The sequence below is a fragment of the Cydia fagiglandana genome, chromosome Z (assembly GCF_963556715.1).
Source record: "Cydia fagiglandana chromosome Z, ilCydFagi1.1, whole genome shotgun sequence".
In the NCBI taxonomy this organism is placed as follows: Eukaryota; Metazoa; Arthropoda; class Insecta; order Lepidoptera; family Tortricidae; genus Cydia; species Cydia fagiglandana.
Window position 1 is genome coordinate 22,812,675 of NC_085959.1, and position 288,358 is coordinate 23,101,032.

At 37.6% G+C, this 288,358-nt stretch overlaps 6 protein-coding genes and 1 long non-coding RNA gene across 23 annotated transcripts; 4 read left to right on the forward strand and 3 right to left on the reverse strand.

The window, feature by feature from the left end:
• The first annotated feature begins 4,643 nt into the window (after positions 1 to 4,643).
• LOC134679012 (hepatic leukemia factor) lies at positions 4,644 to 136,689 on the forward strand. Of its 10 annotated transcripts, none has more exons than XM_063537807.1 (8): positions 4,646 to 4,882; positions 83,257 to 83,295; positions 125,683 to 125,819; positions 126,195 to 126,402; positions 126,719 to 126,831; positions 133,277 to 133,414; positions 134,194 to 134,334; positions 134,812 to 136,689. In XM_063537807.1, the coding sequence occupies exons 1-7, from the start codon at positions 4,783 to 4,785 to the stop codon at positions 134,278 to 134,280; spliced, it is 822 nt and encodes a 273-aa protein (XP_063393877.1). In that variant the 5' UTR covers positions 4,646 to 4,782; the 3' UTR covers positions 134,281 to 134,334; positions 134,812 to 136,689. The 10 variants fall into 10 exon arrangements, with proteins under 10 accessions (XP_063393880.1, XP_063393877.1, XP_063393881.1 ...); XM_063537808.1 differs by having other exon boundaries at positions 4,651 to 4,882; positions 125,683 to 125,810; XM_063537809.1 differs by having other exon boundaries at positions 4,653 to 4,882; positions 125,683 to 125,810; positions 126,719 to 126,822.
• A 2,283-nt stretch (positions 136,690 to 138,972) lies between these two features.
• LOC134679006 (proton-coupled amino acid transporter-like protein CG1139) lies at positions 138,973 to 161,449 on the reverse strand. Of its 4 annotated transcripts, none has more exons than XM_063537793.1 (9): positions 161,365 to 161,449; positions 155,142 to 155,208; positions 151,761 to 151,838; positions 151,064 to 151,214; positions 150,329 to 150,535; positions 149,383 to 149,655; positions 148,069 to 148,247; positions 143,809 to 143,996; positions 138,973 to 143,403 (listed from the first exon to the last, which is right to left on the reverse strand). In XM_063537793.1, exons 2-9 carry the CDS (start codon positions 155,192 to 155,194, stop codon positions 143,159 to 143,161), a joined length of 1,374 nt encoding a protein of 457 aa, XP_063393863.1. In that variant the 5' UTR covers positions 155,195 to 155,208; positions 161,365 to 161,449; the 3' UTR covers positions 138,973 to 143,158. The 4 variants fall into 4 exon arrangements, with proteins under 4 accessions (XP_063393863.1, XP_063393862.1, XP_063393861.1 ...); XM_063537792.1 differs by having other exon boundaries at positions 161,254 to 161,374; XM_063537791.1 differs by lacking the exon at positions 161,365 to 161,449 and adding an exon at positions 158,745 to 158,899.
• Positions 161,450 to 161,719: 270 nt separating this feature from the next.
• On the forward strand, positions 161,720 to 170,285 carry LOC134678380 (proton-coupled amino acid transporter-like protein CG1139). The gene is made up of 8 exons (XM_063536933.1): positions 161,720 to 161,981; positions 162,062 to 162,116; positions 162,490 to 162,640; positions 163,163 to 163,369; positions 163,447 to 163,722; positions 164,042 to 164,220; positions 164,302 to 164,471; positions 170,050 to 170,285. The coding sequence occupies exons 1-8, from the start codon at positions 161,915 to 161,917 to the stop codon at positions 170,283 to 170,285; spliced, it is 1,341 nt and encodes a 446-aa protein (XP_063393003.1). The 5' UTR covers positions 161,720 to 161,914.
• A 2,392-nt stretch (positions 170,286 to 172,677) lies between these two features.
• On the reverse strand, positions 172,678 to 172,995 carry LOC134678910 (uncharacterized). The gene is made up of 2 exons (XR_010100264.1): positions 172,960 to 172,995; positions 172,678 to 172,796 (listed from the first exon to the last, which is right to left on the reverse strand). It is a non-coding gene; the product is annotated as an uncharacterized LOC134678910 (long non-coding RNA).
• Positions 172,996 to 197,231: 24,236 nt separating this feature from the next.
• LOC134679391 (uncharacterized) lies at positions 197,232 to 209,686 on the forward strand (the record flags this gene model as incomplete). Its single annotated transcript, XM_063538287.1, has 13 exons — positions 197,232 to 197,457; positions 200,802 to 201,155; positions 202,419 to 203,836; positions 204,093 to 204,213; positions 204,318 to 204,611; positions 204,935 to 205,084; positions 205,639 to 205,810; positions 206,381 to 206,521; positions 206,658 to 207,115; positions 207,373 to 207,550; positions 208,067 to 208,218; positions 208,810 to 208,927; positions 209,291 to 209,686. Coding segments are annotated over 13 exons (4,074 nt in total), but the record flags the coding sequence as incomplete, so codon positions are not given.
• A 6,828-nt stretch (positions 209,687 to 216,514) lies between these two features.
• Positions 216,515 to 220,569, reverse strand: LOC134679502 (thialysine N-epsilon-acetyltransferase-like). Its single transcript, XM_063538431.1, has 4 exons — positions 220,390 to 220,569; positions 219,153 to 219,204; positions 218,335 to 218,540; positions 216,515 to 217,839 (listed from the first exon to the last, which is right to left on the reverse strand). The coding sequence occupies exons 1-4, from the start codon at positions 220,486 to 220,488 to the stop codon at positions 217,669 to 217,671; spliced, it is 528 nt and encodes a 175-aa protein (XP_063394501.1). The 5' UTR covers positions 220,489 to 220,569; the 3' UTR covers positions 216,515 to 217,668.
• A 17,512-nt stretch (positions 220,570 to 238,081) lies between these two features.
• LOC134679004 (transcription factor BCFI-like) lies at positions 238,082 to 286,115 on the forward strand. Of its 5 annotated transcripts, none has more exons than XM_063537788.1 (9): positions 238,082 to 238,301; positions 258,865 to 259,234; positions 271,057 to 271,169; positions 271,433 to 271,665; positions 271,894 to 271,951; positions 280,602 to 280,816; positions 281,696 to 281,860; positions 282,301 to 282,400; positions 283,321 to 286,115. In XM_063537788.1, exons 1-9 carry the CDS (start codon positions 238,259 to 238,261, stop codon positions 283,572 to 283,574), a joined length of 1,551 nt encoding a protein of 516 aa, XP_063393858.1. In that variant the 5' UTR covers positions 238,082 to 238,258; the 3' UTR covers positions 283,575 to 286,115. The 5 variants fall into 5 exon arrangements, with proteins under 5 accessions (XP_063393858.1, XP_063393854.1, XP_063393855.1 ...); XM_063537784.1 differs by lacking the exon at positions 238,082 to 238,301 and adding an exon at positions 257,431 to 257,640; XM_063537785.1 differs by lacking the exon at positions 238,082 to 238,301 and adding an exon at positions 257,431 to 257,640 and having other exon boundaries at positions 280,602 to 280,768.
• The last annotated feature ends 2,243 nt before the right edge of the window (positions 286,116 to 288,358 follow it).

Here is a 288,358-nt window from a genome sequence, read left to right on the forward strand (position 1 = left end):
AACTTAGTAAATACTTTCAAGGAAAAATATAGCGAACCTAATCGGTACAGCTGTTTTTGAGTTATGGCAAATAGTCTATTTTGACAGACGGGTAACTACGGAACCCTACACTGAGCATGGCCCGACATGCATATGGCCAATTTTTTTACATTTTATCAGCAGGTTGCTTAGCTTGCTTACTCTAAGCTAATTTTTTTATTTGTGATGAACAATTACAAAAAACGACGTTTTCTTAAACCGTCTATTTTTTATTACTTATTTAACTTTAACAGCCTGTAGCCCCTAAAGTATTGATCGCAGAGTAAAAATAAACGTAACCAAATTTGTAGTAAATTTTATGTTAAAACTTTTGTCTTAAGTAATTATAATGCTATTCGTACAGATATTCGAGATATGAGCAAAAATATGAAAAAAAGTACCTTCAACCCCCCTCTACACCCCCAGCACACCCCCTACCCTCGAGGACTTTTAGTATGTTTATCTGGACACCACAAGGTATACCTGTACCAATTTTCAAAACTACACGAATTATTTCCGCAGATTTTTCTAATTTGCTTAGGCTATTAGTAGATCATAAAATATAACATCTAAATCCCACCTATTAGGCCCACTTGCACCATCTCACTAACCCGGGGTTAAGCGGTTAAACCGTTAACCTAGTGTCAAATTGTACTGGTAACCATGGTAACTCTAGGTTTAACCGGTTAACCTCGGGTTAGTAGAATGGTGCAAGTGGGCCTTAGTAATTTTATTCAGTTTTCGAATTTGTTGTTTAACTTAAATATATGGCGGGATCCCTGCTAGTGATATCCTGTACGATAGTTGAATTATACGGTTTTTGAATACCTAAATAAGCCCATTTTATTTTAAAATGACTAAAAGTTGTGGCCTTCAGTTATTTTTAGTATTTTTTTTCTAAACATGTTAGAATGATATCTTAGAGGTTTCGAATTTATTCTATGGGGTGTGGACGACGGTATATAATTTCGATTAAATATGGTTGGAAAAGGATATTATATTGTTTTGGTCGGTACTATATGTGTACCACAAATCTAGGGGATTAAAACGCCATCCTCAGGTGTATCACTGAATTAACAGTTTCTTTTCAGCATGGAATATATCGTATAAGTCTAAACATGGACTGTTGTTGATAAGCCCACATGGCCTGTGTAGATGCGGTGTCGAGCCAGACCACGAAGGGCAGCGCGGCGGAGCGCGAGCTGCAGGCCCTGCTGAGCCGCAAGGAGGCGGCCGCGGTGCCCGCGCCCACCGTCGACGTGCCCACGATGCGCCCCGATTCCGTCGACCCCTACCATGAAGCACAGTGGACCGAATTCATACTCACCAACCGCTCCCTGCGACCTCAGCTCTCGAAGTACGTTTATCTGTTAACTTTAATACACTATTTACAAACATATAAAGAGACCAATCTTATCATGTATTTAGCCCTATTATTTGCTGACTGTAACAGTGGGATTTCAAAACACTAATCCTTTATTACCATACACACGTAACAAATTTGTACTATTTGCAGTCAGGAAAAGGAAGTTTTGAACACTTTGCAAAGGAGGCAAAGTGTTCAAAATTAGGTAGGTATCTTTACACAACTTTATTGTTGGGAGCCAGAACGCGTGCAGATTATTTTGAACACTTCGTTTGCAAGGTGTTGCATGCTGAGTGATATTAATTGTCTAACAATTCAGTAGAGAAAACAAGTGATTGTAATTTTTTACCAAGAAAGGAGGGGTTTGAGGTTCTCAATTCGATTGAATTTTTTTAGGGTTCCGTACCTCAAAAGGAAAAAAACGGAACCCTTATAGGATCACTCGTGTTTCTGTCTGTCTGTCTGTCCGTCTGTCACAGCCTATTTTCTCGGAATCTACTGAACCAATAGGGGATATTACGCAAAGCTCTGCGTAGGTGGCACCTTTGTGGCACATACAGTAAACAAACCACATTGACACATCACACGTCACGTCAATCACATGGCCTACCGCGAAACAAGTAAATATTCGGACTATGCGTCAAAATTGCCCCAAAACCAACAGAGTTGAGAATTAGGTCATTAGATAGGTATTTCTGTGTACTTCATTTTGTTCTACGGGCACCAAGCGGAATTCCATTGCAGAACTGAGAAATTGGTATTTTAGTCAAAATGTCGTCACCCTTATTACCTAGGCAATAGAGTCCACCGCCGGGCGAGCGCGGTAAATCATTCGGCGCGCTCGCCCGGCGGTGCGCGAACATCTACCCTGCAGCAATTAATTTACTTACTTGGACTCTATTGCCTAGGTAATAAGGGTGACACATTTTGGCTAAAATACCAATTTCTCAGTTCTGCAATGGAATTCCGCTTGGTGCCCATAGAATAAAATGAAGTACATATAAATACCTATCTAATTACCTTACTCTCATTTCTGTTGGCGTTGGGTCCAGGCTCCATACAAAGTTGCCCATGGTCCTTTCGTTATCTAATCTCTCTATCACTCTTGCATATTCGAGCGATAAAGAGACAGGCGGCGTAGCCAAGATGCCGATCGCTTACGCTCCGTAGCGATCGAAACGCAACTGTCACTGTCGCGCTAATATGGAAGAGTGATAGAGAGACATAATGCTTTTCGTTGTCGAAGCGATAGCGATTGTAACCTTGGCTAGGCCGGCTGATAACTAAATTTCGATTTTCGCGTTTACCGGTAGGCCCTTGTTAACAAACCGCCTTGATGCATCATCAATATCATATTTTACTGTCTGTGAAAACTTGTCAAAAAACAGTTTAAGGCACAGTATGTATAAGTTAGTCTATGAATTTGCTGAGTCGGTAGTGCTGCACTCTGGCGGCAGAAAATTGCAGTAATATCTCCTATTAAGTTGAAATTTGGTACACATATGTAAATTAGTGACCCAAAGACGGACATGTAACGTTAATATTATAATAAATGAATTTTAAACATGAACCACTTTTAATTTGGGGGATAAATAAGGAAATATAGTTTCTAAACTATATCTCTTTCATTTGTTATATGTCAAATGAAAGAGCTAATTTTGAGAATTTCAAATAATATTTTTTTGTTGTTTTTAAATAAATAGGTTAGTATTACCATTCACCCCCTTTATCTCCAAAACTACTGGGTAATTTTTTTTAATTCACAAAATAGTTCTTTAGTTCTAGATGTCAGGAAAACTGTTAAAAAATGTGCAGTCAAGCGTGAGTCGGACTTAATGTACGGAACCCTTGGACCGCGAGTCCGACTCGCACTTGGCCGGTTTAATAATGTTTCTTCACCGATGACTCAGAGACTTTAAGGCCAATTTCGATTTTTTTTGTTATAATATGATAGGTATACTTTCTAATCTTCGAGCAACACGGAAGGGAGGCGGCATTCGCACTATTTCCCCTCTGCCGAGGTACAAGATTAGCGCGTCAATTTAATCTAGCGCGGGTAATAAAACTAGTTGCACTTGGATTTTTCACTAGACCGAGTCTAGACGCGCGCGTGAACACTGCTGCACAAAAATGCCTGTTTGCTCAGTTTTTTGTTATAAAAAGAGGTCGGGGACATCAAATTTACAAAAAGAAAGCGTTACATTTCACATGTAATATTTTTTTTTACATATCATACGTTAAATTACATTTAAATCGAATTATTATATTTTAGTCTCAAGTAATTGTTGGATTTATCGATTTTGCTTGCTCAGTACAAATTGCGGATCGGTCGAGCGACAAATCCGACTTCTCATCTCCCAGAATACAATGACATACTTCAACGAAAATGTGTTAGTGTGCGTGTTGTGACACTAGTCACTCGTCCGTACACAAAAAGAGATCGAGGTTTGCAAGATTTGTCTTTGACGTGTGTCATTTTCTATGTATTTGTGTCGTCATTACAGATTGGATTTTGTATGTAAGTGTGTGAGAAATGCGACTGTGTGCACCTTTCCCCCCCGCGAAAAATGGCAGACAGATTTGTACGGCGAGATATCGCTTGGGCCCCTCCCTTCCGACGTGTCGGAAGCCGGTGTTGCTCGAAGTTTCTAATAAAACAATTTTTAATTTCAATTTTTTTTTTCTTTTTTCAATTTTTTCTGTTACTTTCTTTTCATTGTTCTCAAGTCAACATATCATGATGGTTTTGATCATGGATCAACCGAGGAAACTCTTCAAGTGATTATAGGCCCGATGTAGTGCTTAAGGTAACTTGTGCATTTGTTCTTAGAAAGCATCATTTTGTACAGTACCTATAAAATAAAATAATGGCAATTCAATTTATTTTTCGTTCAAATTTTTTAAGTTTTTATTTTGCATAATGTGCTTTCGGCGGTTATTGTATTTAGACGGGATTCGCACGTCGCTCCGATGTTAGAGCGAGACAATACGCGTATTATAGCGACATCCTGCTCGCAAATCGGATCGACGTGATCCGATCGCATCCAGGGTGAATGATAAGTTGATAACCCCGCCTTCCGTGTGACTATTTATATAAAATAAGTATAGATATACCGGTTGATTTTGAATGCCATCTAGCGACGTGTAAGTGTACTAGGAGCGCCTGAAAAGAGGGCGCTACTTCGAGATTAATAGCGCGCTTCGCCGCCGGGTGCCGATAGTGGCGACGGCGGCAACGGCGCGAGACTCGAGGGCCGCCGAGTCTAGCGCGAGTGTATTTATTCGCCGCGCGAGCCGCGGGCCGGAGGTCGGTCGTGGTCGACAGTAGCGCGGGACCGGCGCGTCTCCCCGTCCAGTGTTGTTGTATCAAGTCTCGAGTCGGTGTTCAAGTGACTATTATGAGCGACAGGGACAGGTCATCACCCTCCCTCACGGACACTCCGCTGAAGACTTACATCGGCCGACACGACGACGACTACCCCCTCATAAACGGAAACGGTGAGTGAATATGATAGTTTCGACCCTCGAGCTTGAGCGCGAGAATGACGGATATAGTAGAGCGCGTGGTATGGGCGCGCATCACGCGCTCGCACGCGCTCCCCACTTCGGCGGGCGCGTGCGGCCGGCGCGCATCGTGCCCGCTGCAGCTTCAGGGCACTGGGTCACTGGGCCCCGATTACGTCCCGTCAAGGTCGGCAACTTATCCCAACGAATCCCCACAAGACGATACACTTTGCCGCATTGAAGCTGCCGCAGGTTCGATCGACCCGCGACCAGCCCCTTTCGAAACCTATCTAGATATAAATGATGTCTATAGGTATTTAGCAGATGTATATATACACCACCGCTCGTCCTGCGGATGAATGGAAGTGTTACGGTCGTAGAGTTTTAAGAAATTAGTTTACCTTTTGATGGTTTCGTGTGACGTTTTGATGAATTAGGGACTCGATCTTTTGTTTTGGGTAGAGCAGGGAAGGGTAGGTATGTGCGTGCAATAATATGTGGTGTTGTACTGCGGAGACGGAGAGGAAGCGAGAGGGGTGCCGTGGTGCGGTCTCCAGCTGCCGCGGGTTGGTGCCGGATCGATACAGGGTGACCTTAGGTCTTAAAGTCGATCACTTTCAGACTCGCGACTTTTTGCAGTGATAACATGACAATACATCGCGCCGCTTCCGTAACTTGACGCTATCTCTATCTCTTTGGTAAACATGATAGTATTTAGTTTCATGAGTTGTGGTATATACTTAGATTGTATACTATAATATACTAAAAGATTGTATACTATAAGTGTTTTAAAAATAGACTGTTATTTACGCGCATCGTGCGCCGTGAGTGTTTTCTGTATTTATGCGTTTAATGGATTTCGAGCTCGCTTTGCTCTACCAATACGTAAAAATGTCCTCGATTGTTTGTTTTTGCATTATTGTGACTTAAAATTATTGGTATAATAATTATATATATATTAGAATTCCGGTTAGTTTAGTGGTGTATACGAAAAACATTTGACGCATTATGTACCTAAACAATTCGGTTTACCCAGGTAAGGTAGATGGTTATGCTGGGTCACCTAGGTAACGTATCCTACATTCTAAGAATTGTAGGCAGCGATTATGCACACTCTGTATTTCTGCCGTTGTAATATAAATAAATAGCGACTCGAGTATTACTACCGTAACAAACTAGTTGGAGTATTTTGTAGCGCTATTATGCCCGTACGTCGTCGGCAACCTTGTAATAAATGGATGCAGCCGCTTGAATGGCGGGCCACTTGTGTCCGCGCGGGCGCAGCCACCAGCCACTGCTCCTCTGTGCTACTTTTCTTGTTTTCCTGAAAGTACCTAGCTGCTTTTTATATGCAAATTTAACAAAGTTAAAAACGATAAATAGGTTAAAATTCAAACGTCATTCATGCCATTTCTAAGAATAAAGCCATAAATTATGCGAATAGTTTTGAAATTCAGCTCGAACACTGCCGATGATAACTGGCTGCCTATATTTAACTCGCCGTTGCGGCTAGGAATGTTCCGATGTGTTTTACTTTCTGACCGGACGGACAGTCCAAGGAAAGCGCCGCTCTGACGCATTGCGTATCACTGTTCGGACAAGCCAGATAAAGGGCCTACTGAACGCACATTTACCAAACTAGTAAGTCCTTGGCAATAATCTAGACTTCTAGAGCTTAAAACTTTATCACATTTAGGCAGCTATACGCTAGGCGGGTTCTCTGTTCGTAGGCGTTTTTCGCTAAATATCGGTAAATTAATTATGTTATCGGCCACACTACACGAGTAGCGCGTAGCTTAAGTGTACGCTGGCAGTAAATGCGTTGTAACAAATTCCACAAATTGTCATTTTACATAAATATCACACTGGGTATTATTTTTGACTGACTAAATATCAATCAATTTGGCGTGATTGTTCCATGCAACTTGTGAATTTTAAAGCCTTACTCCCTTATTCATGAACGTGTCTACTAAAGTTGACAAGCCAATAATAATTGTTTGTGCCTTTCCGACGTATTGGTATGATGGTAAGGGACAAACGATTGCCGGCTTGTCAACTTTAGTAGACATTTATGAATAGGGGGGTTACCTTTAATTCAAGTGGGTAGACATTAAAGAACGTAAGCTATTTATGTCCGCTTCTAAAGTCCGGTGTAAGCGCATAAGCTCGGCTCTCGTAGGTCTACGTGCAATGAACAACAATTCATTCAGCGTGCAATTAATCACGTTCAGCCGTCGCGGTACTCACACGCCTCGAGCTCAAATCGTCGGGGAGGGAATAGCTTAGTTTGTTTACCGATTGCAAGGTTCATTCTTTACCCAATTACCTATGCATTTTGTAAAAAAGTCATACTAACTACCAAACTACTGAGTATGGTGGGGACAAAATGCTTCTGTAATTGGCAGTCTGACATCATTTAGGGCGATTCTCAGAGATGAACTTACCCTTAATATAAAAAATATTGGTAGTGGAGGCCTCCATTAGAACCTTTTAGTCTTCAAGATATTTGAGATTAAAAAAACACCGAAATCATGTGCAGGCACTGAAATCAATTTGCGTCACCGAATTCAATAATGCTTACACAAAAAACACATTTCAGTTTTATATCTCAATTATATCATATTTTAACCATATTTTTCATTCCTATTTGATGATAAGCGATGTAACAAGGCTAATGATCTCAAAAGCTTACATAAATTTTATAAATACACACTCAAGATTTTAAAATAACAAATTACGGCTTGTAAATCAACATCTCTAGAAGATATCCCACACTATATGACTGTCCTCATATAATAGGGTGATGTATGGTCCTGGAACGAGTTTTAGACATGTCGACCACAAATTACACATTTACACACATTACACATTTAATTATTATAAGTAGCCATGAAAGAGAAGATGTTTGTTTCACGCAATCCGACCGCACACGCATCAAAAAGAAATTTATGTTACCTGCCCCCGATAAACAATACACTCTTGAGTGGTGTTCAATGCTCAAAAAATATTTATTGTACTTATATGATGCAATACGGAAAACAAGTATTTTTGAATAACAGAGTTTTAAAACGTGAGCTCCATGAATCAATTTAAAACTATAATATTTGAAGTGGTCGAGTAATGTTTGAAGATCTAATTATCAATTAATTATGATCTCCAGCATCCTCAAACACTTCAGCTAAATTGTAACTCCTATATTTAGACATAAAGACATAAGACATTGAGGATTGTTGAAACATTTGCTATATTCAATTTGTGTCTATGGCTATCCTTTAAAAATATCGATCAGTAGGTACGCTCAGTGCCTTTGACGCGATCACGACATTAGAAGGCCACTTTATTTTTAATCCCATGTTCTGAACATCCTGTCCCTTGGGTGCACCTTGCATAGTACTTACATACACAAGTTATTTTAAAAGAAGTGGGATCTATTTGACTACATTTATTTAACATGGCTGACATGTTTAAAGGTATCGAAGTGTAGGGCCTCAGGTGATACGGATGACAATTAACATAATTTACTTAATTGGTTTGAAAAGAATATCAAAACAGAGAAAGAAACATTGAGTCTACACGTCTGGTTTAAAAAAACTTCTCATAGTGAACTAGTGATTTTGTGTACCTACTATGACTTAATTTACTTACAAACATAATTTTACGTTTATACAACGTATCTTTCACTTTTTAGATATGTTAAATGAGTACAATAAACTAGTTTACAAAGCAGGATTTGAATTCAGTGACCACATTTTTGATATCGGTGGTCAAAAAATCCACCGAAACCAAGGAAATCAACACCAGCGATATCAAAATTAATCGCTTTTTAGCAATTACAGAAATAGCATGAATGATACAGAGGAGATGTAATAATGGTGGATTAACGTACTTTCGAGGATTTCTTAATCACTTGCATAACGATAATTGCACTAAAACTTTCGGTGTAAATTGCACCACCGATCTCAAAAAAACATAGGACCAAACCCACCGACGGACGGGGAAACGTTTAAAAAATCACTTTATTATACTATGACTGTACCTCTATTCAACGGTTAAGGCACAACTAAAGCATAGTATGTTTGAGACACTGAGTTCCTGGTCTACAACTTTGAAGGAGTACCGACATGTTTTTCAAATTACACCGATATCAGTCACTAGCCCGGGACACATAGTAAATTTGGTTTTATTCAATGTGTTGAGCAAACACATTATTGTGATATAAAGAATATGATAAGCTAACTAATACCTTATGCGTGAATACCCATAATAACTCCGATCTAATGCCCCATCTTGAGTAATAATTTTTTGTTTCATAAAATCTGGGTGCGGGACACGCCCACCGAACATCATTTTTGGCACTTGAAGTTATTTTTCTTGTATTATATAAATAATAAATAAATAATTTGATAGTGTCCCAGACAGAATATAAGCTGAAGATCATGCCGAAATTAATTCAGATTTATTGAACAGTAAATTCAATCAATTACTGCCCCGGACACGTAAAAATGGCCCTCCTGAGAAATGCCCTTTAAAACCCCCCTCGCAAAAAGAGGGGTGTTATACGTTTGACGCCAATGTCTGCCTGTCTGTGGCATTGTAGCTCTCAAACGGATGAACTGATTTCAATGCGATTTATCTTGCGTGAAAGCGTGATTCCTTGCGGTGATTTTATTAAGCTATGTTTGTTAAAAATTTATCCATGAGTTTGAAGAGTATCAGCTTTTTTCCGCATTTTTCGCGTTCACATAACATAGTTCTTATTACGATTATCTAACTATTAAAAATAATATTTTATTTTCCATAAAAATATTGACGGAAAAATACATCATCTGTGTAAATTTCAACTAGCTATCACGGTTCATGAGTTACAGCCTGGTGACAGACAAACGGACGGACAGTGGAGTCATTGTAATAGGGTCCCGTTTTACCCTTTGGGTAAATGGGTACGGTAAAGATGACGACCTCCGGTAAATCCGGCACTTCTTAAATAGTTGTGTTTGAAAATAAAATTAGCCTATTTGGTCAATGCCAAAATAATAATGGTGTTTGCACTCTTGTTACTCGATGCCTAAAAACATCACGTTATACGAGCTCAGGAAAAAAGTCACACACGGAGTCCTCGAGTCACATAAGTATCAGATTTATTAGTTTTTAAAGAGTTACTAATTGTATGTAACAATTTTTTTTTGCATTTGCAAATAAATGGTCTCGAATATAAGCAGGCGGAGAGCCAGTCAGACAACTGTATATTTTATTGATATTTTCTCATACAATATTTCTAATGGAACACTTAATGAATGCGCTAAATTCAATATTAATAACGAGTATAGTGAGATGTTAATCGTTGTATTATTTTGATATCGCTATCGTAACTTACTTATCTGTTGCGCCTTATTGATAGCCGCAAACGGCGGTTAGCCGCGGGTCCGATATGATGATTATAGTAATCTCCGCGTGACAGTCGTGACACTATTACCAACAGATTTAGCATGACTAAAATTCTGATAAAGCTTAGGAGATTTTGTTATGTAATACATATTCATTATTGTAATCCAGTGGTGGCGTAGAGGAGGGAGGGGGGAGGCAAGGGTGGTCCGCTCCGCGTCCCGGGTGCAAGGCACCAGGGGGATGAAAACGGCAACTGGCAACTGATTCACACTTTCAGATTGGTTAACCAGAATCACAATACTAAATAGGCAGGTGAAGCCTAACGTACGTCCAGAACCGGGCGCCTTCGACGCTGCCCTCATAATATAAAATCATGTGGTTAAGGAGCGCGCTGGACATGATCCGAGGCCGGGCACGTTCGCTTTTTAGGGTTCCGTAGCCAAATGGCAAAAAAACGGAACCCTTATAGATTCGTCATGTCTGTCTGTCTGTCTGTCTGTCCGTCCGTATGTCACAGCCACTTTTTTCCGAAAGTATAAGCACTATACTGTTGAAACTTGGTGAGTAGATGTATTCTGTGAACCGCATTAAGATTTTCATACCAAAATAGAATAAAAACAATAATTTTTTAGGGTTCCCCATACATAGAACTGAAACCCAAAAATTTTTTTTTCATTAAACCCATACGTGTGGGATATCTATGGATAGGTCTTCAAAAATGATATTGAGGTTTCTAATATCATTTTCTTCTAAACTGAATAGTTTGCGCGAGAGACACTTCCAAAGTGGTAAAATGTGTGTCCCCCCCCCCTGTAACTTCTAAAATAATAGAATGATAAACCTAAAAAAAATATGTGATGTACATTACCATGCAAACTTCCACCGAAAATTGATTTGAACAAGATTTGGTAAGTAGTTTTTTTTTAATACGTCATAAACCGTAAACCCCAATTTTATTATGTTACTTGCTGTTACGGAACCCTTCATGGGCGAGTCCGACTCGCACTTGGCCGCTTTTTTAAGACACTTCATCCTACAAAGCAGAGCTCGGCCATCAGACTTGGCAAAACTTAACGCTTAAGGTCTCTGCCCACTACACCGAATCATAAAGAGACCTTTACTGTTTGTGTCTACGATCCTCTAAGTTTAAGTACCTCAAGAAATAATATAGATAGATAAGTTACAGGTGTCAGGTGGCATATTTCCGATTTCAAATCCAAATAAGGATATTCGCAACGAGTGGCGATTAATTAAAATTTAAAACACGACAGAAGGGATTGAGTGTTTCAAATCGACTCGAGTTGCGAATTACCTTTTTACATGTGTATTGTACAACGTTTTACAGTACATATGGGCCATTAAATTTTCCACGTACGCACGCATAGTGCTAGTTACCGCACTAGGACGGTAAAGTAGCACCATGCACCATATGTAGTTACTGTAAAGCATTTTCAGTTGAGACCGGCTGGCTGGCACTGGCCCGGCTCTCCCGCCGTCGAGTTGAGCTGTTGGCAATACGCTGCTTGGCATACAGTGGCCTGCAATGCTCAATTTAACATCAAACGGCAGTGTCTCACAGAATGGGCCATTCAATAACTGCGCGCTGCCCCGTTCAAAGCTTAAGCTATTCAATGGTGACACAAGCGTTCTCTTTGTTTGCAGGTGTTCAATATTATGTACGCCTTCCGTCAAAGTTATTTATACAGGGTGTCTCGCTACCGATTCGACCCTCGTGTATGTTTAGTGAAAATTTAAAATTTCAGTGCCATGCGCCCCATTTCCGATACAAAATGAACGTTTAGCGTGTTCTTGGCAGTGAATGGGTTAATGGTTTTGAAGAAATCGTCCAAGCCTTTTGAGTCGAATCGGGTTAATACATGTGTAGTAGATTATGGTCTCCTGATCAGTTTCGAAGGGTATATATATTCGACTTACCTTCTCTCTTTCGTTTTGAACATTAAAGAATCGATTATATCTCTGGAAACATTAATTATCATTGAACTAATACTGGAGTCAGTTATGTAACGCTGCCATACATGACCCAAAAATTTTTTATTAAGCTATGAGCTTCATCACATCTGATATTTGAGTAATTTCTAGCCTGAAGTTGTACAAAGACGGCCGCCATCCGTCATCTTTAAAAAAAATCTACTCTGATCCTGGTGGGTACTAGGGCAAGTTTGGTATCATTTTCGTATAAACCAAAGACGTAGAATTCATTGCTGATATTTGTTTTTTCAATTTCATAGTAATTTTACAAGAAAAACGTAAAAAGGTGAAAAATTTGGTTGGAGATTTTTGCTACGCGGAGCCGAAACTACAAAAGATAGAAAGTTGAAATTTGCACACTAGATTACATTTATAAAGTGTACAAGAGATAAGAAGCGATTTTGAGAAACTCAACCCCTAAGGGGGTTAAAAAGGGGATGAAAGTTTGTAAGGGGTTCAAGTTTTATTTTAAGCTAGGAATTTGAAACTTCGTAAAACGATATATTATTAAAATACAAGAAAACTAATTTCAGCGTTTTTGAAAATTCATCCCCTAAGGTGGTGAAAAAGGAGTTGTAAGTTTGTATGGATATCAAAAAAATTTTCGAACGCGGGACTTGAATCTTTGTATTTGGGGATATTATTAAAAGACAGGAAAAGTAATTTCAGCGTTTTGTAAAATTCATCCCCTAACAGGGTTAAAAAGGGGTTGAAAGTTTGAATCCATTACAAATCCGAGTAGACACACATTTCTTATTGGCTCCCAGGCTTGAAATGCTTAGAATTACTCAAGGAACATATGTGATGAAGCTCATAGCTTAATAAAAATTTTTTGGGTCAACTTTATAACTGACTCCGCTATAACAAAATATTTAGTACGTAAATAGTAACTGAACGTGATTGACCCGTTAAACCCATGTTAAACCCAATGGTGTGTCCTGGAGCTGGAGTCTGGTCTGGTCAAAGGCCGGATCAGTTAAATTTGTATGTCCGTGTATGAACCGGCCTTTGCCGGTTCTAAGCGCCTGCTCGCTCCCCCAACCAGATTACAGATTACCTTTCGGTTTAAGTCGGATAACTTCTCCATAGACGTAGATCAAGTAGCTAGCCAGCATGTTCCTAACATGTATAAATTAATGTTATTGGTACACCACGCAATACATATAAATTATATATGGCAAGTTTTCCTGATATCTGTGAAAGATATTGTAATGTAATAAAATTTAATGCACAGTTTAAGGCCAAATAATATTGATGTATGTACCTGGGGATTTTAAAAAATACCGTAAGTGCAGTTTTCCATGCTTCTAGAAGCTTTAATATATGTATTTGTAATACAATAACCTTCATATACTTAATATTTATAAATTAGCGGCTTTAGTACTCACGAATCTGCATTTCCAGAAATTCCATTAACTGAATCGATTAAAAAAAATAGTCTACTACAAACAAATTTAGAGGAATACAAAAAAAGGTTTAATTAATTACCTACCTACAGTACATAATTTCTAAATTAATAATTTATCTTTTTTTGCATTCCTCTAAATTTGTCCATGAGTGAACAATAATCATTCATCATCAGAGAACATACGATAGCGTTTTTACCCAACCTGAAACAGAGTTTAAAATGTTTCAGTCAGTAGCTACCTCTCATGGATATTATTAATGTGAACGGAGTTTCAAAAACACCGGTGAGATGAGAGATGAGGCAGGGCCGTCGCGTCAAATGCGATTGTAATTGAAAAAGTTTTTTTTAAGGATTGATTGCTTCTTTATTCTATTTTTAAGAAAGAAAGAAAGAAAATAAATTTATAATTTTATATATTTATTCGCTTATGGAAAGTTTAATATTGTTTAATACATTTAATTGAAACATAATATTTTATTATATCGGATTAGGTAGCAAATATTTTAAAACTTTTGTACCTAGGGGCCGATTTTTGAAATTCGACCACTCGATTTCGTGTATTTCATTAAATGATATCTCCACTACTAGGCGTTTAAATTCTACTAATAGAATTGAAATCGAGTGGTCAATACCACTAGATTCCAAATTTCGATCGCTTGTATTTCAAAAATTAGCATTTCGCCGTTTTCCACCAATTTTCGAGCGACGAAATCGAGCGATAGAAATTCAAAAATCGGCCCCCTGTTCGTATTCATGATCCAGTTCATCACCATGGGTGGGACTATTTTCTCCCAATTGTTCTGACGGGGGAGTACCGGGTTGAGGCACTACTTCAGAAGCTCAATATATTTGAATGGAAAAATATATTAAATACCTACTCTAAATAGGTATAATACCATAAACCATAACTAATAAATTTTTAACACATCTACCTAACTAAAAGCCTCACGTGCTTGCGATGCTGCCTCTGCGAGAATCCCATGTAGGTGTATCTTAAGCATAAATATTAGATTCAAAAGAGCCTCTACATGTTGTCTCTATCTCCTTGTAAATCTTCCAATTGTCCAGAACATCATACAGATTAATTAGACAAGGCAATTATTGATACATTTTTAGTTTAAATAATTACGTCTACTACGAGTATCTATGTAAATCTATCTACAAACATTCGGCATATGTTTGTTAACATAAATCCAGAGTTTTATTTTGCTGTATTTGAACATGAATAAGTTAAGCCAGTGCATTCCACCATGCTTTATTTTATTGCCCATCGTACTCGCACTTTACAGCATGTGATTTGGCGCCCGTCCATCCAGTGGCCACCCCTGTCACATCTGATGTATTGACCTCATGCATACACACACACACACACACACACACACACACACACACACACACACACACACACACACACACACACACACACACACACATACACACACACACACACACACACATACACACACGCATGCACGCACGCATGCACACACACAAACACACATAGTGTTAAACCCATCCTGATCGTAAAACAGTGAAAAGCAATAAACAAGTGAATTCAGTTCTTTGGGATTGAGAATAAAAACATAATTATAGTTACATTAAATATTATTTTATTATAAAATTAAGATTCTATCGATAATTGCTACTATTTCTTAGCGCGATATACCTACCCGCGATTGGCGTTTCTATGAACATAGTGTGACGGAGCCGGTAGCTTCAGTCGGCATCGACTAGGTACTGGTGTGGTGGTAGGCAGTCAGGATTAACCTGTCACACAAAATTCTCAAGGATCTCTTACCACGAGTTTACCGCTGCTGTAGTAGCTAATAGCGACTGCGTACACTCGCTCCCAATGTAAGTAGTAGCCTAATAAGTATCTCACGTTTCACTCGGAGTGAAACGTGATATTAGTGCGAGCCACATGCACTGAAATGGATTGCATGAAAATTGGAAAAGTTATTGAGCGTAGAAGCCAAACATGTGCAATGATTCCGTTACTTTGCTCGCCAGTGCATACGTACCTCTTTAAGTTTTGCCTGTTGCCGAAATCAATATCCCTAGAATATCTGAGATAGGCCATTATGAATTTTTAAATGGTTTTGTCAGCTATTTAGGAAAATTCATTTGCCCTTTGTACTTCATTGACGTGGCGGCGAAAAGGTTACAGATGCAGATGTAGTGCATAATTACTTTTCATCGTATTTTCGCGGAAATGTTCGTATTTGTCATGCTACTTCTATCAACCTCATTACTTTTTGTATCGAGACGCAAGACTGATTGAAATAGCAAAACACGTTCGAGTACCTAATGTTTTCGTGAAAATACGAAGGAAAATAATTATGCACTACTTACACCCGTAAACTGGTCGAGCAGGGGAAATGCGGTGGTAATAGGATATAGGCGTTGTTAATAACTTCCCAAAGGTGTTATTTTGTTAGTGCGGCGGATCGATGTCCCGCGCGCTCCCGCGCGTCGGCAGCGCCTCGCCGGCGGCGGCCTGTCTGCTTCGCCGATGTTACGGCTTGCTAATCAGACTACTTGATACAACCATAAGTAGTATTCTTAAAGATATCCTTAATTCAGTTCTACATTTTATCATTTTTTCCAATTAAACTTTACGTTTTAATTAGGTTTTTGACTATGTTCTAGGAGTATTAGAGTTTCGCCACTCCCTAACTTGTGAATACTTACTGTGCGCCAACTTTTCTAATATGTATTAGTTTATTATGAGTGTATCCTTCTTTGGCTAGAAAGTGGTGCAAATTCTTGGCGTAATGAATATTAGGAGCTATGCATGTTTTGGATCAGTAGTCAGCAATACAATCGGAAGCATTAAACACATGCTACTTTCCTTTTACCTTTTATAATATATATATCCTTTTATATTTTTTTCATTTCCTTGTTTCTTGCACCATCTTACACTACAACAGTCCACGTTCACCTCTAAAACTCAAACGTTTATTGAAAATTTAAGTGGGCAGGTTCATATATTTCTAAAAGTCGTAATCGTAAACGTATACACATTAATAAAAGTCATCCATGTCCATCGCTTAATTTTGGAATGGCTCCCCCGTTATCTGGCCAGAATGATCGTTTCATTCGCGAAGTGCTTCATTGGCAATCAACTTGTAATATAATCCTTTTCTTTGAGCTAACCATCGCACTCACACGTGGCCTGTCGACAGTTGCCCACTAATTACTTTAAACGACACTAATCACTTAACAGGAATAGGTTTTTCTTTATACAGTACCACTGCGCATACGTGGTTAGGCATTACTTTTTTTAAACATTATTACATTTATTACTTGTGTAAACCATAGAGCATGTTACTCTTTATTTTATAATTACTTACTAAAAATAATAAGTCTGTGTTTATGTTCTTTATTTTCCGAGTGTGGGTACTTTTCTTTTTAACCGACTTCCAAATCCCAAAGGAGGAGGTTATCAATTCGGTTGTATGTTTTTTATTTTTTTTATTTTTTATTTTATTTTTTATGTTTGTTACTCCATATCTCCGTCATTACTGGACCGATTTTGAAAAAAATTTTTTTTATTGTATGTATATGCATACAGATTGGTCCCGTTTTTGTCAAAATCCAGTTCTGATGATGGGATCCATGAGGAATCGACGGAACTCCTCAAATCTTAAAGGCATACATATGGTGATTTTTGTGTTTTTATCAACAAATCAAGCATATACATTCAAAAACGTGACATTTGATGAAGTGGAACTGCTGATGATGATCAGAACGGAACTCTTCAACGACGCATAGTTCACCTTTGGCGATTTGTCCTCTTCGTTATGTTTGTTAAGCAAGTTAAGTTTTTAAGCCACAATTTTATCAAGCTTGAGTTCTGATGATGGTATCCATGAGAAATCGAGGGAACTCCTCAAATTTTAAAGGCATGCGTATAGAGATTTTTGTATTTTCATCAGAAAATCAAGCATTTTCATTAAAAACTGTCGCATTTGATAAAGTGGAACTGCTGATGATGATCAGAACGGAACTCTTCAACGACGCATAGTTCACGTTTGGCGATTTGTCCTCTTCGTTATGTTTGTTAAGCAAGTTTAGTTTTTAAGCCACATTTCTGTCAAGCTCGAGTTCTGATGATGGGATCCATAAGGAATCGAGGGAACTCCTCAAATCTTAAAGGCATACGTATAAAATTTTTTGTATTTTCATCATAAAATCAAGCAATTACATTAAAAACTGTCGCATTTGATGAAGTGGAACTGCTGATGATGATCAGAACAGAACTCTTCAACGACGCATAGTACATGTTTGGTGATTTCGAATTTCGATTTTGACTTGGACTGGGACCCGGACTCATACCCGGATCCGGTTCGGACCCGGACTCGGACTCGGACCCGGACTCGGACCCGGACTCGGACCCGGACTCGGACCCGGACCTGGACTTGGACCGGGACTCGGACCCGGACTCTGACTCAGAGACCCGGACCTTGACTCGGAAAACCACTATGATACCTAAACTAAATAAACCACTATGATTACCTACCATAAAATGTGGGTATGATGATGCCAAACCCCTCCCGCTCAAACTCCCGTACACCGCACCGCATGCGCCGTTAAGTGGGTTAGGTTAGGTTTGAACTGCGATCCTCACAGAACCGAACAAAAGTGGGTTAGGTTTGGTTAGAACTGCGAGTCTTACAGAAACGAAATGCTACTAGAAAAGTGGGTTTGATTAGGTTCGAACTGCGATCCTCACAGAACCGAACTGCTATCAGAGAAGTGGGTTAGGTTAGGCTAGATAACTACGACCCTTACGGAAACGAAATGCTACTAGAAAGTAGGTACTGGTTTTACCTCCTTTTCTACATAGTGCACCATCTACCATAATCTTTCACCGGGCCCCATAGAAGTCGGTTTTTTTTTCTTAAAAATTATAATAATCATCAAATACATACTTATGAAGACACCTACAGAGTGCGTATACTGCCCTCCTAAGCCGAATAGCGCTATCTCAAAAACAAATGATTTTGAAAATGGAATTCTCAGTAGTAGAAAGTAAAGTATAAGTTTAGCAATGAATTTTCTTATGAGATAGCGCTCTTTGGCTTAGCATGGCAGCATCATATTTGGTCTCCATTAGCAGATTAGCATAACATTGCATGTTACGTTTAATACATCTTTAGGCAATCAAAACTAACTGGCTTTAAAATTTTTATTAACGGATGATCACACGCAATAAAATCACATAATTACATACACTTCACAAATAAGCCTAATTTAAGTTTGCTGTGGTCGGATAATAAATATAAAGTGTGCCATCTATCTGTTAAGAGTATTAGAAGGAGTAGAGTAAGCGAGAGTAGCAATAAAATCAGGTTGCCGGCCCATCGTGGGAGCAGCCGGATGCGCCTGCATTATGCATGAGCCCCTCGGGACTCCTTAGGATCTGTCGCCGGCGGGTAAACGGTTAATCTACAATAGGTACTGCCATACCCGAGATTACTAATTATTATTTTATTTGAACATAACAAAGACTAATCTGCGCCCGATTAGGTATGTGTTTATAAAATACCAGAAATATTTTCGGAGCGACCTGACAATAACTCATATTGTACGGCAACATTGCTAACGACATTATACACGATCCTTTAACACCATGTGGATATCAACAAGTACAGAGTAGGTACATACAGGCCGAAACTAATTAAGAAACAACTTGGGAGAAATCAGACGTAAATAAACATAATATAGCACTCCCATCGTTATCCCTCGACGACACAAGTTCGAGTTCAGATATAAATATCGAATATAGAAATTATACATGCTGTCTTTCAGTGCCTTTGAATAACTACTTCCTCTAAATTTACGCGATAATAACATCAGCTTTGCAAATGTTTTACATGTCTATTTAATAAGTTTGGTAATAATAATTATGTACAAGTTATAGTGTGACATAAAATAGTTGAAATATTAATCAAAATGGAACTAAAAATTTCCGTACTTAAATTGTTGCCATTTTTAAGAATTTTACGTCAAAAATGTGACAGCTACGTAGAAAGTGGCACCCTCATTTAATTTTTACTGTAAGTACCTTTGTACCTTACACTTGTTTATTTATGATAAAAGCCCTGAAAAAAATCCCAAAAAAACAGCTAAATCGGTCGTTCTTGATCCGCTGCAGAAGATAATTGTGAACATGCAATCGTTTGCACTAATATTTGACGTTATCTATGAAAAGGGACTTTATTGTCGATGGCGCTAACGCCATTATTAACGATGCTCCGATATAAATACAATGCCGCGCGACGCTGTGCGGCGTAAGCGCCATCGACAATAAGGTCCCTTTTCATAGATAATGCCACATATAGTGATTCTTGCGGAAAGTTTAGGTGTTTAATTTGTTAAGGTTTTGTGTAACTCGTGCAAAGCCGGGGTGGATCGTTAGTTATCTCTAAAACAAGACTGGTTTCAGAAAACTGTGTATGTTATCTTAGTCTCTAGTGCGGTCAAGTATACACCTTTGAAATTGAATTGAATTGTTAATTCCTTCTACCCGGTCGTGTCAGGTCACAGATACAACAATGTAGTGACAACTGCGCCGCGTTGCTCAAGCTCGTGGTGTCCGGTGGCCGACTATGGAATCGTTTAAAGATCACTAAACACCCTTTGACCAAGTGTGGAAGCTGAATGCTTTGTTAGAACAATTGGAACATGACAAAGGAATAAAATGTCACGTCCTTGTGTATAGATCTACTTAGATCCGATCTTAACTCGTAAACCATATTCTACGATCTCGGAGAGTCTCAAAGTGTCGTCCAATCCAGCTCGGAGCAGCGCGTGCCGCGTAGCGCCGCGCCGGCGACCGACGCTAATGACCGTGTCCTGAAGGACTTCCGCTAGGTAATCACATCGTACACAATTGAAACGAATTTGTACCATTATTTAACATTGTCATATTTCTCGTATCTACCTAATTCGAATATCCTTTAGTATCATTCAAATATGTAATAAGTATTATCTTACATGTCTTATCACTATCAGTTTTGACGCATTTAGGGTTATTTACGTGTAAATACTCGTAGTACGAGTAGTAGCCGCGATTGTAGTAGATACAAATTGATAAATAATATTTTACACAAATTCTTGTTAAACTCACTTCTTAGTTGTACTTGAAGATCGTCTTGCTGCATAGTGCCGAGTGCGTAGGTATTTTAAGCAGTTTATTAATTTAGTTTAAAATTAATTAGTTTAAAATTAATTTAAACTCGAGACTCCAACAGTACTCAACATTGATTATTATCACCATTTACAGTGCTTTTCTGTGTTTGTGAAGCAGTCAAATATTTTGATCATATAAATTAGTAGAAGATAAATTAAAAAGAAAAATCTTTAGTCATTTATTGCCCTAATCTTGCCAGCTAGTTGACTCCACGCTAACCAAAAGCCAATCTAGTAATTGAATGTGTAATGGCTGTGATGCAATGAATTGCCATCTCGTGTTCTATAGATTCCTCTGTTTCCGCGCAGGGTCGTTACGCAGCCTACGCTGTCTATGAATGCCTTTTGAGTTTCCCTGGACATTTTGACACTGAGTCGGCAACCGGCAACTCACCGTTCATGTGTGTTGCCAGCGCTCAAATCGTTAAATCTTCGAAGCAAGTTAATAATAAAACTAACTATGATCTAACTTTTGTGTCAGGCGCCAAAACGTTATTTATCTAATATTGTAATTAATCGAATAGCGTTAATCTGGTAATTATACAGACGAATGATCATGAAATTACAACAAGGTCGTGGTGACGCTGTCAGCTCAAATGACCTAGTGGTCCCCATTCAGATGATTGCCGCACCGGGAATGTAGGTTCCCACAATGACCCTCCATCAAACGCCTGCGATGACTGGCCTTGAGTTGAGAACTCATTTTACGGTGAATTCCTTTCATGATTTGTAGACCTATAAATGAGATATTTTTGTAATATTTGAACTATCGACGAATGTAGAACACACGTTAGTCGAACATTAAGTATAAATATTTACCTATATTTTATAGATACAACATATACAGGGTGATTCAGGATACGTGAGCAGGACTAACACTGCGCATTTCGTAAATTATAAGCAACTGTTTCGTATCAGTATTAGTGAGATTAACGTTAATTTTCTAGTCATGTTGAAAAAAAAAAGTTTTTGATTTATTTACGATATGCATGGTCACCCTAAAATTACAATACTAAACTACCGATACTCTGTGTCAAATTTAATGTCATCACTGTCATCACAGGTCTGGTTACTTTTGAAAACTCAAGTTTGACAGTTATTTTCTTCGTAATCATAACGCTGTCATTACGGTTAAAGAGTTTTTATGTTCAGTGATTAGGTCTTGTAGGGTGACCATGATTGTAGAGAGTTAAACTAGCCCTCACTAAAAAGTTAAAAAATAGGAAAAACTGTGGTTGTTTCGCCTAAATACGACGGTGATCGATCAATTATCAGTTACTGAGTCTGCAGGATTAGTGCTGCTCACGTCTCATGAATCACCCTGTATATTGTGTAAATCTAATACGGGCGAACATTTAAACGGTGATTAGCATAGGACCTAAGAAATATATTGAGATAAATTTTCGCTAGATATAATGAAAAAAAAAATCCATACAAAAGTATTCGGCCCGCAATGTAAAGCAACACACAAGTTACGAGATGCAAGCTTTTCATAGTAACTGTCAACGCTTGTTGGCAGTTAGGTACTACTATTTAAAAAAAAGCTCTTATCTCGTAATGTCATGTGTCAGGTTATAATACATATAACCATGTTATATAATTCGTAATTTTTGCATTAGTGCTTAGTAAATATTCAGAAATTAACGGGATCATAATTAAGTAACTTAATAAAAACTTCTTATTTAATGATTACGCGTATAAATTCCTATTTGGTTTACTTATTGCCCGTAGTGAATTTACACACTGTATATTAAATGAGTAGGCACATGAAATAAACCTCGTCATGCACCTAAGGGGAGCTTTTCCATTCTGGCTTAGGAATTACGCGTCCATCTTTACAACGTTAGCCATCTTATTTATCCACCACCTTAATTCCCCCGTGGGTGTTCTAGCTACTACCAAACGGGGGTTATTGTTAAAGAATTAATCCATATTATACTATAAGTTATCTATAAGTATTTGTAGAAAAATACAACCAAACTTAATTAATGTTGCAATTAAACTTAATGAATATGTGAAGTTGTTAAATGATCATTCATTGATGTTAGTGGGCCGGTAGGGTAGAACGATCGGTGGTCGCTATGCGCCTTCTGCTGCATACGAGGAGCGCGACAATATCGACACAGGGAGGGGCCGCCCTGGCACCGGTTCAACGCTAGTTAGCTCCACGATAAATCTCTCATGCGACTAACTCGCCGGGATGAATGTACAATGCACTGCCACCTGTCAATATTTTATTCAACTGCACTATTGACATTTCACGCCTCGGTGCTTCTGTAGGCTACTACCGTATAATTGAGAAATAAAGTATAATTACTTCTGTACTCAGTTGTTTTTAAGCACCGAGTCCTATTTGGTGTAGATAATTTATAATATTTTTGCGGATTTCTGAAATGTACCTACCGTGACGTTTATCTGGTCAAGGAAATTGCGAGTTAGCAGATAAGTATTTGTACAAGTATTAGGTTGTGTACGTGTTCTGGTTATTAGAATACATCACGACTACTTGTTGACTTGTTAGGTCAAAAAATATTTGGATCTTTGGTCTCATTTTAGTGTGTGTGTTATTAAGATTAGTGCAACCAGAGCTAATAGTATTATTACAGTGAAAAGTGGCAAAAGTTGTACCCAACTGCCACTTAAGTTAAGCTTTACGGACTTTTTTACAAACCAATATTCAAGCTGTGAAACTTTCAAACTTATGTGTATGGCTTGAATGTTTGCGTTTATTAAAATCTTATAAATCTTATACATTACCATCGTCAGCATTTCACAGTAACGAGGACGTGAAGGTACTCTGAGTGATAATGTTTGCTTTGACAGCGGGGAAGCAGATAAGTTCAAGACGTGTCGTGATTTCGTAAGATAGCGCCTCGATAGCGCCATGGCAATGCAAACGCAATTGTTATTTTACTCACTCACACGCATGGAATTTTTTGGGTATAAAGAATGTTTGTGCGCCTCGCGGCTGGTCTTAAAATAACCAATTGCAGGTGTAACACAATACATCGTGTGGCGTATGGTTTAATCCAATTTCGTAGTAGTTTCGTAGTAGGTAGTAGGTAGCAAAATATAAGAACGGAGACTAACTATATAATCCAGTAACTTTGTCGAATTTTGTAACCTGGCTCTTTTGCGTCAAATCCGGTAGTTCTGATTTTTTGCAGACTTGTTTATGATGATGGCCCAATAAATAATCCAAGTTTGTAACCTCGAGCGCCGAACGCAACTTTGTCAAAAATCGAATAAAAAGCAATTTTTTTAGATTTGGGCGATTATAACCCTAAAGTACTAGTTTTTGATAGTAACTTCCTAGGGCGTTTTAAAGTAGACTAAATTTGCTACAATAAGATACTAGAATTGTCTCTGTACATCTAATATTTTCCGAGATAACGCCTTTCAAAATTTTATAAATTTACATCATTCTTAGCTATAATATAAGGGTTAGGTAGGTAATTTATATGGGATTCATCACCGCCACGTTCTACAAAATATTTATTTTCTATAAAAGAATGTATGAGTGCCTGCTTTTATGAAAAATAAATATTTTGTAGAACGTGACGGTGATGAATCCCATATAAATTACCTACCTAACCCTTATATTATAGCTAAGAACTGATGTAAAATTATAAAATTTTGAAAGGCTTTATCTCGGAAAATATTAGATGTACAGAGACAATTCTAGTGTCTTATTGTAGCAAATTTAGTCTACTTTGAAAACGCCCTAGGAAGTTACTAACAAAAACTAGTACTTTAGGGTTATAATCGCCCAAATCTAAAAAAAATTGCGGTTTATTCGATTTTTGGCAAAGTTGCGTTCGGCGCTCGAGGTCACAAACTTGGATTATTTATTGGGCCAACATCATAAACAAGCCTGCAAAAAATCAGAACTACCGGATTTGACGCAAACGCAAAATGTATAATTTTACTGTTGTATTAATATACGGTATGAAAAAGCATTGTTGTCTTGTCATTAGATGACTTAACCTTAACCCATTGATTAGGAAATTTGAAAACAACCGTTCTAATGGGGAGTATTACTGCAATGCTCTGCCGCCAGAGAGCAGCACTAGCACATATTGTAAACGATAGATTAACTTATACATACTATAACTTCAACAGTTTTCTGGGAAAATTTCACTATGTCATTGATCAACGCGGTTTGTTTACAGATGTCTACAGCGAAAATCTAAATTTTAAGTTTCGTTATCTCTTTATAGATCCAATATGCAAGAGTAATAGAGATACAGCAATACATACTTTTGACGCGTAGGTAGTCTGATCCGCTACTTTAAATGCGGACTGTACTCACTTAATTATTGGTCGCTGACCTGTGTACACCGACGGCGAGACTTTCTTCGAAGAAAAGACACTCGCTAGTGAAGAAATACCTAGCTCATCGCTCCTCGTTACTGCTGATGGCTGATTCGCCGTCGTTGAACAAAACAGGAATATGTAGGTAACAGCTGAAATACATTAGAAAATACAAAGAAGACGTACCTATCAGTATCTCTACCAGTTATTCTAAAAAAATATCAGAATGTGTACCTAAAGTAATCTTACATCATTAGATTACAACCTTTTAAAGGTGATTTCCCTCTAAGGAGATTTACCTCTTTCATTACAGCCATTACTACCGAATAACTACATGTCTTATACATAATGGATCATATCAGTGTGTGCCAACTGTTTAAATAATTTATTTTACTTAATAACAGTGTTGTGGGTGGAAGAACACTTGTCTATGGTTTGACCAACGGTGAATTTAGTGTTTTTAAATATTTAGTGTGCCTATCATAAATGGAAATTGATAATTTTGTAAAAGTACAATTTAAAACAACTACTAATGTATGCACCAACGTGAAAGTTGCAGTTGCAAAATACTTAATCATTTCCTAAAACATACATGTTATGTTATGTAATGTTGCCTACACCTACCTAGTTACCTACTCAGTCAACATCGGATGTTATCCCTATATGTAACTTAGTGTTACCCCCTTATTCAAGTAGATTAGCCGATGTTATCTAAATTTTGTCTCTTTCTGACTAACAGAAATGTCAAAATCACAGAAAAGGGACAAATGATTATCAACGTATAAAAAAAGGAACCTCGTCACGAAAAGAAGAAGAAGAACGGTTTATTAGATTTGACAGACGAGACGTTTAGGATTTATGAATTTCTGTATAGAAAAAAACGGCAACAAATTCTTTTTGTTCTAAACTCATTGCAACGTTAATTCGGTTCGAAAGTTAGCACCCGTACTTTTATTCAGTGGGTGGTAATAAATCTCTACTCTGAAATGAAAAACGCTTAAGCGGAGTTTCCCATCGGTGGGGCAATCCAAACACGCATGGGTGATGGATAGACAAGCATCGCGACAGCGACCGCGCACGCCGACGGTCGTGAGTCGTGACCTACATGCGAGCGAGCGGGCCGCTAGCGCGCGGCGGCGGGCGGCGCTCTGCGCCCGGCTCCGCGGTCGCGGTGGCTGCCAAGTAACGCCGCGCGACGCTAACTCAATTAGCGACCGTCAATGGTGATCTTAACACGTTGAAGGCACGAACGCTGACGTCGAATTTGGTTCACTTGGTATGGGTTTCACCGGATTTATTTGCAAGAATGTGATATTGAGTTACCTACATACCGGGTGTGGCCTGTAATACGAACAAAAAATTTAACTGTAGGCTGTACTCCTCATACTGACCAACATTTGATCAGCAACTTTTAAAAATAACTTGTGGTTTGATTTTTAATACACTTTAAAGTTTATTTGAAGACGCAATGTATTGCGAATTTTGTTATGTTTAAGGCATGACAAGCAACGTCAATCACAAGTGATATGGCATGGCGATGGCGTCAATTGACGATAATATTTATTTTGTATGAAAAATAGGAAGTCTAAATACTTCATAATTTTTAAAAGTTGTTGAACAAAAGTGTCACCATTTGAGGAGTACAATCCATGTTTTAATTATTTGCTCGTGTTACAGGCCACACCCGGTATAAATTGCATAATATTGATTTATTGCATGAATGAAAACATGCCAAAATGAGCAAAACCTGTTTTTTAGATTACTTAAACTCAACTGAGATACTTGTAAGACGTCTGGAAAGCCAAAAGGGCGGAAGGGATTAAGATATGAGCTCTCTCTTATACGTAATTACGTAGGAGGGTAGTTGGTGGCTATAATATACATATTTTATCGTGTGTACTCCTTCAGCACGAACAAAATAAATACTTAATAATTTCCTAAAACATTAATTAAAAAGAAATCGGAATGGAAGATTGATAGTCGTTGCCTTACAGAAGCTGAACCATGTAAAATAAACTCTACATGAGTTAAAATTTTACCCACTTATAATTTAAATGTTCAATGTATGACATATATGTACGAGTACCTATTTCAAAATAGGTACCTATATTTGCAACTATGTTAACTGTTACTATACTAGAGTCAGTCGTTTTACCTGTGTAGTGAAAAGTAGCTTGCACGGAAATACTTATCTTGAGAGGGTCTCCAAACCTTATAAGGGAGACGTTCTTGTTTTGTAAATATTAATGATATCAAATATCTTCAGTAAAATCTACACAGCTAACACTAAAAACAAAAAAACAAAGTGGCGCAATAAACTACTTTTTTTACAAATTTGATCTTTGTGCAGGTGAGTTTCCATATTTTGTTACTGCAAATTCTGTGCAGAGTTAGCTTGGTCTGACGATAGACGAGAAGTGCAATGATAGCGTTGACTAGCGAGTCGTGTCACAGGCTATTTTTCGATTCTTTATACTTTTGCAAGATCTTTACAATTGAACAGAGTGTAACCAGGTAACTGACAATTTTATTGCCAGGTAATTCTTGTGACTTGTCTCGTACACTAAATAAATTTCATTCTACGTGCGTGAGTGAGTTTTTGTGTAAGTCTCACCTTCCTCGAACGGATGCTAGGATCATAGATAATATATACCTAATACAAAAATTGAAAAAATTTAGAATCGAATACCACGGTGAGATATAGGATGTGTGGTGAATCTTCGGTAAGTAGCTCAACTAAATTCAGTTCACGTGCGGGTTGGAAGCGCGGAGTGAGTGCGACACGAGGCGATCGATGCTGCCGCGCTGGCCGGCGGGCTGCGGGCTCGGGCTCGGCATGCAGTGCCACACCACACGCTCGCCACACTGAGCCTATCCTCGAGACGATATGAAATATGTCTGTACAAGTTTGTTACTGTCTAGATGTCGTTATACATACTTACTAACAACTAGTTATGAGTGTCTACCGTATTATAAAATATTGGTAACGTAGAAAAGTCTAAATAAAATGCTTATCACTTATAATAGCGCAAGCCTGTTTGTTGTTTATTATTTATGTTACAAGAATTCGTGAATCTATGCCATATAAAACAAGCTTAGAACGACGTTATACAATTACACGCTTTCGAACGAGGTTTAATAATAAATACTTATTAAAGTAGGTACAGTGACACCTCTCTACCTCAGCTTTCACACCGGTGTTGCCCTTGACCTTGAACCATCTTAACTAGATGTCGCTTTTTGTTGTGGCGTGACCCATATTATGGGGGCGAGTCACCGTCTGCCGGAAATAAAATTACGTATTTATTATTTACCATTTTATTAGATATTAGGCGGCCGGTTTTATAAATATCACATATGTAGTGCATTGCTTTCACCTAATGTTCATTTTAGATTCCACCAACTATCAATACTCGTAGTCCTTATATTCTGGCTGTTGCTGTCTCTGGGTGCCTTCGTTGACAGAGGTAAGGGCAGTACAGGATCCGCCTGATTAAATAATACGAGAGATTTAAAATGCTTCATATATTTTGACAATGTGACAATAGAAATTAGGTGGCTGTTATGATAATATAATTTGATATGATAATAATTGATATGATAATGATATGATATGATAATTATGATTGAGTCTGGTTTAATAATCTTGTTTATCAGACAAGCAGCTGCTCTTCACTTTACGGCTTGAGTTTTATACACCTATCCTATTATTAGTGATTTGATGATCTCCCTTGTAGGACCATAGTTAAAAGCCGGTAATCGCTACTGACTTTTAATATCTTGTTGGGCATGGTATTGGGACCCCTAAACTGCCGATTGTATCTGATCTACAGGGTGTCCCAGAAGTACCACGCCACACTGAAACCGGAGGTAGGTCAACTCCATAGGAACACAACCAGCCTAACATGACCTCAGTAAAAGTTGCACGGTTTTCGAGTTATTAGCAAAATTAAGAATTTTGATAATTTTCCCGTATTTTTACATTTTTAGTACCAGCATTGACTTAAAACGCTATTAAAAACAGTTTTTTTTATTTCTTTTAATAGCTGTTTAGTTAATTCAGAAGTGCAAAGTGCTATTTCGTCTGTCACTAATAAAAATGCTGAAAAAAATCGATTAATCTTGATTTAAATTATCAAATAAACATGAATTTCATCTTTGACCGCCTACCATGGAAAAAAATATTAGAATCGAAACAAACAACTAAAAATACTAAATTAGGCATGTTATGCAGATTTAGAAATGGTATGACACTTGTAACTTCTACGATAACATGAGGCATTCTTATCACATTAGCGATAACCCATCCAACGAACTTAAAACTGAAATTCCGAAAGTAGTCACTGTGTGGTACAAATAATGCGAAGTACATCTGTTATTTGATCGAATTATTGTGCCTGGCTAAAATACCAAGTGTTCACTTCTCATTTGGAGGCTAAGGAGTAATAAATTGTGGATAAAACATCGATGATAATGATGATAATAAGAGAAGGCTTGAGAAATTAACATGTGCGTCAGAGGGAGAGCTATTGTTGGTCAATCTCAAAAGGGAGATAAAGATTAAAAAGACCACGTTGCACAATACGATAGCAGTAGCAATAATGATGTTTTTACTTAACAATGATGGCTTGCGGCATCTCTGAAGTGATAAGAATGATTACGCATTTTGCAAAATCATTTGATCAGATAACAAATGGGTCATTGTTGCGACCGCTTTCGGAATTCCAGTTTTAAGTTCGTTGGACGGGTTATCGCTAATGTGATAAGAATGCCTCATGTTATCGTAGAAGATACAAGTATCATACCATTTCTAAATCTGCATAGCATGCCTAATTTAGTTTTTTTATTTGTTTGTTTCCTTTCTAATCTTTTTTTCCCATGGTAGGCGGTCAAAGATGATCTTCATGTTTATTTGATAATTTAAATCAAGATTAATCGATTTTTTTTCAGCATTTTACATTAGTGACAGACGAAATAGCACTTTGCACTTCTGAATTAACTCAACAGCTATTAATAGAAATAAAAAAACTGTTTTTAATAGCGTTTTAAGTCGATGCTGGTACTAAAAATGTAAAAATACGGGAAAATTATCAAAATTCTTAATTTTGCTAATAACTCGAAAACCGTGCAACTTTTACTGAGGTCATGTTAGGCTGGTTGTGTTCCTATGGAGTTGACCTACCTCCGGTTTCAGTGTGGCGTGGTACTTCTGGGACACCCTGTATATCATTGTAGTATCATGTAGATTTGCAAGACATCAAACACAGACTGCGACGATGACAATGCCGTAGGCAGTATAGATACTGCCAGATGTAGTCACATGATTCATTGTTTTAATTATCAATTACCCTGTGCGGCCGTCAATGCGGCGCCATGCGGCCGCTGCCGCAAGAATATTTAAAATGTCCCTCAATAACGTGTGAACTAATCGGCTAATTCATAACATAATAGAGAAAAATTACTGTCTTTGTTGAGGCAATTTACGCCATCTTCTGACAAATAAGAGGTCTTTGTTGGAAACTTACGTAGCGTGCTTGAATTGACTATTCTCGATACAATAATAATACCGAACTTTATATCAGTTACGGCAGCGAAGTTGTGTGTGCGTAGAGTATTCTGCCAATCTTAAGAGTACCTACTCTACCTAGCTAGTTAAAGCCATTTTTAGAGCGGCATTAACATATTTAAAATCTGTTACTGATTTGATATCAGTGCATCTCACTTGTGCTTATTCATTGGGGCGAGTGCAATGCATAGTAGAGTTAGCGGTAAACCCCGAAATTCAGTCAAATGCTGCAAATGGTGTTAAAGGTATGAAAATCGGTACAATTGATTTTTAAACCATTTTAATCAATTTGACCCATAGCACCAAACAAAGGAGAGGAATTATAACGTTTTCTTATTTTGTATGGATAAAAAATAAAGGACAATTATGAGCCGGTTGTAAAAAAATGTTGTGTTGATAAGGTTACTTTTTTAAAATTTTATAAAAATAATTTCCAAAATATACCAAGTTTGACTTCTCCAGATACCGTTCAAAATGTAGTACATAGAAAATACCCAAGACTCAGGAACAAATATCTGTTCTAATCACACAAATAAATGCCATTACTGGGATTCGAACCCAGGACCATCGGCTTCACAGGCAGCGTCACTCACTAGGCCAGACCAGTCGTAAATACGACTCTACGATTTCTAGTCACAACGTATTTGTAGATATATGTAATGAGATATATCGATTAGAAATAAAATCATTGACTTTTTTATTTATTTTAATAAATGTATCTGTTTCTCCATACATATCTGCAATTAATTATTTATGAACAGAGAAGCATATCTGCAAATGTAGAAACCAAAGGTTCATCGACAGAACTTCTAAGTACTTTATTAGGTAGGTATCAGTCTTTTTTTTTTGCATGCGGATCACTTTGTATTGTATTGCAAATTATATGGAATACCTAGACGCACATTACTACCACATTACTCTTGCAGTCATGCAAGAGGGCTTTACTGAAAATTTTTATCTTTCCATATCAAATCTGTATATTTTTAAATTTAAGGGCCACTTCTAGATCCTTCTGAAAAAGTACCTAATCCCAAAATGTTTAACAAATGAAAATTGCAAGTAATGTACTTTATTTTATTGCATACTAGCGATTCGCCCCGGCTTTGTGCGGTTTAAGAAATTATACACCTAAACCTTCCTCAAGAATCACTCTATTGAGAAGTGAAAACCGCATGAAAATCCATCCAGTTTAGACTCACTTGTTTTTAGTCACTCGCGCGACAGACCTTGGCTCTCCGAAACATGTCGCACGAGTGACTAAAAACAAGTGTGTCCTTCCAATAGTTTTTGAGATTATCGCGAACATAAAAACAAACACACAATTAACAATAGACCAATAATAACTGTCACTATCATTGCAAAACTAAATCTAGCCGGCGAATGATATCTGAATAGAAATTTGTTTATAATCCCTGACCTCGTTTCAGGACGTAAAGAGTTTTCGGCGGCGAGTCTCCGGGAAATATCGACGCGGCGGGGTCGACGAACTGGTTGCCGTAGGCCGTTGCGTTATGTTACGTACTGTGCGGGAGTCTTCGAGACGATCGTAAAGTGGGGGCGGTGGGTTAAGGGGGAGCTCCCGGTGGATGTTACAGCACCCGACTTAAGATTGCTTAACGAAATCTCCTACAACCTTACAATACTTAGATCAGAAGCATCACTCTTGACTTGAAAGTTCAACTTCAATTCACAAAGTTGACTTCTTTTTTGTTAAGGGTTAATACAAAAATATTGCAAGCACATAAGAAGTAACTAAATTCATCGCCTGAGAATATCAATAAAATTCATTTTGTTTAAGTTACCATGGCCAGAGTAATAATAATATACCTATATGTATATTTAAAAGAAACTTAAATCAAAATACATACAAAATTTATAGGACAAACATATATTGCAAAAAAATTAAGTAAATACGCTAAAAATAGGAAAGAAGTAGAAAGATATAAAGATACAATAGAAATACAGTATGTAAACTTACTAAAACCATTTACTCAAGCCCGTTAATGAATTGGTCACACTGAGCAACTTTTAATATGGCACCAACCTCGAAATCGCGAAAAAAAAATTTACTCTCCCATAGAAAATAATCAGCATAAGTAATGTATGAAACAACCAAATTTTTTTCGCGATTTCGGGGTCGGTGCCATAGTAAAAGTTGCTCAGTATGACCCATTCATTAACGGGCTTGAGTAAATGGTTTTAGTAAGTTTACATACCTTATAGACAATTTACCTAATAAAAAGATAGTTTTGCAGAGCCTCTGTCCAAAATGTAAATTATTTCTAATAATTATTCAAGATAGTTCAAGGCTTGAAGTCCTAAGTAGGCAACTCTTGCTAACCATTTTGTAACCTAAATGTTATTTACTGCCAAATGTTTTATAGCCCAATTAAAAGTTATTTTGCAAAGCGTGAGAATAGCTGCTTTTTTGGTAGGTACATTATTTCGACTTAGTGGAGGAGTGGAAAATTATGTTTTGCAAGCCAAAAATTGTTGTGTCCCCTGCGTAGTTTTGTAAAAAATGTATTTTAATTAAAATAAACTTTTTGCCTTTACCTGCTATCTACCGATGAACGTTCATTAAATTTGGAATAGTTAGAGCCCACCCACAGCGCAGTCCGTCAAATATTTCGTGCTTGGGATATGTGGCTTTAAAAAATATTTTTTTCTATACGTTTAGAAATGTCGAGTTTCGCTTGTTTTCAGCCATATAGGTTTAGCTGCTCATGCCTAGAGATAAATTGTGAGAATCTAAGTTTAATTCTGACATAAAATTAGAATTGGTAAAAAAAATCTGACAAGATAAATTATTAACTTACATTTAAGTGTAAAATGGGGTAGCTGATCACCATTGTTCTCATGTATATATCGTTCCATTCACGAAGACGCGTGCTTTGACTCTTATTATCATGCTATTAAAGGTTAGATTTGACAAATTTGCGCGTCATCGTGAATGAAACGATCTATACTCAATTAATAACGCGCATTTTTGAGTTTTTATATGTTTTCCGAGCAAGCTCTGTCTCCCAGATATTGTATCGTAATGTTTGCAGTACATTACTGCTCGGTAAATTTACCAAAAATAATTACGGGGTCATTATTAAGTGTAACTTAAAAAAACTTCTTAATTAATGATGATTGATGACACGGAATAATTCTATATCTAGTTAAATTTATCACTCATAGGTATTTGATTTACCCACTAGGTATTATAATAGTAGAAGTTATAAAATAAAGGCTTACCACAGGGGTCATCAATTAGCTTCTTCGACGATCCGGTTTTTAAAATAAACTGACCATCGCGGTTCGTTCCTCCTAGAGTTCATTATAAATAAGCAAAAAAAAATAGGTCGGCGGTCCGGATATGCGGATCGCGTTCCACCATTTGGTGGTCACCGGGCCTAGCATCAGAATGCGAGAATTGGGTGAATGTAAAATAATAAAAACAATGGACTTTTACTGACTTACCATAACCATATCTATTGGATTCATCATAGCTACCGTATAGTCACACTATCCGTCTCCTAGCTCTATCATTATGGCTCCTCTACACTACACGATGGGCCAACGTCGGCCTCTCCAAAGGACGCAGCCATGCGGTAGAATGAGATAGCAATATCACTTGCTCCCTCTAACGCATAAATGCGTCCCTTGGAGTGGCCGGCGTTGGCCCATCGTGTAGAGGAGCCATTAGATCAGCACGATGGTAGAGCAAATTAGTGTACCTACACCTACAGTTCACCTGCAATACTATCTTACAACGCGTACAAAAATATCTGACAAAATCTTTGTTGTGTAGGATATTATTACTGGTAACTGTACCAGGACCAAGAACCAAGAACTATACCTACATATAATATTTGAATTTTTATGAAATCGGTTTTCTTTTTTTATTTCTATTTTTAGTTTGTACTAAAATATTTCCAACCAAAATTCTAATGATGTTAGTAGGTACCTATGTTATAAATTTATGCATCAACGACTTATTCTACACTAGCTGTTGCCCGCGACTTCGTCCGCGTGGAATCTTATCTTCAACATTTTACATCTTTAGTACCTATAATTTTCATACCCAAGCAATGTTGAAATTAAGTACTTTTCTTTTTTAGCAAGTTGTATGAAGTTTTAAGTCAAGTGGATTTTGATGTTGGTTGCTGAAATTACTTTTTTTGTATTCTCATAATAGGTACCTATGCCCTTATACAAAGATTCAAATTCGGCACTCACAAAATATCTGATCTCCATACAAACTTTCAACCCCTTTCTCACCACCTTGGAGGATGATTTTCAAAAATGCTTGAATTAGTTTTCATGTTTTTTATTTTTATACTTTTTTTTTTGCAAAAGTTCAAGCTTAAAATTAAATTTACACCCCAAGACGAACTTTCATCCACTTTTTAACCCCCTTAGGGCTTGAATTTCTAAAAACGTTGCAATTACTTTTTTTGTAATCGGCTAATATGTCTTTCTAAGAAGTTTCAAAGCATTTGTAATGGATTCAAACTTTGAACCCCATTTTAACCCTGCTAGGGGATGAATTTTACAAATCGCTGAAATCACTTTTATTGTAATCTAATAATATCCCCAAATACAAAGATTCAAATCCCGCGCTCGAAAAAATGTATGATATCCATACAAACTTTTAATCCCGTTTTCACCACCATAGGGGATGAATTTTCAAAAACGCTGATATTAGTTTTCTTGCATTTTAATTTAACGTTTTTACAAAGTTTCAAGTTCCTTGCTTAAAATAAAATTTGCACCCGCAGACGAACTTCCATCCCCTTTTAACCCCCCTTAGGGGTTGAAATTCCAAAAACGTTGCAATCACTTTTTTTTGTAATCGGCTATTATGCCTTTCTAAGAAGTTTCAAAACCATTTGTAATGGATTCAAACTTTCAACCCCTTTTTAACCCTGTTAGGGGATGAATTTTACAAAACGCTGAAATTACTTTTCCTGTCTTCTAATAATATCCCTAAATACAAAGATTTAAGTCCCACACTCGAAAAAATGTTTGATATCCATACAAACTTTCAACCCCATTTTTCACCACCTTAGGGGTTGAATTTTCAAAAACGCTGAAATTAGTTTTCTTGTATTTTAATAATATATCTTTTAAGGAAGTTTCAAATTCGTAGCTCAAAAGAAAACTTTAACCCCATACAAACTTTCATCCCCTTTTTAACTCTGTTAGGGGATGAATTTTACAAAACGCTGAAATTACTTTTATTGTCTTCTAATAATATCCCCAAATACAAAGATTCAAGTCCAGCGCTCGAAAATTTTTTTGATATCCATACAAACTTTCAACCCGTTTTTCACCACCTTGGGGGATGAATTTTCTAAAATGCTGAAATTAGTTTTCTTGTCTTTGAATTTGATACTCTTTTACAAAGTTTCAACTTCCTAACTTAAAATTAAATTTGCACCCGAAGACGAACATTCATCCCCTTTTTAGCCCCCTTAGGGGTTGAATTTCCAAAAACGTTGCAATCACTTTTTTTGTAATCGGCTATTATGCCTTTCTACGAAGTTTCAAAGCATTTGTAATGGATTAAAATTTTCAACCCCTTTTTAACCTTGTTAGGGGATGAATTTTACAAAACGCTGAAATTACTTTTTATGTCTTCTAATAATATCCCTAAATACAAAGATTCAAGTCCACCACTTGAAAATTTTTTTGATATCCACACAAACTTTCAACCCCTTTTTCACCACCTTAGGGGATGAATTATCAAAAACGCTGAAATTACTTTTCTTGTATTTTATTAATATATCTTTTTACGAAGTTTCAAATTCCTAGCTTAAAAGAAAACTTTAACCCCATACAAACTTTCATCCCCTTTTTAACCCCCTTAGGGGTTGAATTTCTCAAAATCGCTTCTTATCTCTTGTACACTTAATAAATGCAATCTGGTGTGCAAATTTTAACTTTCTGGCTTTTGTAGTTTCGGCTCTGCGTTGATGAATCAGTCAGTCAGTCAGTCAGTCAGTTAGGACACTTGCATTTATATATATAGATAGATGGATTACTAATATGTTGCATAAAATTTATTGTCATATTTTACTTTCGCATAGCAACCCTTGGCAGAATCATCATTTCGCAGAATTACTTTTTGCATAAGTTTCATGGCATATTGTTGTTTCGCACAATTTTGTAAAGCAGAATAATGCAATGGCATAATCTCAATTTGAAGAATAATACTATAATCGAATAATTGTTTTGCCGAAAATTGCGTCGCATAATATGTACTTGGCATACTGTCTTTTCGCACAATTTCCTTAGGCAGAATAATTCATTGGCATACTGTTGATGAGAATAATATTTTGATGGATAGTTAGTTTCTCGCCGAAATAGGTATCGCATACAGATATACCTACAGTTCTGGAAGCAGTTTCTTTTGAGGGTTGTGTAATGATCCGTATAACAATTTTTGATATATTTTCAAAATATATAACAACTTTTGATATAATTTCATGGTGTATAATCACTTAAGCGGTATAATGAACTTTTGATATAACAACAAAATAACTATTTTCATGGGATAAAATGTTTAATCGATATAAAAGCTATTCGATATAACGTTTACTGGATATAATGAATATTTGTTATAAGTATTTATGGTATAATGTATTCAAATGTATAATAATGTTAGCTATGTGGGATGTTGATTCGAAGATCATTGTCCCGATAGTCGTTTCAGTGAACGGTCTAATAGCGAAGAGTCTCGACCGACATCTTGAGAGACTCTCGCTAGGTGGTTGGATCAAGGGTCAGATGCAGAAGGCGGTGATCTTGGACACGGCGCGGATAGTCCGCCGGTTCCTCTCTCTGCGGCCCTGACCACCGGCAGCTTGGGCCCTGCCCCGCTGCTGGCGGCACCCTAGGTTAGGTTTTTTATAATGTGTTTATACTTATTTTTTGTTGTTTTTTTATGTGTTTTTGTATTTTACTTTTATATTCATGTTATAAATGACCTAGCCTAAGAAGAAAAATAAATAAATGAGAGTTGAGGTTATAATAAAAAAAGTCGGTTCTGGCGCTTCGCCGGCCGCTGCCGCGGCACGCTCGCTTCGCTCGCTCGGCTCGCGCGCTGTAGGGTCGCAGTTCTACCTAACACTCCTCCTCGCTTCGCTCGTCGTCGTACCTAACTGAGACCTGCCTTAAGTTCGAATACGTAGGTTGTTATAATAGTAGTAAATATTACAAATTATACCAGTACTACATTATGCCAACTGAGCGTTATATCGAACTTAATTATATACGCTGTTAATGTTAGATTAGAAGTTGTTATATTACAAGTTCATTATACTTGACGATAGTTAGACTCTTTAAGAATATACCATGTATTGTTATAGCAAAAGTGCATTATGTCCCTCAATCGTTATATCGACTAAAAATATATCAAAAGTTGTTATATGGACCGTTACGCACCCTCTTTTGAGTAGGGGTCGCAGTTCTAACCTAACCTAACCTACAGTTCTGGCAACAATTTCTTTTGTGTAGGGGTCGCAATTATAACCTAACCTAACCTATAGTTCTGGCAGCAATTCCTTTTATGTAGGGGTCGCAGTTCTAACCTAACTTAACCTGTAGTTCTGGCAGCAATTCCTTTTGTGTAGGTTCAGTCAGCGACATGAGTATTATGCGGTAACAATTTCGGCAGAACTTTTATTCTGCTGCATAACATTCTGCGAAATTCAAATCTACAATATGAGCAATATGCCATAAGAAATTCGGTGGAATGTAATTTATGCTACATACAATTCTGCGTATGTAAAATCGACGATAGTAGTATTCTGCTATTCAAAATTCTGCCAAATGAATGTTATGCGACATGACAGTTATGCTAATTAACGGGTTGGCTTAAAGTAATGAGAATTTTTGTTTTCGGACATAAAGACAAAAAGACAATGGCCATGGATTTCTGGATGTTATATTGAAGAACTATGCAATATCCAACATTAGAACCAAATTCAAGAATGAAGTAATTGGCCTCCCTTATGTTAGTTTACGTAACATGCCTCTGACCGTTTGCTTTTCACTTTGGACAAACTACCAAGTACTCTCTGACTGATCGTTTTGTAATTACACGGTAAAATTTATTTTATTCTATAATATTTTTGCCTACTATCGCAATATACATATCAGAGTATATAATATTTGCCAAAATTCTTCGATTGATTTAAGTCTTGGGGATATTCTAGGGTTGGAAACGTTTAGTCGTTTTTCCGCGAGAGCCTAAAACCAGTTAAAAACGTCATTGCATACATTTTACCAAAATATGATACATAAACAATTTTCTCTAAATATCAATCAGTTGCAGATTTCATGAAAATGTTAATCAGTTAGCAATTGTGAATGATGGCATGATATAGATAACAAGCTAATATGCCGAAATAATTAAAATTAACGGCAATAAAACAGTTATGGAATGTAAATAAAACGTTGTCCAAAGCATGACGCAGAGGGTTTGAACACAGTTATGAGAAATCGGATGTGGGAGATGTTATAGTATATATAATGTTTTCTTGTAATTTAAAATATGCTCTTGTTTGTCACTGTAAAATTTCGAAAACCCACAGCTATTGTCTTTTTTTTTATATTTCCGAAAACGAAAATTCTCATTACTTTAAGCCAACCCGTTATACAATTATGCAAAAGTATCATTCGGTTAAAAATGTTTCTGCGAAACCTGCTATGCGAACTGTATTTCGGACAATCGATATTATGCAAGATAAAGGGAAGCCAGATAGATAGATTACGATTTGAATTTCCTTAATAGCGTAGTCGCCCTTTGCGTGAGATTTTGTCCCAGATGCTAAAGACACTTAAGGAAAATGAGGTAATGTGCTGGAGAAACATGTTTTCATGATTATCGACTTCTTAAAGAATTAACCTTTAGTGTTTGCATTTGTTTGCTAAAAAGCTTCTGTATTGATTCATTTAAAATTTTGATGACAATATTATTAAATGCCAACAATTGGACAACTTTTACTTTCTATGTATTCGTTGTCATTCTTGATTGTATTATCGTGTTAGTGAGTGCATCGTAATATCAAATGGTAACATATGCACTTCGTATTTAGATCTAGGAATGTATTTTATAGATATTACATTTTTGATTTACCTATTACACACATAGTTTAATTTAGTCATTAATTCTACCCTTCTTGCCAGCTTTGGTAAACTGTTGCCTTGTCGTACATACCTTTTGTATCTCAAAAAATGTAACGTAGTTAACTGGATATTCTTTCTTTTCAGGTGAGCGTCATGCCATGAATGATATCATACCTTACTGATTTCCAAGGGCAGAGGTAAGTATTATTGGTACTGCACTTTAAGATAATTATTTATTTCAAGATACGAGTATGATTTGGGGGAAAGCCAACCTAGAGTATTAGGAGATTGTTTGTTGTCCATAAAAGTTGGCTTTCTCGCGTTAAGCGTGCCTATTTACGGCCCGGTTATTCCATTAAAAATAAAATTCAATTTCACCGTAAATTATTTGTATTCACAATATTCATTGGTTCGCAACATATTTAGGTACCTAGGTACCTATAAAAATGTTCCAACGGTTTCAATTTACTGTTGATTAATATTTGATGGGCTAGCTTACCAAATGGAAAATAGAGCTGTACCTAGTACCTAGGTAAAGGACTGCTTTGATTTAAATTCACTTACATAGTCAACAGCAACAACACTAGTTCTTAATTGTATACCTGGTTTACAAATATGTAGTTTTTAAATTGCCATGATAAGGAATCTCATTTATTATATTTCTTGCAGCGCAATCCGGGACTATATAATTAAAATATAGAAAATATCTAAGATTATGTATTTTCAGTAGATCAAAAAGAATAAATTTGTTGAGGCATTGCATCAAATATTACGTATACCTTTTACTCACCAGAAATGAGCGAGTTAGCAGAGCGGGGCGATATTGCTTTCCCATTGGTACGCGGAAATTGTAATCATGCCTCGCTCATCTCTGGTGGATGCTCACCTTACTACAGATAATAGCGCGTCATATCTTAAAATATTCCACAACGTTCAAATATTTAGGTAGGTAGGTACTTTAACACGATCTGTTGCATTTGTTTTATTTTTTTTTTGTAAATTAATGCTTCCACTTGCAGAGAAAAAACTTGAAACATTTTTTTGGTTTAGATAAAAATAAGTTCATTTTTGGCTAATTGGTGTTTAAAGTGTACCAGATAAAATATAAACTTTTTTTTTAAATATAAACTATAAAATAAATTCACATTACGTAGATAATTATTAAATATTGCCATGCGCGAATGTCGAGTACCTAAACGCGATGGGATCGCTTGCGTCAGCAACGACCGCGACCTCCGACACTAGCCTTCTCTTTATATTTGTATTATTTTATTTGTATTGCTTTATGTGTTCGTTTTTCCATATAACTGTCTGCTAACTGATAATGACTGTAAGTGCGTTATACAATTCACCATGCAACAATTAATTCAGCAATTCTTTTATTTTTATGCCTAATCGGCAATGATTCATCATGCGAGAAACAGAGGGCCTACCGCAAACCACGTTCAAAGTGTTCCCTCTCTGTCGCATTTGTAAATTCGTACGTAAGTGTGACAGGGAGGTAACACGTCGAAACTGTCGAAAGTGGTTCGCGGTAGGACGCCACGATAGGGAGGGAGTCTTGTGAGTTGGTGCGAGCGACTTTTTTAAACAGTTACAAATATTTTAATTTTTTGATAGATGGTATTTCTGAATCTAAATAAAAATGTATTAGTACGAGTATGTCAATTGTTTAGAGACGGAGAAAGTATACATATAAATAAATAACCTTTGGTAATGCAAGGGGCCGTAGATCTATTGGTACTTACCGGATGTGCTATAATATTTAACTCTAAATAACTTTTGTTTTATCTTTAATATATAGGGTCATATTTTTCCTAACTTTCCTGATTTGTGCTAGTTAAGCTCTGTTTCATACAATACCTGGCTGTTACTGTTACCTATGCGTCTAAAAACTAGTTAGGTATCACTGATATTAATTATTGAAAAATTGTCAAAACTTCAATCAAAGCTTTTTGTAAAAAATTCTCTTTGTGGATGAAATTCCCATTTCATTCCGTTTCGGTCATTCAATTCAATGAATTAATCGATGAAAAACCAATAAATAACTGTAAAACGCTCTGAGGGCGGCTACGCGCCATTACTGATTTTTCAAATTATGTGTTTATGAAAATGAATTTCAGAAATAAAATATTCTGTAATTTTTCCAAGCGTCTTCTTGTCGATTGTAAAAAACAGGAACATGTGAAGGGTTTCCGTTTCTTTGCTCGCGATTGTATTTGTAAACACTTTATTGTAAACAATGCAATAAGTACATTGAGAAGAGTATTTGCTGGGGAAACGCGTTTTCACTTAATACGGCTTTACTTACATGGTGATGATGATGATGATGAACAATTACAAACGAGTGGGATACCCACAGACTAAAATCAAATATATAAAACGGCGTACGGAATGCTCGGTGAGCGAGTCCACCTCGCACTTTTCCACTAAGGAATCGTTGGCTTTCTGTTTGTCCTGACTGCAAAACAAATTGTCAATATATCGTCACTTGTAAGTAAATTAAATTGCAATTGAATTAGTCATGAATTACCTAGTACGCATAACCAGCCCCATTGCTGAGTGTCTAATTTACGCAAAATGATTTTTACAAATTCATAGTAGTTACAGTCATCAGCAATAGTATCTTACACAACTAGGGCCGCAAAAATATGTGACACGTTCTTATTTGGAGCGCAATAAGAGCGCGTCATATATTTTTGCGGCCCTAGTTGTGTAAGATACTATTGCTGATGACTATACCTATTCGTAATAAACTCTCACTGCTAAAATATTCAAATACAATTAGTCACTCAATTAAGTACATAAATATTATAAATAGCGAAACTAAAGCTCTCGGTAATTTTACAAAATTATCTACGGTAGGTACACAATTACACAATTTCATAACTGTAAGTATTATGTCATTCGTGAGTGTCAAAGTACTGTGGAGTAGTGTTATATCGGTTTATTTATTTTATCATGTTACATAAACCGTTGCGTAGATATTGAAGCTGTATCAAGTTCGTTGTCACCCTCTATAATCTTGTTGAACTACTTATCGGGTCAATTCGACTTTTAGTTACCTATCCGATCTACTTCCCATATGATACTGAACTCTCAATGTCAAAAGTGACGTTTTTGGTTAAAGACACTTTTGACACTCAGTATGATATCGGAAACAGATCAAATAACTAAAACTCGAATTGGCCTGTTAGTGACATAACCGCTGCATGTTAATGGCATTACTGAATTATAGACTACTACAAGACGTTACTTGAATATGCGCTACTAGTCCACTTATTGCACTTCAATGCGTCATCCATTGCGTCTAATATGTCCTTGTAAGAATTAACTATCATTTAAATTTTAAAGGATCGATATGCAATTTACCTATACAGGTCGTTTATTTCGACATTATTTGTTTGACGGAAGTGGAGGCATACACAACATGCTGAACTGAATAATATCGAACATGGCAAACCCTAAAAGTAAAAGGTTAAGTGCGTAAGGGCTGCGTTTGAAAGGGTCAAAGATGAGAATTTACAACGACCGCGGAAGTTCCGCAGAATTTTATCGAAAAACTCATAAAACCATTGTTTTACATGACACAGCTAGTTTGCTGCTGGTATTTTTTGTATGGAAACGTTGCAGTTTGTGACTATGCGCTGACACTTGGCACAGTTTGCCTGTAGGAGGTCTGGAGTGGAAGCCATTGAGAGCCAAATCGTATTTAGTCGTACCAGCCTAACAAACAGGCCAATTCGAACTTACGCTAAACATCAAAATGATATCTTAGTTCAATTTAGTTATTGTGCGTCTCACTCGCGTCAAAACATTTTATTTTATTATTTATTTAAACATGTAAATCAGGCAACAAGGCCCATATTACAATTACCTACCAGACTAACATATTATTTAGGTATTTTTTAAAAATAAAAGTATTTTAGTAAATTCAATTACTTTGCAATACAAATACTCTTTATTGTTCACCTCATTACAGAAAACAATACAAAGGTTACACAAAAGTAGAGGTTAAGCATCAGGCGATCTTATCGCTAAAAAGCGATCTCTTTCAGATCTACTTACTTACCAAGTAATATTAAGCAAACAGTTAGTAAGTTTAGTAGTAGAAAATTAGATTATTTTTACAACAAGTACTCGTAGATACCTTGTTTTTATTTGTTAGGTACTTATAGTAACAGCACCAGTCATGGGACATTTAAGAGGAAATTTGGAGTATTTATGATATTTCCCTTATACATGTAAATGGTCTAGCGCTTAGCGTGTTAAAAGATGAAAGTCCTGTCCGTCTTTCATGTTTTAGGCGTGTTGTATCAAAGATACTGCAATTAGTTTCCACATATTTAACAAATTAAAACTATGCTTTTTTTCTCCAGTCATGGACGCCAAAGTTCCAGTAATGGGCCCCCAGTAATGGACGTGGATCCAATAATGGGCCCCCTATAATGGACATTGCTCTATCAGTATAAAATATTGAAATGGGGAATAAGTTACGGCAAAAAAATCTATTTTTGGTATAAGCTTTTATCGCTGAATGTATTTTTCTTTCCAGAGCCAATTATTATTGTATTAGATCCATCAAGACAATTCTAATATACCCAAACACAATTAGTTAGGGTTTATTGCGATAAAGTTCCTATGGCCACCTCCTGTCTCCATAATCAGATCAGGTCCATGTTATCATAATATTGCATTATCATCCGATTTGCATACTTAATTACGTACTTACACAAAATTTCAACTGAATCGGAAATCGAAAAGTGGCTCAAATTCAGCTACCAAGATTGGACCCACACTAACTAACAGGGCAAGTTAAATAAAAGTTTGGAAAAACGATATTAATTTATCCGAAGTCCGAGAATACTTCCGATTGACATATTTCGTAACTACATTTTACTTCTGTACTTATTGTTTAAACATGAAATTATGGCGTGGCAAGCATCATTCTGTCAATTGTCCCATCATAGGAGGTACGCAGTTTTACAGCTCCTATAATGGGATTGGGCCAAATACCACTATTTTTTTACATCTGTGGAGTCACAACATAGGTGTGTTGTATACCTTATCTCATGGTAAATGCAATTAACAAAACACATTCTAGTTTTCATCAAGTATTAATTTATTAAAATTTAATAAATTAACTCGCCTCTCTTAGCGAAGTTGTTAAGAATTCGTAGTGGTATTTTTTTTCAGTGACACGACAACTTTTGGGTTGACGCCAATTTCTTAAAAAACAACCAAATTTAATGAAACTTCAAACTCAAACAGCTCTAGGACTCTTATTTATGATAATATACAGCCAGTGTTTATAAACTACTTTTAGATAGTTATTTTAGAGGAATTATGTTTTTTTGTCCCATTACTGGTTCCACGTCCATTATAGGGTATACTACTATATAGGTACAGTCACCTGTAATATTATGTTACTCTTCGAATGCGCAAAAATATGTGACAAGCTCTTATAGCTCTACAAATAACTAAGATCGTGTCAGATATTTTTGCGGTCTTCGAAGAGTAACATAATATTGCAGGTGACGTGCACAGGGTTATGGGATGACCTCCTAAATGGTTTGATGGCCCATAATTGGCAACCCTGTCTTTGTATAGGTATACGTTTATTTGTGTGTGTGTAGTTTGAAAATAAATCAAAGGAGAGAACGAAAGCGAGGTGCGGGCGGCGCGGCGACGGCTACACGGAAGCGATCGCTCTATTATTACCCGGGAATGAGCAACTTTAGAAGACGAGCTTACGGCTACATACCTATAGGCTCGCCTCGACGAGTCTTGTGGCCACCGGCATACCGAACCGATACCGCTCAACTCATTTATTCGCTTATTCGTTGGATTAAATAGGTAGGTAACATCTAAAACAAGTGCTTAATTATCAATAATTGATAAGTCATTAGGTAAATTTATTTGTATACCAATAAATTATATTATGGAGTGCTTGTTTGATTGTACAAATTGTAGGTGCTTACACTTGTTCCATGGCTGTAAATAAGCGGGCGGAATAATTGTGTTGGTGATGCGTCTTCGTAAAATCAATCAGTTAAGACACAATTTGGACGGTGTCCAAAACGGAGCATGAACAAAAAATAATGTGCAGGTTGGGAGTGTGCCGGCAGCCGTGGTTGCCGTTGGGATTCCACTCGGTTTCTAGGGCGGCTCAGCGTCGTCAGGGCAACAATTTACAATAAAATAATTATACTAACTGTTTAAGGGCACGCGATTCATTATAACGTGTAATATTGTGAGCAGAAAATTTTTAGAAATAATAGCCTTTTCATCATTCTCAACATTTTCTTTTTACTGTTTATATTTAGACACAAGAAAATGGTAGGTATAGTTAATATGTGTATTTTTGCTTGCTTTAGAGATTATATTATTGAAATAAAATAATTTTACTTCCTATTTATTTAGCAAGTTTTTAACACTATTTTTTCTTATTTGAGTCCAGAAACAACTCACAAAGACATTTTACCAGCCATACCCATATAGGTACATTACACATGCAGTTATGAAATGGGATGCATCCAAACATCGTATGTCCATGTCTCACATGCACATACTCATCTGCAGCCTCAAATTAAGATAAACATTTTTTAAGCAGCTTAGAGGATAATCAAAATCAAGTCTAAGATAACATTTTATCAAACTACTCGTACGGTTCCAAAACAGCTTAGTGATTATCTCTCGCAATTTTGTATATTTCGGTCAAAGAGATATGACGCGTAGGTACCTACATATGTTCTAATTTCACGTACAAATGCACCGTCACGTATCATTGTTTTTCCAAATGTTATTAGTAGTGTTCGCACGCATCAGCGACGCTGAGCAGCCACGGCCAGCGACGACGGGTTTATAAATACGATACGACAGGAGCGAGCCGCGAGGGCTGCGCTAGCCGGCACCGCTGTGCCCGACGGCCCGTGTGCCGCTGCCGCACCCACAGAGGTCGCTTCCACGATGCGTCCTCAAATTACTTAATGGATTTTGTGATTACTTACAGCGATTAACGCTTAAAGGATGACTCACGCTAGACCGGGCCGGGGCAGGGAGCTTCCGGCGCTTCGTTTTCTATGGAAAGCAGCAGGTGATAACCGATCAGCCGTCATGACACGTCGGACGCCTCGGCTCCGGCCCGGCCCGGTTTAGCGCGAGTCAACCGTCAGGGTTAGTGGGATGGCGGAAGTGGCATAGAGGATTATACTCGTATTTACAAATAGGTACACTGGAATTACTTTTCTTGTTTTCTAACTCAGTAGGTATGTGACTATCTCCGAAGTTTCAAGTTCAAGTCCGTCATTTTTATTGTTTCCGATACAAACTTTATGGATCAAATTTCAAAAACGTAGAAATTACTTTTCTTGTGTGTATACTTATTATTAAAATGTCCTTAACGAAGTTTTAACTTCCTAGCTTAACCCTTAAATGCATAGTGTTGCCAAATGTCTACAAAGCATTAGACATCTCACAGTTTTAAAATAGAAAGGCTTACGTTCTTGAACGCACCTTTATACCAAACGTCAATTAATAGGGTGATGATTTAACGGTTACATTTACGCTATATTTCTAAAAAAAAAAATACATTCGTTTTAAGACGAAAAGTCGGCAAGCTTGGAAAAATCCACAAGTTGATAATTTTTAGTATGTGATTTTGAACGGTTTTTTCGGGGTATGTAATTATTTTATTTTTAAAAACTTTATCATAGGTATATCACAAATAGTGTACATTTCTAATGGTAGTTCAAAATTTCATATATCTATTACTGAAAATTACATATTTACATAAATATGATTTAGCCAATTCAACTTCTAACATTGATTTCGCAGTGAAAATCGAAGTTATTTTTTTTACTATTTTTCCTAGAATCGGCAAACAATTATTTGATACATAAGTATATTAATTTCGGGCAAAAACAAAACATCATGCATTTAAGGGTTAAAAAAAACCTGAACCCCATATAACATTTCATCCCCTTTTAACCACTGTAGGGGTTGAATTTCTCAAAATCGCTTCTTTTTACTCGTACACAATATAGACTAAACCTGATGTGAAGGTACAATTCAATTTCTAGCTTATGTAGTTTCGGCTCTACGTGGATGGATCAGCTTAGTCAGAGATTAATCAATAGGTATTTATGTAAATGTAGTATGTATTTAGGTGTTGTGTGATATATGTAGGCATGTGTTATACATTACATATATATGATGTTCGTATAAAGTTTTCTTCTGGTTTTCAACAATTTTAAATGCCATAACATTAGGTATGTTATGGCATTTAAAATTGTTGAAAACCTTAACATTATACAAATTGTCTTATACATTAATACAAATATGTACAATCTCCTCGGGGATAAAATTGGTGCTTCTATCTATTTCGTTTCCGTCGCAGCCAGCGATCGAGATGAAAGCACGTCCCGATCTCATTTTGTTTAGAAGATTCCTCTTCTTTCTAGCACAAGAGGCCAGTTCAAACTTATATTTAAACATCAAAATGTTATCTAAATTATGTAATTTCGTTAAAATTCGTCCGACTTTAGCAATATCCACAAAAAACAGTTAAGTAGGTATCTACATGTCAGGGTACGCACAATGAATATTTTCCTACCTTCGTACAGATAGGGACAAAAAGACGTCGGCTAAGAATCCTGTAGGTACGCGGGGAATTATTCTACTCGTATGTTATGTAATATAATAAAAGGCTTTTATGGTTCACGGGCATTCCTTGACACAGAAGGAAATCAACTAGATATGAAACTTTTTTGGCCTTGAATTTGTTAATTCATGATCCATTTTTTATGCTTTTCGAGCTTTGAGTATGTAAATTATTGTCTTAATATAATAGTCATATGCCTTATGGGAATATAGTTCAGAGCCGGAAACTGCTACCAACTTTTAGTATGTTGTTGGGCATGGCATTGGGTCTCCAAAACTGCCGGGAGACGGCGGTGCCGGCCATCTACTTCAGCGGAATGACGTCATCAAAATGACTCCCGCTTCGTTGCGAATATTGCATACTGCACCCAAATTATGCATAGCACATACACGTGTGGGGTATTAAATGAAAGCCAATTAAATAAACTATATTTTATTCATACAAAGTGTATCAAAAAATGCAACAGTTTAAGAGAAATTTACAAAATAATAAAAATCACGTAAAAAAATATTCGATTATTTGGGTTTTACAACCAAACCAAAAGTCGGACGATAAAGCAATGTACTACAACATTAAAGATGACGTCTCAAGCCATACACTGATATCAATAAAATCAAAATTGGACCAAATATGTGGAAATTATGCATTAAAATGTAGATATTCGCCCATACAAAGGCATAAAAGTTAACAAAATCAAAATTGGTCATTTTCAGGATAATCCGCATAAGCTTCTAGTATGTTATTAGCAATATGACCTGGAGTCTAAAACTGCCGGGAGACCATCTCTGTTGTTCCTCAGTTACAAATAATGACGTCATATAAATAATCACTGCCGAATTTCGTAAAATGTAAATTATAGCTATACCACGAGTCTCACATACACGTGAGTTACATGTAACGAAAAGTTATTAAATGTATTATGATTCACCTAAACATTGTTTGTAAAAAAATGTACGGTTTCAGAGCTAGAAACAACGAAATACCACTTTTTATGGAAAAAGTAGATATGTATTAATTTTATAGCTAAACTAAAACCGTCAAAAAAATTTTGCGTATAACATTTGAAAAACTTGTTATTCAACTATATATCACAATTTAAATTTTACATTTCCGACAAAAACTGTGGAAGTTGTGGAAAAAAAACTAAAGCGCCCCAACAATTCTACCTTAATGCGCTCATATTATGCAAAGAATAGTTCTATTTATCGAGTATTAAATGAATGAACATTACATAAAATACATGAAAACGACATTTTAAAATGGAACCTTAATTAAAAAAATAATAATTTAGTTGATAAGTAAGCAAAATACTGTTTCTTTAAGTACCTAATCTCCTCCTTTCAAAGTCGGTTAAAATGTGGCTTTTGTGACCTGGGCTACAAAGACAAATAAATTGACACCTCATTTATCAAAATCAGTTCAGTTGTTTCATGTAAAAAATACATAATTACATACGTAGATAGCAGTTCCTGCTGTAGTTGCGGTAAATATTAATATGAAATCATGGACATATATATTACTTCGTAAGGACGCGGCTAACGAGCACTAAAAAGGGGGCCGCTACATGGGTGTGATATTTGCATTTATCACACCCCGGCGCTCAGTCGTGTGGCGAATTGCGCAGTAGAAAGTTGTCACGCAGCATAACACAAAAATGCCTTATTGCGTTGTAAAAGGGTGCAAAAACCATTATAGGAAGTATAAGAAAAAAAATGGGACCTCATATCATCGGTAAGTAATTTCCAATTAGGTTTATTTATTGCTTAAAACCAATTTTAAACGATAATTTTATTTCATTCTCACGCGCAACTGATGTTCGCTCGTACGTCATAGCGCTAATGCATTAACCTTGTAAGGACGTCATTTCTCTTTGGAAGTTATTATGAAGTAGAAATGCATAATGCGTGATTTGTATAGGTAAATTTACTTAAATATGATTAGTTGATTACCTACCGGATATAATTACCGAAATTAAAGTACCTATTGTCTGACTTACAGAGTTTGTTCCCGTTTCTTTTACATAATTATTAAAAACATTCAAAATAACAAGATCAAGTATTTGTTATTGTTTTATTCGTTGACTTAGGTACCTAGTATATTAATTCTTGTCAGGTATAAGTTTTTAATTAACTGTAGGTAAAACTCAAAAAAATTTAACAGGTGAGCGCTAGGAACAAAGCGCGCATTTTCAAACACCGATTAATTCACATCGCTGTATTTATTACTTTCCATTACCTACTTATATTTTTGCATCATGTTTGTGGACAGGTGGCACGCTCTCGTTTCGGAGGCCAAGATTCTCTTTGGATCACTGAGCCAAAATAGTTAGTTAGTTTGTATTGCTGTATAGATTCCTTCTTTTTTACTCTACCTGTTTTGCAAACAAGAAACTGACAGAAATAGTTGTTCGCCGCATTTTACCCGCGAAAGCTCGGGAGGTACTTATCGAACTGTACTGCTGTAGCTAGTAGCTCGGCCAACTTGTCGACCTTGACAGAGCCGGCTTAAGGCTCCTCTTCACGTTGGGCCAACGCCAACGCCAACGAGGGACGCAGCCATGCGGTAGAATGAGATAGCAATATCACTTGCTCCTTCTAACGCATAAATGCGTCTCTCGTTGGCGTTGGCGTTGGCCCAACGTGAAGAGGAGCCTTTACACAGGGCGGCACACCGCACGGCGTGAATGTTTAAAATATTGCATTGCCGCCTGAGACGATAATGACATCACGAAATAACGTAGAAGAACGGAAACTTAGAAGGATAAGTTCGCCCATTTTAATACAATAAATATCGTTTTGATTAACCATAAACTTATTCGACGCTCCTCTGATATAAACCGCGAATAAACTTAACAAGCCTTGTACGCCCGTACAAAGTTATCGCGAGAGTCGAGCTCACGTAGTTGTACGCAGTGTGTAACAGATGGCGCTTTTTTGCTGACATGAAGCTCGCAACAGGCAATTCGTATGCATGCGCTCATCCATAGTTTATATCTATGTATGAAATAGACTCTTATTGTCATGGCCTAACGCTACATTATTAGAGAAATGTAAAGTTACATGCCAGTAAGTAGGTACATGCCTAATACAAAATGCCTTATCGAGGTAAATGCCCTATCAGTTCACTTATACATAATTATATATTTAAGCCTCGATTAGCCTTGTACATACATACATCACTGGCTCAGTGACCCAAAGCAAAGAGGATCTTCTTATAAAAGTGGAATCTTGAGTGGTGCAAGGGTTTCAAGGCTGAGCTGAGAAGGCTGGCAGAATTTTCCCTCTGATCCTCCCTCTGATAATTCGAAGCCTCCATAAGGCATCTTGCTAACTCATCGAGGCGACGCCCGCTAGGCCTGCTAACATCTACGGCCTGAGAGTTTCAACGTTACATGCCAAGCCACGCCAGGCCATAATAGTAAAGGTCTAATTATTGAATTTTTATTTTTTGTCCGACTACGGCAGAATTTGCTATCTATGCGTGCATGTGTAGGTACCGTTTGCATGAAACTACTGAACTGATTTTGATAAATGAGGTGTCAATTTATTTGTCTTTGTAGCCCAGGTCACAAAAGCTACATTTTAACCGACTTTGAAAGGAGGAGATTAGGTACTTAAAGAAACAATATTTTGCTTACTTATCAAGTAAATTATTATTTTTTTAATTATGGTTCCATTCGAAAATGTCGTTTTCATGTATTTTATGTAATGTTCATTCATTTAATACTCGATAAATAGAACTATTCTTTGCATAATATGAGCGTATTAAGGTAGAATTGTTGGGGCGCTTTAGTTTTTTTTCCACAACTTCCACAGTTTTTGTCGGAAATGTAAAATTTAAATTGTGATATATAGTTGAATAACAAGTTTTTTAAATGTTATACGCAAAATTTTTTTGACGGTTTTAGTTTAGCTATAAAATTGATACATATCTACTTTTTCCATAAAAAGTGGTATTTCGTTGTTTCTAGCTCTGAAACCGTACATTTTATTTACAAACAATGTTTAGGTGAATCATAATACATTTAATAACCTTTCGTTACATGTAACTCACGTGTATGTGAGACTCGTGGTATAGCTATAATTTACATTTTACGAAATTCGGCAGTGATTATTTATATGACGTCATTATTTGTAACTGAGGAACAACAGCGATGGTCTCCCGGCAGTTTTAGAATCCAGGTCATATTGCTAATAACATACTAGAAGCTTATGCGGATTATCCTGAAAATGACCAATTTGGATTTTTTTAACTTTTATGCATTTGTATGGGCAAATATCTACATTTTGATGCATAATTTCCACATATTTGGTCCAATTTTGATTTTATTGATATCAGTGTATGGCTTGAGACGTCATCTTTAATGTTGTAGTACATTGCTTTATCGTCCGACTTTTGGTTTGGTTGTAAAACCCAAATAATCGAATATTTTTTTACGTAATTTTTATTATTTTGTAAATTTCTCTTAAACTGTTGCATATTTTGATACACTTTGTATGAATAAAATATAGTTTATTTAATTGGCTTTCATTTAATACCCCACACGTGTATGTGCTATGCATAATTTGGGTGCAGTATGCAATATTCGCAACGAAGCGGGAGTCATTTTGATGACGTCATTCCGCTGAAGTAGGTGGCCGGCGCCGCCGTCTCTCGGCAGTTTTGGAGACCCAATGCCATGCCTAACAACATACTAAAAGTTGGTAGCGGTTTCCGGCTCTGAACTATCTCTGCGACCGTTTCCCATAAGGCATGGCACTATAATTGACGCGAAGGTCGAAGGTCAAAAGCCGTTGCTATTTTAGTGCTTTGACTAACAATAAGATCACTTGACTGAGTGCAGCTATCACTGCAGATGCGTCACGCGTTAACTTGGCGTGCCTAGATGAGTGGTAGACTTGCTTTTACCAAATCCTTCACCAATTTATAGAGAGGAAACCATTATTGACGACCGGTCTGGCGTAGTCGGTAGTGACCCTGCTTACGAAGTTGATGGTCCTGTGGGTTCGAATCCCGGTAAGGAAATTTCATTTGTGTGTTCTTTACAAATGCAATTTGTTTCTGAGTCACGGGTGATTCCTATGTATATAATGTAAGAGTAAAAACACCAGACACCACTTTATAACAACATTTATTAGGGAATCACAAATATTAGAATATAGTTCTGAAAATAATATGCAAGGACGCTCTCGCGTAAAACCAATCTAAGATGGACGACCACCTCTAGTGATGTGACCTTGCCGGTTACCGTAGTGATGTCAAACACCGATGAAATGACGACCCCACCGTTTAGCTCGGCCATCTTCTGACCCGACCTACGTCCCGTCAGGTCACCGTTATCAAGGCCGCCACTGAAGACTGCCGCAGCCAACGCAGTCGCAGCAAGCTGGGCCTTCACCAGGTGGCGGTAGCCTCCACCAGTTCATTACTGGTTGGCTCCTCCGTTGAGTTGGCTCCTCAACTGGTGGGAGGCTAATGTGGGACACGTCTCATGCATGTGCATAGGTGCCCTCCGATACAGCACATGTAAACAGTACAAACTCTTATTCACGAAACTCTATAACATACATGTGAAAAGCCTCAGTTCCTTAATATAACTAAGGCGTTATAATTCACCCTAGCGCCATCGATAGGCTTTGCATTAGCATACCACAATGTTGTTCAAAATAATCATGATAAGGTTTCGACGATATATTAATGCGCAAATGGCACAGTTAGACCCTTTGATCACAGGTCCGGCTTGATAGCCATAAAATTATACCGTAATAACCATCACAGTCAAAAGGTCTACTTCTGTAAATACATGAGAAAGATGCAGTTATGATTGGACAGAACTCATGAGCACTCTTTAGCAACATTGTTAATAAATTACATAATCACCCTTAATGGCGACGTAATCAAGTAGGTACTTCATGTCACCGCTTTCTAGCATCGTGACTAATGGCATATAACCACAGATTTGATTATTGGACAAAAAGAAAACATTACCGTGTTAAAATACCACATGCAGGCTAGAATATCACTGCCCTTGTAGGGGCAACGACCGTAGAAGTCAGCCCTTCACGATAAGGCTGTCACGGAGCCCATTGCACGCACTCGTTCTACTGGGCATCTTGAACAGGCACTACCTCAACGTCTACTGGATCCGGAACTGCGCCAGCGATCTCTAGAAGGTATTAGTGCAAGCAACCCTTTCAAGGTAACCTTGAGATCATCAGTCTTAAGGTCATTTAAATAGCCTTTTGTAAACAGTCTCAAGCCAACCTCTCAAGGTCAACAACAAATAGTACGATATAGATAAAACAGTTATCGGTAGTAGAAATAATGGTCCTCTTAAGGATAATCTCATATCACATACAATGGACCGCCTCTTAAGGCCTACACTGCAGATACCAGGAACAAACTAGCCTCTTAAGGATAGTACTATGTTATAAGCAATGGACCGCCTCTTAAGGCCTACACTGCAGAAACCAGAAACAACTAGCCTCTTAAGGTTAGTATTATGTCATCAGCAATGGACCGCCTCTTAAGGCCTACACTGCAGAAACCAAAAACAACTAGCCTCTTAAGGTTAGTATTATGTCATCAGCAATGGACCGCCTCTTAAGGCCTACACTGCAGAAACCAAAAACAACTAGCCTCTTAAGGATAGTTAATACTATGACATAATTGTCATCAGCAATGGACCGCCTCTTAAGGCCTACACTGCAGAAACCAAAAACAACTAGCCTCTTAAGGTTAGTATTATGTCATCAGCAATGGACCGCCTCTTAAGGCCTACACTGCAGAAACCAAAAACAACTAGCCTCTTAAGGTTAGTATTATGTCATCAGCAATGGACCGCCTCTTAAGGCCTACACTGCAGAAACCAAAAACAACTAGCCTCTTAAGGTTAGTATTATTTCATCAGCAATGGACCGCCTCTTAAGGCCTACACTGCAGAAACCAAAAACAACTAGCCTCTTAAGGATAGTTAATACTATGACATAAATGTCATCAGCAATGGACCGCCTCTTAAGGCCTACACTGCAGAAACCAAAAACAATTAGCCTCTTAAGGATAGTGACAAGCAACAGACCGCTCCTTAAAGCCTTTGTTGCTATTACCGGCGCCAGGAACTAGCCTCTTAAGGATAGTATCCCTTGCCATGACGAAGTAACAGCCCTTCTTAAAGAGCACACAATAATTTAAGCTCTATAGCAGACATTGAAGCAACCGGTAGAATTATGAACCAGCCTTTCGATTAAAATGGCTAACAGTGAGGTGGCATAAAATAACATATCGCAAGCATTACCACGGTTACTACAATATTTAATCAAGCGCAAATGTGTTTATTTTCTAGGTTTAGCCGGCAACCTGTTAACAAAACACATTAGTATGACAACAGTAACCCAGATCTAAATCTGGAATAAAACAAAATCACAACTCGGTTCCTAATCCGAGAGTAAGTAATATAAATAATAACTCAGTTCTCCGAGTATTCAATAAAAGTATAACTCAGTCTTAGTCTGAAAATATAGTCAGTTTTTTATCTGAAAACGGTACCTGAAATAACAGCACTTGCCTTCATTAGTCGGCAAACCCGTTAACAAAACACATTAGTATGACAACAGTAACCCAGTTCTAAATCTGGAATAAAACAAAATCACAACTCGGTTCCTAATCCGAGAGTAAGTAATATAAATAATATAATAACTCAGTTCTCAATCCGAGTGTCTAATAAAATTATATCTCAGTTCTTAATCTGAGAATATACTCGTCGTCAGTTCTTAATCTGAAAACGGTACCTGAAATAACAGCATTTGGCGTGAACATGGAAAATATAAAATAATAAGCAGTTGCTACTATGCAACCAATGTAAATGATCATGTGCAACTTGGCGTGCCTCTTCCGTGCCCCTAAATAAAGGCAACACTCTTACTATACCACGGTTGAACTACAGTAGAGCCTGAACAGAAGTTCACGTTATCGAGGTTCCTCTGTTACCCAGGTTCGTCTTACCGAGGTTTCACAAATTTGTATTTTCAACCATCATGAAAGTGTATATTGATAATGATCAATCAGCCGAATCAATGGCACATATGCTTAAACCATAAAGCTTTCAATCCCAAGACACAAGGTTGATTTTCTTCAGCTGTATATGTGCATTTTATGTGTAGGTAACTCATCACATCATCTTATACCTGCACAAAACTAAATAATTTTGTTAAATGCCATGCAAGCACACATTTAAAAGTAAATGAGTTCATAACATAATAAACCACAATTTATGCAGTTTGCAAAACAATGAAATAGATACTTAGTGAACCCACAAAATTTGTGAAACATTATTATTATTATTATTTTCAACTTCTGATTTATGAAACCCAGAAGCAATAAAAGTGTACTGTTTTATAATGCAAACAGTACCATAACACACTACAAGTTCAGACGAAAACCGTTAATAACTTCAAACAGTAGCTCATGAAATGATATCCTTCGGTCAATGTTCATTAGTAGTGAATGGGTTAAAATAGTTACTTAGAAAGCTTTAACCTTTAACCAAACTATTTACCTTCGTTTAATATTCATCCATTTAACACTCAACTGACGGGTACGTTTAGAGTCCAGTAACACTTGCATGTAAAAGACAAGTATATTATGTAGACCGTCAAAGTCCATATTGACTCCTGGAAGTATTTACCTCGCTTACCATTAGCAACAACCTGCTTTATCAGTGTCATATTCAGCTCAGTAAATAAATATTTAGTTCAATATGTCCATCTCTTTCATAAGATTTAAACCTTGAAAACTCCTGTAATCATACTTCACCGGTGCAAATATTATAAAGTTATGATCAAAACTTCACCAGCAATCAAGTTTTGTTATAAGGAAATGCATCTGAAAAATACTGCTAGAACACAAATGATTATCTTTGTCAATAACTCAAACGCTTGACAATGTAATGCCAATAAAATTTTCATTAGTTTGGTAAGTCTGTTTAAATATATGTCTTTGGTACATTTTATAACATGACATTTTGTGAAAAATATTTGCAATGCAAACATAAACCAACATCCCTATGAACAAAACAATCACAACACAACATACTATAAGTTGTATGGAATGGTTGGATAAACATTTTATTCATAATTAATAAAATAATATGTACAGACAGACAGAAATTATCCTTGTTACTTTCCTTGCCATTTTTACTGAGATACTGCCTTTTACTATAGCAGTATGTCTCCAACTTAATATGAATTGCAAGGATGTATGAGGTTATATGAGATATGGAACATCTTTTTTAAAATATTCAGCCCGAGGAGGCTCCGGAAACATGGAGTGACTAAACCTGTCACAGACAATACTAACCAGCTACAAATAGATGCCAATAATTCCTTTTGCTTATTCACAAAGCGCATTTTACCAACCCTGTCCATGTAACACATACTAACCATTAGTATCCATGTAAAACATGAACAATCATTTTATTTCTAAATAAATACCTCATTTTCCATGACATCAGAGATTAGTCACTTATCAACATTTTCTGCATATAATGAATTACTTGAACATAATATAACTGGCATCCATAACCAACTAACTTTGAAATATTATCCATGTCGATTTGGGTTCATTATAGAGATCTGAGCTGATAGGCGCTCTAATGCCTTCAACGGTATGGTAATTCACTTCAAGAATCATTGCTGTCAAATTTCTGGAAATTACACAACTCAAAAACATACTAACAAAGCATTATTTCAGTTGCAATAAGCATGTTTTACACACACACATATATGAAACAACAATTCACTTTCCTTACCGGTTTGTGTCTTTGAAAACTTGGAATCTATTTTAATTTGACTGTAAAGGGAAAGTATTAAGTAGCACTCATTGTTAACTGTGAAAGCATAATATCACCATACACATAGTATCAATCAAGGCTAAATTTATATTACCAAACTAGTTTTGTATGACTTTTACTTGAATGGGTTTCTCACCGCACACAACCATTAGAAAATGATCATAGCATTGTGTTAATATGTCATGTGTATATAATCACATTATGTTATGTATCTGAAAGCACATGAATCACAAAAATAACACAACATATAAGAGAAGCAGTGAATATTTACCACTATGGCCGGGGCCATTCCGGGGAACGTTCCAGGGAACATTCTTATCTGTTGGATCAACGACTTCTTACCTGAGTTAACTTTAATTCTTACTTTGTAATCCCAAGGATTTCTTTTATTCATACCATACTGTCAGCCTATGTCTTGTAATCTTCTGCTGTGAATATTGTAATACATATTCATCATCATCATGGAATTAGCTTTATTACACTGTCCATATGTATTTTTTTTTTTAGCCAGACATGTTCATTTATGATGGACAGTAAACTGAAATAGATATCTGAAAGTAAACACAACAAAAGGCAAAGGTACAGTACGTCGGTAGCCGACAGCCGCTTAGTAGGTTAGTCACAGGCTTGTAATTGTCGGATGAGGTTAGTTTGTAAGTTATCCTTGTAAGTATAAATTTGACTTTGTAGTCCCTAACTGATGAGTGGTGTTGATGCGTTTACTCATTACAATCAGAGTAATTATTTTATATAACGATAACGTTCACAACAATGAAACAAGGAATGATTACGCGAGGTTAATTTTGTATTGCCAATTTCCGACAAATTATATCGCAGTAGGCGAAAAGTTCACATCGCACTTCTGAAGCTGTAAGAGTAAAAACACCAGACACCACTTTATAACAACATTTATTAGGGAATCACAAATATTAGAATATAGTTCTGAAAATAATATGCAAGGACGCTCTCGCGTAAAACCAATCTAAGATGGACGACCACCTCTAGTGATGTGACCTTGCCGGTTACCGTAGTGATGTCAAACACCGATGAAATGACGACCCCACCGTTTAATAAGTATGTAATGTATTTATCTATATAAGTATGTATATCATCGCCTAGCACTCATAGTACAAGCTTTGCTTAGTTTGGGACTTGATTGATCTGGTTAAGATGTCCTAATATTTATTTTATATTTTATATAAAAAAAAATACAAATGTAACTAGCATTGGGTTAAGTTACAATGCCTGATTTGAATACACATTTTCTCTGACTTTTTCTCGATTAAGACCTTGGAATTGTGTTTTTTAATAAACCAATTAATTTCCGCATATAAAATCAGTATATTAATAGTTGACTTTGTTTTGTTATTTGTTATCATAACAAAAACAATTATATTGTTCAACGAGTCGAGCTTAACCTGTACGAAATTAGTATTCTAAGCGTCTACGATCATCGTACTAATCGAAAATACGAGTAGGTACTATACAATGGAACTATATTGTCTATATTTACAAACTTAGGTAAATATAGTTTTATTTCGCGTAAAAAGCCATCAGCATTGATTGCTATCTGTCAGAAAGCCGTCAATAAATAGTTCACGGTGCTTCCCCGCCCCTTCCGTGGCCCTTGCACCGCGCTCGTGACCTTGGCCCAAACCAACAATTGGTAGGAGTAGGAAGGTACCTATCTATTTTAAGAACAATCACCGTTACGCTAAGCTTTCTGATACTCGTGATTTTTATAAAGGGAATTTCTGTATTATACGAGTACGTAGGAATCTAGGTAGGTATGTAATTGATATTCTATTTCAAAAGACCAATGTTCGAATCTAACTGTGATTTTTATTCATGAGTCAAAACTGCGTCGCTATAGCAAATCAGTGGCGATAAAGTTTACGTTTCAATATATTACTGAATCGCAATTAAAAAGGGATTGAGATAGCTGTCAATCCATATTGATTTAGACGTAAGTGTATAGAAATCTGTCATTTCTAATCCCTTTCTGATCGCGGCATGATAATACATATAAGTATCACTAAATGTGAAAAATGTGTTATTGTGCTTTACATTTGGGAATATAGTGACCATTTTAATCGGATGGCCATATTATAATCAGCAGTGGCGGATTTGTAGTCTTTGCCTCCCTAGGCCCCAAGCCCTGTAGCCGCCCCTTTATCAGCCAGCACCCATCATATTGACTAAATTTTGAGTTATTTCTTGTAACAAGAATCAGCGGATTTTTTGCCACAATTTTCTGGGGGTCCCTTTGTTTCCCATAAAGTTTTAAGTCATAATGTATTGTTTGTCATATTATCGTTAGTCATAAAACTGAAACCTTTAACTTTTCAGGATTTTCGTAAGGTTATTCTATAGATAGGTTAGGTTAGGTTAGGTTTATTTTATGGCAATCCTGAAAAGTTACGCGTTTCTGAGAAAAACCAATTATGACTAACGAAAATTCGGACAAACAATACACTATGACTTAAAACTATTTGGGAAACAATAGAGACCCAATTTTCTGACTCTGAATATCTTGCCGCCCTAGGCCCGGGCCTTAGGGCAAATCCGCCACTGATAATCAGGTATTTACGCTACGAGTAGTAGCCACGTCAAATTAAGCCGAATTTGGGCAAGCTGCGGAAATAATTCGTGTAGTTTTGAAAATTGGTACAGGCATACCTTGTGGTGTCTAGATAAACATACTAAAAGTCCTCGAGGGTAGGGGGTGTGCTGGGGGTGTAGAGGGGGGTTGAAGGTACCTTTTTTCATATTTTTGCTCATATCTCGAAAATGTGTACGAATTACATTATAATTACTTCGGACAAAAGTTTTAACATAAAATTTACTATAAATTTGGTTATGTTTATTTTTACTCTGCGATCAATATTTTAGGAGCTACGGGCTGTTAAAGTTAAATAAGAGATAAAAAATAGACGGTTTAAAAAAACGTCGTATTTTCATAATTGTTCATCATAAATAAAAATTTTAATTGAGAATAAGCAAGCTAAATGACCTGCTGATAAAATATAAAAAAACCGGCCAAGAGCATGTTGGGTCATGCTCAGTGTAGGGTTCCGTAGTTACCCGTCCGTCAAAATAGACTATTTGCAAAAACTCAAAAACTGCCTAATCGATTAGGTTCGCTATATTTTTCTCTGAAAGTCTTTACTAAGCTTTACTTTCACGATTTTTTTCATATTTTTTGGACCCATGGTTCAAATGTTAGGGGAACTAAAGTGGAAAACACAACTTTTTTTCTTTCAGATCGATTATTTCCGAAAATATTAAGCAGATCAAAAAATGGTTCTCGAAGACCCGTATTCGTTTTAAAAGACCTATCCAACGACACCCCACACTATAGGGTGGAAGCGAAACCCTAAAAAAAATTTTTTTCTAATTTATATTTTACAACTTTGTCAGCGTAACTGATTTATATATTCGTGTCAAATTTAAACATAAAAACTAGAAAAAATTTTTTTTATTGTGGTTGCCCTACATTAAAGTGGGGATGAAATTTTTTTTCGCTTCCACCCTATAGTGTGGGGTGTCGTTGGATAGGTCTTTTAAAACGAATAAGGGTCTTCAAGAACCATTTTTTGATCAACTTAATATTTTCGGAAATAATCGATCTGAAAGAAAAAAAGTTGTGATTTACCCCTTAGTTCCCCTAACTTTTGAACCATGGGTCCAAAAAATATAAAAAAAATCGTGAAAACATAACTTAGTAAATACTTTCAAGGAAAAATATAGCGAACCTAATCGGTACAGCTGTTTTTGAGTTATGGCAAATAGTCTATTTTGACAGACGGGTAACTACGGAACCCTACACTGAGCATGGCCCGACATGCATATGGCCAATTTTTTTACATTTTATCAGCAGGTTGCTTAGCTTGCTTACTCTAAGCTAATTTTTTTATTTGTGATGAACAATTACAAAAAACGACGTTTTCTTAAACCGTCTATTTTTTATTACTTATTTAACTTTAACAGCCTGTAGCCCCTAAAGTATTGATCGCAGAGTAAAAATAAACGTAACCAAATTTGTAGTAAATTTTATGTTAAAACTTTTGTCTTAAGTAATTATAATGCTATTCGTACAGATATTCGAGATATGAGCAAAAATATGAAAAAAAGTACCTTCAACCCCCCTCTACACCCCCAGCACACCCCCTACCCTCGAGGACTTTTAGTATGTTTATCTGGACACCACAAGGTATACCTGTACCAATTTTCAAAACTACACGAATTATTTCCGCAGATTTTTCTAATTTGCTTAGGCTATAGGTACCTACCATACATACCTACATGCTAAATGTAATCTACATACAGGAGCTTGTAAAAATATTTAGGTACCTAACCAATTGGTTCGTTGCTTCTAATTTCGGAATCTAACGTTGAAAATAAATGAGTGTAGGTATTGATAATTAATAGGACACATTATTATTACAACTTCAATGTGTAAGTAATGGTTTTATATATTCGATGCCAACTATTACGAGTATTAGGCCGCGATCATGCAGGAACGAATAGCATCGATTTGACAGGTGAATTGTGCTAAAATAAATTCATTGATCAACACATTCAGTCTTCTAATTCAGTAATAAATAAGCTGATATTATTTAATGTTCTGTTGTGGCACTTGTGGCCTAGGAATCACATTGGTTGACTGTACCTAAGTACAGTTGAGATCGATTTTATGTTTAGGTACTTTGTAATTTGTAAACATGTATATTTACGTCGACAGTACTTACATTCCCTAGAGACAGTTACCTACCAACGTGTTGTAATTATGTAGTGTTGTGTCACTTGTGTCGCTTGTCTATGCCGATTAGCCATTAGCCGGAGCGAGTACCGAACGCATATGAATGGATAAGCCGCCGCTCTGCGTCATCAGGTAATCAGAATCACCATTGCAAATCTTATGGCTCCTCTACACGATGAGCCAACGCCGGCCATTCCAAGGGACGCATTTATGCGTTAGAGGGAGTAAGTGATATTGCTATCTCATTCATTGCTGGCCCATCGTGTAGAGGAGCCATTATGCGAAAAAAAAAACTTTTTTTTAAATTCCTCTTCACGCTTAAACTGCTGAACCAATTTAGTTAAAATTTGGTTCAGAGATAGTTTGAGTCCCAGGGAATAAAATAGCATACTTTTAATCTGAATAATCATCCCTTAAGGGTGTGAAAAGGGAGGAGGAAATTTGTATGGGGATTCAATAACCGCTGAACCGATTTAGATAAAATTTGGTATAGAGATAGTTTGAATGCCGGGGAAGAACATAGGATAGTTTTTATTCAAAAAAAAACCTTAAAAATGAAAGGTATGGTGTAGGATTGTATGGGAAATCAATAAACGCTGAACCGATTTCGATGAAATCTATGTCTACATCTTTGATTTCGTTGAAAATGATACTAAACTTGACTTAGAACCTAAACTTAAAAAATTATTAACCTCAAACGTCGCAGACGATTAACCCCCCCCCCCCCCCACCTGTATCAAAAATCTGGGTGGCTCCACTTAAATCCATCCTTGCAAGGAAATATCTTGTTCATGCAACGCCGTGGTTGACCTTTTTTTTCTCTGAGCAAACACAACTATACGTCATAATTTCCTAGAAGTTTGACGTTTAAAATAACACTTGCACTGCGTGTGCTTTCAAAATCGTTGCAGGCTTGGTCGGACTCTATTAATTTAGGTATTAAAATTAATTTCTCTCTGGAAAAGACGTTTCGAGAATAGGTATTGTTCTTTGTTTTTAGGGTTCCGTACCTCAAAAGGAAAAACGGAACCTTTATAGGTACCTACCTTATTTATATTTAGGATCACATTGTTGTCCGTCTGTCAAGTCCCTATATATCGGGACCGCGTAGAGGTATCGAGTTGAAATTAAAACCATATACTCAGGTCTACGTCCCTTGATACTGTGAAAAAATTAAAACTTGTAAGTTAACGTAAAAATAGCTACAGCCGTTTGCGCTGCAAATAACTTTTCAACACTCTTAAGGGTATCAAAATTTATTGGGTATTACTTACCGTTGACCTAGAATTATAAAATTTGGCAAGTAATATCGTATTATACTACAAGTACCTACAGGGAAAAACCTGAAACCTATACCTATATATATTTGCAAAAAAAAGTTAAATATGTACGGAACTCTCGACGGGCCAAAATTTTGAACCTTAAAATCACCACATACAGCCGCTTTTTAAACGACATTGTTGCTTTGCCACGCGCTCAAAACGAGAGCCCACCGCTGACACAAAAGAAACAATAGCTTTTGTTTTACGGATTAGGGCCTTAGGTGTAAAAATCATTTGAGAAAATTCATACTATAATCTCAAGCTAGAGACTTCTTTAATTGTACGGAGTCTTTGAAGCACGATGCATCTTAGGTATGAATCCTAATCAAAGAAAATGATAAGTAATAATCTATTTAAATAAGCGTTTATGTGGTAGGGGTCATTTAGTTATCACTCGCGGAAGATCAGTCTCCTCCGAGTGACTTTAGCAATAATTGTGTGACATTGAGTGTGCACTCGCGCTGCGAACAGCGCGCAACGGGAGATCCACTAGCGCGCCTGAGGGCCTACCGCAAAGCACGATCGAAGTGTTGCCTCTCTGTTCCACTTGTAAATTCGTACGTAAGTGTGACAGAGAGGCAACACGTCGAACGTGGTTCGCGGTAGGCCCATTGCGCCTGCGCAAACCTCGCCGATCGCCGCACAAACACTCAAACTGAAACAAAAGTGCCGCGAACACAAATAAATAACTATAAAACACAAATAGCCCTCATAAATGTATAACTGACACACTTTGTTCTAGTGTGAGTTTTGTTTTGGATTAAGAGGAAAGGGGACTCCATACAAACGTAGTTCTTATTTTCCTCTCTGGATATTGACATTATGGAAAATATTATTAGATAATTTGATGTACTATGTGCTATGCGATGTATGTAACTATCCATAGCTAGTTTTTGGATTATTGTAAAAACTAGGAGCGAAAAATAGATCTCATACAAATTTTAAAATGCTTCATAGACATTATTTTGACCCCCCCTCCCCCTTGGTGATATTTGGTGAGGTTTTTGGCTACCCCCCACCCCCTACACAACCTCACGTGTATTTTTTGAATATTTTTCATTCGACTTAATTTTAAGATAAAATATAGTATTATATATAGAAAATCTTGTTTATTTTTCTATTTTCGTTAAATAGACTGACTATTTTGAAGTGCAGAGTGAAGATTTATGTTTAAAGAAACCGAGAAAAAGTATCTACTCATGTAGGTTTTTTTAACCCCCCCCCCTCCTCCCCCAACGTGATCTATCGTGATTTTTCGTGACCCCCCCTCCCACTATCGAACCTCGCGTCATTTGTGCACAAGCCCTTACTGTTATAACAATAAAAAAATCGTAAAAATCAAACGGGCATAGCTGTGGTTGATATACAACTATTTGTATAAAAATATTTTCAATAATGTTAATATCCAGAGAGAAGAATGAGGACTACGTTTGTATGAAAAGGCGATTTCCCGCGGGTCCTCCACTTTCGCCTTATATTTATTGTGGCTCACGCGAACGCACCGTCCGCGCCCTCGTCAACAGTTTGACGGAGCGAGCGAGCTGTTTGCTTTCCCGCTTTACTATCGTTTACAACGCAAACGTACGACTGTGAAATACGACATATCTGTGAGATTTTATTCAGTTTATCAGTTGACCGTGACTTAATGTTATCAGCTCTAAGACCTAATGTATTATTTTACATTATTAGCTAGTTTTTTGTTCCGTAAACAAGGAGTTGGAAGGCCGAGAACATTTTCCCTTCTTTTTATTTTCCGTCACCATGTCAAATTTGATCGTTTTACAATGTGTTTACAACTTTTAATTTAGACGGTAATACCTATTTTAATAAAGACGTAGCTTAACTATTTTAACTTATACGTAATATAGGTATTAGGTAGGTATGCAAACAATAATACACATAATTTAACATTTGTAGTTTGAAGGGTATAATAAATATCTTTCATTCCTTAATTTCCCACAACAGCTTATCTTGGTTCTGTGATTACCTACCTGTTTGGTGGGACCCAGCATATTATGCACAAGGATAAGTTTCCCGATTGGTGCGAACTCTCCGCTGCCGTTCCACAGGGAGGAGTGCTTTCTCCTGTACTCTTTTCTATCTTTATTAATGGTATCACAGACTGAGTCCCTTAAATTGCATTGGCGGCAGTTGGCATAAAACATAGATCATATCCCTTCCCTAGTCAATCAAATAAATGAATTATGCATAGATCACGTGGCCCTATATTTGTTGAGTACCTGCTTATACTAAGTTTATTATTTTTTATTCAGCTGAGCTTAATTTATAGTAGGGGAAGTCCGGGTATAGTGAACACCTTAAGCTTTGACTTGACATAACAGAAAAATTTAACAAGGAATCAATGAAAGAAGTGTCAATAATAAGTCTTTATTTAATAAACTTTTAATTTAAAACAACACTAGCCTCCAATGTGTAGTCATTGCTGCAATTTTGAACAAAACGTAAAAGAAGATATTTTATTCGCTTTGCCCAGGGTGCCGGGCAAAGTGAAACAGGCCTCCGGGCAAAGTGAAACAGGCCTCCGGGCAAAGCAAATATCACTCATAAAATCTTAGTGAACTTAATAACTAAGTGAAAATTAATCAACATAAGATCATTTCAATAATATTAATTAGAAAAAGCTGTCACCGCTAACTTTTGAAATATTTTCACTAATTTCATAAGCATAAATCTTCACGGCATCTCTGAAGACATTTTAACACAGCTAATCCACGTTTTGATAGCCATTTCCATGACGTATGTTAGCCAGGAGCCATGATCGATCTTTTTTTGATATTTATATATCATCTGTAACAATATTATCATATAAAAATTTTACCTTAGTAATTTCAAAGTGAACACGCTATCCGCTTTGCCCGATCCACTTTGCCCATTCAGTCAGTTAAAGAATTTAAGGATTTTAAAATAATAACCATGGGGTTGTTTTAAAAGAAATGCGTTGTAAAAGGAAGATACTTTAATAAGCAATAGAAGCATCTTGAATTAAAATTCGAGATAATTACTATGACAAAATAACATACAATATACTTACCTTTCAAAATCGAATATTTTGTACTAAAAACACATTTTGACTCGTCACCGACGACGCTCGCAGCGACCGCTCCCTGTGACGCTTGCCGCTCATAGAGCGAAGGATCCTGCCGGCCTAGCCAAGGTTGCAATCGCTATCGCTTCGAAAGCGAAAAACTTTATGTCTCTCTATCTCTCTTCCATATTAGTGCGACAGTGACAGTTGCGTATCGATCGCTACGGAGCGTTAGCGATTGGCGTCTTGGCTACGCGGCCTAACATCATATAGGCGCGTGGTCCGACAAAGTCGAATAGTTTAGGATTGGGAGCCCGAATTCGCTTTGCCTGGGGTGTTCGCTTTACCCGACATTGCCCTATATATCTATGGTATATATTTATTTACAGGTATGTAAATTTATGTATTTATATGAATATGTATTATATGCACATATTTTGTTTTCATTGTATTTATAATCTGTCTTATGTACAATAAAGGTACCTGGTAGGTACTTGCCTATGTTAAGCGCCTCTCCCGATGTTAGGAAGGTTATTCTAGACCTATGTAGGATGATAAACATTTTCAAGCATGCATAAATAATACTGGGTCAGTGACCAAGCACTCTGACGTGTACCATAGTACAGTACACTACAGATGTACCTAGAGCATAATTGTTTTCCTTCGTATTTTCTCGGAGTCGTTCGTACGTATTTGTCATGCTACTTCAGTCAACCTCAGTACTTTATGTACCCGAGACCGACTGAAATAGCAAGACACGTTCGTATGTTTCCGTGAAAATACGAAAGAAAATAATTATGCGCTACATCTGTATAGGTACTTATTCATTTAGTATTTTGCCGTTTATCGAGGTATTGTTTTGTATCTCATATGAATATAGTTTTGCCAATTCTTGTAATGAATATAGATGAAACATTATGGGAACGGAGTGGCTGCGCAGGCGCGGCGCGGCGCGCGCGGTCCTCGTGCGGCGGCCCTCGCGGCTCGCGCCTCGCACGCGCTGCCAGCTGCCACTGATAACTATTTTTACGACCACCACTACAATTATTCACAGATCCGCTACAAACACATGTTTTCGTCACAGCTGAACGTTCATTGATCATTTCGTCATTTAGGCGTTACGGTGATGAAACATTATATGTATACTTTATTTTTTGAAACATTGTGTTAAATCAGCGATTAAATAATAGGTGCAAAATATTAGATACCGTCATTAGATAAAGATAACAAACAATCCTTGAAAATACATGAATATTAATAAGTACCTACCTATTGATTTCTTATTCTATTTCCTATCCTACTAATCACGATCTTAGCATTGCTTACTTAGTTAAAAGCGGACTTAATCTAAACTTTGTCAAAGCTTATGTTACAAGTAATTATATTACATTTTATATTAGCCAGGACTTAGAGCCGCCATACACGGACTGCTCGACCAGTAACCCAGTGATTAACATACACGGACTGCTTTTGCAGCTTGACCGCATGATGAAATTTCACCGCGCAGCCAACCGCCTGAAGCAGTTGCAACTGCTTGAGTGGTTCGTGTATTGAATTCGAATGACGATTTTGTATTGAAACTGCAGATCACCCAACGGCGACCGCTTGAAGCTGTTGGCACTGACTGCTCAAAGCAGTCCGTGTATGGCGGCCCTACATAGGTACCTAGTCATTTACTGCACTCGTACTCTTCTTTTAGACGTATGCATATGTAGGTAGGTACAGATACCTACATACTTACGATTGATAAGTGTTCAGGAAACCTGCCGGCGTGCCGGCGATAGGCAGCGGACAAGTAAAACCTAGATAAACTGCTAAAATCTTATGATTTAATTTACCGGAGGGGTTATCCGGTAGTCTAACAAAAATAAACCATTTTCTATTTTGATTATACCTTATTTACGTTCTGACTTGTTACTTTCTCGAATCAAGATTAGGTATGTACTAATAGTCAACCCGAATATTCTGAAATAATCTTGATTATCCCGGATTCCGCTAGCCTTCCGGACGGGAATGCTCGTCAACAAACTAAAAGTACAAGTGGGTGTCGCTCGTGACCTGCCTAAAATGTGAATCATGTGATTTGGCACCAATGTTGGCTCCAATAGTAACGTCAACATTACCAGTTATTTCTGACTCGCATTGTACGCTTGGCAACAAACGCACCGGTTTGTTTTTCTCCTGTTAGGTACTTGAACGTTGACTACTGTGAGCTGACGTAGGTAGGGCCTTCGAGTACCTACGATCAACCCGTGCCGGATGCAACCCGAAGTCTCGCCGGCCGGACGCCGGAAAGTATACATTTGTAAAAAATAAATATGTAGTTAAAATACGGAACACTTGTCCGGTTTTTTACTTAGGGGCACTGGCACTTCGTATATTTATTTATTTCACACTACGTACCTACCTATTTTGTTTAGATCTCTTACCCAAACTAAATAGTTATGTATTACTTTCCGGTGTCTTATTGAGTTAGTTAACATTTGAAGCTTTCACAAATAAGAATTTATTACGCGCATTCACGGAATTATTTTTTTAAACTTGGAATGATCGAAATCTTGTGTTGATTTTTTTGGTTTGTCAGTATAGTATAGATAGATAAGTATATAGGTAGGCTACATTCAGTGATGTGCCTCGTGCCGCGTCGGATCGCGCCCGAGGGCTCTCCACCAGACGTCCACTCGGGCACTCCCCGCCTTAGATTGCTAATTTTTACACATTCTTCTTCTCCGACAAATGTATCTCGCTTGAATTTTGGAATCAACAAAAAAAGACTTGTCGAGCGGAACCTATTTAAGTGTAGCACTTAAATAGGTTCCGCTCGACAAGTCTTTTTTTGTTGCAGCAATATTACTCGGCTGTGATTCACAGTCACTCGGCCGAGCATTCGGTTCAGAAAGATAATAGTTATTTGTTTTACAAGGGGACAAAGTTGTTGTTTAACTGCTCGTGCTAATATTGATACACGAGCAAGCGAAAGATTCCAAAATTGAATCACGAGCGTAGCGAGTGGTTCGAAAATGGAATCATGAGCGTTGCGAGGTTTTCAAAGCACGAGGGTTAAACAAAATTTGCCCCCGAGTGAAACACAAAATATTTCACCACACCAACCCAAAGAAAATATTACCTAAATGTAAAATATCAAACAAAATCAAACCAAATCAAATCCAAATGAATGTTATTAAATATTTATTATCCAAAGTCATCATTTAAAAGTCAATTCTACCTGCAAACATAAGAAAACAACTCAAAATTTGCATTTGTTTACTTTGCCTCACATGTGGATAAAATGCAACTTTGCTATCAGTTTTTGAAGTGCAAAGTCTTTTCGAGCTGGTGTGGTGAAAATGAATATTCGTATTTGGAAAACTTCATATTCGGCCCTTGTCTATATTGTACCTTAACTGGGTCAACAATAGATAGACATTAACATCTTAGCTCTTATAAATATATTTGGTAAGAAAAAGTTGATATTTAATGTTAACTTTACCTCCTTTGAGAGTAGGAATAGAACTCCCTGTCATGGGTCGAAAGTTCACCGCGATCGATAGCTCCTTCCGCTTACTTAGCGACACGACCCTGTTTTGGAACTCGACTATGCCAAATATGAAACTGAAATGGTGGGTTTTTTCAGTAGTATTCAGTAGTCTATTCGGAAAGAGAAGAGTCGTGGAGTGTATTGGGCCCCATACCACGACACTTCTCTTTCCGCACAGACCTATTTGAAAATGCAGATGATTTTTATTGAAGAGGTTAATATTAAATATTGTAAATATACCAACTGACTTATGTTATCTTTCAGAATGATTTTATGAGCACAACTGTCGTGTCACGCCGGGATGGCAATCAATCCCTACTAATATTATAAATGCGAAAGTAACTCTGTCTGTTTGTTACTAGATTATTTCTCCAAACCCAAACAGATTACTGTAATTATACTCAAAGGACCGAGGACCAATTGAGCTTCTGCCCGCAACTTCGTCTGCGTGGAATGATATGATGATGATGATTTATAAAAAAACTACCCTACGTCCTTCGTGCCTCAAGCTTCAGTTGCTATAGCGGAATAATATTTTATTTTATCCTTCTTGAAGTAAATAAACACAAAATTTAAAAAAGATCTTCGTAAGCTGTACCGGGTGCAAAGGTGCCCATCACTTGCCGCGTTACCACGTTGGATAGCGATGGCGCGATGGCCAACCTTTTCACTAAGTGCAAACCCGCGCGAGCATCAGAGGCCCTAATCTTATGTTCCACCTCCCTAATAAACGCAATGGAATCAGAGTCAGACCCCCACCCCGTTGTCTTGAAGGCGAGGGGTACTAAACTATAATTTGCCTCACGGAAAGGATATTTTGCCCTCTCCCTACGCTGCCGCCTTTGCCACAGCGCAGGGTGTCTGCACCGTCCGGCTGAGGTGTGAGGCGACGAAAGTGCTTACGCACCTGGCGTCCCTAAATAGGCACTTCCCCTTCTGCCATGGCACCAAGGTTAACCCTTCCGGCCTTTTGCCATCGGTGCGACAGAGGTCCGGTGGTTCGAGAACGATATATAGTTTCCATTTATTTAAAGTCAGTTTTTCTTTTTTTTATTTATAGTTTAATTTTGTTTAGTGAGATCGTGTTCAGGTAATTACTAGCCTGCTGTGAGTTCGGCAGTGCGGCGTCGAAGCGTCTCGCGCGGCCGCCGCGCCGGCGTCGCTCAGGCTGCGGCATCATCCCCTGCACCCCATCGCGCCCAGATTGGCCCCTCCCCATCCAACAGAGACGCAAACACTTGCTACCGTTTAATTTTCTAAGTAAGGAATAAGTAAGATAATGTACCATCATCCACACGTAAACCTTAATTTGTAATGTATAGTCATGAGGTCTACCGGTCGCCATCGTTAGTTCTTTAGAACGGCAATCTGAAGAACGGGTATCCTCTCCTTAGATAGTCGATTCACGAAACGATTTATATGAAAATTTTAACACTCTGTATAAATCTCGCACCTGCGTATGTAGGCTGAACTAGCTCTATAATAAACTTAGGTACCTAGTTAGTTTAGGCCCCAATGACCTCATAGGTTTTATAGTACAGTACGACTAAATAATGTTAAATGTATCATTACGTACACATCGGTAACTCGTGGCATTTAGGTAGCACTTAAAATATTAGTTTAATTAATTCCTTTTGTTTGTGGTTACTTTTTCTCGTCTCGTATAGGAATTAGTGTTGTTTATTAATTTTTAACTTTGTTTAATATTATTAACTAATTAACCCAAAAAATAATTAAGAATACAACTTTTATGTACATCATTATGATGTAGACAGTTCGGAAAGAGAAGAGTCGTGGAATGAATGAGGCCGAATACTTAATACATTCCATGACTCTTCTCTTTCCGTACAGACTCTAATTTGTTTTAACTCACGTCGCAATTACTGACGCAACATCGCAACTCTGCTATATATCACAAGTGATCGTGAACACGATGTACGAATACATTGCCACTCAAATATACCAATTGCAAGGATTAATTATGCACCGGTGGTAAAGAGTAATTTATTTTCATAATAGATTCAAAGCACTATCTACGCCTCGTATAAGTTTGCTGTTATATTACAAACACACGCAGTATATACGAGGAGATGATAGTAAGTTAATAATCGTTTCCATTCGGTACAGTATAGAGGAAGAAGAAATCGCAAGATAAGACGATTTAATGTAGGTCATGATACTCATGATCTTTACTGAAACGCAATGGATAGATTCAGTGGGTCAAATAAGTTACAATAATATACCTAAATAAGATAACTCTGCGATTGCCACCACTTCAAAACCGACCTTCTTGTCATATTTTCAGAGTATATTATAGCTTGTAGATAATAGTTGTTGAGACCAGAATATTTATGGGACAATTTATTCTACAGCCATTTGAATATTTAATTATTTGACATACTCGTACGTACGGGAGCATGCACAAAGCCGTGATGAGTGGCGAAAGACAGAGGAGGACTTTGCCCAGCAGTGGGACACAATATAGGCTATATAAAAAAAAATTGTGCTTATTAAACCTTAAGGGAAAATTTGGTATGCGAACTCCAACGCGGAAAATAATCGTTATTTTAAAGGGTTAACTGTATAATATTTATAGGTCGAGTTATAAGTAGATGTAGGTGTGAAGCCCGCCTATCAGGGTTGAGTGTAGGTTTCACAGTAATTAGATAGGTAACGAATGTACCTACCTAAATGCCCAATTAATTGGGGAATATGTAAGTTTTATCACATGTATAAACACTACGATATAAGTGCGTAGGTATAGTAGGAAATTTACAACGAATGGCGATTAATTGGAACGCGATCGAAGGGAGTGTTTTAAATCGACACGAGTTGCAAATTACCTTTTCGCACGTGTATTTACACTACAGTCCATATGACCCTTTAAATTTTTGACATCTAGGCACGTAATTTGTAACGTGTCCTTAATCCTGCCCTAGGACGGTAAAGTAGCACCATATGTACTGTAAAATGATTCAATTTATCGCCACTCGTTGCGGATTTCCTACTTTTCGCACTTGTATCGTAAATAACTATTATAATTTACTTTTGTACTAAATATACCGTAAACTTAATGGACGTGATTTATTGTCGGCGCCACGCCAAGGTTTGAGTATTGGATAGATAACAATCCAAACGATTCTCAAGTGACAACATGCAGAATGTTCATCGATAACGCTAGGCATCATTTTGGCGTGTAAGTATGTGGGCATATACGATACAAATCGGTAACTTTATCTGATTAGAACGAACTGATTTTACAAATTTCCTGCTCGTGTGTGAAATTTTCTAAGTTCACTTGCGAATCCTTATCAATAATAAGGTGTCTACATGCCAACTTTAGCTAGGGACGATACCTAGCTACGTATTTATATTGTATTGATTGCTGCGTTATTGAGGTACTTTTTAACGCATACTTACACATACCGTTTTCTCTAAATACATATTCGGTTAATAATATATTCTCGAGATATCTTCGTATTCAATGCAGTAGTGGCTAGTTAGTTGATTCGAGATTGTATTAAAAAAAAATTTTTTTTGGGAAATATTACAAATCGAAAAATAAAAAACACTGTTTCTTTATCTTAGGTTCGTAAACACATACCTAATTACCCTGCTAGATGACAAATTCCAACTTGCTAGGCCATCTGGAAGTGGGTTAGGTTTTAGATGTTAGGTTAGTAGTCAGTCAGTGAGAAAAATACCGATTTTAAGATGTTTGTCATGTTTGTATCTTAATAACCGGTTGAGCTATATTCATGAAATTTTGGGTTCTAGTTAACCTTAAGGTCTTAACAAATGAACCAAATTTCATATGTTTTGATAATTGATAATTTACAAAATGATGATGTCTTGATAATTTATAAGTTAAATTATTTATTAAATGCTCAGGCATACCAAATACGGTTCTTGATTTTGACCTGGTTAGGTGCGACTGAAAAAGTAATATTTATGTTAGGCGCGCCTGAGCCTCGGGGCCGGGAAGGGCGCCGATACGAAATATGCGCGATGAGACGCTGACAGAAGAATAAAAGGGAAATGAAAAACCATAGGTACCTGAGCAATATCTAGGTCGCCTCAAGGAGGGAAGATATTTTCACGTTGACAGCGCAAAAACTGTCACATATACCAGATCCAATCGCAGATCTTATTTTTTTACTATACAGACTTTTCATGATAGATCAAATAATCAATTTAATTCGAATCGAATTCAAGTTCAATTTGAATAATCTGTTCAATGCGTCGAGTTCTTAGCTATAGGGTTCAGTTGCATAGAAAATAATGCACATTTTACAATATTCCTGGAAAATACTTAAAACGGTAGCATGATGTATTCAACTATTTCAACCATTTACAAAAAAGTAAAATATCACAAAAAATTGTTTCTTTATTTTACATTACCTACACGACGTGAAGTACGGCCACGCCCTGTACCTATAGGTACAAAGCATATCACTTGACATGACGGGGACTGGGTGCTGGGTGTCAGTGTCGCATACCTAACAGAGCCTTTATCGTTGACTCGGGTGCACTATTGTTCGCAACAAATACATAACATATTGCTCATCAGCTGGCACATGCCTTCACAGTGTGCGGTCTTATGGTAATTGCACTATGTGGCCAGTAGTTTACCATTTTGCATTGAGAATTTAACCAAATCTTACTGGGAAGTACTATACCTACATGAACATTATTTATAAGGCAGTCTAGTTTACCTAATATATTTAATTATAATTATCAATAAAAAGGCAAGTGCTTCAGGAACAAGTTCGCCTAAAATAAAGAATACCTATAAGCAATCTCCTACTACACTTGGACCTCAGGAGAGTCGGAAGTCATTACCATGCACGTTGCATAAACGTATGTCATTTAAGAGAAAAAACATCGGCCATAAAGCCGGCTGACAGTATTTCTACATATACTCGCACATATTATGAACTAACGGAATGCGTATCACGGAGGTGAGAGTGCACTGCACTACGGATTGATACCCTGAATGGAAGCTTTAAAAGCACAATGAGATGTGATGTAGCTATGTAACGTATACTCCCGCTCGCTCGGTACACATACATCATAGCGGTTTTGGCGCCACGATATCGGAGGTCGGTAAATTATGGGCCACCAGGCACCACTCTGACTGTAATGCGATCTTTGTATAGGTACTCGCTTTCCCATGCCAGATAAATTATTATAATAACTAGGTGTACGTACCTCCCTGTAGCTGCAGTTATTAATGACATTCCCTCTTTAGCGCAGCGCACAGTGGTGCGTAGAACTTTAGATCCGAAACATGGTAGTGCGGCGCTGGATCATTGTATCGACGGTATTAGGATAAATCCATCGATATTTTATTATAATTGATATCTAACAAACTATCGATATTGTACTGATAATGATTACGTTAGTTAGTCGATTACCACTAAATTAGTACATTACTACAGAGGCCGGGGCAAAAGGGGTTGCCGGCCGAAGACATATAGACGGCCGAGCGAAGCGAGGCCGGATAGGTCTGAGCGCGGGCAACCCCATTTCCCGCCGAGGTATGTATAGTGCTTTTCTCAAACATGCAATGAAATAAATAAAATAAAAAATCCACGAAACCCAAGTTTTATTTATAGAAAAAACTAAAAGTAAACTACACCCAAAATATAACTAACACGTACCTATATCTTTATCACGCGTATGTTTTACACGAGTCGTGTATTTTTACTACCCGTATATTTTCATATCTTTGATTTTTTCGCCTTGTATCCGTCTGACTGTCGTTTTCGTCACATAAGTTTTCGTAGTCTTTCATGTTGATATCATGTTTCACATACATCGTTGCTTTATGCATGGAGAAAATAAGTATAATTTCCACAGTGTTCACGATTTTGTAGTTACTTTCATTTCTTTAAAATATGCCACAAAACTGTTTCTAATAAACTGTAAGCCATTTTTCTTAGATTCTAAAATAATAAAATTGCCATAAGCAACCATATAGATACTTCGTCTTTGACTTGGCGGCAGAGGCAGCAAGTTATTTAAAATCAAATCTGGTTACGCTGCCAATTCCAACTCCTACGATTACAATTAAAATTAATTTCATTATTTTGTCGGGACTCATATTAAAGTAAAAACAATCAACAACGCACCACAAATCCAATAAAACAGAAATACAGAATGAAAATTTTTCAACTTTGCCTCCATAACAATTTAAAAAAATAACTACACGTGTTTGAGTAGACCTTTTTACCGCTAACGTTTAGATGAAATATTTTAAATGTATTTATTTGTGTAGTTAAATTTATAATTTAAAATGACAGAATTTGGTTAATAATGTATTATTTATTAAGTTCATGTTGATTTTATACAAATAAAACTGCAAATTGTAGCAAACATTGTTTTTGTTTTTTTTTTTATAGGCGAAGGCGAAAAATATAGCGAATATTTTATAGCATTACGAACCATAAAGCAAATACTGCCTCTAGTTTTTTTTAATGGCTGAATGCCACGATGCTGTGTCACAAATATCTGTGAAATGGAAATTAAAAAAGAGGACTTTGCCGGCCTAGGCCTGCAAGATTTGTATGAAATTCCATTAAATACCTCTTGTCCTAGCCGAACCTGAAACGTCATACTTCGCAGCCTATTATAAGGAACATAACATCAATATTTCATTGCATGTTTGAGAAAAATATTTTACTGACTAGCGATGAAAAAGTGACAGTCCATTTCTTACTGCTCATTTTACTATGGAAATTGACAATAACTGCGACGCGTTCAGTACCGGTAGTGCAGCTGCGGTTTGAAATGGAATGTTACCATAAGCCTCTACCGACGGCACCATGATCAATCACGATGCCTCGATTCAGTCACTACTTTCCGATGTAGGTACTTGTAGGTGCGCATCGTGTCGGTACCTACCTAAGTACCTACCTACGCATTACACGCGTAATGCTTTTTTTAGAAACCTGCGGCCGAATAGATCACAAAAAATATCTAAAACCAAACTAGTTTTTAACCAGAAAAAAAACGCGGTATAAGGGGACTTATTGGGTACATACTTAATTATAAGAGGTTTCTTATCAGCTTTTTACTCCTTACCTACATTTTGTATCTCGATTAATGTATTTTTAGATAATGTCGGTGGTATATCTTTTTAAAGTGATTGGTTTAGATTAGATAAAATAACTTTGGTCGATGATAATGCATCGTCATGGTATTTGGTAACTAACATAATTTATTAATTAGGTACCTACTCAATAAATACATTTTTCCAAAACGCTGCCAACGTTGTGTAAAGTATCTCTCTTTTTTCCCTAAAACCTGCTTATGCATTTTTTCTACATTGATCTATCTCAGTAACTTCTCACGAGTTCAAATTTCATCTCCAAAAATTCTTTTCTCTTATATAGTTTAGTTATAATTCTTCCAGAAATGATCGAAAACTTTCGAGCTGAAGAGGCTGAACAGTTCTTACTAATGGCAAATTGTTGGTGAATATGAAAAATATTCATAGACACCGGACAGCATTCCGGCACGTCTGCGTCCTTCTATTCGCCCGATGTGCTTTTATCGCAGTCTCTACTTTTGTGGGCCAATCGCCCCCTGTGCCCCCACACCATTCCTTGCCCGCTTCCGAATTGCGGCCCCAACCCTAAATCCATTTGTAAGTCAGTAGAGTAAAATCGGACGGCAATAATACATGGTCCCTGAAATTTAATTACCTACCTTTATGTGCGATATCTTAGGCCTGGCTCTAACCATGCAGAAACATCAAAACAACCCATTTAATAAACATTTTACCTACTTCACTTTTTTTCCTGTAGGTAGGTCTGTACCTATTCATAACATCTTATACTTACCTAAGCATGATGTAAAGTAGATACCTACTATCCTCCCCATAACAGCACTTTAGGCATTAAAACTGTCAAAAATATGTCGCTTGGTAAACACAAGTTCACATTTCCCGCTGGTTCATTTTTCTTTTAGAGTACCTACCTACGTAAGTACCTATAGCATGTAATTAAGATTTTTCTTATAAAAAAAGTCTGACAAGTCTAATATAAAAATATACTTACCTACTTACGCTGGTGGCCTAATATTTTTTTTGGCTTGACGGAGTTGTCCACCATCGTGACTTAGTAATGTTTAGAGTACACTAACGGTAGGCATATTGTAGCTTCGTTACTTCGTTATTCTATCGAGTGGCATTGGTCCCTTTTTCAGCATTTTTCACCTAAGTCACTTTTAGCTCACCTTTCAATGCGAAAGCTTTATATTATTATACGTTATCGATTGAATATATTATGAAATAAATAAAAACAATAATACCTACCTAACAAAAATAATAAATGCCTCAAATCGTAGTTACACGACTGAATAGTGTGCTGTACCAGTTGTTACTGCCTGACTTATCCACTATTATCATAATTATGTCACTCACATGTAATATCATGTCAGACTTGTAGTAAACAGCCTACAGAGCCATCTATGTGTAGTCTCGCAATATTCTGCGTCTATCTAGCTTATCACGTGCTCCCGCTGGCTCTGTTTTGCTGCATCGAAATGCTTGCCCAATGGAATACCGTTCTGCTTTACCGACCGGACATCATTCATCCAATAGCAGGAAACTACACTGTGATCACAGTGAGCACATGTGACCGGCCCTCAGTTTATTATTATTAAAGTTTTAGTTTCTAAACTTAGCTTAACTAAATGTTTTCATGTTTTTCTCATAGTTGGTGTTTTGTTTTGTTTTAAATTTATATCTGATAATTCAATTTGAGTTGCCATGAGTCGGAATGGTAAGTCAATAAGGAGCAATATAGTTTTTACTTTTTCAGTCATCTCGCTAATAACGCCATCTAGCGGTAAGTCGTTATGTACAGCTACGACGTCCATGAACGTAATTTGCGCTTTGCATTGACGTAGCGTTTTTACGAATAACTTATAGATGGCGCTATAGGCACAAGCAAAGCTTTAATCAAAATTTAAAAATATGATGTGCAGAAGAAACCTGTCATGAATAAACCCAATAAGCTAAAAAATATTTTTTTTTTGTGTTTTTATTAAATTCCGTTAACTTAAGAACACTAAATAGCATAGTTAATAAAAATTACGCAAAAGAAAGCAAAAAAATCACGTTTGTTCAATTAAATATGTATTAGGTATATAATGTTTTTGTAAGTTTTTGTTTTTATAGGAGCAATCGAAATTCATCATCTGTGAAAATTTCACCTGCCTAGCAATCACGGTTCATGAGATACAGCCTGGTCACAGACAGACAGACGGACGGACGGACAGACGGTAAGCGGAGTCTTAGTAATAGGGTCCCGTTTTTACCTTTTGGGTACAAAACCCTTAAAAAATTAAAGAGTAATTAAATGTTGCATAGGTATCTACTTATATCCTGTCGTTGTTGTAACACGGGCGTTAAAGTGTCATTCTATGGCACTTGCTAACTATGTAAACAAAAGTCCCTAGTAAATTCATCATTTTTGACACTTTTAATACATGGCGGTTTGTTTACATAGTTAGCAAATAGCAAGTTCCAAGGAATGAGACTTTACACTTAACTCAACAAAACAATTGAAAACTGTGACATACGAGTATCCGTGTCATTTCGAACATCGATCGTCCGAGACAGTAAATATATATACATTATATATTGAAATAAATATGTATAATTTACCTATTAATATAATTAAATAAAATACATATATGCAGTGACAGCCAATAGACGATGCAGATGCAGATGATGATGATGATGATTACTAAACAAATTTTCTTGGGGCTATCTTGTTGTACAGGGGAGGGGGGCCAAAATTTTTTACACTTTTAAACATTGGTAAGGTATTCGTAATTTCATTTTATTCTTTCTACAAGAATGTGATGCGATTTTGGATGATGCAGATGGATCGAATGCAGCAAGATGGGACATTTTACGTACAGGATACATTTGGACGTAGGACATTTTGCAATAGGAACAGAACTGATAGAAGGAAATTTAGCCATTGGCCCATGTGCCATAAAATATCAAATAAGGACAAATTAAAATCGAATTCTGTAACCGCACAATCAACATTGTTGAAGATGAAATGTTGCGATGACTTAGAAATGAAAGCGAAATGTATAACCTAGTTAGCTCTCTAGAGATTTATAAATTATGCATACCTAATATTATAATTGGCTAAATAAAACAATAGTATATCAATATTAAGATAATAGTTTTTCGAAAAAAAAGTAGGTAAATCTTAAAAAATGTAAATGATTTTCTGTCATACTCGTACTAACGAGTATGATAGTTGAAATCCTTAGTTCTTATTTCTTAGGTCAATTGGGCTCTTGATCAGTTTCCAAATAAACTTGGTTTATTTTCGCACAAAAGAACACCAAGAAACAATTATTTTTCAAAAACGGCATAAGTGAAGGAAATACTTTACGGAGAATTACAGAAAAAGTATACCTACCATTTACTTTTTTTCGATAATCTAACGTAATATTTATAAACATACTATTGTTTTATTTTGCCAATAACCTACCTAATGATACCTACTACTCGTAGGTATATTGTTTATTTGATAACTTCTCTTGTCGTTGACACTATTGAAATTGACTATACATATAAACTTCACTTGCTAACACACGCTGCGGGGGATCGTGACTATCTGATCGTCAATGTTCTTTTAATTAGGGTATTGTCATTAGTAGTTTACTAAGGTACACTCGACTATTCTCCATACCACGTTGAAAACACCGGTTCTCGTCCGATCACCGAAGTTAAGCAACATCGGGCGTAGTCAGTACTTGGATGGGTGACATCCCCATTGAAAAAAATCACGAGGTGTGGGGTGTGGGATAGTTGAAAATAATGAAGGAAATAACGTAAGGTACAGCAAATTGAAATATTATACGTAAAGATGATGTGAGGGTTTTGGATCCACAGTTGCATATTTCCTTCACTTATGCCGTTTTTGAAAAATAACTGTTTCGTGGTTTTCTTTTATGCGAAAATATATATTGACCTAAGAAATAAGAACTAAGGATTTCGCTTGATACTTGTACAGTCAACAACAGAGCTATGAATACAGGCAAAGTGACAAAAATATGTATACACGACCTTAACGTACAGGCTATAAAGTACTGTATACCTATTTTTTACACTTTGCCTGTATTCATAGCTCTGTTGTTGACTGTACTAGGGAATCAACTTAGGTACCCAGGTTATTTTTTTCCTTACAGAAGATGATTTACTTTTTTTAAGATTTAAGTACCTACTTTTTTTCGAAAAACTATCAACTTAATATTGATATACTATTGTTTTATTTAGTCAATTATAATATTAGGTATGCATAATTTATAAATCTCTAGAGAGCTAACTAGTTTATACTTTATACATTTCGCTTTCATTTCTATGTCATCGCAACATCTCATCTTCAACAATGTCGATTGTGCGGTTACAGAATTCAATTTTAATTTGTCCTTATTTGATATTTTATGGCACATGGGACAATGGCAAAATTTTCTTCTGTCAGTTCTGTTCCTTTTGCAAAATGTCCTACCTCCAAATGTATCCCGTACACAAAATGTCCCATCTTGCTAAATGTCTTGTCTCTAAAATAAGCTTTGTAGTTCCCAAGAGCAAATCTATTAGTTGTATACCTACCTACAGCCAATTTTATAGTAAATCCAAATCCAACCCGGAGTCTTCAAGGTTAACCACACCCTGATATTAATACTTACTCGTAGTATGAAAATACTGTAGCGATTCTGCTAACACCGGTACTACGTACTAATCTATCCCCGTGTCTTTATGATTTAATAGTCAGCCAAGTTAGTGTTAGAAATTTTTTTTTTTTATATATACCTAAGTGGCCTATTTTATTTAAAGTTGTACCCTACACTACCTACGTATATATAACTTTTTCGATCCTAATAGGAGAAAAAAGTGACCCATAATATCCATACTTTTTCGTTCCTGTCGATTCGTTACTGTCTTACAGTCTATGAAAAATGGTAACGGAATGGAAATAAAAATCTTGGGACACTTTTTTCTCCTGTTAGTATCGAAAGAGTTCCGCTCGTGATCGTGAGTAAAAAAAGCATGAACTTTTTATAATAAATAAAAATAATCTGTAGTGTACAACTTAAAACAAAAAGGCATACCGACAGTATGTTTATTTTATTTTATTTTTTATTTATTCAGGAATTATTATTCTTTACAGATTTTCTGAGTCACGGAGCGAGTTTCAACAAAAAATACGGTCAGTGATTGTTTTACACCAAGAATTTAATTAATTATAGCTAATTTTAATATGAGATGCTAACTAATAAGAAGCTATTTTCATGCAATGCCAATGAAAGTACTATATACATAATTATATCACAGGCTAAGATTCTTTTATGGTTATGATTGTAACTTAGTACATAAACCGTTTAAAAACATCATTCCTAACGGCTAACCGAAACCGTCCTTATTTATACGCATGCTAGTACAGCTTTATATATCTTGTAAACATCCTTGTAAGCGTAATAGTTCCGCCGGTAAAAAGCCAGTTTGAACATATGTTGACAATGGCTTAATTAGACCTTTTTACACTCTTATAGCCCTCACCGTCATTATATTTATTAATAATGAAGAGTAGAATTCCATTTGCCCTATTCTGTACGTACAGTCGCCATCAGATATATCGGAGCGGCCGGGGTATTCACAATATCTGAACACGCACTCTAACACCCTGACAATAGAGGCGTGTACAGATATTTGTGAGCATCTTAGCTGCTCCGATGTATCTGATGGCGACTGTACGAAGAAATTTAAACGTTACCTGAAAAATGTTTCGCAAATGTTTTTCAATGGGGAATATTTTTCCTTCTTCCCCCTTCTTCCTGCCCTTTTTTATTTCTGTTCTTTCTTGAAGAAGAAGAATTCTTAACATAATAATTTTATTTGTTTCAATTTACCTACCGAGTTTACGGCTGATCTCATGACAAATAGGTACAAGGTCACTCCCAGGAATCAAAAAACAGACATACGCTATTTTATTTCTTAGTTAGTGTTAATGATAAAATTTCCCCAAGAAACGTTAGGTCTTACACTCACCTATCGGGCAAAGTAACCATAAAATCGAATAATATTTATTATTATTTTTAGACAAGCGAAATTGAAGAAAGAGAGAAAAATTCTTTGAATAGTTAGGTTTTTTTATAAAAATAAAATAATGTTTCCTTTACGTAACATGAGCTAACTTAAGGTTTTAAGGCACTTTCCGTCCAGGGTCCATATTTTTTTTCCACCCTGTACATATACACGATATGTGACGACATATCGTCACAATGTATATCTCAATGTGTGAGTGGTCCTGAAACGGAATTCCTCATGACAGTCATGACTGACCACAAGACTCATGACGGCAAATTTTTGTCAAGTCCAGTCATGAGGTGTCAGGTTTTGTTGATCATATTTACAGAACTTGACAGTTTGGCACTCATTGGGTACGATTTCAACCGTCGTTGATAGTAATGGAGAACTTGTTTCCCATTATCACACTAATCTATTTATTGGGACGAATGGATAAAATAAGAGGCTCTGTCCAAAAGTTGTTGGCTGTTCCGGTTCTACTCATGCTATTTGAATATTATTTAAGCCACTGTGTTGTATATTGTTTATGTTTCGTATACTTTTTTGTTAGGTAGGTACAGTGAAACCTGGTTAATTGGCACCTGGATAAATGGAAAACCTCAATAATTGCAACCAAAAGTCCGGTCCCGGTCCCTTGAGACCGAAAGGCCTCTATAATTGAAATTTTGGAACCTCTATAATTGCAATTTAGATTTTAGTGCTTTTCGTAATTTTGCCTCTGTAATTGACCACATCGCAACGTAAGACCTCTATAATTGACACTGTGCTAAAAAATCCGTTATTTATGCTCTTGTTTTTACCTCTATTATTGAAACGAATCTTTCTTATTACCTCTGTAATTGAAATAATGTAGGTGTAGACAGCAGAAAAAATATTTTACTAGCAATGATCATTTTATTTATTGTATCTCCATCCAGAATTTAATTTATTTATTGGGTATCTATCACAGCCTGTAGTAGGTGAAACAGTTTTGATCAATAAAAAACAAAGTATGCTTTTTACATTCTAATAAAACTCTCTTAAGGGTTTTTTTAAACCCAAATGATAAGAAAATAAAGTGGTAATTAATGTAGTGTGAAAGTGCAAGTATAGACAGAAGCAATATATAGACCAGAAACCCAGAACGTAAGCGTGTAAATCTACTTTAAATGGTTATTTGCACCTCCATAAAAGAAATTTGTCAGAACGCAACCTCTATTAATGAAAACCTCTATAATTGACTCAACGATTTTTTGAACCTCGTTAATTGACACGATCTGCTTAAATGAAAAACCTGGTTAATTGACAAAAACTGGCCGGTCCCTTGAGATTGCAATTATCCAGGTTCCACTGTACTTATATATTTTTTTTACTGGAAGTTGTTTTGTTTTGTACTGCAATTCTTGTCACAATTAACTGAATTAAAAACATAAAAAAATAACCTTAGAAAAGTACTGAAAGCTCCTTAAAAGTATTATTTAGACATTCAATTCGCAAGAGCAGAGTAGCTAACAAATTTCGAACCAACCCTCGCATTACGTGATTCATGCAATTTAATATCATTGTTTATCGTGAAAAATAAAGTTGAATAATATAAATGTTTATATAAAAAGTTTATCCTTTCAAGATAATCTTGTTATTAGGAATGTAATATTTTGAGAAACAAAATGCTTATATAAGTAATATCTAGATTGAACCTATTTATCTACTAGTTAAGGTCCACTTGCACCATTCTACTAACTCGGGATTAACCGGTTAAATCTGGAGTTACCATGTTTACCAGTACAATTTGACACTGAGTTAACGGTTTAACTTCTTAACCCCGGGTTAGTGGGATGGTGCAAGTGGGCCTAAGTGGTTATGTGAGCTGTACCTTTGTAGGCCTCGCGAACCCCCATGACTCTGCAATTAAGATGACGCATTGTACATTTTGGCGGCATACCTTAATTTATCTCGGCGATCACAAAACTCATGAAAATGTTGTTTGGTAAACTGGTTATTTATTCATGGCACCGAATTCATTTCTATGCGTTATACGACAGGTTAAGTTTTTATAGCCGAGAAAATTGTATCAAAGACGCCTCTTTCAAACAAACATTTTCATTGTATTCAAGCCTCTAAAGTTAAATCGGTTGCGAAACGCGACCTCTCTTGGCTCTTTCAGTGTTTATTTTTAAAATTGTTCATTGCTTATTCAATTAAGTACGTAGGTATAAATTTTCCGCTAGAACCTAAATAGCAAACTTTTTTGATTTAGGTACTTTAATTCTTTATAAATAATTCTAATAAGCGAGCTAAGACGTGTGGGTGGGGGTGCGGAAAGTTTCATGAAACGCGCGAAGCAACGTGCGCTACGAGGCTGTGCGGCGGCGGCGCGAGCAGAGTAGGCTTTCCCGGTTTATGCTTTATGTATTTTAATCAATATAAATCAAGAAATTGGAAAGGAATATAAAATATGGTGCGCCACGCGAAACTTGCGATGGAAGATTTGACAATCGCGTGGGTTTTAACTTTTTACCTCAATAACTCTGAAAGTATACTTCTGATTAAAATTTTGTTGGTCATATCCCTCGGCTATATAACTAGCAATTTTATATTATATAAAAAAAAATCTAGGAGACCGAGCTTTGCTCGGAAAACATATAAAAACTCAAAAATGCGCGTTTTCCCAGAGATAAGTACTAGTTAGATCGATTTTTCGCCCCCGTAAACCTCCATATAGCAAATTTCATCAAAACCATTAAAGCCGTTTCCGAGCTCCCGAAATATTATACATGTTATTAATAGCTCGGCAGGGGTGAGCCATTTTAACGTCACTTATGTCAAGTGTAGATATTATAATAATATAGATACACATTAGAAAGAAATATTAAAATAAAACTTTATTAATTATAATTAAACTAAAATGACAATGCCTTATGTACAAATAAACTTTAATACTCGTAGAAGCATGTGGATGGATATACATATTATTTGAAGAGGTTTACTAAAAAAGATTGCTATAAAATTCATTTGTTTTAATGGCGAGGTAAAGATCGTAGTTACTTGACTCAGTGACCATCAATATACTTACCGTTGAATGTCGTTTTAACTTTTTTGTCTGTTTCTTATTGCTAACTGTGTGAAAGGGACAGAGATAATAGAACCCAAGTATTTCGAACTTGTATTAGACCCCGCATGTTGAAATGACATTTGACTATAAAGGTTTGAATGTCATTTTGTCTCACTCAGAGAGCAGAATCGCATTTTGCTCACTGTTTTCAAGAAGCAAAGTACCCTTGTTCGAGCTGCTGAGGTGAAAATTAGATATGTTTTGTGATTTTTTCTACCGAGCCAACTTTAACCTTTTAAGGTTTTTTTGGAGTTTAAGTACCCTCTGAAATATAGCCTGGTTTCTGTATGAATTTTTTCATTAAAACGTAATATTAAAACGTGTTAAACATGGAGTTACCGTAAGGCGCGAGTAGGGCCAAACCTGAAATAAGCGGCAGCCTTATGAAATGATGAAGTATAAAATAACACTTGCACTGCGTGTGCTATCAAAATCGTTGCAGACTTGTCTTGGTCTCACTCTAAGTAGTTTTTGAAGTGAAAACTTCTTTAGCGGCGCTGGGCACTTTTTGAGGTGGGGAAAAAATGATAAACTCGAGACAGCGTAAGGCGATCACGTGACCGTAAGGTTTAGATGGCCACTCATTTAGATGGCATTTAAATCAATAAAGAAAAACTCAATGACATTACATAAAAAAGGTTCTAATCTTGTACGGGTTGAAATACGAGGATCTCACAGTTACATTCTAACTTTATATCACTTAAATATAAATATCTGGGAGACCGAGCCTTGCTCGGAAAACATATAAAAACTCAAAAATGCGCGTTTTCCCAGAGAAAAGACCTAGCTAGATCGATTTATCACCCCCGAAAACCCCCATATAGCAAATTCTATCAAATTCGTTACAGCAGTTTCCGAGATCTCCAATATATAATTATATACATAGTTATAATAGTAGTTTATGTGACTGCTACATAATGAAAGGCATTAAAATACGAGTGTGGGTTTATGAAACGAATGAAATGAGTTTCATAATAGTATCACACGAGTGTTTTAATGCCTAATTATGTACAGTTACATACACTGCTTTATCTACACACATATTATAAACTTTCTATGATATATTCACTAACTTCATACTACAGCCGACTTTGCTCTCTGGCGGAACTCGCGGATATGCGATGGCGTCTCCCAAATATCTTTATCGCACATTTTACACGAAACATTTGTTATAGTTTCTTTAAAAACAACAAAACAAATTATTTTTTACTTATTAACTAATTAAAAGATAAACTGTACGTCAAATGGCGGCAAATGAAAACTTTTTTCACGCAGGTCACGCATCCGTAGTTTTTTTTAATTCAAAGACAAACTAGAGTCTGGGTCGATTACCATATCGTCCGATACCAACTTACATGCGAGATTTGTCAATATTGTATGCAATTGTCATTTGATTTCGAATAAAACGTCATCTCAACTGATATGAAAATAGGGGTCCAATCAAATTGCTTTTTTTTCAGAGATGTTCGAAATTTGAAATGCATTACCAAATCGATTTTGATATAGTAATGAAGCTATTACCACATTTTCACAGATAAGAAATTTGCTGTAACAAAATAGTTTATCGTAATGTGGGCCATTATTTACGAATTTTGAAGGCATCATAGACAGTTTATGATATGTGTGTAGATAAATAAATAAACAAGATTTGCTCGTAGATTCAAAAAGCTAAAGTCCATTCCAATAGAACTTGCAAACTTTGTCAACAAAGCACGTAACTTTGTTTTGTCACTGTTTCTCCTTGAATTTTCACATAATCTCATCAAACACCATTGAAACACATACACTATACACTATTAAAGCGGTCGTTACCGTAAAATACAACAATATATAACTGTATCTTGGATATTTCATTAAAAGTTTAAAATGGTTTCATAAGTTAGGTTAGTAGGCCCTGATGTAATGACGTTTTTGTTTCTTTTACATTCTACAATTGTCTATGATGGGTAGTGTTGTGACTAAAGTTGGTGATATACTCGTAAAGCCGCTACACACTACGCGACTCACGGTCTGTACCTGCCAACGCGGTTATATACACTACGCGGTAGTTTGACAATTTTAAATTTCAATAAATATGTAAACTCAGATTAATCGTTTTAATTCCTTTTTTTTAAATAACCTTTTCCATTCTTTCGCACCATTTTTAAACATTATTATTAAACTACGGAAAATTATAACTGGTAGTTTTGGACTGTTCATAAATAAAAATCTACCCTACATTTGACAAAATAATGACTGTTGAATGATTGACGGTTTCAATATTATTTTACTCGTTCACTGTTTTTCTTGGCATGTACGCGTATCTTACTTCTTTGTTATTGAATTTAAGAGATATCTGTTTCTCGCTCTCACTTATGGATGCGACGCACCAAGTTCGTGATGCAGTGCGATAGTGTGTTACGACCTTAAGTAAAGGATTAAGTAAGACTCTTGCCCATCACTAGCAAATTCATCATTCAGAGACAATTTCAATATGGCGGTTTGTTTACATACATTGCAAGTTCTATTGGAATGGACTTTACTTCTTGATGAAATCGCTAATAAAAGTGAACTCTAGTACTGGTGAATAAAACTCAAAATATCATGACCAAATATATTTAGATGCGAGGTCTGCAAGGCAACTATTCGAATATTAAACAATTAACGCTACAAATTTGAATTTCGAATTATAAACAAGCTCACTGACCAGCAATTTCGGAACTAAAGTTTGTCAATAGAAAGGAGTATGGGTCAATTATACATAGTGCTGCAGACATTTTGGACTAGTCATTGAGTTTTCACTTCTGTCGGCACTCCCGGAGTGCAACCCGTTGTTTTTTATTAGCAGTGAGGTTTAGGATATTTATTGGGTACTTTATGCGATATAATAATGAAACTAACAGAATATTTTACCGCAAAAGGTGTCTGATTGAGAACCTCAGGCTTATTCTGCGGAGTTATTTCTAATCCTATAAAAACACAATGTAGCTATACAATACATACTAATAATTATAACTGAAAGAATTCTGGAATCCAGTTTCTTTATGACTGATGCTGGTTTTGGAAAAAAAAAGTTGCAGAAGAGTGTGTTATTATATTACGTTAACTAAAGGTTAAAAAACAGTAAGAAAATGCATAGTTGCTGTTCAAGACTTAGTTAACTTCACAGCCCACGGTCTGCAATTAGCAAAGGCCGTGGTGTACTGTGTTTACGGCCAAACATGCATGACATTCAGTTAGTCTCGGGAGTCCGTAATACCTACATAGGTACATGCGTTTCATTTATCTTAAAACATATCCACAGAATAACTAATAGTACTAACGTAACATATCTCATGTTCAGTCAGAGTAGGTAGGTAGGTCATTATATTTAATGAGAAATCGCAGTGCGTCTATATAACTAGATTCCCATCGGCTTGCCTATTTTGATACAATGGAGACCAAGCAGCTTAAACAAATTAGCTTAAGGATGGTCCAAATTTATGCTCGGCCTGGAAGGTATGAGTATGTAGAAAACGAACTTGATGTTTTGGTGGCGAGATAAGAAAGTGGTGGCCAAGAAGTCCGGGCCGGGTGGTTACTGGTTAGGTCTCGGGGTGCCGGGGTGCCGGGAGCCGGGTGGTGGCCTAGTGGAGGTGCGCGGGGCGCGGCACGTGGCGGCCGGGCGGCGCACGTTGCGGCCGAGCGTGCCGCGGCGCACGTGGCTGCAAGCGTGCCCGGCGCTCGGCCACCGGTTCCTTCAATCCTGCCGTGCGCTTCTTCGGGAACGGACGCGTTGCATCGCGTATTTACCGGGACGTCGCGAGGATTGAGTGCGTCAGAGGAGACAGGGCCGGCGCGTGCTCACGATGCTGGCCCGCACGTCGGCCGCTAGACCGCCACGGGTACATCGACATGGGCACCGAAACGACGGGGTTAGGCTGGTGCGCGCACTCGCTGCCACACCTGGACCGCTGTTTCTTGTCTCCGCCGCCGCCGTCACCGATGGACCCGCCGGCGCCAGCCGCGGCCCCGCTCACGCTGCCGCACCATGTTCACCGTCGCATGCCCATCATTCAACCGTCGCAAGGTACGCACCTTCGGCGTTCGTTTTGTTTTCTTTCATATTTGAGCGGCTCTGATACGATATTAATATCATAGAATAAATACTATATCTATCAACAGAATAAAAGTTGTGATTATATGATTTTTTAACTGATAATTTATTGTGGGTAGGTTTTCAACTGTAAGTATATAAAGAAGTAGTTTAATTTGGTAGGCAGTTTAATATAACTATGTGGAACGATTAAGTAGTTTATTTATAATTTCACAACTAGAGTTTACTTACCGATTCACATTAAGTGCTTTTAAATACCTGTCACGTATTTACAAAAATTTTTGCAAATGTTATTCTACATTTGATTAGGTGGGCTTTAGGAAAACCCGATAATTGTTTGTATAGTACCTACGTTCAAAATGCCAGTCCTTCAGAATTCATAAATCACTATACCTACACCTTATAAAACAAGGTCCCCCTGGGCGTCTGTCTATTTGTTTGATTGTATGTTTGTTCGCGATTAACTTTAAAACTACTGAACGGATTTTCAAACGGTTTTCTCCTATCGATAGAGTGGTTCTTGTTGAGGTATATAATTTGTTAACCCCTGCGAGACGGCGCGGGTCGGTAGTTAAATATAAACAGAATTAAATGGTGGCCAAAGTGTCCAGTGCCCAGGACAGGGATTGAACCAGCATCTTCTGCATTCACGGCAGAAGCCAAGATGAGATGAGAGAACACTTTATTGCTTTATCTAACGACTTTTATCGGATAGTAGACGATTTTAGGTACCTATTCAAATAATACGTAGATATTTACCTATACTAAAAGACACACCAATTCATCAATAAAAGAATACCTTCGACACTTAATTAAAAACACCAAAATAAAACTTTGGGTACCTAATATTATGATTCAGTAACTTTTATTCTTTAATTATTCAATGCTTAAGAAATTAGCATTAGAACATTTAAAACCCTCCAGTGCAATAATTAATCATTTAAATGAAAAGTACCTAATATTAACTGTTACTCGGTAAATAAAAGTAAATTACACCAGTTATATTTCGCGTTATTGTGTACTACTGAGAGAAAATTGTCAGAACATACTACTTACATATAAGGGATATATTGGGAGGTTAGTGGGCCCACGGTTGCAGATTTAACAAATGATGCTACAGCTAAGCAATTTACGGCGCTTGATGATGATGAGATCCCTTTTTATTATACATAGTGAGTCCTTAGAACCCTTAGATCATTTTAGGAAGGAGATCCACCTTGATTTTTGATACGGTCGGGATGAAAGGTGAGGTGGTTTGTCCCATACAATCATAAATTAATGCAAGCACCTGTTTAGGCTCCTACAATAAGTTTGGTGACATTTTCGAGTAAATAAATCAAAAGACAGAAATCATTTAGGTAATTAAATATTTAGAATACAAATTATTAATGTAAATATTGACTAATATTTAAATTATTTTCCTCCGTATAGCCACAGAATAAATAATAGTACTAAGTACAGAAGACTCACTCTCTAACAAAACGCGTCTGTTACGGTCAGCACAGATATGGCCGCCAGGTGGCGACAGCGCCACGCGCGGCTTATGGCAAACCCCAAAATTGGGGCCGAACGGATGTACTTTTAGCTACCTGTAGCAAAGCGACGAAATCGCGGAGTGAGACACGCCTGGTATAGCTACGTCCCTTAAATCGGATTATGTTGTGCGCTGAGCATAAGCATGTTAAAGAGTGTTTACAAATATGTAGGTAGTCAAATCTTTAAAGTGCGAAATAATTTACTCGATAATGACACCAAACTTAATGCAGAAACCTAAACAGATGCTTTCATAAATTTATGATTGCATGGGACAAATCATCCCCACCCTTTCAACCACACCGCACCAAAAATCAAGATGGCTCCCGTTCCCAAAATGATCTAAGAGTTCTAAGGACTCACTATGCTAAAGGGTATCTCATCATCATCAAACGCCGTAATTCTTATAGCTGTAACTCATATCTTTGTATACTATTCAGTGAGGTGGTGGTCGAAAGTAGGTCTACATTTAATTTTTTTCTCTCTCTTAATTTTTAAACATAAATATGCAATGTGCATACTTTTTATAACGACGAATAGTAGGGCTTTTCCATGAAATTTTTATTTTTTGTGTATATAAAAAATTAGAAAAATTTTGGCATTTATTCCGATAAAAATGAAATAGAAATTTTTTATTTTTTATTTTTTTTTCAAATAATTTATATGAAACCGTGTAAATTAAATATCAGAAATGAATTTAGCATCCTTGATTTACCTGAAAATGATACTGAACTTGCGCACTTAAATTAAAATTAAAAGAATTATTTTTAATTTTAATTTTAAATCAATAGCACAGATTATATAATAGTTCTTACGAACAGATACTTATCTCTCAAACAAAACGCAAATACCTACCGTTTTGATACCTACACAAAAATACAATGGAGTGACCTTCAACGCGCCGCTCCCCGCACCGCGCGCACCGGCACAACGCTAGGGTTGCTGACGCTTAGAAATGATAAATAAATAATTAAATACCTACTTAAACAGCGGAGTGAAATAAAAGGAAAGCTAAATCTTAAATTATACCTAATATTCCGATTATGCGTTAGTGTTTGCGAAATAGTCATTTTAAAAGGTCATATGTCCCTGCAGTAACCGCAGTGTTTACGCCGTTTTATAAACCGCGCAATAATCCCTGCAAGAATTTGTATTAAAATTTCGTGTAATTTAAAACCAGATAGAGATTAATGTTACACAATAAAGAAAAATAATAGAAACCCCATGAATACAGGTAATTAATTATAAGTTAACCAGAGTAAAAATAAGTTGGCACTTTCCGGTGTAAAGTTAACTTACTGTCGTTACAATAAACATTTGCCAAAATAAATTAAATATTTGCTACCTATTTCAAATATGTAAATAGATATCTAAAACTATACATTTGTCATACATAATAAACATTACATGTTTAATTAAAGAAATTCAATAGTAGGCAGGTACCTACTACGTAGCTTGTAACTATCGTAAAAATCGACAGTGCGGCGCGCGGTGACGTGCGTACGTGAGCGCGTGTGGCAACCAACTGGCTTGCTTTTCTACCGTGAACGGGAGCAGATTCATAGGTATAAATCCGAGCTCGCGCGGAGAGTTCCATAGGCCTGTCAATAGCTAAACAATGTTTTTTACAAATTTCGGGGGGCAGCCCCCCTTAATTGACTTAATTAATTTTACATCAAAAATCCGGTTGGCTCCCCTTCCTAAATCAATCTGTGAGTCAAAACGAGCAACTCTGCAAAAGGAAATTCCATCATCATCATTTGCCGTATATCACACTTTTTTATCGTGAGCGCCACGGACTATCAGTTTTCCCTCAAGCATAATATTGCAAATTTTTGGGAAATAATTTACACATTTTTAGTTATTTTACATAATTTATTCTTATTTTTAATGCTTTTTATAACTAGGTATTGTCGAGATTTTTTCGATCGAGCGAAATTCAAAATCTCAGGATTTAAATCGCTGAAGTCCCCAGAGTAACCTCAAGATTGCTAATTGAATATTGGCAACCGTATTGTGATCTCAAAAAAACATAGTTCTCTGAGCCTACTGCACCTTAAGACTGTTAGAAAGGAATTTCTGCTTCGTAACTAAACACCATGGTGACATCTGTTAGACATCGATGACTCTAACGAATGTATGTATGTGCGTTAGTTTCACTCCCAGCATCGCAGGGATGCTAGATTGTATCAATTAGAGGAAGGTGATAAAGAATGACACTGCTGGATGCTTATTTAACAGAAATATTTGCACGTGTCATAAGTTTTTTTTTAAATAATTAAATGGCTTTAGTGCAGTGTAACTATTTAGCGTAACAGAATATTATACGGTATGTAAATTAAGACGGTTGAATATTTAAGCGCCGTTAGCATAGGACGTAGTAAGTAGGTTAAGATAAATTTTTACCATACAAAATAATCAAATCACAATATTAACCATGCAAAATAATACAATCACAATATTAACCATACAAAATAATTCGGCCCGCAATGTTAGTAACACACAAATAACTGTCAACGCAAGTTTATATAAAAAGCTCATGCCATGTTCAAGTAACTGCAAACGTAAATGGAACGGAAATGTAACACAAAGCTGTTCGGTAAATTGTCATTAATTAATTACGGAGTCATAATTAAGTGTAACTTTAAAAAAATCTTAAGTAACGGTTACATGGAAAATACCGTGAAAAATCTGTATTTTATCCAAATGCGGTTATCTCTCGTTAAGTCTCGAAATTTCGGGAAATTAATTCAACAAGTGCGTGTCAACATGATCTTGAAGTGCAAAGCTCGATAGCTTTGCGCTTCTTACGGAATGGCGGCATACTGTGGACCCTGTCTGTCTCATAATTCTTTATAATTATAATGAAGGCGTAAAGTCAATCGACAACCTAAAAATACGTTATGCTTTTTTTTTCTATGTTTTGCTACCCGCCTACAGGATTGTTCGGTAACATTTCAATCAAAAATTTACCTTTTAAGTCTCGAAAGTTCCCGAGAATTCTCGGGACTAAAAGACGGGGTCCATATTGGGTCGCATAATAATTGATTGTCCTAATGTAATGTGACGCATAAAACTCATTTCAAATAATTGTTACTGTGCTGGAAATATTAACATTTCTGAGAAATTATAACACAAACCTAACCTAACCTACGCTATTCTACACAATCTATGTAAAATATTTTCGAAAATACTTTCTGTTTCAGCTGGAGAAAAAATATGCGAAAAGAGTTTTATACGTAACATTACATTATGACAATCAATTATTATGCGTCGAGATAGGATCCCTAAAAGACGAGTCACGCTACAGGCCGTTTTTTTTAGCATTAGAAAGAACTTCGCAGAAGTAAGCTTGTGGTTCCAAATCCGGCACTTTTAGCGGTAATCATTTGAAGTAAATTATATGTAGTAGTAGTAGTAGTAGTAGTAGTAATCACTTTATTGTACACAACACAGGTTTACAAAAATAAATTACAGTAATGGAAGTACAAAGGCGAACTTATCCCTATAAGGGATCTCTTCCAGCTAACCTTCGATTAGATGAGAGGAAAACTCCAGTCAGGTCAGATATGTGTTGACCATGCTACATTAGATAATTCAATAATTATTAACAATTAAAGAGTCTGATAAAAACTGCACGCTTCCTTCTGTGGAGTTCTTTCTAATGCTAAAAAAAACGAACTATAGAACGGTCCTGGTCCGGACTGGTGCGTCGACACTTCATTTTCTAAAGAAAGCATCACCGGGGGCTGTCTATATAAAACGAAGTGTCGAATGACTCGCGTCTCGCGTGGATCATTTTTGATCCTGACGCAGTAAATTACCTTTACAGATATCGATTTTGCATGCCCTAATAATTACTCCACCCACCAAACATCTATCTTTAATACGAGTACGTAGATATGAAAGAACGCAACCTAATTGTGTGTGGGGTTTTTAGAATTGTTTTGATGAGTATTAGTGGCCTGCTGCGGTAAGAAAAGTACAGTCATTTATAAAAGCTTGTAAGTACCAAAACTTAAATTCTTGCCAAAAACTTAAACTAAGGTTATACATTGTATGAATATACCAACAACGATTACAATTACTATGGCGATAAAAATATTTTTGTACTTCAAATAAGTTCTTATTAGACAAATATTTCTGACCAAATAAGAAATTATTGAAGTGAAAACTTCTTTAGCGGGGCTGAGCGCTTATTGAGGTGGGGGAAAAATGATAAACTCGATTCAGCGTAACGCGTAACATAACGCTGACGTCATGTGTCACGGACAATGTTATTCACCAAAGAACTTTAGTCATAACGTATGATAATCAAATCAATTATTTAAAACTGGACTTTTATATTAAGCAATAAAGCTCAATGTTCTAATCTTGTACGGGCTGAAATACGAGGATCTCACAGTTACATTCCAACTTTATATCGCTCAAATATAATTCAATATAAGCTACGTCTTGATGACATCGCTAATAAAAGTGAACTCTAGTACTGGTGAATAAAACTCAAAATATCATGACCATTATATTTAGATGCGGGGTCTGCAAGGTAACTTTACAATTTCTATTCGAATTTTAAACAATTAACGCTACAAATTTAAGCTCACTGGCCAGCAATTTCGGAACTAAAGTTTTTCAATAGAAAGGAGGATGGATCAATTATACATAGTGCTGCAGACATTTTGGACTAGTCATTGAGTTTTCACTTCTGTCGGCACTCCCGGAGTGCAACTCGTTGTTTTTTTCCCAATAGGAAGGTTATTAGGTTACCCATCCTTCTAAAACATACAAGGTAAAATGTGAGTCAGTCAATTTCCTTCCAGGTTACCTCGTGTGCGAGCCAGTTGTCACTCACTGTTGATATTGATGGGAAAATAGCCCCAAGCGTATGTAGGGGCCGATGTAATTGTGTTCGTTGCGATTTATTACTACTTACAGCATTCTTAACCTTGAAAATTGACGACGCCTTGTTACTATCGGCGCGAGTGTATAAATCTCGTGCCTACGTAATTTTAAATATACTTAATCTTAGATGCGGCCATTTACAAAATATGCCGTTCTTGGACGACTGCTTGCTATTCTGTGTTTGTTTTGTTTGTGACTTGTGTCTGTGTGTTCTGTATAGTCTGTTAACGAACTTTTTACGTTCGACAATTATCGATTAAAATAATCACTGAATGTGTGAATCGGTTTTTTTCGTCTTCAATATTCAAATTTAATTACTCATTTAGTATCTTATTATCATTGTTATGTGTTGCAAGTGCCACGTACTTGACTGTGCACGTACGTGTCTAACTTAACCAGTGGAATTATAACCCCATTATTCGTTACACGCAACGACAAAACAAAATTCAATTACTCTTAAAATTCTTAGTATCAATGAGTTGGCTATATTTCGCGTATGCCTATGTCGTCAAATGGTTGTATATGCCAGGTGTGTAGGCCTCGGCAGTGTAAACACGGGTGTTATTTTAACTCGCACCACAATGGGCCGATAACGCGTCCGATAACAATCCGCCGCCAACCCTGACATTGGCACTGCCGCGTCACGACGGCTCTCCTCTCCGCAATAACTCCTACTACGTACTGCACAATATGTAGGCCGTAGGTGTTACTGGTGTGAACTACCACATTATTTTTATGCAGTTCTATCTAGACCGCTTTATATCGAAGTTTGCCGTACGTACGACCACTTCTACTTTCTACTACTGAATACGCATTCAGTAAGTAGTATTACATAAGTTTTCACCGTAGTCCTGGGTTTACTTTATAATCTCCAAGTCTCGTCTAATTTATGATCTAAAAATGTAAGCATGTTCAGGGATGGCAACTGATTTAGTTACTAAGCCACAACGAGGTTTGATTTTGTTCATAGCCTGTGTTATTATTCAAACAAGTTCATTTGTTGCTGTATGACACGAGAAGTGCATTGATATGGAAAACATTTTTTAACACGTTAAACGCCATGGTGGGCACCATGAGTCCGGCATTACTTCCACCATTACGTCCATCTTTTCACATGTTTTTTTTTGCTAAATTCTTAAAATACACTTCATATTATTAACGAAATATTCATACCTATTTAAATATTTACTAATAGCTTAAGCTGGAAATAAGAACTTATTACGTACCTACCTAATGATGCAGACTTAAAACTTTGTTATTCTTACAAAAATATAATAATTGCAAACCCGCACACGGGTTGCCCACGACTTTCTCTGCCGTATAAGTCTCCCTCTTTTTATTAATTAATACAAGTACGCAATATTAAATATAGGTATAGGTATTTATAACCATCTTTAGAACGAGTCGTAATGAGTAACTAATAGGGCATATTTTTATTCAATTGTAAAAATAGATTTGTGTATACAAATCTGTAGATAAAGAGGGTATTGTACTTTCTGTAATAATTATGTCACCCTCGGAGTAAGTAGTAAGGTCATGTTTTGCTTGAATGTAAACATTAGTTACATAAACGACGCTCGGCGGTCGATAGTGAAAACTGCGGACTGCACAAGGTTAATTCTCTCTCCGCGTAGGATCGGCTTAGTTGGCTATCTCACAAGTTTCGGGGCAGGTGAAAGTGTTGGTGTTTTTGAGAAAGGAAAAGTAGCTTATTTTTTGTGGCCTTGTGAGCTGCGCGGGCGCCGTTCCCCTCCCCGCCCTCCTCGGCGCTGCTCATGAAAGTGAAACTTAAGCCCGCAGTTTTGGACTGCAACGCCTCTGCTCGCATTCCAATGTCACACCAATGTTAAGCTTGTAGTAAGTAATGACGGTTTAAATAAAACTTGGCCATTAATGCAGTACATTCTAAGTTGCATATATGTAGCTCTAAAAGGAATAGGCGTCTCATGACGGTTGCGTATAGCTCTTATTTTTTGTAGTCCATAAAATGAAATTGTAGTTGTCTTGCGGCGAAAGTATCATAATATGATCACATTGCAAAATATCGGTTATAGATATAATGATTAATATAGGTACATTATGTTTTTTTTTCTTTTCATTTTTATTTATTACTTAATCTAATTAAGTTTATTAAGGTTTCTACTTTAAATGTAGGTGTATATATTATATTATGCAGCTGTCGGTCATTTAATTAATTTTTGATCCATTATCGGCCGGGGATCCGGCGTTAAACGTAGAAAGATTTACGTGTTAATTACTGAATTATATATTAATATTTTTATGTACATAATGACATGCATGACATACCGTTGAAATTGGAATAGAGCGAGGCGTGACGTCTTGTGAGAAGTTGGTCTCCTGCAAGTGGTGCCAAAGGTCAGCACGAGACAATGGCCGCAGCAATCAGCGCTTCACGGTCCGCTGGCCGCGTCTGCCTAGTGCGCTGACAGCGCCTGCCGGTGTACCGCCGCGCTGCACATTCCCCTATCTCATCAACCATTATAATCCAACATAACCAAACAACACAAACTGGATATAACTACATAGATTTCATCTTCAGGACAAAAATTCAGTCGCTCAGTCAGGCCGCGTAGTCGCTTTAAGGATTAGACGTTATGGATTGAATATCCGACACGTCACGCGTCGAGCGAACCAACTTTACACCGTGAATAATTGTTTCACATAATAAACGGAACGTAATTGTTAGGTATTTTAAATAGCGCATGTAGTGAACGGGTTAGCACCGATTGACTAGCACGTTACCTTTTCGCGGATTAGCAAAGTAATATTTTGGTTTTTTTAATATCGCATGTATCTAATGCCAATTAGCACTTAAGTAACTGTCTTAAAAAGAAGTACCTACAAATTCTGCTGTATTTAAAATAACTTCAACATGCGATTGAGGCATTCAGTTGTGTTCCCATAACATAAGTTACACAATAAACCAAGTAGTTACATGCAAATAGGCTACATACAGCGGGCAGTAGTGTAGAGTTCAAGTTCGAGTTCCATTTTAGAGCGGTGATAGCCTGCCGGGTTATCGGGCCGGGGCGGGCGCGGTGCGCCAAACTATCATTTATTATTAACTGAAACATCATTTAGCGATTACATACCATTATCCAGTGCCGGATTTAGACATTTGCCGCCCGTAGGCTAAGCCGATTTTGCCGCCCCTATCCACCTCGCTTATAGCTTTTTAAAGTACTTTCCAATCAGAGGCGTTTATTTTAATAGTACAACGCACCATAGTCATATTAAATGCATATAAGGTGATGTCACTATTCTAGATACAGATTTATATGAGCCGTTTTTGTCAGCCAATGACGATGCGACCTAGTTATATTTGCCTGATCTGATCGGCGACCGGTGGGTACCGCTGGGTTTTGGCCATTGAGAATCAAGGTGAGGCATTGGCAGTCAGGCTGGATAATAGCTAAGGAGTTTGGTCGGGTCTGGCATTGAGTGCTCGAGGGACTATGCTATACAAATGGTTTATATTGATGGGCCACAAATAATGTTCCTAAATAGAAACGCGAGCGTAGCGAGCGCGAAATTTTTTCTGTAGAAATAGCGCAATTTGATAGAAAGTGGTACATATTTAAGTGTTACTGTCAGTCCTCACTTATGGTGCTCAGACTTGGTCTTTGACGGAAGCTCAGAAGTCCAAACTCGGGGTTTGACAGAGAGCTATAGAGCGCAGCATATTAATTGTGAAACTAAGGGATCGCATCCGCAACACCACGCTGCGCTCTAAAACTCAGATAATAGATGTAGCTCGAAAAGCGGCCAAGCTAAAGTGGGACTGGGCTGGTTATGTCTGCCACATGACGAACAACTTGTGGGCCAAGTTAACCACAAAGTGGGTGCCCCACTAGTCAAACCGGGGAACCGGTAGACCTCGTCGGCGATGGCGGGATAACTTGGACTCCTTTTTGAGAGACTGGCCAGATGTAGCTCAAAACCGAAACGAGTGGAAGAAGAGGGGGAGACCTTTGCGTAGCTTCATTTGTTCATCAATAATGTTCCTAAATAAAATCGCGAGCGTAGCGAGCGCGAAATGTTTTTCGGTAGAAATAGCGAAATTTGATAGAACATGGTATATTTTTAGGATTCCAAGCTTCAAAACGGAATAGGATCACTTTGTTGTCCGTCCGGCCGTTCATCTGTTTCAATATAAAGGGTCTTGATATGACAGAGGGCGGCAAAATCGACAAATAAAGCCTGTTATTTAAATTTTACAAATAAATAGGGGAGCGACAACATTTAACAGCAAATATAATATTTTTTGACCCAAATTTGCCGCCCCCTAAAATCTGCCGCCCTAGGCTTCAGCCTACTCAGCCTAGTGGTAAATCCGGCACTGCCATTATCCATGTGTAATTCCTTATATACTGAATGATGAATCGTATGATTCGTATGATGGGTCTATGACAGATCCTAAAAGTATCTTTAAGTTGGGCTTAACTGATTAAAACAATATATTAACAAAGTATATTTTTATTGTATTTTTATTAAGTACATGATGCATTTCTATTGTCATAGGGACCATCATTGAACGCAAGAGGATACCTAATTAGTGCACCATATAATATTTAGTGATAACTTCTTAAATAATTTTCAGCGGGGCTTCAGCGTCGGCGATGTCTGAGATGATACCTTTGATATAATTTTGAACTAAATCAAAGAATCGTCTAAATCGGTTCAGCGGTTATTGATTCGCCGTATAAACTTACACCTCCCTTTTCACTGTTAAGGGAATTTTTGTTTAGTAATTCTGTAATTTATACATTAAAAAGATTACAATTACAAATATGGATTTAAAGCGTCAATGAGGTGTAGGTATTAGTGCAAGCTATTGTGAAATTCCTGAAAAGCTTGTGAGTCAGTGACGGCGGCGCACATCTGGCCGAAGGAAAACACCATTGTCCCCGCTATCAGCGCTCGCGCCGCACATACAGGCCTCGCAGCTGCCTGGGTAGCTGCTAGCCTCGCTGACTTCTCAATATTTACATATAGGTATACTGATATACCTACGCCTAATAATTGTGGTCACAAGATGTAACTAGGTTTTTTTGTTATACATACAAACGATACAAAACTATAAAGCTACTTTCAAATGTCATTAATGTTTCATGGTTTTTAAATGTTTTAATTCTTAAAAATTGATAGTATCAGTCATTTTTGAGTAAATCCAAACAAATTCTACGACAAATAAACGTTTGAGGAACGTAAAATAACAAAGTTATATTTACAGGTATATTTACAGGTAAATAACTGTAAATAAATAAGATACAATAATACCTAACCTAACTAAATACTAACTAAATACTCATTTTAACATGATTGTATGTAATAACTAATGAAGTCCTTACATTTTAATCTGCATTTAAATTTTAATCCGCAATGTATAACCGTAGTATTTATTTATATTTATCGAGTTACTTTTCTAGGTAAGTAGATGATATTAATAGCACCTAGTACCTGCACCAAAGAAGGCCCATCGTAATTTTTTTATTTTTTACTATTCCTGTATGGCGCAGATTTCTAAGTTACATACGAAAGACATGAACGCGCGCGGGTCGATCCTGATTTTATTTCAATTAGAATCAAATACAAACTAATGAACATTTAAAGATATTAATTATAGCGATTAAATTGTCACACCAAACAGTGCTAGATGGAAAGAGTCGGAGGAGCAGTTCGCTTTGTTTACAAGCGACGTACGACACGTGCACTCGTGTGTACACATAACATGCGCGCGACCAGTAATCAGTTATCGCGTGGAGAGTGATCGCGCATCGTATTATGTCACTGTAATTAAAAACTATGCCGCATGCAGAGGAAGTGGAGGAAGCGGGTGGAGGTCTGACAAGTGAGAGGCAAGAGTGGCCAGGGGGGAGGGTTAGAGGTGGGAGTAAGAGGGCGCGGGAGGGAGGCAGCACGCGTGCGAACGCGCGTCGGCCTGTCGCGCGCCGCACACCGCCGCGATCGCACGCCCCGCGCGTCCCCGCAGCGTCCGCGTCGCGATGAGTGAACACTGAGCGAGTGCGTCGCGGAGCGCCTCGACTCGTTCTCATGGAGTACCAGCACCCGCAAGCCCTTCAGCCGCTCGGGCCACCGGCGCCGCCGCCGCAGCTGCTGCCGCCCGCGCCCCACCCGCCGTTGCCCACGCTGCCCCAGCTGCAGCACGGCCACGCGCACGCCCAGGACGACGACCGTTGGAGCCAGTATCACATCTGGAGACAGCACGTTTTCGTCAACGGTCAGTGACTCGCACCTTCGTCGCTTATGTCCCGCGCTTCTCGCGACCAGGAAGCTCGCAGCACTTTCTCCGCCCGCTCCTGGCCCGCGGCCGTGGACGCGGATGCGAGAGAGCCGCGAAAAAAGAGAAAGTGCCCGAGCGCAACCCGCTGTCGGATGGAACTTTTCGGTTCATCGAGAGTTCTTTGTTTCGGCGATTGGTGCCTTTCACTCGTTACAATACATCCTCGATCCGTTCGAACTTAGCTCGTCAAACCGAAATGTAAAGTTCAGACATGACAGTGACATTGTGTGTTGGCTCGTGATGAAACCAGGTCATTTCTATTAGCTGGAAAACTTGTATCAGAAACTCATTGCTTTATATACATCCTTACATCGTAATCACTCATATCAATGATTATTTAATATTTCTTTCTGTTTTGTTCCTCAAGACAATCATCTTTTTATTTAAAAACGAACGAGTCTTGGCCTTGGTGTATATTATCTAAATTAATCTCGTTTGTTCAGTCGTTGCACTATATACATTATATGTACCTATCTACAGATATCGTGTTTATATGATAGGCCTCGTTTCTGGCGAGTGAAGACGGCTACAACAAACCCGATTAGCGCGGAAGCGGCGGGAAGCCGTAGCGGAAGCGAAGAGTACGCTACCTTGCTCGCCACCGCGGCTCTAGCCAGGCTTCTTTTCAACATAGGTACATCTTAAAAGCTTGAGTTTTCATATCACACGCGGAAAAGATTGTGGCTAGAGGCATAATTACGAACTTGCGAGGATCGTTTTCTCCTAACTTACACCGTTTTTTTTATTATTATTATTCATTCACAGTTAATCTTAACTTGCCTTGCCTGATGCCAAACGTGCCAAAAAATCTGATAATAAGGTACTAAGTAACTGACTGCATTCTCTCACAAAGTGAAAAAAAATATGTTGATATGACTTTAGTGTAACTGATAAAATTAAAAATATTATTAATAATTATTAAGTAGGTAATTGGATCCCTGGAATAAGACCTAATTACCAGATATTAAGTTTATAAGTTTACATTTCCTTTAGTACCTAACTATCTACACTATGTGGCAAATTATTTTGACCTTGGCCTAGTAATTATCTCAATGCAATGATTATTTTTCCAAAGTTTTACTCTATTTCTTATACACACATGTGTAGCTTTTAAGCCACTAAATGATTTTTACGGTACATATAGTGCTACTTTACCGCCCTAGTGCGGTAATTGGCACAAATTATGACGAAAAAATTGGCACAAATTATGTATGTCCAAAATTAAAAGGGCAATATGTACCTACTGTAAAACGTACAGCACACGTGCGTAAGTATGTACCACCAAATTCCTAAAGACAGAATATCGAAAATCTAAATGTCTAATGTACGAAATTCCTAAAGATGCATGTCCTATGGTTAATCAACCTATTTTTAAATGTCTTAAGTTCAATACTGTTAGTGCACGAAAATTTAGTATTTTAGGTCGGAGTCCTTTTTTCCTACATCCAGTTGTTCAAAGTTTAAAATGTATATATTGCGAAATTCCTAACATTTGCCCTTCGTTTACATGACCTTAGTTTAAAGACGAACAAAACCATGATGATCCCATCGCACTGTTTCTTTTCAAAAAACATTTCCTCCACAAATTAACTAGATGAAGCCAGAAGCTTCGCGGGGCTCCGATTTCTGGGCGGTTTGCCCTTCGAGCATCTGAAGCTACCTAACGAGCCTAACTAGGTACGCTACCTACGCTTTTATCCCCAAAGTGTAATGTTTTCACGGACGTCACACTAAATCAATAGGACCTAATCACTACCAACCTAACCTACCTAAGGTTAGGTTCGTTAGATGCCCGAAGGGCAAACCGCCCAGAAATAGGATGCCCCAATGCGGGGCTCCATCAACCTAGGGTAAGAAGAAAATGTTCTCGGAAATATTGAGTTTCAAAATACTGCCACTAGGCTTTTTATACATAGCTATTTTAAGCACTAGAAATATCGTCGGGTGACAAGCAAAAGTCACTAACTAACATCATTGAAATTATTGGACAATAAACCGTGTTACAAGTGTAATAAAGTGCATTGTTACTTTAATTTTCTGATAATACTTAGTGACTTTTGCTTGTCACCAGACGATATTGACTTTCAAAGTATTGTCATTAGGGATTTTGTACAAAGGAATATTGATTTTCGAAAATGAGATCGTTCGATTAAAAGTGTATTACTAGTAGGACGCATTTTTTGAAATATCGTACATTAGATATTTATGATTCTCGATGTTCTGTCTTTAGGAATTTCGTATTTATGATATTTGATTCTAGACATTTTACACCTACCCTTAATAATTGTAAATTACAGAGTTAACTGTCGTTATATCGGCCATCTACGTACCTATCGAGCAGTTAACCTTATTTATAGATAATATAAAAACTGCTGAAATCTATCCATAACAAAATGTTGTCGCTAATAGAACTCGGAAAATATTATATTGGCAAGAAAAAAAAAATCTGTCGAATTTAGGGGTTGCCGTGTAAACTGTAAACAGTCTTAAACGGCCATGATTCAAGAGAAAATCTTAAGAATATTACCGTATCACAAAAAACGCGCTAAAATGTGGAAAAAATACGGGATATACGGCAATGGAAACTGCTGCTTTAAGCCGTGTTTTTGATAAGAATGCACGTGAATTGCCGTATTTGCGACAATTATTGTTTTTTTATAAGTTGAAAATAAATAGTTTTGAAGTAGGTATTATGTATTAAAAAAAAAATTAAAAATTGACTGATTCCGAAAATACTAAACATACAATTTTGAAATAAATACATAAAAATGTTCCTTACTTATCTTATACTTATATAAGTTATATATCACAGAAAAACTTTTGAAAAAGGCGGTAAGGCGTTGAATATTAATAAAAAAATTGTCATATACGGAATCCTTCAGGCGCCATGCAGTCGAACTCGCACTTGGCCGATTTTTTTATCTCTCTTCTCTGGTTTTCACGGGCCTATAAATCCCGGTCTTTTGATAGGCTTGCGTGGGGATACAGATCCAACACGTAGAGGCCCTTTGAAGAGCTTTAATGTCATGTAGAATTATTTTTTATTATTATTATTTTAGCAGACCAATAAATGTTGAAGACTGTTAAATGCTAGTGACTTGTTCCCTGTGAACGGCGCGCGGCGTGACGTGCGAACGTGTCATTAGACTCATTAGTCCGTTAATGCACGTCCATTCAGGACGCGGCCGTATTCTAGCGCATTTTACTTAACTTATTTTATTTAACAACAAGGCTTAACGTGTGACCGCGAGTAATGTCTTAAAAATATAATTTAGCCTAAAAAACCGGGCAAGTGCGAGTCGGACTCGCGCACGAAGGGTTCCGTACCATAATGCAAAAAAAAAACAAAAAAAAAAAACGGTCACCCATCCAAGTACTGACCACTCCCGACGTTTCTTAACTTTGGTCAAAAATCACGTTTGTTGTATGGGAGCCCCATTTAAATATTTATTTTATTCTGTTTTTAGTATTTGTTGTTATAGCGGCAACAGAAATACATCATCTGTGAAAATTTCAACTGTCTAGCTATCACGGTTCGTGAGATACAGCCTGGTGACAGACGGACGGACGGACGGACGGACGGACAGCGAAGTCTTAGTAATAGGGTCCCGTTTTACCCTTTGGGTACGGAACCCTAAAAATGAGTTCTTCTAAGAGTCTATACAGTAAGTGTCTGTACAGTCGCCGTCAGATATCGTAGCGGCCAAGCTAGATGCTCAAAATATTTATGTAAACGTAGCCCTTTATGGCTTGATAAGATACTTTGATCTGATATTTGTGAACATCTTGGCGGCCCCGATATATCTGGTGGCATTTGGTTGTACTTAGTTTCTTTTTATTCTTTTCGGTCATTAGATATCGATCATCGTGTGGTAATTATTGTCATTCGCTTAGATTTTCTAATAGATACCTAAATATGTATTTGGTTAACTTTAACAGTTCGTTTTATAGCCAATTTATTATTAGATCTAACTGTACCTATGTATTTTGCTTACTTGGAATCAGTTAAGAGCCAACAGGAGTGGTCATTACTCCATACAAACGTACTTGACTGTTTCCTCCGTAGGTTTTGATGCTAGAGCAATGATTTTTTCAACACAGATTAATATTGTCAATATCTGTGTCGGACCGTTTTGCTTTTTTTGATATTTTTGTTTTATAAGGCGCTAGAGCCCTTCAAAAATGGTCAAAATGGCCTCATTGACTATGCCACAACGAGAGGCGTAGTATTCAAAACTGATATCCATCAGCCAAAAAAGCAAAACGTTGCGACAGAGATAATTTCATAATCATTTAGATTTCCAAATTTGGTTACGATTGGTAAAATTTTGGAGGAGGAAACAGTCGAGTACGAAACCTCGATTTTTGAGATTTTTACGCAGGATTTTTCGCCTTGTTCTTATCGCACTAGTTTTAGGAGCCGCTTCCGTTAGCGAGACGGGTATATGTATTTACCTAAAATATTTAAAACTCAGCTCCTGTTTCGTCTTAAAGAGGGAAAACCGTAATTCTTCCTTCCGGATGTGGACCATGTTTTAATAGGGCTGGACTTTATCTATTTTCTTTACCTCTACACTACAGGGGATTAGACAAAGAAAATATTCCACAATTATATGAAACTGGCGGACAGCAGTGTGGTTTATACAATATTTGAATCACGATATCGAATGTATACGATGTATATAAGATAATTAAAAAAAAAACCGGTCAAATGCGAGTCGGAGTCGCATTCCAAGGGTTCCGTACATTACTAAATTTTTAACAATGTATTTTTTATTTGTGAAACGCGAGTGAATTGCCTTTAAAACCCGTAGGGGTCGGATCAAAAACTAAGTAATTAGTCCGACTTGCGCTTGACTGCATATTTCTTATAGATTTTCCTGTCATCTTTAGGTAAAAATCTTTCTTATGTGTATTTTTCAAAATTTTAGATCCCGTAGTTTCGGAGATAAAGGGGAGTCATTTTTTGCATATTTTCTTAAATTACTTCTAAACTGTTTATTCTAACATTATAAAAAATATATATTTAGATATTTAAAGTTATTTTTGTATGATTATTTATATACCATTAATCTTTTGTACAATAAATCAATAATTAGTAAAAAAATATATTTGAGATCCTCAGAATGAGTTCTTTCATTTGATATGTAACACGACATAGTCTGAAAAACTTTATTTTTTAAATGTCTCATTTATCCCCCAAAAGTGCCCCCCTTGTTTAAAATTCGTTTGTTTACTTTACATGTCCGTCTTTGGGTCACAAACTTACATATGTGTAATTGTGTACCAAATTTCAACTTTATTGGTCCAGTATTTTCGGAGAAAATAGGCTGTGACAGACGGACAGACAGACGCACGAGTCATGCTATAAGGGCTCCGTTTTTTTATTTTTGAGGTACGGAACCCTAAAACGAGGTTTTGCAAACTATATTGTGTTTTATATTAAATGAAAGAGCTCATTGTGAGAATCTCAATTTTTTTTTTTGTATTTTTAAAGTAAGTAGTATGGAAGTAATTTAAGAAAATAGCCAAAAGATGACCCCCCCCCCTCTTTACCTCCGAAACTACTGTGTCGAAAATGGTGAAAAAAATACACGAGATAGATGACAGAACAACCTATTAGAAATTTGTAGTCAAGCGTGAGTCGGACTTAATTGCTTAGTTTTTGAACCGACCCCTAAGGATGTTTTAAAGGCATTTCACTCGCATTTCGCATAGAAAAATACATAATAAATTCGTAATTATTCGAGTCTCAACCTATTGAAAAAATGTTAATCCCGCCTGCAAGGGTGCAACGTAAAAAATAGCTTTATTTTGTGATGTCAACATGAAAGGCGCGAACGAGTTAACCATACAATAAAAAGTGTGTGACTTAAAATAATAAAAAATATGTACTGGGTAAAAAAAGCTATAAATAGTACTTTGGTCATAAGTTGTGTCACAAACATTGTAGTGATAAAATGTTACATGTACAGATCCCTTATTATTCATATATAACAATGAGCTTATTTAATGCTGAATTACTTACAATATACCTAATTTATCGTAATTTGCTGTTTCAGTTTCACATAATTCTATGTAATATTCAGAAACCAAGGTGTAAATAAACATGCAAAAAATATCGCTACCTGTTAAAGGTATTTTTTTGATCCCTATTTATTTATTTTTCGTTTTTACATTACTTAAAACAAAAATCGGGTATTTTATCTTTCTTTAGATGATACTTAATTCATGGGTAGGTACGATTAGAAGGTGAAAATTGCAACTGTTCGTGTTTTACCAAACCTACTCGTTGGATATCAGTGAAAAATAAGCGTGTGGCTGAAAAATACCCTAAGTGTGAAGGGTATTAGCTGAAGTACAGACTTGTTGGAGAACTAAATGCTGGTGATAAAATAACGCTCTAATTCAAAAATTTTACCTATTTATGTGACACTGATTTTTACTCCTTTTTGTGAATTATAATTTTCACAATCCAGTCGAGTATTTTCATCTAGATTCTAGTAAACAGTAGCAAGGAAACACGCGATGTAAATTTTAAACTAATTATATTACGTTCTCATCAAACTTGCTCGAAAAATACCTTATTTCATGCAGGTGTACTGAATGATAAAGGTCTATATTCTTCCATTGGAAGTTCCTATCTTCCTAGGGAGTTATGCCTTATTTTAATTAAGTCACTAATTCATACGAGCCTTGGAGGTTATAAGTAAAATAATTTGTTTAAAGTCAAGACATAAGAGATTTTTTTTAATACCGACGTTTATTAATTGCTTAATATTCTTCTTTTTGCTTGAAAACCATTTCACAGAAAAACTCGCGGGCAATTTGTACCGAGGCAGATTTTTTTAATTTAGCTATTGTTACACTAAATAATGTATGCATCCAAAAGATGTTTGTTGCGTCAATTTTCAAGTTACTGTTTCACTTTTTTTTAAACTTCACACTAATTAGAACTTGACCATTTTTGAAACAAAATAACTCCGTAAGTATTAGGTACCTATATTAAATTCTCCGAGAATAAATAAATAAAATCCTTTAAAAAACCGGCCAAGTACGAATCGGACTCGCATTTCAAGGGTTCCGTACATTACACAATTTTTAACAATGTCTTTTTTATGTGAAACGAGTGATATCTCTTTAAGAAATCCGTAGGGTTTGGAGCAAAAACTAAGTAATTAAGTCCGACTCACGCTTGACTGTACATTTCTAATAGGTTTTCCTGTCATCTATAGGTATTAGACCTATTTGATGTATTATTTTTTTGCCTATTCTCTTGAATTACTTCTAAACTGTTTATTCGAAAATTATAAATATAATATATTTGAGATCCTTACAATAAGCTCTTTTATTTGATATGTATCTAACATGATATAGTTTGATAAACTTTATTTTTTAATTTTCTCATTTACCCCCCAAAAGTGGCAACCCTTATTTAAGATTCATTTGTTTACGTTACATGTCCGTATTGGGGTCAAAAACTTACATATGTGTACCAAATTTCAACTTAATTGGTCCAGTAGTTCCGGAGAAAATCGGCTGTGACAGACGGACAGACAGACAGACGCACGAGTCATCCTATAAGGGTTCTGTTTTTCCTTTTGAGGTACGGAACCCTAAAAAGTGACAGATATTTATAATAATTTGAATAATTGGCATGGTAAAAAAGCTGAGATCAGAATATTTCATCTAGGTATACTCGTATACGTATATTAAACATCATTTTTAGGGTTCCGTGGTCAACTAAGTCTTTTTTGTCTGTCCGAGGCTTTGCTCCGTATGATTGTTTGTGTTAGAAAGCTGATTTTTGATTTGGCGTGGATACTTAAATCAACGAATCTAAAAAGGTAAAATAAAATACAAAATAATTATTTTTGTTCTTTTTTTTCGCTTTAAACTCAACAGTGTCGGTTAACGTTCAAAAGGTCTTTCAAAATGAATAATTAAGGGTCACCAATAACCATTTTTTGATACAGTGATTATTTTAGAAAATAATCACTACGAAGGAAAAAAAATATTTGACCTCCACCCCTCAAATAATATGAAAAAATTGAATGACAAAAGCTTAGTAATTAGCGAATATAATCGGTCGAGCTGTTTTTAAGTTATCGTATAAAGTCTTCTTATTAAAAATACGTATGAAGCCGCGTTGCGAAAAAATACTCCCTTTTGCTTGTAATGTACATGATGATACTGTATAACAATAATAGTCCCCTTGTAGTCTATTCTGACAGAATGGTAACTACGGAACCCTACACTGAGCATGATCCGACATGCTCTTGGCCAATATCGATTGAGCTGAAATTTTGCATACATATGTAAATTAGATGACAATGCAATATTATGATGACTTGTGGGGCTAAGGTTGCCAGATCGAAAGGCGCTATTATCGGGAAAAACTACAAAGTTTTCGGGATTTTGGGACTTAAGTCGGAAAAAAAACATTCATTGTATTAAAAACAACGATACTTTACATTATTGGCACTACGCTCGACACGGGTCGCTCGCTCGCTCGACGACAGTTCAGAACTTGAAATTATTGTTTTATAACGTGAAGCTGTTTTTCGGGACAGTTTACAGTTTGTTGGGAATCGGGAACACATGCTAAAAATCGGAGAATCCCGCCAAATCCCGATCATCTGGCAACCCTACTTGGGGCTGATCTGATGATGGAATCAGGAGGAGGCCATGGGAACTCTGTGATAAAACAACGCAAAGTATTTTTGTTTGGGGTTGTTCAAATTTCCTTGATGAGTACCTATTAGTTGCCTGTGAAAAGAAAAGTACAGTCAGCGATAAAAACTTGTCAATTGTTTCCAAAACCTATTTGCATTCAGTAACTGGCAATATAGCACTCAAAGTTTTAATGTACAAGGTTAAAAATGGTCTCCATATTAAACCAAAAAACACCAGGCATACTATACATTTGTATTTATAATTATTTTATTATCTTTAGGTACTTGAGCATCATATCCGCTAACCGATAGTTTCTGGACAATGATCGGGACTCATTCATAACTTAACAACCACAACGAGAGCGATAAACATAAAGGACACAGGCCAATGTTTCTTAGGTGATGGGATACGAGTATGCAAATGAGAATTAAATGGGATACGAAGATGAGCAAGGCTAATGTAAAATAAGTTTTTGGCAAAAAAATCATTTTTGGTACAAGCTTTTATCGCCGACTGTACTTTTCTTACGACAGACAACTAATACTCGTCGAGACAATTCTAAAAACCCCTAACACAATTAGGTTGCCTTGTTTTATCACAGAGTTCCTATGGCCACCTCCTGTCTCCATCATGAGATCAGATCGATGGTACCATAATATTGCATTGTCATCCGATACACATGCCGATACCGATACCGATTTATACATGCATGCAAAATTTCTGAAAAACTGGGAAGTGGATCAAATTTAACTTGCAAGATTTGATTACACACAGACAAACAGACAACGGTCAGGTGAAACTAAATAAAAGCTTGTAATAAGATTGCGTTGTTTTATTCTACTCAATATATATATGCACGTTGTTTTTATGTAAATATATTTGTACGATATCAATACAAATCTCAAAACTAAACTACTTTTTTATATCCACGGGTTAGAGGTTATCGTGAACAAGTTTTCGCAACTCGACCAGTTCTGCGATGTTTTTGGTCAATGCGTCGTAGGTTTGGTACACATGTGCATTTTTATTCTATTAACGAATTCGCCTTTATTCTTTGTGTCGCACAGTCTCATTTGTACTCTTCATATAAGTATCTCTGAGAGAAGTCGGAACGTATTATTTTGCAAATTGAATTGTATCCAAGATCTTCTCTTTCTCTCCTTTGTGGCCGACAATCATTGTTGATCTTTCATTACAATATTAAATTACGAGATATAGAAAATAATTATGATCGTAAGAGCCAAGTTGCTGAAAAATTACAAGTCATAAGTTTATAACTCCATTTTGGCACATTGCTATTCCCAAACCAAATGCCAGCTAGATGTCGCGGTGTGGCAGCTTCGATATAGCCAGATAACACAATACAAATGTAGTGAACTCCTTTGCCATTGTATTTATCATGCTATTTCAGTCAACTTCAGTACTTTTCGTACTAAAACTGACTGAAATAGTATGGTTTTGCGTTTCCGTGAATATACGATGATAAAGGGTTAAGAAATGAAATTTTACACTAAATTACATACACTTAAACATTTTTTTGTTTACTACATTCAAGTTAGCCTTGAACACAAACTGCTTGATTTGCAAATGCGTTGAAAAAATAAATAGCGGTGTGCACTGAACTTGACATTGATAGTATATTGACATTATTACATACATATGTGACACATGACTGTGTGGGGCGTTATGTCACAGCAGTGAGAAGCGTCCGCGACCGTTTGTCAGAGCACCTCGCGCGGCTCGGCTATCTACTTGGGCTTCCAATATCGGACGGTTCACAATACCGGTATACAATTTGACCACCGAATATCTTTTTTTTTGTAAAATCAGTTAAAAGGCAATTAAAATAGTCTGATTTCAATGTTTTCTTAAACAAATTTACAATTATACAATTTATTAAGGACCATTTTATTTTAGGTATTATAAAAGTAAATAACCGCATAAAATGTTAATAAAACGAAACTAAAACATTTCAGATAGGTACTTAATTTAATTTCGATTATCGATATTGGTCTTCTTTAATTCGGGTATTATAGTATATTATAATATTATATATAAATATCAATCCGATTTAAGGATTCTAGAATATCGGCCTATTCATGCCCTACTATCACCGAAAAAATATTATTTTAACTGCGATCTAAATTTTGCCTGAAAATTAACGTAAGGAACTTGAATGAATCGTTAATTATAGTTTAGGTTAAAGAACAATTTACATTCTTAAAAAAAAATAGATTTCATGGATGAGAATATGTTTCTGTATTTAATATATTTTTATTAAAAAGTAGAAGTGTAAATATTTACAATATTTGCCTCTATTACCATAATAATATTTAGAGGTTTTTAGGAAGTCAATGCGGGCTAAAGTAATATTTTTATAAATTAAAACAAAACAATAAATACCAATATCCGTAATATGTAGACAAATAATCACCCTAATAGGTCAAAACAAGATTTTTTTATATACTCGTAGTGATTGCAATTCCTACCTCAAAGCTAATCGGTGATATTTTACCCTAGGAGATTTATTCAGGATTTCTGGTCTTTAGGTGTGAAGTAAATAATATTGAAGGAGTTTTTAATATTCTAATATTCTTGCTGTCAATCAATGCTCCAAAATTTGTTCAAGATCGTACTGAGCCGAAACGTTTGTTAAGTGCATAATATAATACTTAGGTTGCTAAGTATGCACATGACAGTGGCTGCTAGCTACATAGCTGCTACGTACATGGTTTCAAAAGTTTCGCCTTATGGCGTCTACATCAGCTGCACACCTTAACCTTAATCTGAAAATTGTTGTTTTGTTCGGAAGACATTTAAGTTTTTTTATATCAGGATTACATAAGTTTTCTTTAAATTCTTCTAAATAAGGCAATCAAGATGCATCATAATAATTTCAGATTGGCTAACTTGCTTTCAGAATAGTTCATATTCAAGCAGGGGATTTGGACCTTTCACTGCTTAGTAAAGGTAGTGTTCTCGCGAAAGGCTCTGCTCTCTTCGCAAACTTTTTTTCTTATCAAATCGAGCATACCCGTACGCACTTTCACTCGGAATATTTGGGCAAAAGTGGCGACCTTTTCGCAACTTTCTCCTCGTCCCTCCCGCGCACCTCTGGGCTTCCCCCGCTGCGTGCTTTCTTCCGTGTACGGTGCGCGTGGGCACAGCGCGACCACTTTTACTTTTTGACCCAACAATGAAATCTTGAGACGAGAAACACTCTTGCAAGGCTGCCCCTTAGTCGCTCATTATCATTAAATCCCATTCGTTTTAAATTATCTATAACGAGCTTTTCTGTTCGTCATTGTCAAAATATTCATAATTAAATGTTACAAATAGTTAAATAGACAATAAAGTACAAGTAAAGTTAAATAGACAACACTGGAAATAACTAGGTCTACATAATTTAATACAGGTGTAGCTTTGTATTAAGGAGACAACTGAGGGTCATGTAACAGCTATGTACCTACATACTGTAAAACTTATAAGTAACTAACCAAGACGATTCACACGAGCCCAAAATCGTTAATTTCGAGCTTAAATAATAATAATTGGTCAAATTTTCGCGTCCTACTTCAGACCAGCTCTATAATACTCTTACATTGCCTTGTTAGTGAAGTTACTTAGGTTACGTTAGGTTTTTAGGTTAGCGATGTCAAATATAAGGTCAGTCAGACAACGCTTACTGGTTCAATACTTTCTTCTAGGAATTAGAATTGAAAAAAAATGAATATCGTTTTTTTTAATTCTTAAATTGACTTGTCGAATAAATAAATGCTTTTGTATTAGGGTATTTAGTTAACGACTATCGAATTTACTTAGTTTATAATTTAGGATGTTCCACCTTTGTACTTAGGTGTTAAAGTACTTGCGAATAAGTTGTAGATAATTTTTCTAGGTTGCTATTTAGTTCTAGTCATAGTAAGTACTTGTACTGTTTAAGTTTCAAGCTTCACTGAATTGAGACCTGGGTCATGGACTCATATATTATTCGACATTTTTATAACGGGGCCACCTATTTTAAGGGTTAGTTTCTAAACTAATTCGTTTTGATACCACTTTAAGATTCGAACCTCTTACTCGAGATCCGCAGACCGCTTTCGTCCATGTATCCTTTGATATCGCTTTGCTCGCGGAATCCTTGAACGGGCCACAGCTTGGGAAAGAGTGTAGGTATACTAGGTGTCGTATTTTGACCGTAAAATAGTTTTTGGCCTTATAACATAGCTAATGCTATGCTATAAGGCCAAACAGGCTATGCAGTGGCCTGGACGGGGCGGGGGCTCTCAGTCGCTGGCTGTGAACGAGAGTAAAAGCGATCTTCCGGCAAGCTTCCGCGTTGCCCCCCCCCCCCCCCACCGCCCGCTGCTCAAGCCGCGCATAGCACCTTCCGACTTTTACTTTCCACCGACGTAGTGCACATTATTCCGATAGCGACACCACTTTCAATCTTTACGGCATAAATAAATATTCAACGCCACGTTTTGTTACCGCTTATGAACTGGGATGTTGGTTTAGTTTTACACTTTGTACGAAAATTGATTCACCCTTAAAATGTAAAGGACCGGGCAACTTTGTATGAAGCCTTGCCCTAAAACCAACAGAGTTGAGAGTTAGGTCATTAGATAGGTATTTCTCTGTACTTCATTTCGTTCTATGGAATTTTATTGCAGAACTGAGATATTGGTATTTTAGCCAAAATGTCGTCACCCTTATTACCTAGGCAATAGAGTCCAATTAAGTAAATTAATTGCTGCAGGGTAGATGTTGGCGCACCGCCGGGCGTATTTGCCGCGCTCGCCCGGCGGTGGACTCTATTGCCTAGGTAATAAGGGTGACGACATTTTGACTAAAATACCAGTATCTCAGTTCTGCAATGGAATTCCGCTTGGTGCCCATAGAACGAAATGAAGTACACAGAAATACCTATCTAATGACCTAACTCTCAAATCTGTTGGTTTTGGGGCAATTTTGACGCATAGTCCTTTATTTAATATAAAGGTATTAGATCTCCCATAAGCCTCCTATATAATATAGAAAAACTACCTTTGTCACTTAATTTCTGAGGAAATGTACCTTGTTGGTTCTAAACATAAACTTGATTATGTCTTTTATAAATTATTACACAGCGTTATTTATGTTGGTAGTGTTTGTTACAGTTTACTTTTAAACGTGATGTAAAAATATAACTAAGTTTGATATTTATTGATAAAAACAAAGAAAGGAATAAACAAACATAATAAAACTTACAAAACTATAGATATAACTATATAACTAAGTTAATTAGTGTCTAGCAATGAAAAGGATTTCTATTAGGGTGATGATTTTAGCAACACAGTTATTCTGATGTAATTTTGCACACTTATTAGGTATTTCTTATTCAAATACATCGACAACAAGTCAAACGCTTTTTGGAGTCCGCGATGCCTCGACCGGCGGAGCTGAACAAATATGCAAGCCCAACAAAATACTGGTTTACTGTGTGCGGAACTCAACAGGAGGACGTTTGTCCGATTGCGAATAGAAATTATAATTGGCCGATATATTATAAACTACAAATTTGTTCCTTTCGGTGTCGAGACCCTCGGTCCGTGGGGCCCGTGAGCTCAGTCTGTTCATAGATTTGTCCAAACGGCTGGTCGACTGGGGACAAAAGAGCTGGCAGCTTCCTCGCTCAACGAATAAGCATTGCGATTCAGCGAGGAAATGCTGCCAACATCCTTGGCACTATGCCCCAGGGGGCGCTCAGGGGGTTTTTTGTTAGGTTTAGTTTTAGTATTGTAGGCAGTTTTAATTTTAGGTTACTTTTTATTGTACGTTTGGTGTTGTGTAACTTTTGAGTTCTATCGAAAATAAATCTACAGATATACTAAATACGGTAATTCCCGTGTCGGTGTTCTACACTAGCTAGAGATCATTAGCACGGCAGTAATTTATTGTTAAAAACTACATCTAACTATTTAAATCAAATACTTTATGAAATTAAAGTGTTTGTAGAGACAGATAAATATCCGGCTTTATCCGGTGATATTGTTGTCACTTTTGTGGCTTCCATGAACATAGCTGAGGACGGCTTAACTCGTAAAATATTCACCTACTTCGATATTGAATGTCCGCCTCTGTTTGTACCTAAAGACCATCAGCAATGCACTGTTTATTCTCCGTTACCCTAAACGGCCTAAATTGTCCTAGGATTTGAAAGTATTTTCTGAAATTCATAGGTCCGTCATGCTTCGATAAATTTGATCATTGTTCTTTAATAAATAATCTACGTTAATAAAGGCACCGCGCCAGTTATTCAAGCTGATTATTTTTTTGATACGGTCAAACCCGTAACGTAGGTAATATATCGCCAGCCCACTAACGGCTGAGCCGCGACGCGCGCGGAGGCTTCTACTTTCTCGTTCACTTTCGCTCAATTCACACGTTTACGAAAATGATCGCGCGCCGCCGGAAAACGCTTGCTTTCTCCGTTGCGCAAGAGCAACGGCTACTTCCCGCTCCCCCCAACGCGCACCCCGCTTCCCTCGCACTCCTCACCTATATTTCCCGAGTAGGAAGTGAGACGGTTACGCAACAGCTTTCCACCTGCGCGGTGCAGCATTCCGATCGCGATACATAGGTACCGCAGCCACCGACGCGTCGCCGTCGCATCATCGCCCCCTCGCGGATAAATACTCAACAGTACAAAGTTTAAGTCTTAATTCTGTATGTGAAACTGTACTGTATATGTATCTGTAGCTAAAATGGCAAATACGAAATCACTATGACGGTCCCATCATCCGTTTGTGTTCTTGTCAAATGCATTTTACTCGTAGGTACAAATGAAATATAAGAATTATATCAATGTGTATATAGGTACATATATATGTACATAAATATTTACGCTCGTTACCTACTTATTTTGCAATTGAACTTCTGGAGAGCTACATGCCATGTATCAGAAGGCAATTTTTTATTATTTTCGAACTGTGTGTAAAAATGTAATACTTATAGACAGAAAGTTGCGCTTAATAAATATTTTGAGGAAAAGTATTTTGATTAAATTGTAATGATTATCTAGCACGAAGATTAATGCGCAACGTAGATATTAGGGAGGTCGCCACGTCACTTTCTACCGCTGCGTCTGAGGAAAGTGAGAGTGCTGACGTCACGGTCGTCATCAGCCGGGGGCCCGTGGAGCGCGGTGCATGCTTGTTAACTGTTCTAGCAACACTTTCTCTGCCACTCAAATTTCAAACCGGAAGGTCGTGCAATATTTAGATATAACAAATTATATGCCAAATACATTGGTACAGATGTAGTACGTAATTGTTTTCCATCATGACAGAAATAGCGAGACACGTTCGTACGTTTCCGTGAAAATACGAAGGAAAACAATTATGCACTATGTACATCTGTGCTACCTGTTTCATTACAAATTATACTCCATACATAGGGACAGGTTAGTTCAGGAATATCGATAAAAACATTCGTATAACTACTTTAAAGTTTTGGGTAGGTACTTAGTGATGTCAGCATTTTCAAATGGACGCCTTGAGACTTTCACCAAACTGGCGACAAAAGTGAGAGTTTTGACTGACGAAAGCAAATAGCCGCGAAATCGTTACTGTCAACTAGATTTATTTTGTAGAGATTTCGCAGTGTAGAATGTTTTTGTATGAGCTTTGCTATATGAAAACTAAAAAATGCGCGTTTTCCCAGCGATACGACCTAGGTAGATCTGGTAGATCGCTCGTTCGCCCCTGAAAACCCTTATATACCTAGCAAGTTTAATCGAAATCGTAAGAGCCGTTTCCGAGATCCCCGAAATACTTATATACCTAATACAAGAATAGCACATTTAAAGACATAAGATTAAGTATAACGGACTCTTCATAGATTGTTGAAACCATTATGGCTCGCATGGTTTTTTCATGATGAGCTAATATTGTTATTAAGCGCAGCAGAGGTCTATTATTGTCAAAGGCAGTGAAGCGAGTGCAGCGTTAGAGTCGTATTGTGCAACAAGAGAGAGGGGTGTGTGGCGCATTGTGCGCACGAGTGGAGCGTGCCGGGCCGGGCGCGGGCGCACGTAACTCCGACAAGTGGGTTAGCTTACACTTCCCGTTTCCGCGCTCCCCTCCGCCGGTCCGCTCAGCCGGCGCGGTTTTTCTCGAGGAAACTCGCGCGCACGCCGCGCGATCGCATGTCTAGCGACTCCCACGATCGTTATTGTGTCACTAGTTTCTGTTGACATATCAATACAAACTTCATTGTTTATGTTAGTAGCGACAGATGGATATGATATTCGACGCAAAACGAAATCTGCCGCAGTTAATGGTTCCCAACAGGGAAATTTTGATGAAATTTAACAGGTTCTCATTATTAAACAAGCCTCAATTAAATAGGTTTTTATTGGTAACTATGTAAAAGTATATACTACTAGGATACGACTAGGATACGACAATGGTTGCAGAGGAATAAATATCAATATGTAGTTTAATTAGTTGTCTACACTTAGATACTTAGTTTACTGTAAGATCAGGTTCTGAACAATTTTGACAATTAAATGTTATACTCATTCAATAATAAATCCTGAAAAATTATAATTACATGGTAACGAGAGCAACAAACTGCTTAGTTAGTTTGTTAGGTATCTTTATTGCTAGATCCGGGCATCTGGCAGCTGTTCATCGGTGGAGATTACAGTGACAGCCAGCATAACTTTCCAAAAAGAAATGACAATGTACACCCAGCTGTAAAAAACATGGCCACTTTCCGAATTAAAAGCTTGATGTACGTGAAAAGTATAGAATACGTCTCATTTATGATTTATGAAGAGCAGGTCTTAATTTTATAATTACCTACTTACCTAGAAAAAGCGACACATGCAATTTTGGTGGGCAGCTAGCCCGCTTGATTTTTTTTTTATCATGATAACTCCTAAGATATTCATTTATATATTGTATGATGTACTTAAAAGGCCATTATGATCTGTATGAAATTGTCAATGTAACTAAAGTATTTAATTTGTTAATGATTAATACTGTACCTATACCTACGTGTAAAAGCTTTGCAATTACCACATTACAGTGATATTTTTTAGAACTTACGAATGGGTTTAGTATAGTAAGTTATCCTTAAAAGGTTTTTTTAATGCACAAACAACTGCAGGTGAAGAACATGAATAACGTTATAATTTTTCATATTTGCCTTTGCCTTGCCTTGCCCTTGTTTTCCCGAACGGAAAAGCCTGGCAATGTTACAAATAGGTACATCCCATGAAAAACTCTTTGACCTCTATATAAATAAATACTCTATATAAATAGGTACATACAAAAAATAAATAACAAATACTGTAGGTATACTAGTATAGGGAAACTTATAATTTATAATATAGGTACATCCACAAAAATCTTGACTACCTACATACTTGATATCTTTCAATTCTTACCTGAGTTATCAGTAGGTAATAATGATGTTTACGGTATGGGTATTTTGGGCTTAGTAACGTTAGCCACTATAATGATTGTAATAGTACGTAAATTACTTTTCTCAAACATGCAATGAAATATTGATGTTATGTTCCTTATAATAGGCTGCGAAGTATGATGTTTCAAGTGCGGCTAGGACAAGAGGTCGTTAATGGAATTTCATACAAATCTTGCAGGCCTAGGCCGGCAAAGTCCTCTTTTTTAATTTTCATTTCACAGATATTTGTGACACAGCATCGTGGCATTCATCCATTAAAAAAAACTAGAGGCAGTATTTGCTTTATGGTTCGTAATGACCCTCCGCCACTACGCTTATTCAAAAAAAAAAAACAACGTTTGCTATAATTTGCAGTTTTATTTGTAGAAAAAACCAAAAGTAAACTACACGCAAAATATAACTAACACGTACCCATATCTTTATCACGCGTATGTTTTACACGAGTCGTGTATTTTTACTACCCGTATATTTTCATGTATCTTTGATTTTTTCGCCTTGTATCCGTCTGACTGTCGTTTTCGTCACATAAGTTTATATAGTCTTTCATGTTGATATCATGTTTCACATACATCGTTGCTTTATGCATGGAGAAAATAAGTATACCTAATTTCCACAGTGTTCACGATTTTGTAGTTACTTTCATTTCTTTAAGATATGCCACAAAACTGTTTCTAATAAACTGCAAGCCATTTTTCTTAGTTTCTCAAATAATAAAATTGCCATAAGCAACCATATACATACTTCGTCTTTGACTTGGCGGCATAGGCAGCAAGTTATTTAAAAAAAAAATTCTGCTTACGCTGCCAATTCCAACTCCTACGATTACAATTAATATTAATTTCATTATTTTGTCGGAACTCATATTAAAGTAAAAAATTAACAACGCACCATAAATCCAATAAAACAGAAATACAGAATGAAAATTTTTCAACTTTGGCACCATAACAATATAAAAAAAATAACTACGCGTGTTTGAGTAGACCTTTTTACCGCTAACGTTTGAATGAAATATTTTAATTTTTTTATTTGTGTAGTTAAATTTATAGTTTAAAATTATAGAATTTGGTTAATAATGTATTATTTATTAAGTTCATGTTGATTTTATACAAATAATTCTGCAAATTGTAGCAAACATTGTTTTCTGTTGTTTTTTTAAGCGTAGTAGCAGTGCCATTACGAACCATAAAGCAAATACTGCCTCTAGTTTTTTTTAATGGCCGAATGCCACGATGCTGTGTCACGAATATCTGTGAAATGGAAATTAAAAAAGAGGACTTTGCCGGCCTAGCCCTGCAAGATTTGTATGAAATTCCATTAACGATCTCTTGTCCTAGCCGCACCTGAAACGTTATACTTCGCAGCCTGTTATAAGGAACATAACATCAATATTTCATTGCATGTTTGAGAAAAGGTACTTTATTTTTGCAATGTTGACGCGTGCCGGCAAAAAAAAAGTTGTGTGATTACTGATTAGTAGGCAGAGACGACACGCTATGTTAATGCGGCGGCTCGCCTTGGGCCGCTACGCGCCCGCGGCCAGCGCACACGCCGCCCGAGTCACCTTTGCATCCGTCTCGTATGTTGCGGCACACTACTATTGACCCTATCATTTTCTGACGTGTTCTTAACACTATCATTTTATGACGGCAGCTATTTAGCATTTATACGCCGAGAGAAAGATAATATTCCTAAAATACCCTTTCAAACTAAAAATTATACTCAAAATGTATCTGATAGTAAATGTTCTGTATTTTCTAGTAAATGGACAAACAATGTATAACCGTTTGCTGCGCTCACGGTACCAAAAGTTATTATCCCGATTTTCTTTGATGAAGTTGAAGTTCGTTTCTGGGTGTTTTGTTTCCGTGCATAAGCACACGACCTATGGCACACGTGAAGGTACAGACGTTTGCAATTAGTGTATTTTAGGTAGGATAGGATCGAATGAAGTACAGGCGAGGTGCTAGGTGTTCGCCGCGCGTGAGTCGTCACGTGTCGCAGCCGCCCGCGCCCCGCGCCGCGCCCGTCACAGCCGCGCTCCGCAGCCTGCCCAGCACGTGCCCCGCCATGTGACCACCACCCTCAACAGCCCTCTCCGTTACATTCCCGTACACGTGTTACTGTTTGATTCTTCCTCTTCGATCTATTGTTCCAACTTGAACGAAATCCAATCAGCCTTTCGCGTGATCCATATCTGGCAAACTTAATTGGTTACATATTATAGGTATCTATGCGCTTGGTTTAGCTCGAATTGCGAATAGTCTAATAAAGCTATGATTGGCGTTCCGACACGATGTTATTAATACATTTTGAAGAACAATCGTATCCACAGAAGTAATGATGTCATTACATTTGCATTTTATTTCTACAAGTATTGACGATGTAGAGAGTAGCTACTAAAGTGTATATATTTCATTGTAATCTTTTTACGGAAGCCAACTGGATGTAGTGTGCTGTCATGTGTAGTGTGATACGAGGCGGCGACGCGATGCCGTCTCGACCGCGTCGTAAAGCCAATCGAGCTATTTTTTGTGAAGATCAGCGTAGTACGGGAGATCAAGATTTACGTATCTACTTTTTGTTCTTTATTCGAAAAACCTAAAATATCATAGAAAATTATACGCGTTCATATTTGCTTATTCTACACTTAAAACTAGTACATACCTGTTGGTTTATTTACTAACAAAATGCACATTGGACGATGTTTAGATTTACTAGCATTTTTAGAATAAGTAGTCTTCTATGTTTTATATGTTGAAATATAAAATGTGCTTTACAAAATTTTGGCTGGTGCGATTATTGTTTAAATATTTTTGCTCGCATTTGGTGCACTGCGATTATTATTTCCATTGTTAATAAGATCCAATGTCCTATTGTTAAATATCATATGTTTTGTCTGTAACGTTTGTATTTTTTTTACCTTGACTCTAAATTCGTCCAGGGGGCCGATTTTTTAAATTCCGATCGCTCGATTTCGGCACTCGTAAATCGGTTGAAAACGGAGAAATGCTAATTTTGTAAAGAACTTCGGAATGTAGTGGTATTGACCACTCGTTTTCAATTCTATTAGTAGAATTTAAATGCCTAGTAGTGGAGACATTATTGCACGAAATACACGAAATCGAGCGGTCGAAATTCTAAAATCGGCCTCCAGTAGTTAAAAATGCTAGTTAACAACCTATACCGGCGTCGATCGCTCAATCTTTACCGCCACATTAGAGTATGTTCTCGTAGTTAGTAAACGAATTTAAGACTATTGTAAAACTACCGTGAATGAAATAGTCGATTATGGTAATTTGGGCCATGATAACGGCGCAGTCGGGTCGTATTGGAGCCGGCCAGGTCGTTGCCTAGCTTCGGTTGCGAGGGCGGTACGGACGGAGGGATGCGACGCGGGCTCATCAGTGACCGGCCTACGTCTTGTTTGTTACAGGCAAGTCGGTGAACAATAAAGACACGCTTGAAGACAAGAAAGATGACAACGAATTATGGGAGGCGCAGGCCGCCTTCCTGGGGCCGAACTTATGGGACAAGACGCTGCCCTATGATCCCGATCTCAAGGTACAGGAAGTCAGTAATCGCAACTTTATTACCTATTGCGTGTTGCGTGTTGTGTGCGTCTCTCACCAGCTTCCTGGTCGCTACCGCTCGCACTAGGTAATAGAGAAGCTTCCCGCTCTGACCCTCCCCGCCTTTCCGCCTCACGCTTCACCTTTTGCAACCATCCCTGTGTTTACCTTTATAATTTTAAGTAATGTAGCCTAAGTTTTTAAGGTTAAATACTGCTAGCGAATTGCGTTCAGCGACTGTACTTGTATAATTATAATTTCGTTATTGTAAAATATAAATAGGTAAATCATTGCGAGTGTTATGCTGTGCGTCAATACGTGCGCGCCGCGCCACTCGTGGCACGTTGCGTGACGTGTCCGCTCTGTGGTTTTCCAGTACGTGGACCTAGACGAGTTCCTGTCGGAGAATGGCATGCAAGGAGAGGCGCTGGGTGGCGCGCACCTGGGCGGCTCGGCGTTCGGCGCGGGCGCGGGGCTGGCGCTGGGTTTGCAGGCGCCCGTCACCAAGCGCGAGCGCTCGCCCTCACCCTCCGACTGCATGAGTCCGGACACCATCAACCCGCCGCTCTCACCCGCCGATTCCAGTAAGTTTCAACTTATCTCCATTTCTTTTGTAGTTTTTTAATTCATGTTATCATTTACCTGTTGTAGTCCGTTGTTTTTAGATGAGATTTTTTATAAACTCAAAAGTAAACTTTTTTCTCCAATATTAAATCTGAGTAACTAGATATATGCACTAAATTATAGTGTCGATAGTTATCGTAGCGCAATATTAGATATCGTAGGATCCCTAGCATTTCGGAAGAAAAAGTTAATTACCAATAGGTACTTACCCGAACGATAACAAAAACCTTGTAGCAGTTGTAGCGTTAAACTTGATATGCGTAATTAATGTTCCAGCATTTTCAATGGCGTCGTCGGGTCGTGATTTCGACCCCCGGACGCGCGCCTTCTCCGACGAAGAATTGAAGCCGCAGCCCATGATCAAGAAGTCCCGGAAACAGGTAAATGAAGTTAGTGCGCTGATCATTCCTAGCCGCATGCTGCCTGAGGGGAGCGGCGTACACACACTAACACGCACACTCCACAGAGACACTCGTGTACCAACTCACGATCATAAACATGCTTCCTTTTTAGAGTTTTAAAGGCCTATTGGGATTTCGAGATAATCACAAGATATAGAGACGATATAGAGATCAACTACGAGATCTACATTAGATATCGACTAGATGTGACTTGGATATGTAAGTAGAATCGCGGAAACGTCAAATCTGACATATCTATCTTACAAATATCTTTAAATTATGCATATCGTAACTTGTTGAGGTCTAGTAGAGATCTAATTCATTTTCCGAATCGAGCCGTTAGTCAACTAGGAACCGTCCGCGACTTTGCTCTGTGATCTTTAGTGCTAGAAAGCTGCAATTTGGCACGGATACATTAGTCATGCATGGTAACAGAACGGTAGAATAAAATGTAAAACAAAAAAAAATTAGGGTACCTTCCATACAAAACGTCTGTTTTTCAAAAATATTTTCCACTTCAACACAATGGTGTGGGGTATCATTGGATAGGTCAATCAAAACGAATACGGGTCTCCAACAACGATTTTTGATAACGTGAAAATTTGAAGAAAATATTCGCTCCGAAAGAATAAAACTAACTTTTATAAGCCCTCTAACTTTTGAACCATAAGTCCAAAAAATTTTTAAATAAATCGTGAGAATAGCTTAATAAATATTTTCTAATAAAACTATGGCGAACATAAAGGTACCAACTCCCTTAAGTATGTACTCGTAATGTACATGAATACTTACTAATAGCCCGTAGAATATCGGGCCATGCTCAGATTGCTCAGTGAAAGGTCCCGTAGTTACCATTCTGCCAGAATAGGCTCATTCTGGCAGAATGGTAACTACGGGACCTTTCACTGAGCAATCTGAGCATGGCCCGATATTCTATTGGCCGATTTGAATCATTGAATTGTGATCATAATGCGAAACGACCAGTAAATTACTAATTATTAAAAGTTACTACTTTTAGTAGTAGTAGTAGTAGCAGTTACTACTCGTAGTAGTAAAACACTTTATTGTACAAAAATAAAAACAAAACAGGAAAAATAACATTCGTCATTAGTACAAAGGCGAACTTATCCCTTTAAGGGATCTCTTCCAGTTAACATTTGAGCAATTGAGGGAGAATCGGAGACGGTAGACATCCGTACTGTACCAACAGCAAATGAAAGAAAAAGAATAATAATAAATACGAAAAGTTATACTGAAGTATAATACATCTCCGTACATCGACCCGTTTGAACTCTACAATGAATTCCTTTCTCTTTAAATATTATCATAAGTTCTTTGATGTATTTGTCTACGCGATACTTAAGTAGTTACCAGTAAATTGAAGTTTAAATAATAAATAGAATATTCATTAAATAAAAATATTAAACATCGATGTTCCATGTACATATTAAAATAATATCACGTATGGAAAATATTGTAAACTGTCGGGCCAGAGTGCCGAATTGAATGTATTAACGCGATGAGCCACAAATTTAAACATATTATTATACTCTCTGTTGTAAAACATATACAGGGTGACTTCAAATTGGTAATTTAAATCAATGTTTTACATGTCTCAATTAATTGAACAAAGTTATTTTGTAGTATTAATGTATGATTTTTTTAGGCTTCAAATGGTTAATCCTAACATAATAATTTGACAAAGAGGTTTAAGAATTACAAATTAACACTTTCCTCTTTGGTTATCAATCACCTGCCACAGTATTTATGAAGTAAACTTGTTTTGATTAGTTATTGTTACTACTTACCTACTTGTCAAAGAAAATAAGAGTGACATGTATGATAGGTACCTATTTCATGTTGGGTAACCACACTTCGGGACTTTAATTATTTGTTTTTAAATTAGTAAATTTGCGATAATTAAATAGAGGTAATTTTAACAACGGGATTAACGTAATTTGGCATTAACCCAGCCACAATCGAGTTTTTTATATTACCAATTTTAAGTTACCCTGTATAGGTAGTACCTAGATAGTAACTAATAGGTACTGAAAGTTCTTCGAATACGGTTATACAATAAAAAGAAGTATTATTTTATAATAGTCCATAAAACTTTATCATTTTTTCAAGGGTCAATCTATTCGGTTTTTTATATTACCTACTTATTAGATTGCGGGAAATGTAAAAATACTCCGTTTGCGTCCGTGTTAATCAGGACCCTCAGCAATGAGGATACGACAGGAAAGAAGAAGAATTTGAAAATTGTATCCGAAGCCAACATTAAAGTTACAATAAGCTTCATCAAAATTTCATCCTTTTATAATAAATGCTACCCCTCGTGCTACTGTATATGGCTGGTATTATTGGTTTTGTATGTCTTCTTCGGTTACTCATGCCATTCATAATAAAATTTCATAACTATTTACGCGTAATGCAACCTTATCGCTCTCTGAAATTAAATACCTACTACATAATTAATTTGAAGAAATACTGGTTGCCTAATTACTGCAATATTGTAAGTACGGTCAGCCAAGAAAGTGGTAGACCACTTTCTGGGCTGACTGTACCTACAGTAACTTATATCTTATATTCTAAAAACTTTCAGTGTTGACGTAGTTTTAAATAGGTTAGCTAAGAAATCAAGTAACCAATACATTAGGAATAAGTATTAGTAATCATCGTAATAAATATGAACGCCGCGTATCAGTTCATTGTATTATGTATTTGGATTTTCAAAAGTTACAGATGGAACTTGATTTACTCAGCTTATTCTAACATGGAAATAAGGACCTCTATAACATTACACACTTGATTCAGGAAGGAGAGGCATAGTGTAGGGAACTCTTGTGATTCCAATACAGCATGCTCATCCATCAAATGCACTAACGCTTTACCGAGCAGTATTTAGACTAATAATAAAATTATGCATGCTATTGTAGTGTTGGTATGAACTAAGCTGGATTAATACATGACCTATATATGGTCACATTTTGTTACAAATAACTTTTTAAGAACCACAACGATTACAAAATAACTACTATCCATTTCCGGAACTAGCACTGCTGAACAAAATCGCTTACTCTCATTTGACTACTGTTGGTTGGGACCTGATACACTTATGGTATTATACAATCTGTCTGCTGTGAATATATATGATTATGAAGAAAGATACTCCTTTTTCTAATCCAAAGTGTAAATTTTACAGGACCACTTACGTGAGCCTATGTTACCGTGTTCGGGAGAGGTAACGGTAGACTTACGATCTATGATATTGTGATTTACTTAGTCTAAAATAAACTAAAGGACGTTTTATATTTAACTTGAAGTACCTAACTAATAGTGGCGGGGATAACAAGTACCTAGAGAGTTGTGGACCTGGTGGGTTTATAATATGCCTAAGTATAGCAAATTGAAAATGGGTAGTCCAACTGTTTTATTAATTACTAGAAGATATTTTTTTTATTTTTTATTGTTCTAGTAATCCAAACAAGTTTATCATTAAAATATAAACTGAAATATACATCGTACAAGGTTTCTGTTTTCAGTTTTTCAAATGGGAGTAAACTATTTCCACCCGCAGCCGGCGCGGCGTATACTCGCGTTCACCACAGAGTTAAACCGCGCTAGTTTATATAGCTGGTCAAGCAAATCTTGTCAGTAAAAAAAGGCGAGAAATCCAAATTTTCTATAAGACGATATCCCTTCGCGCCTACATTTTTCAAATTTGGCGCCTTTTTCTACTGACAAGATCTGCTTGACCAAGTGTAGTTCGTTTTTTTAGTATTAGAAAAAAAAAACAATCTTGACGTGTCTTTTTATTGAAAGCAACTTATGAAAAATAAGTCACGGCAAATATGTAACAATTAAGAATCATATACGATTATTTCAATTATTTTGCTTTCATAAGTAATAGTTACTGAGTTTTAAAAAGCATTTTTCAATTAATAAAAGACACGTCAAGATCGCGTAGTGTTTTTCTAATGCTAAAAAACGAACTATAGTGTCGACGACGGCTTTGTACTGTAGCCAGGGGGGTTTCAATTAGTCTACTTTGTTACAATTTTATACTGTTTACTATTTGTTATATTACCTAAGTATATACATATTTAATTTATTTCAATATAAACTTAATAATACTTAATATGGTTTATATACGTTTCGAAGTACACAAAATCGTACCTAATTACATATGTATGTAAATAGCTAATGATATACTTACAGGAAAACAAGAAAAAAATATTAGTAGGTATACCTACCTAATAGTTCTACGGATATAACCACAATGTAGATTCAAAATACGTTGTTTTTGAAGTAGGTACTCGTGTACTCTACAAGACTATATTCAAGACAAACGGTGCCTACGCCATTTGCTAATTGAAAACCTCATGGCAATAGTACTAACTGGCTTTACCGAGTGTTTGAGTGTGTCCACTCGGGCGAGGGGCGAGGAAGTTACTATTGTGGCGTTAACGAAGGTGGTTTGTTTGGGGGTCATCCATTAATTAAGTACGTCACACGTTTAGGGGAGGGAGGGGGTCAAGAAAATGTGACATGGGGGAGGGGGGAGTCACAAACATTGTGACGTCAATTTAATTTCATCACTATTCATCAATAACGGAAAATTAAATTATATTTTAATTTTCCGTTATTGATGAATAGTGATGAAATTAAATTGACGTCACAATGTACATTTAAATAATGAGGTTTTGGAAGTAGGCAATTTTCGTTCCTTATTGGTTTTGTGTTATAAAATTACTAATATTTCTTTTACCAAATATTTGTTTCGATTTCGTTGAAAACGAAATTGCCTAAAATGTGACGTCACACCAGGTGGGGAGGGGTTTGCAAAATGTGACCAAGTGTGACAAGGAGGGGGGGAGGGATCAACAAACCTAGAAATTCGTGTGACGTAATTAATGGATGATCCCCTTATGCATTCCCGAATTTAACAGTTATAAATAGAAGTGCCAACAATTATGATTCGTCTCTCGCCCATATATTTATACAATAATATGTTTTATAACGTTTGTTTGTGGGACATTACAGGACAATATGCTGGATAATAAAGCCAAAACTTTACAAAAATGCAATATATTTGTACTTATTCGTAATATACCTATAGTCCAAGGATAAGGAATTCCCGTCAAGTCACGAAAAGGGCGGCATTCCATTTTTCGTACAAATTGCTTAGTTACTTATGTGGTTAGCTAATAATTAATTAACTGTTATTAAATAATACTGTGAGAGAAATTAAAAAAAAACTTTAAATACTTTTCTACACTATACCGGGTGTGGCCTGTAACACGAGCAAATCATTAAAACATAGATTGTACTCCTCAAACGGTGACACTTTTGTTCAACAACTTTTAAAAATTATGAAGTATTTAGATTCCCTATTTTTCATACAAAATAAATATTATCTTCAATGGACGCCATCGCCACGCCATTATCTTGACGTTGCTTGTCACGCCTTAAACATAACAAAATTCGCAATACATTGCGTCTTAGAAATAATTTTAAAGTGTATTAAAAATCAAACCACAAGTTATTTTTAAAAGTCGCTGTACAAATGTTGGTCAGTATGAGGAGTAGAGCCTACGGTTTAATTTTTTGCTCATATTACAGGCCACACCCGGTATATTATTTTTTGCAGGATCTGATATAACGTAGAGTAGAATCTTATTGAGTAATCGTATTGAGAACGAAATTGAAACATATCGTCCAGTCAACTCCACAGGATTAGCCTTTCAAAGACTACTCTCATTAATCTTATTATAATCTGTTTTTGCCCTGGTAAAATGTGTATTGGTTTTACTACCCAATAGTGCTTATTTATTTAGTGCGTTCCTACTTACAATTCTATATAAAACATATTATATGTACATATTTTTATTTATTGTTTTCCTTAATGCATCAAGGGTCTGTTGCACCTAACCATGTTATAGCGTTTACGAAAGCTATTATATGGGAAGTTTCATAGTTCACCGCTGAGTGACTTTTATAAGTCCGCTAAACGTGGTCGGTGCAACTGGCACATAGTATAGAACTAATCGACATTACAAAAAAGTCAGTGCCGAATGGCACGTTTGCAGTGTCCGTTAGTTGTCAGGGTAGACACAGAAGACGCGCGATTCTGCACGAAGCCACGGCGAGCTGGGTGGATCTGTCGGTCGGTTCTGGGGGTGACTTTTGAATTTCGATCGCTCGATTTCGTCACGTGCGATAGAAATTGGAAATCGAGATTGACCACTCGTTTTTAATCCTATTATAATAATTTGAAAGCCTATTAGTGGAGATATTATTACGCGAAATGCCCGAAATCAAGCGGTAGATATTCAAAGATCGGCCTCCTGTGTAGTTGTATTACGGGAGGGTGAAGGGTCGTGTGAGTTTGTGGCGCGGCGTGCTAACCCTATATCGACGTGGTCGGCAGTTCGTGCCCGATGACCTGAAGGACGACAAGTACTGGGCGCGCCGGCGGAAGAACAACATGGCCGCGAAGCGTTCCCGCGACGCGCGCCGCATGAAGGAGAACCAAATCGCACTAAGGGCAGGATACCTTGAAAAAGAGGTGAGTGATTTGTCTTAAGGTGACAGTCCATTTCCAACGGCAGCTGCACTACTGTTCATTTTACTACGGAAATTGACAATGACAGCGACGCGTTCAGTACCGGTAGTGCAGCTGCGGTTACAAATGGAATGTTACCATTAAGGTGACAGTCCATTTCCAACGGCAGCTGCACTACTGTTCATTTTACTACGGAAATTGACAATGACAGCGACGCGTTCAGTACCGGTAGTGCAGCTGCGGTTAGAAATGGAATGTTACCATTACTCGAACTACTGCTCTTGTTTTTAGTGTGTAAAGACTGCATAGTCAACGTCTGCGAGACGATCAGGGCATCGATATGCCGTTGGAATTTTATTATAGTGCTTACAGTCGGTCGGCTAACGAAAGCGTTAAGGACGAACAGGGTCACCTAATTTTAACATAATTATTTAATTAAAAGGACAATGTTCTTAATTTATCTTGTAAACATAGACGGCAGGACGCATCTTTGCCACATGTGACAAATAAAAAGTAGTTGTTAACACCACCCACGGTAGGGTAACTTCCACAGTTATTGGCCGGTTGTATATTAATTGGCCACTCTTAACAGTAAGGTTTGTAATATGTTAGGAAAGGCCAATTACTATGTAGTGGCTAATAACTATAGCAGTCACCCTATTTATATGTAGGTATAGTCAATAGCATCATTTATAATATCAAAACCACATTTCCGTCCTTTTGTTTGTTTAATGCGAGTGAAATATTTCAAATAACTTAAACAATGTGGTCCGATCTTTCAGAACATGGGGTTGCGACAAGAAGTAGAGCTGTTGAAGAAAGAGAACCACATCCTGCGCGAGAAGTTATCCAAGTACGCGGACGTATAGGCGGACGCTCCCTCTCCGCACCTTCCCGCATAGCACAAACACGCCACTCGACATGTATGTAACTTTTAGGGGGTGTCCATTTTACGGACCACTACCCTAGGTCACAAGATGGTTATAGTCGCACCAATAAAAGTCTACAGCGGATTTGATAGCCTACGCAGTGTGAGTGTTATGTATACGTCATAATTTCATAGGAGTTTGACGTTTGAAATGGCACTTGCACTGCGTGGGCTATCAAAATCGCTGCAGACTATTTACAGTCTGACTCTAATAAAAAATACTCCAGGTATTTATTGTAAATAAGTGTCTGTCAGATAAACTGTGTACTGTCAGATGAAAGACGAATTAGTTAAGGCCCCGTAGTTACTTCGTGATTTTTTTTCCTATCGAGCGAAGTAAAAAAAAAACAGATTCGAATCTCTGAGGTTGCTATAAAAAATCCTCAAGATTGCTAATAAAATTTTAGGCAACCTATTGTTGTTACAAAAGGCTGTATGATATTTCAAAAACTCACTAAAGAATTGTTTGCAGGTCGCAGGCGCACTCTCGGCGCGCGCGCCGCCGCCGCCGCCGCCAGCCGCGGACACTCTTCCTGCTTCACGCGACGCCTCTTCTTCAGTTCCCGCCTCCGCCCTGCTGACTGCCACATCTCACTTCAACTTCTGATCATCCTCTCTCTGACAAGGCTGTCCTGTCGTTATGTTACCCAGATAGCTATCTGGTTTCGCCAGTTCGATTGTTATTCTTTAGTTTTTTATTCTACACAAATATTCCCACCAAACTGCTGATTTGGTACTCAGTGATCGTGATACATTTGTTTTGCCAGAATTTTAGACCATTCATGTATAAAATATTACAATGAATTTTACACCTGTATTTTAAAAAGTATTTAAGTGTCCGTGGAATCAATGACATAGCGAATCGGCTGTCCACCTTAAGTTCTGTAACAGGTTCTAATGGACTATCTTACAAAATGTTGAAGTTACGTAGGATTAATCATATTGCAGTTACCGTAAGTTTACCTAGTTAGTTTAATAGATAAAATGTTAACCAAAGTCCCATTCGAGCTCCGCTCCGATCTATCGTCGTCTCTAATTCCTTCAATTCGGACTGTGTCCGTCACTCAACAGGGTTAGCCAACGACGTACGGACCAAAATTTTATGGCAAATTGTTATTTTTGAAGGGTGTTTGTTGTAAGTGTGGTGCCGAGTGTGCACCGCGTCATGTTTTCCGACCCGAATGTGGATTATTGTAATAAGTTAATGTTGTTGAATATTTATATTGCGCCGGCAGGGACCGCGCGGCGCCCGCGCCGGGCCGCTCGCGCACCGCTGCGGGCCGCCGCGCGCTAGATTGCTCAAGTGGCTCGCGTACGCATGCGCAAATTAGAGGCTGCGTCTGTATATAGGTAGTTTTAATGGGGCCCAGAGACGGCCCCGGGCCGCGTCCCGGACCTCGGATCCTCTCCGAATCTGTATTATAAATGTTACCGAAAGCTCCCCGTCCGTCCCTCGGTTCCGGCACGAAGGCAGCCTGTCCGCGCCGCGTCCGGGGCCGCCACCCGCGTCCTTGCGCCGCCGGCTCGCTTCGTAGGCCCGCTCCCAGAGATTAACTCCCACGGTGGCGCTCTGGCGCCCATCGCCTCTTCTAGCGCATCACATGCGTACCCTTTGTCGTTTACGTAGTGAGCGAATACTATAGTTTCGTTTCAAATTTACTTAGTGATAGTTTTAAGTAGTTGGTAGATTCCGTAGCGTAGTTGTTATTAGTCTATTTTTGTTATGGCTGTAGTTGTTAACGTTTTTGAAAGTTTATATTTTTTTAGTTGTAAACGGACTTGCGTTATGGTGTATGGATAGGACCCGTGAGTAGAGTCGGCGCGGGCGGGCGCGGCGAGGGTGGCGCCCCGGCGCCGGCCCGTGCCGGGTCCGGCGCGCCGCCCGCGTCGCGCGCCGGCCTCCGCGGCCCAGCTGCGCCTCCCAATGCACTGAAAGCGTCCTTTGATGCTCCCCCGCACTCTATTTGACTCGTGCTAATGTTAATATATATTTTTGTAGGTTTTTGTCGTTGATAAATGAGTCAATTGAATGTTTATTGAATTGAAGAAAATAATGTTTATAAACTAAGACTAAGAAGTTGTTGCATTTGAAAGTATTTTATGGATACAAAGCGAGAACAATAAAATGTTTTTTCTATAAAAGTTTACAAGTGAGGGATTCTATAAAGGTGTGACGATTGAACTTTTGAAATGCACTGTTTCATATCAAATGATAATTATTATAATATGTAACGAACCTAATGTTAATTGGCCGCCCAGTGCGGCATTTGATACTCCATCTTGTTTGTTATAATATACATTAACATACGCAATATATGTAATGGTTTTGTAAATCCATACATAATAATATTATTAAATACGTTTCTTCGAAAATTGTAACATGGGTATAGTTGATATGATAGTTTTAAGTCTGGTTCACTCGACAGCGCCTCACGCCGGTAGCATCGCTTATGCAGCTATAGGCCGCAGCGGGTGGCGGCTGTCGTGTGGAGCGGCCGCGAGGCGTCGTGATAACAAGGAGTTGTATGTACGAACATTACAGTTATTAGCTATACTTAAACCTAAGCTAAGAGAAGTGTAGTGTACGTAAAGTGAATCGGGCGGGGCAGCCGCGCGCTGCTCCGGCGCCGCTTTCCTCGCCTCTCCCCCGCCCTCGCCCCACCCCCGCCTACCACGTACATCCTCCACCGCCACCCCCAACAGGTCCGCTCGCTGCACTGTATCCGGCCCTACTCGCACCTCTTCCCGTTTACTCTATTTATTTGATAAACCTGCTGTAAAACTTCCTCGATTGAGGCTACTTTATTTTTAAAAGTAGATGTCTGTTACCTTTGCAACAACATAAAACCATATCGATTTACTTGTACGAGTAGTATTTTGTTTGACCGTAATTTATATGGTTCTATGGATTGAAATAAACGTTAATTGTTGTATTTATGTTCGTTTTTATTTAAATCGGCGTCCGCATGTGCTCGCCTGCGCGGCGCCCCGGCCGCGGGCGAAGAGCGCGCGTTTCGCCCGCTACGTTAATTTATTGATTATGTTAATCGTTGATCATACGAGTAATGTACCGAGCTCAAAGCCTCGAATCTAATGATTTGATCTGCTGTCGGTATATTTCTTAAATCGGTGTTTTATGTAATAAATCGTGATATAAGTACCTTGCACAAACCGTGAGTTTTCATTATCCTTATTTAACCGCACTTCTGCCTGTTTTCAGTCTGAGTTTGGGTCATACACAGATTTGAAAACCGAAGTTGACACTCCTGTGGACAAAAGTGTTCTACCCCTTTATGCGGATAAGCGTTCAATCAAAAAAATAGGCTTTAAAGTTCTTAAGTTGGTACCTACCTACGTCGACAACCGTGAACATAATTGTTGTATGACCCTGTTAAGAGCTTGATAGTCGCGTGCACATCGTCTATCGTGGTTACATCGACGTTGTATCGTTGTTACAGCAATAAACAACATAGGCAACGCAATTCCTTCACGTAGTTGCGATGTATAATCTTACTTAAAATTAGAAAAAAGAACATTTGCGGTCATGTAACTACATATACTTATCATGTTTATGAGTTACTAAGGTTATTTAATAAGGTATGGCTTACTTACTTCACTGGTCCAGTGATCTAAAAATATATTAGCCTCTGACACTAAAGAATAGGGCTATAACCGCGAAAATCGAAGTTCGCAAATTGCGGGGATTTTTCTCTGTCACTCTAATTACGCCTTCATTGGAGTAAAAGAGAAAGATCCCCGCAATTTGCGAATTTCGGTTTTCGCGGTAGCCGCTCTGAACACTTATTTAAGTGGCTCCAAAATAAACATTAGGGTGGTCCTTATATCGTTGAAGTTATATTTTTCTACGGGGCACCCGCTTACTTAATGTGAAATCTAGCACTAAAAAACCAATCTAATTCATCACCCCACAAAGAACAATAAAAAAATACCAAAGAATAATTTTGTAATGTCTAAAATTTAAAAAAAGCGCGGTAACTACCCTTAAAATGTATCAACCCTAATTATACTATTACCCCTAATATTATTTTATTAAAGATGTTCCTATGTATTGTATCATTTATAAATAAATTTTCTGGAAAAATAAATTACCTTTATCAGGTACAGATAGACTTTACATTAAGCAAGCGCTTCGTAGAAAAATATAACTTCGACCAATAAGGAGTGGTCCTTATTGGTCCCTATTAAACATATACGAGGCGTAGGAGTAGTGTTGCCCGATCGAAAGGCGCTATTATCGAGAAAAACTATAAATTTTTCGGGATTTTGGGACTGAAGTCGGGAAAAAAGAACATTCAAATTAAAGTAATTGTATTAAAAACAACGATATTTTACATTATTGGCACTACGCTCGACACGGGTCGCTCGCTCGCTCGACGACAGTTCAGAACTTGAAATTGCATTGTTTTATAACGTGAAGTTGTTTTTCGGGACAATTTACACTTTGTCGGGAATCGGGAACATATGCTAAAAATCGGAGAATCCCTCCAAATCCCGATCATCTGGCAACCCTACGTAGGAGTCATCAAACTCTTTGTGACTCGAGTTTATAATAAATTCATGTGTCAACATAGTGAATTAACAAGGAGTTAACAGGACCAATGAAAAAACGGAATACAAAAAATGTTACCTTTTATTTTTACAAAAAGTCACAAGCTCATATTAGCGATTGGTTTGGAAGTGTGTCTATTAGGTTGTTTCATGCAACTGATAAAAAAAACATTAGTTGCAACTGTTGCAGGTAATCTACATCATAAAGAAAAAGCTATTTAAACTCTGGTATATACAGGGTGATTCATGAGACGTGAGCAGGACTAATCCTGCACACTCAGTAACTGATAATTGACCGATCACCGTCGTATTTAGGTGAAACAACCACAATTTTTCCTATTTTTTAACTTTTTGGTGAGGGCAAATTTAATTCTCTACAATCATGGTTACCCTACAAGACCCAATTAATAACCATAAAACCTCTTTAACCGTAATGACAGCATTTGATGATTACGAAGAAATAAACTGTCAAACTTGAGTGAGATACGAGTTTTCAAAAGTAACCATACCGTGATGACAGTGATGACAATCAATTTGCCACAGAATATCAGTAGTTTAGTATTCTAATTTTAGGGTGACCATGCATGTCGTAAATAAATTTATCAATTTTTTTTTCAACACGAGTAGAAAATTAACGTTAATCTCACTAATACTGATACGAAACAGTTGCTTATAATTTACAAAAGGCGCAACGTCTTAGTCCTGCTCACGTCTCCTGAATCACCCTGTATACTTAATCAATATATTGTTAAAATATCTACATTTATAATTTAATTATGGACTGTTAATGAAATCATAATTAACATATTTCACAAATTGACAACATTTCAGTTCACTAACAACTACGAGCCCCGATGCAAATGATTTCGTCTAGTTCCGCGCAACAATTTTCTTTATTTTAATAAATTTTACACATGAACATATAATGACCCAGTAATGGGAACCATAATAGCAATGTTTAATGTAGTTTATTTTGATCGCATAATAAAATTGCATGAGACTTTTATTGCTGAAAAAAAGGAATTTTCAAAAACGTTGTTCAAATCATATTGTCCTCTCCTACAGCACTGCTGCATGCATGGGCTCGAAACAAAATTGTCAGTACATTGGCAGAGCCCTATTGCTTTCCCTGGTAATAGCCTTTTTCACATATGTTGTAATCCTACCCGTCTAAAAAAAAATAAAAAATCATTATTTTTTTTCTTTCAGTACAAACGGTATTTCTTGTATTTGGATTTAGTTATTGCAGAGTATTACCATATAAAATTAAATTACATTAGTATAAGCATTAAATATTAGTATTTTTTAAACAAAAACATTATTTTTGAACAAACGCGAGAACCTCAAAAAATGGGGTCACCTGACGAAAACATATGCATCGGGGCTCGTAATAGGAAAGCAACGAAATTTGCAACGAGTGGCGATTTTTATCTTGATTTCCTATTTTTAGTTAACAAACGGATCGGGTAATAAAACTTGATAAAATCAATAACTATCAAAAGAAGCCAGAAAATATGTTGTAAATGTGAATACGAGTACGGTGGGTGGAAGAAATCCTAAATGGCAAATATAATGACAGTGTAAACCTTGGATACTTATTACCATTTATTGATACCACTAGGAATTCATTGACTCAATTTAATCCCAGTACCCATATAATATAATATCGTCTCTCATTGAATTATTCTGTAGGTACCGCAGTTATTTGAATTAGTCTAGGTCTCAATAAATTTTCATGAAGTAGGAATGTACTTACACCGGTAGTAATCAAAATATAGGTACGTAGTTAAATTTTATTAAACCATCACTACCGTCATAATACTCATAGCGTGTGCGGTTCCCTGTTTACACGTTTTCGCAATTTATGTAAAATGTCAGTTTATAAATATTTCCTAGGTAGTACCTGTAAAACGTATGTAGGTACTTATTTTATATAAGTATAGGTTGTGAACTAGTTATATTGAAATGTTGTCAATTAATTATTGATTAATTATTGGCCCACCAAGTCGTTGATTGTTAATTCGTCAGTGAAAACAGACATTAGAAAGAGAAGACTAATTAATTATTGACGTTAACAGGTAGGTACAAACAACATCATCTTGCATGTATCAAAGACCTTTTGCCTAATTAGGAACTTATAGATAGTGTCATTCACGAAGATGACCCGTATTGTCATGTAATTAAAGGTTAAATTTGACAAATCTGCGCGTCATCGTGGATGACACGAACTATTACAGTGTGTAAAATTAACGAAAAACATTTATTTAAACCGTCAATGTGTAGGTCACACTGAGCAACTTTTACTATGGCGCTAACCCCAAAATCGCCAAAAAAGGACTCTCCCATAGGAAACTAACGCCAGACCAGCAAAAAATATGAAACTACCAAATTTTTCTCGCGATTCCGGGGTTGGTGCCATAGTAAAAGTTGCTCAGTGTGAATGTTTTTCGTTAATTTACATATTGTATGGTTCAACAACTTCGCCACCTAGTGATTACATGCGTGCTGTCAAAAATAAGCTTTTCTTTTTGGGAAGATGAAACCGTTCTTATCTAGTTAGTAGGAAAAATTTGATATAAACATAAATAGGTACTAAATAGGTACTTCCGTCCACATCCACAGAAAAGTAGCACACCATTAACTATCCAAAACACATGCATACTAGTAGGAACAATAACAAGAACAAATAAAAAATAATTAATAATTATGCACGTGTGCAACCGACACAGTTAAGATAAAATGCTTTATTATTATTACTGTTTCTGCATCTAAGATCTGGTAAATATAAGAGCTTGTTAACCAACGCAAGCCGAAAAGTCATGGTTTGCAATTCGCAACGCGTATAAGTAGTGCTGTCGAACGGACGGTCCCTTATTATGGTATGCGGAGATTGTGCCGAAGTCTCCCAGTGCGATGGTTCAATGTCACCATCGCACTAGGAGACTTCGGCACAAGATCGACCAAAGTGGAGGCATACAGTGAGTACCTATATACAAAAGTAAAATTTTAGTTCAAGTTAAAGACCCCACCATCTCAACTAGAATTTTGTCGAAGGGGTGCTGATATGCAGTAAGTGTGGCCGTACATTCACTCCAAAAATGGCTACGTCAGCCACCTGAGAGGTCACGATTGTCGCTCTCATTAGCTAGTACAAACCCATCAGTTGCCGTGGCCATAACCGGTAGGATGTTGATATAATATATTATAATATCTATTCTAGTGCCCCCAAAGACTGGTTACGAATAGCGCACAATAAACTTTATTCCAGAGGTTGTCAGCATCCCGTGTTTCGAGGCCTGGCTCATTCGATTGGGACGATGTGACTCCAAGTTGGTGCATGGCTGCGTGCATGGCCATATTATGGAAACTATTCATCATGAGGTTACGCCAAAAATAAGATCGATCACAAGTTCAGTACCTATACGATTTCTTCTTAGTAAAATAAAGAGATATCGCACACTTATTTATTTTCGGTAAGTCAGAACATTGATATTGTTCAAGTGTTGTGTGGGAATACCTCTACCGTCTTCCCACACAACCGTCAAGAAACTCTCATTTACCAGTACCTAGATAGCCCAGGCCTAGCTCAGGAGTTGGCGCGACGGTATCGGTATCTCGCCCGCGAGATAGACTACCAGTCTTTTTCTAATTGCTTTTAATTAAAGAAGGCGGGTAGTCTATCTCGAGGACTACTCGTAGATACTGACGCGCCACTCCTGAGCTAGCCCGGCAGACGATGCCTTAGAAAAACTTAAAACTCACAAGATAACTAGTAGCTGACGCCATACAGTCAAAGTATCTTATGTTAATAACTTATTCGATTGTATGGCGACGGCTAAGTTCTTGTGAGTCTTAAAACAATATTATAACGTATCGTAAAATATCTTTAAACAATCTATTTTAACATTGTTTTTATAAATAATATTAAGGTATATACATATAAAAATACTTAATAAGTAAATAAAAATACTTACTAAGTATGTCTTTTTTCTTTCTTTGGTTCCTAAGCTTTGTATCATTGGAAAAGATTTAGAAGTAGGTAGGTACAATAATCATTGCCAGCATTATAGACATCAGTAATCTGGTGAATCACAGTAATTATTGCTATCCTTATATAATAATTATAATGTTTATATCTTAATCCTACGGTATCTACAACAAAAGCTAGCTGTCAGCAGTGTCACTATTTGCACGTGTGTTCTGGCAAATGCAAGCATAGGCACTTTCTAGTTTGCCAGTGCGAGCGGGGTCTAGAATGATTCCACAATGGCGAGCAGCGCCGTGGCGGTGCCGACAACCAGGCCGATGATGCCGAAGATGAACAGCAGCCAATCTTTGAGGCGACGAAGGCGTCCGCCGCCCGTCGCGGCCGCGTCCGCCCACGACAAGCACATTTCCATCAGCGCCGGGAAGCAGATGCCCAGCGCCGACAAACACAGCGCACCGAACAGCGAGATGAACAACCCCAGTCGGGGGATTGACACCGCGAACACGACTGTACAAACAACATGGGTAATGTTGGCATCATTAGGGCCGTTGATACAGTAAAGGCAGCAGCAGAAGTTGCTAAGCGAGCGAGGCGTTCGAAATGATCTTGATGCGACTTTATTGTAAGAGAATAACCTCTGCGAATGGGGGTGGATCAGCTGAATATTATTAATATTTCGGTTACTGATTCTTCTGCATGGTTTACTTTTTATTAATATAACTTTAGTCCTAAGAAAATATTATATCTACTCGTATTTCGCAGAAATTTCTTAAATTATAAGTACCTAGGTATCTGGCAATGACACCATCGACTTTTATATTAATTTAGATTTTGTTTTTGTGCGATAGTTGAAACATTTTACTGCAAAACGAAAGGAAAACTACTAATTCCTTCCGAACTGCATTTACTTACACGTGAGAAGGCACAGTGCGATCCGGAGGGCGTATTCCGACGCGACAAGTTTGGGCTGCGACGCGTGGGACTGTAGAAGCCGCGGGCGCAGGTAGCCGCTCCACACCACGTCCACCGGCACGTAACACTGCAGCCCGTAGCTTATGAAAATGGCCACCGAGAACATCGCTTTCACGCTCGTCGCAACCCTGTAAATATAGTTTCCGTTAATCTATGGTCGTTCGCCAGATTACCAATTAAGGTGTAGTTCTTTTTTGGAAGTAGATGTACCTAGGTACTTGGTCTCACTCAGATTAAGAATCCTTAACAATAATTCAGTCGGTACACAATCCATAAATTATTTACAATTTGACATGATTTTATTTAGGAAAAGCTGTATAGTCAACAATGTAGGTACCTATAGTAAATGTCCTTTTTAAATTTAGTAGTTAGACTGTTGTCTCTGTCAAGAGTGTTAAACAAAATACTAATGATTCACCATGTGCAGAGAGCAGATAAGTAGTCGACAATGGTATCTCAAGTTACCTGCCTTTACCTAAAGTTATATGCAACATTAAATGTAAATAAAAATGCAGGTGTATCTATATTTACATGTGCAGGTGCACAACATATTTATGAGTAGGTATTTCCGACTGTTTATTAAAACAATTCTCGATTTCTGTATAAATACACAATTATTGTTTCTTTTTAGATTACGACATATACAATATGTGTTGCTTCTTTTATGCAGATATTTCCACATTAAGTATTTCAGTAAGCTTTGGTTATGTAGCTTTCACCGGCGAACACAACGAGGTAACGTATAACTACAACAACATCGACTATAATTAACTTACCGATTTTCCATTGTGTTAGCTAATGTACCAATGGTGACTGCTTTAAAGAAAATAGAAGTTTGTGAGGTAAGTCTTAATGAATACTTAGATATACATTGCACAGATACGATCTGACCACCTATCCAATTTAAATCGTCAATTTTAAATTGTCACAGATAATTCGATAACCAGTGTACGTAAAAAAAGCCGTACATATGAAAACCAATTGCATACAGTGCATATTATACAGATGATCTTGCAGCCATGACCATTATGTAAGTACGCGAGTTCGGCTTTAGGTACCTAAATAATAGCGGAGTCAGTTATGAAGTTGACCCAAAAAATTTTTATTAAGCTATGAGCTTCATCACATATGATCTTTGAGTAATTCTAAGCATTTCAAGCCTGGGAGGCAATAAGGGGAGGGGGGGTACAAAGATGGCCGCCACCCGTCATCATTCAAAAAAATCTGTTCTGGTCCTGGTGGCTACTAGGGCAAGTTTGGTATCATTTTCGTATAAACCGGAGACGTAGAATTCATTGCTGATATTTGTTTTTTTCAGCTTCATAGTAATTTTACAAGAAAAACGTAAAAAGATGAAAATTTAGGATGGAGGTTATTGCTTTGAGAGCTAATAACTTTTGTATAGTGGCCAAAAATATCATATAAAAAATACTATAATAAAGCGTAATTCATGCAGATTCTAAACATATACACGTTGAGTAATATCCTACTGCAACAAGATGGTGAAAAAATTATTAAATGACCGCAGCGCGGGTAGTTGGACTTTCGTTTATCTTGCGGACCGTCGTTTATCTTACAAAATGATCGAGTACGAGTATCTACGTAGGTATGCTTACTTTGCTAGATTTTATGATGACGAATAAAATACTTTCAACCAGACATAATTCATCATACAGACATAATTTTATGCACTTTAATTTTAATGCACTTGCAACGATTTGAGTGGGGCCTAGTGTTATTTGACCGGTGTTTTCTGTAAGGTGGAGGTAAGTACGTACTTCCCCAGTTGGGCTCTGCTCGGATAGATCTGGAATGACGTCCGCTGTGCTGTGCCCTACCACACAAAGCGAGATGACATTCACAGTGCCCATACCTCTCTTTTGAACGTAGTTTAAGGATATACCCGGGTCCAAAATTGGGTCCGAGAAATAACTATTATGAATGAAATTATTCTAATAAAATAGCGCTCTTATTTTTGCTGATAATACTAAAACACTATTTATGAGAGAAATTGTACTACTTAGGAAGAGGCAAAATATTTATTTTCACGATAATTTTCATGCTATAACTCACTTTAAGTAATTTTATAGGTACTTACTTGTTATTTTTAATAAATAACTTCAACCTGCACATAACATTCATTTGGATTTGATTTGGTTTGATTTTGTTTGATATTTTACATTTAATATTTGCTTCAGGTTGGTGTGATGAAAATTCTGTGTTTCACTCGGCGGCAAATTTTGTTTAACCCTCGTTCTTTGAAACCATTACATCGCTCAAGATTCCATTTTTCGAACGCTCGTGGTTCAATTTTGAAATCTTTCGTTTGATCGGGTATCAATATTAGCACGAGCGGTTAAACAACAACTTTGCCCCCTTGTAAAACAAATAACTATTATGCTGAGAGCTTACATTTAGAAATCATAACAGCTATGTATATTTGTCATACTAATATAGGTTATGCAAGTATGACTTGGTGACAAACCACGGCGATATTTCTAGCTCACCGCTGGGCGAGTAACTATAAATATCGCCGTGTCTCTTTTATTTACACGGGAGTGCTTATCTTTTGTTCGTGTTTATAGCCGATAGCTCATAGCTTACTAGCTCGCGGTGGGACCAGTGCCTATCGAACCTAACTTAACCCAACCTGAAATTGCGGTTGTACATGATCTTATTTGTTAAGCGAGCCGCCCTCCTCTTTAGACATGGGGATACCTGTGTGTATTTTTTTAACCTATACCAGAATTATGTCTGTGTACTGGAAACTGCGGACATTAAATATACAGAAAGCATTTTATTCGTCATCATAAAATCTAGCAAAGTAAGCATAGTTACCTACGTAGATACTCGTACTCGACCATTTCGTAAGATAAACGACGGTCCGCAAGATAAACGAAAGTCCAACTACCCGCGCTGCGGTCATTTAATAATTTTTTCACCATCTTTTTGCAGTAGGATATTACTAAACATGTATATGTTTAGAAGCTGCATGAATTGCGCTTTATTATAGTATTTTTTGTATGATACTTTTGGCCACTATACAAAAGTTATTAGCTCTCAAAGCAAAAACCTCCATCCCAAATTTTTATCTTTTTACGTTTTTCTTCCAAAATTACTATGAAACTGAAAAAAACAAATATCAGCAATGAATTCCACGTCTTCGGTTTATACGAAAATGATACCAAACTTGACCTAGTAGCCACCAAGACCAGAACAGATTTTTTTGAATGATGACGGGTGGCGGCCATCTTTGTACTCCGCCCTCCTCAACTAGACGCACGCTTCTTCTCGCCTCCGAGGCTAGAAATGCTTAGAATTACTCAGACATCATATGGGATGAAGCTCATAGCTTAATAAAAAATTTTTGGGTCATATATGGCAGCGATCCGTAACTGACTCCAGTATAACGGAATTTGGAAGCGTGGCATAGGTAATAAATGTTCGTTTTGGGGTACCTAATTCTAACAGAGAATGATCTACTACTTAGTTAGTTGCCGTAAAAATTACGTAAGCTTATTAAGGTGCAATTGTTAATGTTATAATTTAAGAATCACAAATATCTACCCAAACTATATTGTGGTGTGTATTTGTGGTATAGACCTACAACAAAACTTGGCAAGCGTTGCGGACGTGTTGCAAAAGTGTAATGGTTATACCTACAATACATGTTGAAAGATATTTTTCAGTTTCAGAATTACTTTTGTCTCGCAGTTTCCTGAATGCACCTTATTCTTTATCAGACCTCAGACCTTTATAATATAATACAATGCCACGCTTTCACTATTTATCTACCTATATAAATTTTCTTTACATAGGTATATGATAGTAGACGAAGAACCAAAGCGTACGCAAGCTAAACCTCGTTTGAGTATGTCGTTGGACGCACTCGCGGCTCGCCGGGTAGCATTAAAACGCCAGCCGGGCGTGATTGGCACGACAGTATCTCGCCGCAAAATAGACTACCCGTCATTTAATTTTTCTAACTGTATTAATGAAAGAGGGATGGGTAGTCTATCTCACAGCGAGATACTGTCGCGCTAATTATGTGTTTAGCCTACAGCGCAGATATACCTAGTAACGTTTCTATACATTGGCAAGAAACGATAAATTATACCTACATATTTAATACATCTGCGTACTATAAATAAAAACTCATAATAGTAACTAATAGCTAGTATTAGGTACTGAAAAACTCACCATGAGTTCTGAGGAAGATCAAGCGTGACGGAGTCGCTGCACTTCTCAACGCAGAACACGTAGCCGATGGCGCCGACGGCGATGTAAAGCAGCACGATAAACGTCATGCCCACGTTGAGCACGCCGAACGGCTTCCCGAAAGACTTGGGCGTTTTCATGTTGTTCTCCAATGCGATCACCTGCCGACCACAAACACTCAGTTTATTGTCTATCCAATCCTGCATACTAAACTTTGGCTAGTAGTTGGCTAAGCCCTCCCTATATTGCCGTGTGGTGCAATCTTGTGCGACAAGTTCGGTGAGAAGGACTTTTCATTTCAATTCCGCCCATTAGGAGTATAAGGATTTTCATATTCCACTTAGTTGGAACTACGTGGAGTTTTAGAGTTTCTCGTGGCTCGATAATCGAACTAAGTGGATTATAAACATTGTTATACTTCTAATAGCCCTAATAATGTTTATAGCCCGCGAGGTCGAACAGGATCGAGGAATTAAAATTCCTTGACATCCGCATCCGACGTGCCGGATCAAACTGTTGAACTACGCGGTCGGAGGGGATAAAACGTACTGTTGGATCCAGATCAATTTATATAAAACTGCTTATAATAAACCAAGGCATAAATATATCAGTAAACGAGTACAGTAGGTACAGGAAGGTAATTATTGTAAACTTGATAACAAGAATATTTTTTTGCAGTGCGTGTTTGTTATAGCGAACGACTTATTCGGATGTACGCAAACAAAAAAATAAAGAGCAAAGTGAATATCTATTATCTTGTAACTACATATGTATAAATCTCGTAAATTATTCGCCCTGGATTCGCACGGGTTACACAAAACCTCAATAAATCATAAACTCAAACCTTCTTCAATAATGCTTTTATTGATAGTCTGTGCGGAAAGAGAAGAGTCGTGAAATATAAGGGAACCAATACATTCTACGACTCTGCACAGACTACATAGGTGCAACCGCATGAAAATCCGTTCAGTAGGTCGTTTTTAAGTTTATTGCGAACATACATAGGTCCCTACATACATAGCATAGGTAGATACAAACAGACGGACGAGGACGAGAGTAAAAAAAAGGATTACATTTTTTACTCTACTCACATCTTCAATTATATAAATCAAGACATGTTGGGATATGGTTATACATCTGTAGGTCCTACCTTCCTCACAGTGGAGAGTCATGTGCAGTAGGTAATTGTTACGCATTAGCTATTAATAAAAGCTGCTGGGCAATTAAAGCAATAGGTATGTAGAGTCCATCGCAAAGCTATAGTGATCTGTTAATTAAGTACCTACTAATACTTACAACCCCCACAGCAGTAAGCGCAAACAGAATAGTCCCGAAAAACAAAGGGTATGTCTTAAAGGAGCCCCAGAGGTCCAAAGGCGTTTGTGATTTCTTCTCAGTCCCCAGTAAAAAGTACAGCACAATACCGAGGCCGACGAAAGTGATTAGATTTGCTAGGGTTGAGAATGGCGCCAGGATCTTCAAATTGGGGATACAGTTGAATGCGATCAACGGTCCCAGGATAATAACCATGTGGAGTTTCACGTCCATCACATAGTAATCATCGACCATCTGAAATCAATAGAAACGTCATTGGTCATGTGTATGCCGACAGTTGAACTGTTGATGAATATGGACGCATTAATGATGCAAAGGGCACGTCCTGACCTAAGCGGCGGCGAGAAGGCGGCCACTTAAAGTGCCTGCAATGCGATGACCTCGCTTTAAATGGCCGCTTATGAAGCATATTTGTTCCCTCCGGAGTTATATTAGGCACGAACAGGAAATACATCTTACGGATTCAATTTATATCTGACACATATTGGAATCGTTCGAAGTTCAACGAATAAAATAGCTTTCTAATAAAAACTCGCCCAATTTACTCGCCAATTACTGTATATTCTAATATCTAACGCTCAACAATGTAGGCTGTTGTTATATAACACTGTGCTGCACTTTTCAAAGTTAGTGATCACAAATTCTAGTATCAGTTAGTAAACTTTGATTAAATACTTAAGATTGAGAAATAAGTCATTAGTCAATTTAGATGTCTATATCCTGTCCTTTTTAGGGTTCCCGACCCGAATCTCTCTTGCTCATTATCTAAATTTTACACATATTTAATAATACCTAAAATACCTTTATTATGTCAATTGGTTGCCAATGTGGTGTTATAAAGTCATAGGTAGGCGTCGAGATAATTGGCTACAAATATCAGTGGCAAGTAAACATAACTTGTAAATACCGCTTTAATATTTTCCGCAATGAAGACAATATAGACGCAGCAGATTCCAAGCTGGTAGACAACGAGGAATATGTCGACAGCGAGCGCCGAGGGGCGGGCCAGCACGCGCAGCATGGGCGGCCCGCGCGACAGCGCCGCCGCCATAGACTCCGGGTACGTCAGCAGCGGCACCCGCAGGCGCTTGCACAGCTCGTACTGGGAGCGCACCTGCACACATACACAAAACTAGCTAGTATGGACATCGGTTTTTACTACTCCTACGATTTTCCGTTAGTCGTCGTTTAAATCATTGTGGTTTGTGCTCACTGTATGCCCTCCGGTCTAATTATTCCGTAATATTTTAACGATATTAAAATTAGTTTTCTCTTAAACATTTATATCTAACCACGCTAATTTTCGAGCACTAGGACATTTACCTTACCTACATACTAGAAACTATTATTAAGTGCAGACAGAAACTCGGATATGGCGTTGATATTCGTATTCGCACTACCAGAATAAGAAGAGCTTTTGTATTCTTGATAATACTCGTATTCAGGTATTCGATTTTTTATAACTATCCACTAATTTAGGTTAGACGTTATAAAATTTTTAAAGTTTTCATAAAGCTAGCGCTCAACAAGTTAGGGACATTATAATTGTTACGCGTGGTCTCTTTTCGGTGCGAACCACTAGTGAAACCCGAAAACATTTAACGCTCAGTACCGAATCAACAGATAGGGTACTGGTACAAACCAGAACATGTAAACAGTAGGTGCAGAGCGCGCCGACGATGACGGTGGATATGATGCCGGTGATGAGACCGGAGCGCGCGAACGCCTGCGGCATGGCGAGGATGCCCGTGCCCAAGCTGCACTTCAGCAGGTGCACGAGCGTCTCGAAGTCACTGCAATGTAAAGCTTACTTACTTAAAAATATTATGTGCGGTACCGATTTCTAAAATATGAAAACGAATCGAATTCTGATTTACATGAGGGGTACAGACTTAAGATTTTTTTTTGAATCTACCTATTAAAAAAATTGGTCAAGTGCGAATCGGACTCGCGTTCTAAGGGAACGCTTGGTACAGGAATTCCGTACATTACCCAATTTTTAATAATGTATTTTTTTTATGTGAAACGCGCGTGAAATGCCTTTAAAAAACCCGTAGGGGTCGGATCAAAAACTAAGTGATTCCTGTTGTTAATAGGTAAAGAACTATATTGCATATATTTTCAAAATTTTAGACTCGGTAGTTTCGGAGATAAAGGGGGGGGGGGGGGGTTCTTAAATAACTTCTAAACTATTTATTTTAAAATTACAAAAAATATATTTGAGATTCTCAAAATGAGCTCTTTCATTTGATATGAAACACAATTTAGTTTGAAAATTCATTAATTTTGTCATTTACGCCCCCAAGTTTTTCATTTGTTTACGTTAGATCCAAACTTACTTGGTGGGCCTGTTCACTTGTCGGTGCTCGTGCGGATCATAGTCGTCGTCGTCAGCAAAACTGGCGGGGACGCCATCTCTGGAAATAGGGACGCAAATTGTACGTTCAGTAGGTATGATTGTTTCTTGCAGAAAACTCTGCAGCGGATTTGATAGCCCACGCAGTGCAAATGTTATTTTAAACGTCAAACTTCTATGAAATTATGACACCGTATAAATAACACTTGCACTGCGTGGGCTATCAAATCTGCTGTAGACTTTTTTTGGTCCGACTCTACCTACCTAGTACTTAGTCCTAGTACCTACATCCCAGCGATTAGAATTTCTTAGCCAAGAAGTATGACGATAGGACGTACAAAACGGTTATAATATGTATTTTTTCTACTCCCGTACTTTTATTTGTCATTTAAAGGGTCGTGCACACACCTTTAAAACCCTACCTTTGCTTATATACTGGGTCAAGCAAATCTTGGCAGTAGCAAACGGCGGCAAATTTGAAAAATCGCGGGTTAGCAACACTATGTTCGAATAATTCGAAAATCGCGTGTCATCTGTGCTTTATCTGTGGAATGTGGATCGGGAATGACAGCCATCATCTTTGTTTACATTCTGAATCGATTCTATTTCAAGAGATATTTCTGCTGTGTCACCATTAAATACCAATATATTAAATAAGATTGTGCTTAATCAAAGCTAAGATGCCTACAATGCCTACGGTGGCAACTGAGAAATCTAATAAAATATTAAAATCCAGTAGTAGGACATCTACCTGCTGAAGCAATGATTTTATTCATACATTCTTGTTTAACGGCATAGTCCACTTCTAATTTTATTTTGAGACCTTCAAATTAGTTAATCATTATTATCAACATCACACACCGCTTTTAAATTGTTCGTCCATACCTATTAATAACAATTTCAAACATTTTCAATAGAGAATCCGCGAGTGACAATTTGAATTGACGGGCGCGCTCAGCGGAAAAAAAGTTTTGGTTCGATGTACATTGTACATTGCTGCTTTTCTTAGCGCAATACTACTCTTTGAGTGTTGCCCTACTTTAGTTTGCTTTACATTGCTACTGACAAGATTTGCTTGACGCACTTTAGTTGTCAAGACAAGTCTTTAGTCTATTCCCCAAAAAAGAATTTGTGCATACACGCAGTATCTTTTTGACGATTTTACGATACTTCGTGTCATTACCACTTAAAAAATATTGAATGAAACAGTGTTGCCAACCTTATTTTAAATGTCATCTCTGACAAATAAGTGAACCATAGACATTTTTTTTTAATTTTATTCATTCATATATTCTTTTCCCGCCCGTACCCTCCATTTTTGCTCTTTCTTGATTTAAAAATATTTCTTAAATTTAAGTACAATTTTATTTCAAAGTGCTTGGTCATAGAAAAAGTGTTGTATGCAACGTTGATTAACTGAGTCAAAAAATAATCGTGGCGTCTTTATTAACAATTTTCGGCTTCGCCTCAAATTGTTACTCCGCCACTCGCCTTTTTTGACCTCTCTTAAACAACGGTTGCATAAAATACTATTTCAAACTCGGAAGGATAGGATGACACCTGTCAATTCAATATAATTTTGCAGAACTTGGCGTTTTTAGGTTATAAATTATACGGAGATGACAGGTGTTATCCTACCCTTCGAGTTTGAAATATATTATAGTGCGCAGGACACCATCTAGCCAGATATGAATACGAAAGAATTACCGCTGGTAGTAAGATTATATTATTAGATATTCTGTGGACACAAGCATTGTGATCGAAATAGGGCAGGCCTGTCAGATCGTCTTTGCTATTTCTAGAATAGGTACCTAAATGCCGCGTCTATATTTTTACCTGAGCTTGGCCGTTTTAATAGAATTGGATGTTATAATATAAGAGAAAAAAAATATTTTTTAAGAAATGCATCGAACGGCGCGATTCGAGAAATTAATTAGAGATTCACTAGATATGAGACAGTGCAGATATATGACGTTCCACGGCAAAACGTACTTTATGGCGGCTGGCGCTTACGCTATTATTAACGCCGCTCCAATATTCAGCCGGGGCAATGGTACCTTCTGCCGTGGAACGTCACCTATCTTTACTATTTCATATCTAGTGCATCTCTAATTCATTTCCCGAATCGCGCCGGAAGGCTGTTTCTAATCGACACAGATCCAGATCCAGATCCAGATTAACAGATTAAGGTATGATCAGGGGTGCGAAACTCCTGACTTCGGCCAAACTCGGCTCCGCACGGCTTAGCATTGCTCCGAGAAATTATTAGGGTTGGCACCACTTGACTTCCTTTTGCGTGCACGACCACAGATAAGATAATCACTTGAATATTGACAACCCTAAATAGCCGAAAGGGATAGTGCCATATATTAGAAAGGGACAGCATGTTTCGACCCTGAACCGCTGTTAATAGTACTATTATTTATTCTGTGGTATGATGTTAAAAAAAATTCTATTAATAATTGCAATTAGTGCAGCAGAAAATTGCACGAATTTTCGAGTAGTCGACTATTGTTTGAAAGGTGAAACCCGAAATCTCTGCCACAACAGCTGACGTACCTTCTTGCAGGGCTCGGAACCGGTTTTTTTAAAAAACCCGAAGTAGCCCAATATTTTTAATTATTTTATGCTCTTTACGTAGGACTGTATCATGTATTTAGGTAACAACTTCGTATTATTAGATTGTCCCATTAAAAATGAAATAATAAACCAAAGACCGAAAAAGAACGTAATAATACCGGTATTTTTTGTATGAAGTAAAAACCGGTTCCGAGTCTTGCCTTCTTGACTACATTTTTAAAGCTGTTTGTACCGTTGTTCACCTATATACGTAGTTTATAAAGAAAAAGTAGTAAGTACAGGTTATCACAACAATTATGGTATGGATAAAAATGTTCACACGGGCGCCATACTGTTACAATTTGCCATTATTAAAACAATTTCATTAAAAGCATTTCAGATACGGCTACGCTACCTACTCGTATTTGAAATCTCTGAAATAGGGATTTCTATCAAAGCATGTTGGTTAAAATTCAATTAATAACAAAAGTGGATATAGAATTGTAAAACAATAATTATCAGCTTTGTACAGTACGTACGAGTACAGTACCTACGTACACAACTACACATAGTATCTAGTAGGTGTACCAACCTACGTGGCATGTAGGTATGTACATACATTATTTGATGGCAATATCAGATGATGATGATGAGATACATCTTCCCGTTTCCGATGAGCTTGTCCTAGTTTCCTATAAGTAGGTAAGTAAATAGGTGCATGATAACCCAATGCGAGTATTCTTTAGGAAGAAGAACCTAGGAAGAATTAGGTACCCTGAAATAAACCAGAGCTCGAGTGACTTACTTGGTTGGCTCGGCTATCGGCTGCAAATGTACGGTTTCTGTCTTCTCCTCCATTACGCACGCGGCGCCTGCAACCGATATATCGGAATTACAAATCAATAGGGAGTTGACTGGTCGGATGCGTGCGCTTAACGACAAATATGTCGAGTGAGTGTCGGATCGTGGAGGCGGTAGCAGGGTACTATAATGGGTTCAGGATGTCCCCCATCGAGCACTAGCCGCAGTCAGTTGTGCTACTTGTCGTCATTGGTGTGTACACTATATATAGGCTCATTGATCAGCGTGTCGCGCGAGAAGCGGTTGGAGTAGGCGAGCCTTCTGCTGACGCAATCTCCTTAATTGATCCGTTCTGTGCACTGACTGAAGGTTATGTCACAGGATCGACTGTTTCTTTTAAATATACATAAGTATATGTACTTGATATTTTTTGTATTTTTTGTGAGATACGAATACATGTTGTAGAAGAAGCGCTATATCTATTTGAATACCTTGTATAGTGTTGTAGCCAAATCTCATTACAAATGGGAATACATAAATTATATGATGCTAGGTACTTCTCGAGCGAACATCAGGCGAGAATACACAGACGGTGAGAAAACATCAAAGACCAAGAAAGATATGGGTCTGAATAGTCTAGTCTGTTTCAAATTCTAACAGAACAAAGTATGCACCGCGACAATTCTGTGTATGCAAGAGCGCAACACACCTGAGTGATTTTTCAAGATTTTAACGAAAATAATTTGAGACACAATTGAACAAATATCACACCTCCTCCATACGTCACTCACAATAAGTCAATAAAGATATTAGCGGATATTAACCGGGATAAATGTGACTATGGGATTATTTTGTTACTTCTCGAATACGATTGGTTGGAACGCCTTCTATGTTAGGTTTTATTCTCCAAGTAGCTCAGCACCTTACTCTACTAGAACCGATAGCTTAATGTGATTCACGTAGTTTAGAAAAAACACAAATTGAAGTAATAATCCCTTGGTCCTATTTAATTCTGTCGCCATTGTTTATAATCAATATTTTAGTCCAAAAAGTTTTTCTAGTTCGTTGTGTTTGTTCCTTAGAAGCCTAGTTTAGCACCAGTGAACCGATAAAATATTGTATGGAATCAAATGCATCGATATAACAATGTGGTATGGGTAGCAATGCACGCACGAGAACTTTCCAAAGTTGCGAAACTTTCCACATGAGAAATTCTCGGTAACTTCTGAGAATGTTCTCGAGAACGAGAATTTATTTATTTATCGTAGTTTATACCTTGAATATTCACGACAGTTTAGGTGTAGTCCTTACCCCCAGAAAATTCCGACTTTTGGTCGTCCGCTTCCGGTCAGAAAAATGTATGACGGCCCGACCACACGGTCAGACTTAGGTGGGGGGTGCTCGACCAAATGTCATAGAGGGACCCTGGCAGTTTTTGACGCCGCCATTTGTTTTCAATATGGCCGACTTCTTTTTTTAACTTTTTTAATTTCGTCCTAGCGCGCTGAAATTTTGGTCACGGAATCTCGGGGTCACTTAGATACTTATGAATTTTTTTTTTTGGAAAAATGCGACAATTGCGGGAAAACTGGCCACTTTTATTTTGTATGGCAACTTTTAAACGGTGCGTGACAGGTGGGGGGTGCTCGACCAAATGTGATAGAGGGCCCCGAGACAAAACAATCTGCATTAAAAAAAAACAAAATGGCCGACTTTTTTTTTAATTTTTTTCAAGTTGGTCCGAGCGCGCTGAGATTTGGCATGGCGGGAGATAGAGGCCTCTAGATGCTAATAAAAACAAAAAAAAATTTTGAAAAATATTGTTGAAAGTCGAAATGTTCTCTGATATACAGTGAGAATTTAAGCAACTTATTGGTAAATTTATCACATCAACAAAATAGCTAACTGTAATAGACAATAATATATGCATAATAACATTTAGTTTTAAGTTATGCCTATTTAAACTTTATTTCAAGTATATTATCTTGTTTAAACAATAATTTCCATGTTGCAAGAATGTTCTGAGAACATTCTCGAGAACGTTTCCGCTTTTTGGGAATGTTCTGCAATTTGTACATTGCTAGGTATGGGCCACCGCAAAACATGTGCGTATCCGCGGCGCGTGGTCACGATCACGTGCAATCATATTAATATCGTGTAATAGGTAATATATCGCTATAAGTATGGCTATATAGGCATATTCACAACCATACGAGTGAAATTATGATAAGTACCAATTGTGTGATCGCTACGCACGGCCTAGAATATAACAATGAATTATTATAGTTTGAGACTATGCCTGCTGATTGTATTTTGATACTGTTTTCGAGTCCGCGACCTCCTGATTGTAATTCGTATGTTAGATTCAAACGTATTAATGATGTCTACACGGTGAGTAATCAATAATCATCCATGTTTATCGATTACGTAATAAAAACATTTTTTATTTACACTGGCACCATAACAAACGAAGGTGACCTGGGGAGCATTTTTTACCTATAAGTTAATTTAAGATCTGTTCAATTTTAGTTTTTTTATTTTTAATGTTGTTTTTGTTATCATGTTGTTTATTTACACTTAATAATGTATAACTCATTTTTTTTACCGAGCAGCAATGAACTGCAAACATTACTAGACGTAACATGACGTGACGTTACGAAATACGAGTCTTTTTATAGTAACAAGCTTTGACAGTAGCTTGTGTGTTGCTTTACATTGCGTGCTAATTATTTTGTATGGTTAATATTTTCATTGTATTTCTAACGAAAATTTGTCTCAATATACTTCTTAGGTCCTTTTTTATTAGGATTCTTAATTTATTAAGCGGCGTATAGAGTTATGCCAAGATAAGTCTTCAACGATTATGATTGCACATGCAGTGTAAGTGTTATTAAAAAAACAAACATCTATAAAAGTGTGCTTTCAAAATGGTTGCAGACTTTGATTGGTCTAACTCTACCGCTTGTCCAATTTTAGGATTGCCGACCATTTCACTGCAGAGAAAAAATTACATTTAATCTCGTTCTCAGAAAGCCTACCGCGAACTACGTTCCCTCCATGTCACACTTACGTACGAATTTACAAGTGCGACAGAGAGGCAACAAACACGGTTCTCGGTAGGCCCTCAGTTCGCAAATGGTGTTCGCTATTCGGCTTGCTACGATCAAATGATATATTGTAATATGTACCTAATGCAAGTGCGCGACAATTAAAGTTAATGAAGCGCATGCAGGGCAGGGGCAGGTCTAATCAACGTATTGATAGGACGTTTCGCGGCAATGATCAACAGAGCGGTATCTATTTTATGTTCATTTTGACGTTACCTATGTTCAATAATATTGCATATCTATACATTGTATAAAACAAATTATATCTGTTATATCACAGAGCGAAAACGTGGTTAGAAATGAAAAGTTTACCAAAATAACTCTCTTCACAAACAAATTAGCTGGCACCAAATAAATAAATAAAGTTAGTTTATCATTGGGCTAACGAACTTACTGTTGTAACTAGCTGCTTGTATCACGACTTTCGTTTTTAAAGTCACTATATTGTAAGCATGAGCAAAATGTGTCACTAAACTATTTAAAATGAGTCCATTCCTTACTTGCGTAACAATGTTGGTGTGTCAGTGTCAGCTATTTGCGAATGGCGACGTGACTGCGGAATCGGTCGGCCGGTTACTGGGAACGGCCACCGCTCTCATTTCTAGAAACGGGTAACCGACACAGGTGTCTGGTGCCTGTGATTGTTCCCTGCCCAGTTAACATCCTCGGCAAATGAATGAGTGACACTTTCTACCATTTAGTTTAGGTATACTTTCATAAAATAGTGATATTGATGATGCCTGCTAAAACGGAGCAGGTACACATATGTTATACATGTGTATCTAGTAGGTACTTCTGAGTTATTTTAGTTGTTTCAATATAACTGCCAGTCATTCTTGCCAAGTTTCTGAATTCTTATTCCTATTCTAAACGATGCCTCAAAGTACCTACTTACTTCACTGATTTACAGTAGCTAGTTATACAGTAGGTACCTACCTAGTTATAAGTAGAATTTAATTATACATTACCATTTTTTTAATCAAAACGCGCTTCCTGAAGTTACGAAAAAGTGACACTAAGATTACCAAATAAAGAACTGACTTCATAAATAATCTAACTATCCCATCATTTTAAGGTATTAATTGACCGAAGCATTAGCGAAGGTCTCCGTTTTAAAGGATGTTCTCCTCCACAGTCCACAGGTCACATTTCTCAACCAATTCTCGTGAAATTTTGTGAATAGGTTCAGTAGTTAAATATATCTTTTCTGTCGTTTCGTTTTTAGGAAAAAAATCAAAAAGGCGAAAATTGTTTCAATTCAGAGGGCTTAGCACCGAAATCGTCAGCATAACTTTATAACTATTGTGAATTCTCTTGATTTCTAGGATCCCATCATCACATCCTGACCCAATGACCAACTGCGAAGAAAACATTACAAATAGGTACATCTTTGAAAAAACTAAAGGAAAAAATAGGCTAATAAGAATTTCAACTTTGAAAAATCAGGGAACCTAAGACACGTAGGTATATAAAAATATTGTTCGAGGGAAATTTAAATCTAATATGTACCTACCTGTCTGCTACTTCATAGTCCTAAGTAAATGGACGAATATACTTTTTCCTGACTTACCAATCTTATGAGTCACTATAAAATTTTTATTATATACCTACAAGTATACTGTCGGAATAAAATGAGATTATGTTGTAGAATTTTCACTTAATTTTTTTGTACAATATATCAGTTTTTAAAGATATAGGTATTTACTGACTGCTACTGTTAGATTTTTTTGCGATGTTGATAGACCACTCAGTGTAAGTGTTATTTACTTATACGTCATAATTTCATAGAAGTTTAACGTTTAAAATAACACGTGCACTTCGTGGGCTGTCGTATCCGATGCAGACTTTTCTTGGTCTGACTTCTAGCTTTATTGATCAGAAATCTTAATCATGTATTGTATAATAATGACAATTGACAATAACTTGGTGCCACCGAGGCGAACTCGATGATGGGGCCAGATGGAAAGGTAGTGGAACTTTTCACTTTTCGGTGGCTGCTAATAGACCCTTGATAGACGCCTTAAGATTCAGCTCCTATAATTCATTTTGACTAGTTAAATTCTTTTGGCATTGCGTACAGTAGTAAATATAAAAAAAAATGATTTTATAGAAACTAGGTAGGTAATTACTTACAGGTTTATAATCGACCTGACAGACTATATATTAAATTTCAGTTGCAGCGCGAGAAAAGTATACAGCAAAAGTTGCCAAAAATAAGAAATAAGCAGTTTTGACTTATTTAAAATATGAGTGGTGGTAATTGCTATAACTTTTCCAAATTTTAGGTATCTACGTCAAACGGTCTCTGAAAAAAAACGCATTTAACTGCTTTGCAAGACCGAAGTGATCCCATAAGTGTTCCGTGAACAAAGTTTTGTACGGAACACTAAAAAGGAACTGAACAGGCTGAAGTCATCTTACGTTTCTTACAATAATAAAAAAAACATTACGTACAAACAGTTTACAATACGTCAAAAGGTCCTTTAATTCTAAATCCTATGTCTAGTCATAGAATTATTGAGCGCCCGTGATGGGGCTAGTGTGTTATTGGATGGTTTGGCGCTAGGAGCGCTGTCCACGGCGCCTGCGCGGGGCCTTCCCGCCGCCGGCTCCGGCACCCACCCTCACCCCTCCATTATGGTGACCGGGTTATGTCTAAATACATCGACTCCATACAAACATATCAGCAAAACTATTCTTTTACATTAATAATAGTAAATATTAAATCAAAAATTACATTTTATACACGTATTTTCACACACCCAAGGGAATCTACTTTATTTTTGTTTACGATATCAGTCTAACTGTTATTTTGGGTTGTATAACTGTAAACAAGTCAATCATAAGTTTTACTATCTAAGTATATTATTTTTGTTTAAACGTAAGTAAATTTATAAAAATATGAATAGTAATGGTAATTACTCACCAGATTCATGGATATAAATATTTACAACACGATTTGTTTTAATGACTTAGGGACTTACACAAACTCAATTATGTAACTTTTACTTTCATGTAGGCAATTTGTCTGATGGTTTTGCTCCAAATGAGTAGCAAACTTATAACACTCGTATTTACATGAACACTCATCGGGGTGGATAATTTGTTACGTACACCTACCTCGACCGTCGAGCGGCGAGAGACTCGGCTCGGCGCGGCGGGCTACGAGCGTTACAGCGAGCGGCGCGGCGGCGCGGCGACAGCGCGCCGGCGGCGTTGCGCCGGGCGTACAGCGAGCACGGCCCTACCAACTTGACAAATGGTCCATATCATCCATAATTCACTCGTCGTTCGTTTCTGTTTCGTCCCCAACTTCCATTAAGTAAATAACACGGACTTGAACAGATCTACTTCAAGATCATGCGCTGAGCTTAGCCCTGGGCGGACATAGCTTATATGTGAGGGTTCCGAGTTGACTACGGATCCCTGAACACACAGACCAGCTAAAAACGTCATCTACAAGTATAGGGAAAACACATAGCCTAACCTCATAATTAAATCCTCTGTACTCGCTGACATTGACATCACTCAATAAATAATGAATCAATTGGTAAGATTTGTGTGCAATTATAAACCTAAATAGTTTATATAAATTTACAATATAAGCTAACAAAATTTAATAAATTAAGTTAATGTTTTCCGAGGCAATAAGGCAAGAGAAACTAGCACCATGTTCATTTACGAGTTTATGGGTGGTGTTCTGGATGCTATTACTGGAGACGATGGTGCAGATGATGGTAATCCGAAGCACATGTTTAGTTAAATGTTAAATAAGTAATGTCTATTACAATTGTGCATTATTTGGGGGTGTTTACAGATCCAGAGCGCGGGTATGATCCCCACAAACATCGCAAAGTAGAAAAACCTACCTCGTAAGTGTCTTAGCAAAACAACGTTTAATGCATAAACTTTCTCAGAATATTACTATTGATGCAGTGTCTTCAATAATTGTTATAAGTTTTCTAGAGAAAAAATATTGATGGACGGGACACTGTTCATATATTTGTAAATGTTTCTAGCCTTTAAGGTGGTTTATTATTTATAATAGGTAGTATCTAAGTCTAACTTTTTTATTTTATTATAACGGTACCTATCTAGTATCTTTTGATATTTCGACTTTTTTACGAATATCGTGTGATGCGCAAAGTAAAGACAAGTTATAGAAAATAAATTATTAGTTTTAGTAAAAAGCACTATCGATTTGGATCAGTGGTTGTAATTTTTAAAGTAGGTATCTATTTCCAGATATTCGGAAACCATGATGCACATGTTGAAAGGCAGTATAGGTGCCGGAATCCTGGCGATGCCCGATGGCTTCAGACGCGTCGGCGTTATTGCAGGCCTCGTCGGACTATTCTTAATTGGCGCATTTGCTACATATTGCATTCATTTGCTCGTTTGTATTCAATATATCATTACTTTCGACTACTAACGACTTCAAGATTACATGATTGAGACGGGTTAGACGAGTAACTCACCGCGCTTGCTCTGTGCGTGTTGGTGAGTGAACAATGAGCCTTCTGACTCGGCTCATGTACGCTGCCGTTGATGTCCAAGACATTCTTTCGCACTACTAAGATTGTGCCCTGCCCTAGCACGAACTGTCCCAACTAAGCCAACACTGCTCCTTTTTAAGGTAGTCAGCGTGTTTGGCTGTTTACACCTAATATCGTTAGGTGCACACACTCTAACGTCATGTCGAGCACATTCGAGGATAGTGCGGCGTCACGGCAGACTTCGCAGGTTATGGCGGCATGACCTTGATGTTTTTCGGAAAGATTGTCCTAATATTGCTCTAGACCGAGACGCGTGAAGGTAGAGAGGGAGGCCTTTGCCATATATGCCTTTTTGTTAGGGAAAATAAAACTCCTCCCTACTCTATTCTCCAGTGTTTTATTTTGGTTACATGTTATTGTAGATCGCAGCGCAATACATTTTATGCAAACGCACTAAGAAAGGTTACATGTCGTATTCGCGCTCTATAAGGACCGCGATACAGTCGGGCCCTCCTCGTTGCCGATGCTTGTCCAGATTCTTGGGCAAGTTTGTCAATGCTGTCCTAATCATATGGCAACTTGGACTATGTTGCGTCTACAGCGTGTTTGTGGCGGAAAACGTGAAACAGGTTAACATTTTATATTTATTTTATTATTTGTTTGTTCGATAAATATTTAAAAAGTGACCGCATTTTACAATTCACAGGTTTGTGATTTCTATGGATTCGAATATTCAATAAGACTACATATATTAATGGGATTAGTTCCACTCCTTCTCCTAAACATGGTGAAGAGTCTTAAACTGTTATCGCCGATATCATTTATATCAAATATAATTACAATTTTCGGCCTCATTCTCGTGTTCTACTACTTGATGGAGGATGACCTGAAAATTGACAACGAAATGTTTGAACCTAAGAGTCTGCTCGACTTCCCCGTTTTTGTGGGTATGACGCTGTTTGCCCTCGAGGCGGTCGGAGTGGTGGGTCTATTCAACTTTTATGACTAGGTACCTATAAGAAATAATAAGTGCCTTGTTAAAAAAAAAAATTGCTTAATATGCTTTTAATATGTTTTCATGAGGCAAGTCCAATGCAACTACACAAACAATGCAAACGTTTTATAAGTCGTGTTTCAGTAACGTCTAACCGTCATATTCCTGACAAAATGAATGGGGTTTGACATTGACCCTCAGTTTTGTGATGATTGCTAACCGGCCGTTAATGGTACAGTTAATTGAAATGAAAATGCCCTTTAATGTATATTTAATTTGGTTACATCGGCTATTTCATTATTTTCAGATTTTAGCATTGGAATATAATATGGAAGACCCCAAGAACTTTGTGGGATATTGTGGCCTCTTTAATATTGGCATGGCAATAATACTAATTTTATATGGTATGGTCGGAGCTTTTGGCTACATGAAATACGGCAAAGAGATTCAAGCCTCTCTCACACTTAACTTACCACGGCATGAAAAGTAAGGTTTTTATTACATTATGTTTTATGTAACTTACATTATTAAACATCTTATTAAGTATTTAATGGTATAAAATTACAGAAAAGCACAAGTGGCTAAATTAATGTTAGCATTAGCTATAGGACTATCACATCCGTTGCAAAACTTTGTAGCATATGTTCTGATTTGGAATTCATGTAAGAAGAAATATAAAGGCCCGAGAGCATGCCTGCTCGACTATTCATTGCGTGTGATACTCGTCATAATACCTGGTAAGTAAACTAATGAAAATGTATAAGTTTGATTTTAGGTATCTCTTAGGTATCCATCCAATTTTTTCAAGCTCTTTTTGGCTTGCTCTTTTAGTTAGTATGGTAGTTTGGGTCAAATCTTGGAAGCTAAATTAGAACCTCTACCTGATGACATTCTATAGAGCCCTATCGAATCACGTACAGCTACCACGAGTTGGCATTTGACATTTATGTTTGCGTCTACATATAGTGCGAGACACAATGGACTGCGATCAAGTTTACGCAGTCGTTAACGTAAGCCTCAGTGTCAACTCGTGGTACGGCTACTGTTAAACCGGAGACAATGCAGTAAAAACCGAAGGAGGCCAAGCTTGTTCCTATGAACAAGATGATAAAATGACGCTAACGCGCTTATTTGTTAGAATCGTATCACTGAGTAGTCAAATGTATGTACTTAATTATTTGTTTCATTGTTATTTAAATTTTACGCATATTATCTAACTACAGCTTTTTGATAATCGTTGAGTTTTTTTTCGGGTTGTATGTACCGTTTCCACTTTTATCTTTTTAGTTTAGTCCTCGTCACTTATTCTCGATACGAGTATGTATTTTGATTTAGCCTTAAAAATCTGACCAAAGTTGTGTTTGAGTTACGACTAATTGGGTCAGGCAGCCAAAAGTTAAACTGTACGATAACGAACAGAAAGTTGACTTAACCTTATACAAATACACTGAGTGATCAATGAAAACGGTGTAACATTATTGCTTTTATATATATATTATAATATACGTTCATCGTCATCATCTTCCTCGCGTTGTCCCGGCTTTTTGCCACTGGGAGCCCGAGGTTCGCTTGGCAACTAATCTCAAGTATTGGCGTAGGCACGAGTTTTTTACGAAAGGGACTATCTGACCATCTGACCTTCCAACCTAAAAGTCCGTTTGATTAGTCAAGATGTTTTTCTTAGAAAGGTAAATATCAAATGATCGTACACAAGTTCCGTAAAACTGATTCGAGTCGGGGTTCGATTCCGCGACCTCCCGGGTTGAAAGTCGCAAGCCAAGTCTTACCAGTAGGTAGCGCTTCTATACAAATTTGTCTGCATGTACTTGAATATTAGCTTTTGTACCAGCATATTCCAAGATAATCTCCCATCGTACTCCTGAATACAGCTTATCATATTTTTCAAGTCCGCTTACCTTAATACGTTTTGGTACATTTGGTACGCGGTCCAAAATAAGGCTCATTTTCATTTGTAGACCGGCTCTTTCTTTGGCACTCAACACTCATAATTGTTTCCCGTGTACGTGTTGGCTCCTTTTTGCACATAACACTTATTTTTAAGCGTAAGCGCCATTATCTCATTCTAGACTTGTTAAGAGCCAACAGGAGTGGTCATTCCTCCATACAAACGTACTCCTCGTTTTCCTCCGTGGTTTTTGAAGCTAGAGCAATGATTTTTTCAACACAAATTAATATTGTCAGTATCTGTGTCGGACCGTTTTGCTTTTTGTGATATTTTTGTTTTTTAAGGCGTTAGAGCCCTTCAAAAATGGCCAAAATGGCCTAATTGACTATGCCGCAATGAGAGGCGTGGTATTCAAAACTGATATCAATTAGCCAAAAAAGCAAAACGGTCCGACACAGATAATTTCATAATCATTTAGATTTCCAAATTTGGTTACGATTGGTTAAGTTTTGGAGGAGGAAAAAGAGGACTACGAAACCTCGATTTTTGTCATTTTTACGCAGGATTTTTCGCCTCAGCTGCAGTTGTCCCTATCGCACTAATTTTAGGGGCGGAGTCAAGTTTCTAAATACGTACACAGCCAGAAAAGTGACGGGCAATAGTCGACATTTAATGTCGATAATCTAGTGATGTAAGAAGTTATCGATAAACCGTCTTGTGTGAAAATATCTAGATCCTCCTAAGACACAAGGGGTTTTGCGTTGAGAGGGAACACATTTTTGTAGTTACATAGGTACAATCTATTTTGAACTTTTTGATTCTAATATTTCAAATTAGAAATCAAAATCAAAAATATTTTATTGCATGCTTATGGGTTTACAAAATTTTTAGGTACAGTCACGCTCCGTAATTGTCGAGCAATTTAAGGTCCTAGCTAGGGAATGCAATCTCGCACCAAGATTGGCGATTCGAGATCTCGCACGAAAAATCCGAATCGAGATTGGGTGTTTCGAGATACGGACAGTCAGATTTTCGGGATCGAGATTAATATCTCGACGAGATCGAATTTGACAAAGTAACTAAAAATGTGTTACTTTAATCAAAAATCTCTAAGAATTCCATACATATAGACATCGTAAAATCGGGCGTATCGAGATATTCCTAGGAATATAATGAAACGCCGACATTTCATGATCTGCCTAACGAACACCAGCCATTTTGTGCAAACCTCAAGGTGTGATATTCTGATATTCCTATAGTCTATAGGCAAATTAAACAAAAGTCGTCTCCTTCACGATTTTCGTCGACATCTCTTCTAAATACCTAAAACTGGTATGGACGTGTTCCTCGTGGTCTCCAGAATATAAATAGACCGGTTTTTATTTTATGAAGGGGGGGGGGGACGTGTCGAAAAAAAGGAAAAAGTGGGCGGCCGACCAGCATTGATATTTGTTCACGTCTTTAGTCCTATGGGACCGATCGGTTCGTGTGAGATGTCGTTTGAAAGAGTATTAAACGTGAAATTATTGTTTCATAATAACCGTAGTCATAACTGTAGTCATTTACAAAATATTTAAAATATATGATTTTTTACCGTGCATGGATGGCATAAGTACTGACAAAACATGCGTTTAACTCAATAAATTATAACTTTACCGCAATTAATGTTATTATAAAATATACGAAAAATTTCATTAGCTTTCCAAAAACAGAAGTTTTATTGCTGTATAATATTATATAACAAAGTAATGATGAATTTTGTTCCGTCACGTAAATGGCGGGCGACCGACCTCAACTGATCATTATTTCTCGGGTTCTATTTAACTGATCAATTGGTGATGCATACCATTAGAAAGAATATTAAACATACTATAATTGGTTACTAATAACCGTAGTTATAACTGTAGTCATTTACAAAATCATTGAAAATATATGATTTCTCGATCAATTATTTTACAATGCGCCCGCTATAAAGCTAGGAATATCAAAGAATGCATTGCTCTGATGGATCTGCCGTCTCTTTCATAAGGAAGATCGTGATATGCCTGGGTTAATATTAGATCAGGAAATGGTGGCGTTTCATGATATGCCTAGGATTACGATTTTACGATATGCCGCCGACATACCACTTGTTTAAGGTACCTCATGTTATATTTTGAAAATAACAACAACAAATTAAATTGACATTTAACATAAAATCAATTTTAATTTTTACTTTATTTCTATGAAATGCTATCGATGTTAAACCACTATTCACCTTTACTTAGAAACTGCGTAACAATAATAGAGCTAAAGCCGGACACATAATAGCACTGCCTGAACAACATGAATCTAAGGTCATATATTACTTAAAACAAAGTATTTCACTTTCAGTCTTGTTCGAGATCTCGAAAATATTAATCGAGATCTCGGCCGAGATTGCATATATCGAGATTTCCTGTCAACTAGGTTAAATTTCGAAAATACGTGCGAGATCTAGCGAGATCTCGAAATTGCGAGATCTAGATTGCATTCCCTAGTCCTAGCTGAATTGATTGTTTCATACACTTACTCTTACTCTATAGAATGTCCAATCCTGCCTTACAAAGACGTTAATATTTATATTTGTCATGTCTATACTTCGTTTCTGAGCATTATTGAAAAAAAAATACTTACTTGATACTAGTATTAACCACTAAGTACATAAATAGGGTAATTCGCCAGTAACAGGCCACTATTAGTACGCGCACAAACCAAACCAAAAATGAATTCTATTCACCTATAAATAGAATTCATTTTATTATAAGGTGGCCAGTTATTGAAACCTTATACCTACTTAAATGAATTCTGTATAGAGGTGAATAGAATTCATTTTTAGTTTAGGGCGGCCAGTTACTGGCGAATTACCCTATTCGATATCGAGCTCCGTAAACGTAAGCCGGGTAAGTAAAAAAGTTCAATCGCAATAGGGTAATTCGTCAGTGGCCACTCCAAACCAAAAATGAATTATATTCACCTATAAATAGAATTAATTTTAGTATAAGGTGGCCAGTTATTGAAACCTTATACTAAAATGAATTCTGTTTATAGGTGAATAGCATTCATTTTTAGTTTAGGGCGGCCAGTTATTAAAAGTGGCCAGTTACTGGCGAATTACCCTACTTAGTAGTAGCAGTAACAAAAAGTGACAATGCAAATTGCCATCAGTGAGGTGCGCGCCAGCGAGAGTACGGGCGCACCGCACGCGTCTGTGTGCGTGCATTACACATACAAATACCGTCTCTCACGCCGCGGTTACGCCCCGTCAGAGCGACGGGTATATTCAGCTTGAAATCTAAAAATTGACTTTTAGCTCAGCTCCCGTTTCGTCTTAAACCTCTAAAGTACCTAAAGTGAATTATTAATTTATCAATGTTAGGCGCCAATTGCCAGCGCGGTGAAACAGGTCTCTGGACCTGTAGCTGGACCTGGAGATCCGCTTGTCATCTTTTACACTTGATTAAGGGACGGTTGCACCAAACTGTATGTCATCGTTAAAGAGTTATATGGAAAATTTCATAGTAAGCCGCCACGGCGCGCCGGGTGACGTTCATCAGTCTGTCAGTTGCGGATGGTGCAACTGGCACTAAGTAGATAATTATCGTTTATCGTTGGCTGGGCAGATATTTCCAGGCGCGTGTTTACCGATTATAGTGAATGTTTAAAGATAATCTCAGATAACTACACTTGCTCCGAGATTTCCTACCATCAATCATATTTTTAAACGGTTTTATTTTTTTAAATGTTTACTTAATATTTATTAATGGTCATGGTTTTAATTATTTTACATTATCACAAGTTTGAAGAGTTACTAGGTACATTACAAGCTTTTATTTAGTTTCACCCGTCCCGCTGTTTTTCCAAATACAAATCTTGCAAGTTAATTTTGGCCCACTTCCCGGTTTCCAACCATTTCTCCCAAAACCCAAACAATTTCATAAGAATCTATTTTAGGGTTCCATACCCAAAGCGTAAAAACGGGACCCTATTACTAAGACTCCGCTGTCCATCCGTCTGTCTTTCTTTCTTTCTGTCTATCTGTCTGTCACAAGGCTGTAACTCATGAACCGTGATTGCTAGACAGTTGAAATTTTCACAGATGATGTATTTCTGTTGCCACTATAACAACAAATACTAAAAACAAAATAAAATAAATATTTAAGTGGAACTCCCATACAGCAAACTTGATCTTTTGTCGTAATTATGCGTAATTGTACGGAAACCTTCGTGCGCGAAGCCTACTCGCACTTGGCCGGTCTTTACCGGAGTACGTATAAGTAGAACTGTTTAGAGTCTAAGCTTTAGACATTAGAAGAGGACGAGACATATTCCTTACCCATCCTTTAAGGCAAATTAATTGAATTGAAGTATAACGTTAAAATTGTGTGCAGTTGCAATGGCAGTGGCAGTTCCGGAGCTCGGGCCCGTCATCTCGCTGGTGGGCGCACTGTGCCTGTCGCTGCTGGCGATCGTGTTCCCCGCCCTTATCGACCTCTGCGTCTGGTACCCAAACAATTACGGACTACTCAAGTACAAGCTCATTCGTGACATTGTTATTATGTTACTCGGCGCATTTGCCTTGGTGGCCGGAGTGTACACTAGTATATTAGAAATCACTCAACATTAAATTATTAACATTCTTAACCCTTTCATTTTACTAAACACAGGTGACGACCCTATATTCTTCGCTATGGGATGTTCACATCCACCCGACCTATGTTAAAATGAAAGACCAAATAAGGATAAAATATCAAAGTAGCTGTAGTCTTACCACCACTGCCTTAGCAGTGTCAAACTGACATATTCGATAACGACAGCGACTTAATTACTTACCTACTTTCTATACATTTCGCTTGTGTGTAGGATTTTACGAACGAGATACACAGAAAGTAAATTACGCACACACTATATGTGATAGTGAACGCGTTAAGAATCTACCAGCCGAACATTGAAACGTAACAATAACTTGGAGGCGCCGGGAGGACCTGGACAGCTTCCTGAATAACTGGCCGAATGAAACACCAAATCGGGAGTCATGGATATTACGAGGAGAGGCCTTTGCCCAGCAGTGAGACACTCAAATAGGCTAGGAAAAAAAAGTAAAACTTTAAAATCGATTGTACGACAAAGTAGTCATAGCTCCGTGAAGTGTCGCATGTTAGCGTCAGTGTAAAACACTCGGACAATAATTATAGAGACAAGAAGACATCAAATTCATTGAACCGTATGTGTAGTGTTTACTTTGATTATGTACAGATCAGTTATTTCATATTACTAGAGACTAGTGAATATTCAAGACGAAGAACCTCCATCCAACACCACGTACTCGTATCAATTCTATGTTTTGTTCTACATTTTAAGTTTTGTAAGTATAAATAGCAATAAGGCTACAATTTTCATGTGTAAAAATAACTTAATACAAATATTTTAATATACACCGTGTTTTTTTTTTATTTCCGTTAATTTCAGGGGTGCATTCCTGAGCTTAAATCTAATAACTTTCTCAAAGACACCGATATTTTAATTAACTCCATTTCTAAGATAATCGATAGTTTATTTTTTTCCTTTAAGGCCTCTACAAGCGTGTACACTTGCCTTAGGGCCGGTTTACATATTTATTAGTGTTTAGAATGAGTTCATGCATTTGCTACTAAACTTAAATACAATCTCGGTCGCTTGATGTTCGAAATGACATTGATATGTCACAGATTTCAATTGTTTGGTCGAGTTAAATGTAATGCCCGTGTTACAACAACAACTATATGCTACATTTAATTACTTTTTAAACTAATTTTTTTTAAATAAAGCAAAAAAAAAATTTTTTTTTTGTAAATTAACTATGCCATTTAGTTCTCTTAAACGTACTTAACCATACCCCGAAGTTAACGGAATTCAATAAAAACACGGTGTATATATGTTTGTGTTTTGTGTTTTGTACAATAACAATACATACATTACTAAAAATAAACGTGTTTATGCATAGCTTCACCCGGTGCGTTGTGTCAGTTGTGTGGTGGTTGTCATTCTTCTATACTTATCAATTATCATAGAGTAACTTATGCCAATTATTACCCTTAAGTTCTGATCATGAACCAGACGAAAGTAAAGCCCGTTGCCATGGAGTATAGAGTAAAAGAAGCGAAGTCTTTTAAGAGCCAACAGGAGTGGTAATTTCTCCATACAAACGTACTCGACTGTTTCCTCCGTGGGTTTTGATGCTAGAGCAATAATGTTTTTCAACACAGATTAATATTGTCAATATATGTGTCGGACCGTTTTGCTTTTTAGGGTTCCGTACCCAAAGGGTAAAACGGGACCCTATTACTAAGACTTCGCTGTCCGTCCGTCCGTCCGTCCGTCCGTCCGTCCGTCCGTCCGTCTGTCACCAGGCGGTATCTCACGAACCGTGATAGCTAGACAGTTGAAATTTTCACAGATTATGTATTTCTGTTGCCGCTATAACAACAAATACTAAAAACAGAATAAAATAAAGATTTAAATGGGGCTCCCATACAACAAACGTGATTTTTGACCAAAGTTAAGCAACGTCGGGCGGGGTCAGTACTTGGATGGGTGACCGTTTTCTTTGCTTTTTTTTTTTGCTTTGTGGTGCGGAACCCTTCGTGCGCGAGTCCGACTCGCACTTGCCCGGTTTTTTGATATTTTTGTTTTTTAAGGCGTTAGAGCCCTTCAAAAATGGCCTAATTGACTATGCCGCAATGAGAGGCGTAGTATTCAAAACTGATATCAATTAGCCAAAAAAGCAAAACGATCCGACACAGATAATTTCATAATGATTTAGATTTCCAAGTTTGGTTAGGATTAGTTAAGTTTTGGAGGGGGAAACAGTCGAGTACGAAACCTCGATTTTTGAGTATTTTACGCGGGATGTTTCGCCTTGTCCTTATCGCTCTAGTTTTAGGAGCCGCTTCCGTTAGCGAGACGGGTATATTTACCTAAAATATTAAAAACTCAGCTCCTGTTTCGTCTTAAGGTAGACCAGTTGTAAGTGTCCAGCAGTCAGCTGTAAATAATAGTTCCAAATCTTTCCAGAGTAGCGCTAGTGTAGCTAAAGGCGTAGGCGTTATTGACGGAGTGAAGTGCGCTGTCAATGATTTGATTTTTTTAATCAAATATTCTAGAGAAAAGTCTGCAGCAAGTCTGCAGCGATTTTGATAGCTCACTCAGTGTAAGGGTCATTTTAAACGTCAAACTTCTATAAAATTATGACGATTATGATTATTAATAACACTTGCACTGCGTGGGCTATCAAAATCGCTGCAGACTTATCTTGGTCTAACTTTAGGTATTGTAGCGCCACCCATTTATGTTTTTTTGACGGGCACTTTTTGATACATGGAAATTGTTTTCCTTACCTTTACCAACCTTTACCTTAAATACCCGCTGTACTAGTTTACGGAACTCAGAATCAAAGCTCAGAATTCTGATTCTGATCCTACGTTTTGGAACCAGCTTGTCAGCCATCTCATATTATATTATACTTACTCTTTGCAGCCAGACAATATCGCCATGCCACTTCATGCACATGCACACGTAGGTTTGATACGAGCTTGATGAACCTCGTTTTTTCTATCTATGGTCTAAAAAGTCAAAACATAATCATAGTCAAATCATAGTCACAAACTATTTTAATTTATTTGGTATTTATTTATGTTCAAACGTTGCCCGAAATTTCGTTAAATTGTAGCGACTAAACGCAGATAAAGATTTGTCCGCTCCACTAATTCAAGATGTTAGCTGTGGAATTGGATCCATTGTAAGATAAAACTATAATACTTAAACTATAATATAATTCTTAAATCATTTTATAAAGTCCTAGCTGTTGCCCGCGACTTCGTACGCGATTTCTATGTTGGTGGTTAGGTATATATTCTACATGAGCCTGAACATTATGCAGCTAAAGATAGCGTAGGGACGCTTTAAGCATTTGTTAATAATCATACAAATCTCATGATTTGTTTGTGACAATCTACAAAGTAGATTTTCATATAAAAGATTTTCATGTCCACTATAAAAAAATGTTTGCTTCAATACAAACTTTCAACCCAACTCCCTTAGGAAATAAAGTTCTAAAAACGTTGACATTACTTTTTCACCACACCAACTGGTAAAGGCTCTCTTGATTGTTAAAAAACTTGTAGCAAAGTTACATTGTATTCACATGTGCGGCAAAGTAATCAAATGCAAATTTTGAGTTGTTTTCTTATGCTTGCTGGTAGAATTGACTTTTAAATAATGATTTTGAATAAAGATGCAACGGATAGTTGTTTGGCCGGATACCGGATAACGGATATCCGGCCTACCCAGCGGTCTCCAGCCGCCGAATAAGTATTCTGCCGGCGGAACTATACCTACATTTCGGTATTTCAGGTGCGCATTGTGCAGATTTTGATATTTAATTTATTTTTAATTTGATCTGTTTCCTAGTGAATATTCGCGCGAACTCATTTCTAGGTTCGAAATGAGTGCACGTGCAAGTCAGTGGATTGTTTAAATTGTTTTATAATAATAAAGGAGTACGATTATGACCGTGACTGTTTCTTAAATCCAGTTTTGTTTACTCCGAAATCAAGCAATGTTACAATCCGGTATCCGGCCGGATAGTGGGTAACTATCCGTTATCCGGCCGGATATTAAAATAGCGGCTGGACGGGCCGGATACCAGATAGTAACCGAATATCCGGTGCATCTTTAATTTTGAATGATAAATATTTAATAACATTATATTTGGATTTGATTAGGGTTGTTTTTTTTTCATATTTTACAGTTAATATTTTCTTCTGGTTGGTGTTGTGAAACATTTTGTGTTTAACTCGTGCTCAATTTTTGTTTAACCGTCGTATTTTGATACCCGAGCAAGCGAAATATTCCAAATTTGAACCACTCACTACGCTCGTGGTTTAAAATAGGGAATGTTTAGCGTTTTCCTCTATTTTAATAAAATGCCATTTTACGTAGTTGCAAGTACCTAGCTTTAGGTAAGTAAATAAAATTTGAGCCCCATACAAACTCGTGTTTTTCAATATAATGACACGTGAAGATTGTTTACGTTTACGTACACTTTCTAAATAATCGAGGTATTATATGTATATGTGCCAAGACATTCGTTCCTTATTGTAAAAGGCTCAAAACTAGCAACTAAACAAGGTTTCAAATAACTTGATGTAACTGGATGTAACTTAATAATATTAGACTTACTTAACCTCGCACAACCTGTCAGCATTGCGATACAGCGAGGAAATGCCGCCAGCATCCTTGGTACAATGCTTCAAGGGCCTATTTTAGATTTAAGCTAATTATTAATTTCTTTTGGTAAATACCACTGTATATATCTTATATGTAAAGAAATTATTTTGACTTAATGCTTGTATTATAATATTCGGTATTAATATCTGGGTGACCTTAAAAATTGCAGTTAATACAGTAACGAGACTAAAAAAATATGGTTTAAATTACAGCAAATTCAGCGAAACAAGCATTGCAGCTAAAGAGTCGGCGGCACAGTGGAGTCACATATCAAGTATTAGTACCAGTATAATATACTTATGCCAGGGATATACTAGGGGACAAATGTCCCACGACACGTGTCGCCACGCCAGCGACGTCGGGTGAAGTGGTGTGACTTCGCTCAACATGTCTGGCGACATCGCGCTCCTTATGTTATATTATGATACACTGTGGCGCCACGTGTCGCGCGATGTCCAAAAAATACTACATGTTTCTAGCTTCAATGCTAGAAATATATACCTAGTACTTTTTAAACCAATCATGTTTACTCGATAATAAAGCCGGTCGCCGTATACGTATATATTTTTTTCCTTTGAAAGAGATAGGTCTACACGTCACGTCTACGTAAAAGGTGGTTATATATTTATTTAGTTCTGAGCAAGATTTTCGTAAATAGAATTAAGAGAAAAATATAGTTGGCTTCAATATACGAGACAATATATATATGTGACAATTTACCCTACTCAATATAATATACCCTACTGAATATAATATGGTGTAACTACGAGTATAAAAATAATGTAAAAGTATGTCACATCAAATACATGGCAATTGTGTTTTATATAAATTATATTTAAAATTATTTATTTTCAGGATTACATTCAAGAGAATATGTTCGATATACTACGTCTGATACTTCACCTATACGGCATAAGTAAGTCAATACATTTTTTACTTTGAAAAAATAAGTAAGTAAGCTTAGAGATTCGCTACTTACGTGGCTACTCTTACTTATTCAAAAATAACTTTTACAAGTGGTACGGCAAAACTACATTCTTATACAGTTCAAATTTCGCTTAAATTGTATGTAGAAAATGTATTGTTGTAGAAACATTACCATATATTTAAGGCGGCTGGCATTTTTGTGGTGAAATCGTTTATATGTAATTCGAAGTCTTATCTTCTTGTTTACATCACTTTTGCATTTGATGACTTACAACATCCGTTGTCAAAGAGCAAGTACTCCTTGCCAGTAAAATAACGACACGATTCGAACTTTAAAATACGTCAGATCTAGAAACGATATGGATTAGATATGTCAGTGTCAAATGTGATGTTTTTTCAAACAAAAAAGTCACTTTTGACACTGACACATCTAATCCATATCATTTCTACATCTAGTAATTGATGTATCTTAAAGTTGGAATCGGGCAGTGTGTAATTTTGTACGAGTAGGGGAGACCGAGGTGAGTTGTGACAGAGGAGAGTTGTGACATTGTCGATTTTTTTGGAATCTAATAACTGTTATTGAGCTCGCAACAGTGTGCGTTTGTTAGCTCGCAACTTGAACTAACAAACGCGCGCTATTGCGACCTAGTTTTTAGTTAATAGATTCCAAAAAATCAACAATGTCACAACTCTCCTCTGTCACAACTACGTCGTACGTATTTTCAGAAGTAGGGGAGCTACTTCTGAAAATCCGCTACAAGGCCGCAACATGTCGAAGGCCTAATATAATCTTATCAAGATACAATTACCTAACCAATATGTTTGCAGAATTAGAGACTCAAGTTTTCCGGCGAATGGTGGACGACGATTCGACTGGAAGACTACAGGTGACTTACTAATACTGTTTAAATCTTTCCTTATTTCAAATGTAATTTTATTCGCACTAGTGTGATAGGTACTTTAAATCAATACTGAATACCCGAAGCAAGTCGTATACCACCGGAATTTTATTACTTATTACTAATCAAGCGCTGTCCGAAAATCTCTGTAATAGGTAGGGGTATACAGGTTGGCCCATATAGATCGGTCAGTATGGGAAAATCTGAAACTACAAGACATACGACGATCTCTTCTTAGGAACCTAGGTAGTCATCGATTTTAGTAACAAGAAAAACTACATTCATACGTTAAAAAAGTACTCAGCTAGGGAATCGTGCCAATGTTTTGGTGGGAACTTAAAATTTTGCTTAGGTAATTTTTTATCTAAATAGTAATAGTGTTAGTTTTATTTTTCAAAACGCCCCGGACGGCGATTCGATTCCCGAGCCGAGTACCTACACATTTTTTTAAAATGTATCAATGCAGTTTTTCTTATTACTAAAATTGATGCCATGATGCATGGTTCCTAAGAAGAGGTCGTCGTATGTCTTATAGTTTCAGATTTTCCCATACTGACCGATCTAAATGGGCCACCCAGTGTATTTCAAATGTGCAGTAGCAGTTATTTCATGAATTTCACGAGTGATTCAAATTGACGCCTGTCAATGAATGCTAGGAAAACCAAGAAAGATATGTAAATGTTAATACTCTTATATTTTGTGCAGATTGTACTTCAAAAGACTTTCGAGACAAAAAGTCATACAGAACTCAGTTGTGTACTTCTTTAAATTGGTAAGATCTCCAAAATGTGTCCCGTAGGTATTTAGTTACCTACACCACAGATTATATAATCCTACACGACAAAAATAATTTGTGCATCCTGGTACACATTTGAATACCTAGTATATTCACATTTTTCAATAAAAACCGGCTGCGAGTTGATGAAATGACCATCTATTTGACCCCATCAAACGCAAAGAGAGTTAATTTATTAGCAATAGATTGTTACATTAATTGTTAATTTACTCTTATACTTACATAATTTAGAATGAATATTTTATGGTAGGGATGAAGACGCGTGTTATGAAGAGGATTACAATCTGATACAAACTGATACAAACACAAAATCTGAGGGTTTCGGAAACTGCCCTCCGGCTGCCCCGGTCAAGGTACTGAAGCGGAATGTGAAGGTTCGTCGACACCGCACTGATTTATACCTCGTTTTTTTTAGCTTTAGAAATACGGTACCTTAAACAATCTTGATGTCTTTTAATTGAAAAACACATTTTAAAAATAAGTTACGGCGAATATGTAACAATTATGAATCTAATACGATCATTTATATTCTTCTGCTTTCATAAGTAATAGTTTTTGATTTTTAAAAAGCGTTTTTCAATTAAAAGACATGTCAAGATCGCTTACCTTCTTGCAAGTTCTTTCTAATGCTAAAAAAAAACGAACTATAGTTATAATACGAGTAGGTACAGGCAACTGTAAAAATATGGGTTAAGCCAACTTATTCAAAAATATGTCCCATAGTTTGACGACCGGTCTGGCCTAGTGGGTAGTGACCCTGCCTATGAAGCCGATGGTCCCGGGTTTGAATCCTGCTAAGGGCATTTATTTGTATTATGATACAGATATTTGTTCCTGAGTCATGGTTGTTTTCTATGTATCTAAGTATTTAAATATTATACAGGGTGGAAAGGCACGACGATCCTTCCCGGAAGTATTAGGTCGTTTAAGTGATACAGAGCAGATTGGTAATGGTAAGAATCGTTAATTGAGTAAAAAATAAAAATACCAAATTTTCTACTTTTTAACTGTGGTGATAACCCTATAGCATGTGCACATGACGGCTAGATTAAGGATCTCCGTCGGGAAAGCTCGGGACTTTACGCTTTTTTCCGATCGTTGACAGCAGCGCAATGATGTATGAATGACGCATAAATAACAAATAAATCAAATGAATGCAAAAATATTACAAACAATTTTATTACTTTCCTAGATAATTACTTTTTGACAATATTTAACACTATCTTCTCTTCACATATGGTGTTCAAATGTACCTACGTGTCTTATAATGTACGCCGCAGCCCGCACCCGAGCCCGCGCACATTGCCCATGCGATAGTTTATGCTCTTCGTCATTTTTCCTCCGCAGATTGTCAAAAGCAGCAATTAGCCTTTAATGTCTCATTTCGTCCGCAGTTTCACATTCCGTTTGGTACACCATAGCTTTTACACAGCCCCACAAATTTAAATAACCACGAGCATCTAACAATGGCATTTTTATTTGAAGAATATGAAATAAAGCAAATATGAAGTAAAGTTCAATGACAATTTAATTTAAAACATCAGACGTCTTGTCTATTTCCTACCACGCAAGAAGGTTTGTTAGCTAGGTAGGTATTTAAGAAGTATTTATTCTTGATTTATTCTTAGTATTTCATTTTTGCAAGTTCATTTGGTAAATCAAACACAACCTGCTTGTAATTTTTTATTATTTTAGATAGTTTCCAATTATTCGAAAATAATTTTGTGAAACGTGTTAAGAAACTAAAACCTTTTTATCAGTCAAGGAAACCAGAGATATTTATAAGACGATTGCGTACTTTTGAGTGGTTGTCAATGTCACAATTTGAACTGTCGTTGTAAACAATGTTGTGGTTAGTATTATTAATATTAAGGAATAACATAACTACTTCATTCAAGTATTGAACAAGTGGAACCACTAGGAAAGCGAAAATCCTGCAACGATTCTTACCGTGTTGTAAGCAGACCTAAGAATGGTTATATGGCAACAAATTAGCATAATTTCCTGTCGTATACTGATTGTTTACAAGTAAGTTCATTGACCCTGTCACCTGTTAGGGTTAGAACAAAGTAGTTTTTTGCATGGATGTTTAAAAGGCCATAATTTAGAAACGGTTGCCTATATTAACATAGTTTCTATGGAGAAAATATAGAGCTTAGGCTAAACAATCCCCCTTTTGCGGAAAGGATCGTCGTGCCTTTCCACCCTGTATATATCGTTGTCTGAGTACCCACAACACAAGCCTTCTTGAGTTTACCGTGGGGCTTAGTCAATTTGTGTAAAAATGTCCTATAACATTTATTTATTTTATTTATTTATTAATTATAGCTCTTAATTCGCTGACATAAGAGCTATGGGACATATTTTTGAGATGGTTTGTGCACCCATATTTTTACAGGTAAATACGGGTAAGTGCGGGAATGGGATAAGCGTGACAGTCCTTCACATTGGGGCCTGTGTACACATTGATTAGTCAACAAACACTAATCAATATGTAGACATGCCCAATGTGAGGGCCAAACAAACTTACCCGTATTGGCCTTATCTATTTTTTTTTATTTTGTATGATTACAGCTGCGCAGATTTATGCATTTGAATATCTTCAAAACGGTATTATAAATTAATATTACCGCCAAAACTGGTGTTCTCTAGGTATTATACCTGCCGAAGTATTCTTTATTTTTTAGCGAATAAAGTGCTTATCTTATAATTTATAATTAGTGTTATTTATAGCTGCTTTCTAATTTACTCTTATTTTATTTGCAGTCAGGCATATATTGGATTGTTGTTCATAAATAAATTCAATTTAGAGGTTACTTTACAGGGATTTTGGACCGAATTCAAAGTAACCGCAGCAGGAGAGGATCAGATGCTCACACAATTAGGACACCCTTCCCAAGCACCTTCAGTAAAGTTATATTTTGACACTTAATGATTTGGGATGAATTCAAAATGTAGTATCTATGTATTTTAACAGACTTGTTTCATTCCTCTTTTGACTGATGTTTTATATTTACTGTTAGTAAGTATAATGTGAAAAATGAGACGTCAATTTTGACCGTTTGCAATTGCAAATCTAATTAGAATATCTAATTAGATACCTATTACATTTATTTCACAAGTAAGTATCAGACTCGCCATCTAAGCCGCGCGATAAAAATAGTTATGGGGAATCTGTCTGGATGGTAAAACCAATAATTGTCATGGCCAGACTACGAAATATATTGACATAAGAAAAATAAAGTCGTCAACAACTGACCACCTTATTCGTTAAGCTTTACGGGCCTGATTTATTTGAATTATGTTTTATCCCTTTCTTACAAATACATAAGTCAAAATTACAGAAAAAGACAAACGATTATTAGCTAATTGAGGTTGGTAGCGTCGGTAGCGTTTATGAATAAGGGGGTAAGTATCGCCACATAAAACACACCTTCAGTTGAATTATACTGCTTCGGAAAGCTTCTATTGGATTTTTTTTATATTATCGACTTTTAGACTGCTTGATGCTTGATGAAAATGTTTATTATCCTGCAGAATTGTATAATGTAATTAGTGCGAGGTAATCACGTTCCATTTTCATGACAGATGTTAAGTGGGCGCGTTTGTATAATTTATAATTGTATGTATATTATTTTTTAGGGTAGGAAACGAATATTTATTTATTAAAACTAAATTAAATAAACAAAAACCAACATAATAAAACTTAATACTATAGTACATTGTAGGAGAGGACGGAAAACCGCTAAAAGATGGACGAGTGAGTTCGAGGGCCGACACGTTAGTGGAGGCCCTCGAATAATACGAGTCCATCTTTAGCGTTTCCGGCCGAGGCATTACATAGTGCTTTTCACGACTACTGCGAGGAAATAAGAAAACATTTACATAACTATAAGTACTAGCCCGCGATTTCTCTGGTAGCAAATTACTAGCCACTGCCTGTACTGTCTCTTGAATTTCGGTAGGCGTCAGCGTAAGAATATCATTTTCTTCACTAGAAGAACTCATTTTTATAGCGAGCGTAGATACGCGTTTCTTATATTTTTTAGTCAAACACAATATATACACTATCCAATTCAGTAAGTATTTTCAGATCCCGCCTTTTTTACTTTTTTTACCACTTTTAAGAGGCGTTTTTCTGTTATTTGCTTCAAACCGACTCTAAAATTAGAAGCGTTTTTGCTAAAAAAAACCACAAAAGCAAAAGGCTACAAAAGTCAAAAACGCCTTAAGCGTGAACTGAATGGATAATTGTTAAAAAAAAATGAAGTGAATGGTTTTGTCATTTCTTTTTTTTTTTTAAACAAGAAATTGGTTCTATAAATAACCTAATTTTATTTTTGAAGGAAAAAGTTGCGCAAAAAAAGACCTTTTATTGTTTTTTTATGTTTTAAATGATACTCATTGCTGTAGCGAACTGTCACCAATGACAGATGATGATAACAATGAAACATTGTAGTAGTGGTGGTTCAGGTGCTACAGCTATTGCCTACTTTCCAGCTTGGTTTTAGACCATCTAATGTTACATTTCCGAACAGTGGCGTGAAAAATACTTAACGTACCTTTATGATTTTTATACTTCCGGGTACTATGTCAGTCTAGACGAACTTATTAATTATTTATTATTAATGTGATTTAAATCCAATGGTCGGACAAATTATTAGTGATTATTTTATATTCTAATAAAATCTATTATATTATTATATTTGTTAGTAATCATAATTATACTAAGTTTGTCCTTAGATCTACATAAGTACAATCAGCAGCAGAAGTTGCTAAGCGGGCGAGGTGTTCCAAATTACCTTAACATGCTCCTATTCTATATGGTCGCGTCAAGATCATTTTGTACACCTCGCCCGCGTAGCAACATCTGTCGGTGACTTGGGATCATCCATTAATTACGTCGCAAATCCACGAATTTCTAGGTTTTTTGACCCCTCCCCCCTCCTTGTCACACTTGGTCACATTTTGCAATTTTGTTTTCAACGAAATCGGCAATAGTAACTCGGCATTATTTTTTTAATAAACAAATATTTGGTAAAAGAAATATTAGTAAGTATTTTTATAACACAAAACCAATTAGGAACGAAAATCGCCTACTTCCAAAACCTCATTATTTAAATGTACAGCGAATAAAAAAATATAAATATAATTAATTTTCCGTTACTGATGAATAGTGATGAAGTTAAAATGACGTCACAATGTTTGTGACTCCCCCCTCCCCCATGTCACATGTCACATTTTCTTGACCCCCTCCCACCCCCTAAACGTGTGCCGTAATTAACGGATGACCCCCTTGTAGTAACAACTGAACTAAATATCGTTGGAAGACCTTAATAATTCCAGTCAGAAACACACAAATTTGATATACTTATTCATAGTATAGTGGCACCTCATTAGTAGGTACAGTTGGCAGTGTTGCCAACTCGGATTTTGAAAAAATGCTAGACTAATGTCTAGATTATGCCAAAATTACGCCATAGATTTTTGAAACACCTATGCTAAAAAAATGCTAAAAAATATCACTTGAAATTAGACACTTAAAACACATACATTTTTCAAAATTACCGCCTTTTTCTACTGGCAAGATCTGCTTGACCAACTTTACATAGTCCATTGACGTCCACATCTGTCCACAAAAGTCAAAATTCATATGAAAATATGAACCACATAAGGCGATGGTGCATATTGTTGCTGCCAAGTTGGTGCAAATTTGGCTTAACTAAATTATGCTAAAAAATATGCCAGATGCTAAATGGAAAATTTTGGTGCCAAAGCGAGTGAAAATATGCCAGATCTGGCATCATTTATGCCAAGTTGGCAACACTGACAGTTGGTATAGAAGGTCTCAGGACGCGGAAGTTGTTATTAGCGATGTTCAGTGGTGTGGGTGTTGCAGGAGAAGAGCGACGCCGCCGGGGCTCCCGGGAGGGCCGGGCCCCGCCGCTTCGTCCAACGACTCCTAAGGGAACTAATTGCTTCCTTGCCATTGCTCCCTCCAGACGCTAATAACATAAAGTAAGGCTTTACTTCTCGTTATGCTTATCATCTAAATAGCAATCTGTAATTTAGACACGAGGAAACGCGCGCAGTAGCTTAGAAAACTATAGTCTGGCCTTTGTGAACACCATCAAATATAAATTACAAAATCATTGTAATATATGCATAATGTATGCAAATAAAATATGTTTGCAAAAATGCTTACGTATGGTCGCATGTTCTCCTCTACAGTACGGTTACCATCAGTTTGTCACTGACATAAACGCCGTCGTGAATGTAATTTACTTTCTATACATCTCGCTCGCACTCGCATATTAGTGCAAACGGGATGTATAGAAAGTAAATTACGTTCTCGATGGCGTTTATGTCAGTGACAAACTGATGGTAACCGTACATGTCGGCATTTTCAACGGATTTTCATGAAATTTGGTGAGCAGATTCGATGACTAAATAGTTTTTGTTGACGGTTTAGTTTTTGGAAATTATTCCAAATATTTAGCTTATTCAGTTTTAAGTTATGCGAGGTCTACAGCTGCTCATAGAGACACTAGTCCTATAAGAATCGCAAAATATAAATCTCCCTTATGTTATTGGAAAGAAATATGATAAAAAGTTATGAGAAAGTGAACAAAAAGCCCCCAATTAAGCATATCGGGATACCCTAGAAAACGAGTACGTGTATTCAACTAAGTATTGCATTAGATTTCAGCTATTATTAGATTATTATAATCAGACATCGTAACTTTCACAGCATTTTTGGTGCAGCAGAGTGGTGTTAAGTTAACGGAATTGGTATAGATAATTCCAACTGAAATGGTAAATTAAGGTTAATATTAACGTAGTTAATGCTAGGTAATTAACCATTAGAGTTGAAATTGTTTATACCGATTCCGTTAACATCACTTCGCTGCACCAAAAATGCTGTAAAAGTTACAATGTCTGATTATAATAGAAATAATTTTTAAGAAAAAAAATACCGACCTCTAAGAGGCCCGGTGAAAGATTATGGTAGATGGTGCACTATGTAGAAAAGGAGGTAAAACCAGTACTTTCTAGTAGCATTTCGTTTCCGTAAGGGTCGTAGTTCTAGCCTAACCTAACCCACTTCTCTGATTGCAGTTCGGTTCTGTGAGGATCGTAGTTCGAACCTAATCAAACCCACTTTTCTAGTAGCATTTCGTTTCTGTAAAGCCCGCAGTTCTAACCAAACCTAACCCACTTTTGTTTGGTCTGTGAGGATCGCAGTTCAAACCTAACCTAACCTACTTAACGGCGCATGCCGTGCGGTGTACGGGGGTTTGAGCGGGAGGGGTTTGGCATCATCATACTATATACCTACATTTTATGGTAGGTAATCATAGCGGTTTATTTAGTTTAGGTATCATAGTGATTTTCCGGGTCATGGTCCAGGTCTCTGAGTCCGAGTCCGGGTCCGAGTCTGGGTCCGAGTCCGGGTCCGAGTCTGGGTCCGAGTCCGGGTCCGAGTCCGGGTCCGAGTCCGGATCCGAGTCCGGGTCAGAGTCCGGGTCCGAGTCCGGGTCCAAGTCCGAGTCCGAGTCCAGGTCCGGTTCCGAACCGGATCCGGGTACGAGTCCGGGTCCCAGTCCAAGTCAAAATCGAAATTCGAAATCACCAAACGTGTACTATGCGTCGTTGAAGAGTTCTGTTCTGATCATCATCAGCAGTTCCACTTCATCAAATGCGACAGTTTTTAATGTAAATGCTTGATTTTATGATGAAAATACAGAAAATTCTATACGTATGCCTTTAAGATTTGAGGAGTTCCCTCGATTCCTTATGGATCCCATCATCAGAACTCGAGCTTGACAGAAATGTGGCTTAAAAACTGAACTTGCTTAACAAACATAACGAAGAGGACAAATCGCCAAACGTGAACTATGCGTCGTTGAAGAGTTCCGTTCTGATAATCATCAGCAGTTCCACTCCATCAAATGCGACAGTTTTGAATGAAAATGCTTGATTTTCTGATGAAAATACAAAAACCTCTATACGCATGCCTTTAAAATTTGAGGAGTTCCCTCGATTTCTCATGGATCCCATCATCAGAAACCAAGCTTAACAAAAATGTTGCTTAAAAAATAACTTGCTTAACAAACATAAGGAAGAGGACAAATCGCCAAAGGTGAACTATGCGTCGTTGAAGAGTTCCGTTCTGATCATCATCAGCAGTTCCACTTCATCAAATGTCACGTTTTTTAATGTATATGCTTGATTTGTTGATAAAAACACAAAAATCACTATATGTATGCCTTTAAGATTTGAGGAGTTCCGTCGATTCCTCATGGATCCCATCATCAGAACTGGATTTTGACAAAAACGGGACCAATCTGTATGCATATACATGCAATCAAAAAAAGAATTTTTAAAATCGGTCCACTAATGACGGAGATATGGAGTAACAAACATAAAAAATAAAAAAAATAAAAAAAAACATACAACCGAATTGATAACCTCCTCCTTTGGGATTTGGAAGTCGGTTAAAAAGGACAACTAAACCGAAACACTAATATTTAATTTATTTATTTAAGAAACAAATAGTCCTTTATAGTTATATATAACACTGGAACTTTTCTTAAAACTAAAATACCAATTAATATACAAAATACCAACATTTTTTAGGAAACCTAAGTCCGACCAGTCCGACAGACCTGTGGAGAAAACCTGGCATATTTCAGGTGTCCGTTCGCTGAGTACACCTCCCGCACGCCGCAGCCTCTCCGTGCAAACACTCACGTAAGCTACTCACAGATTTAGGAGGATGCGCGCAGGCACCTTTTAATACTATAATACATTTTGTGAAGCGTGTGAAATACTTGCTGGAAACGACGATACATGACATACCTACATGACAACCGCAGGCTGGAGTGAATTAAAGACCCGAGTTTGCAATATTCTTATATTATTTCCAGAATTACACACAGGGCCCGATTCCGATTTTGAAATAGACATCTATTAGACATCTTTTAGACATCACCAAGATACGATAACGATATGTTTAAGATCTAACCTGTCAAATTTGACATTTGCGCGATTCTGGGGATACTCTTGAACAATTTCCACAGGATATGACTTAGAGATCCAATTCACATGTAATAGATATCTTACTCTATCTAAGGTAAAAGTGACATTGGTTGCCCGAATTGCGCTGCAAAAGAGAACTAGTTGATATCTAAACTATAACGTATCTAGAATGGATCTAGTACGTGTCGTCTCTTGTGAATATCTTGAAGTTCGAATACAGCAGACAATCTTTTTAATCACGCTTGCGAAGATAAAACTAAATTTTAAGCGAAATAATTCTTAAATACATTTCCACCTATAACTAAAACTAAAACAAGTGAGGCTATAACTCCCCAGGGAGTTATGGCTTTTTACAATCCATGACTCCCGCGGGAATAATATAAGCAATTGTCACTTAGCACACCTGCATGAAATAAGATCATTTTTGAGCAAGTGTGGTAAAAAATAATTTCGGCGTTTTGGTAAATTCTTCTAAGGGGGTTGAAAGTGTTTATGGAGAGAACATTTATTTTTACTTATACTTAAGTTAAACAACAGAGTAAGATGTACTCATACCTATATCCATTCTGTCTCACAACCGCTCATTTCATGTTAATGATTTTCCTTAATTTTATTTTTTATTATTTTATGTCTCACCTACTATGTATTTATTATAAATATTTTATGCCTCACCTACTATGTATTTATTTTAAATATTTTATGCCTCACCTACTATGTAATATTTATTTTAAATATTTTATGCCTCACCTACTATGTAATATTTATTTTAAATATTTTATGCCTCACCTACTATGTAATATTTATTTTAAATATTTTATGCCTCACCTACTATGTAATATTTATTTTAAATATTTTATGGCTCACCTACTATGTAATATTTATTTTAAATATTTTATGCCTCACCTACTATGTAATATTTATTTTAAATATTTTATGTCTCACCTACTATGTATTTATTTTAAATATTTTATGTCTCACCTACTATGTATTTATTTTAAATATTTTATGTCTCACGTACGTACGTGCACCTCAGTGTATGAGAACATGAGGTTCACGTGGCTGTGTCACAGACAAAACATCCTCTAGACTGAGCATAGTCGCGCTCCCCCTCGTCACGCATACGGTAATTTTACTCCATGTTAGAGTCGAAACTGTTTTTGTGTGACGTCCGTGTCTTTGAATGGATCAATCACGGCACGGGACTTCGCTCACCTCGTCCCGCGCACCCCCGCATTTTTGGTATCATCGGTTGCATAAAATAATTGCTCTAAACTCGGTCTAGAGGATTCCTAGTCTATGCTGTGACTCTACAAGTAGGTATGTTTAAAGTATACCCCAAGGCATGCAAGCGGCAGCTTTCATTCTTAAGCGTCGCTTCTAACTAGGCATATGGCGGCTCTCAGTCCGGACAAGTGGCGGACTCGCTGAGTGCTTTCAAAGAATTGTGAGCTGGTTGCATCTTTAAAGCGAGCTTTTTGCTAATGCTAACCGAGCCATTTATGAAATGCATATACAATATTTCTTCGAATTTACACTGTTGTGAGACATACGAATATTGAATAATTTTACGGTTTAGTTTAGACTTAAAACAAGTGAGACTAAACCGTAAAATTATTCAACATGATTTCTTTTATATCTAATTCAGCTATTGAGTTAAATAAAGAAAGGTACATCTATAATATAGTTACGAATAGTTAATAAAATACTAATGCAAAAGTTACCTAAAAACTAAAATATAAAACCTAATTTGTACCGTAATATTCAATTATAAATTCAGCATTTTTATTTGTGGTTTGCAAGTTTTACTCATTTTACAGTTTACATTGCTAAGTTTTCTCAAGCGCTACAACCGTGGTAATTTTAACCATGATGTAGCGGCTCTTAAAATATGCCCAAATTGCTAATATAAGCGTTGTAATCAAAGTCAGATCCTTTGGAACACGTTGCAACTCTTTAATTATATCAATTTAATTTAATTATCAATGCTCCAACGCATTGTCTTCTTATAAGTGTTAGAATAATTATGTGTAAGTAAGTAGGATTGGCTTTTATAAAAATTAGTAATAATATAAAATTAGACTATTAAACTTCTTATTTTATTACTTCATTCCTATTCCTTTCCTATAAGTATTTTATTTAACGTTTAATTTTTTATAGTTCTATGGAGTTTCAACACCAGTCTTCATGCTGTGAAACAAAACCCGCTAAAAAAGAAAATAATAATAATAGTAAGTCTCGAGAATGAAGTATTTTCTATATCAAATATAATTTTAATTACTGCTATTAGGTACTGTGCAACGATTAAAAGTAATACGGAGTGTGACTTCGATGAATAAAACTATTAGTTTCTGTAGCGTCTATTTTAAATACCTTATTATTTTTATGTTAGCGGACATCTCACACAGATCAACCTAGCCCCAAAATCAAACTTAGCAAAGCTTGTACTATGGGTGCATACTTACGAAGACGATATATTTAGACCCAATATAGGAACAACAATTTGTGTTCTTCACACAAATAAATACTCTTACCGGGATGCGAACCTAGGACTATCGGCTTCACAAGACACGAAAACACCTTTTGAAATCTGTCGGGTTATTCGAGCCCACGGTGTATAATTTGTCACAAATATAACCTATCTTCTACTAAAAATTTGTGTTACTATAACTGTTTTACATTCATCTATTACATAAACGAATTTGTTTAAACATGTGTGGTTTAAAAAGAGGAAGCAAAGTTGGCCAGTTTGACGGTACCACAAGAGTTTATGAACAAATGTTATGGAAAGTGTGTGTAATGGATCCTCTACACGATGGGCCAGCGCCGGCCACTCCAAGGAACGCAGCCATGCAGTAGAATGAGATAGCAATATCACTTGCTCCTTCTAATAACGCATAAATCCGTCCCTTGGAGTGGCCGGCGCTGGCCCATCTTGTAGAGCAGCCATAATATAATGATATGTATCGAGTTAATGTAGTGATATATATTGGATGTAGGAGGCAAGGGCGGCGTGGAGTCAGGCTGGGCGGGCGGCGCGCGTGCACTGCGCGACGCGCACGTGCGGCTCGTGCTGCGGCAGCTGCGGCACGTCGAGCGTCTCAACCGCGCGCTCGACCGCCGCGCCTCCTAACACTCATTTGAAAAGGTATTTTTTATTATTTTTTTTTTTACATCGGAATTAACGCCTTAAAGTAGCATAATATTAATTAATTTTTTACTGTAAATATAGATAGGTACTTAAATTACGTGTAAGGTGCAGCGTAATTTCAAGTATGCGAAATATCTTCCATGTTTTACATTATTAACTAGAGTCACACACCAAACACAACAACAAGCGTAGATATGTTATGTTTCGTATAACGGCGGGTGGCAAGCAAAAGTCACTAATTACTAAAAAAAATTTAAACAAAAATTAACCTTCTTGTAGTACTCGTACTAATATGGTTCACTATGGCTATGAACTTGTGGTGGTACTTAGTGACTATTGCTTATCACCCGACGATGTGTAGTTAAAGTGTTAATGCCAAGTAGGTTCTAGCCTTGAATAAATTTAAGATAAATATATCGTGTTTTTGTGAGACAGGGCAAGGGGCTGCTTCGAGGTTCCAACGTTCTGCATCGCGCCATCCGTCACCCGCGCAACGACGGGGGCAGCCCTATCGACCAGCCATCCTTGCCCGGCAACACAAATCAGCTGAAGACGGACTTCCAACCAAACCTGAGCCACGTTTACTCCCTCCACATATATTTTCAATATTTTGGATGCATGGCCTTGGTGTCTAGTACATAAATTAAATTGCGTTTGTAGAAATTTTTTTTCTTGTTACCTTTGTCATTTATTTGAGCATTCATTCATAATATTGTATCTAGGTATTAGAAAGTAACCATCATTTTCAATGTGGGTGCGTGAGGTGTGCAATCGTATCCACGATATTTCCTATACATATATAATTATGTATTACATAATTATGTATAGCTGGCATAATTCACAGCCAGAAATTAATCTATGACCTACAGTCCGTTTTTTTAGCATCAGAAAGAACTCCGCAGAAGTAAGCTTGTGGTTCCAAATCCGGCACTTTTAGCGGTACTAATTTGAAGTAAATTATATGTATTGACCATGCTACATTAGATAATTCAATAAATATTAACAATTAAAGAGCCTGATAAAAACTGCACGCTTGCTTCTGTGGAGTTCTTTCTAATGCTAAAAAAACGAACTATAGATGCTTGAGGACAAAACATAATTACATATATGGTTTTTTATGTTTTATGTGTTTAGTGTAACAACCAATACGTCACGTTACATCTATTTTGCAGTTTTATCCAACCTGCCGACCATTTTTTAGGGTCCCGTAGGCTTAGATCGCCCAAAGAGATAAAATGTACAAAAGTGTGGAAATCCGCAGGCTGTCTCCTTCCCTCCCACCACTCCCATTACCTAAAATGTTAGTATTATATGCAAAACAAAGATAAGATTCAGTCATGAAAATGTTTATTGGTCTACTTCTTGACTTAGGCGGTTGGTAAGAAGAAAATTACTAATTAGCAGACATCGTAAATCTTATAGCATTTTCGGTGCAGCGAAGTGGTGCTAACTAACGGAATTGGTATAAACAATTTCAATTGGTACACAATTTTAATCATCATTAATTAGCGTTAATTACGTTAATATTAACCTTATTTACTATTTCAGTTGGAATTATCTCTATAAATTTCGTTAACACCACTCCGCTGCACCAAAAATGCTATAAAAAAACAATAACTGGTGATTATTGGTAATAATTGGTAGAGTAATTTAAAATTAAATATTCTAACTTGTCCCAAAACGAAGCCATCTTCTATTAGAAAACCACCACGCAAGTACTTCATCAACCGTCTGAGATAAGTAGTGAACCTACAAGTGGAAGGAAACCGGATTGAACAGATACAGAATGTCAGATGGCAGTCAGATAAACTTTAGTAAAAACAAGTGCCTGGCCCAATTCTTGGGATTAGGGGGCCGCATTTCGGAACAATCCTGGGAAGATGGTGATAAAGTAAAGAGCTATTCCTAGTGAATTTATCAATACTGTAGAAATGTAGAATCACATATTTCTGTAAGCAGTAAGTAACTACATAGTAAAAAGTATTTTGGAAATTAGTTTCCACATGAACGCGCTTTTTTATAATTAGATCGTGTACTAATAAATTATGTGCAAGAATGTATGTTGTCAGAGGTAAGTGACAGAGTTGACTTGAGCCTGGCGGTCTAATAGAGTTTAGTACAGCCTGCGGTTAAAGTTTCTAATCTGGCGAAGTGTTCAAAATGAAGTAAACACAACTTTATCCTTAAGAGGATAAGAGCGTATGCGAACTATTTTGTACACTAGACCCGCTTAGCTAGTTCTGGTGGCGAGTGTACGTGTAGGGCAGCGTCATGCGCGTCGCGCCGCCACGGGGCCTGGCGGGGTGTGCCGTGGGCGCCGGGGCGCCGCGAGCGCGCGTGCTCGGCCGGGCCGGCGGCGGGTCGGGGTAGTGCCGGCGCGCCATCCGCCGCGACCTGAACACGCACACTGCACAGAACTCGCAATAACCGTGCGCTACGCTTTTCGTACAGACCCACTTTGCTCCGGACTTAGCTTTACAACCAAATCTGCACGCTTTCGCCGCGCTTTCACGCGTTAATGAAATTTATGATAAATTCTTATCTTACTACAAAAATAATATATTAAAACAAATAATAAATCCGAGCTTAACCAACCGTTAAAGAAATAAGTGACCTGGACCCAGTGGCTGAGCATGAACGCTGTCGTAAGTTTACAAATATAAAACACTTTGTCAACTTGTGTTTTTTTATTTAATTTAAAATTATAACAAGACGTAAAACCTGCAAAGCGACTTTTATATTTTAGTTTTACATTGCTTTGCATTTTTTTAATTACTATAGTTTGTAAGCGTATCTACTGCATTTTTTATGGATAGATACATCAGCTTGTTTTAGCATCGACGACCTACCTACATATTGCTAGCGCTTGATTAGGTATACTTTTATCTTCAGAATTTATATTTAGGGATCTATTGAAACCACAGGCCAGTTCAATTAGTTCAGTATAATTATGTACCTTTTAACTTAATTTTTTTGATTAGCGGATTGTTAAGGTTATTTTTGCGAATTAAGTGTTTGCTTTAATCATACTTACATAATTTAATTTATATAAGGTGCTACCTATATTTATACAGCTGATAGTACTCGGAGTACTTATAGTATATATGAAACAGCCTTATGATCTTTTTTTGGAGAAAACTGAAAAGTAAAGCTACGCAAAAACACCCTGTTATTGTGATTATTAAATGTGAACTCATTGAACAGATTCTAGTACCTCTTTTACCTCACACCTAAGTGTCTGACCACTTCATCCTAATAACCTTTTGCAGTTTTCCCGCCGAACCATAATGAAATTTACCGTAAATATAAATTAATTGTTTTGTTCGGTAAATTAAAACAAAAATAATAAATATTCTTAATTTATATTTAAATTTAACTGTTTTAAAGTAAAGTATCATCTATTCTGTTAAAATATCTGCAACTAATAATAAGGTAGCACCTTATAATATAAAATATGTTTTTTGGCAATGTCAAACTTTGTCCGCTACTCGCGATAAGATATTCACAAGAGGCGACACGTACTAAATCCATTCTAGATACGTTATAGTTTAGATATCAACTAGTTCTCTTTTGTAGCGCAATTCGGGCAACCAATGTCACTTTTATGTTAGATAGAGTAAGATATCTATTAGATGTGAATTGGATCTCTAAGTCATATCCTGTGGAAATCGTTCAAGAGTATCTCCAGAATCGCGCAAATGTCAAATTTGACAGGTTAGATCTTAAACATATCGTTATTGTATCTTGGTGATGTCTAAAAGATGTCTAAGTCAATTCGGATTTTGAAATAGACATCCTATTTCAAAATCCGAATTGGGCCCTCAATCTAAGGCACTAACACGTTTGCACACCTATACCAACTTTTCTTAGTGTGAATGAGCTAATTAGGTAGGACCATGCTACTTCAAAATAATTGAAAATTTAAAAACTGGACCAAAGAAATAGTAAAATACAAGCTTTTATTTAGTCACCTGTCCCGTAACTCCCGTTGTCTGTGTGTGGATCTCTAATCAAGTCTTGCAAGTTTTTGTCCCTACCAAATACCTACAACGCAACCAAATTGTGTTTGCGTTCTTTTTAGAATTGTCTCGGGTCTCGGTGGGTGGAAAGAAAAGTACAGTCAGCGCTTGTTCAAAAATGCAATTATTGCCCAAAACTTATTTAGTATTTATAAATTCTTAAAATTTTGGTATTTATTATAAAATCTTAAGTTATTTTAATTTCACGGTATTAGTTCTTCAAGCATATTTTCTTTTCCTTGATTTAGCTAGTCATATTATTATACGCAAAAATATCCGAAAAAGAAACCGGCCAAGAGCATGTCGGGTCATGCTCAGAATGGGGTTCCGTAGTCAATCGTCTGTAAGGTCCGTATGTGATAACTTTTTGCGAAAACTCAAAAATGGCTTAGGTAATCGACCATATCTTTTAGTGTTTTAGGGTTTCGTGACATCCATAATCAGCTAGAAACCCTTATAATTTCGCTCTACTAATTTAGCTGTTAAATGGATTATATTAAATAGGTATACATTTTTTTTAAATGGATGGCGTCAAACTACAATAATGGGTCAAACAGAAAACTGTGTTACGTCTTTCCTGTAGACATAGTGTAAGAGAAAACTAGTGTGTTCGCGCGAACTGTGCATTTTTCTCTCCTGTGGGCAATAGTTAACAGCTTGTGGGCATGTAGGTAAGTAATGATTTTATCATAGTTTTCTAAATTAAAGGTGGACCTTTTCACGTGGATAAGGGTTAAATAAGAAAATTAACCTTTATAGCCCTTAACTCTTGTGTATGTCTACAGGAAAGACGTAACACAGTTTTCTGTTTGACCCTAATATGAAAAGTAATTAAAAAAATGCACCATAATTAATTATTAATCTATTATTAGGTACCTACTATAATTTTTGGTTACAGTTAACAAACGGAATATTTTCGACTACGGCGTAGCGGCTGCTACGACGTAGTTGTATTATTCCTTCATAATGAGGAAAATACCATTCTTGTACATCATACATGATGATTTAGGGGTGATTCTGGATGTTAACCTTAATTTCCATAAGCATATGAACTGGCTGGTACCTATTACAGAAGACTGGGATACATCATTCGGAACACTAGGGACTTCGTAGATGCCAGGTCAATAAAGCTCCTTTACAGCGCTCTTGCCCGAAGCACGCTTCAAGCGGCTTGAGTTGTTTAGAACCCCTATAAATGAACCTGCTGCTACTACAGCGAAGGTAGTGTCCTAGGTTGTATCCTATTTTTGATTTACATTAACGACCTGCCAAAGATAATAAACTCCATCAACATCAAATGTTTTTTATATGCCGATGACATTTCCATAGTATTCTCAAGTCAAAATAATGAGGAAGTAAACCAAAAAATGAACAGTATCCTAAACGTAATTGTTAAGTGGTTTGATGACCATAATTTACTATTAAATCTTAAAAAAACTAACTTTATACAGTTTAGACCCCATCAAAGATCCCCCATAGATATAAATTACACATACCTGAATAATACTCTCCAACAAATTAGTAATTGCAGTCTTCTTGGTATAAATATCGACGAAAATATCAATTGAAAATCTCATGTTGACAAAATTAGTACAAAACTTTCTCGATTTACCTATGTCTTAAGAAATATTAAAAAAAGCACAGATTTTAAAACGGCCGTTGCTGCATATTATGCATTTACTCAAACCTGCCTCCAATATGGAATCATTTTGTGGGGCAATAGCACAGATATACTACAACTATTCATACTGCAGAAAAGGTGCATAAGAATTCTTGCAAATATTAAAAATCTTGAAACCTGTAGACCTCACTTTATAAACTTAAAAATTTTAACTTTACCTTGTCTATATATTTTAGAAGCCAGTAAATTTGTCCGCAAGAATCCAAGTTTATATACAAAAGCAACAGACCGCCACACGTGTGCCATAAATATAAGAAATAAAGATAAAATAGCCATACCATCAAGTAACTTACAAATTAGTAACAAGAGCCCTCATGTTATGACTATAAGAATTTATAATTACCTTCCAAAAGAAATAACCAACGAAAAAACATACACAAAATTTGTTACCAAGTTAAAAACCTACCTAATAGACCATAGTTTTTACTCCCTGCAAGAATTTTTCAATGAAAATAAGTATAATTCTAAGATACTAAAATAATATTTTTGTTAAATATTATAGGCATAGAAATAGATAAATTATAGTGTAAGTACCTTTCTTATGTGTAATACATATTTTATATGCACGTGTATTTGCAATGCCCTTGTAGGGTAACATATTGTAATCTTATTGTACTTTTAGAGTAAGATCAATATGTGAGCAATAAACTATTCTATTCTATTCTATTCTATTCTATTTATTTTATACGTTTCCTAAATTAAAAAAAAAAGAATTCCGATATTAGATATTATGCATTTATAAGCATATTTTTTTACTGGGTACATTAGGATTTCTTTAAGTACCTTTTATGAGATGAGGGGAAGTTACAGACTGCTTACTTTAGCCAGTGACATTTTACGTGGGGATTGTTGCTGCAGATGCTAAAATATTATTTATGTTCTCTCTCCGACTAGATTTCATGGGTCCAAACAATATGAAAAAAAAGTAAAACTAAAGCTTAATAAATACTTTAAATATTTCTTTGTAAAAGGAAAGTTTACTATCTATTATTTACGTTTATATCTACATATTTAGTTTCTGAGAATAACTTTAATCTTAAACTTAGGGTAAGCATACAAGAATGTAGAATGATAGCAATTTAAGTAGGTGCATAAAATTGTAAAAAATGATCGAGCGCTGCCTCGCCAACAAACTGCATTTTAAGTAGTTTGCGAGTAACTTTAAAATTGAAGGGATGTTTACAAAACAACATAACTGACTACACTGGTTGACACCTGAAACGATTAACAATGTTCTTAAAAAAGTGTCAACCGCTCTAAGCAGTTATGTTGTTTTTGTAAACATCCCTTCAATTGATTAAGTATGTATGTGCCTATGAAAGAAAAAAGAAAAATATAGCGATCATGATCAGTCCTTTCCTGCTTTTTGAGTTAGGTATTGCAAAAGTCTTCTCATCTTAGTAAGATGTACAAAGTGCTGCAAAGGTACTCCCTTATGCTTGTAATTTGTAATGTACCTACAGGATACTTACCTACATAATAGCTCCTTAACTTATTCTGACAATGACTACGGAACACTACACTGAACATGGCCCGCAAGCTTTTGGCAATTTATTATTATTATTTTTTGCTTTCTACCTGTAAGTACCAACTAAAGTAAAAAGGTTTCTTAACATCTATTTTTATTCCGTCCAGAAAAGAAAACAAGCTAAGTAAGGCATCGATCGCATTATGAACGTGACACAAGTGATCAGCAGGCGTTTGATCTGGCGCAATTATGCGGAACGCATCAGAGCGACGGAGCGCGAAACGGGACGGCGGGGCGCGGGGCGGCGCGCTGCGTGGACGTGACCGCCGCTGCCGCCGCCAGCGCTGGCGGTGCTGCTGGTCCTGCTCGCCGCTGGCGCCTGGCCCCGCGTCGGCGCCTCCGACCCCACGGTGCTGCTGCTCTTGAGAGCTGCCTGCGTCGCTCCTCACCCCGAAGACCTTTTCTCGGAGGCACGCTTTCATCAATACGCACTTTCAATTGGCAAGCCCACCTTGACACAACGCAAAATCCGCATTCTCAATTACGAAGGTAAGTGAAATAAATATAAAATAGTACGTTTTATTAAAGGGTCAAACAGATCACTGTGTTATGTCTTTCCTGTAGACATACACAAGAGTTAAGGGCTATAAAGGTTAATTTTCTTATTTAAATGTACTGTTCGCGCGAACTCACTAGTTTTCTCTCCTGTGGGCAATAGTTAACAGCTTGTGGGCATGTAAGTAATGATTTTATCATAGTTCTTTAAATAAAAGGAGGACCTTTTCACGTGGATAAGGGTTAAATAAGAAAATTAACCTTTATAGCCCTTAACTCTTGTGTATGTCTACAGGAAAGACACAGTGATTTGTTTGACCCTAAAAGTACATATGCAAAGTTTGTCATTATGGACGAAGCCCGAGATCTCTTATGATATGAGCCGTAGGCGAATAAAAGACACGGGACTCGTCCATAATCACACATGCACACGTAAAATAAACGACATTTTTAATACACGTGCGAAAAATATCACATTAAAATAAATATTGGTTACACCTACGCGGTGATTGTGAATTCAGCACTAATTTATGTACATGTCATATTTAGAGATGATAAATAAATGGTATCGTCTTGGGTCGTCCCATTCGTTTTTCGTCAATTTCTTAAATTAGTCCTATTCTGCTTTCGTCACTCATTCTACATTCGTCACAATCGTCGGTGGCTTTCAATGTAGAATGAGTGACGAAAGCAGAATAGGACTAATTTAACAACTGGACGAAAAACAAATGGGATGACCCAAGACGATACCAAATAAATAGGTACATTGCAAAGTTAATTACAATTAACTAATAGGGGATATTACTGCAATGTTCTGTCGCCAGAGTGCAGCACTACCGACTCAGTAAATTCAAAGACTAACTTATACATACTGTGCCTTAAACTGTTTTTTGACAAGTTTTTACAGACAATAAAATATGACATTGATGCATCAAGGCGGTTTGTTATCAAGGGCCTACCGGTAAACGCGAAAATCGAAATTTAGTTATCTGCCTCTTTATGGCTCGTCGAATATACAAAGTGATAGAAAGACTAGATAACGAAATTTCGATTTTCTTGTTTCGCGGTAGGCCATGTGATTGACGTGACGTGTGATGTGTCAATGTGGTTTGTTTACTGTATGTGCCACAAAGGTGCCACCTACGCAGAGCTTTGCCTAATATTCCCTATTTTATACAAAAACACCCAATCAGTTCCAATTTTAGATCATTATTTTGATAGTAACAACCTCCAAACAACTTATGAGTAAAAATAGCTAACGCCGAATAGCTTTTACATTTTTCTCTTTTATATGTATATTAGTCTAAATTTACAAGGAGCTTAATTACCTGAACCTAAATAAAATCTAGATTTAATAAATAATGATTTAAAGCGATGTGAAGTCGGGTACCTACCTTCTAGTGAGAGTAATTCCTTCAATCACCCATTAGGTACTGTAATAAAAATTGCTGACTAATTGAAGGGATGTTTACAAAAACAACATAACTGACTACACTGGTTGACACCTGAAACAATTAACAATGTTCTTAAAAAAGTGTCAACCGCTCTAAGCAGTTATGTTGTTTTTGTAAAGATCCCTTCAATTACTCGCATATATTATTAAAGTATTTTACGAGTTTATCAAGTCAACAAGTTAAATTAATTATACCAAGTTTTTGAATATATGTTCTCTTTCTTGTAAAACCGCTCTTTGCAGTTCACAATTTCATATGTAGCGGAACAAGTTGACAGTGAATAATGTCTGCATTATTATGGCCCTTGATTACTATGGCAAGATGAGAGCAACCGGAAATTTGACATGCCTGACTGACTGACGGGGACGGCGGAATGCTCTACAAGTATGGACCGTACCGTCCTTTAAGAGCCAACAGGAGTGGTCATTTCTCCATACAAACGTACTCGACTGTTTCCTCCGTGGGTTTTGATTCTAGAGCAATGATTTTTTCAACACAGATTAATATTGTCAATATCTGTGTCGGCCCGTTTTGCTTTTTTTAATATTTTTGTTTTTTAATTCGCTATTCCTTCAAAAATGCCCAAAATGGCCTATTTGACTATGCCGCAATGAGAAGCGTAGTATTCAAAACTGATATCAATTAGACAAAAAAGCAAAACGGTCCGAGACAGATAATTTTATGGTATCGTCTTGGGTCGTTCTACATTCGTCACAATCGTCGGTGGCTTTCAATGTAGAATGAGTGACGAAAGCAGAATAGGACTAATTTAAGAACTTGACGAAAAACGAATGGGATGACCCAAGACGATACCAATTTTATAATCATTTAGGTTTTCAAGTTTGGTTAGGATTGGTTAAGTTTTAGAGGCGGAAAGAGTCGTGTACGAAAGCTCGATTTTTAAGATTTTAACGATACTTGTCCTTATCGCACTAATAGTTTTAGGAGCCGCTTCCGTTAGCGAGACGGGTATATTTACCTAAAATATTTAAAACTCAGCTCCTGTTTCGTCTTAAGATATACGACATGCTGGATATGTGTCGACATATATAACTTCGTTTGCTAGTACTTATGGTTTAAATGGTCCCGGACACTTGTTAACAACGCGTTCAGATCTCCGTCGGACTCCCACATGATTTCATATATGAATAGTATTTTTGTACCTAACTTATTACTAGAATTTTCGGTGACTTACAAAAACCCTGCCTATTTTTACAAGCTTTTATTTAGTTTTTATCTATTAGAGGGCACATGATAGATCAAACAAGCGCAGTACAGATCATGGCTTGACGAGTGATATTAACCTGCTTTGCAAACTTTCTGCAAAAAATATTCTCGAGCTCAGCGACAATAGTTATTTAAAACAATTAAGTGAACAATGTACCTACGTATGTGCTCAGTGCAGTAAATATCTAGTTTAAGAATATTGTATGAAATTAGTAAAACCAACTTAAACTATAATATAGTTTTTTGTAGAAGATTTCATTGTATTCACTAATGAACTCCGGCCATGGCACGGAGTCATAACAACTTAGATATTTAGATATTTCTGTCTGTTTAAAAAAACTTATTAAGTAGTGAAGTATGTCTAGGTCGCTACGGGAAAATTGATAAATATATGTCTTTTCTGCTTAATACATACAAACAAATAAGTTTAGAAATCTAAACAGAAACAATGATTGCGATTTTTCGTTGCGGAGTTGGCTCCTTCAGACTGTATTAATAGATTAACTTTATTCGGCTTAATCAGTGGAAAGTAGCTAGCTAGGTAGGTACCTACACTTAAATATTGTGAATCACAGTGAAAGCGTGAACAAATGAACTCTCTGAAATAAATAAGCTTTATGAACGTACTGAGGTTTAATACCAACTAAATGCATACAGACACGTGCGGGCCAAAGTGGAGAGAGCTTGTAACTAGTGGCGCGCTAAGCGCTCTCAGCGCGGGCGGCGCGGCGGTGTGCGCAGGCTGGGCGGGCGCCGGCGCGTGCGGAGCGCTGGCGGCAGCGGCGCGCGCGCTGCGCCGGCCGCAGCCCGCCGCCTGCGCCGCTCTGCCGGCCCGCGCCGCTGCAGCTGCCCGTCTAGCTGCTAGCCTGCGCTGGCGTCGCGTGCTGCTGCCACCGGCCGCAGGAGAATGCGCGGTTATTCTTCGCGAAGTTGCAAGAGCCATCACCGCAGCGGGTCTAGCTGCACGTCGCTCAGCTCTTTCACTTGAACAACTGGCTTGGAGACCCCATGGTAAGTCAGTAGAAGTTTTTTTTTTTTTTATAATTGGCCCCGTAAATGCAGGTTTTTCTCTCACTCTCACTGAGCATAAGCGTGAACGAGATGCCTGTGCTTGTCCGGGATCGCGGATGTCATGTACTTGATCTTTAATTAATAGGTAAGTTAAAAAAAACAACAAGTTTGCGCAGTAAAGTTTTCCAATTTCCTCCAAAAAAACATCATAGAACGTATAAATGTTTCATACTTAAATATACTTACTCCGGGAGCTGAGTGCCTACTGACCACCTATCAGCTGTAAAAATATCGGTAACTAATTTGTTAGCAACTTATATATTATGTGTAAATAAAAGGCAGAAATTTCGATACAAATAAAGATACGTCTATTGACTTGCTGGGATTAACGAGAAAATAAACTACCTCATACGATCCTAAGAATTATTTAGAGCGCAAAGAGCATTGCTACATTATTAATAGGTTTAATGGATTTTGCAGACATTATAATGTCCGCCAACGGTGTTTAGACCTTTTACCTATGAAAAATCCATTAGTAACCCGATATTATTTGCTGCTTCCCATTAAAGCCAGGCTTTATATGATCTCTCTGAATATCTAATAGAACTACCAACATGCCTTAGACTGATAAAGGTATATTTAAATAATATTTGTTCCTAGATATTATCTGCGCTAAGTGCATGGGGCTCATAAAGTACTTAAGTATATCATTAATATTGTAGGTTCAACATAAATATTTAATTAAATGATAATAAACGGTGATGGCCTGCTGGCTAATATCGTGTAAATATTTCCATTTAACCATCACTTAATCCTCAGGTAATTTTCTCAATTATACTTGAATACGGATTCATGTACGGATTACAGGCGTGACTGCGTAGGTAAATAATTTTACCGTGATTAGGAAAAATGACAATACCCTTTTGCCTTATATTGCTATATGCATTAGGCATGCCGCAAGGGTTTATCATGTACATGCTACAAGCCTCAATTAGCTATTAATCGTTTGTCTTTATCTCTCATTTTTACTTATGTATTTGTAAAAGAGGGATAACACATAAATTAACTGTACACATTTTGATGAATAAGGGGTTAGATATTTATTTTTACGTAACTACGTTAACCGAATGTTGTAATATTTTTCGCTAAATAACAGCAAGGTGCGTGATTCATAGAAACCCTTTAGTTATCGCTACGCTATCGTTAGATAATAATTGAACTAGGTGTGGTATTGGGCACGACATTGGATGTTCCTTGTTGCAGTGGTGATCCTGTGCGCGCCGCACGGACAAGTGGGCGCGGAGGCGCTGGCGGCGCTCCGGGCCGCGGCCGCCGAGGGCGCCGGGCCCGCCGTCCTGCTGCTGCAGCTCGACCAGGACCCGCCGCCCTCTCCCGACACACCCTTCGCACGCCGAGATGCCCAACTGACTTCTCTAATGAGCAATATCACTTTAGCTATAAGAAATTTGCCTTATACACAATCGAGAGAGAATTTGTCATCTAACCTATCTACGTATATTTCACAAACCCCGAATTTATCGAGCAATCTTCCGCCATTGTATAAGAAAAGTTTCTCGACGCCGTTAGCCTTTGCGCTCGTAAACAACATAACCGTGGGCCCTTATCGCAAAAAGAGAACTCGTCAGGAGTCTACTGGTATTTTACGAACCGAAAACGTAGTAAACACTATAAAAAATAGCACATTAGAGAGTCGATTCCGGGGTTATTTTCCCGGGCCCTATAATAATACTCGACCCGCAAAACAAACATTTAATAAAAACACGCTCGAAAATAATGCGCGAATGGCTCCAGTTCAAGGCCAAAGATCAAATGTTAGTCGCTCACGGCGGAGCTCGGGGCAACCCGCGGCGCCGTCCGGCGGCGGTGGCGCGTCGCCTGCGGCCGGCCCGCCGCGCGGCTCCGACACCCTCTACGACTTCAACTCGCTGTTACTTCACCTGGACGCTTTTCAACAACATCTTTTTCTACTACGAGTCGGAAAAACCGAGGAAAAAAGGGATTCCTGGGAAACAATTGTGTACAATGAAGTAATAGAAAATCTTAATCGACAAGACCGAGCGGAACGAACCAGGACGGAAAGTAGCGAGACAAAACTTTATTTATATCAACGAATAGTGGTCGAAAATGGAACTTGCGAATGGGAATTCGTGACAATTTTTAATTCAACTTCGACACGTTCACTCGATGACACCGAAGACTGGTCGACTATTATAGAAGTGTTGAATTCGACATATAACTTTGAAGAATGGGCCTTTCAACATGCCGCTTCCGATCATGAATTATGGGCTCAGTTCGAACATGGGATGTTGACTATGGTGTTCGTTTGTTGTGCTCTTATGGTGGCAGCGGCAGCAGCGCTGGTCACCCGGTATGCGGCCACGCGGCGCCGCCGGCGGCGCAGGCGAGGCGACGCAGTTCTCCTGGCCAGTGACTTCACATTCCCGGCGGACGAACGGCGCCGCGTGGGCGAGGGAATGGAAACTATGCTGTCTTGCTGGCTACAACAACTGCATGAGTTCGGCGGGCCTGAGCTGGAGCGGCCCGACCTGCTGAAACAGTCGCCGCGCTCGGCGCCGCCGCCCGCCGCGGCCGCGCCCTCCGCGCCTTCGTCCACCTGTAGCGTCAATCGCCTGACCCACGATCGCCGCACTCGTTACAAGGTACTGTTAGTTTTGTACGTACCTTTACTGTTTCTATATTTACTACATCTGGGTTACACTGAGCTTAGAGATCGGCGAGACTTTGAAAATAGACGGACTATTCGCATGCACTTTAATCATACGTATGACTTCAACCATTCAAATATTATTATTTTATATTCGGACATTATAGATATACAGGTACAATATTGAAGTGGTTCGTAATTCTTTAAGTACCTCTTTAAGTAATAATGTGGTTGTATTTGGTCTGTAACAGGGTGATGCTGTCCACGTAAAATATTTGCCATCTACGGGGACCCTCGAAATAAAACGAAAAGCAACCGACGTGCTTCTAGTGATGCAAACAATGCGGCACGAAAATCTTAATCCATTCATAGGTAAAGTGCATATAACAAAGCGACTCACGCAAACATATGAATATATTTTTAATCGAGGTTAATATTTAGGTAATAGGGAAGACATAATGGTTTTTAATTTACAGGTTGCCTGTGCGAATTGCGGCCTGCGTTAGTATTCGACGCCTGCGGTCGCGGGTCTCTCGAGGATGTGCTTATGGCAGACGATATCAAGCTTGACTGGACGTTCCGGCTGTCTTTGCTCACAGACCTAGTCAAAGGCATGCGTTATGTGCATTCGTCCTCGCTGCGCCAGCATGGCCGTCTGTCTTCAAGGAACTGCGTTGTCGATTCACGTTGGGTGCTTAGAATAACGGACTACGGTCTGCCTAGCTTCTACCGTGCACAAGGATTACCTCAGCCGCCAAGGGCTGCGAGGGGTAAGATATCTACAGAAAGAGTTAATAAAACTATTTATTACACAACATGTAATTTAGGCACGTTTGTTCTATTTTCTATCTACTATGAGTAATGATTCAGACTAGGACGTTTATGTCAGACTTAAACTTACAATCGAAATAGCAAGTTACTATTCACAACTTGCGACTTCAGCTTGTGTTGGGTTTGGTTCACAGTTGTTGGGTTCACATATCTACTCGATTACTTACCTATTAGTTGGGAAGCTTGGTTGCCAAAACGGCCCGAGGGATTAGATGTTTAGTCGGTAATTTAAATGTGACTGAAAAGTATGTCCTATGAACAGAGTTGCTGTGGACTGCACCGGAGATACTGCGCGAGGAAGGTGGGCTGGGGCGCGGGTCGCAGCCGGGAGACGTGTTCTCGTTTGCCATCATCATGCAGGAAGTGATTGTTCGCGGCGAGCCGTACTGCATGCTCGCTCTCACACCTGAAGGTTCGTGATGGCTCACCCTGGGACATCCAAATATATGTGACGTTTTCTATGAAAAGGGACCTTATTGTCAATGGCGCTTACGCCATTATTAACGATGGTCCGATATAAATACAATGCCGCGCACCGCTGTGCGGCGTAAGCGCCATCGACAATAAGGTCCCTTTTCACAGATAATGCTCCATATATAAGCTCGCAACATTTACTTAAACGTGGTTATGGACCGGTTGGTTTACACTGAAACTAATAATTACCGGAACTCATTGAGTAATTAAAAAAACCTTCACGAAAGTAATTAATAAATTTTTGATCAATAGGACCCTATCACCAATTTCCTAATAATAGGTCAACAAGTAATTTCTATTATTTAATAAGCTCTTCTCTACGTCTAACGGAGCCATAAATTTCAAAGTTTTATGAGTGCGAAAAAATCATACGTACTACAAAAGAAAAAACGTGACAACTTTTGAGCTACATAGCGGCCGCTAACGGCAGCTTAGAAACACAATCCCAACCGTCCGCCACTAGTAATATAATAAACAAGCTACCGTTTCCAGAGATCGTAGAGAAGATAATGCGCCCGCCTCCCCTTATCCGGCCGTCAGTGTCGATGGGTGCCGCGCCACCCGAGGCGGTCAGCGTGATGCGCCAGTGCTGGAGCGAGGCGCCGGACCTGCGGCCCGACTTCCACACCCTGCACGACATCTTCCGCCACATGCACCGCGGCAGGTCTGCCCATTTCTCGTATATAGGCAACCAGATAAACTAGAGCCCATAGTGCTGACGATCCTGCTCATGTCTCGTATTTAGACAAACATTTCAACTGGCACCCAGTGTTGACGATGATAGATAATTTTTTACCCCTTTGTGAAACAGAGAGTCCTCGTAATAATTAAAAGATCACCGACGGGTATAGGACACGTTATTACAACCACAGAACTACAAATAAATACTACATTATACTTAGAATAAATTTAAAAGTGATGAAGTGATTTATGAGTGAAATCGATACTCCAGCTACTCGATTTATTCTAAGCTTAATAGCATCGTTCGCAGAAGTTTCTGCTTGTTAAAAATTAAAATTACTACATTATAATTCATTACTAACGTTATGGTGATGATGTCCTCCCAGACGTATACGTCGACGGCGACATCCTGACAAGTTTTTATTTATCACTAACGTTATAATAAGCTTTCTAATTTATTGCGCCGCAGGTAAAAAACAAACTTCATGTCGTTACTATCAATGTTTTGCAGGCTTAAATACAGGTGACTTATTTAAATACAATGTTTTTACAGGAAAATTAACATAGTAGACTCCATGTTTGAGATGCTAGAAAAGTACAGCAACAATCTGGAAGAACTTATAAAGGAACGGACGGAACAGTTAGACATGGAGAAGAAAAAAACAGAACAACTCCTTAATAGAATGTTGCCGAGGTAAATAAAAATGTTGTTACTCGAACTTTTGAGCATTTGTTAACTACTAGAATTGTTTTGATTCTATTTTCAGGTGGTTAACTACCTAAAAGTTGCAGATATTAAGGGTAATCATATTAGTTCGATCTCTTTACAGATCGGTTGCAGAACGACTAATTCTTGGATTACGCGTAGAACCCGAAGAATTCGAAGACGTGTCCATCTACTTTAGCGATATAGTCGGATTTACGGCTCTGGCGGCACGAGCTACGCCAGTGCAAGTGGTTGACCTCCTAAATGATCTGTACACGGTATTCGATGCTGCCATAGAACAATATAGGGTGTATAAGGTAGAAACGATCGGCGACGCTTACATGGTTGTGGGCGGGTTGCCCACCCGCGCGCAAGACCACGCCGAGAGCATCGCCACCATGGCCTTGCATCTGCTGCACCTGGCGGGACGTTTCCGCATCAGGCACGCGCCGACGGCACCTCTGCATCTACGTATCGGGCTGCACACCGGCCCGTGCTGCGCGGGCGTCGTCGGTCTCACGATGCCTAGATACTGCCTCTTCGGTGACACTGTTAACACGGCTTCAAGAATGGAATCTACTGGTAAGAGATTCATTAGTACGGTGTCATCTAAAATATCCATACGGACAAAGTGACAAAAATATGTGTACACACAATCTCAATATTAGGTATTTACCTTATTGATCGCGTTTACATTTATTGGACACTTTGTTCGTGTCATTATTTTTAGACGTGAAGTAGGTATGTACCTCACATTGAACGTTTAAAACACAAAGTAATTTCTATATATGGACTCGATTTATTAATTATTGTTCAAGAATCCCAATCAACATTTTCAGGTGCTGCGTGGCGTATTCAGATTTCCGCGACAACTGCTGAGCGATTAACGACAGCGGGTGGTTACCGTTTACGGTCACGGGGCTTGACTCAGATCAAGGGCAAGGGGGCCATGCACACCTACTGGCTGCTGGGGAAGGAGGGCTTCGACAAACCACTCCCGACACCACCGCCTCTTCAGTAAGTCTTCAACGTAATTGATGCCTATTTGTAGAGATGCCACGGATAGTTGTTTGGCCGAATATCGGATATTCGGCCTGACCATCGACCAAATATCCGGTATCCGGCCGCCGAAGATCAGGCTAGCGGAACTATACCTACATTTCGGTTTTTCAGGTGCGCATTCAGGTCTGACCTGTTTCCTAGTGAAAGTTCGCGCGGACACATTTATAGGTCCGAAATGAGTGCGCGTGCAAGTCAGTGGAATGTTCAAATCGTTTTATAATAATAAACAAGTACGATTATGACCATGACTGTTTCTTAAATCCAAATTAGTTTACTCTGAAATCAAGCAATGTTGCTATGCGGTATCCGGCCGGATAATAGGTCACTATCCGGTATCCGGCTGGATATTAAAAACAGGGCCGGTTAGGCCGGATACCGGATAGTAATCGAATATCCGGTGCATCTCTACCTATTTGTTAATAAGTCTACAAGCAGCAAAAATTACACATAACCTAACTTATCTGGTTACAGGAGTGAAGAAATCTTATTTGAGGCTGACAGTGAAAACGATAGCGAAACAATGACGCCTCCAACGCAAATAAATGAAAATGCTACGAACGAAAAGCCGGAGATCCAGGTCCAGCGTCAGCGCTCTGATGCATCAACAAGCTCTGACAAATTTGGTAAGCTAGCTTTAATTTATTGAAGTGAAATTTGGAAGTGTGCGGATAATGAAGAATAAAATGTACATTGTGTGGATCTTTATGTACAAGTTTAAACACCATTCCAGCTATCGCCTAACATAACAAGAATTCATAACCGTACACTGTCTTGTACTAACCGTACACTATTATAATATTATTGTCGTTTAATATTGCTTTCGCTAGAAGCCATTTATAAAAAAAAAACTTAATTAAACTTCCTAGTTGTTTTTGTTGTTTAGTAACTATCACACCACTTTCGTGGAACTTCGCTCGTTCAACCAGTGGATATTTGCGGTTCCTGAATACATCATAGAGCTTGTAATATGTGTGTTGATCCACTTGCACATGTCTTTAATGCTTTTAATTGTGTAGGAGTCACATAAACTTGTTATGACTCCTCTACACGATGGGCCAACGCCGGCCATTCCAAGGGACGCATTTATGCGTTAGAGGGAGCAAGTGATATTGCTATCTCATTCTACCGCATGGCTGCGTCCCTTGGAGTGGCCGACGATGGCCCATCGTGTAGAGGAGCCATCAGACGTGTTTAATGTTAATTTGTTGCAACAGCTTGGCAGCGCTCGGGAGCGGTGTCCGCCGATAGCAGCCCGCCGCCACGCGCGCCGGCCACGGGGACGTCCACGGCGGCCACTCCTACAGATCTCAGCGCACCTTATTCTCGTTACAGGTTTTTAATATACATGATTCTATACAGAATGTTTAAGTTATTGATCAATTAAAAACACAGACTTTTTCTGTGATATACAAGATCAAATGAAAACGAAACTTTAAGTTACTTGCAGAAACTATAGTACCTACCTAAGTAAAATAAGAACTCCCGGATACGAAGCCCGGAACAAAATACTGTTCTCCTTAAAAACCTATATTTCACCGTATACCTAGTATACCTACGTAGTATGTAGATAGAAGAAGTGTGTAATGTAAATATAAATATTCTTTATTGTGAACCACTACAGTGGTTGTATCGTTAAAAATCGATACCCTCGTGTATCTCAGGTAATTTTATTAAGATCTTTGTTCTAATTTTCAGATGCTTGGCCGGAGGTCCTCGCGGACTGCGCCGGCAGTGGTCGCTGGAGCGGGGCGACGCGCTCGCGGCCGCCGCGGGGGCGCGCGGCGCGGTGCCGACGACGGAAGCCCGCTCGCCACCCATCGAGCCCCTGGCTCTGTTGGCTCCGGCGGCGCCGCGCGCCACTGCCACGCGGTACCGCACGCGCCCCGACGCGCCGGCCGCGCTCGTATTGCTCCCGCTTCCGCCTGCACCATCTCTGGCTCCTCCGACCACGGAAGAGGCACAGACCCCCAACTCGTGTCCACCTTAGGCGACTTGCCTTTGTACCCGCACTGCACTCGTGTCGGAAGTTTTAATTCTTCCTGTACTTCGTCGAGTTCGGCTCGACTCTCCATCGACAATAATTTATTTCGGTAGTCTCCCATATAACCATTCCAGTCGCAGAATCATCAAAGTGGTAACTAAATGTCAGATGTGTCGTAACAGAGTCCACACAATGTGTCTAGAATTGTTTCGAAACAAAGTGTCGTCGCCGTGTGTACACTTTTCCGTAACAAGGTGTCGACACATTTGTGTGCACTTTGCGTGCGGTTTGCGACTAAATCTGACAGAAAATTTGTGACAGCAAATGTCAATATAAAATACCTCTTGAAAACCAAGGTTTGTCAAACTACTATTAGTGTCTCGTGTGCTCGTAAGTAATTCTAGTAAGTCATCATGGGCGATGCAAATGAAAACCATATAAACACCCAACACCCGTCAACCTTTTACAGAAAAGTTTTTAAAGAAATGCAATAAGCTACTTAGGTCAGCCAACGAATGCTCCAAAACGTTGTAGAGGGAAATGCTCGGAACACAATTTTTGACTCTGTAACTTGGTTTGGACAAGTTAGGAGGTGAACATATCAAAAGTCCCCGGCCGTAGCCCTTGAGCAGGGGGAAGAGAGGGGGCTTTGATGGTCCCATTTTCCGGTTTTTCGATTATATCTCGGAATTTATGCATCTTAGCGACATGGCCACTTATACAAAATGAAAGTTAATTTAATTTGTTACAAGTTTATTCAGTCAATTTTTTCGATATGTTGAATAGTTTTTGAGATATCCGCTCTTGAAAGTTTATTTAGGGCTCTCAATATTATCTTGATATATCTACATCAGTGAAGGTGCTAGGCCGTGTATGGTATCGTTTTCGTATAAATCTGGGTTGCTGAATCCATTTAAGGTATCACATTGACACCATTCCACAAAATTAAAAAAAATCTTTTTAGGGTTCCGTACCTCAAAAGCAAAAAACGGAATCCTTATAGGATCACTCGTGCGTCTGTATGTCTGTCCGTCTGAATACACAAAATAGTTCTTTACCTATAGATGACAGGAAAACCTATTAGAAATGTGCAGTTAAGCGCGCGTCGGACTTAATGTACGGAACCCTTAATACGCTCGTCCGACTCGCACTTGGCCGGTTTTTTTTAAACTCCTCTTGACGCTTAACCGCTGAACCGATTTCGTTGAAATTTGGTATAGAAATAGTTTGCGTCCCGGAACAGGACATAGGATAGATCTTATAACCAAGCAACCTTTTGAAGGTGTGAAAAGTGGCGTGAAAATTTGTACGGGAAATCAATAACCGCTGAACCGATTTATATTAAATTTGGGATGGTCTACATCTTTGATTTAGTTAAAAATGATAAAAAAAACATGACTTCAAACCTAAACTTAAACAGTATTAACTTCAAGAAGTCAATTCTGAATTCCCCCCTACACCTCATTTCACACCTTTAAAGGATGATTTTTGAGATAACTTTTTATGTCCTGTCTCGGGACTCAAAATATATGTGTACTAAATTTAAATTAAAACTGTTCAGCAGTTTAAGCGTGAAGAGGAGTTTAAAAGAAAGTAAGTTTATATGTTTTTACTTTGGAATGGTGTCAATGTGATACCATAACTAAATTTGGTACTGCGCATTTATACGAAAACGATACCAAACATGGCCTCGTAGCTTTACTGTTGTAGAAGTCAAAATAAAATTGAGAGCCCTAAATTCTTATTACTTGACCAAACTTGTGTAGAAGGAAAAGGAAAAATAAAAGTCTTCGGCAGGAATATAAACACAAATATATATATATTTTTTTTGCGTTACTATTTCAATCATCAAATATAAACATACCTTGATTATATTATTCTAGTGAGATCCTCATAGATAAACAAAAACATTTACTTAAAAAATTACAAGGTCGAAATGTCACCGAACTTGTGAGAGTAATATGTGAAAAATAAAAACTTTTATGACAAAAAAATCTGGACACAATTTAAGAAGCATCCAATTGCGTCGAGGAATCATCTGTATTTTTGCTTGTTTCATTACCTCCTCGCTTCTTTTTTTGTCCTTTGTATTCTGTAGCAATTTGTTAGATCTGAAAATAAAGATAACTTGCGTCGTCACGGATGTCGATTTATAGGTTTTAGGGAGTGCAGAATTCGAAAACTATGATCATTTTATATTCCAAGATGGCGGCTACGTATTTTGTCATAAAAGTCGTCATGGATATCGTTTTATAGGTTTTAGGGAGTGCAGAATTCGAAAATGATGACCATTTTGGATTCCAAGATGTCTGCCGTGCACTTTGTCATATAAGCCGTCATAGATGTTGATTTATAGGTGTTAGGAAAAGCAGATTTCGAAAATGATGACCATGAGCAACAAAACGACATCCATATCGACTTTTAACATAGTGCATGGCCGCCATCTTGGATTCCAAAATAGTTATTATTTTCGAAATCTGCGCTCCCTAAAACCTATAAAACGACATCCATGACGACTTTTATGACATAGTGCATGGCCGCCATCTTGGAATCCAAAATGGTCATCGTTTTCGAAATCTGCGCCCCCTAAAACCTATAAAACGACACCCATGACGACTTATATGACATAGTGCATGGCCACCATTTTGGAATCCAAAATGGTCATCATTTTCTAAATCTGCGCCCCCCAAAACCTATAAAACGACACCCATGACGACTTTTATGACATAGTGCATGGCCGCCATTTTGGATTCCAAAATGGCCATCATTTTCGAAATCTGCGTCCCCTAAAACCTATAAAACGACATCCATGACGACTTTTATGACATAGTGCATGGCCGCCATCTTGGAATCCAAAATGGTCATCGTTTTCGAAATCTGCGCCCCCTAAATCCTATAAAACGACACCCATGACGACTTATATGACATAGTGCATGGCCACCATTTTGGAATCCAAAATGGTCATCATTTTCTAAATCTGCGCCCCCCAAAACCTATAAAACGACACCCATGACGACTTTTATGACATAGTGCATGGCCGCCATTCTGGATTCCAAAATGGTCATCATTTTCTAAATCTGCGCCCCCCAAAACCTATAAAACGACATCCATGACGACTTTTATGACATAGTGCATGGCCACCATTTTGGAATCCAAAATGGTCATCATTTTCTAAATCTGCGCCCCCCAAAACCTATAAAACGACACCCATGACGACTTTTATGACATAGTGCATGGCCGCCATTTTGGATTCCAAAATGGCCATCATTTTCGAAATCTGCGTCCCCTAAATCCTATAAAACGACACCCATGACGACTTATATGACATAGTGCATGGCCACCATTTTGGAATCCAAAATGGTCATCATTTTCTAAATCTGCGCCCCCCAAAACCTATAAAACGACACCCATGACGACTTTTATGGCATAGTGCATGGCCGCCATTTTGGATTCCAAAATGGTCATCATTTTCAAAATTGGAGCCCCCCAAAACCTATAAAACGACATCCATGACGACTTTTATGACATAGTGAATGGCCGCAATTTTGGATTCCAAAATGGACATCATTTTCGAAATCTGCGCCCCCCAAAACCTATAAAACGACACCCATGACGACTTTTATGACATAGTGCATGGCCGCCATTCTGGATTACAAAATGGTCATCATTTTCTAAATCGGGGCCCCCTAAAACCCATAAAACGACATCCATGACGAATTTTATGACATAGTGCATGGCCGCCATTTTGGAATCGAAAATGGTTATCATTTTCGAAATCTGCGCCCCCCAAAACCTATAAAACGACACCCATGACGACTTTTATGACATAGTGCATGGCCGCCATTCTGGATTCCAAAATGGTCATCATTTTCTAAATCTGCGCCCCCCAAAACCTATAAAACGACACCCATGACGACTTTTATGACATAGTGCATGGCCGCCATTCTGGATTCCAAAATGGTCATCATTTTCTAAATCTGCGCCCCCCAAAACCTATAAAACGACATCCATGACGACTTTTATGACATAGTGCATGGCCACCATTTTGGAATCCAAAATGGTCATCATTTTCTAAATCTGCGCCCCCCAAAACCTATAAAACGACACCCATGACGACTTTTATGACATAGTGCATGGCCGCCATTTTGGATTCCAAAATGGCCATCATTTTCGAAATCTGCGTCCCCTAAAACCTATAAAACGACATCCATGACGACTTTTATGACATAGTGCATGGCCGCCATCTTGGAATCCAAAATGGTCATCGTTTTCGAAATCTGCGCCCCCTAAATCCTATAAAACGACACCCATGACGACTTATATGACATAGTGCATGGCCACCATTTTGGAATCCAAAATGGTCATCATTTTCTAAATCTGCGCCCCCCAAAACCTATAAAACGACACCCATGACGACTTTTATGGCATAGTGCATGGCCGCCATTTTGGATTCCAAAATGGTCATCATTTTCAAAATTGGAGCCCCCCAAAACCTATAAAACGACATCCATGACGACTTTTATGACAAAGTGAATGGCCGCAATTTTGGATTCCAAAATGGACATCATTTTCGAAATCTGCGCCCCCCAAAACCTATAAAACGACACCCATGACGACTTTTATGACATAGTGCATGGCCGCCATTCTGGATTACAAAATGGTCATCATTTTCTAAATCGGGGCCCCCTAAAACCCATAAAACGACATCCATGACGAATTTTATGACATAGTGCATGGCCGCCATTTTGGAATCGAAAATGGTTATCATTTTCGAAATCTGCGCCCCCCAAAACCTATAAAACGACACCCATGACGACTTTTATGACATAGTGCATGGCCGCCATTCTGGATTCCAAAATGGTCATCATTTTCTAAATCTGCGCCCCGCAAAACCTATAAAACGACACCCATGACGACTTTTATGACATAGTGCATGGCCGCCATTCTGGATTCCAAAATGGTCATCATTTTCTAAATCTGCGCCCCCCAAAACCTATAAAACGACATCCATGACGACTTTTATGACATAGTGCATGGCCGCCATCTTGGAATCCAAAATGGTCATCATTTTTGAAATCTGCGCCCCCCAAAACCTATAAAATGACACCCATGACGACTTTTATGACATAGTGCATGGCCGCCATATTGGATTTCAAAATGGTCATCATTTTCTAAATCGGGGCCCCCTAAAACCTATAAAACGACATCCATGACGACTTTTATGACATAGTGCATGGCCGCCATCTTGGAATCCAAAATGGTCATCATTTTTGAAATCTGCGCCTCCTAAAACCTATAAAACGACACCCATGACGACTTTTATGGCATAGTGCATGGCCGCCATTTTGGACTTCAAAATGGTCATCATTTTCAAAATTGGGGCCCCCTAAAACGTATAAAACAACATCCATGACGACTTTTATGACACAGTGCATGGCGGCCATTTTGGATTCCAAAATGGTCATCATTTTCGAAATCGGCACTCCCTAAAAGCTATAAATCGACACCCATCTCGACTTTTATGACAAAGTGTTTGGCTACCATCTGCATGCAAGACATTTCTATTATTTTTACGTACATAAATGGCCCCCTGTCAACTTCCAACCGAGATTTAATCGATAATTTATTCGATTAATGTTCAGATTAATTCAATTTCAATCTATGTTAGGTCGACTAAACTAATCGTGATTAAAATTTGAGAATTAACTTTTTTTATTCCATTAATTAGTCGAATAAACAGTTAATCTATTAAGTCCCATCTCTGACCACGGCATTTTTACACTTTGAGAATATCTGAAAACAAATGAACACAAGGAGCCATTTTGCAAATCCAATAACTTTGTTATTACTTTTGACAGCGCGTGTCATGTGTCTACACAGAGTCGACACAAAGTCGAAACATTTGCGACTACTTTGTGACTGCAATATTTCTCAGCCTTAAACCATATTTATACATCATAATTAACAAGTTTCGTAGTATGTAAAGCGTTATTTCTGTTATTTAAGTATAGTATACGCATCGAAGTACTAAAAATGCATCAAATAATATATTTATGAACACAGGCACTGAGAAGTAAACAATTTCATTTCCGGCTAAACTAAAACAATTTGGTGGCGCGTTGATTATATTACACTTAGTTTATCAAATCACTCGAGCAGTTTAATTCCCCATAATAATTTAAGTCCTATTGTAATATAAATGCAAACAATATATAATTACGTCTTGTAATCCGTTTTAGAGATGGCGTATTAATGTCACTTATTTTTATTTAACTATTTTTCCATCTGACAGTTTCCATTTGACAGGAACAAAATGAACGAATGAACGAATGATTTTGGCATAAAGTAGTCGCAAACTAGTAACAATGTGTGCACACGGCGACCACACTTTATGTCACTTTGTGTCATGTGTCGACCCTTCCCCATTTCTGGTAACTGTGTCGACACGGCGACGACTCTGCGACTGGAATTGTGACCGAAACAGACGGTGTCGACACAAGATGTGTCTACACCGCGTCGTAACGGCGACTGGAAATGGTTGTATGGGCTACTCTCTCACGACGTTATGTAAGACGTATGAATGTAAGCACGTCCCTCTCCCCACGAGGTCTGTTTACTCACCTCCGTTAACTTAGAACGTTCGTTCATAGAGATTTTAAACTAAAGTTGTAATGAAGTCATTAGAAGTAGCATGTGTAAAATTATTTTTTTTACAAAAGCACTTGCAACTTAAATTGTGATTTACCTCGGGTGATTTGTGTATTTTTGAAACTTTTCATTATTATAGTAATAAATATCTTTTAACATATAACGTTGTTTTATTGCAATTATTAATGCAATTGATGAAAATTCTATTAATTCAATGCTAAAGCTCTGTTTTTCAAACTGGTAGGTTACGATGATAGATGATGATTTACTGCTAAATTAAAACAAACCTCTGCTATCAAAATATTTATTTGATTATGTAGGTACAATTGCATGATCTGCTATATACATACATATGTATACCTATAGTACTGACCACATTTATTTTTTATTTATAAATTTTTGGCTTTTTTAATTTTATAAAAATGATAAATAAAGCCTTCCATAACTATGATAGAGTGAACACATATATTTAGTCGATTAATCTTTATTCATCTTCTTCACATTTATCACAGAGCGCAATACTTAGGTACTTAAATATAAAGTAGGTAAGTTGGCACTTATAACTTAAAGCTCTACAATGAGTCCACATCTTCAAATTAATTCTAAGCACTCTGAAAATATAGGTGAAAAGATTTTTTTTTCAAGCGTGAATAATTTATATGTGGTTCGTGCATGAGGTCCGAGGAACCTCATGCACGAGGTTCCATGACCTCAACCGATGCACAGTGTAGCCCACCGGTTTCTATACTTATAGATAAATACAAACTCACGGCTAGAAAGTTCCGCCAAAAGGATCACCAAGTGTACCTATTCACGAAATAAGTGAACCGTCCACGTTTGTTTTCATTTGCGTGCGTTCTCTGTTTGTTTTCGTCGCAGTCGATAGTGCACCAGCGGTGGGTATCATATTACGTATTGGTGAGTTGCTGAAAATGACCTACACACCCTCATTATTATAAAAATAAAGTTGGGTACAGTAATGTAATTTTGAATACTTCGCCGCTTGGCAACTTAGGGATGACTCACACTAGATAGGGCCGTACCCGGGCCGCGGCGTCTGACATGTCATTTTCTATGACGGCTGATCGGTGACCACGTGGTGGTTTCTATAGATAACGAAGCTCCGGAAGCTCCGGCCAGGCCACGGCCCGGTCTAACGTGAGTCATCCTTTATGCTGCATACTGTAATGTAACCTGTGCTGTATATAACCGAATTATGTAACTAATAAAAATAACACAAAAGGGAAAATAAGTCGACTTACTTTGGTCCCACAAATTGGTACGATTAATATAAAACTATGGTAGCCAATGCCGATAAAATCTGCCTTCCTCCATATCCGCTTATAAGTACATATACGAGTATATACCTACACCTCGGAAGAACACTGCCAAGAACTTGCCTCGCAGTGAAATAATAATAATTATCGTAGTATTAATAAGTATTTTAGCTTCCTGAAGCGAGAGCCTCGATGCAGTCGCGGTCCAGGCGCAGCGCCGTACGACCCTCGGTGACGCGCAGGTCGCGCGCACCCAGTCGGTTGTAGAATGCCAACGCGGTGGTGTTACTCTTCAACACGTGCCAGTCTATACGGTTTACTCCCTCCATCACCGCCCGCTAGTAACCAAAAACAAATAATCAGTCTATCACGCGTGACAAGAATCGTAACGATCGTATCAGAGAGAGGGAGGGAAACTAATATTTGCGTCTGACAATATTGTGGCGGTAAAATGATGACACTTACGGCTTATCCACATTGTGGCGAACTGCGTGTCTGGTTAACTCAATCGAAAAGCACTAAAGAAAACTACACATAGGTACAGTCAGCATCAAAAGTAGCGGATCAGACTATTACACGTCAAAAGTATCTACATGCGTCTCGTATATGTGTTGCGAAATACATTATAATTTATAGCAGCTTTTTTAGTGTGGTGAAATAATTTTAGTATCACTCGGTAGCCATTGAAACTTTCGCAACGCTCAAGATTCTAATTTTCGAACCACTCGCTACGCTCATGGTTCAATTTTGGAATCCTGCGCTTGCTCGGCTATGAATATTAGTACGAGGAGTTACACAACAACTTTGCCGCCTTGTAAAAAAAGAAACGTTACCCGACTGAGCTCCCGCATGAGCATAAGACCGATGCCTTGGCGACGCGCCGCGGGCCGCACAAAGAGGTCCTCGATGTAAAAGGCGCGGCGAGACCAGCTCGAATACGCGCGGTTGCATAGCGCCGACCCCAGCACTACGTTGCCTTTCTCGGCCAACAGCACGAAGAACCAGGGGTGTTCACTGTTGAAACCATCTTCCACCAGATCTGTAATACATAAGCACACTGCGCTACAGTTTACCCATCAAATCTCACTATAACAACTAAGGATTGCATCATCCCACTAACCCGGGAAAAGCGGTTAAACCGTTAAACTAGTGTCAAATTGTACCGGTAGTCATGGCAACTCCAGGTTTAACCGGTTAACCCCGGGTTAGTGGAATGGTGCAAGTGGGGCTTAGATAGGTAAGGTCAATGCGGTAAAATCCGTCATAGCTAAATATCGCTACTTTGTCGAGGAAATTACCAATTGTGTACCGTTTTAGATAAAAACGCTTGTTGACGGAATTGGCCGCATTTACCCTACTAAAAATGTTAAATATATAGATACATTGAGTTGAGACAGAATCAGCATCGTCCAAAAACAACAACTCAACATCGCATTTTCGAAATTTCAGTGCGCCGGGTTGTTAATGCAAATTACTCGTCATTTTACGGGCCATCATTTCAGTCCCGCCCGCTCTCGTCCACTGCAGGTCAAAGTATAAAATTCTTCGTAGGTCCTTTCTCACCGAAGCGAAAATGCTCACAAAGGCAATAATATTTATGACCTGAATACCCTGGCCAGTGAATTTTTTACAGAATATACTTTTTTCTTACCCTCCACTGTTAGTTTGGGACCATCGGGAACTCCTTCATATACAGCCAACTCCTGAAATTATAAAATAATAATTAACATCACTGTACCTAGTTACTTATCTCAGAGATTTGCTGAAAGTGTAAAAAACATACGAACCTACTAAAACTCGACATACTTATGTACTTCCAATTTTGTTTCATTATTAGGATTTTCTCGTGTTCCAAAGCACCAAGCCAAACTATACACCTTCGTCACGTGCGTTTGTCCGTATCTCAACACCATAGTTAAGCTGTACCTCCCTATTTAAATTAATGGATTTTGTACCAAAGTTTTATTTTGTGAGCCGCATCTTTAGGTTAGAATTTAAAAGGACTTCAAATAACATACCTACTTACAAAAAATACAGCTTTAAGTCTCACATTCTTTTTTTTAATTAGATTTTTTTTTGTAAGATTCGATTTACCTAACATAGAAATAAACCTCTCCCACCAAATCTCCTACACTCACTGAGCTAATCCGCGTACCGACAGATTGACCTGGGGCCAAATTCGACATGTGCAACTGTCAGATTTCGCATCCACGTCAAATCAACAGATGATTTTATTCCATTCTAAGTGTTGATTCCATCAACGGTGGATAATATCATTTGGTACAACCAAAACTCAACTCTAAACTAAGGGTGGTTCGGTTTGGTTTGCTTGTCACCCTAACTGTGGATTGTTAATGTCAAATTTTGACATTGTACGTATTCGAGAACTTATGATTTTTCCCACATCAACGGGAGATCAACGCGATACGTCAAATGTCGCTTGTCGAATAGGGGCCCGAACCCTAAAATAGTAAAGTTCTATTTTATATCTAATCCAAACTGTGCGGCGTATCCTGACGGATGTTTTTTTATAATTGAGCATGCTTTATTGAAATTTCATTGTGCTGTGTTTTTTCATTATTGTTTTTGAATCATCTTTATTAGTTAATTCGAAAATAGTTACACTGCCTTTGGCGTTAAAATATACCTAGATTACTTAGTGCTAACCACCAATTTTTTGTTAATCTGTATTTACCGGGCTTTTTGTATGACATTTATAAAACCTATAGACATGCTGGTCTTCGAATAGTAATAAATAAATAATCAATAATGCATAGATAATAGAGATATGGTTATGATTGTAACCATATAGAATGTACATAATTATTACAAAAACATAAACATCGCAAGCAAAAGAGAAGCCGGAAAAGATGTGAAAAGTAACTCACTTGTATCATTTCATGGACAATCTTCATGTCCTCGGGGCGCGCTAGGCGGATTGTTATTTCTACCGTTTCCGGTTCAGTACTGTCAGCGTGATCAGCCATGTTAATTAATAATTACTAGTGTTATAATGTTGTTAAGCGAACGTGCTGCAAGCTGACATGGCAGGCGGCTACTAACAACGTGTTGCGTCACTTGCGTCCGCGGCCGAGGCTCCCTCCTCTCGTATAAGTGCCGCGAGTCCGGATTATACCAGCCGCGACAGCGTTGCGCTAGGGTTACTATCAACACCATTATCATACCTATTGTAACGGTATCTGTAATATCGTTACTTTCGTACTTGCTTGCTAAAAAATATGCGATGGGTGCTAATATTAACTATAAGTACAGTAAGTAGTTAAATATTGCAATTAATATGACATTGTTGTGAATGTAAAAAAAAACACGTGACTTGTCCATTTGATGGTTCATATGATTCCAAATATAGTAGGTACCTTAGGTACGAGGAAATGCCGCCAGCATCCTTGTGCCTTGGTACAATGCATCAAGGCTCCATTTTAGATTTAAGCTGGTTATTAATTGTGTTTAGTAGTATCACTGTATATACCTGTAATGTAAATAAATGTACTTAAAAATAAAAATAAAATAAAGTGATTTTTTGTGCTGAAACTGACTGAAATAAAGGATTATTCACGCTACTGAATACACCTAGTGAAATTGAATTGAAATTAAATGTCCATTACTTAGGTACCTATCGCATTGACATCCGTATTCTAGGATGTTGACTATGTGGAATGATACGTATCGATATATTAAAAATTAAACGATATATGCGTAACGTTCAAAACATATTATGATAAAACGTTATCGAAATCCTTTCACAACCAGTCCCTGCGCTATGTATACTGTAGGTACATGTATAAGGATATACACGCTACTCTATTTATCAACTCCCGGACACTCTACATGCAGGGAAGTCTCCCAGACAAGTAATCAAATAGAGAAAACATATTTTAGAGGAAATTAAAACTGCAACCTAAATACCTATGTATGTATTTAGTAACATATAACGGCCCACATTAGCTAGGAAGGAGCTACGTAGAAGTATCTGCTAATAAATATAATATCAACACCTAAATAATTCGATTTTAAGTCATAGTGAGTCTTAGTGAGAGTACTAAAAATATTGTAAAATTTCTTTGAAATCTGATTAATCATGCAATTACTTAATAATAATGTAACTTTATCCTACACGACACGAATTACATAATATATCCAATAATAATATTCAAGGTCGTTGCTCCAGAATAGAACGTATTGCACAATGTTATTGTAGCGATTTATTTATGACGCGCCTGTACATATAATGCCATCTGTAGGAAACAATCTAAACTAGTACGCTGCGTACCTTCACAAAGTAAGTCCGTTCGTCTACTGATTTGATACGTTTCATAGTTTATGAGCTTGATTATAGATGGCAGCATTGAAGCTTTAAAAATCTGTTCAAATACAAATCATTTTCTAAAATTCTAATGCCGGTCGCTTCTACTTTATATGCTTAAAACGGTCATCAATCATCATAATAGAGTTTATCTACGCACATATCATTACTGCTCTAAAATGCATTCAGAAACCGTAGGAAATGACCAGCATTATCACAACCAATTTTACTATGAGAACTTTCTTATCTGTGGTAGTAGGTAAAATTTGTACTTTAAAGTTATAACTTTACAGATTTTTGTAAGGTTATGAGTTTTAAATTTGGAACAGCTGTCAAAACTCAAGTGGGTGTCTATTCTAGTATCCATAGATATTAAAACAATTATCGATACGAAACGTCAATTCGGTATATTTTTTTAATATAAACCGTACGACATTTGATGTCGAGTGGCATGAGAATAGGGACTTCATTATTTTGTCTATGAATTAAAAAAAACTACGGATGCGTGACATTTGTGAAAAAAAGTTTTCATTTACCGCCATTTGACTTACAGTTTCATCTTTTAATTACTTTTAGGTTATAAAATTGATTTGATAGTTGTTTTTAAACAAACTTTAAGCAAAAGTACCGTGTAAAATGAGTGATAAAAAGATATTTAGGAGCCGCCACCTCTCAAATCTGCGAGTTAAGTCAGACAGCAACGATGGATGTCGGTTGAAATATGAGGTTAGTGAATATATAATCCCACCAAAAACATAAATGTAAAAAAGGAGAGCCAAGTTCAATACAAAAATTATGCTTGGCTGTGGGGCTCGCCGCAAAAAGAATGGAGATCTAACCCTAGTAGCATTTTCGTTGGGGCCCACGGTGCCAACGGTAGGGAAAACGTTGGGATGAGGTTCGTTCCGTAGCCAACATTAATTTTGTATTGGCCCACCATCGCATTTACCAACATTCACTGTGGCACAGATGCCCAACAATGGGCCTTTGTGTATTTTGGTACCGTTGGCTAAACAACGATAATATTCGTTGGCCCAATGATGACATATATCGCATTTACCAACATTGGCAGTGGCAGTGATGCCCAACAATGGGCCTTTGTGTATTTTGCTACCGTTCGCTAAACAACGATGACATTCGTTGGCCCAATGGTGACGAATACCGCATCTACCAACATTGGCTGTGGCACGGATGCCCAACAATGGGCCTTTATGTATTTTGGTAACGTTGGCTAATCAACGATATCATCCGATGGCCCAATGATGACAAATATCGCATTTACCAACATTGGCTGTGGCACTGATGCCCAACAATGGGCCTTTGTTTATTTTGGTAACGTTGGCTAATCCACGATATCATCCGATGGCCCAATGACGACAAATATCTCATTTACCAACATTGGCTGTAGCATTGATGCCCAACAATGGGCCTTTGTGTATTTTGGTAACGTTGGCTAATCAACGATATCATCCGATGGCCCAATGATGACAAAAATCGCATTTACCAACATTGGCTGTGGCACTGATGCCCAACAATGGGCCTTTGTTTATTTTGGCAACGTTGGCTAATCAACGATGTCATCCGATGGCCCAATGACGACAAATATCGCATTTACCAACATTGGCTGTAGCATTGATGCCCAACAACGGGCCTTTGTTTATTTTGGTAACGTTGGCTAATCAACGATATCATCCGATGGCCCAATGACGACAAATATCGCATTCACCAACATTGACTGTAGCATTGATGCCCAACAATGGGCCATTGTGTATTTTGGTAACGTTGGCTAATCAACGATATCATCCGATGGCCCAATGACGACAAAAATCGCATTTACCAACATTGGCTGTGGCACTGATGCCCAACAATGGGCCTTTGTTTATTTTGGTAACGTTGGCTAATCAACGATATCATCCGATGGCCCAATGACGACAAATATCGCATTCACCAACATTGACTGTAGCATTGATGCCCAACAATGGGCCATTGTGTATTTTGGTAACGTTGGCTAATCAACGATATCATCCGATGGCCCAATGACGACAAATATTGCATTTACCAACATTGGCTGTAGCATTGATGCCCAACAATGGGTCTTTGTGTATTTTGGTAACGTTGGCTTATCAACGATATCATCCGATGGCCCAATGATGACAAATATCGCATTTACCAACATTGGCTGTGGCACTGATGCCCAACAATGGGCCTTTGTTTATTTTGGTAACGTTGGCTAATCAACGATATCATACGATGGCCCAATGATGACAAATATCGCATTTACCAACATTGGCTGTGGCACTGACGCCTAACAATGGGCCTTTGTGTATTTTGGTACCGGTGGCTAAACAACGATAACATTCGTTGGCCCAGTGAGCACAAATATCGCATTTACCAACATTGGCTGTGGTACTGATGCCCAACAATACCAGTTGAGTTTGCTTGTGGCGTCACTAGATGGCGTTACTGTCTCCAAACATCGAAGTTATAGTTATTTTCTCGATTATTCCGGATATTATCATAATATTTTTTTAAAGTAACTTATAAATCTAATAGCTATAACTATAAATTTATACATACATTTAAAAAATTGTATTTTACCAACATTTTCTCAATTTAAATCTCAAAAAACATAAATCTCGCTTACGAAGTTTCGAAGTGCGGTTAGTATATATACAAATTAGAGTGTATAGTAAGTGTACTTGCTTCGGCAGTACATATACTAAAATTGGAACGATACAGAGAAGATTAATAACAACTGCTGCCTAGGGCCTTCATGTGGATACAACCAATGCCTACCATAGTGTAATTGTGATATTTATCAGCAAAGGCCCAACGTCGTATTACACAACCACTTACTTAACGTAGGGTAACTGTAGGACTCGTAAACAAAAGCCCATTACATAATTAGACTGTAGGCACACTATAAATTACACAACTATGTACCTACGGTAGTATTGTAAGAATCCTACACAAGGCCCAACGTTAAAGTTACAATGTTGGCCCTTTGTGGGACAAGCTGTGTTGGGCCTTCAACCTGGTGCACGACTACCTACCGACCTACCTGACTTGCCGTTGGGTAATTGTTGAATTTGCAAACAGAAGCACAACGAAAAAATTGCCTTTTTTTATTTTTTTGCAGTTGGCCCTACAGCAAGCCATACGGCCAAATGTAACAATTAACCAACCATCAAACAAATGTGTATAGTCCCAACCACGGCCCAACCAAAACCACCACCGTTGAATAATTGTATGATTTATTTAAATAGGCCCAACGAAAAAATTACTCTAATGGCCCTCTGTTGGGAATCTTCGGGAGGGCCTTTGTCGAGGGCCCTCCAGCAAATCGTACGGCCAAATGTAACAATTAACCAACCATCAAACAAATGTGTATAGGCCCAACCACGGCCCAACCAAAACCACCACCGTTGAATAATTGTATGATTAATTTAAATAGGCCCAACGAAAAAATTACTCTTATGGCCCTCTGTTGGGAATCTTCGGGAGGGCCTTTGTCGAGGGCCCTCCAGCAAATCGTACGGCCAAATATAACGGTTGCCCAACTAATACGTAAACAAAGGCCCAACAAAATCCCTACAAGAAAATGCTATTAGGGAAATGAGTGCCACTGCCAAGTTCTATGCAAAATCCAAATATGTATTTATAGGAACAAAATAACATTATAAACAAGTATTAAACTCTATTTCTTTGCTTTATTGGATACCTATAACAATTGCTGTTATTTAAATAAATGTGAGATCTTAAAGTAGGTTAGATTTGACTTGGCCAGTTTTCATTATATCAATCATTTTATATATATTGTAATTCTGATAAAACCTGGCCAAGCCAAATCTAACCTACTTTAAGATCTCACATTTTTTTAAATAACAGCAATTAGGATTGTTCATTTTTTTTAGACCCCCATTTTTATTTTATTTTGTGAAAATATAGGTTAATTTAAGATACCAATTTGAATGATTTAGTAATTCGTGGCTCGGTTGAATATTTATAATTTATTGAAAATATGAGATACGACTTCTCGTAAATTACATGTCGTCGGCTGATTAGGATAATGCACAAGCAACAACAAGCATTAAAAAAATTGTTGTCATTGTCAATTGATTGTAATGTCACCTGTCGACAATGTCAGTGTCACGTGTTTCTATAAATAACAATCGTCTGGAATGGAAAACTCGTTTATTTTGAATCATTAATTTCAAAATACCTACGCTATAAATTTGAGAAAGCTGATTCCAGAAATCTGTTTAAGTTATATAATATAACTTAGTTTTATTGGAGTATGTATCCATATAGCATCCAACTCCAACCATAACTTGGCTGAAATCAAGGGAGCAAAAATACAAATGTAAGTTACCTACATCATATATATTTTAACTGATTCGATTTGTAAGAAGATTGGATTCATAAAATCGTTACAAGCGTCCATTGCTAAAGGTAGCTTAGCACCCAGTGGGTGCTTTCTACCGGCTTGTCACCATTGTTTGGATATTGTACTACATACTTATACTACTATATTAAGAACATGCCAATTTTGCTAATTATATCCTATTATTTCAGGTCATCGTGATTCCTATTTAGATACAGCTGTGAGATATGTAACTGCACTTGGGCCCAGAACAAAGTTGAGCATTTTGTATTGAAACGAACGTCATATTAATTATTAATCGTCGTAATACTTTACGACCGTAAATAATGCCTGGGAACAGAGTAAATAACAAACCATACACTTCTCTTCTGGATGGTCAACAAGAAGCCATCATTGTCAGATGCTCGTGCAGAACATGATAAACATACATTTAATGTAAAGTTACTATTTTTTTTTGGAAACATATATAACATATTTCCCAAATTCATAAAAAAGTAGGTAAACAGAAACATGTTTTATTATTCACAACTCTTTATTAAGTCTTGTCCACCATATGTGATATCAGCAGCTTGAACTGCAACATGTACCTGGAAATTAGAAATTATATCTTTTTAAAGCAGTTTCAGGCTGAATTTTGAGTATGGCTATGTATTCTTGTATATTCCTTCTTTCTAGTAGGCACCATCTCTGTTTAACGGTTTGCCTTTAGATACTCTCGCTACATTACCACAGAAAATAAATAGATACCACGACCCTACCAATAAAGTGAGCTTTTAAATACTTAATTGTAGTAAATTAATATTAATTTTATACTTACATCGACGTGATTCTCACAGCAATACTGTGTGTAACACGTGAAGTAGGTAGGTATTCCAAGTTTTCACGGCACCATCTTTCACGTCGTAGGTCTTCGTGGATTCGAACTATTATTTTTGTGAATCATTCCCACACATAGGAACAAGGTTTTTGATATATTATTAAGCAATGAAATCTACTGTTTAGGTATTAATTATAAATCAAATTGTAACAAACAAGCGCAGCGGTTTAACTGAAAATTTTTGTTATGACAATCGATGACAATGATAACTTTGACAATACGTGAGTGACGGATTTATTTACTATGGTTCGATAACTTTTATTATGCAATGACTTTACATTCAGCCCAGGAGAAGGTCAAACTTAGGTCATAAGGATATTTGTTGAAATATCTTCAATCCTCAATTATTTTAACGCAGCAAATGTCGGAAACTGTTTAAAAACCTTATATCTCGAAATGGTTTTCGAAATAGAACATTTGAAAAAAAATGAACAATCCTAATTGTTATAGGTATCCAATAAAGCAAAGAAATAGAGTTTAATACTTGTTTATAATGTTATTTTGTTCCTATAAATACATATTTGGATTTTGCATAGAACTTGGCAGTGGCACTCATTTAGATCTCCATTCTTTTTGCGGCGAGCCCCACAGCCAAGCATAATTTTTGTATTGAACTTGGCTCTCCTTTTTTACATTTATGTTTTTGGTGGGATATCAATACTTTTTGTAAAGAAAACTAGGCAGGTATTGAGATTTAATGTTTTTTCTTGTGTTTCCGCTGTATGGTTTTTACTTCTGTTCTTTGTATAATTATGTGGTACCGCGCGCCGCCGACGACACACCGTTGGCCGGTTGTTTAGAGCGTATTAAAAGTTTTTTGTATGGGGACACCACTTATTTTTTTGACTAAACATTATTTTAATATAGCAAATATAATAATACACATATTGGGGTAGTTCAAATATCTGCTTGTAACGGTTCCAACGCTACAATAAAAAAATATTTTTTTGTATGGGGACCCCCCCTATTTTTTAACTTTTTTTTATTTTTTGATTTTTTCCTACGCTTACACACAATAACCGAGCTGGATTCCAAATTTCATCCTTCTAGGTCATCTGGAAGTAGGTTAGGTTTAGGTACTTATATCAGTCCCAATAAAAAATGGTTTTTTTTGTATGGGGACCCCCCTATTTTCAAACTTTATTTTATTTTTAGATTTTTTCCTACGGTTACACACAATAACCGACCTGGATTCCAAATTTCATCCTTCTAGGTCATCTGGAAGTAGGTTAGGTTTAGGTACTTATATGTCAGTCCCAATAAAAAGTGTTTTTTTTGTATGGGGACCCCCCCTATTTTTTAACTTTATTTTATTTTTAGATTTTTTCCTACGGTTACACACAATAACCAAGCTGGATTCCAAATTTCATCCTTCTAGGTCATCTGGAAGTAGTTTAGGTTTAGGTACTATAAGTCATAAGTCAGTCTTAAAATTTACGACTTTTTGACCTTCATACCTTTATAACCGTTTGAGCTAGCTTCATGAAATTTGGGCTTCTAGATATCCTTATGGATATAACTAAACACACGTAGTTTTATGTGTTTACGTCAAAGATGTTTTGAGTTATAGAAGGGTCAAAAGTGGCACCAAGTGGTTCGTGTAATATTACACTCGGCGCTGGCTAGCCAGTTCCTTTGCTTGAACTTGGCTTGACACGCTGCCGCGTGTCTAGATAGAAGGTAATAATATGTGTGTAGATAAAGTAGTGTATGTAACTGTACATAATTAGGCATTAAAACACTCGTGTGATCCTTTTAAGAAACTCACTTCGTTCGTTTCTTAAACCCACACTCGTATTTTAATGCCTTTCATTATGTAGCAGTCACATAAACTACTATTGTTCGGAAAGAGAATTATATGGAAACCAATACTAATCTACAACTCTTCTCTTACCGCACAGACTCTAACAGCTCTACCGACTACACAAAACTGAGACAGCTACAATTATATAGTTGCTCTATCTTGTAGCGCACCAACGAAAGTTTGTGCAAGATGTTGGTTTTATACAGATAGAGTTTTAGGACTTTACTACCTACTGTCAGATCTAATAACGTTTTTAATCTAGTATTAATTAAAGCTATAGGTACTATGTGCTTGATAGTCTTGGCAACACCAACACTTTACATGGAATGTTTTGTTACTAGCTCTTTTTGGTATAAGGTAACCAAAGGGAATATTTAGAGTGTTACTTGTTGTCTCGTGCCTTACTCTTTGGAGTACCTAATAGAAATAGAGTACTTTTTTTGTCAGCACTAGCTCCCCTTGTATGGAAACTCCTTACAGTCATGTTTCTAACTTTCTACTCAGCAGACGAAATTGGGCCCCATATACATTCCACGAATAGACTCTACCATGCTAATATCAACTGATATTAAGTAGGTATATCTGAAATAGATGGCAGCACTAGTTCGGCTCTACATGAAACGTAATAAATAGAGATGAGTATGTAGGTACTTACATTGTTTGCCTGTATTATCAAACCTGTAACATAGGGTGTTGGGTAATTAATTGAACTTCCTAACCGATGTAATAAATGAATATGTACTTATATGTCGCAGTCAAATTATGCAAATTGCCGAAGGCAAATTGTTAGTGCGCTCAATAGTGTCAACGTAAGCGTGATGGTTGTCTGAGGGTGACTATGGTTTGCTGTTTTATCAATTTATATTAACTTTATACCCCACCACCATCTTTCACCAAATATCAAGGTCAACCAAAACCGAATCAGAGCAACCCAATATCCACGTGGTCTAGTTTGTCTTACCCCTAGAGAGCAATTGCGAAATCGGAGGCGCGGAGGGTGAGCAGTCCTCGCCCGCTGCGTCAAGGCTAGCGGCTGGTGGAGTGGTGGTTGCCGAAGACGACCAGCAAGCCAAAGCTGCGGAGCCGACTGTAGTGACCGTGCTTCGTCACGCGAGGGTGGAAGGGCTGCTCTTCCGCAGCGTCGGACCCAACTAGCAAAATCACGCTAACAACAGTCTCTAGACTACAATTTTGTCGCTCTTATATTGATTTTATATCATCGTATAAGCCCGGGTTTGGGCACAAAGCATAAGCGTATTTATTTTAATATCGTTCTAATATCAGTCTAATTGAATGTTGTTTGCATTCACAGTAATCTTTTTCAAAACTATATTAAGCTGCTGTAGGCTAATATCGCTTTTACGTAAGTATCTTGTAAGCCTACATAGGCTTATATTGGTCGAACGTAAGTATCTTGTAAGCCTACATAGGCTTATATTGGTCGAACGTTAGAATCTTGTAAGCCTAAATAAGCTTATTTTGGTTTGAAACATTCTATTTGTGAAGTATAAATATACGGATGAAATTAACTGCAACGTGACAAAAACATATTAGTGTAAGTGTTTATCAAACTTTTTATGAATTATGTTTAAATATAATAACGTGCTGTTTATCATCGTCTGTTTATGTTTCAGGGTAAGTATTCACATGGGCAAATATTATTTATTGTAAAGTAGACCCTGTTTTACACTTCAAACTTTATGCGCCTACTCAAATATGGTATTTGAATATTTTTATAATTATTTTATTTCTTTATTTTGTATTGATAGTCAGCCATTGATGTAGGTGCATTTTTCAAGCGCACTATTAGAGTATTTTAAGCATTCTGAATACAAATGATGTGGCCATGTTGAATAAATTACGGTTCCTTGCTTTACTTATACTAACAATAGTGTTCCCAAAAACGATTTAAGATCAAACCATCTTATATTGATCTTCTCTTTTGTGATATAAGTGTCTTGATCTTATATTACTCTAATATCTTACTAAAGTGCTGCTGTTGATCTTATTATAACTTTAGTAAGATCAGAAAAGTACGTACTTACAGTTTTCTTATGCTATGTTAATATTAGTCTTACATTCTTACAATAGCATTTAGAAATTTAATATAAAATCAAATGAACTAAGAGAATGAGGACATAAGACCAGGTACTCTCAAGTTCAATGAGATTTCGTAAATGTTGTTGTAAGAGCAAGAGGCTTATAATAGTATTATGCTATGTTGATATTAGTCTTACATTCTTATAATAGCATTTAGAAAGTCTAATATAAGATCAAATGAACTAAGAGAATGTGGATATAAGACCAGGTACTCTCAAGTTCAATGAGACTTCGTAAATGTTGTTGTAAGAGCAAGAGGCTTATAATAGTATTATGCTATGTTGATATTAGTCTTACATTCTTATAATAGCATTTAGAAAGTCTAATATAAGATCAAATGAACTTAGAGAATGTGGATATAAGACCAAGTACTCTCAAGTTCAATGAGACTTAGTAAATGTTATTGTAAGAGCGAGAGGCTCATAATAGTATTATGCCATGTTGATATTAGTCTTACATTCTTATAATAGCATTTAGAAAGTCTATTATAAGATCAAATGAACTTAGAGAATGTGGATATAAGACCAGGTACTCTCAAGTTCAATGAGACTTAGTAAATGTTATTGTAAGAGCGAGAGGCTTATAATGGTATTATAAAATACTCTTATATACATATATAAGACTAGGTAATAAGACTAAACTTACTAAAGTGCGTATTAGCTTGTCTAAGACTAATATAAGAGCGATGATAAGTTCAAAACAAAAATAAGGGCGCTATAAGCTCACTACTCTTATAAAGTGCGCAATCTGAGACTTTTTTGCTAGTTGGGGAGCCACCCAGATCCAAACCCCCGCCCCACGCACCCCTAATAGCGGAAGCGGTTATAAAGTTGACCCAATTTTTTTTTATTAAGCTATGAGCTTCATCACATATGTTCCTTGAGTAATTCTAAGCATTCAAGCCTGGGAGGCAATAAGAAATGTGGGTCTACTCGGATTTGTAATGGATTCAAACTTTCAACCCCTTTTTAACCCTGTTAGGGGATAAATTTTACAAAACGCTGAAATTACTTTTCCTGTCTTTTAATAATATTCCCAAATACAAAGATTCAAGTCCCGCGTTCGAAAAATTTTTTGATATCCATACAAACTTTCAACCCCTTTTTCACCACCTAAGGGGATGAATTTTCAAAAACGCTGAAATTAGTTTTCTTGTATTTTAATAATATATCGTTTTACGAAGTTTCAAATTCCTAGCTTAAAATAAAACTTGAACCCCATACAATAACTTTCATCCCCTTTTTAACCCCCTTAGGGGTTGAATTTCTCAAAATCGCTTCTTATCTCTTGTAGTAGTAGTAAACTCTTTATTGTACAAAAAGACATATTAAAAATAACTTACAATTAGCAAGAAGTACAAAGGCGAACTTATCCCTTTGAGGGATCTCTTCCAGTTAACCTTTGAGTAGATGAGAGGAGAGAGTGAAAAGAGGGTGACAAATGCAGCAAAATGTACAACAAGGTACCAGAAAGATAAAGGATATAAATACATACAAAATTTATAAGATAAACATACATAGGTATATTATATTACACAAAAAGGAATCGGGAAAATAAATACACTAAAAATTGGAAAGAGTTAGAACGATATAAAGCAACTATACAATAGAAATATAGACAAATTAATCAGTCAAATCAGATAACCATAGCTTCTTTAACCTCTCCTTGAACGACGCAACCGATTGTGCCTGCCTGAGCGACACAGGCAGCTCATTCCACAGCTTCACTGGACGCACTGCGAAGGACTTGTTGTATCCTCGAGATTTGTGAGGAGGGATGGCAAGTGATAAATTCGCGCTCGAACGCAGACGGTGGCCACTGCCTTCAGCCAGAAATTGAAATTTTTGAGAGAGGTATAGAGGAGAAGAAGGTGTAAAAAGAACATTAAAGAGAAGAGCAAGAGTGTGAAAATCTCTACGGCGGCGGATTGGAAGCCAATTGAGTTTTTGACGGTAGTAAGACACATGATCGTACTTCCGTAGTCCGAAAATGAATCTTATACAGACATTCTGTAAGCGCTCTAACTTGTCTAGGAGTTCTTCTGTCATGTCAAGATTTACAACGTCACCGTAGTCTAGTAAAGGCAGTAACAGAGACCGGGCCAGCATGGCTTTGGTATCAAGTGGAAGAAAGTTCTGAAGGCGCCTTAAAGAATGGAGAGAACCAAACAACTTTTTGCTCACTTCAGTGACATGAGGAGCCCAGGAAAGTGTCTGATCCATGGTGACCCCTAGATTTTTAACAGTGCACTCTTGTACACTTTATAACTGTAATCTAGTGTGCAAATTTCAACTTTCTATCTTTTGTAGTTTCGGCTCCGCGTAGCAAAAATCTCCAACCTAAAATTTTCACCTTTTTATGTTTTTTCTTGTAAAATTACTATGAAACTGAAAAAAACAAATATCAGCAATGAATTCTACGTCTTTGGTTTATACGAAAATGATACCAAACTTGCCCTAGTAGCCACCAGGATCAGAATAGATTATATTTAAAGATGACGGGTGGCGGCCGTCTTTGTACCCCACCCTCCCCGACTAGACTCACGCTTCTTTTTGCCTCCCAGGCTAGAAATGCTTAGAATTACTCAAATATCAGATGTGATGAAGCTCATAGCTTAATAAAAAATTTTTGGGTCATGTATGGCAGCGTTACATAACTGATTCCAGTATAATAAGTCTGACAAACTCCAAATTTGATAGACACTACAGCGTTTTTCATGTAGTTTTAATGAACAGCGCCACGTTTCCTAGGGTTCAAGTAACTCGATATTGCCAGACTCGTACTACACCAAACATTGCCAATCGGAGGGAAATAACGTTAATTTATTTAGTTTATATTTCATTTTTATTGAAACAAATATTCCTCTCGTACAATTTTTATTGAAGTCTGTCAAATATACATTTGAAAATACAGCAGTCATATAGAAAAGTATGTACCTGATGGCCAGTTCCAACACTCCCCCTACATCAGGGCAGGCTTAGTTGTCATACCCAACAAGGTACGTGCGTTGAGAAAGCTTGCCTTCGGCAAAGGTTTAGTGAATGTATCCGCTACCTGTTGTTTAGATGGCACGTAGAGGATATCCACCTTCTTTTCATGATGCATTTCTTGCACGAACTTATACCTCGTGTCAATGTGCTTTGTCTTAAAATGGAAGACAGGGTTTTTCACCAACTTGATCGCACTTTGATTATCTACAAATAATGTAGGTATAACATTATATCCTCGCACTTCCTTATACAGACGATTGAGCCATATTACCGTCTGTGCTGCAAGACCGGCTGCAACAAATTCTGCCTCGGTCGTTGAAAGGCTCACACATCTTTGCGTTTTTGAAGACCACGACACTGCTCCCCCTGCGGCCAGACATACATAGCCAGAAGTCGACCTTCTTGTAGCCTTGTCTCCGGCGTAGTCCGCGTCGCTATATGCTACGAAAGAATTTCCTTCTGCTGACGAATACTTGTATAATATACCAAGGCATTGGGTTCCCTTCAAGTATCTCAAGACTCGTTTAGCGATCGCATAGTGGCACGTATCAGGTTTTTCAACATGTTTCGATAAAACATTTACAGCAAAGGAAATATCCGGTCTGCTCACAACCGATAAATATAATAATTTTCCGACCAATTCTCTGTAATGAAAATTATTGACACTCGTGTCACTGTCGAGTTTCAAATTTTCTGTCATCTGACTTTTGTCTATCGGAATGACAACAGAGTTTGCATCACACATGTTATAATGTTTTAAAATAGTTTTTATGTAGGCTTCTTGGTTAATAAATATTGACCCGTCATTTAGGCGATTTATTTCTAGACCAAGATAGCAGCCAACTTCGGACGTTCGTACTTGAAATTCTGCCGTCAGGGCACTCAGGAACTCTTCCATACATGTCTTGTTTTGAGATAGGACTAGTCCGTCATCCACGTAGATCATGACGATGAGTTGCCGATCTTGGCTTATAAACAAGCATGGATCTGAGTCACTTTGCTGAAGCTTATATTTCAACAGGAACGAACAAAACTTCTTGTTCCAGCACCGTGGTGCTTGTTTCAAGCCATAAAGGCTTTTGAGAAGCTTGCAGACGCGGCCTGATCCGTCGTCGAATCCCACAGGTTGCTCCATATATATAACCTCGTCGATGTCGCCGTACAGAAAGGCAGTCTTGACATCGAATTGAGTCATGTGCATTTTTCTAAGAACTGCTTCGCTAAGCATAGTCCGAATCGTGTCCCAGCGAACAACAGGGCTAAAAGTTTCATGATAGTCGATCCCGTGCTCTTGGCTGAATCCTCTGATGACTAGTCGAGCTTTAAAACGTTCAATAGAACCGTCAACATTCTTTTTGATTTTATAAACCCATTTGTTGCTAAGGGCCTCTCTATTTTGAGGTAAATCAACAAGAGTCCACGTGTTGTTTTCTTTAAGAGAATTCATTTCCTCCTTCATAGCATTACGCCATTCTTTATGGTTCTTTGAATCTATAGCTTGCTTGTAAGTCTGAGGTTCTTCTTATGAAAGACATATACAGCAGTTAGATCGGGAACTTTGAAGTAATCGTCTATCTCTTAGATTGTAGCGATTTACTGGTTCTTCAATAGCGTCAGGAGGAGTTTCAACTTCGCTATTTTCGGGTATATATTGGGTAATTGAGCTTCATCTGGAAGAGCCTCACGATAAGAATCGTTGTCTGTTTCAGTTGTTTCTTGATCTTCATGCTCGCCTATAACACACGGGAGCTTGCAGAAGTCGGAAGAAACTGTTTCTGATCTAAACAGTACATCTCTTGAGATGATAACGTCATTCTTTTCAGGTATCCAGATACGATAGCCATCTTTATCTCCGCAATATCCCACCAAATATCCTTTTATAGCCTTCTTGACATAGTTAGTTGCAGGTTTATATCGAACTTCCATTCTAACCAGTTGTCTTGACCGCGCAGCTTTTCAATATTAAAGCGGTGTAAATCTAGTTTTTGACCACTCATATTTTATACGAAACACAAAAAGCTCAAAAGATAAATCTCATCCGGAAATAGAAGATAGGTAAAACTCACTATAAAAGGTATATTTGTAAATATTTAACCATAACCTATTGAAACAAATATTCCTCTCGTACAATTTTTATTGAAGTCTGTCAAATATACATTTGAAAATACAGCAGTCATATAGAAAAGTATGTACCTGATGGCCAGTTCCAACAATTTTAATAAAAGTTTATAAGTTTAGTTATTGAATAAACTTTCAACAATCTGCATAAAATGTTATTTTTCGCTTGGATCAATGTTTTAAAATATATTAAGGCGGGAAATTTGTTCTAAAATCGTTTTTTTTACTTTTTGGTAAATAACTCGTAAACGGTACCCCACAGCAAACAACATCTTTTACGTAAATAATCTATTTAAAATTTCTTATAAAATAAGTGTTACTCTTTTTCACTAGGATCAATATTAAAAAATATATTAAGGGGAGAAAATAAATTCTAAGGTCCCCTTTTTTAGTCATTCGTAAATAATTCGTAATCGATGGCCAATAGCAAAAATGTTTTATGATATGAATAATTTTCATAAACTTTCCTACAAAACAAGTTATTCAAACTTTTTCGCTAGGATCAATATTTAAAAAGGGGACCTTAGAATTCATTTTCGCGCTTTAATTCCTTCTTTCTTTATCAGTAGGTGAGATTATACTCTATGTCCTCATCCTCCTAACGTTGTTTGCCGCGGCTTATTTGGGGAGCCTGGAGTACGCTCGGAAACTTAATCCCAAGTTTTTACGAATTTGACTGCTTTCGGACCTCCTCATTCTCACCCTTGCCTTGATTGCCCGATTGGGTTTCCACATATGGGTAGGTTCAAGATATTCACAAGAGACGACACGTACTAGATCCATTCTAGATAGGTACGTTATAGTATAGATATCAACTAGTTCTCTTTTGCAGCGCAATTCGTGCAACCAATGTCACTTTTACATTAGTTAGAGCAAGATATCTATTAGATGTGAATTGGAACTCTAAGTCATATCCTGTGGAAATCGTTCAAGAGTATCTCCAGAATCGCGCAAATGTCAAATTTGAAAGGTTAGATCTTAAACATATCGCTATCGTATCTTGGTGGTGTTAAAAGATATCTATTGCAAAATCCGAATCGGGCCCTAAGCTTATTTATTACGATAGTTTAATACGAAGATCTTCTTTCAAAAATGATTATAGTAGGTAAATATTAAATTACATTTCGAACATACATAGGTAAGTTTAAAAAAACTCTAAATTGTCTAAAACTGGGATAGCATTAGTGAAATAAATAAACTATCTTCGTTCATGTTGTTGACAGTGATCAGCAGGTTTCACTAGGACGACTATATATTTTGTCTATGAGTGTAGTTATATATTTTTTAAATATTCCTTATTCAATTTGATAATACTATCATGTAAGACGGAGTTAACACATTTTTGTTCTAATTAAAATATACGCCTTTAAAAATGGTCTGCACAAATGGTATGCACAAGAACAACCTGAAAAAAGACAGACAAGATGGATACGATATAACCTCCCTAGGCTATTTTGCTATTATTAAGTTTACAATAAGTTTACTCACATAATTATCAGTACATATATTTAAGTTTCAAATGTGATCGAAGTCCAGGCCTTAATTCGCGAAGACCTAATTAACTAGGTGACAATATCAACAACACATATTTTATGAATCGTCGAGTTGCTTCCATTTTGCGTAGGTACTGACACAATTTATTGACGTGGAGTTGCCAATACTTGTATTTTGGGATATTCACTACTTGCCATATTATTTTTTAATAATTATTTTTCTTCTCATATGAAGCTAAACTTTATTGAAAATATTATTTTATGAGTGATAAACAATTCTGAAGACATTTTTTGGACAGGAGAAGATTTGGTCGGGGTTGGTGTCAGGGTGTGATTTGTCAGCAGACGGAGGACCGGGGGCCGCGGGTCAGGCGTGTCGACGACGTCTTCGGTTGCGTCAGCGCGGCGGGCGGCCGCGCGGCGCGAGGGGCGCGCGCGCTGGCGCGCCGGCACTGCGAGCCGCCCGGCGAGGACTCGCGCGCTAACGACCGCCGCGCGCACGCGCCGATCCACGTCCCGCGGCCGCGACACTCGTCTCTTCTGCAGAGCGATGTGCTCCAAAGTCAGCCACATACAGACGGACGCCTGTCTCATCCGGTGATGCTGCACTCGGATCTTACAAACCTACTCATTCCCTTCACCACGATAACGATCGTCTTCCGTGCAGATGGAGACCATTATGACGACCACTAAGCACGAATATCACTTCGGTAAGTTTAATTTGACAATTATAAACATTATGAACTTTTTATTCTGCCGTGGCTCTCTATTTATACAAAAAGAAACTTGCCCATTGTTGTCCACCAGTTTCCCTAAACATTCATACCAATACGGAGAACATTAAAAGCGATTGTTGAAATATTATGTAAATTTGATATAGATTATACAGCATTAAGAGAAATATGTATATCACAGAAGAAGCTACACTCTTTGGGGGAATAGCGAGTCTCATTGGAGCGTAGCGAATTCGTAGCACCCCTGCCTGTGCTACGATACCTCTACGGTAAGTTTATTCGTTAGGAGATAGCAGGGTACTTTTTTCCTTGAACTCTGTTTTTAGATCCCAGATATCTACTAAATAAGACGACATTTCTATTGCCCAATCATTCAACTAGCCCATGCATTCATCTGTTTTGATAAAGACTATTCTAGACGTGGGGACATGAAGAACATAATAAATCAGATAGTTCATATTTTTCATTATCTACCATTAAAATTACAGTAAGCAAATATCTAAACGTCTCTACTTTACCATACAACTAATGAGTACACATCAACAAACAATCTTACAAATGCAATGGTTTTTTTGCCAATTTGACTAAAATAACATATATACATAATTTGGTAACATGATGTAGGTATTCACTATCAATACCAATTATGAAAAAATTAAGAACAATTATCTTTTTGTAAAATAACATTAGGTACGTAAGACGAATCTCCGATAAGAAAATAAGCGTAGGTACTTAAGTACCAGTGGTTGGCCAGTGGCAAGGTTTTATAGGTTAGCTATGCTTATTATGCTGTGGGGTAATATTTAACTATGGGGTCGTATTGTAAAATGAAAAAAAAATGTTTTATGCCCACTTGATACTTCTGGTTTTATTAATGAATTGTTCTTAGGTAGGTACGATAGACGAGAAACCTCCTACATATCAAGCTGTATCAAGTGTAGATTTTTGCCCCCCTCCCCTACTTTTAGTCAACTGTGACATTTGTCTCGATAATCAACCCCCCCCTCCCCCCACAGTAATCTAACGTGGTCTCTTTTAAATTTTGTAATTGTAATTGCTTGATTATAAAAAATGCAATGAGGATTTTAACAAAAAGATAATATTTTAAACGTAAAACTTCACGAGTTGCCATATTCAATCAGTCAATAGATTCAATATATTTATATTGTATCGTCAGCTACCTCACGTACCATACGTAAGTACATAATAAGTAAATAAATTCGATTTTGATTTATTTTCGAAACCCATGATAAATAAGCATACAAGTAATGCGGTAAGACTATGGTTTTAAAGTAAGATACCTCAGAAAGCGTATTCTGATTATAATAAAAGGTTATGGATTTGTTATGTTATGGTTATGATATATCAGTATCAAAAGTCACGTTTATGGTTCTTTAACCAAATCAAGTGTCATTTCTTGAGTACACGTGGAAAAAGGGTGTTTGCTAGAACTGGTAATGTGGTGGTAAAAGTGCCCGACATGCTAATGCCCAATAGAGGTGACACCCTGCTATCACCTCTATTGACAATGACTTAAGTTATACTGGGACCGCGTCGAGCACCACTACAGGAATTGAGACTTATAATATTTATAAAGTTCATAATTGTAAATTTAAATATAATTGTATAAAAAATAGTTTATGTGAAGATAGGGGTCAATGTCAAACGATGCCGCCGATCAGCATAGATATGTGTTGATTTTGTAAACATTGTCAAATTCCGTTAACGACATGTAATTAGTCAGGCAATCGCTTTTATATCACTCGTTCATTAGCAACAACTAAAGCAGAGATGCTTCCCATATAGATTTTCGTACATTGACACCTTTAATATGCAAAGCCTCTCTTTTTTAGTACTCACTTGCATTTTTGTTGTATTCTGGAGACGTTTTTACCACTGTAATAAGTCATACGATAAATGTTCAATAATTTCCAATGCAAAAATAATCTCTAAAAACCAAAATAATTTATTATGAAAAATTGTAAAATATTATGACATTTTAAAATGGTTACAAAATTCAAGAAAGTAAATATTGAAGATTTAGAAAACCTAATATAGGTAATAGACAATTATACAATATTCTAAGAATGCCTTAATTAAATGTATGTAGATCTTTATAAATGCTTGGTAATTTTTTTAAGTGCATTTGTGCAAACATATATGTAATATTTTTGTATCATGTTATGGGTTAAAATTACCTACAAACGCGAAAGTGGCTCCCTTAATCAAGCTACCTAACTACGACCGACTCTGTATTTTAACGTTTCCACACACAGAAAACAAATTACGTGAAATGTGTCATGTAGGAATGCTGCTAAAATTTAATTCTAATGTCGAATATTTCATATCTAGGTCTGCCTTTGCCAACGAGTTGCCAGTATTTTCATTTGAATTTATTTAGCTCTTTCTTAAAAGTTCCACTTCGGTTGAACTGAAAGAGCAGTGAGCACGAAAACACAATTCATTGTTTGCATCGAAGTCTAGGTTTATTGCGAGTAGGTTTTAACGGGCGTGCGACTTTAGTGCCTGCGCAGGAGTGCGCTGGCCGGAGGGCCGCAAGCGCCGCGCCCGCGCGCGGAGACCTCTGCGCTGCGCGAGAGCCACAAGGTCGAAGTTTGCTCGTCGTCGCTCCCTGCCCTTACTTACTTCTACTTTACTGTTTCTTATCGCTCTACACTCGCATACTATTTTTATATCCTGTGCACTAGTTCGAGTTCACGACATCTACCTCGCTTTTCTAATAGTGTGGGATGGAATATTTGCCCTACAGTTTTCAACAACCTTAAGAGAGTCGAGATAACTAAAGTCGGTACAGGCGGCTTCGTCTAGAGTCGATACGAAGCAAGCGTGGTAGCATTTTATCTTCCGGCGATTAGATAAAGCGAAATCGCTCAAACTCAGTGAACGGCAGTAGGCTCGCGCGCGCCCTGCTCGCATCGCGCGCCTCGTGTGAGCAGACAGTGGCGTCGGGTGCAACAGCCACAGGTGCCGCTGAAAGAGCGGTACACCTGTCATTATAATTCATGCCTCCCAGACTATGGGCCTACACTGTGTGATTGAAATGTTGGGCCGAGGTGGCAGAGCGCGCGCAGCGGAGACGACCGCGCGCCGGGCACAGGCTTCCTTGTTATTGTTAGCGAATGTTGACCGCGCGAGTGCCGCTGACCCGGTTTCTGCCGCACCACCAGGCGCAAACGCTAACTACACTCCCGGTCTACGTCAAAAACTGCATAGAAAATGCACTTAGGTACAAGTTTTTGTTTCTGTAATAGGTACCTACTTCGCAACATGAACAGAACCTTGCAATGGTTATTGCAATTAGGTAATGATACCTACTACAGACGAGACCAAGGAATATGGTTAAATATCAATAATGTAAGTCAATACTTAGTGCACCTAATAATTTACGCATGGCGCATTCCTTTATCAAATTTACTAAACTTTTTAAAAATATACACGAGCTACCATATGGTCACTGAAGCAACTCTAAACGAAAGTATTTTTTTTTTTCATTTTATTGTTCGTAAATACAAGCAATGCTGAAGAACGCTGGCAATAAATTGAACTCAGTGTAGCTGGTCGAGCGCGGCTCCGCGCGGGCGCTGCGCCCGCTTCCGGTTACTACCGATAACAAAATAAGTTAATAGCCTATTTAAAAAAAAAACTTCATCAATACATATACTCGTTTGTTTTTTTCGTTGTACTTAGAATGGTAGCTCTATGGTAGCCCGATAACGTACTCTGCAATATTAACACTATCCCCCTATACATAGTTTTCTCCGCTAGTACGTACATAATACGAGGAAGGTTTCATTATTGTACACCTCATTTATATAAGTACTCTTCATCTTACATAAAACTTGTTCGACTTAAAATTCATATTTGTTCAAGCTAAACCTATCATGAATTCCGTCAAGCGTCTCGATACGATCAAGTTAGATGTAAGCATTGGCAAGATGTAGGTATTACTGTAAGTTACTTGGACGACTGTAGGCACACCGAACATCTCTTTATATACCAACAATTGACAGGAATATAATACAAATAAATATTTCAGCAAGCAAACATTTCGATGCTGTGTGATATGGTTTCCATAGATACTCTTTTTACACATACAGTTAGGTTGAGAACAAAATGATTTATTAAATATTATAGTTCATTAGAGCGCGCGGAGTGGCGTGGGGCGGGAGCTACGGCGGCGATAAGCGGCGCTCGCGCTGACCCCGGAGATCACCCGCCTAACACCCGCGTCCGCGCCCGAGCCCGTGCCTCTCTCCTCTACCCGACCCTTCTCGCTCATCCACATTCAATTAAATTACTGTTTCTTACTAGCCTACGATTTATTGAATGATTTTATTCTTATCAAAGTACGGTTCAATATTCTTATACTTATTTAGTTAATAAAATGATCGCTGTCATAAATGAGTTAATATGTTATTAATATTGAAATAATCATCACGCACGGGAGGAGCATGCACGGCCGGCAGAGCAGCCGCAGAACGTGCCAGCGGCTGCGTACGGCGCGGTTTCTACATCGACGGCGTGTAAGAACGTGACGTCGATCTCGGTTATCGATCGGACGCTGGAATTGCGACACGCGCGCTGCAACTGCACGTTCTGTTTTGCGCTTATGCATTTCAGTACATTTTATAACATACTTGCATCGGTAGTGAAAAGCCACAGCCGTTACATAGTTAGGTACATAGCATTATCAATACCAAATCTTATGTGGACGAAGATCGATTTTGACATTAATCTTTTCTTTACGATACAAAGAGACAGACCAACGCTCAAAGGGTGTGGCCCAACGTCTTCAAATGTGGTATTAAGATATGGTTTTTTTTTTTAAACTATATTTTTAAACAAATAAAAGTAAACAGAAGAAAACCATGACTTTCCGTAGCAGTCTTCGAAAAATTTCGAATTTTTTTGGATACCTACTCCGCAAGCTCGGGTAAATCTACAAAACCAAATGTGCTGGGAAATAAAGAAAGAAAAGTCAATGTAAGAGAACCGCATGCTGGGAAAACCGTATCAGTATCACTTTCACGTTGTTTTAAATTACTGATATCGTTGATAATATAGAATATCCTGACAAATTTAATTGACTTCGGTTTTCTTGAATTGATGTATCGGCAAGGACAGAAGGCAGAGATATAAATCGATTTTAAATTATTTTTTCTGGAAAATATTTATCTTAATTAAGAGCGGTTTCGGCTTAGCGTTGTGTAAGAGCGTACGCGTACGCGCGTTGTCGCGCGTATACCTGCCTAGATCAAATGTAGGGAAAAGTTACGCGCGCCTAACTAACCGTGTGTAAATCAATTGTAGGGAATCGTGCTTAACATCGAATCGACCGTATACGGGCGTAAAATTAAGCTAGTCTGAAACCACCCTTATCGGATCAATCGGATCCTGTGTCGCCAATCTAGCTCGCACCCGAGAGATGAACGTTGTGTTGACGCCAACGCGGCTGGCGGCCGACTGCTCGCTTACACGACATTATTCATGCAGTCTACGTTTGATTTTTTTGTGTTTGTAGTTTATGTATTTTATTATACCCTGTATTGTAGTTTCGTTTTTTTTTGCTCAATCCGTTAATTTAACCAAGTTTGCCGTTTGGGTATTCAAAGGACGCGTAGATCTAGGTTTTCGAAGGTATTGGTTTTTTACGACGTGACATATGTTTTATGTTCAATTTAAAAAGTTAAAGTCACATCAGTGCGACATGTTCGAATTTAAAATCTTTTCGACTTTTGAGGGTAAAAAATTACGCGATTTTGTCCCCTTTTTTCGTAGCTGGCGTGTAATATAACCCAAAATTTTGTGAATTAGGTTTTTTGTCATAGGTAAGGTATCTTATCTACCGAACCGGCTGATCACAAATAGGTATGTAAAGTCTAAGATATATTTAATTTCCTTGCAAATGGTATGAGAATATCGAGTCGTTTATGACTTGCGGCGTGAAATTCCTTTGCATCATAGGTACCTATACATACTCGTATGAGGATAGGCCCATAAATATAGGGACTGAACATTTCTTTATCAGTTTTTTTATCACCTTCTGAGATGTTAATCACTTATTACGCCATCACTGACAATTGAAGAGCCATTTTACAATTATATTAACAGGCGACAAAATACCCGTGACGGTGATGTAAAGTGTATTTAAAATGTACCCTGTTGCCATGTTAATGAGTAACTTTCCACAAAGCGAGAAACGAGAGGCGACACCGGGGGCGAGCTCCGGGGAGGGGGCTGGGTACTGATAACGGCTGGACCGGCGACCTCCGGCCTCGCGTTTAAAAATATTTATATCTGTATTTATTTAAACACGAGCGACCTCTCTCCCCCCCACTGCACTACCCCGAATGTTCGTCCCTATAACACCCTGCACAAGGACTCATTGTCGCACTTATCTCTTTAATGATCTACGCTCTTGTACATTGTACATGGTTATCATAGATCAGGATTCAACATTTTATGACTTTTCTGTGAAACATGTTAGGGCCAATGATCTAAATAGTACATAAGATTCAAAATTAGGTAAATGTGTTAAAGATAACGCCTAACTAAAATAATATATTTAGATAGACTATTCAAAACATTTTATGTTTAAATAGGTACCTACATGAAACAGATGTAAAGTATTTATTTTAAAATACGCCTTGTATATTTTATATACTTACACACACAATGATGTGAGTGTATTTTTATATTGCTATGGTATGTGTACCTAAGTCATTAATTTCAATGAATAAATTCATATGGCAGAATATGAAAACATAAATTTAAAATATTGCATTTTTAGGTACATATTGTATTTGCCTATTTATTAAACTCTCGTCTTGGTACAGTATATATTTCATAAATATATTTGGGTCATATATTATTAGGTACAGTCATATAAATGACATTGTATTCGTTCTTTAATAGACATTTTATGATTTATATCTAATTTTCGCTATTCACGCAACGTAACCTGGGATGTGTTATTGAAAACGTTAATTTTAACGTAGGTATATGTACGGGTAATGATAACGCAAAATTACTAAAAACTACAACAAAAATTAGTTAGAGTGAGTGTCTGTGAGAGAATATGAAAAACTATATTATATCGTGATAACATGATTTGCTTAAATATTAATTTTTACAGTCTTTGATGCTAAAAATAAAATAAATCTCTATTCGATAAGCGACGTTTGACATATCGTGTTGATCTCCTGTCAATGTGGGAAAAATCATAAGTTCTCGAATACGTACCATGTAAAAAAAAATCATTAGCAATCCACAGTTGGGTGACAACCAAACCCAACCACCCCGAGTTCAGAGTTGAGTTTTGGTTGTACCGAATGATAACTATCCACGATGATCTAGTCAACACTTGATAGAATCAATTTGCTATCAACGGTTGATTTGACATGGATGCGCAATCTGATAGTTGTACATGTCGAATTTGGCCCAATGCTTCTATCTATGCGCAAAAGAATAACTATAAATGTATGTTTGTCTATAAGGCGTGGTTAATATTATGGGCCTTGTTGCCTGAATCAAATTTTAAAATAAATAACTGATACATAAATATCAAGAAATACCCGATGACTATAATACGTAGAACGGTATTTTATTCTGCGCGTGCGCAGTGAGCCCTTCTTCTATATTCACGACGTAGTTTAAGAAATTGTTAAATAATACATAAGGTGGTGGTACTTGGAAACGCGTCGAGCACTATTACATCTTAATAAATTAAAATACAAATAATGCAGTGACAAATGACTATAATGTATTTGGAATAATAACAACATTCTGTCGATTATATTCGAAGCTTATTGAACCAGGCAGTGTGAGCACACCCGTTCATAATACCCCAAACTTAATACTTAATTCTAGTAAACTGACCTTAAAATATCAATTATTATTCAATTTTCGGAGTAACTATAACATGGAATATGGCTTTAACATGCAATGATAATGCCGTGAATTTCGACTTAACAGCCTGATACAGTATTGGAAATGAGGCTTTCGACGGTTCAATGTCACCCTGACCCTAGTAGCCGCAAACCAATTTAGTGGAAAACCACGCACCTACACCTATTACAAGTTGGTAGCAAAGCTTTGTTATCGACGTGGTTACGGAAAGCTTTCCATTTTTTACCCTCCACTGCATAATTATGAAAACCTTATAGCTAATAGGGCGATACGATCACCTAGGTTTTCCTATGCTTCTATTATTGGACTGTGATTGTGATTAATTCTATAGAGAATTACGTGTTGTCTGTTTTTTTTATTAGTATAGACTAATAAAAAAAACAGACAACACGTAATGGAGGACCAACTCCATTAGCTATTCTCTATTATTTTAAGGTACAATTAGAACACGGCGTAGTGCCGATGACGTGTGACGTATGGCATTTTAGTTCGTGCATTAGTCATTTGGGTGAGTAGGTTGGTAATGCGGGCATGGAAACCCAGACTTGGGGAACGAGTACATACGCGTCCGTTTCCGGTAAGTCTGCAACTTTAATATACCATTGTTTGCGGCAACAATTATGCTAAGTACTAACAATAAGATAGTAAGCATTTAGAACAATAGGGCTGCTTTTCGAAAAGAAAGTGTGCATAAAACCTACACCTGACCCTTAAGTTGTCAAAACATTGAATCTTTAAGACTGGTTTTAGTGTCACGCGGACCGTCCCTGCGGATCGCTCCGCACCGCCAAATTGTATGAGAAAGCTGTCCGCGAGGACGATCGTTCGCGCGGACCCATCAGCTTTACTCTGTAACGCTCCGGTGCCTAAGCAATTAAGCTAGCCCTGACTGTGTCTATCATTATAACCCAAATCATTCATTATTGCCACCAGGCACCAATATAACTTAATATACCTATTTATAAACTCTGTTTGTAGGTAGTTGTTCCTACGTGTCTGAGGTCGTGATCTTCTCTAGCGTCTTTCTGCATAGAGTCCGTCTTACATAACTAACCACCGACTTGAACGGACTAAGTGTGGGTTAGAAATGTAATAATAAAAGTCGTTTTTTTATAGAAATATAATATGCTGTTACTTGCGCATTTTGTCATTGCACTCAGCCCAAAATTAGATTTCAGCCAGACTCTTTTCATAATAAGTAATAAAGCGATCAAATTTCTAATAAAGCTCGAAATATTAAGTCTTAGTCCTTCGTTCGGTCTTCGTTCAATTTTCCGTAGGTCCAATACATCATTTGTATAAGTTTAATTAAGCTTAATCCCAGAGACACCGTCACACATCTTCTAACTACAAATATTAGAGTCATACATGTAAATAGGATAGGATATAGGATAGGACTTCCTAATTTATTAAAACCATTTTTTTAAATACCCAAAAGGCAATTTTTTGAATGGTTGTGGCCACATTTAGTATAATTTAATGAAACGTAAAATCGACAGGTCAAATAGTGATGTTTTTAGGTATATATCGTTATATTCGTAACCTATACTTTTTTAATTACACTGAAAATAAAACAAAGTTAATTAGTTAATGTGTTTACGTCTCCGAACGAAGAGTCGGTTATAAGTAATAACAATACAATGCCAGTGGCGCAGATGTTTGTGTTAACTTACTAAGTACCTCAGTACTTAATTACGTTTTGTATGTACGCGACTCAGATATTTATTGAACGTAAGTATTTACTTATTTATTTTAAATTTTATTGCACATAAAACCTTACCTACAACAGTCAAAAGCGTCAAGGTGGGTGCAGTCATGCAATAACACAAAAAAACGTAACTTTTGAGTAAAGTAAAATTTGTACACGTTAAATACTGTGAATGTGTTTAATTGTACCTTATGAAGTATCTTAGTCATTGAACAGGATATTGAATCTCGAAGAAGCTATTATGTCCATTTTTTTATAAAGAGGATTCAGCCAAACCAAAACAGCTTCCTAAGTCGAGACACAATTAGATCCTTAATTAATAATCACTATTTAAAAAAACCGGGCAAGTGCGAGTCGGACTCGCACACGAAGTGTTCCGTACCATAATGCAAAAAAAGGCAAAAAAGAAACCGGTCACCCATCCAAGTACTGAGTTGCTTAACTTCGGTCAAAAATCACTTTTGTTGTATGGGAGCTCCACTTAAATCTTTACTTTATTATGTTTTTAGTATTTGTTGTTATAGCGGCAACAGAAATACATCATCTGTGAAAATTTCAACTGTCTAGCTATTACGGTTCGTGAGATACAGCCTGGTGACGGACGGACGGACGGACGGACAGCAGAGTCTTAGTAATAGGGTCCCGTTTTACCCTTTGGGTACGGAAGCCTAATGAATGATAACTCTTCAACATTCACGGACCCCTAGGGTCGTGGGTCACGAGCACAACACTTGTTGATGTTATTTACATTTAATGCCAAAAGCGTTAATCCAGTCACCCAGTTATCTTATAATACCTATTTATATATTTTTTCTTCAACTGCGTATTTTGTTGTAAATAGCTATGTATGTAACATGAAAAATTAGCTTAAATACAATGCGAGTTTTCCTACATAAGACCTCAGTATGATACGGCAAAAGTCACTAAGATTAATATTATTATGGTGATTGAGTTATACACAACAGTTAGGTAGATTCACGTTCCTGGAAAAATATATTATGCAATTCAGTCTCATTTTCTGACTGCTGCGTTTAATCCGCGTAAAAGAGTAACTATTGAAGCTTACCCGCACTTTTTTATTATAATTTTCAAATTCCGCTAAAAGGTTGCCAGGCAGAGATCGCTATTACTGCTACCTAATTTATATGTCTTGACACGATAGGTACTACAATTTTATTCAAAATATAATCATAAATAGAAGGCATAGACGTTGCTGAAAAATGTTAATTAGACCTAATAAGGGAAAAGTTTAACGTTGAGTGGTATACAATAAATTAAGTGCGTAGATTACCTACCTACTATCAATGTATGTAAACCTGTCTACTTCAAAATCATCAACCTTGACCCCAATTCGACAAGCGACGTTTGACATATCGTGTTGATCTCCCGTTGATGTTGGAAAAATCATAAGTTCTCGAATACGTACAATGTCAAAATTTTACATTAACAATCCACACTTAGGGCGCAAGCAAACCAAACCGAACCACCCTTAGTTTAGAGTTGAGTTTTGGCTGTACCAAATGATATTATCCACCGTTGATGGAATCAACACTCAGTATGCAATAAAATCAACTGTTGATTTGACGTGGATGCAAAATCTGACAGTTGTACGTGTCGAATTTGGTCCCTTAACTATTTAATCCTTTTTGTTTGTCAACACGATTGCCCTTAAAGCGAATTATTATCGGGGATATCGAGGGGTGTTATTAACTGTCGCGAGTGTATTTATAAATTCGTATAAGTACCTAATATTTGTTATCTGTGGCGTCGTAGCGGTCAGATGGATTTGTTTGTTCTATTTTTTTTTAAGGCGACTTGACGTTCTTTAACTATTCGAGTGCACTTGTCATGCTAAAGTCAGACCGTAAAAAGTCTGCAGCGATTTTGATAGCCCACGCAGTGCAAGTGTCATTTTAAACGTCAAACTTCTATGAAATTATGACTTATACATAACACTTATAGCGGAGTCAGTTATAAAGTTGACCCAAAAATTTTTTATTAAGCTATGAGCTTCATCACATATGTTCCTTGAGTAATTCTAAGCATTTCAAGCCTGGGAGCCAATAAGAAATGTGTGTCTACTCGGATTTGTAATGGATTCAAACTTTCAACCCCTTTTTAACCCTGTTAGGGGATGAATTTTACAAAACGCTGAAATTACTTTTCCTGTCTTTTAATAATATCCCCAAATACAAAGATTCAAGTCCCGCGTTCGAAAATTTTTTTGATATCCATACAAACTTACAACTCCTTTTTCACCACCTTAGGGGATGAATTTTCAAAAACGCTGAAATTAGTTTTCTTGTATTTTAATAATATATCGTTTTACGAAGTTTCAAATTCCTAGCTTAAAATAAAACTTGAACCCCATACAAACTTTCATCCCCTTTTTAACCCCCTTAGGGGTTGAATTTCTCAAAATCGCTTCTTATCTCTTGTACACTTTATAAATGTAATCTAGTGTGCAAATTTCAACTTTCTATCTTTTGTAGTTTCGGCTCCGCGTAGCAAAAATCTCCAACCAAATTTTTCACCTTTTTACGTTTTTCTTGTAAAATTACTATGAAATTGAAAAAACAAATATCAGCAATGAATTCTACGTCTTTGGTTTATACGAAAATGATACCAAACTTGCCCTAGTACCCACCAGGATCAGAGTAGATTTTTTTTAAAGATGACGGATGGCGGCCGTCTTTGTACCCCACCCTCCCCCCCACTTCAGGCTAGAAATGCTTAGAATTACTCAAATATCAGATGTGATGAAGCTCATAGCTTAATAAAAAATTTTTGGGTCATGTATGGCAGCGTTACATAACTGACTCCAGTATTACACTGCGTGGGCTATCAAATCCGCTGCAGACTTTTATTGGTGCGACTATAGGCGTCTGTTTACGCGTAACATTTATTTTGCCGTTTTTAGCGCTGTTTGAAGTAACCTAGTTCTTATAAAAACAAGAATATCATAAAAGCAAAACCTACAGACACAGGTACTGGTAATATTGAACTAATATTGAACCTAGAAAAATATTCATCTAGGGTTAAAATCAAGAGAGGAAAAGGTCAAGAACTTTTGTATGGAAAAATGATCACTAATCTTTCCCTTTAACAGACGGCAATTAGTCAGTTAATTAATACTTATAAATTCCTGGACTGGCCACTTAGAAAAAATAAGTCGTCTCATATAACATAATCCAGAAACTAACAGTATGGCCCACGTATGCAAGGGGTCGAATAGACCGGACCCAGTACCGCAATGGCCATGTTAAAGTGTTCTCGTATGGCATGGGCTTTGTTAACAATAGTGACGGGTCCCTGTTGCTACTAGCTTTGCTGGGTGTGAAAGGCCATGTGGTCCGTGCGCTGGGTTTAGAGGCGCGCCACACGCCCGCACCTTTCCCCGAACCTCATTAGCCTATACGTCGAAACAATAGGATCACCTAAATCACCTTCGAATAATCCCTTACAGAAACTTTCGACTTGTAGGAATTGGACCGTGAGAAATAACTAAAATTTAATTACTCATGGTGGAAAGAGAATGTTTAGAAGGAGCGAACCGTTTTCCAAGATTTAAATGTGCGGTATATTAGCGATAAGTGGGTATTATGGTACTTTTTAATATTAAATCCAAACGTATCTAATAACACGAATAAGAATATAAATATTGCATACGTTTTAAAAGAAACATATACGTGTATAAACATACGTATATCAATATCAAATTTGGGCACTCTAAAGTTGCATGTCTTTAGAGTTAAATTACAGGGCAAGATTTTGTGCTGATCTTTATTTTTTTATATACAGGATGATTCATGAGACGTGAGCAGGACTAATCCTGCACACTCAGTAACTGATAATTGATCGATCACCGTCGTATTTAGGTGAAACAACGACACTTTTTCCTATTTTTAACTTTTTGGTGAGGGCAAATTTAACTCTCTACAATCATGGTTACCTTACAACAGCCATTCTCAAAGTGTGTTCCGCGGAACCCTAGGGTTCCGCAAAGCCTCTGTTGGGGTTCCGCGACAATACTTGCAATAATAAGAAAAAAAACCAGCACTTCTATAGGTATATCTGGCCCACAGTGACGAACGAAAATTTTTATTTGGGGTTCCGTCAAATATTTCGCTTTCGGGTTCCGTCACCAAAAAAGTTTGAGAACCGCTGCCCTACAAGACCTAATTAATAAACATAAAACCTCTTTAACCGTAATGACAGCATTTTGATTACGAAGAAAATAAACTGTCAAACTTGAGTGAGATACGAGTTTTCAAAACTAACCAGACCGTGATGACATTCAATTTGACACAGAATATCGGTAGTTTAGTATTCTAATTTTAGAGTGACCATGCATGTCGTAAATAAATGTATTAATTTTTTTTTCAACACGAGTAGAAAATTAACGTTAATCTCACTAATACTGATACGAAACAGATGCTTATAATTTACAAAATGCGCAGTGTTAGTCCTGCTCACGTCTCCTGAATCACCCTGTATATTACATTTTACTCTGACAGATCATTTATGATACCTATGTAACACTTTAACCTATACATAATAGACGTTGCAGCTTAGCTCATTTTAACTCACCGTATCATTGCTGAGAGTTGAGTCATTACTGAGTTTTTACCTGCGATTGCATTCTTTTTGAGTTAAAATACAAAAAGGCAAAGTAGCAATGTTGTAGGTACCTATGTTGAAATTTGATTAGGTTTCTCATTAGTGTCAAACTACTGATTTATAAATGATGAATACTTGAGTTCCGAAAGTTAGTGTTTCGTAAGTTTTATAATCTGAACTAGAATGTAATTGTGTAACTCAACCTCAATCGATTATTTAGTACAGAACGTGTTGGTCTGAGCTATGAGTGAATTGTAATTAAATTTAATTGGCTAGGACTGTCTTTTTAGGGTTCCGTAGTGGAGAAACCCCACACTAGCGACCTTTGGCGTCAAGTTTATGGTTGCCTCTCGTCACAACATTGGCGCAACTGCGACTAGACGCCGCGCCGACGCTCAGGAGATGCTTGGTTTCCTCGCATTCTATACAGTATGAAAAGTAAAGTCGGGTGAAAGACACCGTTTCATCCCTATTGTGACGGAAGAGTAACTACGGAACTCTACACTGAGCATGGCCCGACATGCTCTTGGCCGGTTTTGTATCGGTTTTGTATATGTATGTATAATGTTAGTCTATGATTAGTTAATTTTGTTCTCGGGATAAATATGGATTAAAGGACCGATTATTACATGTTTCATTTATCTGTATGCAGTGAGAACAAAATTACCTACATATTGAATCATAATAAATCAAGTTCAAATAAATAAATGAAATGAAATATATATCAGAATTAAATGCAGACTTTAAAAACAAATCCTACGTACAATCATCACCAATAATAAATATGTACCTAAACAAATACGTGGGCAGCAATTGAAGTCACTTTAAATAATAATTAAGTATGTTCCATTAACGCACAAAAGTATATATGTATTGTTCCCTAGTTTGTTGACATTTGGTAAACAAATGCAAATGAAACAGTAACAAGCTTAGCGTGAACTAAAATAGTGGTTAAAATAGAGATAAAGGGCGGTCGGGACTCGAGACCGGGACCCGGGAACAGCCGGCAGTAAAATCAGTCAACGATGATGACTCGTTAATAGCTATTGGTTTTATGGATATTTATTTATGTGGGATTAGCGCGCGCCGCTCGCCGCGGGGCGTCGACTCTCGCGACTCGCTGTCACAACACTTTTTTTTCACTCATGCCGTATGCTAATACTTGGAACCAGGAAGAACGACAAGCATTATTAAGATTTACAACCTTTTTACCACTAATACGATAAAATTTATTGGTTCCCGGGAGCGAAGCGATTAATCCTTCAGTGCGGACGAGTGAGTCCTGTGTTTCAGGCAGAAAACATTTATCGAAACATGCTGTTCACAGCCATGCAGTATTTTAGACAACTCCTTAAAAAAATAGTTTAAATATGTTTGTGCTAACTATTATTTACCTACTTATTTAAGTGGGAACTGCAAGCGAAACTTTGGTTACATATATAGGTAGTGTGAGTAGGTTTGTTCTGCACTAGTTCTCCTCGTATAAGACGTTAAAGTCCTCATATTCATTCAATCGCCGTCAGAAAAGTCAAGAGTCCTCTTTCAGTAGGTAATAGGATTTATTGGAGGTAATCCAAACGACTGATGGCGGTAACGGTACCACTTTTCAGCCTGGCAACATCGAGTTGAAGCCTAGGTACGCCACTACAAAATTCAAAAGTCAAACTCCGGTCTAATAATTATACACTCGACACTTTTCTAGATACCCTGGTCTAACGGATACACTTGCAATATATTTTCCTGCCAATTAACAGTATATATAGATTAAGCCTGTCCTGTTTTGTAAGTAGCCTGCGATAGAAATGTTAGGTGGTATAATATCTAGTAAGTGTAGGTCGGGAGATGGTATGCGATAAGGCCGGTGCGCGCACGTGGTCGATATATACCGGCTTATCAACGACGCCCGCGCCGCCGCCGCACCGCCGATAGCGCTGCTGCTGATCAGCTGATCCGTTCAACATCGCGCACGCTAGACATACAGTCTGCTAATTAATATCTACGCGACCGATTACACTTCCTTGCCATCCGAAGACGATAACATCCTCAATAGTACAAGTAGCCACGTCAAATTAAGCCGAATTTGGGCAAGCTGCGGAAATAATTCGTGTAGTTTTGAAAATTGGTACAGGCATACCTTGTGGTGTCTAGATAAACATACTAAAAGTCCTCGAGGGTAGGGGGTGTGCTGGGGGTGTAGAGGGAGGTTGAAGGTACCTTTTTTCATAGTTTTGCTCATATCTCGAAAATGTGTACGAATTGCATTATAATTACTTCGGACAAAAGTTTTAACATAAAATTTACTACAAATTTGGTTATGTTTATTTTTACTCTGCGATCAATACTTTAGGAGCTACAGGCTGTTAAAGTTAAATAAGAGATAAAAAATAGACGGTTTAAAAAAACGTCGTATTTTCATAATTGTTCATCATAAATAAAAATTTTAATTGAGAATAAGCAAGCTAAATGACCTGCTGATAAAATATAAAAAAACCGGCCAAGAGCATGTCGGGTCATGCTCAGTGTAGGGTTCCGTAGTTACCCGTCCGTCAAAATAGACTATTTGCAAAAACTCAAAAACCGCTTAATCGATTAGGCTCGCTATATTTTTTTCTGAAAGTCTTTACTAAGCTTTACTTTCACGATTTTTTTCATATTTTTTGGATCCATGGTTCAAATGTTAGGGGAACTAAAGTGGAAAACACAACTTTTTTTCTTTCAGATCGATTATTTCCGAAAATATTAAGCAGATCAAAAAATGGTTCTCGAAGACCCGTATTCATTTTATAAGACCTATCCAACGACACCCCACACTATAGGGTGGAAGCGAAAAAAAATTTCATCCCCTTTTTAATGTACGGCAGCCACCCTAAAAAAATATTTTTTCTAATTTATATTTTACAACTTTGTCAGCGTAACTGATTTATATATTCGTGTCAAATTTAAACATGAAAACTAGAAAAAAATTTTTTTAAGGTGGTTGCCCTACATTAAAGTGGGGATGAAATTTTTTTTCGCTTCCACCCTATAGTGTGGGGTGTCGTTGGATAGGTCTTTTAAAACGAATAAGGGTCTTCAAGAACCATTTTCTGATCAACTTAATATTTGCGGAAATAATCGATCTGAAAGAAAAAAAGTTGTGATTTACCCCTTAGTTCCCCTAACTTTTGAACCATGGGTCCAAAAAATATGAAAAAAATCGTGAAAACATAACTTAATAAATAATTTCAAGGAAAAATGTAGCGAACCTAATCGGTACAGCTGTTTTTGAGTTATGGCAAATAGTCTATTTTGACAGACGGGTAACTACGGAACCCTACACTGAGCATGGTCCGACATGCATATGGCCTATTTTTTTATATTTTATCAGCAGGTTGCTTAGCTTGCTTACTCTAAGCAAATTTTTTTATTTGTGATGAACAATTACAAAAAAACGACGTTTTCTTAAACCGTCTATTTTTTATTACTTATTTAACTTTAACAGCCTGTAGCCCCTAAAGTATTGATCGCAGAGTAAAAATAAACATAACCAAATTTGTAGTAAATTTATTGTTAAAACTTTTGTCTTAAGTAATTATAATGCTATTCGTACAGATATTTGAGATATGAGCAAAAATATGAAAAAAAGTACCTTCAAACCCCCCGCTACACCCCCAGCACACCCCCTACCCTCGAGGACTTTTAGTATGTTTATCTGGACACCACAAGGTATACCTGTACCAATTTTCAAAACTACACGAATTATTTCCGCAGATTTTTCTAATTTGCTTAGGCTAAAGCTCGATATGAAGCCAGATGGTCACGGCATCGACATCTAATTTGTATCTACATGCATCCAATTTGTACCTAACCCATGTAACAGTTTCACATTTGTTTAAATATATACCTAGTAACGACGAATGAAACGTACGATCGTGCTGTGTCTTGCTATTTCAGCCAGTCTTGATACAAAACCGGGCAAGTGCGAGGCGGACTCGCGCACGAAGGGTTCCGTACCATAAAGCAAAAAAAAAACAAAAAACAAGCAAAAAAAAAAAGGCAGACTTGTTTAATTCGTTTACAGGTTTTTTGTGAAAAAGAAAGCCTCCAGGAAGTTACACCTTTTTTTACTGACGTTTATAATTAAATATTTTTGTTTTAGTATGTATATACAGTATATTTAATTTGATTAATTTAATAACCGTTTAAAATATCGTTACATAATCTTGAATCGTGGCTGAATGCCGAATAGGTCTGTCTGCCTTCAATGCCACACCACCCTCGTTTCCAAAAAGCTTAGGTGTGATACCTATTTGCCTATTACTTATGGCATAGGAAAAATAGAAAATATAACCCACTCGAAACTATAATTCTATTGCCTAGGCTTGCTATGTAATACCTATGCATTTACACACCTGCCATTGAAATGTCATAGGAAATAGAAATCTAGGTAGATATCTGTCTTAAACCATTCTGCCTAAATTGATCCCCTAAGGTCATTGAAGGAAACTTGTTTAGACATAGGCAAATAATAGTACGCATAAATGTGGCTATCCATCAGAGAAGGGTCTTTATGCTTCTTGTACATACAATAATGACCTTTCTGTTAGAACTTCTGTTGGAATTTCAGACAAAAGTACTTTATTGCACTTAAAGCATAAGGACCCTTCTGTGTGGAAAGCCACAAATTTAATTGCCTAATAGCATGAATTGAATAGGCTTGAATAAATGCGGTTACGGAGAGCTTGGACCCTCCCAAAAAAAAGGAATACCATAGGGCCAAAAAAGTTCGGGGAATGAATGGCCAATGAGCCTCGCCGTGGCGGGGATGCGGCTCGCGGCCGCGGCGGCGTATCGGCGGCGGCGCCCGCGCCGCGCTCCGACAGTCTACAGTGTGCAGCACTACTGAGTACACGTCGGTCGACTTCCTGTTTCACTTGTAACTGAATACGTAAACACAGCCCGCCATGCTGCACGAAGCGTGGCCCGGGACGGCGGCCGGCATCACTAGCCCGTGGCTCAAAACAGAAATCCTCGAACTGGACGCACTCATTGCTGAAGTAAACAACAACTGCCTTAAAGGTAATATGCAGCTTCCTTCTCTTAGTTCATACGTACCTAGTTAATAATACAAATAAATCTGTGTGAAAAGGAAAAGCTTTAAAAAACACAACATATAATATTTCGGTAGGTATATACCTACCTTAAAACGAACTCCAAGGTAACCGCACCTTAACATTATGATGTGTTTAAAAAGTACCCTCCTAACTTTTTTCGTATGTCACATAAACATTTAAGATAAAAGTAACTGTTAGCACAAATTAAAGTGTGCTAAGTAATTAGGTACCTAGTTACTTACTCTTTCTAACTTTTTCCTAAATGAGTACTCGTAATTATACTGTTTATTGACCTTATCGCTATTAAGTAGACCATTAACGGGTTTAAACTTTGTTGATGGAAATATGTCGATTATTGATATTTTAACTTCTAACGCTAAATAAGTACCTACCCAACACCATTAGGTCTAACATAACTAGCTGTTAATACTAACTTGTTAATTTCCAATCTTTATTAAATAAAGCTTTAATAAGTTTTTATGCCAAATATAATATTGTAACTAGTAGATATTAGTATTTTAAACCAGATAGATAGGGTAGTAGATTGAGCAATGGAACTGCCTTGGGATATAAAAACAGTAACTATGTACTATGTATAGTGACAGGCACCTGTCATTTCTTACTAGAAAAAAGATGCCGAGAAAAATAGATGTCCCTGATGCTTAGGCAGGACAGATGAGTTCTTCTCTTGTTCTTACTTACCTCAACTGGGATCTCGTTCTAAGTCCTGTCTCAGGCAAATATACAATACGTAGGAACATTGTGTTTGGTTAATCAAACTAAGGAAGAAAGTTTAACTAAGAGCATAAATAGGTCGTCTGTATCAAAATATTTTCTGATCTATAGGTAAACCTGATTGAGATAAGTACTAAAGTTTACTAAACTATCAATTGACTTGTCTTATGGTTAAATTGTGGCCTCCTACAAAGAAGTGCATAAACTAAACCTAATAACTAGTACCTAACTAAATATGAACACACTAGACTAGGGCATCTGCGCGCTAGGAACTAAAAACCATACTACACAACGTACTGGTGGGCAAAATGTGTATGTCTAACGTAGAATTACGACACAAATAACGAGGACGCATACGCCAATCGTTGTCTCGGATAAGACAACTGTGTGCGATGTTAAGTCCAGTCCAGTGAAACGATTATAGCATAAACCAAACATGTATGCGTGTGCGCAGAAGGCGAGGCGGATTGCGGCGCGGAGGGCGCGGGCGGCGGCGAGGCAGAGAGCCCGCCCCCCCTGCCGGCGTTCGGCTACGCCCACCAGGGCGGGCTGTCGCCGTCCCACTCGCGCAGCTACCAGGAGCTGCGGCCGGCGGCACACGCGCGCGACATGCAGACCTACCCGCACCTCGAGGAGACGCTGTTCAAGCCGGCGGGCACGCCGGCCTCCACCGACGGCGGCAGCGTGCTCATCTTCCGCCGCAGCCCCGAGATGAGCCCGTCGCCGGAGCGCCGCGACGACTACCGCTCCGTGCACCCTTACGAGGCCTACACGCCGGGCCCGCCGCCCGCCTACGCCCACGATCACCATCATCACGTCGACGGGTAAGTCTCATTCTCTTCCTTTGCCTGTATTTTATATTCCTATCATAATTTAAATTCATTTTTATTTACGTGGTAAGAGCGGCTGTTGTAGGTAACTATATAATCTTCTTAAAGTCGGCTATTTAGATACATAAAAATATATTATTCTGAGTTATTGTTTAAAGAAGACGCTGTCTGCCTAATGAGGCAATATAATTATAGTTCGGGTCGAGTCGGTTGGGCCATCCAATCTGGTGTGGCACAGCTTATATAAACCTATGTCCTCAAATAATACAAGGTACAGTCGAATAATATATATGTAGGTACATCACTTTAAAGGATTTCTGATATCAAGATTTAGGCTTAGGTCCCGTTTGCCTATAGTTCCTTACAAGAAAAGGAGGGTGTTGACTCAGTGTATGGCATTGACTCAGTATGTGAGCTTAAATATAGGTAAGCTAACCTCATGTGGAAACTATAATCATACGTGCTTAGAACCGACAATTGAAGGAATGACTCTTGTTTATGTAGCCCCATTAGAAAATTCCCTTTTGATATTTAATTTAGCATTGTAAGAATAAATACTTATGTAGTAGTCATCTATAAATAACCACTGTATTATAATGTTTTATGATTCATTGTTTTAAGATCGTGCAACTACCAGGAAAATAAAGCATTATTAGCTTCGCCTGACCTATTTATTTCTTGAGTCTTTCCGCAGGGGCATTCAAATATTTCAAAGTTCACGACGCGCTATGTAGGTACTAATCTTATTAGCTACAATTTAAATAAGTTTCATAACGGATATATTGGATATGTACATATGTACGATCATTACGCTGAAACTAAAACTAGGTATTTAATTGCCTAACTGATTTATATAGCTTTTATTCGTCCTCTTAAGGAGTAGCTTCCCAAAATCCCTACCAATAGCGTAGCTATTTATCAATGCAGCTATCCTATACGCTAAATGTACCCATATACATAAAATACCTAAAATACAAAAAAAAAATGTTTTTGAAAGTATCTGGCAGTACCTAATACCTACTCCATTTGGACTCCGTTATGAATGGTATTAGCTGGACATGAGTATACAATATATTTAACATGACTACAACGACTTTCTGAACCTCCTCCATCGAATCACTCTTAGAAAAACTTTTCACTGTATCCGTCCATCTGGCAAATGGACATATCAAAACCATGTGGTCCAACGATTATCCCGTCTCATAATTTCCGCATGTGAATAGCCCGTTAGTATAGACAAAGAGTGACTTTGGCTCCAGTGACGTTTACAATATCAGTATTAATTGACTTCGTTGCCTGCAGTGCGTCTCTAGCTAATGTTCATCGGTCACCGCGTCCAAGCGAGCATTCGGCTAAAGTAACTGTGACCTAGATCCATCCAATAATGCGTACCTATACAGTGATAAGGCTTATGCTGGTTCACCTCAGACAATCGCTCGGCAGTGGTTGGCCCACTACGGGAACAACAGCCTAGGCTGGCTGGCTCTAATGGCGTGGGCGCCGCGACGATTGTCGACCTCCAGCTAACGACTCAGCACATTAGTAACAACTCATTTACACCTTTAAATAATAACATGATTTGTTTTTCTCAATCAGTCTCAAAATCTTCCACTTTCGTTCGTAATCTGGAATTGTACCATTTCCATTTAATGCCTTTGCTGGCACTTTTTTTACTCAGGCGATGAACATGAAACCATAAGAGGTTACCTAACTTCATACCCTAACATAACCTAACTTATAATATTATAAATTATTATTTTTCGGATGGATGGTTTAATACATTACCTAATATTATCATCAATAAACAACTACATAATTAGAAGTGTAAGTATACGCGAAGTCTCGATCCTTATCTTCAAAACAACAATTAGATTAGGAACGCAAAATTAACTACAGTTTAGCACAAAGTTACTAAATTAAACAATGCAAGCCATATAGTAAAACAAAGCATTTAGTAAATCAAGAGTCGGTAAAAAATACTTGTTGTGACTCGTAGTTAATTAGTACGTAAGTGCCACTACTAATTTCATTACCACTCCGTACCTATTGCGCGCGTATTATTTACTGGTTGGCTGGATAACAGTGGCGGCGAGTCCATAAAAGCAGATTCCCTCCGGCTTGCCTGTTTTTGGACATTTGAGCAGAGTTGTAAAGGAAATATGTAAGCCAAATTAGCCTCGGCTTGCCTATGAATATGTTTGACGCGCCGCCACTGCTGGATAATGAATGTAAAATTTTGGTTCGGGGTACGTTGATTAAGATTTATATTTTGAAGCCCATAATTATTCTTCTATTGTGCTGGGTATTCCCTACCTCTTTTATGTGACTAAGTAATTGCCCGATTCGAACTTTAAGATACCTACGCTACGTCGAATATTACGGCTAGATACGATATGGATTAGATATGTCAGTGTCAAAGCCACAATTTTTTCGTTTTACGTTTGTTTTCAACAATAAGTGACTAAAATATATATATCTAGAACATGTAGCTGTGAACAGACGACATGGCATGGTAAGACGTGAGTGTTCGAACTCCGGCTGGTACACGTGCCACCTGTAACAGAAGCCCAAATCTGAATCAGGTTCCAGGTATCTTTAAGGTTATGTAGGAAATATCATTTGATATTTACTAATTGGTTTTCGGTGAAGGTGAACATCACAAGGAAAACGATCAAAATCTCTTTAGTAGCATAAAGTGCCGGCGTTAATTTTGGGAATACATTGTCAATGTGGAGTCCGTGCTTTAGAAATTTTAGAATGCAACAGAGAGAAAGATAAAGATGAGGAGGAGACACAGGTGCGGTTACGCTCGGTAAGAGGTTGAAATAACATATCAGGGCGATCCGTCATCGGATCCGACATGTCGGGGCCGCCCTTCGTGCTATATCCACCTCGAGGCAATACCATAAATTTGATAGGTACGCAGCCGGCACCAAGTTGTAGTAAAATGTTTCAGACACTGAGCTGACAATGCATCACACGCTTTATTGGTTGTTGGTGCTACCATAAGATGTATCCGAATTATGAAAGTGATTGTGAGCTCGGTGGGCAGCGTGCGCCGCACGGTCACGTGCGACGTCTCGCTACGTGCCCGCGCCGGCGCTTGGCATGTTGTGACACATTGTGCGGACATGGTTGCAACACGACACAACGAAAACATTCCAACATTGTATCTATACACGGACACGTGACTTTGACATCTGCCCAAAACATTTAGTAAATCATACCCAAATTGGTGTTTGACAACACCCACACATTTATTTTCTTATTAAGCATAACGACCGAAACTACTTCATTTCCAGTTTATTTTTATTTACCTGCTATATAAATGTAAAATGTTACTTACACTGGGAGTGATTTTTTGTTCGTTACAACTCTGGATTGAGGGTGTCGTTGAAAAGGTCTTTAAAAAAAACGCTGAGTCTTTTAAAGCGATTTTTGATTAAATGTATATTTTTAGAAACAATTGGACCGTAATATACTCGTAAATGTGTTATAAATACTGAAAGAAAAGCTAGCTTGTACCTGATGAAATGTATTTCGAACATGATCAATTAAGCCATTTATGGAGTTTTAGACAAAAATTAACCCCATCTTCAAATATACTCCCTTTTGCGTATTAGGCATGTCCATAATATTTATTTAAAACAATCCTTTTAAGTCAGTCTATTGTGACGGAAGGGCAGGATGAGCATGGCCCGATATATTATAGTCTTTTATGTAAATAGCATTCTAAATAATATCATAGGTAGTCTTTTAGTTTCCGGATCAAAAAGCTGTGTTAACAAGATAATCCAGTAAATTTGTCGAATTTTGTAACCTGGCTCTTTTGCGTCAAATCCGGTAGTTCTGATTTTTTGCAGGCTTGTTTATGATGTTGGCCCAATGAATAATCCAAGTTTGTGACCTCGAGCGCCGAACGCAACTTTGTCAAAAATCGAATAAACCGCAATTTTTTTTAGATTTGGGCGATTATAACCCTAAAGTACTAGTTTTTGATAGTAACGCAAAATGTATAATTTTACTGTATTAAGACCGAAGTGATCCCATAAGTGTTCCGTAAACAAAGTTTTGTACGGAACACTAAAAATTACCCACGGCACGATAGAAGAATAAATGAAATACAAAATATGCGACCTTTATACGGTGTTATTATCATACTCGTACAGAATAAAGTGTCTGAAATAAGCATTGGAGCCGGGTCAAGCTAACTCTGCATAGACTTTGCAGTGACATATTTAGCTTAGTTAGACTGACTCTAGTCTCTCCCCCCCCCCCCCTCTTCCTTCCTTGCATTATCCGGCAATGGGGACTCCATCAACAATTCTTATCCGGATTATGAAATGCCCTAATGTGGCTCGCAAAACCAAACATTGTCTTGAAAATGCTGATTCTAGTACTTACCTACGGTAGCTACGAAATACATAAACATAATTGTCATCTGACAAAACCTATGTTTCTTCAACTAAATCAGTAAGTTAACAATGTTGTTAAGTACAATGCACTTTTTGTCAAAACTTTAGTCAATTATTAGTAAAAAATCGCGGACAATAAAAGGGAAATACCAAATATAAGTTTGCCAAATTTAATAAGGAATATATTGATATAAACTACAATTTGTATATGTCAAAATTGTCAATGGATTCAAGGCTTTAAATAGTAATTAAGTACCTATTGTAATTTGGCTTCGTATCGGAATAGCCGCGTGCGCGGTTAGCGGTCACATCTACCGGCCGGCTAGACTGCGGTCTGATTAATGGCTTACTTCATTTACGGATAACCATTTAATGTGTAATAATTCGATTAAGTAAAGAGTTGAAGGAGTCGTCTTAGTTTAAAAGAATTTTGTTGCCCAATTTATCTATCATTAGTGTGTCCCTTGAACGTTTCCGTTAAGTAAAAAACCGGCCTGGTGCGTGTCGGAACATACGCGATAGGGGGATAGGGGGTTACATACCGCCACGTTATACGAAATGAGAAAACGGTCAGTTGCGAGTCGGACTCGCGCACGGAGGGTTCCTTACCATTACGCAAAAAACGGCAAATAATCACGTTTGTCGTTTGGGAGCCCAACTTAAATATTGTTGTTATAGCGGCAACAGAAATACATCAGCTGTGAAAATTTCAACTGCCTAGCTATCACGGTTCATGAAACCATGAGATACAGACTGGTGTCCACTGGTGATAGACGGACAGCGGAGTCTTAGTAATAAGGTCCGTTTTTAACCTTTGGGTACGGAACCCTAAAAAACAGAAAGTGTAGTTAACAAACGAGAGATCTTTCACGGCACTGAAGAGCAGTTTTTAAGACTACTTAATAATAAATGATGTGGTGGTACTGGTGCTCGACGCGGTCCCAGTAAATGTCATCTTGAAACTTAAGTAATTGTCAATAGAGGTGACAGGAGGGTGTCATCTATTGGGCATTATAATGTCGAGCACTAGCACCACCACCTAGGATTTTCAGACCTATGAAATGTTGTGCCACACGACACAGTTTACAGAAAAAATAAAATGAATAAGTGCCCGTCAGCCACATAATGTACATGTAGTCAGTCATGGTAGGGTTACCAGATGACAGGAATTTTCCTGACATGTCAGGAATTTTTGTGCCTTTGTCAGGAATGGGGTCGGAAGACGAAACTGTCAGGATTTTTTTGAATTGATAGATTTTTCTATAAAGTACCTTTTTATTTACTTAAATTAGTACAAACAATAAATTTAATCAAACTTAAATTAATAAAACGAGGCTATCGGCTCAATCTGGTGGCCATCGCTAATGGCTAGACGAGCCCTCCCCCCCGTCGTCGTCAAAAATATGAATATGTCAGGAAAAATATTCGGAAATCAGAAATTTTGTCAGGAAATTCTAAATGTGTATCTGGTAACCCTAGTCACATGGTAGTAGTACCAATATAGAGTATAGAGATATAGTAGCTATAAACCATAATTTCATTGCTAATAGACGAAGTAAATGACATTGGAAACGGGCCTGACAAAACTAAAAGGGTATTTTTCGGGTTGTTTTTTTGTTGGGGCCCTAACAAGACACGTTGCATATTATTTTGGTGGTAGTGTGGAACGGATGACAATTGTCCTCTACCGTTATCAGCTCATTGTGCGGTGTTCAATTAGAGGTTGTGTGTGTCAGGCGTACAATACACATGTGGGTGCATGTGTGCGGGTCGAAGCAAGAGCAGCAGTCGGCTCGACTGCGCGTGTATGTATTATATGTATTATGTACTGCTCTTTGTGCTCGATACATAGGTATGTTGACCGTACTTCGACATCATTGCAATATTATATTTTTTTATTGTGGATCAGGCCCTACTCGCGTGCTCTCCGCCTTTGACTAATAAACAAATTAGACTGTTTAAATAAAGTACATATATTCATAGTGTCAGTTTGTATCATAACTAGAGGTGCCACCAATATTCGGTATTCGTCCTATTACGCCACATTGCCGAATATTCGGTATTTGCCCGAGTGTTGCCTAAGTACATATATACTATTGGGCCGACCACCGAATATCTTTGCAAGTACCTAAAAAATATTGCATAATAAGAATCACCAAAAGGTAAGTAAGTATGTATATTTAATATTTAAAAAATATTCTTGGAATGTTGTTAAATACTAAGACCCCTTTTTGAGCATTTGTTGATTACAAAATATTGTATTTTTATCAGAGTCCCATTTAATTAAATTTAATTCTTTTCAACAAAAAATTTACTTATCTTAGCAAACGTTGTGAGTTGTTCGCAAACAGTTTTCATAATAATTGTGACTCTTATATGTTCGCATGTCATGCCGAATATTCGGCGCTTCAGCCGAGAAATGGGCCGAATATTCGATATTCGGCCAAAACCAATTAGGGGCTCTAATCATAACCCTCGTGGTTTAAAAAACAGTTTGGACAAATTAAGCAGCAAAATCATTTGGGTCAAAATTGATGACCATATTATTATATTAATTATATATTAGGCCGTTATAGAATTAGTGAGGTCGATAAATAATACTATACCAATCTTATAAAACAAATAAGAACCCCAGGGGAATTTGCCCAAGTAAGTAGGTATTTGCATTTCGAGTTTATAGGAAATTATTATAAGCATGCGGTCACATCAATTTAGATCAATAACAGTCCGAGTAAGTACATACTTATTTATGAATAAAAACATCAGGTAGATTAGTTAGTAATACTTGAATAAATTGTTTAGTTCCGATCAAAAAGATTAGGTAGAACACCTATTATTACCCATACACTTAAAACCCTGAAAGCTGAGAGTTGAAGTTGATCACTTCGTCGTCTAATGACGTCTGCCATTACCATTACCTAGTTACGAGACGAGCCTTTCCATACCTTTTCCAGACAACAAAGAATTCAACCGTATTTTCTACAGTCTGTTATTTTTACAGACATTTTAGGCATTGTTTATTAAACTGTTATTAGATATTGTTTATTAAACATGTTTTTAGGATTCCATCTCGAGTTTGATAAACGGAACCGCATGTGTAGGTTGTATTTTTTACAGATTGTGATGAGCATCTGAAATAAGGTACCTGGCAATCAATCCTAAACCTAAAATAATTCGCCTTGGTTAAGCTATGGGTAGATTGGGTATTAGGTGCCTCGTGCTTGTTAGAGATTGAGGTAGCAGTGCTATTTTAAATTCTTGAAAAATCTTAGTTGGGTAACCGTTTACAGAATTGTACAAACGTCAAATAATACTTAGGTACATCCCCAAATAATCCAAATTACCTAAAACATGCGTGTGTTTTTTTTTCATTGTCGTGCCCTGTAGGTATTTCTAAATATCTGAATACATCTTAGATGGTTATTATGTTAACACTTCAAGTGTAAAATTTGTATTTATTTAAGGAAATGATACTTACCTACTGACGAACATGACTGCTTTAAAGATTTTCTAAAATTTGTTGGTGATTGTTGTGAAGTGGGGACACTTGTTCATTAATGCTGCCAAGCGAATATTTTGTTAAGCTTGCAATTGCGAATAAAATGCTCTTGCGATTTTCTTTCAAGGGCACGGTCGAGGCGGGTGGAGTCATACATTACTTCAAAGGTACTAGTATCTACGTCCTATACTTTACTACATTTTTAGTAGTATGTTAAAGTGGTAACGTGTAGAAAGTAAGACCGAATTTACTGTCGTATCAGTAGAAGTTAGGTAAATAAAACGCAAAAAACTATCAAAGGCAATTGTTTTTATAAGTGAGCAGTACCATTGTGGTTTCTACGAAAATATAATTATGGCATCGACTTCCGGTGATGTGATCCTGCGCATACCTACCGCCTCCGACGACGCAGCGCTCCAACTCGGCGGGCACACCTCGCTCGCCTCACGCTCACACACGCTATTTCACAACCCAAACTCACATTAATTTATGGCAAACATTCTAAAACTAAAAGCAAACGGTACCTTTAAATAAAGTCAATTGTTTATGCAAATATTGTGCTAGCTCTGGCGTTTGTGCTCGGTATAATATAGGATCGGGACGTTTCTTTTTTATTTGTCACAAACAGGGAAGAAACTTCAAACTCCAGCGGAAGAATATAAAAAATGGGGTTGTTTGCATGATGAAGAGAGAGGGTGTTTACACAACAAAAGTGTGTTTGCGAATAGATGTTACTGACTGACTGGCGCATATTGAATAGTAGAAACTGCAGTTAACTGGAAAAACCATCAGCAGCGATTTCTACCTATGTACTTTGATTAGCTGTCGAAATGTGTGCACAAAGAGTAGTATGATAATGACAATAATGTGTGTGTGGTTGACCGCATGACGTCAGATTTGGATGGGAGTGCGCCCGCGGTGTCGGGTGCGCGCGTGGTGCCGGGAGCGGCGCACGTGAGAACCAGACGATATTCAATGAAAGCTGCACACATAACAATATTTAATATACATAGGTATACCTACCTTCATACATTCCACGAGACATCACCTGGTGAATGACCTACACTATAAATATAGATACCTACTATTGACAGATATACTCTATGCAAAAAAATCCCTTATTGTTTCCTTCTTTCCAAATGTCTTAGTTCTATTGCCGCAAACAGTAGTTTCTTTATCAACCAATAGATACGATGATAAGCTAATAAGTAAAACTGATTACTTTTAGCATTAAATACCTACTACTTTTTCTTAAATCTTGAGTTCCTTTTATTTGATTTAATAGGCTAACTTCTATGCTTAATACAACCATCACCATACACTGTAAATAATATATTATTTATGTTAAGTATGTGTTGACACCTTGTGGTTACCGTCCGTATCCTTCGCAACAGTACCATGTTTAATAATTTCTCATTTATTTAATTAAGTCACGAGTATAATAATTGCCACACAATAACTACATTTTCCTGTAAGGTCTACCTAAGTATTTAAAATAAATTGTTTACACCATCATGTAGGTAATTAATATAAGGAAAATTTAACTAAGTTGTTTGCTTACCTTTCCAAATATACCTATTGGCGAGTACTACCTATTACCTTTTATTTATAACAACAAAGAGTAGGCAGGAGTTGGTACTGGTCCCTTCATCATAATTTCTAACAGGAAAGCAGAAAAATAAGTCAGGGACCACCGTACAGAAAATGTAGTTATATATCAACCGAATATTTTATGGATTTATTACATTTATTATATTACCTATCGAAAATATAAAATTCTAATTCGGTTGAATATTTATATGATATGAGGGATCAGCTTGTGGCGCAGAGCCTGAGCCGGCCGGCGCTCGCTAGTCGCCGCGCCGCCCCCTCGCCACTCGCTCGCACCCCTTGACAACATAACCACACTTTTTGTTTCTCATCTGCCTTTATCGCGCCATTTTACACGTTTTAAGAGCCCTTGGATCGTTTCAAAATTTGTACACTCATTTTTTGTCCTCGTCGAATGACGGGTCGAGTGTCTCGAAATGATTTATTTGTATAGGCACTTAACGTTCTGCTGTGAATCCTGGGTGATGATGCGCAAATAACGGCTAATTTTAAGTACCTGTATAAGACTAAATGAATACATTGGAAAATGTAAAGCTTAGACTTCGGAAATGACTGATAATACCCATCAGGATGAGATCTTGGGATGTCCCGCAGCAGTGAGATAATCACAAGATCTAGAGACGATTTAGAGATCAACTAGATCTACATTAGATATCGACTAGATGTGACTTGTATTATCTAAGTCATAGCTTGTCGAAATCGTTCAAGAGGACCTCCAGAATCGCGGAAACATCAAATTTGACACAATTATCTATCTTACAAATATCTTTAAATTATCCATATCGTAACTTGTTGAAGTCTAGTAGAAATCTAATTCATTTTCCGAATCGAGCCGTGAGTCGTGTGTTGAGGTCCAATGGACACAACACGGCGGCCCGCGGGCTGCGGTGCGGGCCCGCACGCTTCGACAACCAGCAGCAGAGGTGATACTGTCCTGCACAGAGTGCGTACACCTACGTGTACTCGATTTATAACGCTTCCGTACCCTGATGCGGGCTTGTGTCACTTAAGTTTGCCCTAACTTAAGTACATATTTCTTCTCGGTAGGTAGGTTTTGGGACTATTATTAATTCAAACACGTGCAACAGAAATAAATATAAGTATAATTGAAGCAAGACTTTCCCGCTGCAGTATGATATGGGTAGCGTACCTACTATTTTTAATAGGTTAGGTTCAAAGACCACGACTCACTATATTCGACGTGAGACGGTGTTTAGTTACTGTAAATATCCGTGTTTCCATATGTTCGTTTCCTCACAAGGCATACGCCGCCGCCGGCCGTTACGGTTTATCTTCGCTGAGTAAGCTATTAGTTTAGGTATCAGGACTTACTGGTGTTAAGTATTAGTCTTACGGACTACATTGATATTATTACGGATACATTGAAAACTTAGACGATGTCTCGTCTGTTACGGGGTTGTCAATATAGACATCACTTGAATTTGTATTCGTTATCAGCATCGGTACGGTACAAGGCCCCCTTGTGTTGGTGCAACGGTAGCTCCGTCACCACACGGTAATGAATGCAAACGGGTCGAGGGCGCGGGCGACGTGCGGGGAGGGGCAGGAGCGATAAGCACAGCAACACAGGGCACTTCCGAGACGTTCCGAGCCATTAGCCTCAGCGACTGCGTTCCATTTTACCTACCGCCACTTCATACCCGTAATATCTTAGCTTCAGTCAATATTACAGCTGTGATCGATAGGTATAGTATAAGTAATGAAAGCTCCCACTGAAAAATAATTTTGCACTGCTATTGGCGTGGCTCCTATTAGGGCAGCTAGATTGCTTAATGGTGAATGGTCATGAAACATAATCCATACCTAAATATGCATGTTGAAAGGAGAGAGTTTCCCGCAGCTCTCAGGCATTGGGGCCTGAATTTCCAACTGTTATTGGTATTACTGCGGCTTGAGTTGATCCATCGCCTGTAGGTATGTTCCCGGCACTGGTTTTCTACATAAAACCGTACCAGGAATTACCAGTTCTTGTCATTCTAGTACCGGGAGCATTTCATTAGGACCACAAACACTTATAAAAGTGTAATGCACTAAAAGCTTAGAGACTAAAATGGTCACAGTACTAAATTTCGCCTGGACATTTATAGAGCAACTCTCTTCTCTACCTCTTGCAGACCGAGGAAGATATTAGTTACTATTCTACTTACTTTTGCTTAAACTCTGTTTACCTAATTAATCTTACAATACCTCCTCAGCGAGATCACATGTACTCAGGCTGTCTGCAGAAGTGTCTGCATGGGTACTGAGCGAGTGAATGTTTGCATGTGCAGAGGCGGCGGTGGCAGCGGCGTGTACGCCCGCTGTGCGTATCCCGGCAGCGCGCCCTACTTCGGCAACGGCGCCGACCTCTCGTCGCAGCCGCAGATTTGGACCTCTAGTGCAGGTACAGCCACACAATCCACAAATTTTGTTATTTGTGCATACATGTACTTTAGTATACTACACACGGAGCCTTTAGCGAATATAAGCAATGCTAAGTGTCTTAATCTTGTTATGCGCTGTGCGAATATTAAAATTTATGCATGGAATTTTAAATTTAAAATTCGAGTTAACTAGGAACATGTTGGGATACAGCTAGTGGCTTACTTCGATGAAAGATGGCGTGTAATAAGGTGGTTGTCGAGTGAACATAGAGCGTGTTCGTAGGCGGATCGCCGTCGTACGGCGGGTCGAGTGGCAGCGCGCCGGGCGCGGTCCTGGAGGAGTACGGCGACGGTGCCGGCTCGGGCTCCGGAGGCGCCGGCGGCTCGCCCGGCAGTGGCGGCGCGTTACCCGCCTTTAACACCCGCTTCGGTGGGACGCCCTTCGCTTGTGCCACCTCGCGCCCTTCCACAGTCTACGGGACCACAGCTTTGTCTTCTAACGCCTATGTGCCCCAGGTACCTAAGATTGATCTATGTTAATGTGCCCTTAAATCACACGTTCTCATACTTATTTCAATAAAATATCAAAAAGTAAAGTTACCTTCCTACATGCACCTACTAACACGACCATCTACAAAAAAATAAAAATAACTAACACAGATTCATAATACCTACCATATGTATAGCATTTCAGTTATGATATTGTTCCCCTTGATATAAAATGAACATTTTTGATATTTTCAGGAAGTATGGTTAGAAGGCAGTCGCCGACAGTACTCTGCCGCCGCCAATCTGTCAGCAAGTAAGGATATTTTTTCTTTCCAAGTATTTTTTTATGTACTAATTAAATATAATAATGGGCGGTAAGCCACAAAACTAGAAGCAAACAAAATATATGACGCTCCGCGTGAAACTCGCGACGAAAAATATGGCCCTTGCGCTGGTTTATTAAATTACTCTGAAAACAGACGTACTTAGGTTGTATGTTAAAAACTACTTTCGGCTATATCAATTCGGCTTGCAATTTTATACTTCATGTATACTGCTATGGTATGCATAGTAACGATATACTTAATTAGTAGGTACAACTGAAAATAAGGGATAATTAGACATGTTATTGTAGTTTTTATCTATCGAGCCAACTTTAATATTTTAAGGTGACATTTGCTCTTGATTAAAATGTATAAAAATGTAATATTAAAAGAACCGATCATATTCGTGGTAAATGTGGGTTTGTATTCGTGGGTATATTATTAGAAAAACAAAATATGTACATTTTTGAATAATATGAAAGCTGTTTTACGCCGCTACTCTACCTAAACAAATGGACTTCCAATTAGAATAACGTGGGGTTGGAGTAGTTTCGTAGACGAAACTTGATTGAGACATAGTCTGAGTCAAAACAAAATACACAAGATCAATTCTTCAACACTAAATCAACTAGGTAAATTTGTAATTATTTTCAATCTATTTATGAATCAAAGTATAAACATGAACTCGTACGTATAAAAACAGTATAAGTACTTGAACCCTATGATTCGTGAATAAGTTGCTGTTGCTAGCTCCATAGGTAGGTAAACGTGTATAAAAAAATATTTGGTGCTGGTACCTAATTAAATTAGACTTCACTACTAATGTAATGGACTAAAAAGTAACTAAATAAAATAAAGGCTACATTTAGAAGAAAATACAATTATGTTGTTGACACATTTATTAGTACACATAAACAAAAGGTTTATGTTACTTATTGTTATTTTAAGACATAACAACATGATAAAAGTGGGATGTGGTGGTTGGGCAGGAAGCATCTACATGGCGGCGCGTGCGAGTGTGCTCGGCTCCGGATGAGTAGTAGCCACGTCAAATTAAGCCGAATTTGGGCAAGCTGCGGAAATAATTCGTGTAGTTTTGAAAATTGGTACAGGCATACCTTGTGGTGTCTAGATAAACATACTAAAAGTCCTCGAGGGTAGGGGGTGTGCTGGGGGTGTAGAGGGAGGTTGAAGGTACCTTTTTTCATAGTTTTGCTCATATCTCGAAAATGTGTACGAATTGCATTATAATTACTTCGGACAAAAGTTTTAACATAAAATTTACTACAAATTTGGTTATGTTTATTTTTACTCTGCGATCAATACTTTAGGAGCTACAGGCTGTTAAAGTTAAATAAGAGATAAAAAATAGACGGTTTAAAAAAACGTCGTATTTTCATAATTGTTCATCATAAATAAAAATTTTAATTGAGAATAAGCAAGCTAAATGACCTGCTGATAAAATATAAAAAAACCGGCCAAGAGCATGTCGGGTCATGCTCAGTGTAGGGTTCCGTAGTTACCCGTCCGTCAAAATAGACTATTTGCAAAAACTCAAAAACCGCTTAATCGATTAGGCTCGCTATATTTTTTTCTGAAAGTCTTTACTAAGCTTTACTTTCACGATTTTTTTCATATTTTTTGGATCCATGGTTCAAATGTTAGGGGAACTAAAGTGGAAAACACAACTTTTTTTCTTTCAGATCGATTATTTCCGAAAATATTAAGCAGATCAAAAAATGGTTCTCGAAGACCCGTATTCATTTTATAAGACCTATCCAACGACACCCCACACTATAGGGTGGAAGCGAAAAAAAATTTCATCCCCTTTTTAATGTACGGCAGCCACCCTAAAAAAATATTTTTTCTAATTTATATTTTACAACTTTGTCAGCGTAACTGATTTATATATTCGTGTCAAATTTAAACATGAAAACTAGAAAAAAAATTTTTTAAGGTGGTTGCCCTACATTAAAGTGGGGATGAAATTTTTTTTCGCTTCCACCCTATAGTGTGGGGTGTCGTTGGATAGGTCTTTTAAAACGAATAAGGGTCTTCAAGAACCATTTTCTGATCAACTTAATATTTGCGGAAATAATCGATCTGAAAGAAAAAAAGTTGTGATTTACCCCTTAGTTCCCCTAACTTTTGAACCATGGGTCCAAAAAATATGAAAAAAATCGTGAAAACATAACTTAATAAATAATTTCAAGGAAAAATGTAGCGAACCTAATCGGTACAGCTGTTTTTGAGTTATGGCAAATAGTCTATTTTGACAGACGGGTAACTACGGAACCCTACACTGAGCATGGTCCGACATGCATATGGCCTATTTTTTTATATTTTATCAGCAGGTTGCTTAGCTTGCTTACTCTAAGCAAATTTTTTTATTTGTGATGAACAATTACAAAAAAACGACGTTTTCTTAAACCGTCTATTTTTTATTACTTATTTAACTTTAACAGCCTGTAGCCCCTAAAGTATTGATCGCAGAGTAAAAATAAACATAACCAAATTTGTAGTAAATTTATTGTTAAAACTTTTGTCTTAAGTAATTATAATGCTATTCGTACAGATATTTGAGATATGAGCAAAAATATGAAAAAAAGTACCTTCAAACCCCCCGCTACACCCCCAGCACACCCCCTACCCTCGAGGACTTTTAGTATGTTTATCTGGACACCACAAGGTATACCTGTACCAATTTTCAAAACTACACGAATTATTTCCGCAGATTTTTCTAATTTGCTTAGGCTATAGGGACTCAGAAGCTGGGAGCTTCGCTCTGGCAAACCAGAATAAGCGGCTTCTCTGATTAGATGCGCTTGTTGCGACTCTTGAGCTACAGCTACAATAGGGTTTAGCAGCAAAATTACACTCGTAGCTATATACACTACAACCATCCAATTCCAGTACTGTGCGAGCAATCGTTTCTTTGAGCTAGTGTGTTTATTTTTTGCTGCGGGTCGTTGCGATAACCCCGGTCGACTGTCAAAACTATAAAATATTCTTCTCTAAATAACAGTGGAGATGTATTGTCATTGTGATAAACAAAACGTGTGATAAGAGCAGTGTTTTTCAATGTGAAACTTATTAATTATAATTTATTACATAGTTGTAGTTTTTAAAACATGTTTTTTAAGTTCCTCTGGCAGGATCGACTTTAAATTAGGTAACTATAAACATAAAGCAACAACAACAATAAAGTCCTGAGCCAATTTACTTACTGTGAGGTGTCTCTTAAGTTGTTAGGTACCTACGTGTAATCCCTTCACACACGTATGACCAGTAACTAGCTAAGTTCTACTGAGTCACTAACGTAAGTACTCTCATTACCAAAAGTTAAGTTTGTTTAGTTACCTACCTAAGCTACGCTCGACTTATTTATTAAAACTTTTAACAATATACATACTAAGATAATATTAATTGAATAGTTGATATGTTTGACAGTTTATAAATAGATAGTAGATATAAATAGATTTCTCGTCCTAGCCTCCTAAAATATAACTTTTTGCGATCGCAACCCACACTTGTATTTTTTTTATTTACATACATAAAAATGTTGACGAGCGGCACTTAAACTTATTTAAAGATTAAGAGTGATCCTTCCAGTGGTTTTTGTTTTTTTCGGTACGCAATAGAAGGTATTAATGTCGCTTACGGTATGCGATACATTTGGTAGGTAGGTACTTACCGAGATTATTTCGGATTTATTAATAACATATTTAATTAATTATTATTTATATAAAGTTTCACAATCATATTCCTGCGTGCAGTTTCAATACGTGGATGGTATCTTCGTTGCCTTTTTGGGAGATTTTTATACAATATTTACTTTAATTACTTAACATTAATATAACAACCGAAGAACTTGTACTGTCTGTACCTTGCATACTCTCAATCTTTCGTCTTTGCGCTCGTGTCATCACATTTATAACTTGCTCATTCATTTGTTTCAAATCCTCCGACGTAATATTTATGCGAGACAGAGCGTCTGCCACGGAATTCTTAGAACCTTTCAAGTACTCGACCTTAAAATTATACTCCTCTAATTGTAATCGGAACTTTAGTAATCTACTGGTAGGGTCTTTCATAGTAAACAAATACACTAGTGGTCGGTGGTCCGTTTGAACTTTAAATTTTCTGCCGTATAAATAGGGTCTAAAATAGCGAATGCTCCACACTAGCGCTAATAACTCTTTTTCAACTGTAGGGTAATTTAATTCTGCCTTATTAAGACTTCGACTAGCGTAAGCTACAGGTCGACCATCACCGTTGCATAAAACTGATCCTAAAGCTTTTCCTGACGCATCACATTGTAAAAGAAATTGGTTTTCCTCCGAAAAATTTGGATATTGAAGTACTGGTGGTTTAACTAAAGCAGACTTTAATATTTGAAAAGATTGTTCACACTCTTGGGTCCATATAAATGGTACAACTTTACAGCACAACTTATTGAGCGGATATGCTTTATCTGCGAAATTGGCAATGAATTTACGATAGTAACTAGGAAATGCCACGAAACGTTTAACTTCGTCGGCGTTCTGAGGAGTAGGATAATTATTTAGAACTTTAGTTTTTTTCGGGATCTGGTAAAATGCCCTTTTCTGAAACTACATGACCCAGATATAGTATTTCTTTATGTAAAAATTGGCATTTGGCAGGGTTGAGCTTTAAATTTACTTTCCTTAATCTACTGAAAACGTCTAATAAGTTTTGATTGTGTATAGCTAAACTTCTTCCGAAAAACAACTAGGACGACGATATCGTAGTCATGGCAAATTCGATGGAGGAACTCAGCATGATGCTCGATGACCTCAACCGAGTTTCACAACGGGTGGGCTTGAAAATGAACATGGACAAGACGAAACTTATGTCAAATGCCAATGTTGTGCCCATCCCAGTCTCTGTTGGGAACTCGGTACTGGAAGTTGTTGACTCTTACATCTACCTAGGACAAGTAGTCCAATTAGGTAGGTCCAACTTCGAGAAGGAGGTCAACCGCCGAATCCAACTCGGTTGGGCAGCGTTCGGGAAACTACGTAATGTCTTTTCGTCCGACATACCTCAGTGCCTCAAGACGAATGTCTTTAATCAATGTGTGTTACCAGTGATGACTTACGGCTCCGAAACGTGGTCTTTTACTATCGGCCTCATCTCAAAATTCAAAGTCGCTCAACGAGCTATGGAGAGGGATGCTCGGAGTTTCTCTGCGTGATCGAATCAGAAATGAGGAGATTCGTAGACGAACTAAAGTCACCGACATAGCCCACCGGATTAGCAAGCTGAAGTGGCAATGGGCAGGCCACATTGCGCGCAGAGAAGATGGCCGATGGGGTCGAAAAGTGCTCGAGTGGAGACCACGGACTAGCAAACGCAGCGTAGGACGTCCACCCACAAGATGGACGGACGACCTTGTTAAGGCCGCCGGAAGACGCTGGATGCGGATCGCTTCCAACCGGTACGAGTGGAGGTCCAAGGGGGAGGCCTATGTTCAGCAGTGGACGTCTTATGGCTGAGATGATGATGATGATGAATATAACAGACTTAAATGAATTGTAACATAATAATATATTCTTTAAAAGTTTAGGAAGAAGGTTTTGTAATTCAATCCTTAAATCCTGAGAGTGTGATATCACTGCGGGCGGAGGCTAGTTGGTATATGTGTAACAATAGGGTGATAGCCGGACGGATAGCTTATATTTTGGCATCAAAATAACATGTAGATAAATATCGATTACTTACCCCGGTCAGGCCGCGTAGCCAAGATGCCGATCGCTTACGCTCCGTAGCGATCGAAACGCAACTGTCACTATCGCACTTATATGGAAGTGTGATAGAGAGACATAATGGTTTTCGCTGTCGAAGCGATAGCGATTGTGACCTAGGCTAGGCCGGCAGTATTAGGTAGGTATACCAAGTGTTAATAATACCTAATACCCTTAGTTATTTATAGCCTTACGGTAGGTAATTACTCTAGAGATATAGTGTGTGGTGTTGATAGTGTTGTATTATCAACTAAGCGAAGCAAAAGGACCAACGTTCATAAAAATAAATTAAAACAAAGCACCATGTATGTTGCATCAGACAAGTAACGAACGAGCCGCGTGTTTGCATAGGTCCCGACAAAAAACGTTGTCTCCTTTTAAAATAAAGTCGTTCCCTTTTAAGCGCATTAAAATCGCATTCCGTAAATGGTATCGGATAAGGCACGTGCCGCGCGCAAACATCGCCCGCGTCCGGCCGAGCGGCCCGAGCCCGAGGACGAGCCCCGGCGCTGCAAACAGACCAGCCAACACAGAACAAACTGGCACACGATATCTACATTTCGTCTCCGCATATTTGCTTACTAATACTGTCTCGAATGTGTTGCACTTCTTATCTCTACCGGGACGAGTAGTCCGGATTACTCATAATATTCTTTCTTAGGGAATTACGAAAAGAAAGCTCCCTTAATGATGTTTGTTGCATAGTTGAACCATGACGTAACCCGCACCGCACGCGCCCCTGTCGACAGACAATGCACTAAACTTTGTTCTACTTCGTTGGCTAGCTAAGTAAAGCGACAACACAAACTAACGTCAACAGTAATTACTTAAACTTACAGTGTAGGGTACCTAATTAGATATTTACTTTATTTTCAATTGATATTTATGGCTGGGTTAACTAGGTGTAAAAGGTCAGTAGAATGTGCAGATTTGGGACGATGATGAGCGCGAGCGCAAGCCGGGCGTCGGCGCACATGGCCTCGGTTCCCGTTACACCACTCAATAACATAATACGCCTAATGACAACCACATTCGCCCAGCACTCAACTGCCAACGCTATTATGAGTAATTGGAAACGCCAGAGCCCATTCCGGTTAAAATCTCTGCGACCAGACCAGTGTCCTGCACACGCGTGTAATTGTATACCAACGGTTCATGTTTGTGTGTTTAGGCTGGTAAGATTTTAGATGGAATTAAAACATATTTTTATTAATAAATTATATTAAAACGTATGCAATACGATGATAAAATAGATAAAATGCATATGTTAAAATCTAAAAGGGTAACTCTAGGTAGCTAGACATAACAGGCCACATTTCACGTTTAGGTATGAGTAAAATACTAAAATAACTTTTTATTTTATTTACGAGTAGGTAGGTACCTAAGTTAACAATAAAAAAAAGAAACGGATAATGAAATGAAAACGGCGTCTAAATAGTAATAAATAAATAGCATATAAGTATGTATACATTTTAATGACAAATATACATAGAAGCTGATTTGACTCCTTAGGAAAATAATCTGATAAATGCAGACTTGATATACCTAACTATACGATCTACACAGCCTCATGTTATTCCTGGAAGTTTATGTTACTTTTGGCGGAAGAGAGAAAATAACTGACATTCTAATTTGAGGGAGTTGTCAGGAACGCGTTCTAAGCAACTTACTTATCTTATTAGTTAGATAAAAGAAATTTAAGGGGAAGCTGTTATTGCTGTGTGTACAGATTACATATTGTAGAGTATAGCCAGGAGATCACCCTGGTGAGTGTTTATATTATTATGACGAGAGAAATACGTTGAGAGGTTATGTAAAAAGTCAAGCCGTTATGAAACGGGAAGGTCTATTGGGGAAGGTGGTAGGACCTCCAGGGTACTGCGGGTCCTACAGAATAAGGTGAGAGTAGAGAAATCGTGGTGGAAACGGGTCTGATCACTTTAGAGAGGAATATACCACAGAGCGCGGCTCTAGATCAGAATCATGGTGCCATCAACGACTCTCACTGATTGCATTTAGTAAGTTTATGAAAGCTATGAACTTCTCAACGTGAGTCACTCAAATACTTGTCGCTTATATGTACAATAGGAAAATCATGAAACTTGAATATGACAGGTTATATGTAATCATTCATCATAGGTACATAATATATTACAAGTGGCGACAAGGGTAGTATGAATTATCGTTCAAAAGAATAATATGAAGAGTCACGCGCGCACACGTTGAGGAAGGCGTCGCGACCTTGACGCGACGTGCTCTCGAGGCGCGCGGCGTCGCCGGCAGCCCGCGCCTTGGCCGCGGCGACTCAGCGATTTGTATTAGCGATCAATGAATCGATCTGAACAAAGTCATTGCCAAGGACGAAAACGATCCACGCCACGCTTTTGTTGATTGATTCATTGAATTGACGAAAAATTATTCCGAGGTTTACCTATCACATGATATCGTATTTTAAAGATGCGTGGCCCACGTAACACTAGGCCGCTTGCACCATTCACTAACCCGGGGTTAACCGGTTAATCCTGGAGTTACCATGGTTAACGGTTTCACCGGTTAACTCCGGGTTAGTGGGATGGTGCAAGTGGCGCTTATTTATTAATTAGGTTTTTATTAGTATTTTTTTGCGAGGATGACTAAGAGAATTCAACAATGATATGAATTGTACCTTGTGTTCTATATTTCATTGTATTCCTGCTACATAATATGAAGGCCGAATACTGATAAATGCCGATTTGGAATACTGTTCGATGTATTTAACTAACATATGCACAAAGTATTTCAAAATGGACGCTCGGCTGACGTGGATAATTAATCTAATAGAGTGAGTGAGGGATTGGTGTGTGGTGAGCTAACGTACGGTGTGTTGGCGCAGTCGAGATGGCGGAGATATTCACGGAGGGGCGCGAGTGCGTGAACTGCGGCGCCATCGACACGCCGCTGTGGCGGCGCGACGGCACCGGCCACTACTTGTGCAACGCGTGCGGCCTCTACAACAAGATGAACGGCATGAACCGGCCGCCCAAGCAGCCCCGCCGGCTGGTACGTCAGCGGCACGCGGCGCACGCCGTGCCCGCGCCCGCCAACGACGTACGCAGACATTCCTCCGCTCGACACAGCTAACACTCGCCCCGCGCCACCTTTCACACCGCCACCGCTATCGCCCCACGCCCGTCAGAAATCCGCGCCCCGTCGAGCGTCCACTTCCCCGACTCGTAGTGACAGTTGTATTAGTTGCAGTGGCCGCGGAGGGGACCCCGCCGGGCGCGGATTTCTACAAAGGCTTCCTGTATAACGGCGTCGCGTCGCCGCACGCGCACTCTATGCCCGCGCCTGCGCCGCTGTGTGCGTCGTCGCACGCCGGCCCTTCCCCCTCTGACTACAAAACGAAGAAAGGGGTACGTCCTCCCCTAATCTCGATCCGTCCAATCCTTGCATCCGATCCCGCAATATACTTAATGCATTGGCTTTTTAACACAATTTGCTGTCTCTTCTCTACCAGGCTTTAATCATCACGCATGAAATAATTAAATTAAATGTTTTTATTGGTATACCTACTCATTAAAAATCAGAAACTTACCTAAACAAAAATACTAACCAGTACCTACTATGGAAATTTTAATGGTTATCGCTTCGACTATATACCTAATTAATATAGGTGCAGTCAGATGTAGAGAGAGAACAGGGCCGTAGCCAAGATGACAATCGTAAATCATCTTCGTAGCGTTGACCCGGCTTTTTGTCAAGACTTCTTATGTATATCGACAAATGCCAATCGAAAAGTAAAAATGTATCGGGATGTCAGATGAAACGAAAAACCGACGTGATAACTTTTGTTTAGCGTTTTCCAGAAACGATCTTCACTTGGCTAGGCCCCCAAATGGACACAAACAGCCGATAGCCATTAAAGTTTAGTAGTATGTACCTAATGTAGTAGTGTGATAACAACATGTGAATGTGAATGCACAGATGGGAACGAAGAGGCCTGGCCTATCGTGCAGCAACTGCCACACGACCATGACGTCCCTGTGGCGCCGGAACGCGCACGGGGAGACCGTCTGCAACGCCTGCGGCCTCTATTACAAGCTACACAACATCAACCGCCCTATGGCCATGAAGAAAGACTCCATACAGGTAGCTATCCATCTCTCTATTCGATTCAAAACACCTAACTGGGCCAATTTTTGACAAGCATTACCTATATATATTTAGTCCCGCACTAAAAAATAAGGGTAGGTAAATCCACTTGGAAGCATAATTAGTAATTATGTAAATGTATAGTAATAATTTGGGACCACTATCAAATATTTCGTTGACCTACCATCAGATGGAGAATAGAGACATTGTATAACTACCTAATTGAACTGTTTAATTCCCCTTTCTCGGCCGCCGCATCCTAACGTAAGGTTACCAAGTAAGTGTAATTATTTGCATGCGGCGACCTACCTACTTAATGTAATTGCCGCGCGCATCACATAATGTCGCATAGATACACGTGCGATGACCGGATATGCTTGGACACAATTATGGAAAATAAATTATATCATTTTGACACATTGTTTATCGTATTTCAGACGAGAAAGCGAAAGCCTAAGAACAGCCTGAAAGCGGAGCGCAGCTTGAAAAATTTAACCCAACACTCGCATTCCACTGCTGTCAAAATGGAAAATCTCTGTAAGTATTTATCAACAGTACAATACCTATAACCAAAGAGAATAGACAGTATAGAGGGGCCCTGTCATAGTACATTTTGTAGTCACTGTAAAATTACTGCCATCTATCGACACACGACTAAAACTCTAAATAAAGACGTATAAAATTATCAAAAAAATGTGTATACCGGGTGTAACACGAGCAAATAATTAAAACATAGATTGTACTCCTCAAACGGTGACACTTTTGTTCAAAAACTTTTAAAAATTATGAAGTATTCAGACTCCCATTTTTCATACAAAATAAATATTATCTTCAATGGACGCCATTGCCACGCCATATCATTATGTTATGATTGACGTTGCTTGTCACGCCTTAAACATAAGAAAATTTGCAATACATTGCGTCTTAGAATAAATTTTAAAGTGTATTAAAAATCAAACTACAAGTATGAAGCCACCCCGAAGTCGCAAAAAAAACTGCTGTTCCTTAGAAAAGATTAATTTATAATTTAATTACAGAAATGTAGGTATGATACAAGAGATTAAATTTGCGTGTAAAGGGTTGAACCCTAAGTAAAAGTTGTTTAGATTGACCTACACATTCAACCATCAAGAGTATGGTCAAACATAACAAAATCACTCTGTATATAATTATTTAGTTATAATACTTAATACATAGGTACTTACTTGTATAGGAACAAATATTTGTGATAAACTCACAAATAAATGCCCTTAATACCAGGATTCGAACCTAGGACTTCCTGCTTTGTAGGCAGGGTAACTATCAAGGGCCGATATGAGGCAGTTTTTAAACTTTTGTCTTTAAGTTTACAGTACCTACATTTACGTCGGTACTGTAAAATTCACTAACCAACTTATTTAGGTAAGCAATAAGTATGATGGGTAGGAAAAATAAAGCTAATGCTTGTAATTGTGCAGTGGACGCGGGGGCAACGGCGGCGTCGACCGTGGGCGAGAGCAGTCGGGGGCTGTCACTGGGCTACTACGTGCAGCAGCAGCTGAAACGAGAGGAGCCGCCGCCGGCGCACGGCGGCGCGCTAGTGCACCACGCGCACGCGCCCGCGCTCCTCCACCACGTGCACGCGCAGCAACTCTACGAGGACGAGTTCCGACGCGCACCCGAGACCGCTGATCGCCTAGAACGCCCCACCGTCGTCTCCATCGGCAGCTGAGCTCGTCCTCTGAGAATCCTGACACCTCCGACGAGTCGCTCGAGGCGAACCTTTCGAGGGACGCGATGACGACTACGGATATCTATCAATGGTGCGCGTGATCGTTCAAATAAAGAATGAGTTTCGGTGACTTTGGTTAAAAAACCTACCTAGTATGTGCTAAACTCAAATCAGGGTACAAAAGTATAATGTCATAAATATTTGCTGTTGTTATACGTATAAGTAGCGATTCATTAATATGTCATCAACGTGACACTACGGCGGAACAAACTGGAGTTAGCTAGGAAAACTCACCGACTCCTTGCGTAAAATAATATATTTTAAACGTTGAGAATAATAATATAGAATCTCACTTAGTTAAGCAAGTACTTTATTTAGTAAAGTAGGGTAGGTTAGGAATGTGAGCGAGTTCGACCAAAGAGTCGTATTAGCTAGTTGACCAAATATTCAATGTGTACAGTCGGATATTATTATTTTGTAAATATTTACATCTTCCATATTCGAGGATTATTTACTAGACACGTATGTGCACAAGTCTTAAACTTATAATATACATATGTATGTACCTATATAGTTTTATCTAAATGTCTAATATGAAAATGATCCGCCAGATTGAAGGTCACAGTTTATGTAGTCCGGTGCGAAGTAATCATTATTTAGTTTATGTAGAATCTACATGTACATTGTAGATTATTAAGTTGATATATTTGTAACTGCAATTACATTTATAAAAGATAATTTACTCACACCTGTCAACATAAGTGAGACGAATTTAAGTTCAAATACTGAGCGTCACATTTAGTTTAATTGTTTGTGTTTATTATTGTTACCAAATATTAATCTCGTAAATAATACGAGTACCTACGACTGCCTGCCTTCCTTCCACACACGCTAGAGGACGGAGCATCCCGCCCCACCTGTGCAAAATGCCGCAAGGAGGCTATCGTGTTTTATATTACCAACTTCTTGTTGTAGTATAACTCCAAACTCCATGACTTTGTTAAACATTCCTTAAATTTATTACACTTAAGCATTGTAGAAATAATAAGATAGTCTCTAATTCGACTGATACTTGTATAAATGAAGATGGATTGTGTATAAGCAACGTTTTTGAACTCGCATCAAGTACCTAATGGAGATCAATGTCGTAGACGTGAAGTCGTGAACGTGCCTACACTGTAAATACACATATTATATGTTGAAACATTCCTTCCCTAGATTTTATTGCAGTTTTTGTGTGCCGGTAAATACAATAAAAACAGTGAATGACCATTTACAACTTTACCCTGCAAGTATAAAGCGGTACATAAACGGAAAGGAATTTGATAACTCGAGGTATAAAATTGAAGAAATTTGATCTTAAAATAGAATTAAGTACAAAAGGTTCAATTTCTTAATTTTTTCCCGCCAGTTATCAACTTCTTCCCGCCGTGTACGGAAAGGTCGTCACTGATCAAACATTCATCAAATCAGTGATAATCAAGCAATTATTTAATATCTGAGTACTGCTCGTTTTTTCTAATTATGTATAATTTTTAATTCATCGTTCAATAGGGTTAAATGACACAATTACCCTGCAGGGCGAAAATGGCCGGTATAACGGTACAATGTAGGTAATGGAATTTCATGCTCAGTAATATAGTTACGGCCAGGCAAATCGAATACACATGTAATGACGCACTTTAATTGGTAATAAGGTGTTACTGCCATAACGCAGTAGTCCAGCAGGTAGAAATTCCTTGTAACGGTCCTTAGATTACGTCGTAATTAAGGTCTGTTACAAGGAATGTCTACCCTAGTTGATAAATTGAACATAGGTTGTCTAGCTTAACCCGGAACGGAGTGGTGTCGCCCTTATTGACAACCGACATTGTGATACCTTTAGTCTGACAACGTTAGGTACATATAGTAGGTAACCCCTATAAATTTAACATGTTAAATATTTACATCATTACATTATTATATTTGTCAGGACTTACTCATCTTCACCTTCAATGCCTTTTAGATTGTACGCTAGTAAACCATGTTTGTCACTGTAAAAAGGTACGAAATCGTACATTGACCGTAACACTGTAAACAGGCTGTTAAGGATTTCAATGACACAATTTTTATTTTTTTCGAAAATACAAGTAGTTAGGCCTTAAACAAAACATCATAGATCTGATTGTAACCTCTCTAAGTGTCTTGACTGTGCCTCATGAAATAGTTCCTTATATTGTTGATGTAACTCGTTTGTATTTTATTTGTGTAGTAAGAAACTGCATGTTAAAGAAGAATATTAATATTATATATTATGACGTTAAATGAAATTTATACTGAAATTTGATTTAGGTAATTTGAATGTGTTGCTTGTTAAAGAAGTGGCTTTTGCTGGCATTAACTTAGTAGAGCTAAAACGTACGGAAATATCCTTACGATTGGTATTTATAAGTAAATAAAAAATAAACATATTAGCTGATGCCAACATTAGCCACACCATCTTTATCTTACACCGTGTAAATATTATGTTAGCAATGCTTTCAATTAAATAACTACACTCAATATATTGAATATATTATTATTTTAGTGGTTAGTGGAACACCATAATTTTAAAAATTCCAGTTGGCAGTTGCCAATTATTTAATGTCAAATGCCAATAAAACCGCCAAACGAAGGTAGGTAGGGGAAATAATTCGTGTACAAGCGAATTTTGGCATATTTGTAGAGAATGTTGTGTTTAATAACAAACTAAAAGTACTGGAGGGTGGGGGTAGCAATGCACGCACGAGAACTTTCCAAAGTTGCGAAACTTTCCACATGAGAATTTCTCGGTAACTTCAGAGAATGTTCTCGAGAACGAGAATTTATTTATTTATCGTAGTTTATACCATGAATATTCACGATAGTTTAGGTGTAGTCCTTACCCCCAGAAAATTCCGACTTTTGGTCGTCCGCTTCCGGTCAGAAAAATGTATGACGGCCCGGCCAAACGGTCAGACTTAGGTGGGGGGTGCTCGACCAAATGTCATAGAGGGACCCTGGCAGTTTTTGATGCCGCCATTTTTTTTCAATATGGCCGACTTTTTTTTTTAACTTTTTTAATTTTGTCCTAGCGCGCTGAAATTTTGGTCACGGAATCTCGGGGTCCCCTAGATACCTATGAAAAATATTTTTTTGGAAAAATGCTACAATTGCGGGAAAACTGGCCACTTTTATTTTGTATGGCAACTTTTAAACGGTGCGTGATAGGTGGGGGGTGCTCGACCAAATATCATAGGGGGCCCCAAGACAAAGGAAACTGCATTAAAAAAAAAAACAAAATGACCGACTTTTTTTTTAATTTTTTCAAGTTGGTCCGAGCGTGCTGAGATTTGGCATGGCGGTAGATAGAGGCCTCTAGATTCTAATGAAAAATAAAAAAAATTTTGGAAAAAATTGTCGAAAGTCGAAATGTTCTCTGAAATAAAGTGAGAATTTAAGCAATTTATTGGTAAACTTATCACATCAACAAAATAGCTAACTGTAATAGACAATAATTTATTACAACTTTAAAACTGGTCCGGAAGGATTACCTTAATAATCAAATATCGAAAAGTAATAAACAAATAATATATGCATAATAACATTTAGTTTTAAGTTATGCCTATTTAAACTTTATTTCAAGTATATTCTCTTGTTTATACAATAATTTCCATGTTGCAGGAATGTTCTGAGAACATTCTCGAGAACGTTTCCGCTTTTTGGGAATGTTCTGCAATTTGTACATTGCTAGGTGGGGGTGAAGCGTAGCAAAAACTTATACATAAATTATTTTTAATGCACATACATTTTTTTAGGCCCCTGAAGCGGTCAACTAGTAGGGTTTTAGGTTACTTTCCGTTCAAGTCATCTCGGATATGGGTATATGTATATGGCATCAATGCATTTAGTGTGATGTCCTGAATTGTATTAAGTATACTTATGAGATGACAAGCGCGAAAATGGGGGAGATAGTGACTGTGACGTCATTGTCGGCGGTACAAAATATATATCTAATAGGTAGCATTAACTGGATTAGATTTGTATACAGCTAGTATTTTTCTCTCCGCGGTGGTGAGGTGAGAAATCTTGTGTTTGCCTCGCCTGCAGTGTTAGTGAACCTTTGAAACCCTTACAACGTTAAGTATACCACTTTTTGAAATACTCGGTATGCTTATGATTCAATTGGAGTATTTTGCTTGTTCGAATGTCAATACTAAACAATTTAGCACCCTTGTTAAACAAGTAAGTATTCCACATGTGCTGATTAAAAAATATTATTATTTTCCACACAGGCGTACAAGGCAGTTACTGCTGCCTGTTATCTACTGTAGATTACTGCGAACCAACTCTAGAGGTTGGAATTAGGAGCGTTACTGCACGCACTAAGTACCTTCCCTCCAGTTAGGCGCACCGCTGGATAACGACCTGTTTAGGGTCGCGGTTGCTTTACGATTAATAGGTTGTAAGGTGTGGTCGATGCTATTTCGAGGCCATGGTTCAGGAAAATGGTCACCAGTATGGTAGTTTCCCAAAACGTTTTTCGGGTCACCACGCCATTATCTATATAAAACGATTTTTCGTAGGGTATTTGTTTCACCCGATGTACCATATGTCCTGAAGCCTCGGTCCAGTTAGGTTTGCCCCGTTGGGATGACCAAATGCAAGATGATTGACGAAACTACATTGGTACCTTGATAGAGGGGTTTCTTACTGGATGTGTGTCAGCAGCAGCAGCCTAGTCTCATATAGTCACAACTTCTGCTGCTGGATTGTCTGCGGAATAA

What these genes read in the sequence shown, in the direction of transcription:
- LOC134679012 (XM_063537803.1), top strand. Translation starts at nt 103,850, where the DNA reads ATGGAGTACCAGCACCCGCAAGCCCTTCAGCCGCTCGGGCCACCGGCG. An exon ending in ACAGCACGTTTTCGTCAACG is followed by an intron (nt 104,037 to 125,682) that starts GTCAGTGACTCG and finishes TGTTTGTTACAG; the next exon opens with GCAAGTCGGTGAACAATAAA. An exon ending in GCTCTCACCCGCCGATTCCA is followed by an intron (nt 126,403 to 126,718) that starts GTAAGTTTCAAC and finishes TTAATGTTCCAG; the next exon opens with CATTTTCAATGGCGTCGTCG.
- LOC134679006 (XM_063537793.1), bottom strand. Translation starts at nt 155,194, where the DNA reads ATGGAGGAGAAGACAGAAACCGTACATTTGCAGCCGATAGCCGAGCCA. An exon ending in CAAGTGAACAGGCCCACCAA is followed by an intron (nt 151,215 to 151,760) that starts GTAAGTTTGGAT and finishes TTTACATTGCAG; the next exon opens with TGACTTCGAGACGCTCGTGC. An exon ending in CCTACTGTTTACATGTTCTG is followed by an intron (nt 150,536 to 151,063) that starts GTTTGTACCAGT and finishes GTATGTGTGCAG; the next exon opens with GTGCGCTCCCAGTACGAGCT.
- LOC134678380 (XM_063536933.1), top strand. Translation starts at nt 161,915, where the DNA reads ATGTTCATTTACGAGTTTATGGGTGGTGTTCTGGATGCTATTACTGGA. An exon ending in AAAGTAGAAAAACCTACCTC is followed by an intron (nt 162,117 to 162,489) that starts GTAAGTGTCTTA and finishes ATCTATTTCCAG; the next exon opens with ATATTCGGAAACCATGATGC. An exon ending in CCCTCGAGGCGGTCGGAGTG is followed by an intron (nt 163,723 to 164,041) that starts GTGGGTCTATTC and finishes CATTATTTTCAG; the next exon opens with ATTTTAGCATTGGAATATAA.
- LOC134679502 (XM_063538431.1), bottom strand. Translation starts at nt 220,488, where the DNA reads ATGGCTGATCACGCTGACAGTACTGAACCGGAAACGGTAGAAATAACA. An exon ending in TCCCAAACTAACAGTGGAGG is followed by an intron (nt 218,541 to 219,152) that starts GTAAGAAAAAAG and finishes TATGTATTACAG; the next exon opens with ATCTGGTGGAAGATGGTTTC. An exon ending in TCATGCGGGAGCTCAGTCGG is followed by an intron (nt 217,840 to 218,334) that starts GTAACGTTTCTT and finishes TTTGGTTACTAG; the next exon opens with CGGGCGGTGATGGAGGGAGT.
- LOC134679004 (XM_063537784.1), top strand. Translation starts at nt 257,526, where the DNA reads ATGCTGCACGAAGCGTGGCCCGGGACGGCGGCCGGCATCACTAGCCCG. An exon ending in GATTTGGACCTCTAGTGCAG is followed by an intron (nt 271,170 to 271,432) that starts GTACAGCCACAC and finishes GCGTGTTCGTAG; the next exon opens with GCGGATCGCCGTCGTACGGC. An exon ending in CGCCGCCAATCTGTCAGCAA is followed by an intron (nt 271,952 to 280,601) that starts GTAAGGATATTT and finishes GTGTTGGCGCAG; the next exon opens with TCGAGATGGCGGAGATATTC.